The sequence below is a fragment of the Mustela erminea genome, chromosome 2 (assembly GCF_009829155.1).
Source record: "Mustela erminea isolate mMusErm1 chromosome 2, mMusErm1.Pri, whole genome shotgun sequence".
Taxonomy (NCBI): domain Eukaryota; kingdom Metazoa; phylum Chordata; class Mammalia; order Carnivora; family Mustelidae; genus Mustela; species Mustela erminea.
In genome coordinates, this window is record NC_045615.1 from 16,792,861 (window position 1) to 17,081,218 (window position 288,358).

At 40.0% G+C, this 288,358-nt stretch overlaps 1 protein-coding gene across 10 annotated transcripts; it reads left to right on the top strand.

Annotated features, from left to right (window-relative positions):
- The first annotated feature begins 111,286 nt into the window (after positions 1 to 111,286).
- ADRA1A (adrenoceptor alpha 1A) lies at positions 111,287 to 229,979 on the top strand. Of its 10 annotated transcripts, XR_004283142.1 has the most exons (5): positions 111,287 to 111,692; positions 113,000 to 114,550; positions 223,459 to 223,868; positions 228,144 to 228,253; positions 228,363 to 229,979. XR_004283142.1 is itself a non-coding variant. In XM_032332362.1 (4 exons), exons 2-3 carry the CDS (start codon positions 113,668 to 113,670, stop codon positions 223,974 to 223,976), a joined length of 1,401 nt encoding a protein of 466 aa, XP_032188253.1. In that variant the 5' UTR covers positions 111,287 to 111,692; positions 113,000 to 113,667; the 3' UTR covers positions 223,977 to 223,988; positions 228,363 to 229,979. The 10 variants fall into 10 exon arrangements, 9 of the variants coding, with proteins under 9 accessions (XP_032188253.1, XP_032188255.1, XP_032188257.1 ...); XM_032332362.1 differs by lacking the exon at positions 228,144 to 228,253 and having other exon boundaries at positions 223,459 to 223,988; XM_032332364.1 differs by having other exon boundaries at positions 228,144 to 229,979.
- Positions 229,980 to 288,358: the final 58,379 nt, after the last annotated feature.

Sequence of the window (288,358 nt, forward strand, 5' to 3'; positions counted from 1 at the left end):
TGCCAGGTCTCCCAGCTAGTGCTGCCCTTGGAGGGATGGGATTTGTGGAGGACTGTCCAAGTGGTGCCTGAACCTTCTTTAAGGAGCAGGGAGGCTGGCTTCTGAGGCCAAATGGCTGGTTGAGCAGGAACTTGCCCTTTGCAGGGGACAATTCATGAATCAATAAAGAAGTAAAAGGCAAGAACTGAAAAAACAAAAAACAAAAAAACACCCTTTGATTTGCATCTCAAATTAACACGCTACTATATATGCTGACATGAAGGAATAAGCTATTTATCCATGAGCAAAAGAATAATCTCTCTGCCCAGTGATGAAAATAACCCAAGACCCAATTCTACAATAATCATGGGCATCTGGTCCTTGGACTTGGCTGTATCTGGGCTCATGATGGCTCTCTGATGGGTGATTTTTAGGGTTGTCATTGTTTTTGTGATTTATGGTCCTTCCCATCTCGAATATATAGCCCCTGTGCTTCCTCTCACCTTTTGAATAGGTGCTATGCAATTTAAAAATCACCCTGAATAGTGAAATGGACAAATGATGTGAGAATGAAAGACATATTGGTAAATGGACTAGCCTAGTCTAGGAGCCAGAAAAATTCAATGAATTTTCTAGCTTCAAATACAACTAATGCTATTTCACAGTGAGTTATTCTTCTTGGTTCCATTTCAGTACTATGAATCCTGAATTTAAAATTAGCATGAAAAAGCACTTTCTTGTAGGTAGATTCCTACTTCAGGCTGCTTTAAAGCTGCAAAAGCCGTGGTTCAGTGAGTGCCAACCACATAAAAGTACCACCCTTGGGGGCAAAGAATATTCCTTTCTTCGTGACAATCTTTGAACGCTGGGTCCCCCCAAGACTGTCAGGGAAAAGAAATCTTTTCTCTTCTTTCCAGGGAAAAGGAAATTCTAGAGTAAAGAGTAACCATTTAAATAACGATCTGTAAATCTTCTCATTAAAGTTGGAGGGCTGAGTCCTTTCAAGGGGGTGTGCAAACTCTGGCCACTGTTCAGTTTGCTCTTTGCTGGAGTCCTGCAGGAAAATGTGTCCTCTCTAAGGCCAGGGAATTATAGTCCTTGACTGCACAGCCAGAGGATGGAACTGAGCTCTCTTTTATTCATAAGTGCTCTCTACCCCAAAGCCTCTCTAGACTCTATAAAATAAGAACAAAATAAATATTATATAGTATGTAAATATTATATAATATTATATATATTAAATAAATATATATTATATTAAATATAATATATTATATATAAATATATAAACATTATATATTATATATATAAATTATATATAAAATAATAATATATATTTAAATATATATTTTATAAATATATATATAATATATATATGTACACACAGCAATGAATGAAGAAGGAACCAGTCGAGATAATGGATAAGTCACAGGGCTCATTCTTTTAGAAGACCAACATGCAAACTATGAATCATGGAACACCACATCAAAAACTAATGAAGTACTTTGGAAAACAGTAAGGAAATTCCTTAAGAAATTAAAAATAGAGCTACCCTATGGCCCTGCAATTAATTGCATTACTGGGTATTTACCCCAAAGATACAGATGTAGTGAAAAGAGGGTCATCTATACCCCAACGTTCATAGCAGCAATGGCCATGGTCTCCAAACTGTGGAAAGAACCAAGATACCCTTCAATGGATGAATGGATAAAGAAGACATGGTCCATATATACAATGGAGTATTATGCCTCCATCAGAAAGGATGAATACCCAACTTTTGTATCAACATGGACAGGACTGGAGGAGATTATGCTGAGTGAAATAAGTCAAGTAGAGAAAGTCAATTATCATACGGTTTCACTTACTTGTGGAGCATAAGGAATAGCACAGAGGACATTGGGAGATAGAGAGGAAAAGTGAGTTGGGGGAAATCGGAGGGGGAGACAAACCATGAGAAACTGTGGACTCTGAGAAACAAACTAAGGGTTTTGGAGGGGAGGGGTGGGGGGTTAGGTGAGCCTGGTGGTAGGTATTAAGGAGGGCACGTATTGCATGGAGCACTGGGTGTGGTGCATAAACAATGAATCTTGGGACACTGAAAAAAAATAAATTAAATTAAAAAATAAACAACTAATAAAGTACTGTATATATGGTGACTAATACAATTTAAAAAAAGACCAAAAAAACACAAATTCCATAAATATTCACAATCCTGATCAAATGTTGCCTCCTCAGAAAAGCCTTCTTTGACTTCCTTAGAGTTATTCCTAATTCCACCTGTCTTCATCACTATCTTACTCCTTTGCCTTCCTGTTTTCTTCTGAGCACTCAGATTCCACTGTGTATCTACACATTTCCTTTGTTTTGCCCACCCCTCCTCTTCTGAAGTCAGTTCTCCACTCTGGAGAGGCCTTTCTCAGTTTTGCTCCCAAAGATACCCTCAGTACCTATTAATTACAGTGTATGGAATCTAGTAGGTGCTCAATGATTGTTGTTCACTAGAGGGATAATAAAGAAGGAAATGAAAGCATTATATGCTCATAAAAAATATGAGAAAAATGCATGTAATCTTGATATACACATATATATATATACTCTATCTACAACTACATTGAGATATGGAATATATAGAGAGAATTTATATATACACAATCTTGGGAAAATTAGCTAAAATTATATAAAAAAATAAATTTTTGTATATATTAGTTAGCTATACCTTTACGTTAGTAAGTTATACTTTATATCATGCTAGCTACATTTTAGTTACACTTTACAGCAGTCCCAGAAAAATTAAAGATGACAATGTTAGATAACATACAAGAATGAAATATATAACCATATAAACTTGGGTCCTGAGTGGGGAAACATCTTTATAAACATGATCCCAGTGCAAGCATAATGGAAAAGCTAGGTAGTTGTGAATTTCTTCAAACTACAATAACAAAAAAAAAAACCCAGTGTTTAGAAACAAATGAACTAGAGGGGCACCTGCATGGCTCAGTGAGTTAAGTGACTGACTCTTGATTTCACCTCAGATCATGATCTCAGGGTTGTGAAATCAAGTCCCGCATGGGACCCTGCACTCAGCAAGGAGTCTGCTTGAGATTCTCTCTCTCCCTCTCTTTCTGCCCCTTCCCCACTATGTGTGTGCACTCTCTCTCCCTAAAAAAAAAAAAAGAGAGAGAGAGAGAGAGAAAGAAGAAACAAATTAAGTATTTGCAACATACACTCTAAACGAAGGATTCACACCTTAGTATAAAAGAGTCTTTAAAATTCAAGCAAAAGATGAGTGATAGTCTCTAGAATTATTGTGGGGATCATTTTGTAAAGTTTAAAAATATTGAGTCACTATGATATATACCTGAAACTAAGATATTGAATGTCAATTATACTTCAATTTAAAGAAAAAGGTACACCTTTTCAAAATAGGCACAAGGCAAGCAATTTACCCCCACCCTCCAAAAAAGTGTAGATGGCCAATAAACATACTCCCGTTAGCATAGAAATGCAAACTCCATGTAGCCTCATTCTCACCTGTTATAATGACCCAAAGGATAGCTAATGAAGTCTAATAATCTTGGAGAAGATGCCAAATACCAATGATGGCTTGGCAAACTGAGCCTTTCTGGAAGTCTCACAATGAGAAAGAGAGAGAGAGAGACCACCATGTGTGCAAGAATGCATGAGCCGGGGGAGAGGCAGAGAGAGAGAGAGAGAATCCTCAAGAAGACTCCCCATTGAGTCCAGAGCCCAATGGGGACCTTGATCCCAGGACTCTGAGATATGTAAGAGAAATAAAGAGTTGGCTACTCAACCAACTGAGCCACCCAGGTGCCCCCCACAATTTTATATATATATATATGATATAAATCTTTAACATGAGAGTAACAGTTACAACTGGTTCTGTCTCTCAGAATTTATTGTAAGAAAAATGTCAAGAAAATATGCCAAGATTTAGTCACAGAGACGATAATAACAATGCTGTTTATAGTCACCCTAAATTAGAAACAAACTAAATATCTATCAACTTCGAATTCATTAACGAAATCATGGTTTAGCCACATGATTTATACAATCCTTAAAAACAATTATGGACTAGGCATTAGTTGACATTGAAGGACCATTCTTAATATTATTAAGGGTGATATGGACTGTGGTTATATTTTCTTTTAAAGTTCTCATCTGTTAGAGATACCTTCTGAAATAGGTGAAATGATATCATGTCATCACTTGGATTGGTTTTAAAATACCCCACCCTTTCCCATTTAAAAAAGTAGGTAGGTGGGAGAGAGGGAAAAACTGGGAGACTCAGTACTGTGTGACTGGGTGAGTAAATTAACCTCTCTGTGCTTAACCTTCATGTGACATGGGCCAATAATAAAACGTCAATTATTGTGGAAGTTGAATGAAACAATGTAGGTATCGCATTTCCCACAGTGTCTGGCCCAGAGTCAGGTGCTTTTCCAGGATATGGAACATACCAGTTCATAGCAGGTGCTCAGAGGTGCTTGGAGAACTATAGAGGCCCTTGGTTCTGGAAGGTTAGCTTCTTTCTTCCAATTGTTGAATTTTTATGGTGCAGGGCTAGGGATGCCTGGGTAATGCCAGTGTGGAGAACCCCATGCTGCTGGGAGAGAACCAGAAGCCAGCAAAGAAAACTACTTAATGTGGAAGAGTATATTTTCTAGAAGAGAAGAAAAAAATGCTTCTTCCAAAATTTTTCTGGAAATCTCCTCTGGTGCCTGTAATAACTCAAAAGGCAGAATTGGGTGAGGAGATCAGTCCAGAGACTGACTTCAGAACCTGTCCTCTGAGTCACTGGCTCCTTCCCTGGAAGCCCCCTTACTCATTCTTGATTTTCCTTCCTGAGCTTCATGTTCATTCACACAGGAACTTCCTGCCAAATGCAAAAGACTCAATAGTGTGGGGACTAACCAACATGGGCTCTTCAGGTTGGATGTACCCAGAAGGTAGTCTCAGTGCATAGGTCTGTTCTAAGGCAGGAAAAGTTATCCTGCAGGGAAATGTATCCTGCAGTTATTTTCCAGCTGAGGCCAACATCTGGAGTCTCTGATCCCTCTCCCTGTCAGATCCTTAGGGGGGCCGTGGCTTAATCAATGAACAGAGTTATAGAGTGGGATAGGAAGGTCGATAAAGGGTAGAGAAGAAAATGTTCTTGGTCTGCTTCAAATTACACTTAATAAATCACAAAGTGCAGTAGATGAGCTGAGAATAGAAGGGGTCCAAATTAGTCTCTATTTATTTCTAAAATATTCAAACTAATCTTTGAATCACTGAGTAACCAGACAGACAGGGATGGCTTCTAATGCAGGCTTTAAAATAAGACATGATGGAGGGAAAGATTTGATTCTTTTAGTTCTGTGTGGACATACTATATATGCTCAGCATAAAATCACTATTCCTTTCAAGAATGAATATTACCGGGCGCCTGGGTGGCTCAGTGGGTTAAGCCTCTGCCTTCGGCTCAGGTCATGATCTCAGGGTCCTGGGATCGAGTCCCGCATCGGGTTCTCTGCTCCACGGGGAGCCTGCTTCCTCCTCTCTCTCTCTCTGCCTGCCTCTCTGCCTACTTGTGATCTCTCTGTGTCAAATGAATAAATAAAATCTTAAAAAAAAAAAAAGAATGAATATTACCATCTCAACCTAGTTGCCTGTCATAGAAGCAACACTCCACAGCTTTTTGCTTTCTAGTCATTCCCTTCTTTAGGCACAATTCTTTAAATCAGAAGGAAAGTTTCCCTTTTACAAATAATCTGGGAATGTGAGGTTCATGATTGTTATTCTATTTCCAGTTTTCCATCCATATCCCCCATTACTGCAGCCACATCCTTAATGTGTGGAGGATGAGTAGTAACGACCCTGGGAATATCCAGTTGTAAGGAAATTGATGCAAAAAATTGTGACTATCCAGAAATGCTGATGGTACTTTGACAATATAATCAAAGATAGTGTGCTGGTTTGCTTCTGGTGCTATAACAAAGTGCCACAAACTAGGTGGCTTAAACAAACAGAAGTTAATTTTCTCACAGCTCTTAGAGGCTTGAAGTCCAAGATCAAGGTGTCAGTAAGGGTGCTCCCTCCTAAGGCCTCTCTCCTTGGCTTATACATGGCTCTCTTCTTCTTCCAATACCACACCAGCTTGGTCTTCCCACTGTGCGTATTTGTCTCCTAATCTTCTCTCCCTGCAAAGACACCAGTTATGTTAGATTAAGAGCTCATCCATACAGCCTTATTTTACCTCCATTACTTCTTTAAAGGCCTCATCTCCAAATACAATCTGATTATGGGGTATGTGGGGGTAGGAGTTAGCAATAACATAACAAAATTCAACCTAAGAATTTCGGGAGGGCACAATTCAACCCATAATACTCAACCTTCTTGCCCACAAAATTCATGGCTTTTTCATATGCAAAATACATTCACCCCATTACAACAGCCCCCTAAATGACCTTATTCCAGAATAAGCTTAAAGTTCAAAATCTTAACAACATATCATCCAAATCAGATACGGGAGAGACTCAAGGTATGATCCATCCTGAGTCAAAATTCCTTCAGGCTGTGAACCTATGAAATGGGAAGGCAAGTTATGTGCTTCCAAAATACAATGGTAGGACAAGCATAAGATAGATATTCCCATTCTACAAGGGAGAAATAGAAAAGAAGGAAGAAGTCATGGATCCAAGTGAGTCTGAAAGATAGTAAGGAAAATTCCATTAGATCTTAAGCCTCAAACATAATATTTGGCTCAGCACCCTGTCCTCTAGGCCCACCATGGTGGTATCCCTACTTTTCTGGTCCACAAGGGCAGTAACTCTGATTGGACAGGGTATGTGGTTGGGGAGAGGAGCACTAGACGAAGGAGACACTAAATGTGGCTCTATTCAATAACCGGTTCTGTGACCTTGAACATGATATTCAATGTCTCAGCATCATGGTTTCCTCATCTGTAAAGTGAGATGGCTACCATTACCAGCACTCTTTCTTATCTCTGAAATCATTTAGTTTGATAGGGAAGCTTAGCCTTCTTTTTTGACAATTTCTGTCCCCAAAAGAGGATAGATGGTCAATGGTTCCAAAATACAAATGTGCAATAAAATTTAAAGCATATTTATCCTGTCTATAGAGATCACTAACATGATTTTTACAAAATAGTAAAGAAGTGGCCATTTTTCAGGATTCCTAATTAAGCAGTAAATCAATAAAAGTTGAAGCTACATTTGAAGACATGCTTAATACAATAAAATGCAGACTTTTAGGTTTTGATCCAAGAAGATGAAGTTCAGGTGCCTATTTACAGACCTGGCAAGTATGACAGACTAAATCACCACTGTTCAGAAGCACTCTGTGTAACCGAATCCCTTCCTGCAAATCTGGGGAAAATTATATTTCCAATGACACTTGGCACATCCTTCAACTACTAATTGCCTACTCATTCAGTATTTCTCCAATTCTCCAGTTAAAATCCCCAATCTGTTGTCTTGAAGATGCAGGCAGGAAGTGTTGCAGCAGGGAAATTAGAAAAAATGCGAAGGAGTTAGAATGAGAGCTGATTCATGCCATTAGAAAAATGCGAGTCAGTAGGAGGTAAAACTAAATCGTAAGAACCCTGAGGTTAGCAAGTCTCACAAGCTTGGTGCGTCAGAGTGCAATCATCTCATTAGGTAGCAAATCATGCCAATGAATTAATTAACATTGCAGCGCTTACTAATATGAAAAGGGCCTCAAGAAAGCCCTTTCATCATCTGCAACAATCCAAATCTCTTAAAGTTTAGATTCATCTTAATTCCCAGCATTCCTTCAAGTAGAATCCAAACCACAAGCTAATATTGGTCACTCATAATACTGAGCCATGGAACAGGGGTCATATGTATTCTCTTTTTGAGTGATGACTGTGCATGTTGCAGGAGACCTATAAGTGAGTGGGATTATCGAATATTAGAGGCAAGAAGAAATTTAGAAGCTGTCCAACTAAATATCAGATGGATCTCAAGTTCAGGAACGTGAAATACCTTGCCTAGGCCACCTGTTACTGTGTTCAACATTCTCCCAACTGAACTGACTCTATGCCACAGAATACAAAGGATTTTGTTTTGTGGGACTTACTTGGTATTTCTTTTTAATTATGAAGAAGATATATCTGATAGTTCTTTATTTCTAAAGGCCAGAAAGAGAGATCAAGGTTTTTAGCCAAAGTATAGTTGAAGAAAAAATTATATATTAAATTATATATATTTATACATTATATATATAAAATACATATATAATACATATTTATATATGCTCAGGTATATGTCATATATATATATGCATATATATATATTTATATGTCCATATATTTGGACATCTAATATAAAAGGATCAGCCAGTTTTCAGTCCTGGAAAAAAATAGCTTTCCTTTGCTGAAAAAAATTTTCAATATAAAAGGCAAGTAGGGAAGGGAGAAAGAGCTTGAATTTGCTTGTGTCTCCTTTTCAACACTGCACTCTAGAACAGTATCAGAGTTGTTTTAGGGATTAAATGGCTGACATTCAAAGTGCCTACATAAGTGCCTGGCAACCTGGTAGGCAATTAACAATTCTCCACAAAACAAGTATTTATTGTGCTTCTGGGGAAGACTGTGGAGTCAGCACTGTCCTCCCTCCAAGTCCTCTTTGCCAGCAGTGCTGGACAAGTGGTATGTAACGATTAGGAGGAATTGCCTGAGGGCTGGATCCTAGAGAAGGAGGTCACCTCCTCATCACAAGGTTGAAGAACTGGTTTTAGATGTAATGTCTATGGAGTTGATCAACTGCTAAGCAAATCTTCACACTGAGAGAATGGCTAGAAGTAGCAGAATGAAAGTGGATGCCAGCTGAAGCCCTCTTATAGTTGCTAACATGAAGGAATAAGAAGTGGAAGCAAGGATTGATGGTTGTTACCGAGATGGCAACATAAGCCATTCCTGAAGGTGCTCCCAAGAAGAAGAAAAAGTAACAACTGTTCAAAAATGAGATAGATGTCACTGAGAAACCCTAGAACACAGTGGTGAAACCAGAGCACCCCCTGTACCACACAGAGACCAAGACAGACTGCATTAGAAGGGTAAGAGAAGCCTCTCAATGTTGACCAACACAGCACCACTCAGAGAGGTCTTCCTTGAGCCTACAGTTTTTCCAGCTGGAAAAAAAATGGGGGAAATCCAGCTTCTCTTACATTAGAGTCAATTTGCAGAAGCCCCTACTCTGATCTCACACCATGGAGATAGCAGGGGAATCTGGGAGCTCAACTACTGGGAAGGAATCTCACTGTGACAGAGAAAGGGAAAGGGGCTTGCAATAAGCAGCACAGGGACCTTGGGAGACCAAAGTTATACCTGCAGTGTTCAAGTAGTCATACCAAACAGCAGCTTTGCTCATCTATGGAACTGTGTTGGGATGCAGTCTGACCAGGGAATCAGGTGTGATGGAGATCTGCCCATTTGAATACTGACCAGAGAATCCAGGGAAACATAGGGCCTGCTCTGCAGTCTCTCTTGGGTAAGGAACCAAGCCAGGAGTCCTTCCCAATAGTTCTCAGTCACTGGCACACACTCCCATTCCTGTTATCAGTCCTTGACCAGTTGCCTTGCCCCAAAATAGACTATAATAGCAGGCCCCATCTGCCCAAAGACATTACCAGCAAACACATCCAGAAACCCAATCTGAGTTGACTAGTGATAAATTGTCTCTGCAAAGCAAATGTATAAAGCCTGGAAGAGGAATCTTATTACTCAAGTGCACAGATACCAATGTAAGGAATCAAAGATCACAAAAAAATCAGGCAAATATGACACCACTCAAGAAAACTAATAAAGCTCTAGTAACTTGTCTTAAAGAAATGGAGATCTATAATCTGTTAGACAAAGATTTCAGGATAATCCTCTTAAGGAAGTTTAGTGAACTATAGGAAAACAGAGGTAGCTAAACAACATTAGAAAAACAATACATGAACAAAAAGAAGTTTGACAAGGAAATATCAACCATCAAAAACAAACAGAAAACCTTAGAGTTGAATATCCATAACTGAACTAAAGAATTAAATAGAGAGTTTCAAAAGTAGACTTGATCACACAAAAGAATCATTGACCCAGAGCATAGGATATTGGAAATTACCTAGTCAGTGGAGCAAAAAAGAAAAAAAAATTATAAAAAAGGATGAAGAAGCCCATAGGAATTATGGGACATGATGAAAAAAATCAGCATTTTCATTTTAGGAATTCAAAAGGATAAGAGAAAAGGACAGAAAATATATTTAAAGCAAAAGTGGCTGAAAATTTCTCAAATCTGGTGAGAGAAATAGACCTCCAGATACATGGGGTCCAAAAGACTCCAAATAGGTTGAACCTGAGTAGGGCTACCCTAGGACACATTATAATTAAGCTGTCAAAAATTAAACACAAAAAAAGAATTTCAAGAGCAGCAAGAGAAAAGAGAGAAGTTACAGGAAAGAGGACCCCTATAAGGTTGTTGATAGACTTCTCAACAGAAACATTTTAAGCCAGGAGAGAATGGGATGACATACTCAAAATATTGGAAGAAAATAACGGTCAACCAAGGATCTCATACTGGATGAAGCTATGTTTTAGAAACAGAGAGATAAAGACTTTCCCAAACAAACAAAAGCTGAGAGAGTTCATTACCACCAGATCTGCCTTAATTCTAAAGGCGGTTCTTTGAGTGTAAGTAAAACAACACTAATTAGCATCATGAAAATATAAAAAGGCCATGTAAATCTCACTTGTAATGGTAAATATACAGTCATTGTTAGATTCTGCAATATGATAATAGTAGTGCATAATTCACTTACAATCCTATTTTTAAACTTTTTTTTTTTTAAGATTTTATTTATTTATTTGACAGAGAGAGAGATCACAAATAGGCAGAGAGACAGACAGAGAGAGAGATGAGGAGAAGCAGGCTCCCTGCTGAGCAGAGAGCCCAATGCGGGACTTGATCCCAGGCCCCTGGGATCATGACCTGAGCCGAAGGCAGAGGCTTAACCCACTGAGCCACCCAGGCGCCCCAACAATCCTATTTTTAAAGTTAAAAAAGAGAACGTAGCAAAAATAACCATAACTACAATAATCTGTTATTAGTTACACAGTTAAAAAAAAAACATTTAAATGTTTTTTTAAAAGCAAAACCTAAAACATGAGTGGGAGGAGAAACAAAAGTATAAAGTTTATGAATCCTATTGAAGCTAAGTTGTTTTAAGTTTAAAATTTAAGATATTTTATGAAAGCTTCATAGTAACCACAAGGGAAAATTCTATAGTAATTACATGAAAGAACAGGATAAAGAAGTCAAAGCATACTGATACTAAATGACATGCACGAAATCAAAGACAGCAGGTTAAGAAACAAGGCGCAACAGATCTATGAAACAACCAAAAAAAATAACAAAATGTCAATAATATTTTTGCCTGTCAATAATTACTTTAAACATGACAAATAAATTCTCCAATTTAAAGATATTAAATGGCTAATTGGATAAAATAGAAAAGATCCAACAATATGCTGCTTACAAGAGACTAAATTTAGCCTTAAAGACACACATAGAGTGAAAGGATGGAAAGAGACATTTCAAAAAAATGGTAACCAAAAATAGCAAAGGTAGCTATAAATATCAGACAAAATACACTTTAAACTAAAAATGGTAAAAAGAGACAAAGAAGATCATTATATAATGATAAAGGGGGCAGTACACAAAAAGACTGAGTGGTTTAAAATATTTATGTGTCCAACATGGAAGCATCTAAATAATTAAAGTCCGAATTAACCAAGCTAAAAGAGGAAATAAACAGTAATGCAATAATATTTGGGAATTTTAGTACCTCACCTTTAACAACAGATAGATCATCCAGACAGAGAATCAATAAGGAAATAATGTATCTGAATAACACTATGGTCCAAATGGTACTAACAAACATATCCAGAACATTCTATCCAACAATAGCAAAATACACATTCTTCTCAAGCATAGCTGGCACAGTTTCTAGGGTAGACCATATATTAAGCCACAAAACAAGTCTTAACAAATTCAAGAAGATTGAAATTATATCAAGTATTTTCTCTGACCATGGTGATATGAAACTTAAAATCAATAGCAAGAGGAAAACTGGAAAAAACACAACCACATTGAAATTTAACAATATTCTCCTTAACAACCAATGGACAAAGAAGATACAACAGGGGAAATAAAAAAGTTTGCATTAATAAATTTTCTTGAGACAAACAAAAATTGAAATACAACATATCAGAACTTACTGGATATGACAAAGATACCCCTTGAGGAAGGTTCATAGCAATAAACTCCTTCATTAAGGAGCAAGAAAGATCCCAAACAACCTAACTCTGCCTTGAGGAATTAGAAAAAGAACAAATTGAGCCCAAAGTTAGCAGAAAAAAAGGAAGTAATAAGTATTAGAGCAAAAATAAATAAAATAAAGAACAGAAAAATAGAAAAGAGTAACCAAACTAAGAGTTGATTCTTTGAATATAAAAACAAAATTGACAAAATTTCAGTTAGACTAACCAAGACAAAAAGAGAAAGGACACATACCAACCAAAGTATACATGGAAGACATTATAACAGATACCACAAATATTCAAAGGATCATAAGATGTTACTATGAAGAGCTATATGCAAAGAAACTAGACAACATGGAAAAAATGGAAAAAATTCTTAGAAACATACAACTTACCAAGACTGAATGAAGAAGAATAGAAAATCTGATATGGAGATTGAATCAGCAATCAAAAATCTCTCAATGAAGAAAAGCCCAGGACTGGATGGCTTCAATGGCGAATTTTAACAAACATTTATTTATTTATTTATTTATTTTACTATTTTATTTATTTATTTGATAAAGAGAGATCACAAGTAGGCAGAGAGGCAGGCGGTGAGAAAGGGGGGTAAGCAGGCTCCCTGCAGAGCAGAAAGCTCAATGCAGGGCTTGATTTCAGGCCCCTGGGATTATGACCTGAGCCGAAGGCAGAGGCTTAACTCACTGAGCCACCCAGGTGCCCCTTAACAAACATTTAAATAGAATTAACAGCAATCCTCTTAAGCTCTTCCAAAAAACTAAAGAGCAAAGAACATTCCCAAACTCATTTTATAAGACCAACCTCAATTATCAACATCAACTTCAAGACCAACTAGAAAATAAAACTACAGGCCAATATTCCTGATGAATATAAATGCAAAAATTCTCAATAAAATGTGAGCAAACTAAATGCAGCACTACATTAAAAAGATCACTTGCCACAATTAAGTGGGGTTTATCCTAGGATGTAAGGATGATTCAGTATACACAAATCAATCAATGTGGTATATAATATTAATAGAATGAAAGAAAAGAATCTTTTAGTCATATCACTATACAGAAAAAGCATTCAACAAAATTTAACATATATTCATGAGAAAAACTTTAAAACAAATTAGACATATAAGGAACATATCTCAACATAATACAGGCTGTATATGACAAGCTACCAGTTAACATCAGACTTAATAGTGTAAGTTTTTCTCTATAATCAGGAATAAGACAAGGGTGCCCACTCTTCTACTCCTGTTTAACATTGTACTAGGTATCTTAGAGCAATCAGGCTAGAAAAAGAAATAAAAGTTATCAGAATTGGAAAGAAAAAAGTAAAATTTTCTTTATTTGTAGATGCATGATTTTATACATAGAAAATACTAAAGAGTGGATCAAAAAACAGAGCTAATCAATGAATTTAGTTAAACTTGCAGAATATAAAATTAATATACAAATATCATTAATGTTTCTATACACTAACAATGAATTTTCTGAAAAAGAAATAATCCCATTTATAATAGTATCAAAACCAAGAAAATACTTAGGAATAATTTTTTAAAAGATTTATTTATTTACTTATTTTGAGAGAAAGAGAGAGAAAGCAAAGGAATGGGGAGTGGGGCAGAGGCAGAGGAAGAGAGAGAATCTCAAGGAGACTCCATGTGAGTGTAGAGCCTGACAGGGGCTCAATCTCACCACCCTGATAACATGATCTGAGCCAAAATCAAGAGTCAGACACTGAACCAACCGAGCTATCCAGGCACCCCAGGAATAATTTTAACTAAAGAGATGAAAGGTCTCCACTCTGAAAACTGCAACTGATGGAAGAAAGCTAAGACACAAATAAATGGAAAGATATTTCATGTTCACAGATTGGAAGAATTAATATTGCTAAAATGTCAATACTACCAAAAGTCAGCCATAAACATTCAATCCCTATCAAGATTCCAATGGCTTTTTTGAGAAGTGGGGGGAGGGAAGCCCTAAAATCTACATGGAACTACCAATGATCATAAATAGCCAAAGCAAATTTTGAAAAAGAGGAACAAAGCAGGAGGTATCAAACTTCCTGATTTCAAGTTGTACTATAAAGTTATGTTTACCAAAACAGGAAGATACTGGCATAAAAACAGACAAATAGATGAATGGAACAGAATCAAGAATCCAGAAATAAACCCAAGCATCAGCAAGGAGTGCAAATAATCTCATACATGACCAGGGCCTTTAGCATAAAATTGTTAGCACCTTAAAATTGCCTACAAAGAGGAAAATAAATACCAAATTCCAACAAAGCTTGAGCTCTAACTGCTACTCCAAGCAACAAAACCTTCCTCTCCCTGTTCACTCTCCAAGAAAGAAAAGACCCAACACTAAGTATTAAAATATCCACGTCAGCCTGAGACTTGGAAATTCACAGCACCAGCTGCATTAATGTGGTTTGAAAGTGAGTTGAGGTGACAGCTTCAGAGAAGCTTTGTGTCAGGGGGAGAAAGAGATAAAGAAGCCCCTCACCCCCAGTAGATGGGATAATGAAGGGAAAGAAAGAAGGAAGGAGGAATTTAAAGATACTGCAGAAATGAAAAGCATGACAACATTGCCCTTTCCCATCCCAATATTATGTGTTAAAGGAAGTACATTTTACTATTCTGGATATAGGATGCCCAGAAATAGGAAATATCAGACCAACTTTACACAGTAGTGAAAGAAGAAAAGAGAAAATAGAAATTATCCCCCCAAATCAGTGAAAAAACAGAAGCAGAATTAACACAATATTCCAAACTGAGCTAAATGCCTTCAAACAGGTATCTAGAAATATTTTTAAGACAATCATGCAAATATTAATGTACAAAACACAGAAAGAAATGGAACAAGAGCTAGTCAAAATCAGGAAAGAAATTAAAGAAAATGCAAAAATATCAACTCAGAAATAAAGAGTATGTGCTAACTATAGTAATAATACTGTATACTTGTATACTTGAAACCTATATACTTGAAATAGTGTAGACTTAGGTGTTCACACCACAAACAATGTGGTGCATTGTACCATCATTGTATAATTCTACATCTTAAATATATAACTCTTAGTTGACAATTCTATCTGAGTAAATCTGGGCGGGGGGATAAAAAATAAATTCCAAAGCCCTAGTGGACTAAAGTCAAATAAAAATTTAATAATGGATAATCAAGAAAGGCATGAATATAAGACTAAAAATGAGATAAAGGGGTAAAAAAAAGTGAAGAGGAAGTGGTTGAAAATAAGACTGAAAAAAAGATTCAACATGTGTAGGTGGAGACCCTGGGGCGGGGGGGAACAGAACAAGAAAACAGAACTAATATTTAAAACCATAATTCAAGAAAACTTTTCAGACACCAAAGAAATCAAATGTACACACTTGAAAGGACATGCCATATACCTAAGAAAATTGGTTCTGAACAACTGAATTTGAGACATATTCTAGAAAGACAATTAGATCTCAAAGGCAATAAAAAAATCTTCCAGGCATCTAGACAAAAAGCTCAAACAACTTATAAGAAACTTAGGATGGCGTGACAAGAGAAACATATAAAGCACAGAAATGGCAAAACAGCATTTTCAAGAAACTCAAAAAAAATACAGTGAAAAGCCAAGGATTTTATATCCAGCTAAGTGACTGTTGAAGTATCAGTGCTATGGGTAACTGTTTTTGTTTTGTCTTTGTTTTTTTGGAGAGTGAGTGGATAGGGGCAGAGGGAGAGAGAGAATCTTTTTTTTTAAATTTATTTATTTTCATCATAACAGTATCATTATTTTTTCACCACACCCGGTGCTCCATGCAATCTGTGCCCTCTATAATACGCACCACCTGGTACCCTGACCTCCCACCCCCCGCCACTTCAAACCCCTCAGATTGTTTTTCAGAGTCCATAGTCTCTCATGGTTCACCTCCCCTTCCAATTTCCCCCAACTCCCTTCTCCTCTATAACTCCCCATGTCCTCCATGCTTTTTGTTATGCTCCACAAATAAGTGAAACCATATAATAATTGACTATCTCTGCTTGACTTATTTCACTCAGCATAATCTCTTCCAGTCCCGTCCATGTCGCTACAAAAGTTGGGTGTTCGCCCTTTCTGATGGAGGCGTAATACTCCATAGTGTACATGGACCACATCTTCCTTATCCATTCATCTGTTGAAGGGCATCTTGGTTCTTTCCACAGTTTGGCGACCGTGACCATTGCTGCTATAAACATTGGGGTACAGATGGCCCTTCTTTTCAGTACATCTGTATCTTTGGGCTAAATACCCAGGAGTGCAATGGCAGGGTCATAGGGAAGTTCCATTTTTAATTTCTTGAGGAATCTCCACACTGTTCTCCAAAGAGGCTGCAACAACTTGCAATCCCACCAACAGTGTAAGAGGGTTCCCCTTTCTCCACATCCTCTCCAACACATGTTGTTTCCTGTCTTGCTAATTTTGGCCATTCTAACTGGTGTAAGGTGATATCTCAATGCAGACACTTCTCCAATAAAGACATACAAATGGCTATCAGACACATGAAAAAATGTTCATCATCACTAGCCATCAGGGAGATTCAAATTAAAACTACATTGAGAGAGAGAATCTTAAGCAGATTCCACATCCAGTATGGAGCCTAACTTGGAGTTTAATATCACAATCCTGAGATCATGACCTGAGCTGAAATCAAGAGTTGGATCTTAATTGATTGAGCTTCCCAGACTCCCCCTATGGATAACTGATTTAACCCTTAAGTCCTTAGAAAATGCTGTACTCATAAGCTCTTCTGGAAAAATCTACTGCAGGAGCAGGGGGAACTTCATCATTTCTTCATCATTTCTAACAAGAAATGACTGGGGAATCTTGGAGGAAGAAAAAAAAAAGATGGTGAGCATTTAATATATTTATTTGAATATCTAAAACTAAAAGAGGGGGTGAAGACATGGATAGAAGAATAATATACAAATATTATATATTCTGATAAAATGGAAATTTTATGACTAAAATAAAAGTGAGGAAAAGGAATTTAAAAGTAAAATAAGAGCATTAATTGATGTTCAGGGAATCCATGAGGGTTAAAAGGTACCCTTTAACACTCACCTCATGGGCAGAATAAGGACCCCCCTACACACACACAAAGATACCCATGCCTGAATTCTAAGGTCTGTGACAATCTCCAGTTAAATGATAGAAGGAATATCACAGATGAAGTTAAGATGAAGGCAAATATCCTTGATGAATCTGGATGGCCCACTGTAATAGCATGGGCTCTTAAAAATGGGAGGGGAGGTCAGGAGAACCACACAGTGAGAGAAACATGTGGGAAGAAGACACAGGAGAGATTCAGGATGGAGGAAGGGGGCTAGGAGCCAAGGAGTGTGGGTGGTGTCTGGAAGACAGAAATGGCTCTCAGTTGACAGCCAGCAAGGAAGAGGCTTCAGTTCCACCACCACAAGGAACTGAATTCTGCCCACAGTCTGAGTGAGCTGGGAATCGGATTCTTCCCTGGAGCCCTCAGACAGGACTGCTGCCTTGATGACTCCTTAATCACAAAAAATAATATAATACATTTGCTTTGTGATTAAACCACTAAGTTTGTGGTGCTCTATTATGGCAGCAAGGGAAAACCAATACAACTGAAAAACTAGAAAGTAAAGAATTAAGGAAAAACTGTAAAAAATACCAACATAAAGGTAGCCATTTGAATATAAATACAAATCATCATAAATAACAAAAGTAAAATCTAAAACAGAACAGAGAACACATCACATAAACAAACATAGTAAATACAGCACAATACATACAGGGATTATAATTGAAACCTAAAACATGTAAAGTAAAAGCTGTAATCTAAAATAACACAGCTGAACCCAAGCACATCAATCAATAATGTCAATAGATGAAGTTAAAGAAAATATTTTCAAATGGCTCATAAACTAAAACCTAACTCGATCACCTACACAAGAGACATACCTACAGCTGAATAGTTTAAAAAGCCTAAAAATAAAGGGTTGGACAAAGTAGATAGAGACATTAAAAAAGCAAAGGTTGCAATCCTATTTCAAAGGTAATAAAGCTCCAAAGCATTTTTATTTGTTTGTCAATTTGACGTATCATGTTTGAGTTCTGACTTCTTTTGTTTAAGTGTCTTATAGCACATTATTTTTACCTATTTCTCCTTTCTTGTCCTCTAATTTCTTCTTTATATAGTGGTTCTGTGTCATATGGTACATAGATACTCTGAAATGTTATATCTTCATCACGGTAAAACTTTTTATACAGCATTGTAAAGTCTCCTCCTTTGTCCAGTTTTACATTTATTTCTAGGATCCATTTTGAATTACTTTTTGTATTTTTGTATGCCGGGTAAAATATGGATCACAGTTTATTATTTTATACTTGGAAATCCAATGGTTCCAGTGCCTTTTACTGAGAAGACTGTATTTTATACATGGAATTGCCTCTGTGCCTTTGTAAAAAGTAAGTTACCTATAAAGTTGTGGGTCTATTTCTGGACACTTTATTCAGCTTCATTGATCTTTTTGTTTGCCTCTTTAACAATACCAAATGGTCCTGATTATTATAGTTTTAATATGTCTTAAAATAAGATAGCATTAGTCCTCCAGCCACAACTTAAGTTTTAAAAACTGCTTGAGCAATTCAAGACCTACTGTATCTCCATATGAATTTTAGAATTATCTTGTAAATTTCTTCAAAAATTCCTTTTTTTTTTTTGAATTGGGATTGGATTGAATCAGCAGATCCTTCTGGGCAGGATTAAAATTATAACAATTTCAAGTCACAAATACACACAAATAGAGCAACAAAATACTAAACAGTTATACATGTCTCTAATTTCCTTTAGTAATGTTTTGTAATTTTCTATGTACTAAGATTAAACATTTTTGTAATATTTTCTCTAAATATTTCATATTTTTTTCCAGTTTTTATTTAAAAAAATTTTTTTTAATTTTTTATAAACATATAATATATTTTTTCCCCAGGGGTAAAGGTCTATGAATTGCCAGGTTTACACACTTCACAGCACTCACCACAGCACATACCCTCCCAATTTCCATAAAACCACCCCCCTTCTCCTAACCCCCCTCCTCCCAGCAACCCTCAGTTTCTTTTGTGAGATTAAGAGTCACTTATGTTTTGTCTCCCTCCCAATCCCATCTTGTTTCATTTATTCTTCTCCTACCCCCTTAACCCCCCCCTTGTTGCATCTCCACTTCCTCATATCAGGGAGATCATATGACAGTTGTCTTTCTACGATTGACTTATTTCACTAAACATGATACCCTCTAGTTCTATCCACATCGTCACAAATGGCATGATTTCATTTCTTTTGATGGCTGCATAGTATTCCATTGTGTATATATACCACCTCTTCTTGATCCATACCTCTGTTGATGGACATCTAGGTTCTTTCCATAGTGTGGCTCTTGTAGACACTGTTGATATAAACATTCGGGTGCACGTGCCCCTTCGGATCACTACGTTTGTATCTTTAGGGTAAATACCCAGTAGTGCAATTACTGGGTCATAGGGTAGTTCTATTTTCAACATTTTGAGGAACCTCCATGCTGTTTTCCAGAGTGGTTGCACCAGCTTGCATTCCCACCAACAGTGTAGGAGGGTTCCCCTTTCTCCACATCCTCGCCAGCATCTGTCATTTCCTGACTTGTTAATTTTAGCCATTCTGACTGGTGTGAGGTGATATCTCATTGTGGTTTTGATTTGTATTTCCCCTGATGCCGAGTGATATGGAGCACTTTTCATGTGTCTGTTGGCCATCTGGATGCCTTCTTTGCAGAAATGTCTGTTCATGTCCTCTGCCCATTTCTTGATTGGACTATTTGTTCTTTGGGTGTTGAGTTTGCTAAGTTCTTTATAGATTTTGGACACTAGCCCTTTATCTGATATGTCGTTTGCAAATATCTTCTCCCATTCTGTCAGGTGTCTTTTGATTTTGTTAACTGTTTCCTCTGCTGTGCAAAAGCTTTTGATCTTGATGAAATCCCAATAGCTAATTTTGGCCTTGCTTCCCTTGCCTTTGGTGATGTTCCTAAGGAAGATGTTGCTCTGGCTGAGGTCGAAGAGGTTGCTGCCTGTGTTCTCTTCAAGGATTTTGATGGATTCCTTTCTCACATTGAGGTCCTTTATCCATTTTGAGTCTATCTTTGTGTGTGGTGTAAGGAAATGGTCCAATTTCATTTTTCTGCATGTGGTTGTCCAATTTTCCCAACACCATTTATTGAAGAGACTGTCTTTTTTCCATTGGACTTTCTTTCCTGCTTTGTCGAAGATTAGTTGACCATAGAATTGAGGGTCTATTTCTGGGCTCTCTGTTCTGTTTCATTGATCTATGTGCCTATTTTTGTGCCAGTACCATGCTGTCTTGATGATGACAACTTTGTAATAGAGCTTCAAGTCCGGAATTGTGATGCCACCAACTTTGGCTTTTTTATTTGTTCCATTTCTTTGAAGAAAATGGATAGTACTTTGATAGGAATTGCATTAGATGTGTAGATTGCTTTAGGTAGCATAGACATTTTCACAATATTTATTCTTCCAATCCAGGAGCATGGAACATTTTTCCATTTCTTGTGTCTTCCTTAATTTCTTTCATGAGTACTTTATAGTTTTCTGAGTATAGATTCTTTGCTTCTTTGGCTAGGTTTATTCCTAGGTATCTTATAATTTTGGGTGCAATTGTAAATGGGATTGACTCCTTAATTTCTCTTTCTTCTGTCTTGTTGTTGTTGTAGAGAAATGCAACTGAGTTCTGTGAATTGACTTTATATCCTGACACTTTACTGAATTCCTGTACAAGTTCTAGCAGTTTTGGAGTGGAGTCTTTTGGGTTTTCCACATATACTATCATATCATCTGCAAAGAGTGATAGTTTGACTTCTTCTTTGCCGATTTGGATGCCTTTAATTTCCTTTTGTTGTCTGATTGCTGAGGCTAGGACCTCTAGTACTATTTTGAAAAGCAGTGGTGATAATAGACATCCCTGCCGTGTTCCTGACCTTAGCGGGAAAGCTTTCAGTTTTTCTCCATTGAGAATGATATTTACCGTGGGTTTTTCACAGATGGCTTTGATGATATTGAGGTATGTGCCCTCTATCCCTACACTTTGAAGAGTTTTGATCAGGAAGGGATGCTGTACTTTGTCAAATGCTTTTTCAACATCTATTGAGAGTATCATATGGTTCTTGTTCTTTCTTTTATTAATGTGTTGTATCACATTGATTGATTTGTGGATGTTGAACCAACCTTGCAGCCCTGGAATAAATCCCACTTGGTCGTGGTGAATGATCCTTTTAATGTACTGTTGAATCCTATTGGCTAGTATTTTGGTGAGAATTTTCGCATCTGTGTTCATTAAGGATACTGGTCTGTAGTTCTCTTTTTTGATGGGATCCTTGTCTGGTTTTGGGATCAAGGTGATGCTGACCTCATCAAATGAGTTTGGAAGTTTTCCTTCCATTTCTATTTTTTGGAACAGTTTCAGGAGAATAGGAAATAGTTCTTCTTTAAATGTTTGGTAGAATTCTCCCGGGAAGCCGTCTGGCCCTGGGCTTTTGTTTGTTTGGAGATTTTTAATGACTGTTTCAATCTCCTTACTGGTTATGGGTCTGTTCAGGCCTTCTATTTCTTCCTGGTTCAGTTGTGGTAGTTTATATGTCTCTAGGAATGCATCCATTTCTTCCAGATTGTCAAATTTGTTGGCGTAGAGTTGCTCATAGTATGTACTTATAATTGTCTGTATTTCTTTGGTGTTCATTGTGATCTCTCCTCTTTCATTCATGATTTTATTTGTTTGCGTCTGTGATGTCCATCTGGTCCAGTGTGTCATTTAAGGCCTTTATTTCCTTGTTGATCTTTTGCTTGGATGATCTGTTCATTTCAGTGAGGGGAGTGTTAAAGTCCCCTACTATTATTGTATTATTGTTGATGTGTTTCTTTGATTTTGTTATTAATTGGCTTATATAGTTGGCTGCTTCCACGTTTAAAATTGTTAGATCTTCTTTTTGGACAGATCCTTTGAGTATGATATAGTGTCCTTCCTCATCTCTTATTATAGTCTTTGGCTTAAAATCTAATTGATCTGATATAAGGATTGCCACTCCTGCTTTCTTCTGATGTCCATTAGCATGGTAAATTTTTTTCCACCCCCTCACTTTAAATCTGGAGGTGTCTTCGGGTTTAAAATGAGTTTCCTGTAGGCAACATATAGATGGGTTTTGTTTTTTTATCCATTTTGATACACTGTGTTTTTTTGTTTGGGGCATTTAGCCCATTAACATTCAGGGTAACTATTAAACGATATGAATTTAGTGCCATTTTATTGCCTGTAAGGTGACTATTACTGGGGACGCCTGGGTGGCTCAGTTGGTTATGCAGCTGCCTTCGGCTCAGGTCATGATCCCAGCGTCCTGGGATTGAGTCCCACATCAGGCTCCTTGCTCCGCAGGGAATCTGCTTCTCCCTCTGACTTTGCTTGCCACTCTGCCTGTGCTTGCTCTCTCTCTCTCTCTCTGACAAATTAATAAATAAAATCTTTAAAAAGAATAAAAGGTGACTGTTCCTTTCTGATCTACTACTTTTAGGCTCTCTCTTTTCTTAGAGGACCCCTTTCAATATTTCCTTTAGAGCTGGTTTGGTGTTTGCAAATTCTTTCAGTTTTTGTTCGTCCTGGAAGATTTAATCTTTCCTTCTATTTTCAATGATAGACTAGCTGGATATAGTATTCTTGGTTGCATGTTGTTCTCATTTAGTGCTCTAAATATATCATGCCAGCTCTTTCTGGCTGCCAGGTCTCTGTGGATAAGTCTGCTGCCAATCTAATATTTTTACCATTGTATGTTACAGACTTCTTTTCCCAGGCTGCTTTTAGGATTTTCTCTTTGTCATTAAGACTTGTAAAATGTACTATTAGGTGATGGGGTGTGGACTTATTCTTATTGATTTTGAGGGGGGGTTCTCTGCATCTCCTGGATTTTGATGCTTGTTCCCTTTGCCATATTGGGGAAATTGTATCCAATATACCTCTGCTCCCCTCTTTCTTCTTCTTCTGGAATCCCAATTATTCTAATGTTGTTTCGTCTTATGGTGTGACTTATCTCTCAAATTCTCCCCTCGTGGCCCAGTAGCTGTTTGTCCCTCTTTTGCTCAGCTTCTTTGTTCTCTGTCATTTGGTCTTCTATATTGCTAATTCTTTCTTCTGCCTCATTTATCCTAGCAGTGGATAAATCTCCCGTTGGATTTGTAGGTGTTTGCAATCTTTAGATAAGCTATCTAACTGATCTCCTGCTACCTGAAGTAGTCTCAGCCTGCTACTTCTCCGCCATCTTGACTCCTCTAAATACTTCATATTTTTGATGCTACAATAAATGTTATTGCTCTTTGCTTCAATTTCCGATCACTCACAGCTAATATAGAGAAATTAACCTGATACTTACAGCTGTTCTTAAAGTTTGCAACTTGGTTAAAGACATTATTATTAGTATATTTTGTGGTGGATTCTTTATGATTTCCTACATACAGAATTCTGTTATCTGGGATAAAGACAGGTTTCTTGTTTTCAATCCACTAGTGATTGGAAAATGTTGTATGGAAAGGTTGACAGTGAATGTCCTTATCTTCGTTCTGATTATGAAAGGAAGTCTTCTTCTTTCTTTTACCTTTAAATATGAGGCTGTCAGTTTGTGTTGATGTTATTTGTCAAGTTAAGGATGTTGCCATCTATTTACCTGGCAATTTTTGTCAGAATGAATTTTAGACTGTATCAGATACATTTGTTGCATCTATTAATAGATGGGGGGTGTGGGGAGGTGGTGGTGGTAAATCACATTGACTTGTGAGTGTTAAATGAGTCTTTCATTCCTGAGATAAACTCTATTTGGTCATGATGTATTATCCTTTCTATATGATGTTAGATATAATTTGCCATGGATTTAGAATTTTGCATCTGATTTCATGAGAAACAATGGTCTGTAGTTTTCTTTTATTATATCTTTGGTTTTAACATCAAGGTGAAATGCCTCACAGAATGAATTGGGAACTAGTCCCTTATCTTCAGTTTCCTGGATGAATTTTGGTAGATTCGGGGTTATTTCCTCCTGCTTGGGTGATATCACCAATGCAGGTGTTTTTTTTTTTGTTTTGTTTTGTTTTGTTGTTATTGTTTTTGTGTGTGTGGATAGATATCTAAGTACAGAGTCAATTTCTTTAAACTGTATCATTGTTTGCTTTATACACACATATACAAACACACACATAACCCTGTATATAACTGCTTTCTAAAAAGTATAATTTACATACCGTATAATTCATCCTTACAAAGTGTAGAGCTCTATGGTTTTAAGTATATTCATAAAGTTGGGCAACTATCATCACAACCAATTTTAGAACATTTTTACAATGGCATATACCAATTACCACTTAATATCCAATTTGCTCCACCTTCTCAACCTAGGCAACCATTAATGTACTTTATTTATGCCATGGACGAAAATATTGTACTAAGTGAAAAGAAATCCATTCACAAAGACCATGTAATGCATGAATACATTTACATGAAATGTTCTGAATAGGCAAATCAATATAGAGACTATATAGATTTTTTTGTGAATGGATTTCTTTTCACTTAGTACAATATTTTCGTCCATGGCATAATAGGTATTAGTAATTCATTGTTTTTATTGCTGAAAAATACTCCATTTTGTGGGTATATCACATTTATTTGTTTATCAGATGATAAACATTTGGACTGTTTCCATATTCTTTATTGGCTATTGTAAGTAACACTGGTATGAACATCTATGTACAATTTTTTTGTGTAGAAATGTTTTCATTTCTTTTGAGTGTATATCTAGGAGTAAAATTACTGGGTCATAATGGTATCTCTATGTTTAACCATTTGACACTCCTACCAGAACTGTGAAAAGATTCTGATTTCTTCACATGCTTACCAATACTTGTTATTATCTTTTTTTTTTTTTTTTGGTATTTTTTGTTTGTTTGTTTGTTTTTTAAGATTATTTATTTATTTATTTATTATTTTTTTTAATTTTTTTATTTTTTATAAACATATATTTTTATCCCCAGGGGTACAGGTCTGTGAATCACCAGGTTTACACACTTCACAGCACTCACCGAAGCATATACCCTCCCCAATGTCCATAATCCCACCCCCTTCTCCCAAACCCCCTCCCCCCAGCAACCCTCAGTTTGTTTTGTGAGATTAAGAGTCACTTATGGTTTGTCTCCCTCCCAATCCCATCTTGTTTCATTTATTCTTCTCCTACCCACTTAAGCCCCCATGTTGCATCACCACTTCCTCATATGAGGGAGATCATATGATAGTTGTTTTTCTCTGCTTGACTTATTTCACTAAGCATGATATGCTCTAGTTCCATCCATGTTGTCGCAAATGGCAAGATTTCATTTCTTTTGATGGCTGCATAGTATTCCATTGTGTATATATACCACTTCTTCTTGATCCATTCATCTGTTGATGGACATCTAGGTTCTTTCCATAGTTTGGCTATTGTGGACATTGCTGCTATAAACATTCGGGTGCACGTGCCCCTTTGGATCACTACGTTTGTATCTTTAGGGTAAATACACAGTAGTGCAATTGCTGGATCATAGGGCAGTTCTATTTTCAACATTTTGAGGAACCTCCATGCTGTTTTCCAGAGTGGTTGCACCAGCTTGCATTCCCACCAACAGTGTAGGAGGGTTCCCCTTTCTCCGCATCCTCGCCAGCATCTGTCATTTCCTGACTTATTGATTTTAGCCATTCTGACTGGTGTGAGGTGATATCTCATTGGGGTTTTGATTTGTATTTCCCTGATGCCGAGTGATATGGAGCACTTTTTCATGTGTCTGTTGGCCATCTGGATGTCTTCTTTGCAGAAATGTCCGTTCATGTCCTCTGCCCATTTCTTGATTGGACTATTTGTTCTTTGGGTGTTGAGTTTGCTAAGTTCTTTATAGATTTTGGACACTAGCCCTTTATCTGATATGTCGTTTGCAAATATCTTCTCCCATTCTGTCAGTTGTCTTTTGATTTTGTTAACTGTTTCCTCTGCTGTGCAAAAGCTTTTGATCTTGATGAAATCCCAATAGTTCATTTTTGCCCTTGCTTCCCTTGCCTTTGGCGATTTTCCTAGGAAGATGTTGCTGCGGCTGAGGTCGAAGAGGTTGCTGCCTGTGTTTTCCTCAAGGATTTTGATGGATTCCTTTCGCACATTGAGGTCCTTCATCCATTTTGAGTCTATTTTTGTGTGTGGTGTAAGGAAATGGCCCAATTTCATTTTTCTGCATGTGGCTGTCCAATTTTCCCAGCACCATTTATTGAAGAGGCTGTCTTTTTTCCATTGGACATTCTTTCCTGCTTTGTCGAAGATTAGTTGACCATAGAGTTGAGGGTCTATTTCTGGGCTCTCTATTCTGTTCCATTGATCTATGTGTCTGTTTTTGTGCCAGTACCATGCTGTCTTGATGATGACAGCTTTGTAATAGAGCTTCAAGTCCGGAATTGTGATGCCACCAACGTTGGCTTTCTTTTTCAATATCCCTTTGGCTATTCGAGGTCTTTTCTGGTTCCATATAAATTTTAGAATTATTTGTTCCATTTCTTTGAAAAAGATGGATGGTACTTTGATAGGAATTGCATTAAATGTGTAGGTTGCTTTAGGTAGCATAGACATTTTCACAATATTTATTCTTCCAATCCAGGAGCATGGAACATTTTTCCATTTCTCTATGTCTTCCTCAATTTCTTTCATGAGTACTTTATAGTTTACTGAGTATAGATTCTGTGCCTCTTTGGTTAGGTTTATTCCTAGGTATCTTATGGTTTTGGGTGCAATTGTAAATGGGATTGACTCCTTAATTTCTCTTTCTTCTGTCTTGCTGTTGGTGTAGAGAAATGCAACTGATTTCTGTGCATTGACTTTATATCCTGACACTTTACTGAATTCCTGTATAAGTTCTAGCAGTTTTGGAGTGGAGTCTTTTGGGTTTTCCACATATAGTATCATATCATCTGCGAAGAGGGATAATTTGACTTCTTCTTTGCCGATTTGGATGCCTTTAATTTCTTTTTGTTGTCTGATTGCTGAGGCTAGGACCTCTAGTACTATGTTGAATAGCAGTGGTGATAATGGACATCCCTGCCGTGTTCCTGACCTTAGCGGAAAAGCTTTCAGTTTTTCTCCATTGAGAATGATATTTGCGGTGGGTTTTTCATAGATGGCTTTGATGATATTGAGGTATGTGCTCTCTATCCCTGCACTTTGAAGAGTTTTGATCAGGAAGGGATGCTGTACTTTGTCAAATGCCTTTCCAGCATCTATTGAGAGTATCATATGGTTCTTGTTCTTTCTTTTATTGATGTGTTGTATCACATTGACTGATTTGCGGATGTTGAACCAACCTTGCAGCCCTGGAATAAATCCCACTTGGTCGTGGTGAATAATCCTTTTAATGTACTGTTGAATCCTATTGGCTAGTATTTTGTTGAGTATTTTCGCATCTGTGTTCATCAAGGATATTGGTCTATAGCTCTCTTTTTTGATGGGATCCTTGTCTGGTTTTGGGATCAAGGTGATGCTGACCTCATAAAATGAGTTTGGAAGTTTTCCTTCCATTTCTATTTTTTGGAACAGTTTCAGGAGAATAGGAAATAGTTCTTCTTTAAATGTTTGGTAGAATTCTCCTGGGAAACCGTCTGGGCCTGGGCTTTTGTTTGTTTGGAGATTTTTAATGGCTGTTTCAATCTCCTTACTGGTTATGGGTCTGTTCAGGCTTTCTACTTCTTCCTGGTTCAGTTGTGGTAGTTGATACGTTTCTAGGAATGCATCCATTTCTTCCAGATTGTCAAATTTGTTGGCGTAGGGTTGCTCATAGTATGTTCTTATAATTGTCTGTATTTCTTTGGTGTTAGTTGTGATCTCTCCTCTTTCATTCATGATTTTATTTATTTGGGTCCTTTCTCTTTTCTTTTTGATAAGTCTGGCCAGGGGTTTATCAATTTTATTAATTCTTTCAAAGAACCAGCTCCTAGTTTCGTTGATTTGCTCTATTGTCTTTTTGGTTTCTATTTCATTGATTTCTGCTCTGATCTTTATGATTTCTCTTCTCCTGCTGGGCTTAGGGTTTCTTTCTTGTTCTTTCTCCAGCTCCTTTAGGTGTAGGGTTAGGTTGTGTACCTGAGACCTTTCTTGTTTCTTGAGAAAGGCTTGTACCGCTATATATTTTCCTCTCAGGACTGCCTTTGTTGTGTCCCACAGATTTTGAACCGTTGTATTTTCATTGTCATTTGTTTCCATGATTTTTTTCAATTCTTCTTTAATTTCCCGGTTGACCCATTCATTCTTTAGAAGGATGCTGTTTAGTCTCCATGTATTTGGGTTCTTTTCAAACTTCCTTTTGTGGTTGAGTTCTAGCTTTAGAGCATTGTGGTCTGAAAATATGCAGGGAATGATCCCAATCTTTTGATACCGGTTGAGTCCTGATTTAGGACCGAGGATGTGATCTATTCTGGAGAATGTTCCATGTGCACTAGAGAAGAATGTGTATTCTGTTGCTTTGGGATGAAATGTTCTGAATATATCTGTGATGTCCATCTGGTCCAGTGTGTTGTTTAAGGATTTTATTTCCTTGCTGATCTTTTGCTTGGATGATCTGTCCATTTCAGTGAGGGGAGTGTTAAAGTCCCCTACTATTATTGTATTATTGTTGATGTGTTTCTTTGATTTTGTTATTAATTGGTTTATATAGTTGGCTGGTCCCACGTTGGGGGCATAGATATTTAAAATTGTTAAATCTTCTTGTTGGACAGACCCTTGAGTATGATATAGTGTCCTTCCTCATCTCTTATTATAGTCTTTGGCTTAAAATCTAATCGATCTGATACAAGGATTGCCACTCCCGCTTTCTTCTGATGTCCATTAGCATGGTAAATTCTTTTCCACCCCCTCACTTTAAATCTGGAGGTGTCTTCGGGCTTAAAATGAGTTTCTTGGAGGCAACATATAGATGGGTTTTGTTTTTTTCATCCATTCTGATACCCTGTGTCTTTTGACAGGGGCATTTAGCCCATTAACATTCAGGGTAACTATTGAGAGATATGAATTCAGTGCCATTGTATTGCCTGTAAGGTGACTGTTACTGTATATGGTCTCTGTTCCTTTCTGATCTACCACTTGTAGGCTCTCTCTTTGCTTAGAGGACCCCTTTCAAGATTTCCTGTAGAGCTGGTTTGGTGTTTGCAATTCTTTCAGTTTTTGTTTGTCCTGGAAGCTTTTAATCTCTCCTTCTATTTTCAATGATAGCCTGGCTGGATATAGTATTCTTGGCTGCATGTTTTTCTCGTTTGGTGCTCTGAAAATATCATGCCAGCTCTTTCTGGCCTGCCAGGTCTCTGTGGATAAGTCAGCTGCCAATCTAATATTTTTACCATTGTATGTTACAGACTTCTTTTCCCGGGCTGCTTTCAGGATTTTCTCTTTGTCACAGAGACTTGTAAATTTTACTATTAGGTGACGGGGTGTGGGCCTATTCTTATTGATTTTGAGGGGCGTTCTCTGAACCTCCTGAATTTTGATGCTCGTTCCCTTTGCCATATTGGGGAAATTCTCCCCAATAATTCTCTCCAGTATACCTTCTGCTCCCCTCTCTCTTTCTTCTTCTTCTGGAATCCCAATTATTCTAATGTTGTTTCGTCTTATGGTGCCACTTATCTCTCGAATTATCCCCTCCTGGTCCAGTAGCTGTTTGTCCCTCTTTTGCTCAGCTTCTTTATTCTCTGTCATTTGGTCTTCTATATCACTAATTCTTTCTTCTGCTTCATTTATCCTAGCAGTGAGAGCCTCCATTTTTGATTGCACCTCATTAATAGCTTTTTTGATTTCAACTTGGTTAGATTTTAGTTCTTTTATTTCTCCAGAAAGGGCTTTTATATCTCTCGAGAGGATTTCTCTAATATCTTCCATGCCTTTTTCGAGCCCGGCTAGAACCTTGAGAATTGTCATTCTGAACTCTAGATCTGACATATTACCAATGTCTGTATTGATTAGGTCCCTAGCCTTCGGTACTGCCTCTTGTTCTTTTTTTTTGTGTTGAATTTTTCTGTCTTGTCATTTTGTCCAGATAAGAGTATATGAAGGAGAAAGTAAAATACTAAAAGGGTGGCAACAACCCCAGGAAAATATGCTTTAACCAAATTAGAAGAGATCCCAAATCGTGAGGTGGGAGAAAGGGGATAAAAAGAGGTTCAAAAAGGAAGAAAGAAAAAAAAAGAAAAAAGAAAAAGAAAGAAAAGAAAAGAATTAAAAAAAAGAAAACAAATAAGAAAAATTTAAAAAAGAAAAAATATATATATTGGATAAACTAGTTAAAAAACATTAAAAAAGAAAAAGGTAAAAGTTAAAAAAAAATTACCAGAAGGTGAGAAAAAAAAAACAAAAAATGAAAAACAAAAAAATCAAATTAACTGCAAGACTAAAAAAATTCACAGGGAAAAAGCCATGAGTTCCATGCTTTGCTTTCTCCTCCTCTGGAATTCTGCTGCTCTCCTTGGTATTGAAACCGTACTCCTTGGTAGGTGAACTTGGTCTCGGCTGGATTTCTTGTTGATCTTCTGGGGGAGGGGCCTGTTGTAGTGATTCTCAAGTGTCTTTGCCCCAGGCGGAATTGCCCCGCCCTTACCAGGGGCCGGGGTGAGTAATCCGCTCGGGTTTGCTTTCAGGAGCTTTTGTTCCCTGAGCGCTTTCCGTAGAGTTCCGGAGAACGGGAATACAAATGGCGGCCTCCTGGTCTCCGGCCCAGAGGAGCCGAGAGCCCAGGGCCCCACTCCTCAGTGCGCCCTCAGAGAACAGCGCCCAGTTACTCCCGTCTGCCTGACCTCCGGCCGCGGTCCGAGCTCACTGAGCCTGCGACCGGTTCAAGGTAACACCGAGCTGTGAGCTTACTGTCGGCTCTGTCTCTGTAGCCGGCTTTCCCGTTCCAATACCCGCAAGCTCTGCGACATTCAGACACCCCCGATCCTTCTGTGACCCTGCGGGACCTGAGGCCACGCTTACCCCGCGTGGGCTTCGCCCCGGTTTAGCCTCTGGAGTGATGTCCCTCAGCGGAACAGACTTTTAAAAGTCCTGATTTTGTGCGCCGTTGCTCCGCCGCTTGCCGGGAGCCAGCCCCTCCCCCCGGGGTCTATCTTCCCGTCGCTTTGGATTCACTTCTCCGCCGGTCCTACCTTTCAGAAAGTGGTTGTTTTTCTGTTTCCAGAATTGCTATTCTTCTCTTCGATCTGCCAATGGATTTTCAGGTGTTTGCAATCTTAGATAAGCTATCTAGCTGATCTCCGGGTAGCTGAAGTAGTCTCAGCCTGCTACTTCTCTGCCATCTTGACTCCTCCCGCTGTTATTATCTGTTTTTTTTTTTTAAGATTTATTTATTTATTTATTTGACAGAGAGAGAGAGAGAGTATCTGTTTTTTTAATTAGAGTCATACCTGTGGGTGTGGAGTAATATCTCATTGTGGTTTTGATTTGCCTTTTCTTGATGACTAATAATGTTGAGGATCTTTTCATGTGCTTATTGGCTACTTGCAAATCTTCTTTGGAAAAATATAAGTTCAGATCTTTGAACTATTTTTACATTCGTTTTATTTGTTTTTTATTGTTGAGTTTTAGGACAACTTTGTATGTTCTAGATACAAGGCACTTATTAAATGTATGATTTGCAAATGTTTTCTTTCAATCTGTGGATTGGCTTTTCACTTTCTTGATAGTTTCCTTTGGTGCACAAGAGGTTTTAATTTAGATGAAGTCTACTTGATCTATTTTTTCTCTTGTTACTTGTGCTTTTGGAGCCATACCTGAGTCCATTGCTTAATCTGACGTTATGAAGATGTACCTCTATATTTTCTTCTAAGAGTTTTATAGCTGTAACTCTTACATTTAGGTCTTTGACCCATTTTTAAATTAATTTTTGTATATGGTTTGAGGAAGGATTCCAACTTAATTCTTTTGCATTTGGTTATTTATCCAGTTTTCCCAATACTATTAATGAAAGAACTATGATTTCCACCATTGAATGGTCTTGGCATACCTGTCAAAAATCAGTGGATCACAGACACATGGTTTGGGTTTGCTTTGCTCCAGTTTTTTGGAAGGTTTTTCCATCCCTATTTATAAGAGATATTGGTCTGCATTTTTATTTACTTTTAATGTTTTTATAAAACCAAAAACATTGGTTTTATAATATGAGTGGGAAAGTATTTCCTCCTTTCCATTTTTTGGAAGAATTTATGAAGTATTGGATTTGATTGATTATCCTTTAAATGCTTGGTAGAATGCAACAAATGAAGCAATATGGGTCTGAGTTTTTCTTTATGAGTAGTTTTAAAAATTATTATTAATTTAATTTCTTCACTTGTTATTGTTCTAGTTAAATTATCTATTTCTCCTTGAATTTCTGTAGTTTATATCATTTTAGGAATTGTCCATTTTACCAAATATTGTAACTTTTGGCATTCAACTATTCATATTATTCCTTTATAATACTTTTTATTTCTGTAAGGTCCATAGTAGTGTCCCTTGTTTCATTTTTGATGCCCTTAATGTGAATCTTTTCTCTTTTTTTCCCTTGGTCAATCTAGCCAATGATTTTTCAATTTTTTTGGTCTTTCCAAAGAATGAGCTTTTTTTCCCTTTATTTTTTCTATTTTTTTCTATTTTGTGTTTCACTAATTTCCACTCTAATCTTAATTACTTCCTTTATTCCACTTTCTTTAGGTTAAGTTTGCTGTTTTTCCCCCAATGTCTTCAAGTATAAGATCAGATTACTAATTTGAGTTCTTTATTTTTTATTTAATATGGACATTTACTATTATAAATTGGCCTCTAAGTACTGATTTAACTGTATCCTCTAAGTTTTGGTATATTCTCTTCTCATTCACTTGTCTCAAACTTTTTCATTTGCCATTTTTTTCAGAATTCTTTTTTGACCCATTGGTTATTTAAAAGTGTGTTGTTTCCCAAATTTCTTTTCATTATTAATTTCTAATTTATTCCATTTTTATGGTTAGAAAAGATACTTTGTATTACTTCTATCATTTTATAGAAGTAATATCATTTTATAGTTACTTATCGAGGCTTATTTGATATCTTAGCATATCAGAGCATGCTCCTTGTGCACTTGAATGTGTATCCTGCTATTATTGGAAGTGGAGTGTTCTATAAATATCTATTAAGTATGGTTGGCTTATCATGGTGTTCTGGTGTTCTGTTTCCTTGTTGATCCTCTGCCTAATTGTTCTCTCCATTATTGAAAATGAAGTAATAAAGTCTGCAACTATTATTGAAGAACTGTCTATTTCTCTCTTCAGTTCTCTCAGATATTGAGGGCTCTGTTGTTAGGTGCTATCTGTAATAATTTTTTTTCATTTTTTTGTTAGCTATTCCTTTGGTGGTTGTTCTAGGGCTTATCATATACATATTAACTTGAAAAAAGCTACTTAAAGTTTATACTAATGTGATTCCATTGGAATATAGAAATGTTACTCCTATGTAGGTCTATCCCTCACCCCCTTATCTGTGTGATTATTGTCATATATTGCAACTATATATGTTACCAACATGTTACAAACATATGTAACATATGTTACAATACCTTGTTACAATTATTACTTTATATAGTTTTATATCATTTAAATGTATTATGACTTTATATAGTTTTATGTCGCTTAAAAAGAAGAAAGGAAAGCAGTATATATTTATAAAGTTTGTTATTTTAACTATTTTCTTTACATTTTTGAAATTCTACTTTTGCTTTGGTAGATTCAAGTTACTATCTGTTGTCATTTTCTTATTATAATATACTTTGCTCCCACCCACCTCCTTTGGACTATTATTGTATAGTATATTTCTATATGTTATTCTATATTTATTCTATATATGTATTCTATATGTGTAATTATATACATGTGGTTTCACACAATTGCTTATGCTTTTTAAACCAGTTAAAAGAAGAAAACTTTAAAATATACATTTATTTTGTCTTTTATAGATACACATTACCTCCATTTAAATTTTCTTCATTCTGTGTTTCCTCTGTTCTTCAGATTGTATAATGTATATCAATCTGTCTTCAGGTTTGCTGATTCTTTCTTCTACCAGCTAGATCAAATCTACTGTTAAGCTCCTCTGGTGAAATTTATATTTCAGTTATTTAATCTTTAAATTAAAATTTTCATTTGGTTCATTTTTGTATTTTTTCTTTTTTATTAATATTCTCCATTTGGTGAAATGTTGTCATTCACTTTACTTATTTAAATGGCTTCCTTTAGTTTTTTGAACATATATATAATGCTGCTTTGAGGTCTCTTTTTTTTATATCTGAATGTTCTCACAAGCCGTTTTTCTTGCCTTCATTTTGCTTGGAATGGGTCACACTTTCTTGCCTTTTTTTTTATGTCTCATAATTTTTGACTAAAAATTATACATTTTTTATTGTATATTGCAGCAATTCTGGATGCTGAATTCCATCCCAATCTCCCCATTTCTCTGGGACTTATGGTTGTGTATTTGTTAATTACTTGACTAGACTCTTTTAGTTAAGTATATTTTCCCCACAGTGTGAAACTTCTGATGTCCTTGCTCAGGGTGCAGCCTTGGGCAAGTACATAGTCATCCTGGAAGACAGTAATCTTAAAGGGTTGTCTTTGGCTGTTTATTTCCTTATATTTCTTAAGTTTTCTGTCTCTGTTGGTATCACATTCAGCTGTTAGGTTCCACTAATTTCCAGTTGATTATTCTTTTTACAGGGCCATGAGACATAAATGCTCCAGTCTGATCCAATTAAATTTAGGCCCCTTTCCAGGAGTATTTTTCAAGGCCAGTCTTTGAGAATTGTTCTGATTGCAGGAAGTCTCTTCCTGGCTCTCTTTTTTGGGGGTCTGTCTGGTAAACTAGAACTATAGTTTAACTTGTTACTCTCCCCTTGAGCTACTAGTTTCCTTTTAATTGTCTATTATCAAAATCTTTATTACTTCCAAAATAATACTTAAACTTCAAATTCCATACACTCTGTTCCAAATTAAATCAATTCCTTTGGGGAGAGCTTTGGTGCACTCTGTTTTTATAGGTTGCCTAATCCACTGGACAAAATCTCTGAGCCACTGTTCTGGGCTGGGAACAATGATAGTAGCCCACTTCTTTTTGAGTGACATCATAATTTACGAGTGAGGCACTGAATGGGAGCAGTGGTTCTGGTCATGTCCGTTTGCCTATATCAATGTGGAAACTGTACCATGAGAAGCTATGGTGAAGATGATTGGCCTCCCAGTATTCTCAGCCTTCCATACCTGGGGTAAAGCCTCTACCTTATGACTGAAAAATGGGAGCCTTCAAACTCTTGGCTGCACACATCTGGAATCTTGCTTCTGTAACATGGAATGGGAGGAATGAAAAATGTTGCCAACCTGCTTCTTTAAGGGATACATCATAGCCCTTGACTTGGGGAAAATGGAGTTCCATCATATTGACCCCAACTGCATAGAATGAAACTAACATACTGAGGTGCAATGGACGTGAGAAGGGAGATATGTCTCAAGCACCACAGACTCTTGCTGTTCTTACCAAGAGTTAGTAGATTTTCTTGAATAAATATTTCTTCACTTGCCATATGCCCTTAGGACAATCTCCAGAGGCTTAAAATCATTGGATGTCTGTTATAATTTTCTCTGGTTATACTTGTTTTGCTGGTGAGTGGGTCCATGGAGCTCCTCATGACATAATTTCAAAAGTTGTCCTCTGTTTTTTTTTAGAATGAGCTTTGGTGGTTGTGTCTTTCAATTAATAATCCAATTGATCTAAATTGATGAAGTTACTGACAAAAGATTGTTCATAATATTCCTTTATTATTCTTGAATATATGTAGATTTTGCAATGTTATCACCTTATTTGTAATATTGGTAATTTGTACATTCTTTTTTTTCCTAGTCTTTTTAAAGGATTATCAATTTTAGTCTTTTTAAAGGATTATCAATTTTACTACTTTTTTTTAAATACTTTTTGATTTCAGTGATTTTACATAATATTATCTGTACTTTACATTATTGATTTTTTTCCTCTGATCTTTATTATTACCTTTTTTCTTTTCACTTAGGGCTTTACCTTCTGTCCTTTTTCTAGTTTTTTTTTAGTTTGGAGCAGAGATCACTGACTTGAGAACTTTGTTTTTTTCACAATATAGTTGTCTTATTCTATAGATTACACCTCAAATACTACTTCAGTGACATTCTACATATTTTGATATGCTGTGTCTTCATTTTACTCAATTAAAAATACTTTGTAGTTTTTCTTTTGATTTCTTTTCAATTATTGAATTATTTAGAAGTGTTTTCCAAATAATTCAATATTGTTAAAAATATCTTCCTATTATTGATCTCAAATTTACTCACCTGAATTGAAGGAATGTGTTTTTACTACTTTAATCCTTTTATTTTTTAATAGAAACTCACAAATTCATGGAATTTTATTTTAAGATATTTATTTTAATTTCAGTATAGTTAACATACTGTGTTATATTAGTTTCAGGTATGCAATGCGGTGATGCAACAATTTTATACATCATTACTCAGTGCTCATCATGATAAGTGCACTTTTAATTACCTTCCTCTATTTCATCCATCCCCCCACCCTTTTCCCCTTTGATATGCTTTTTTTTAAACGAGTACCCTCATTAAAGTTACTACTTTTTTTATCAAGAACAATTTTTACCTGAAGCATACACAGTTCTAAAAGAAATATATAAGACATACAATCCAATAAAAATAGAATACACATTTTCTTCAAGCACACATAGAATAATTTCCTGGTTAAATTACATAAAAAGAGACATAACAAATATTACACATTTAAGTAGTCTGAAATCATACCAAATATATTTTCTAACCACAATGGTACAAAACTAAAAATCCATACAAAGCTGGAAATTCCAAATGTAAATATTAAATATTTAATATGTAAATATTAACACAGTAGCACAAGCAATGGGCCAAATAAGAAATCAAATGGCAAATCAACCTATGTCTCAAAAATGAAAGAAAAACACAATATTCCAACACCTATGGGATGCCACAAAAGCAGATGTTAGAGTGAAATTTATGCTATAAATTCTTGTGTAAAGAAAAAAATTTCAAATAAACTTAACATTATACCGCAAGGAACTAGGAAAAGAAGACACTTACTTGAAATTTAATAGAAGAAGGAAATAACAAAGGAAAATCAGAAATAAATAAAATAGAGATAAGAATAAAGAATATCATAACATTGAAAGTAATAACCAGTTTTTAAAAAAAATAAATAAATAAACAAAATTGGCAATGCTTTAACTATAGTAACTAAGAAAAAGGAGGGAGAAGACACAAAAACCAAAATGATAAATGGAAGAGAAAACAATACAACAGATAACCACAGAGATATATAGTATGATAACAGATTACTATAAGCAATTATATACTAACAAATCTGATAACTTAGGAAAAACCAGATAATTCTTAAAAACACAAAAATTATCATGATTAAATCATGCATCTTGATTGATTGTCATTGTTTCTGGAAATTTTCTCTCATCCTTTCATGTCTGTCATTTTTGGTCTCTCTTTTGCACTCAGAGCCCCCTTTATTATTTCTTGCAAAGCTGGTCATGAACTCCTATAGTTTTTGTTTGTCTGGGAGACTCTTTATCTCTCCTCCTTACTGTACTAATGAAGGGATTTCCTAAAAAGGAGGTGGCATAATGCAAACTTTTAGAAAGCAATGGGATTCTTTACTTCATGCCATTTCACTTATAAAAGTTTTTTATTAGGAACACTACCTTTGGATAGTACAGAATTATTTCTGTTCCCCTTCATTGCTTTGCATAGGTTTTTGTCAGGCTTTTAATGTGGTATAATTTTTTCCTCTACCTGAAAGGAATCATTTCTGGTAGTGTGGGTCTGCTGCTGATGAATTTTTTTTAATGTCTCTTATATCTGAAAAGTCTTTATTTTGCCTTCATTTCTTAAAGTTCTTTTTTCCCCCAAGGATAAAGAATTCTAGATTGATAGCTTTTTTTTCCTCACTATTTTCAAGATGTTGCTTCATTGTCTTGCTTAAATTATTTCTAAGAAATCTTCCATCATCTTTGTTCCTGTGTACATAATGTACAGTTTTCTCTGCCTGCTTTTAAATACTCTTTATCATTGGTTTTGAGCAATTTGATTGTGACAGGCTTTCATGCAAATTTTCTTCATGGCCTTGTTTATATTCTTGGAGCTAAGGATTTATAACTTTGATCATATTTGGGAAATATTCAGTCCCAATTTCTTTAACTTTTTCTGTTCTTCATCTCTCCTCACCTTCAAGAATTAATTACATATAACAGCTGTTTAATGATGCTACACACCTTATTAATGCTCTTTTCATTTCATTTTTCTTTGTGTGTTTAATTTTGGTAGTTTCCATTGCTTGTCTTCAAATTTAATAATCTTTTCTTCTGTAATATCTAATCTGCTACTAATCACACCCAACTGTTTTTCATTCCACATATTTTAGTTTTCATCTCTAGAGGCTTTATTTAGATTTTGAAACTCATTCCCATGTCTCTGTTTAAACATTTTGAACATACAGAATTCAATTATTATTGTTTCAATGTCCTTTTCTGCTAATTCTGTGCACCTGTCTCAGTTTTGTTTGGCTTCAACTATCTTTCCTTTAACTATGGGTCATATTTCTTTGCTTTTTTTTGGTATATGTGGTAATGCCAGATATTGTGAATTTTGCCTTATTGTATACTGGATATTTTTGTATTCCCATGAAGATTTTTGAGCTTTGCTCTAGGATGCAATTAAGTATTTGGAAAATAATTTGAGCCTTTTGATTATGCTAATAAGAATTTCTAGACAGGACCAGAGCAGCATTTAATTTACTTATAATTATTTCCAACTCCTGAGAAGGTTAAGAACCTTCTCAGTATTCTATCCAACTCTCCATTAACTATAAAGTTTCTTAGTCTAGCTGTTGGAAAGAGGCACTTTTTAAAAATTTTTTTATTTTTTATAAACATATAATATATTTTTATCTTCAGGGGTACAGGTCTGTGAATCACCAGGTTTACACACTTCACAGCACTCACCACAGCACATACCCTCCCCAATGTCCATAACCCCACCCCCTTCTCCCAAACACCCTCCCCCCAGCAACCCTCAGTTTGTTTTGTGAGATTAAGAGTCACTTATGGTTTGTCTCCCTCCCAATTCCATCTTGTTTCATTTATTCTTCTCCTACCCCCTTAACCCCCCATGTTATATCTCCACTTCCTCATATCAGGGAGATCATATGATAGTTGTCTTTCTCCGATTGACTTATTTCGCTAAGCATGATACCCTCTAGTTCCATCCACGTCGTCGCAAATGGCATGATTTCATTTCTTTTGATGGCTGCATAGTATTCCATTGTGGATATATACCACATCATCTTGATCCATTCATCTGTTGATGGACATCTAGGTTTTTTCCATAGTTTGGCTATTGTAGACATTGCTGCTATAAACATTCGGGTGCACATGCCCCTTCGGATCACTATGTTTGTATCTTTAGGGTAAATACCCAGTGGTACAATTGCTGGGTCATAGGGTAGTTCTATTTTCAACATTTTGAGGAACCTCCATGCTGTTTTCCAGAGTGGTTGCACTAGCTTGCATTCCCACCAACAGTGTAGGAGGGTTCCCCGGAAAAGAGGCACTTTTAAAAGCCCACTATGAGCACCAGGTACTATTTCCTTTAATTCTTCTGAATTTTCTTTCTCCAAGGTCAAATATCTCTCTTTTCTTGTGGTGCTGTATACTCTGCTGACCACTCAAGGGGACCTGTGAAGATCTCCAATATTCTCTCTCAGTGCAGTTTTCTCTTCTTCAGTACTCAAGTCCTACAAACTTCAGCTGTCTTTATTCTACTTGGACTTTCAGCTCTGTGTCCTCAATTCAAGAAGCCTACCATGCTCAACCTGGTTTCCCCTTCTTGTTCTGAGGGTTAAATGTTATCTCAAGGCAGTAAGGTTGGGCATTTATAGTGTTCATTTGATTTGTTTTCCATCTCTTTGAGATCACTGTCTCTCATTGTTGATGTCTAGTGTCTTAAAAACTATTATCTCATATATAGTCTCTCTTGGCCTATTGGTTGTTTCAAGCCAGAGAATAAATCTAGTCCCATTTACTTCATTTTGTTTAGAAATGGAAGTCTTAAAACTTACAGGAAATGGGATGAGATTTTAAATATCATCTGGTATCTTTCACAAAAAAACTAAATAAAACAAAACTGTATGTAAAAATAGAGAAAGATGAGACTGAGATAAGAGAGCTGACAGTGTTTTAAAAAAAATGCAGGAAAAAATGCCATGGTAACTTTATAAAAATAAACACTGTTTTTAAGAACAATACTGGATTACAGAAAAATTGCAATTATAGTACAAGGAATTCCCATATACCCCACACTTAGTTTTTTCCTATTATTAACACTCACCATTATATGGTATATTTGTCTTAAGTAATTATAACAGTATTGATATAACATTTTCAACTGAAGCCCAGAGCATATTTGGATATTGTTAGGTTTAACCACTTGTCCAATTTATGTTCCAGGATCCCATTCAGGACACCATAATAGTTTTAGCTGTCATGTTTCCTTAGGGTCAGATTCTAAGATTTTTTTGGTTCTGATGACTTTGGCAGTTTTGAGGACTACTGTATGGTCAGGAATTTTATAAAATGTACCTTAGTTGGAATTTAGCTGATTTTTTTTCCCTCATGATTAGACCAAGGTTATATGTTTTGGAGACCAAGGCCACAGTGATAAAGTGCCGTTTTCAACCCATCACATCAAGAAAACCTACTAACATGATTTATGACTGCTGAACTGACTTCGTTCACTTGCCTGAGGTTGTGCTTATAGACTTCTCCACTGTAAAGTTCATCTTTCACCATTCATACTTTTTTTACCACCATCCTTCCTCTTTGGAAGAAAGTCACAATGTACAGTCCACACTCAATAAGTAGGGATTTGTGTTCCACCTCCTTGAATGCAGAGTTTCTACATAAATTATTTGGAATTTTTTTGCATTAGTAATTTATATGGTCTTCACATTTATTTACTTATTCAATCATTTATTTAAATCAGTATGGTGTCATAGATATTTCCTTTATACTTGGGCTATAATCCATTATTACTTCACTTTTTTTTCATTTATTTATTTTCAGCATAACAGTATCATTATTTTTTCACCACACCCAGTGCTCCATGCAATCCGTGCCCTCTATAATACCCACCACCTGGTGCCCCGACCTCCCACCCCCCGTCACTTCAAACCCTTCAGATTGTTTTTCAGAGTCCATAGTCTCTCATGATCCACCTCCCCTTCCAATTTACCCCAACCCCCTTCTCTCTAACTCCCCATGTCCTCTATGCTTTTTGTTATGCTCCACAAATAAGTGAAACCATATAATAATTGACTCTCTCTGCTTGACTGATTTCACTCAGCATAATCTCTTCCAGTCCTGTCCATGTTGCTATAAAAGTTGGGTATTCGTCCTTTCTGATGGAGGCATAATACTCCATAGTGTATATGGACCACATATTCCTACTTCACTTATTTTTTATTTTATTGCTCAAATGGTCTTCCTTTGGCCATTGGAACCTCTTTAAGTTGGCTCCTATGTCCCTTTGGCATACTCCCATCATTGCAGACTCTAGTATCTCCTTACTTTCTGGCACTACAAGTTGTTCCAGATTCATCTTATATGTTTCTCTTCCCAGCTCAAGAACTAAGTATTTCTTCTAGGAGCCCTGGTTTCCTTTATTGGATAAATATATTAGACACCAAGATCTGGGCACTAGGAATGTTTATTGACACTGGGATGTCATTTCTTCTAGAACCTCTTAGCTGTCAGTGGAAGTAAACAGGTTTGTGTACTGACCCAAATATATAGACATACCTATAAATATTTACACATGTACCTCTCTGTATCTGTATTAAGCTAAACATGAGTTAATATTGATGCCCCTAAATCTTAATCCATTACCACATAGATCATTCTAGCATCTTTTTTTCTAACAATAACGTCCATCAGTGACAAATTTGGCTTCCACCATATACCATCGATTTACTTAATTGTTCCATACCAGTATACGTGTATAGTGGTATCAGAAGTATTAACCCACACCCAGAGGGAAACAACTTTATCAGTTAGAATACAGTACTTATGTGCAGTTACTTTTAGTCTTACAGACTCTGATTATTTCCGGTGTGTAGGAAGTACTTAGGTTATTGACTTTCCTCCCATCACCTTCACTGAGATTTTATATATTTGTGGTATGATTTGATTTAGTCACATTCTTCATTCCATCTTGGATCCCCTGATTTCCTGAATTATGACTTTTTAAATGAATTTAGATATAGAGAATAACAGAATCAACATTGCATCCAATAGAATAAATTATAAAAGCTTGAGAAATTTTCTTAGTATTCAGAGGAAAATGCCAAAACATGAAAATGATCAAAAAAGGAAAGCGTTATCCAAAATAATTAAGCTCAAGTAAATCCACATAACCAAAATTTTTGGAAATAAAGTAATAGTAGAAAGTTTTTCCACAATACACTAAACCATATTTTTAAGGTTATAATAATTATAATAGTGTGGTAAAGATACACCATGAGACAAAAAGCCCAAGGATAAAAATGAGTCCAGAAACCTACCTAAAAATATATTGAAATTTAACATAGATATGAAGAGAGCATTTGAAATAAACCTCATCTGATATTCTTTCAGAGTCTAATGTCCCATGCCAATCTTTAATGCACAATTGTATTGTTCAAATGCAATCATTGCTACATAACGACATAATGAGCACTGTTCTTCAGGGGCTTGGTCATAGGATATGCTAGGCTTGGCTGTAGAAAATCTTAACTCCGCAGTGGAAGTAATCCTCAAAAGTTGTGACCAACCATCCAAAGAGGCTCAACAAACCTGTTTCAGGTTAGATCAACGGTAATAAGGAAGAAAAGCTGGTGAAAATGGCAGTTCAAACAATAGAAATTCACAAGCTTCCAGTGAGAAGAAGAATTGAGGCAAACTTCAGCTAGAAAACCTGGCATGGGGTAAGGATGAGATTGTCCCTTGTGAAAGACATCTAGTCTTGGTCAGCAGTGGCAAGGCTCTAGCACAACTTGCTGAAGTTCAGTTACTGAACTTACTGAAGACTTATGAGAAGTTGGACTGCAGATGAAGAAACCAAGGCAGGCACCCAAGCATATAACTAAATCAACGCAGGCACTGAAAAGTAGGAGTAAGGAGGCAAAACTACTTTTGGTCTTTCAGATAGGTACAGAGTCAGGGGCTGACTGAGCTTTTCAGGGCATTAAATTGCCATTGTTATCAAGGTTGGAGATTGTAGGTAATACACATCACTACCTATGAAATGGGTTGAATAAAGAAAGGTTGATAAATAAAGGAAGGAGATATATGAAGAGAGAAAAAGCTGCCAAAGAGAGTGTATCTTCTAATTTCCTCAAGAAGTGTGTCCTTAACATATTTTTACAAGAATGGTAATAGACTTCATTCTAAGCTGGGTCTGGGTGAGATATTTTGATCAGCTGTAGCCTCCTGAGGAAAGTGAACATGTTTAGAAACTTTCTCTTAAGTCAGTGTTTCTCAAAGTAGGAACTCTGGACTCTAGGTTGATGTGTTCTGCATCATTCCCTCATATCCCTGAAGCTAGTAATGATGTCCATGCCCAAGCTTTTCTTTTTTTGGTGACTATCTCTCCATTCTTTTCTTCCACCCCATTCTGGTGGTCAGAAAGGTGCTGAAAGGAGGTTGCTTGCCAAAGTCAAACTTGAAAGATCCATAATTTAGCCTTTGGCCAGGACTGCTGTTTTCATGGGAGAGCCAAGAATAAACCTAAATCAGACAAATGCTACTTTTTGAGCCAAGAAGTTTTAGAATCAGGACCAGACTATTGTTATAGAAAATATAAATTTTCTTCTGCTGTCATATTTCTGTTGATGGTTCATGTTTCATATTCACAAAGTGTGTGTGTGTGTGTGTGTGTGTGCATGTGTGCATGTGTGTGCAGGTTTGTGCACATGTGAATGTGCAAGAATAGTACTATATGTAAGATTGAGACTAAATACCCAAGCCTGTGTCCTACAGTTGTTGCCTCCTTAATTTTTTGACATGAGTTCCCAGACCAAGCCTTTCGAGTTATGACTCCTTCTACACAGCCATCCTGCTCTAGCTCTTCACTTTCAAAGAAGGACCCCAAGGCTTACTTGCGATGTAATTAACCTTTAATCTTTAAAAGGACTAACATTTACAGAGCATCAACAATGCATTATTTCATTTAACTCTAAAAATCAACAAGATAGATAATGTTAATTTTACAAATGAAGAAACTCGTAAGAAAATTAATTTGTTTATGATCTCACAACTATTAAATGACAGAAACAATATCTGAAAATAAGGGAGTGTGTTCTCAATACCCCTGTTTTTCCTACAACTTCTTACATTAGTGATAAAATGAAGAATTATTTTTTAATTATGGGGGGGGATAAATTGTGCCTTACAAATAATCCAGAAAATGCAGGGGTCAATAAAACACAACCAACCCAATTTCAGGACAAATAACTTTCTCCAACACCACTTTGCTTATACATGGTAAGAAGAAAACAGAAAATTAATTAATTAATTTAGAATGCATTCAGTCAGGGGCACCTTTAACAATGATGGCTCAGTCAGTTAAGCTTCTGGCTCTTGATTTTGTCTCAGGTCATGATCTTAGGGTTGTTGAATCAAGCCCCACTTTAGACTCTACGCTCAATGCAGAGTCTGCTTGAGATCGTCTTCCTCTACCTCTCACCCCACTTGCATGCTCTTTCTGTCTCTTTTTCTTTCTCTCAAGTAAATAGATAAAATAAATCTTAGAAAAATGTATTCATGTAAAATCAAATTCACCCTTATCCATTTTTAGAACTTGGTGAAGCCTGGAAGGAAAGGGGAGCTAATGTTTCATGAATATGGAGTGCTCAGATAGAGGAAAATTAATTAAAATGTTGAGTTGTTACACCTGTATTTTAGGAACCACAATTTCAAAAGCACATCAATAGAGAAATGTGATACTCGAGACATTAACTATCTTAAAAATAAACAAAATCAAAGAATCAGAATTTTAAAGTTTGTATATACCTTTAGAAATGATCATAGCTAATAATTTTCAAACCTGTGGAATCCTTAGGATTCTATGGAAATCAAAAACCTTGGGAGGGCTGAGAGGGAAAAAGTAATGTCAGAGGAAATCAGTAAAAATGAGTGGACTCCCAAAGGAGATTTCAAAAACAGTTTAGCTATAAAAGTCTTTTCTCATTAGTAACAGAATTCTAATCTTATTTGGGATGGCTAGGTACCCCGCTCAAAAGACTACATTTCCCAGTCTCCCTCACAGAGATGGGGATCTAGCCAATGAAATGCCAGCAGATGTATTACATGAGATTTCCAGAAGAGTCCTTGAAAGGTAAGGTCACACTTTGTTCCCCTGTCCTCTGCTGTGGCCTGGAAAGTGCAGGTGATGGTTGGAATTCCAGCCCTCAATTTGAACTCTGGGGAGATCTTAAAGATAGAAGCCATGCGTTGAGGATGAAGGAACTGAGAGTGAGGAGATTCAGCGGGGAAGGATAGTATGAAGCCAATCATACAGTATCAGTCCCAGACTGCTTGTCTCCAGACCTATTTTAAGAGTGAAAAAAAAAAAAAATCCTGTTCTGCTCAAGCCAGTATTCATTTCTGTCATTTACAAACAAATGCAGTTCCCAGTGATAAACCACATTTAATATGTAAAGAATCAGATGTCCTAAAAATTGCCACTGAGGAGTCAGTTCTGAAGTAGTTAAACATTTATTCACTGTTCTTTTTGAAATCCCAATTTGAGTAACTTCCTAGCCATCTGGGTGTTCTTAATGAAGAAGCTGTGTATAAAACACGTGCTCATAATTCCAAGAGAACTTTAGAGCAAGAACAGGAAATTTTTATAAGCATTTTTGTGGAGTTAAGTCAAGCAATATAAACTTATTCTCAGAAACAAGTAAAATAAGTGCACGATGAAAATAAAAAGCACACAAATCGAATAATTTAGAGATGGTAGTAAAAAATACTGTTACATTAAATCAATGTATTTTTATTTTTGGACAAAGCTCTACAAAATCTTTAAAAGAAGGAACAGGTATAAACTGCCCATTAAAATTAGCTATAAAGTTAAAAGGCAGTGGGAAAATATACAATGTTGTTAAAGTTAAAAAAGGGAGTACTCAAACAATACATTACTATCCATATGTCTTTCTACTAAGGATGTTTAAAGAAGTTTTGAATTTGGTCTTGAAGTGGAAATGATGAAAAAGGGTCCATTAAGTATATCTGACTACATGTCATGGTGAAACCTGTTATCTGGACTCCACAACCTATGTCTATAAATTCCCCTTTATTTGTGAAATATATGAGAATTGTATGTAAAATAGATGAGAAATAAAATCAAAGTTCCCCTTCTGTACATCCTCCCCACCCCCCCCCAAAATAACCAAGCCTCAAGACTTTCTGCTTTGTTTTGTTTTTGCTCCAAGAGATTGTTTGAAGGAATATTTATATCTCTACATCGAAATTTCTCAACCTCAGCACTGTTGACATTTGGACCAGATGATTTCTTATTGTGGATGCTATCCTGTGCTTTGCAGAATGTTTAGCAGCATCCTTGGCCTCTACCCACTGATGCCACTAGCAACAATCCCCCCCACGATCATGATAATCAAAAGTGTTTCCAGACATTGTCAATGTCTCACGGGGGTGGAGTGATGGGGAGCCACTCTACTGAGGACAACTGTTTAGGCTGTGTTCTACTTCCATAGAAGGTTACAGAATGCCTGCTGCTAAGCAAGATGGAAGCCAGAAAAGAATGAGAAAAGATTTCAAGCACTCCTCCAGCGAATTTTGTAAAACCTCTTTTAGAGGACAGGAACAGCAGAGATGACAGAGAGGACCTCCAGCTAGACGTTCTTCACATGCAAAAATGTGTTTCTATGCTCAGGCTCTGACAGTTCAGCACTACTGACTGAGGACCAAGTTGTGCTGGGCATGGTTAGAGCAAGGGAAACCTTCTTTCTGCTGGTAACTGGTCTCTTTCCTTTTCCTTTGGCCTTGAGGGCACTTTCTTGCAGGGAAAGAAATAAGGCGTAGACATCCATTAGTGGAAACACTGCAGTCTTTCTCTTGGCCAAGTTGGCTCTGGCTTTAATGAAATTACTTGGAGTTAGAGCAAAAGGACCTCAACCTTCTCAAAGAGTCCATTGACTATGTTGGACAGTTAGTAGCTTCCCTTTCCAGTGCTGCTGCAGAATGAACATTTGCTAAAATTACACAGACTGATTCAAGATGGAAATTATGTATACTTACCTCTTCCTCTAGATTCCCAACTAAGAATGCAGCGCAAGCATAACTATATTGGAATTGTGAACTAGAGAAGTATGGCATCCAAGTGCCAGAAATGTTAACAGATATCTGCAAGAAACAAGAAGTTGGATTGAAGGAAGGGCCAATTCATGTTCAAGTCACCATATGAAGAGGAAAAAGCCCACCTGGAGAGTACATGGAAAGGGTCTTCTAGGTCTCCATGTGCAGTAGGTGGAGAAGTTTTAAAATTTCTCGGTAATGCATCAGTCAATCAAGGATTACAGAGTGGAGATTTTGCTAAGAGGCTAGCTCTCACTTATATTTGACATCGAAGACTCTTAAGAGGAGTGGACACTGTTATTACCCATCAACCAATTCTCTCTCTCTTTCCCTGTCTCCCTGCCCCCATCTTTTCCTTCCTTCTCTCCTTGCTACCTCACATAGTTTCGTTTTTCCTTCCCCCCCCCCTTTTTTTAATATCAGCAGATAGTCATTGAAAGCTTCTTGTTTCCAGGCATTGTTATGAGCATTGGAGACATAACAGCACACAAGATAGCCTATTGTCTCACTTCCAAAAGCTTGTAACCAGTTTTGCTAAATAGAGAACAGAACTATCACCTGAATGAATTTTAATTGTAGAGAAGGGATAGGATAGAAAACAGAATGGCTGCAAGTCTTCTTCATTTGGGTTGCATCAGATCATAGTGAAACCAAGAGGAGTATTAGAGAAGCAGGGCAGAGAGAAAGGTTTCCTCTTCAATGCCCACACCACTCAGACTAGGAAAGATGCTTCAATGTCAGGGAAAAGAGTAAGGGAGAAGCACAAGAGGGAGAGGTCCTTGAGTTCCAGAGCAAGGAGTCCTTCATTCCTGTGAGATCCCAAGAAACAGCCAGATCTAGAGAGGTAGAGTCTGTGGAGTGTATCATAGACAGATGGGGCATTCCTGGCAAGAGATTATAAGAGCATAGAGGATAGCGGGGTCGACTCACCTAAAATTTAGATACTGCCTTGAGGAAAGGAAAAATTGTTCTGAATTAACTGAGCTTAAATTTCTACCAGTCTGGTGACATAAGACATTATGTCTTATGTTCAGTTTAAGAAAAATTCAGAAGTTATACATCCTGCACACTAAATTTGTAAACTCAGACTTATACCACTATATTCATAAGTCTCTCCTATCTAAAGTAAATTAATAAGCCACAAAAAAAAACCCTTCCTTTAATCCTATGTCTCTCTACTCTCATTCATTCACTTCTCCTGTTTACAGAAAAACTTGTTAAACATGTTCCGTACTGTTTCAATTCCGTTCCTCCCTACTCATTCACCCCTTAACCAACTCCAGTGTGGTTTCTATTATCATTATTCTACCAACAAAGCATTTACTAAAGTTCTTAGTGACTTTTAGGCTCCTAAATGCACTGGGTATTTTCCAGCTTATTTCATTTCATTTTATTTGATCTTTAAACAGCACTCGGCACTGTTCGTGGCTCTCCTTTTTAAAACACTTGCTTTCTTTGCTTCCATGACATCACTCTCTGGGCTTTCCTATTGGCTCAATCTTCTGAGTTACATGTGTAGGCTCATCCCCTCCTTGACCATTAAAAAAAATTATATATATATATACACACACACACATATATGCCCATAAATATGTATTTGTATATTATATATACAATCTCAATGACTCTTAATTTATATCTCTTGACCAGTCCTATCCTCTACACATTGGATCCTTATACCCAACCGTTAATTTGGACTTCTCTAGACTATCTCAAACTTAACAAGTCCAAGATCAAATTCTTGATCTTCCATCCTGTCCAAACCTACTCATCTCCTATGGTCTCTTTATCATTGAATGGTGCCTATTTCTCCACCTCATCTGATCAACATTCTTACTCCTTGGCTTTGGGTCTTCTGGCCTCTTTGTCTTAAAATGGACCGGTACTCAACTCCAAAAGGGTATGCTGTTCTCTCTGTCTGGAATTTTGCTGCCTTCCCCTCAATGTGGGCTCATCTATCTATCTTTCTTTTCCTTCCTTCCTCCTTTTTTTCGTTCCTTCCTTCCTCCCTCCCTCCCTTCTTTCCTTCCTTCCTTCCCTCTTCCTTTCTTTTTAAGGGTTTTTATTTATTTGACAGAGAGATACAGAGAGAGCACAAGCAGAGAGAGCAGCAGGCAGTGCGAGAGGGAGAAGCAGATTCCCTGCCAAGCAGGGGCCCCGATGTAGGGCTTAATCCCGGGACCCTGGGATCATGACCTGAGCTGAAGGCAGACACTGAACCAACTGAGCCCCCAGGCCTCCTGGACTCATCTTTCTGAAATCCACTCAAATGTTCCTCTGCAGGAAGTCATTCCTGTCGTCTCATTTGGTGTCAGGCCTTTTTAGGCACATCCGCAACCTACTCTCATAAAACCCTGCCCCTTTTGTTTCTTGTGGTTGCACATTCATCAGTCAGGATCTGCCTCCTTCTCTGGGTTATAAACTTCATGAAGGCAGGGGCAGCATCTGTCTCAAATCTCCATGTGACCCTGGTGCCAATATTTTTGGAATGGATAAATGAATTATCAATAAAAAGAGAGAATTGCTTTCCCAAACTGAGTTGTTTGCCTTTCCTTTTTATTTGTAGTGTTTTCATACGCAGACTTTTTAAATTTTATTTTTATGCAATCTAATGTATCCATCTTTCCTCCTTTAAGGCCATTTTTAGAATGGCCTTTGCCACCCCAAGATGACATAAATATTCACCAAAATTTTCTTCCAGTACTTTTATGGTTTCATTTGCAAGATTTAATTCTTAAATCCATCTGGAATTTATTTCTGAAAGAAATGAAACAGTGCCAGCTATTTTGTTTCAGAGCCAGTTCCTCCTAAATTGAAAACTTCAGCTATATCCAGTAGTGTGATGTCATTAAAGATAATAGGATTTGGAATCAGAAGGCCTGGATTTAAGTTCAGTTCCACCACTTGCTCACTGTGCAAATTTCAGCGAGCCCTTTAATCTCTCTGTGACTTATCAGAAACGTTTATAGCAAGAAGACGCAGTGAAGAGACAGTGCAGGAATCCTCATGAACAAAATGGCCATCGAAGAGGCAAGAGAGAGTGGAAGAGTACCATATTGGTTAAGAGTGTGGGCTTGAGTCAGACTATCTGAGAGTCAACCATTTTATCGTCTACAAAATGGCATACAAGCTATAACTGTCTTTATGGCTTATGGTGGAGCTTAAATAAATTTGTGAATGTAAAGCACGTACACTCGTGTCTGGATTGTGGACAATAAGCAATAAGCAGTGGTTCTTGTAGAAAAGGATGTCAATGATTCAGTAAGAATAATGGAGACGGGGTGCTCTCTTGAGGGGACGAGGAAAGCATGTCGTTAAGGCGTACCCAACAATGAACTAGATAGGAACATAAAGAAAAGGAAGTAGACACATAGGTTTCCTGGCAATATGACCAAAGTGATTCTCTCCCACCTCTGATTTCCTTTGGTTCTGACAGATCTGTTGTCTAGGGCCCTGTCTTAGCATGTGCAGAGTATCCCTCATGTTTTGCAGTTTTAAGGAAGTAAGCTTATTAAATTCAGTAAATTACTGCCTCAAAGTTTGTTTTAAAAAACCATTCCTTTGATATCGACAGGCTTTAATAATATAACTGGATATGAATATCTCTCAAAAAGAAGTAATAAATGTGTCATATAGTATAAAAAAGCAAGTACCGTGGAGAAGAGATACCTCGAATGCCCATTGATAATGAATCTCTTCATTATCATTTTGATCCCCACCAAATGCAGAAGAACTCGGGGGGTGGTATGTTTGAACTACAGAATATCACAGAATAACGAACACTGAGTCTTCATCATCACCTGCCTTTTCTTGTCTGAGTATTTCTCTGGGTTGCAGACCTTGACATGGCCTAGCCTCATATCATGACAGGCAGGGCCAGCCCAAGATCCACGGTGTCCACAGACTGATTGAAATGATTAATGGAAGTGTATATTTCCTTCACTGAGTTCAACCTAAGGGATTTATTACTTGCACTGAATTTAACACTATAACTTATTTGGAATTGTTTATCATTTTATGATTTGTCACATAACTAGATAGCATCAGTCAGTCAACCATGGACAAAATAAATCCATTTTATTGGCTTCGTTTGAGGTTTTTGCTTTGTTTGTTTTTGCTTTCATGCTGGAAAAAATGTGTTTTTTAAATTTTCTGACATGGTTCACTTTTATAACAGAAAACATCTTCAACTGACAAATTTCCACAGAGAATTCAGATGCTTATTTGACATCGATGATCATAAATATAGTTTGGTAATTTTAAGTTTATTAACTACAAGACAAGTTATGAACAGAATTTCCATTAGCAATCCTCTATTATGTCTTGAATTTGGGAAGCAGCACTTGTTGGAAACTTGAAAATAAAATGACTTTTCCCCCACATCTTCCTCTCCCTCTCCTCCATCACTGGTTCAGTTAGTGAAATCAGAGGTGGGAGGGGGAGGCACGCGTGAGCTGGGTATATTCTCTACCACCCTGTTAAAAACAAAACAAAACAAAAACCCAGGTTCCATCTTCTCTAGCTCCTCTCATGTTCAGTCACTAGACCCCATACCCACAGATCTCCTGGGATATGCAGACCTGGTTCCCACCTCACAGACTGCCCTAGCCAGGTGTCTCATCCTTCTGTTCCAGCCTCTAGACAGATAATTCAAGTAAGCACTCTGCTCTTTGGTGGGGACCAATTACATTAAATTCAGAAGCAGGAGTAAAATGGCACATTTGCTCTCAAGTTCAAGCCATATCTTTCAGTCTAGAATTGGCAATAGCAAAACTGATGCTTTGATACCCCTGCCAACCCCCACAAACACTGAACCATTTACCATGCTGCGTTACTTCTGTTCATATCACCAGCCATCCAAAGAAAGTCATCATTACCTGGGACTCATGCTCTCACGACCAGAATACAATCAGAATTTTCTCCATCCCAGGCACCAGGCAGAATCCTTGCTGTTAATGTCAGGGGCAGTCAAATGACAGTTCACTATATGAGCTGCCATTTCGCTGAAAAAAAAAAAACAAACAAAAACTAATGCAATCAATTTCAGTTATTGTATCTTGACGTTAATTATCTGAAACAGCAGAAAATAAAATATTATTCTAATTTCTACTCAAAACTGAGACAGGAATCAGATCCCACGCATGGAACGTTTACCCAAAACAAGAGTAACAAGAACATAATCACGGATTTACTTCCACGGGGTGGGGGGCGGGGACGACAACAACAGAACATTGCTTTTTCTTTAGCAATTGTTCTCTCTTGAGTCTTCTTTCTCAGTTTTCTGAAAAAAAAAAAAAGTTCTTAGATAGTATATTAGTGCTTTTTAATTTTAGATAAGAAAATGAGTCATTCCTTTTTGAAAAACAGCTCTAGGGCATGCGCTATTCCATTTCAGAATTTTGGATGGCTCAGCTGCTATCTTCAGGGGACTCTCGACCCGCTGGTTAAGGAGTAGTGCCTGGCCCTATGTCATGCCCTGTACGTTGCCACGTGCGTGTTACAAGCACACTCAACACTGGCAAGATTTATTATTTACTTGAGGGCACTGTTCATTTCATTGGGAGCAGGAACTATTTACATTTTGTCTGTTCCATTAGTTTCCAAGGGCTACCATAACAAATCACCACAAATGTGGTGACTTAAAACAACCAAAATTTATTCTCTCACAGTTTGTGAGGCCAGACATCCAAAATCAGGGTGCCTGGAGGGCCAGACTCTTTCTGAAGGCTCTAGGGAAGAATCCTTCCCTGCATCATGCTGTTCCAGGGGTTCCAGGCATTCCTTGGTTTATGGCCCCAAAAGTCTAGTCACTGCTCTGTCTTCACATGGTCTTCTCCTCTGAGTGTTCATTGTTTCCTTCCTTCCTTCCTTCCTTCCTTCCTTCCTTCCTTCCTTCCTTCCTTCTTCCTTCCTTTCTTCTTCTTCTTCTCTCTCTCTCTTTCTTTCTTCTTTCTTTCTTTCTTTCTTCTTTCTTCTTTCTCTTTTATAAAGTCATTTGTCATTGGATTTATGGTCCACTGTTAGCCATGTTGATGTCATCTTGAGATCCTTAATTACATCTGTAAATGCCCTTTTTCAAAACAACTTCCCATTTACAGGTTCCAGTGGGACATACCTTGGTAGGCCACCATTCAATACACCAGTGTCAGCTATATAAGGAGAGGATGTGGAAACATGAGTTAGTTGGTCCTCTCTTTCTGATGTATTTAATGATGTTGAGTCCCTGAGAGACCACGCTGATCTTCTGAAGCTTCCCAGTTGGACCCATCCCAAATGTGGCTCTTAACTAGGCGAATCTTGCACTGATCTAAGAAAGAGACACTTGAAGAAGAGGTCCTGCTGGTATTCTATACATTTCACCTCCAAACCCCACTGACAAGTGTTCATTAAATGTCTTATGAAACTAAATTGACCAATATAACATCATCCTCCCCATGCAAAACCACCCTGCTATTTTAAACTCAACAGCTACCTTCCCATGCCCATTGTACTGACTGACCTTGTACTGAATTCATGACTGCCAACAGTAAACTGACATAGAACACTGATCAGCAATCTTACCTCATTTTCTTAGCAAGCATGCTTTCCACTCTCTAACATGAGTATCACATACCATCTCCTCTGCCTGCAGGAATCCTTCTCCCAACACTCTTAATGGATGATCTTGCTTCTAACTTTATCAATAAAATTGGAACAGTCTTTTCATTCTCAAATTTATAATGAGCTGGCACCTTTGTCTATAATGTCTGTCTTCCCTCTTGTTACAAGTGTACACTTTCGGGACACCTGGGTGGTTCAGTCCATTAAGTGTCTGCCTTTGGCTCAGGTCATGATCCCAGGGTCCTGGGATTGAGCCCTGCATTGGGTTCCCTGCATCAGGAAGCCTACTTCTCCCTCTCCCTCTGCCTACTGCTCCCCCTGCTTGTGTACACACTCTCTCTCTTTGATAAATAAATAAATAAATAAATAAATAAATAAAATCTTTTAAAAAAATGTACCACCTCTTATCTTACCAGATGCTACTCCTTTTGGATAGCTTCTATAACACCTTCTGAAGGACCCCACTCCAGCAATTAGATCTTCTTTCAATCAGCTCTCCCTCCTCCGTGGATCCTTCCAACCTCCAGGAATCAATCCTACTAGTATCCAAGTATATTCTAGTTGCTGTAGTACCTTATGAATAAACTATCTCTTGGCCCCCAAACTCCCCACTATTTGTTCTTTTTCTCCCCTCCCTTTTTCAGAAAATCTTATTTATGAGCAATTTCCCTGTCTTTTGCAGGTTTCTGCACATTCATAAAAGGTTTCATTTTCTTTATGGTATCAGTAACTTCCCCTTCTTTGCTACATTTAGTTTATGCAGAGATAAAATCCAACAGCCAATGTGACCTACCTCAGTTTTCCACTTGGGGGACCTGATGAAAGAAACTTCGTGGACTGCTAAATTATGCATATATCCATCTCACCAACAGCATGGAAATATTCCTCTGTAGTATAAAATCTACATATCATGCAGAACGATCACTGGGTTCTAAAACCTGTCAGGTGATGAATGATGATCTTAAAAATTGGCAGGACCTTTGTTTCCTGCAGAAGTGATTGAAGCATAACCTTTTGTACAAATTAGATTGTTAAATTATTTCTTTGGAGTAAAGAGGGTCTAAATATATCTCTAATGGTGCACATTTATGTGGCCCTTTATGGTTTTCAAGGAAATTTCATATCCATTACTTTATTTGATCCTTACAATGGCCCTGTAAGATACTGGTATTTATCTAATTTTCACATACAGGAAAAATAAGGTACCCAGGGTCTGTATGACTCACCCTCCACTAGTGCTCAACTTAAACCGATGGCCATTACCTCAGTGGCTCAACCTTGAGTGTACAGTAGAATCACCTGGGAGCTTTTGAAAATCTCAGTACCCAGGCTGCACTCAACACTAATCAAATCCAAATCTCTTGGGGTGAGATCAAGGCATTATTATCTTTGAAGAAAACTCTCCAGGTAATTTTAACGTGCAACTAAGTTTGAGGACCAGGGCTTTAACCCCTCATTTCTGCAGCACTATTCTCTCTCCAATTCAACTCCTTCTTACTGTCACCTTTAAGAAGGATTTTTTTTTTTTTTTAACTGCAGTTTGAAAGGGAGGTTGACTTTCTTGGGATCAGGTTTCTTGTAACACAGATTACAACATTTTATAAGGGGGAAAAAAATAAAGGAACAGCATCAGTCACTCAAGATATATAATTCTCTCCCGAGTCTCTGACGGAAGTGTCTACATCCAGAGTGACTGGAAGATAAAAGATGTCAAAAAGGAGTGTAGTGTGATTTGTGGGAAGAAACAGAACATTTGAACCTATCTGATAGGTCTGCACACATGATATGGATATTCAAGTTCAAATTTAAGGATATCATCATCTTCATACCATTTTTTTAAAGTATTTATTTATTTATTTAGAGAGCACGCACATGAACGAGGGGGAGGGGCAGAGGGAGAAGCAGACCTGACATGGGGCTCCATCTCAGGACCCCGAGATCATGACCTGAGCCAAAAGCAGATGCTTAACCAACAGAGCCACCCAGGTGCCCCTCTTCTTACCATTCCTAAAGGAATTATAAATGTGGCTCTGCTAATATGGCTCTCTGTTTCCCTTTAATAGCTGGGGATAATCTGGGAATGAGCTTAAGCATCTTAACACTTGTCCTAGAAATGTACCCTCCATATGTAAGGTCTGAGAACTGTTGATTATAAAATTATTTTTACATTTCTCCCCTCTGAATTGGAAAGTGGCAATTATTGTGCTGTGACAATGAAATGGCTCTGTTCCTAATCATGCACTGGGGAGAAACAATGTTGGTCAAATGGTAAGCAGCCACACACTGCAGTTTTCAATTATTCCAAAAGCATTTTCCTTGCAAAGTTAGGCTCTGCATAAAAGGGAAATAAAAGAGACAAATCCCCCAACTACAAGCCTATTTCTAGACTGATCACAATATTATTGAAAGGAGAATATGAAAACATAATTAAAAATGATGATCCCTACAACAGTTCTTAAGACTATCAGGTTACATGGTTACATGATATTCTGAAAACATCGCCTCAGTTTGCCATATGTAAAACTGGGAATACACTTCTGAAATTCATGTAAAGCCTGGAGAACTTGCTTCTTAATATTTTCAGCACACCAAGAGCAGAATGAAATCAATTTTTTGTTATTATTGAATAGTTTTTATTACTATACTTTAAGTGAAATACATTTAATTATGATTGTTTAGGTGACTGGTTATAAGGAAGCCATTGGAGACTCATGTTTTGACCAGTTGTTTGTCTCTCAGTATTACACTAACCAAATGGACAACTTTTTCTGGAATGCCATTTTCACCAGATAAATGCCCAGCTTCTGCAGAATGTGGCTTCCTTTTGTTATTGCGTGAAGTCTAAATTCTTCAGTCGTGTTTCTAAGGTGCCATGTCCCTGCAATTTGTGTCTTCCGGTTTTCCAGCATGGATTCTGTTCCCATCAGGCTGCTTTCTCTGTGTCACACCACCCACTTCCTCAGGCTAATCCCAGACCTGTGTCTTTGTTCATGCTGCTTTCTCAACTAGATAACCTTCTCTCCTCACCACTTGAGGAAAAGCAGCCTTTTTCAAGACACTGCTCAATCTGTGTCACTTCTGTGAACTTGTCCAGCTGCTCTGGACCTCACCAGTTTTCTCAGCCTTCATTATCTACTCAAAGTACAACAGTGGCAGCATATTCTCCTTGCCCTTGTGAGTTAAGAATTTTCTAGTACAGAGGCTAGAAAATTTAGGGATATCATCATCTTCTTACCATTTCTTTCTTTTTTTAAGATGGGTGGCTCAGTGGGTTAAAACGTCTGCCCTTGGATCAGGTATGATCTCAGGGTCCTGGGATCCAGCCCTGCATTGGGCTCTCTGCTCAGCAGGGAGCCTGCTTCCCCCTCTTTCTCTGCCTGCCTCTCTGCCTACTTGTGATCTCTGTCTGTCAAATAAATAATAAAATCTTTAAAAAACAAAAAGAATTTTCTAGTACATGTAGAAGAATGCATCCAGATGTTCCACACTGAGAGGTCAAAGCCTGTAGAGCATACAACTGACACTGTGTTTTCTGTGGAAGGATAGGCTCCAGGGAAACAAGGGACAATATAGCTTGTGTCCAGGAAATGTTAGTTACCCTCTCAAAATGGACGGAGGGTTTTGATTTTTTTTTTTCATTCTTTTTTTGTTTTGTTTTTTTTTTAGAGATTTCCTTATTTTTTTTTTGGAAGGAGAGAGAACACAAGCTGGAGGAGCAGAAGGAGAGAGAGAGAGAGAATCCCAGACAGACTCAGCACTGACCATAGAGCCTGACTCGTGGCTCCATCTCATGACCCTGAGATCATGACCTGGGTTGACACCAAGAGTCAGAGGCCCACCTAACTGCACCAGCCAGGGGCCCCTCAAAATAGAAGGAGTCCTTTAAGCAGATTTTTAAATGTCGGTATTGTCAACTGACCTTTTGGTGCCCTGTCTGGTCATCGGAGAATACGTTAGATTTAACACTCCTTGAGGAATAATCCATCGTTAAAATTCTGTGACCGATTATCTTTTTACTCAACAGATGGACTTTTGTCCATTGATTTAGAACCATGTTAACATTATTAAATTCAATTAAACAAACAGTTTGGTCCACAGTTCCCTTTTTGTCTCACTGTGCACTTCCCCACATATAAATGGCATGTCAATATCTCAACTGAGATGTGAATTATGGCCTATCGTGGACTAGTAGCAAATAGTCAGGCTATTCCTATCTTAATCCATACCCTTTATGTGATTCAGTAATTCACCAGTGAAGAACCACTGCTGCTTGGCCCTGATTTCTCCCCAGATCTGAGGGGACACTGAACAGATTGAACCTTGTCCTCCTGCCCATAATGGCAAGGTGTCAAAGCTACCCTGTTTCTGCAAGGGAGGGAGGATCACAGGCTCCAACTCCACTAGGAAATCCAATCAAGGAGAATCCGTGCCCAAATAGACCTGGTTTTTCAAGGGTACAGTTCATAGATTCTTAAGCACTAAGTTTGTCCCTGTTTCCAGCCCACCCTGCCCTAAATCTCTGTCCTCCAGGAATGGGTTACAATAGATAGATTAGAGGTTCTCGATTCTAGTTCAGTATTAGAATCACTTTGGAAGATTTTGGTTATTTGGTTGTGTGTTTTGTAGCAGCTTTATTGAGATGTCATTTATAGAGTATCCAATTCATTCATTTAAAGATTAGAATCCAGTGACCTTTAGTATATTCACAGAGCCACATAATCATCACCACAATTTTAGAACGTTTTCATCATTTCAAGAAGAAACCCCATACCCTCAAGGCATCACCCCTCTGATCCCTGTGTCCCCATCCTCCTCAGCCCTAAATAGCCACTAATCCACTCACGTCTCTATACATTTGCCTCTTTTGGATATTTTATATAAATGGAAACCTGTATTATGTAGTCCTTTGTGACAGACTTCCTTCCATCAGGATGTTCTCAAGCTTCATCCATGTTACATGTATTAGTACTTCGCTCCTCTTCATAACCAAATAACATTCCATTGTGTGGCTGCACCACATCATGTCTATCCATCCATCGGCTGATGGACCTTTGGGTTGTTTCCACCTTCTAGCTATAACAGGTCATGCTGCTATGAGCATTCGTGTACAAGCTTTTAAGTGAAAATAAGTTTGTTAACTCTCTTGCCTATATATCTCAGAGTAGAATTTCTGGGCCAAATGGTCTATGTTTAACCTTTTGAGGAATTTCCAGCCTGTCTTCAGAGAGACTGAATAATCTTACATCTCTTCTAGCAATATATAAGAGGTCTGATTTCCCCACAACCTCACCAACATCTGTTGTCTGACTTTTTGAATCTAGCTGTCCTATTGGGTGTGAAGTTTCCCATTTTGATTTTGATTTGCCACTTGATGGCTAATGATGTTGAGCATCTTTTCATGTACTTGTTGACTGTTTGCTTATCTTCTTTGGAGAAATGCCTATTCAGGTCCTTTGCCCAGTTTCAGCTGTGTTTGTTTGTTTTTTTGTTTTTAATTATATATATATGATTTGCAAGTATTTTCTTCCATTCCATGAGTTGCAGAGTTTTTAAATAATATTAAAGCCTGGGCTTACTTCTGTACATGCAGACTTATTTGATCTGCTGCCTACACTCACTCATATTTTTCAGTGTGCCAGGTGAAGAACTACTGACTGCATTAAGATCTCTGCCACCTTGGAGTACCAGAACCAATCTCTTCCTCTTCCAGAGCAAAGACTAGCCCCCTGGTTACCACAATTTCCAGGCACAAAGTAATCTTATTTGGAGCTTTTTTGCCCTTGGCTGCCCCAGAATGCTAATCATCAGAGTCACCAAAGTTTTCCCAGATGGATTTATCTAACTTTGAGCCTAACCAGAAGTTAGGAGAATCTCATTCCTTTTCCTCCCTCTCGGCACCTCGCGCAAAATCTTTGGTGACATCCCACTGCCACCCAGACTTCTGCATCTCAAGCAGTTTGGGGAAGGACAGAATTTACCAAATCAGAGAGAAAGGCAAAAGCAGAGGATTTTTTTTTTTGTATAAAGATTTTATTTATTTATTTGAAGGGGTATCACAAGTAGGCAGAGAGGCAGGCGGGGGTGGGAAGCAGGTTCCCCAATGAGCAGAGCCAGATGTGGGGCTCGATTCTAGGACCCTGAGATCATGACCCTAGCTGAAGGCAGAGGCTTAACCCACTGAGCCCCACAAACCCACCCAGGTGCCCCAAAAGCAGAGGATCTTATAACACCCTTCTTCAGATGGTAAAACATCTTTGCTTTGTATTTTGTAAACCTATGGAAGACAAATCTGTTGATATTTACCATACTAACAACGGAATGTGCCCCAGATGAACTGCCATTGTTCCCCATGGATATATGGGTATTTGCAAAAATTTAATTAGTAGTGTCTGTGACTTAAAGCATTGATAGATGATAGATAGATAGATAGATAGACAAAGTTCTATACTCTTTTACACAGGCTATGGTTTCCAGCACCACATCTCTGTTTTTCAAGAGAGTATTAATTGATACTTAGATAGTCAATTCCTCATCTTTTACTTTCTAGTTGGGTCTAGCATCCTTCTTTCCTTACCCTTCATTTTAAACAACAATACCTCCCCTCCCCAGTCATTTTGGCAACCTAAAATGTTCCCATGCTGTTCCAAAGTATGTTTTTAAAACAGTGATTCCCAAATCCTCAAATACTATTTTTTTCACTGAGGACGAATGAATCCCCTAAAGCCCTGAACTAAATTTCTAACCACCTGTGCCACCGAACCAGTCCACAAATAAATCCCACAGGTAACTAGAACTCATCACGTACCCTCTTCCCCTCTGGTTTCCTTGTCTAAGACACGCTTCACTGTGCCTTCAACCACCTTAGGCCCTTAATCTCTCCTCCTGTTCTCCTCCAAATTAATCACCATATTCTGTTAACTCCACCTCCTAAAAAATTTCTTCACTTCATTCTTTCAAATCCCTAGTCAACTAACATTTCTTTACCTGAGGGACTGTTCCAATAGCTCCCGATTGTTTTCCTGCTTCAGTGACTTCATTGTCCAATCCAGAGTGAGTTTTCTAAAAGGAAAGTCTGATTAAGTGTATTTCTTGCTTAAATCTCTTCACTGGCTTTTTTATCAGTGGCTCTGCCCAGCTGGTAGTTAGAGAGCACTTAGGGATTTAACGGAGAGGTTCCAAAAGAGTCATGTCACTCACAACAATGACACCTATTCCTCTTGAGTTTTATCAATCAATTAATAGAATAGGAAAAATTTTTCAGAACTAATTAATAAATAAATTAAATGATTTTAAATACTTTTCCCTTTAAAAGGGAAACGTATCACTTTATTTTTAGAAATATTTTATTTATTTGACAGAGAAAGAGAGCACAAGCAGGGAGAGGAGCAGACAGAGGGAGAGGGAGAAGTAGGCTCCCCACTGAGTAAGGAGCCCAGTGTGGGGCTCAATTCCAGGACCCTGGGATAATAACCTGAGCCAAAGGCAGACTCTAAACTGACTGAGCCACCCAGGCTCCCCAACTTCTCACTTTAAACAGGTGGGCTGTGGCCAATGAATTTCAAAGTGAACAAATTCACGTCTCACCTACTTTGTCACTCGGCTGAATCCCACTAGCCATGATGGTTTGAATTGTTTTTAATTGCAGTCTTAGAGTTTTCCCTTTATATCCATAATGGACCATTTGTTGGAGAAAACACAAAAATATAACATCAATTTTCAAATTATAAGAATAAAAATAATTATTCTGCAATTTTATCTCAAATTGATCTTCAGATCTGTGCCTTGTATAAATTATAATTTGCAACAAGTCAATATATATGAACTCCTTTTTTCTAAAAAGCAAAAAGAAGAAATATAGTAATGAACATATTTAAATTGACCATTTATCAGATAAGAATAATACACTATGTTATTTAAGAAAATAAGTCAGACACAGCAACCTAAAATCTTCTCTGGTCTCATCATGTAGAAACAAAAAATAAAACAGTTGTTTCTTTAATCCATGGTCAAGAAGACAGTTTCTGTTGATTTCTAATGCAGTAATTACATTTTAATACATATGTTGATGTACAGCCCATTCCCAAACCAAACAACTTAGTCCTTTCTAATTTTTTTAACAGATTATACTTTCCTTACACAATTAATATAAAGTAAATAAAATAGGGTTACCCAGGTGGCTCAGACGGTTAAGTGTCTGCCTTTGGCTCAGGTCACTATCTTGGGGTTCTGGGTTTGAGTCCCACATAGGGCTCCCTGTTCAGTGGGGAGTTGCTTCTCCCTCTGTGTTTGTCTCCACCCTGCCCCACCCCCCTATCCACTTACATGCACTCTCTCTCTCAAATTAATAAAATCTTTTAAAACATATGTAAAGTAAATAAAATCATACAAACCACTGGTAATGGGAAAAAGACAGATTTTTGTCTTCGACCTGGAACCCTGTCCCCCATACCTGCTTGGCTAGCTCACATTCTCCACATACCAGCACAAAGCTCTGTCCTCACCATCTTATAACAAATAACAGCCCTCCAACCTTCCACCTGGATAGCACATCTGCTGCCTTACCCTGCTTTATTCTTCTCCATAACACCTATGACCATCTGACATACCATATGTTTGTCTGTTGTCCTTTTATCCATGCATGTCTCCAAGGATACAAGCTTCATCAGAGCGGGGCCATCTCCAGCACTTAAAAACAGCAAACAAAACAGTTTAAAAAAATATGTAGACTGACTGAATAAAATGCTGAATATGAGGTATTCTGGAGGAAGACTGGGGGATTTCATCTGATAGTCTGGTGACAGAAAGTCTTTCTGGACATAGTGATATCCAAGGACAAAGGAATAATGGCTGTTGAGGGGAGGAAGCATACGTGATGATAAGCCAGTGACCCAACTTGACAAGCTGGAACATGTCTGATGTTAGTATAAACCATAAAACCCTGGAGGGTCAAGCTTGTAATTTTCTCATCCAAGTCCCTCGGATGAGATCATTAAGACACAAAATGTTATATAACTTGCTAAATTCACCTAACATCTAGGGAAAACAGGATTTTCTGAGTGCTGGTCCAAATCTCTCCACATGTTCCCATTATCCCAAGCCTACCCATTATGAACCCAATTGTGTTCCCCCCAAAATGCATATGTTGAAGCCCTCACCCCCAATGTGGCTGTATCTGGAGATAGGGCCTATAAGGAGGTAACTAAGATTAAGTGAGGTCCTAAGTTGGGGGAAGGGCTGTTCTGATAGGATTTGTGCCCTTATAAGAAGAGACATTAGAGGTCTTACTGTCATGCTCTCTCCCCATACATACACCAAAGGCCACGTGAGGATGGGCAAATCAAATGTCAGTAGCCAGGAAGAGAGTCTTCACCTAGCATTGAACTCTGTTAATTCCTTGATCTTGAATTTTCCAGCCTCCAGAATGGAGAAATTAATTTTTGTTCTTTAAGACACCCAGTCTAGAATATTCTGTCATGGCAGCTGAGTTGATGAAACCACTGCCCTCCCTCCTCTGCGCCTGACTCTTGGTAACGCAGGAGTCAAACCACTCATCTATATGATCAAGTGATGGTGTCAGTCACTAAGGGGGGTAAGGAATGAAACTGAGAAGTGGGCTACAGAAGATACACTTCCCATGCCCAACCATCTTTAGTCAGCTCACCCTCTCAGACACAGCCTTCACAGGTGACTCACTCAACTAATTCAGTGGCTTGGTTTTGACGTTTATAACAGGTAGCAGAACTATATCCACTGAACATTTCAAGAGAAATTTAAACAGTGTTGTCCTGTTGTCTTGATCTCTGCATACAAGCTGAATATGAAGGTAGGAGCGGGAGCAGTCAGGAAAAAAAACAAGCTGCTGTTTTCATTTTCAGTCTATCGGCTTCCCTGGGTAATTCACCCAGTTCAAAAGCAATGAAGCATGGATTTCACTTGCAATGACAGAGGCCCAGGCATATTAATGCAATTATTTTATTAAATAACTTATTTATTTAGTAACTAACTAAAAGAAAATTTCTCTTATCTGGTGCTGTAATGTCACTTTTTAAATTCTGGACACCAAAAAAGAATACTAGAGGCTCCATTCTTATTTTTGGAAGACTCCTTGGCAGCAGAAATATTGATATTTAAAGCCTGGGTTTGGAGGTAGGGAAGTGGGGGAGATTGCATTAGAATTCAATCCAATTCGCCCAGTGTTTATGAAATATAAATGATATGCAAAACACTGGTTACTCTGTGGAAAATGAAAGAAAACCCAAGCCTGGCTCTTTGCCTTCGAGTTAGAGATATGTATAAGGCAAGATGTTGTATACAAACATACTTTGTTCCTTCTCCATTCCTACTGAAGGGTATAAATATTATGAGTAGATATCAGTGCCTCAGTTAAAGGAAAGATTATATATATGCCAGAAACAATGGAAGAAATCATGTAGATATAGCAAGATGGGACTGGGTGAAAAGAAACAACACATCTACTGCTGTGTTGTGTGTCCAGAAAATGAGAGGAAGGAATAACAAAACTACATTAAAATCCTAGAAAGCAAAGGAAGGAAGGTTGGTACTGATGTGCTGTGGGGGGAGACAGAGGTGTATTACCTCCAACATTTGGTGTGAAGTGTAATATCGAGGAGCTTCATGGAACTCTTCCACTCCTCCAGCATCCGTGGGACATCCTCCAGGGCTGCAGCCGCACAGAAGGCATGGAACAGGGACAAGCTCAAAAGGAACTGGTCCACTGGGGATCCGGCATGGAGAGGCTCCACGCTGAGATGCCTTCCAGCCCTGGCTCAGGCTTCCAGGTGCTCCACAGTGACTGGCACTGAGCAGGGCTGAGAGTGTGGCAGTAAGAAATTGCAGTGAAAAACAAACAAACAAACAAACAAACAAACCCCAAATAGAGAAGAGCTCAGCTGTCCTGTCTCCTTTCCATTAAGTCTGAAAGATTGAGAGTGAAAGAACTAGAACTCTTCATTCTGAAACAAAACCAAGAAATCCTAACTCTATAAGCCAATCTTGGGCAAACCTCAACCTCCCTCTTAAAGGGAGAATAAACAGAAGCCCTTGACACCATCGTCATTTATAACAAGAGGGATGAATGCCATCTTCTGAAATCCACAGTTATTATTAGAGACAGAGGTGTTTTAAAGAAAACATGTTATCTTTGTTCTCCATTTTAAAAGGCACTGTAAATATCACCCTACACCAGTTAGAATGGCCAAAATTAACAAAACAGGAAACATGTGTTGGAGAGGATGTGGAGAAAGGGGAACCCTCTTCCACTGTTGGTGGGAATGCAAGTTGGTGCAGCCTCTTTGGAGAACAGTGTGGAGATTCCTCAAGAAATTAAAAATAGAACTTCCCTATGACCCTGCAATTGTACTCCTGAGTATTTACCCCAAAGATACAGATGTATTGAAGAAAAGGGCCATCTGTACCCCAATGTTTATAGCAGCAATGGCCACGGTCACCAAACTTCGGAAAGAACCAAGATGCCCTCAACAGATGAATGGATAAGGAAGATGTGGTCCATATACACTATGGAGTATTATGCCTCCATCAGAAAGGATGAATACCCAACTTTTGTAGCAACATGGACGGGACTGGAAGAGATTATGCTAAGTGAAATCAGGCAAGCAGAGAGAGTCAATTATCAAATGGTTTCACTTATTTGTGGAGCATAACAAATAACATGGAGGACAAAGGGAAATGGAGAGGAGAAGGGAGTTGGGGGAAATTGGAAGGGGAGGTGAACCATGAGAGACTCTGGACTCTGAAAAACAATCTGAGGGGTTTGAAGTGGCGGGGGGGTGGGAGGTTGGGGAAACCAGGTGGTGGGTATTATAGAGGGCACAGATTGCATGGAGCACTGGGTGTGGTGCAAAAATAATGAATACTGTTTTTCTGAAAATAAATAATTTAAAAAAAAATAAAAGGCACTGTAAAAAGGAAGGAAATTATTTGAGATCAGGAAAGAGAAAGGTGATGAAAATTACAATTTCTGAATTCAGAGATTCAATGTAATACTGAGTAGCTGAGTAGCCACTACAGAAGTCCAAATCAGTGAAGTAGAAGACAAGCTTGAGAAATTCTCTAACAACACAGAAAAAAAATGAGAGAAAACGAGTATCATATAAAATACGAGACCTGAAAAACAAGGTTAAAATAAATATACTTAATAGTAGTCCAAAAGAAAAGAACAGAGTAGAAAGATAATAATTTAAAACAAAACAAAACAAAAACTACAATGAAAATTTTCCCAACCAAAGTAGACCTGAGTCTTCAGGTGAAAAGAGCCTATGTCTATAAGGCCAAGATCAAGGACCTTCTAACAATTTAAAAAAAAAAAAAAATTAAAGTCAAATATTATCTCCAGGGGCACCTGGGTGGCTCAGTGGGTTAAAGTCTCTGCCTTCGGCTAGGTCATGATCCCAGGGTTTTGGGATCAAGCCCCACATCAGGTTCTCTGCCCGGCAGGGAGCCTGCTTCCTCCTCTTTCTCTGCCTGCCTCTTTGCCTACTTGTGATCTCTATCTGTCAAATAAATAAATAAAATCTTAGAAAAAAAAATTTTGAGAAGTAGAATGAAGAATACCAGAGGTAGTGATGACAAAAATAAAATATGAAGGTTTCTCATCTCATAGTGTATGGGAGTCAACTAATACTATTTCAAATTTTCTTTGATTTTAGGGAAAATAGATTTAAATATGATTATTTTCAAAAAGGTAAAGGTAAAAAAAAAAAAAGTAAAAAAAAAAAGTAAAGGTAACCAATGGTAGAGTAAGATATTATACATATATATAAATTCTTAATCATTACAGAAAAAATTAAAAAAATAACTCATATAAATAAACATGATATGATAGGTAAAAGACAAAAAGAATGTCTATAAAATATCATAAAAAATGAAAAATACTCAAAACCATTGATACTGGTAAGTGTAAACTAAGATGGCAATCATAAGCCCAAACATATGAGAAATGATAACAAGTGTAAATAGGTACATTTTTCTACCAAATGACAAAAACATAAAATTATGTCACAAAATAAAGGCCAATTATATACTGCTTATTAGAGAAAAATACAAAAGAGATACAAAAAAGTCAAAAAATTTAAAATGGCAAAGACATGTCAAACAAATACAAACAATGGAAATTTCAATATAGAATGGAAGGAAACCCTAATTGTAAGACTATATAGGAAAAAATTATCTTACAATGACAAAATATTTAATCCATAATTTAAATAAAGCTATCACAAACTTTTCTTCGCCACATAATATTGTACCAAAATACATAAGGCAAAAACTATAAGAACTAACAAATGAACTGGTGATGGGGTAACTTCAAACATACATCCTCAATCGGTGACTGATCAATATGCAAAACAGAGAGAATTTGAGTAACATCCTTAATAAGACTGATTAAACATAAAAATACTTTCTTTTTCAAGCATGCAAAAAAGTCTTTTATAGGATCATAACAAAAACCAAAATAAAAATAGAGGACAAGAAATTGTACAGACTATAATCTGTGACTATAATGCAATAAAATTAAATTTAATAACAACAAAAAAAATTACACAAATGGAAATATTCTCAAACTCCTGGACATTAAAAGGCAATTTTTTAAATAACTCTGAAGTCAATAAAAGAGTTTAGTACCACCATTAGAGAATATTTAGATTGTAATGGTAATGAAAATATTTCATATATCAACATTTATAAATGTTGCTTATACTCCAATGTGTTCTTCCAAAATTTCAAAGAAATTTTGTGATATAAACAGTTTAGAATACAACAAAGGATGGAAAGCTTCCCAATTTGTTATATGCAACTAACATACTCTGATTTTCAATTCTGAACATAATAGCACTGGAAAGAAAACTATAGTAAATGTAAGCAAATAAAATTTAGCAATTATTCCAAAGAGTAACAGACCATACTCAAGGAAGACTTGACTAAAGAAAGCAAGGCTAACTTAATGTTAGGAAATCTGTTGATATAAATCATACCAATAAAGCAAAAAAAAAAAAAAAAAATCCAGGAGTACCTGGGTGGCTCAGTCAGTTAAGCATCTGACTCTTGGTTTTGGCTCAGGTCATGATGTCGGGGTTAAGGAAGAGAGCCCCATCTGAGGCTCCATGCGCAGCCGAGTCTGCTTGAGATCCACTCACTTCCTCTCTATCTGCCCCCTCACCAACTCCCTCTTGTTCTCACTCTCTCTCTCAAATTAAAAAAAATAAAGAAAAAGAAAAAGAAAGAAAATCCATGTGGTGGTCTTGTTAGAGGCCAAAACAAAACAAAACAAAACAAAAAAATCTAATATGCCACATTTATCCTTAATACAAACTTTAAATAAAGAAGCATAGAAATATTTTATATTAACATAACAAAAATATGTAACTCAAGCTAACAGCCAGTATCATACTGACATAAATTTATCGAAAATCGCCTAGATTTAAAAAAAAAAGAAAAGAAAATAACATAAATAGTGCAGTTTATAGTACCATAAAGATACAGATGTAGTGAAAAGAAGGGCCATCTGTACCCCAATGTTTATAGCAGCAATGGCCACGGTCACCAAACTATGGAAAGAACCAAGATGCCCTTCAACGGACTAATGGATAAGGAAGATGTGGTCCATATACACTATGGAGTATTATGCCTCCATCAGAAAGGACGAATACCCAACTTTTGTAGCAACATGGACGGGACTGGAAGGGATTATGCTGAGTGAAATCAGTCAAGCAGAGAGAGTTAATTATCAAATGGTTTCACTTATTTGTGGAGCATAACAAATAGCATGGAGGACATGGGGAGTTAGAGAGGAGAAGGGAGTTGGGGGAAATTGGAAGGGGAGGTGAACCATGAGAGACTATGGATTCTGAAAAACAATTTGAGGGTTTTGAAGTGTCGAGGGGGTGGGAGGTCAGGGTACCAGGTGGTGGGTATTATAGAGGGCGCGATTGCATGGAGCACTGGGTGTGGTGCAAAAATAATGAATACTGTTATGCTGAAAATAAAAAATAAATTTAAAAAATTACATTTATGTATTTTTACACATTATGTATCAATGCACACACTATGTGTTACTATATGTTTGATTTAAAAGTCACATACTATGCAAACATTGTATGGGTACTTCAAGAAATTCTCAAGGCTTAATTTTGCTTAGTTTTCATTTGTGTCTTTTATGTCCAACTTTAGCACCTAATGCCCCACCCCCATCCTGGCTGATTCCTCTTGAATTTGTGCTTCGTCTCTGTAATCCATGTGTTCATCTTTCACTGATTTCCCAGGAACCTTTCCACAGTGGCTCAGCTCTTTGTAGAAGTAGTAACTGTATTCACATCAAAACAATAGAAACCACTAACTGAAACATTTCATCAAAGAACCTCCTGGCCTTCTCTCATTCTATCTCAAAGATGTAGAAGCCAGAAGACTCCCTTTCAACAACGATTATGAATAGAATCAATCCCATTCTTAACAGCTTACTGTTTGCATTCTGAAAAGCAGTTAAATACTCTTGTTAGCAATGAACTTAACACACTGAAATGGATGATGATAATATATGTGAGACTCTGCTCTAATCTGCTGAAGATCCATACTCTCCCTTTTGGTTAGCATCATGTCTGAAATCAAACGACAGAACAGAGTACTGAACTACCAAACCAAGTTGGAGACTCAAATTCACTGGAATCTCCAAGTCAGCAGACCACCTTCAGAACCATTTTTAAGTAAGCCAGTACTCCCTTAGACAGTCAGCAAGTGGTGACTGATAAAAGTAATTGTATATCCATTCCCTGGGTGAAACCAGCTGAGAAATGTGGCAGGTGGGCACCCAGTCCATCTGCAGAACATGAAACATGAGAATTGGCCAGGAGCTACTCCAGGAAGAAAAGAGAATTTGGTGGAGTAGTAGGCAACAAGGGTGTGATTGGTAATAAACAATGGATCCATAAGTCTATGTGCTATATGATTTCAACTCTGTAATGTTTTGGAAAGGGCAAACCTATGGAGATGGTAAAAGGATCAGTGGTTGTAAGGGGTTTGAGTGGAGAGAGGAATAGATGGGAAACAGGAGATTCTTAAGGCAGTGAAACTATTGGTGGACACCTGTCATTATACACTTGTCAAAATCCATAGAATGCACAACACTGAGAGTGAACACTAATGTAAACTGTGGACTATGGACATTAGTTAATAATAACATGCCTACCTCAATGTTCATAGCAATGTCTACAATAGCCAAGCTGTGGAAAGAGCCAAGATACCCTTCTTAACAGACAAATGGATAAAGAAGATGTGGTCCATACGTACAATGGAATATTATGCAGCCATCAAAAAGTATGAATATCCAACTTTTGCATCAACATGGATGGGACTGGAGATTACACTGAGTGAAGTAAGTCAAGCAGAGAGAGTCAATTATCATATGGTTTCAAATACTTGTGGAACATAAGGAATAGCATGCAGGACATTAGAAGAAGAAAAGGGGGAGAAATTGGAGGAGGAGATGAACCATGAGAGACTGTGGACTCCAACAAACAAACTTAGGGTTTTAGAGGGAAGGAGTGTGGAAGGATGGGTTGGCCCAGTGACGAGTATTAAGGAGGACACATATTACATGGAATACCTGGTGTTATATGCAAACAATGAATCATGGAACACTACATCAAAAACAACTGATGTACTGTATGGTAACTAACATAACAGAATAAAAAAAATAAATAAAAGGAAAAAACATATAAATATAAACAATAATAATAATAATGTGCCCATGTTGGTTCTTCAGTCATAACAAATGCACTAATGCAAGATCTTAATAATAGAGGGAACTGGGGAGTGGGTACTGAGGGGGTATATGGGAACACTGTGCTCAATTTTTTTGTAAATCTAAAACTGTTCTAAAAAGTGAAATCTCTCTTCTTAAAAAAAAAAAAATGGATGCGTACAGGGAAGTTTCCATAAGGATAGTGGGAGAAACTGAAATAAGAATGGAGCAGGCTAGTGGGTGAGGTGAGCTCGGACCCAGGTGGTAGGTTTGGGAATGTCGAGCAGCGAATGAAGAATGAAAGAGGTGGGAGTTGAAGAGCCTGATCTTCCCAGAAAGGCAAATTGAGCCTCCCCCAGAGCACAAAGAGGCTCCTTGTACCAGCAGCATCCTTCTCCTTAAGCTTCTTCATTATACAGAAGCTGAAATAGCCAGCCAGCCATGTAATCGGTTTAGATGCTTGTGTAATTCACTTAAATATATTTGAAAAGTTAACTTTATTTAGTTGCAGTATAAATGTAAAACCTGTGTGTCACCCTAGTTTCTTAAAAAACACGAAGGATTTTGCTCATCTGACAGAGCCACATAAAGATCCTCACTGACAAATAGTGACCCCAGTTTTGATTTCACTGGCCAAGGAACTGATACCAGTGTAGTTTTTAAAGCTTTAAAATCTTGGGTGCCTGGGTGGCTCATTAATTCAGAGTCTGCCTTCAGCTCAAGTCACGATCCCAGAATTCTGGGATCAAGGCCCACGTCAGGCTCCATGCTCAGCAGGAAGCCTGCTTCTGCCTCTCCCACTCCCCCTGCTTGTGTTCCCTCTCTCTCTGTCAAATAAATAAATAAAATCTAAAAAAAAAAAAAGTTCTAAAATCTTAGAAGTTGAAAAAAAGGAGGGGGGTTTCTATTCAAACCTGGGAAAAACTGGAATTCAACGAAATACACTGAAAATGGTAAGAATTAGTAAAACATTTTTCATACCTATGCGTGTGTGTTACTGAATGTGTGCCGTCTTGTTTGGATTACATTTTAAAATAGTGTTTATTAGCCCATTGTTCTTTTCAAGGACTTTTACTCTACCTTTGGAAAACTATGGGAAAAGTTACCTAAGAGTTTATAATGGGCTCTGTGCCCGTAACAGCCTTCTCCCAGCCCACGGGTGAAGCCATGAGTGATATCGCATGATGGTTTGGCATATACATTTTGGAACTGGCAAGCTCGGGATTCAAATCCCAGATTCTTTTATTTATAATGTGACTTTGAGCAAGTTTCTCAACTTTTTGATTTGTGGTTCTTGTATTGATTGGAGTTCTCCAGAGGGGAAAAAATAACCCAATATTATATAAAATAAAGAATTGGCTTACACAGTTGTGAAGGCTGAGAAGTCCCATGATCTGCTGTCTGCTGGCTGAAGACCAAAGAAAGCCAGTGGTATAATTCTAGTCTGAGTCTGAAGACCTGAGAACCAGGGATGGTGTAAATCCTAGTTCCAGGGCAAGAGAAGACCAGTGTCCCAGCTCAGGTAGGGAAGCAAGAAATGGACCAATCCTCCTTTTCCTTTTTGCTCTTTCCAGTCCCTCAATGGATTGGGTGATGTGCACCCATGCTGGAGAGGGCAATTTGCTTTACTCAGTCCACTGATTCAAATGCCAATCTTATCCAGATACCCCGATAGACACACCTAGAAGTAATGTCTAACCTGTGCACACCATGCCAACTTAATTCCCTCAAGGTGACACATAATATTAACTATCACAGTTTCTTATCTCTATAAAGTAGATGAGGACTCTGTGGGGATAAATGAGTAATTCATGCATGGTTCCTAGTCCAACGTCTGCTAGGGACTGAATGTTTGTGTCTCCCTAAATCCATATCTTAAAGCCTTTATCTCCAATGTGATGGTATTTGGAGTGAAGCCTTTCCGACATCGGTTGGGTTAGATGAAGTCATGAGAGTGGGGCTGTTATGATGAAATTCATGCTCTTATAAAAAGAGGAAGAGACACAAGACCTCGCTCTCTGCCATGTAAGGAAACCGCAAGACTGCCATCTGCAAATCAGGAAGAGGACCTCACCAGGCTCCAGATCTGCCAACACTTCCATCTTGGAATTCCCAGCCTCCAGAACTGTGAGAAATAAATGCCCAGTGTGTGCTATTTGTTACAGCAGCCTCAACTGACTAAGACACCTAACACACAGTAAGCACTAAGTAAATGCTAGCAGCTCCTCTGGTGTAATCCCCTGCCTCTATAGCCAGCAGCTTTCCAGAGAATGTCTCCAGAATGCATTGTCTCTCTCCCATGCCAGCTTGGTTTGTCCCACCAACTCCATGGTAGCTCTATTGCCACAGGTCTAGACTGACCACTTTTCAATGTTTTTATGGAATGAAGTTTGACTGGGCAGCCCATCTAATTCTTGAATCTTCCAGCTTCTGGCAGCAGCCTGCTCACTCCATGGCAGGAGGCTGTAAGACTAGCGCTGTCCTCCTCTCACTTTGATCCCCAGCTCCTGAAATCTCATCCTTCTGCAGATCCTGCCTTCCAGGAAGTAGTTCAGGCAAAAGATTTTGTACAAACTATTTGTTATCACATGCATCTAATAACAAATAAGACATTCAAGAAATATCGATGTCCATCAATGTGGGGAATGCATAAACAGATCATGGAGCATCAGTATGGTCAAATATTATGCAGCCTGTACAAATATGTTTAAAGAGTTTTAAATAAAATGGGAAAAAAATGTTTTTCTACAGTCAGGGTATGTTAAGAGTAGATTTGGTGGGGGGCAGTGGTTCTAAAGACCTAAGTGTGATTCTACCCCCGCCACTCATTGTGTGAACTGTGTGACGTTCAGCAGGCTGCCTAACCTCTCTGAGTCTCTATCTATCCTCATCTGCTGAATGGGAATGGTAGTGACTATGTCCTAGGATCACTCTGATGATTAAATTAGCTAACATATGTCAAAGCTTTAGCAGTTAGGATATTCTAGTAAAAAAACAACCCCAAACTCCCATTGGCTTAAAATAGCAAAGGCCTATTTCTTTCTCACATTTTGAGTTCAACAAGGGTTGCATGATCTCATCCCTGGTTGGGCAGTCAGGCTGATAGAGCCCCTGCTGTCTGGATCATCTCTGCCACATGGGATGGCAGAGGGTAGGAACTTAGCAAGACATGAATCTGATTGAAGTTTTTGTCTAAAATGGCTCATGTCTAGACCTGACTTAAAGGGACAGAGAACTGCAATTCTACCCCGTGTGAAAGGAGGAAACCAGAAATGTAGGCAAATGGTGCAAAGGGAGAGAAACATTACAAGTACCTATTACAGTGCCAGCACCTAGAAGCTTTCAATAATAAAGGTATGTATAGAACACTATACACTTTTCTGTGTATATATTTGAAATGCACAAAAATGAGAACAAATATTACCATTGTAACAGGAACAGCTTCAGATGATCAGATTATGTATGGTTCTTTTCTGCTTCTGTACTTGTTCAGTAATAATCATTTTTACAAGATGTGTTTATAGTACTTTTTTAATGAGGATAGATGGACAAGACTCATGTTTATTGCCATTTACACTTAGCTATTTCCATCACATTTTTAAAAATACAATTGAATTTAAATATCATTAATCACAACTCTGGGAGGTCAGCTGTTTGGAGGACAAAATTATAACCCAGATACCACTAGTGAAAAAAAAAAAAAAAACAAGGAAAGGCAAATTGTAGTTAGAAAGTCCAAAGAACAAAAAAGAATGTAAGCAGACTATATATAGCGAGCATTAAAGATTCAAATGTTCAATTGATAACTAATGCTAACTATGGGACTTATAAACTGTTCTGCAAGTAAATACCACTAATGCAATTCTTGTATAATGAGCAGCCTTGCTCCAAATTTTTTGATCAAGTGCAAAGTCCCCCCAAAATCTCAGCTGTGTTCAGTAAAATTAAAAACCTTATAGTTTTTGGTTAAAATATTCTTAAGAAATATTTTAAAAATTATAGCTTCTGTAATGGAAAAAGGTAGTTGACTGTTTTTAAGAATTCCCCTAGGACTGAAGAAATTCTAGGCTTGAATCTAATAAAATAGAAAGTCTCATATATATTGCAGATTTAATGTCCTCCATTAAATTTATCCCCATTCAGCAAGGAAAACATTTTCTTTCTGTCTCCTTTTGCAGTTATCAGCCACTGACCTTACACCCCAGTCTGACTCCCTGAAGAATTGTGACCCAGAGTCTGGGGACAAGAGCTGGTTGATTTGAGTCACAGCTGTCTGAGCCAAAGATGTCAGTTTTGTTCTGTTTTGTTTCTTACTGAGAGCAGGGTTATTGGAGAGAGGACTTAGAGTTAAATGGTGCTTATAAACCCAAACCAAGACAGCAAAACATTGCACCACTACTAATAAAGAGGATGCAGGCTAATAGCTTATTTGCCATCAAAATTTTTATTTTCTTTGACAAGCTAATGTCATGAAAAAAGCCGGAGGAGATTGGTTTGTATAAAAAAAAAAAAAAAAGAATTTTAAAGCATAACAACCCAATGAAAGGTGTGGACCTTAATTGGTTCAAGTAAACCAAAGGAAGAAAATATCTTGGGAACAAAAAGGGAAATTTGATTGGAGACTGGTTTGTAGGCAATGTCAAAGAATTGTTATTGATTTTATTAATTTTTATTAAAATTGTTATTTATTTTAGGGGCACCTGTGTGGCTCAGTGGACTAAAGTCTCTGCCTTCGACTCAGGTCATGATCTCAGGGTCCTGGGATTGAACCCTGCATTGGGCCCTCTGCTCAGTGGGGAGCCTACTTCCCCCTCTCTTTCTCTGCCTGATTTTCTGCCTATTTGTGAACTCTGTCTTTCAAATAAATAAATAAATAAAATCTTTTTTTTTAATAAATAAAATCTTTAAAAAATAAAATTGTTATTGATTTTATTAGTTGTGATGATGGTTTAGTTATATTAGTTTATTAGTTATGGCAATATCTCTATTATTTAGAGATGAATAGCAAGGTGTCCATAATTTAAACATTTTTTTAAAGATCTTATTTATTTATTTAACGGAGAGAGAGATCACAAGTAGGCAGAGAAGCAGACAGAAAGAGGTGGGGAAGTAGGCTCCCAGCTGAGCAGAGAGCCCAATGCGGGGCTCGATCTCAGGACCCTGAGATCATGACCTGAGCGGAAGGCAGAGGCTTAACCTGCTGAGCCACCCAGGTGACCCAAGACATCCATTATTTTTTAAAAATTAAGCACAAATAAAGAAAACAAATGCAACAAAATGTTAATAGTTATTGAATGTTGGTGAAGAGTATTTAGAGAAATATTATAACTTTTTTCTACATTTCACTCTGCTTAAAATGTCTTTCATTTTAAAAATTTAAGATTTCCTGGAGGAAGAAACAATATAAGGCATGCGAACACATTGATAATATAAGAAAACTTTAGAGCTGGGAAAAAGTATTAGAGAACATTTATTCCAACACCCTCAATTCAAAGATGTGGAAATTGGTGCCTTGAGTGACTGACAAGTTCCCCAAAGCTACATAATTGGTGGGTGATAGAACCCAGAGAAGAAACCAGGTCTTTTCACTCCCGAGCATCATTCTGCAAGTACATTCTGATTCCTGGAGTCTGTCCTGCCCATACATGGCTCATAACTAAGCCAACATGGCTGCCTTTCCAGAGCCACTGACTCCATTTCTTTCAAGCCATCTGCTTTGGCCTCAGACACAATCACTACAGCTGTCCCTGATACTGCTATAGGATTGTAGATGCTTCAGTAATTAACACCATCCCTGTGCCCAACCCCACCTCAGATGCTGCCCGCCACCAACAATTCAACAATGACAATCTCTTCTTTCCAACACTCAAAGGTTCTGCCCTACCACTCACTGCTTAGGTTTTTCCAGAGTGAAGAGAACATTCATGTCCTTGTCAGTAGAGCAGATTTTCTCTAAAAATTGCTTTACTCTCAGGAGATGCACTAACTAAGCTATATTTGCATTTCTATAATATAATGATTCTTTTTTTTTTTTTTTTAGATATTAATCTTTGAAATATGTTAGCAATGAATAGACGTTACGTGAACTAAATGTGTTGTTTCCTTAGCAGGAAGGCCCTGCAAGCATTTAGTCCAGTTATAAAATTATAAAATGCCTAAAATTATAACTAGAAAGTTGATTACAAAGTTCATATCCATAGAGTTTAAAATTATAAATTTAATTCTAATTTCTCATTCCAGATTTGCAATATTTTCTTCTTTCCTTTCTTAATGCATTTATTTTTATAGTGAGAGTTACATAAGGCAAAATAGTTGAAAAATTACCCAAAATATAGTCCTTAGAAAGAATAATACTAAACTGCTACTTCTATTATGATTTTTCTTTACCATAAAACTTGATCAGCCTCGATCAAGCCTTGATATTGTTTGGCAAGGAATTTTAGCTTCCTTTTCTCAATTAGGGATGATTTTCAGCTGTGAGATTTTTTTCTACTTTCTAGTTTCATTTAGTGCCTGTCTCCAGACCTATGACACCCTACAGAAAGCATATAATATAAAGAGTAAATCACCCTTAGGTTCAAAGTTCATCAGTAATCCTCAGGAGTTCTGCTCTGGATGGCTTTCTGAGATGATGGAACTGAGCCCCATTTTCCTGCTTTTGCTGGCCTCTTGTGACTTCCTTTCTCAAATGTCAGAACTTCCACCAGCTTTCAAACTCCATTCCATCTTCAGAAATTTTTCTGAACTGAAAACCTCCTGAACAGCTCTATTCCAATGCTCTTTAGATTCAAACACAGCAAAAACCCTTCATGGATGAAAACAGATTTTCAAAATCTGTTACAAAATTCTAGAACTGAAACATATACTCAAACTTAAGAATTTAATTAATCTGGAATTTATATACTGTTCTACTATTATTTTAATGGTTACCTTAGAAATTCACTAATTTAAATAGATATATAATTCAGATTACACACAATTGAAGAGTAAATAGCATATAGGTCAGAACACTCTATGAAGTGAAAGGATAGAGTGGCCAAAGGATGAAATCAAAGAAGAGTGCATATGGGAAATTCAGTAACAAGATCTAAGATAGAGTTGATTGAAGTCCCAGAAGGAGAGAAAGAAAACAATGGAGGCACAATTGAAAAGATGATGACTGAGAATTTTTCAAAACCAATGAAACAAATCAATCTATGGATTGAAGAAGTCTAGAAGCTCTGAGTAGGACAAATAAAAAGAAACCCAAATGAAGGGGTATTACAGTAAAATTGAGAAAACCAAAGGTAAAGAGAAAATTTTAAAAGCAGTCAGAGATAAAAGACAAGCTACCCTCAAAGGAAAGATGGAATATAGTCCACCTCTTGGTAGCAATGTCAGAAACCAGAACACTTTCAAAATACTGAAGGAAAATAATTGCCAACCTAGAATTCTATGTTGACTGGAAATTTCTTCAAGGATAAAGTTGCTCAGAAGTCAAACTATCACTCTTCGCAGATGATATGATACTATATGTTGAAAATCCAAAAGACTCCACTCCAACACTGCTAGAACTTGTACAGGAATTCAGTAAAGTGTCAGGATTTAAAATCAATGCACAGAAATCAGTTGCATTTCTCTACACCAACAGCAAGACAGAAGAAAGAGAAATTAAGAAGTCAATCCCATTTACAATTGCACCCAAAATCATAAGATACCTAGGAATAAACCTAACCAGAGAGGAAAAGAATCTATACTCAGAAAACTATAAAGTACTCATGAAAGAAATTGAGGAAGACACAAAGAAATGGAAAAATGTTCCATGCTCCTGGATTGGAAGAATAAACATTGTGAAAAAGTCTATGCTACCTAAAGCAATCTACACATTTAATGCAATTCCTATCAAAGTACCATCCATCTTTTTCAAAGAAATGGAACAAATAATCCTAAAATTTATATGGAACCAGAAAAGACCTCGAATAGCCAAAGGAATATTGAAAAAGAAAGCCAAAGTTGGTGGCATCACAATTCCGGACTTCAAGCTCTATTACAAAGCTGTCATCCACAAGACAGCATGGTATTGGCACAAAAACAGACACATAGATCAATGGAACAGAATAGAGAGCCCAGAAATAGACCCTCAACTCTATGGTCAACTAATCTTCGACAAAGCAGGAAAGAAGGTCCAATGGAAAAAAGACAGCCTCTTCAATAAATGGTGTTGGGAAAATTGGACGGCCACATGCAGAAAAATGAAATTGGACTATTTCCTTACACCACACACGAAAATAGACTCAAAATGGATGAAGGACCTCAATATGAGAAAGGAATCCATCAAAATCCTTGAAGAGAACACAGGCAGCAACCTCTTTGACCTCAGTTACAGCAGCATCTTCCTAGGAACATCGCCAAAGGCAAGGGAAGCAAGGGCAAAAATGAACTATTGGGATTTTATCAAGATCAAAAGCTTTTGCACAGCAAAGGAAACAGTTAACAAAACCAAAAAACAACTGACAGAATGGCAGAAGATATTTGCAAATGACATATCAGATAAAGGACTAGTGTCCAAAATCTATAAAGAACTTAGCAAACTCAACACCCAAAGAACAAATAATCCAATCAAGAAATGGGCAGAGGACATGGACAGACATTTCTGCAAAGAAGACATCCAGATGGCCAACAGACACATGAAAAAGTGCTCCATATCACTCGGCATCAGGGAAACACAAATCAAAACCACAATGAGATATCACCTCACACCAGTCAGAATGGCTAAAATTAACAAGTCAGGAAATGACAGATGCTGGCGAGGATGCAAATAAAGGGGAACCCTCCTACACTGTTGGTGGGAATGCAAGCTGGTGCAACCACTCTGGAAAACAGCATGGAGGTTCCTCAAAATGTTGAAAATAGAACTGCCCTATGACCCAGCAATTGCACTACTGGGTATTTACCCTAAAGATACAAATGTAGTGATCCGAAGGGGCACGTGCACCCGAATGTTTATAGCAGCAATGTTCACAATAGCCAAACTATGGAAAGAACCTAGATGTCCATCAACAGATGAATGGATAAAGAAGATGTGGTATATATACACAATGGAATACTATGCAGCCATCAAAAGAAATGAAATCTTGCCATTTGCGATGACATGGATGGAACTAGAGCATATCATGCTTAGTGAAGTAAGTCAAACGGAGAAAGACAACTATCATATGATCTCCCTGATATGAGGAAGTGCTGATGCAACATGGGGGGTTTAGGAAGTAGAAGAAGAATAAATGAAACAAGATGGTTTTGGGAGGGAGAAAAACCATAAGTTACTCTTAATCTCACAAAACAAACTGAGGGTTGCTGGGGGGAAGGGGGTTGAGAGAAGGGGGGTGTGGTTATGGACATTGGGGAGGGTATGTGCTATGGTGAGTGCTGTGAAGTGTGTAAACCTGGCGATTCACAGACCTGTACCCTGGGGGATAAAAATATATTATATGATTATAAAAAATAAAAAAATTTAAAAAAAGGATAAAGTTGCTCTACAGACATTTTCAGATACACAAAAAATTGAGAGTATTTGCCCCCAGGAAATTACACTAAAAGAAGTCCTAAAGGATATTCTCCAGGCAGATAAAAAGCAATCTCAAATAGAAGGTTGGAGATGCAGAAAGAAAAAAAGAACAACAAAAGCAATAAACATAAGGGTAAGCTTAAATGAGCATTGATGGGACAAAACAACAATAAAGTCTTATTTGGATATCATATATATGTATATTTGAAATAAATGGGAACAATAACATAAAACTCAAGAGAGGATTAAAAGAAAGCAAAATGTTCTTTTTATTGTTTCAGAGGTGGGTAAATGATTAATTAATATTAGACTTTGATAGGTCAAGTATAGATGTCAAATTTCTAGGATAACCACTAGGTAATTTTAAGGTAACCATTAGCAAAACAGGAGAAATTCCAAACTAACAGAGGAAATAAAAGGAATAGTAAAATAAATCCAAAGAAAACTTTTAAAAATGTGGGAGCAGTATCATAAACTAAAGCATACACTAAGATCTTTTGAAGGATTACCAACCCAAAATGCTCTTCTAAGCTCTGGAATTTCAATGTTAGAAAACTTATTATGCCTGATTTTGAGTTGCCATTCCCTGAAAGGACTTGTAGGAGGGAAAGAACCAAAATCATCCAGACTTTTCAGGATTTGAACTGAAGCAATCCTTTGTGTTAGACCCAGGTGGCCTCAACCAGATCCCAGTGACAGGGAAAGATAGCAAAAAATACAATGTGAGGTAACTGGGTGGCTCAGTTGGTTAAGCAACTGCCTTCGGCTCAGGTCATGATCCCAGAGTTCTGGGATCGAGCCCCACATCAGATTCCCTGCTCAGTGAGGAGCCTGCTTCTCCCTCTCCCTCTGCTGCTACCCCTGCTTGTGCTCTCTCACTCTCTCTCTGTCAAATAAATTTTAAAAATCTTAATATATATATATATATATATATATATAGTGTGTGACTGAGAAAAGTGGGAGTCCAAGCTGAAGAGGAGAATTCGAGATAAGGACCTAAGTTTCCATAAAAAAGATTGATTTCTTCTGTGAGGTAGATGTGGGAAGCACCTCTAAACCAAAGCCAAAACCAAAGCTAAACCAAAGATACAGATGTAGTGAAAAGAAGGGCCATCTGTACCCCAATGTTTATAGCAGCAATGGCCATGGTCGCCAAACTGTGGAAAGAACCAAGATGCCCTTCAGCGGATGAATGGATAAAAAGAAGATGTGGTCCATATACACTATGGAGTATTATGCCTCCATCAGAAAAGACGAATACCCAACTTTTGTAGCAACATGGACGGGACTGGAAGAGATTATGCTGAGTGAAATCAGTCAAGCAGAGAGAGTCAATTATCATATGGTTTCACTTATTTGTGGAGCATAACAAATAGCATGGAGGATATGGGGCATTAGAGAGGAGAAGGGAGTTGGGGTAAATTGGAAGGGGAGGTGAACCATGAGAGACTCTGGACTCTGAAAAACAATCTGAGGGGTTTGAAGGGGCGGGGGGTGGAAGGTTGGGGTACCAGGTGGTGGGTATTATAGAGGGCACAGATTGCATGGAGCACTGGGTGTGGTGCAAAAATAATGAATACTGTTATGCTGAAAATAAATAAAAAATAAATTAAAAAAAAACTTGTTATGAACTGAATGTGTGTTCCCCAAAATTCATATGTTGAAGCGTTAATTTCCAATGAGATGGTATTAGAAAGTGGGGCTTTGGGGAGTAATTAGATTTAGACAAGATCAGGAAGGAGGAGTCCCTATGATAGGACTAGTATCCTTATAAAAAGAATAAGTGACCAGCTATCTCACTCCACCATGTGAGGACCCAGCAAGTTAGAGGCTGTCTGCAAGCCAAGAAGAGCATTCTAACCAGACACCAGATCTCCCAGCACCTTGATCTTGGATTTGCCAGCCTCTAGACCTGTGAGATCGAAATGTCCGTGGTATTTTGTTATAATACCCCAGGAAGACAAATACACGTATATTAACTCATTTAAGCTTCACAATGATTTCATGAATATGTGTTATTATTATCTGTATTTCACCATTGAGGAAAATAAGCACAGAGAGGTTAAATAACTTGTCCAAGGTCATATAACTGGCGAATGGCAAAGTAGGCTCTAAACCCCGGAAGTCTGGTCATAGATGCCATGCTTTCATCCACTGAGTGGACATCAGTATGAACAGACTGAAAGGGGGCCAATGTCCTTCCTTGAAGCTGTGTAATGCCTTATGGTTCTAGAAAATTTGGAGCGGGAAAGGAGACAAAGTTATCTGGTTTTCTTCTAATATACCAGGTGGGGACTTAAATAAGAGTTAACCTGGAAAATAGAGATATAACTGCATCTGTACTAGTAAAGAGCTTTGAAGTTATTTGCTCATGTTCACAGGCTGACTTTAGGGATATCTGTGTTCTTCGGACTGACTTCACATTCCTTTGCTACCGGGTAACTGTGGTAAACCTCGGCGAGCAAAGTGGCCAAAAATCCCAGGAAAGGCATTCATGGTTCTGACAAAGATGAGCCTGAAGAAAGTCCTCAGAAGAGAGACCACCTTCCTCAGTGGCTTTGGTGGCCAGCTCTTCCCTTTCCCATACTTCTTCTGAAAGTATGGAATAGACATGCCTTGCCTTACATTCACAGCCTGCCAGAAAAATCGGTTGGAACAAATTGAGCTGAGTCAGCTATAATCTGAAAGCAAAGGAAATTTTTCACCTAGCACCACTGAACTTCTCCCTCTTCCAAGAACATTCTGTTCCAGGTGCCCCACACCTGAGGTCATGGCTGTCTGTCGGCAATGACCACTGCCCAACGACCACCCATAGGACACGCCATTTTTGCGGCATGGTTTGCTGACAAACAGGGATTAGAAACTTTTTGCTCTTCTTCCTACAATATCAAAATTCCAGAATATCTTAGGTTCGTTTTGCCTTTGCCTTTGAAAGAGAGTCCACTTGCTTTTCCAGCTTCTTTAGTTTGATGTCCCTTGCAGAGAAGGAGATTCTCTGTGCATGTTGCATCCAGGACATACCCCCAGGAAACAACTGATATGGCCAAGGAAGAGCCTTCCATTGAATGCTTCACGTAAGCTTACGTTTTCATAGGCCCAAGAGCAGAATGACTCTTCGTTTGAACTTGGCCTGGCATCAGCACTTTCTGCTTCTCTGATTTTGATACCCCGGCTCCCCCTGCCAGTTTCTCACAATTCATCGGGAAGCCTGGGACAACTCAGAGTGCCCTGGGAGCCAAAGAAAACTCCAGAGTGTGACCGAGTGAGCACCCATCGGCAGTATCCAGGGGCTTGAGGCCAGTTCAGATGGAAGCAGATGCTCCCTCTGGAACCTCTGAGTAGAGCGGGAAATAAATTGCAGTGAGTAGATTTGTTTCTGGTGTCAATGACTATTTTACTCCAGTGTAAAATAGAAGCAGTGACATCTGAAAGTGAGTAGGCAAATCTGGCAAGTGAAAAAGCAGAGCCCGTCTGTGATAACAGCAGATAAAGGTTACATTTGCATGTGATTCAGAACACTAAGGACAGAGCCACCCCAAGGAGCTGTCACGTAACAGATGCATCCGTGTGCCGGTGCCCCAGCCACTTTCCCCTGCCAGACACTCCCATCTCTCAAACGTTGCTTTGGTTGCTACACGTGGATTATCACTGGGCTTCTTAGAACTTTCTCAGGCTGACACAGCACACATTTGATTGTGGCCAGTGCCTGAGCTGCCCTTAAGCAATGGTGGGATTCCTGCCTCAACACTTAATTGGAGGCTTAAGTGGTTTTTGGTGTTGGTGCTGCTTGCCATCTTCCTGCAGAAATTTCTTAGGTGGGAGTGAAAAGTCCTGCCTGTTATAGACTATGTTCCTAGTAAATACTGATAGAATTTTCTGGACCTGCACTGGCCAGCCATTGAGAAAGGGCTATCTCTAAAATGCATTTTAGCAGTAAAAGTCTATAGATGTTGCCAAGATCCAGGAATACTCTATGCCAAAAACATATTTATGCTTTTCCATTAAATTTCTCTTTAATACCTATTGTAATGTGTTAGTGCAATTATTTACATGACTACTTCCTTCACCAGTCCTTGAATTCTGGAGGGCAAGTGTAGTGTGCTGCTGATCTCTGCATTCCTAGCTTTTGATACAGTGTCTTTCACATAGTAAATATTCAGTATAAGTACGTGATGGAAAAGCCATCTTTAGCAACTGCATCTTTCGATTATGAGTCCCATATAAATCTTTTAAATGATGGATAAGTAAATATTTTAAACAGAAAGAAACCCACTCAAGTCCTTGATCTCCTGTGCATTCCCTCACACAACTGCTCTGAATGAGAATATGAGAATGGGAAAGCCAGCCTGTTTTTATAGTCATTATTGAAAAGTACTCCATAAGCGACCATACTGATACAAATTATCCTTTTCCACTGGAGTTCGGTTCGCTAGCCCAGAAACCATATAGGTCAGTTCCTAGGGACTTTCTGGAAGTTATGGGCTAGAGGTACCTTGAAATTGCTAAGATGACCCGCCTGCAAATTCATCAGCTTGTGGGAGCATTCTGCCAGCAAAGCAGTTGCCTCCAGGTGTGCCTAGTATCAGCAATGCCATAAAACAGAGATCAGCAAAATTTGTCTCTAAAGGACAAAATTATAGGTATTTTAGGCTTTGCAGATCACATACATACCACTTTTATATTCTTCATTGTGTTTTTTATTCATTTTTTTATTTTTTATAAACTTTAAGAACACAAGCAGCATTCTTAGCTGGAGGACATGGACAAAAATTTAGACAAGGATGACAGATCTGACCCACGGAGTATGGTTTACCAACCCCTGCAAAAGGTCAGTTTGATGTAGAGACATGCGCACTGTTCTTTTTCTTTGATGATACCGCCAAATCAACAGTATGTTCATTTTATTTTGGACCTTTCCCCTTTATTGAAAAGAGTGAAGGATTTAAATTTAGAAACCTAGGTTCCTACCTGTAAGTCACTGTGAGATCAGGTCAGCTGGTTGCACTTCTCCAAGCTCCAAATGCCTCATCTAAACATATGGGTAAAAGGAGTGCCTGGTTGGTTCAGTCAGTTAAAGCATCTGCTTTGGGCTCAGGTCATGATCCCAGGGTCCTAGAATTGAATCCTGTATGAGGGCTCCTTGCTCAGCGGGGAACCTGCTTCTCCCTCTGTCTGCCATACCCGCTGCTAGTGCTCTCATGCTCTCTCTCTCTCTGAAAAATAAATAAATAAAATCTTTTAAAAATAAATAAAAATATGGGTAATGAATGAGTATCTTATAGGTTGTTCAAAGACTCCAATGAGATAACACGTGTGAAAGTTCTTTGTAAATTATAAATACTGTTAGCTATTACCACTCTTAATGTTATTGAACTCATAGGAAAAAGAAATACTCTGATGACATTATGTTTTAGTTTGTATACATACCGTGGTAATAATAGAATGTGGGAAAATCCCAAAGAAATATTTGGCTCGAACCATAAATTATTAGAAAGCTTCCAACTTTTCTTAGAAGCTATTATTTTGCTTATGTAGGAAATTACTTGTATGGGGGAAAAAGAAAACCCTTGTGGTTTCTTAATCCTCTGCATTTGAAAAAGAAAACCACAAAAGAAAAAAAAATATTTCTTAAAAAATATTTGTGGAAATCCATTTTCAAATACCAAAGTTTCTGTCCTTCTGAAATTAAAATGAGTAAAGACTCGATTCTTTAGAAAAAATGGATATTGAGATTTTGCTGGAAGTTAATATAACATACTTTGGTAAAGAGAAAAGGCACATTCAATTAAATGGTGTCGGCTGGTTGGAAGCCCAATGTTACCACATCAAATACATTTAGGAATTGAACTGCAATTAAATGTCACCAAACTTTGGCAACAAACAAGACAAAAAGCAAAATCATATTCTTTCCATAAGACTTTTAAGGTATTTCTCCTTCCACAATTTATCTAAAGGCATCAACAAATTGTGGTAAGTGGTGATAAACAAGTAGTGTGTGGCTTTACAAAATGTGTACAACAAATTATTTCTAATTTCCTCTTTTTAATCCTCAGCATTAGGGGCATCTGGGTGGCTCTGTCAGTTACGCATCTGCTTTTGTCTCAGGTCATGATCTCAGGGTCCTGGGATGGAGCCCCACCCACACTGGGCTCCCGGCTCGGAGGGGAGCCTGCCTCTCCCTCTCCCTTCACCTGCTGCTTGTACTCTTCTCTCTCAATCTCTCTCCCTATCCAATAAATAAAATCTCTAAAAAATAATAATAATAATCCTTAACATTTGACATCAGATCACAATTTTTTTTCTTCATAGCCTGACATTTTTGACATTTAACCTTCCAGTCCTTTATTCTCTGGATCCTCTTCTTTATCCTGCTCTCAAAACATGAGAATTTCCAAATTTTTTTTTAGTATTTTATTTATTTATTTGACAAAGAGAGATCACAAGAAGGCAGAGAGTCAGGCAGAAAGAGGAGAGGAGGAAGCAGGCTCCCCGCTGAGCAGAGAGCCCCATGTAGGGCTCGATCCCAGGACCCTGAGATCAAGACCTGAGCCGAAGGCAGAGGCTTTAACCCACTGAACCACCCAGGCACCACCCAGATATATTTTTTTAAAGATTCTATTTAATTATTTGACAGACACAGATCAGAAGTAGGCAGAGACACACGCAGAGAGGAGGCAGAGAGGAGGAAGCAGGCCCCCTGCTGAGCAGAGAGCCAGATGTGGGGCTCGATCCCAGGACCCTGAGATCACGACCTGAGCCGAAGGCAGAGGATTAACCCACTGAGCCACCCAGGCGCCCCCCCCCCAAATATTTTTTGATTGATCCCCCCTCTCTCTTCAGTTTCATCCTTCAGGCAACAAATCATACTTATAAGCAAGCAGTTGTCTCATGCAACCATTCCCATTATATTTTAAGCTTCATTAGAAGAGGGACTTTATTTTGTTCCCTGCTAAATCCTTATGTAGGAAATATGGAACCTGGCTTCAGTTTCCTAGTGATCCCAGTGCCGCTTTAATTCCCCTACTTGTAACTCCCTGTGCTTTAATCAATGCTCTATATCCAACATTCTCTGTAAAATTCTGGATTCTACTACCTCAAACTCAACATAGCCAAGCCACACTTAACACTCTTATTAAACACTCCACAGATCCCCTGCTCCTGCCTACCTTCCATGAAAGTCACAAACTATTTTCGCAATCATTTAGAAGTATCTCCCCTCATCAACCATCAATTCAATTGCTTGGTGGTGGTTGTTATTATTATTATTATTATTATTATTATTATTATTTTGAGCTTCAAATATGGGTAGGATGGCCAAATAAGATCACATATAAACCAGGACAGTGTTGAAAGTAGGAGGGCTAACTAGCTTGGTCATCAGGACAGTAACCTAAACCTGGGCTAGAAATTATACATAGTGCAAAGTTATGTATAATGTATAGTTCCTGTCTCACAGGATTTAAGCCTTATTACAAAAGAGAAAATAAACACAAATAACTATGAAATTAAGTAAAAAATTTATATTATAAACAAATAATATAGATAAAATTTGGAAATTTGAGAGATTCATTTTGGGTGAATATATTTGAGAAAATATCCTGAAAGTGTAACATTTGAATGAGTTTTAAAAAAATAGTTATGATTTGCACACGAAGACATGGAAGAAAATCAGGCTGAATGAATAGTGAGAACAAAGCTTTGTGAATAGCAAATAATTCAATAGAGCTGGCTTAAAAAGGAACGATAGTGAGAAACAGGTTTGGGAAAATATTTGGGGAATTTCTTGTCAGACTGGCACTGTATTTCAGCTTTTGTCTTACTTTGCTCTCTCCCACTCTTATAAATTATAACATATACAAAGCATTCAACCATTTTAAACGTCTAAAAATATGAAGACATACTCTAGAATAAGATAAATATCTCTATGGATCTAAACAACAGGTATAGTCAAAGGAGTGGGTAAGCTTGAAACAGGTTTCTGGGCTTGGATTATAGAGATAGAAAAAGGCAAATCTTTTGCTACTCTGAAGAATGAGAAATAAAATTCACCAAAGCCAAGTTCACCACTTGATTTTTTTTCAGAAATTAACAAGGGATTCTATAATATATATGTAGGAGTGAAGGAGCCAAATATAGCTAACAAAATATTGAAGAACAAGATGGTAGGACTTTCACTAATGGATATTAAAGTTATCGGAAAGATAGCAGAATTGAATAGTTTAGTATTGGTGCAGTGACAGATAAGTAGATCAGCAGAACAGAATAAGGCCAGAAACCAACCCCATATAGTCAATTCATTTAAGACCAAAATGACACTGCATAGTAGTGGTGGGAAAGATGATCTTTTAAATCAATAATTCTGGGTCCTTGAATAATAAAAAGTAATTTGGATCACATGAAAAATAATTCACATTGATCCCTACCTCACATGGCACACAAAACCCATTCTAACTAGGATTGAAGAACAATAACATAGGGTATTATCTTCATGGCCTTAGGGTATAAAACACATTAAACATGCAGGAAGAGATGAATATATCTGTTACATGAAAATAGAAATTTCTGTACATCAAAGAACACCATTAAAAGAGTGAAAAGACAAGCCATGGTGATTAGGAGAAGAGAGCTGCAATACTTTTTTTTTTTTTTTTGAATGTACAAGGCAGTTTTATTTATTTATTTTTTTATTAAATTGATTTATTTATTTTCAGAAAAACAATATTCATTATTTTTTCACCACACCCAGTTCTCCATGCAATCTGTTCCCTCTATAATACCCACCACCTGGTACCCCAACCTCCCACCCCACCCCCGCCACTTCAAACCCCTCAGATTGTTTTTCAGAGTTCATAGTCTCTCATGATTCACCTCCCTTCCAATTTACCCCAACTCCCTTCTCCTCTCTAACACCCCTTGTCCTCCATGATATTTGTTATGCTCCACAAATAAGTGAAACCATATGATAATTGACTCTCTCTGCTTGACTGATTTCACTCAGCATAATCTCTTTCAGTCCCGTCCATGTTGCTACAAAAGTTGGGTATTCATCCTTTCTGATGGGGGCATAATACTCCACAGTGTATATGGACCACATCTTCCTTATCCATTCATCCGTTGAAGGTGCAATACTTTTAATTGCCAAAGCACAAGTATTCAGAATATATGAAGAACTCCTACAAATCAATAAGAAAATAAACAAAGATCTCCTACAAATCTATTGGAAAAATGGATAAAATACTTCAAAAAGTAGAACATTCCAAACAATTAACAAACATTTTAAAATATGTCCAATCTCATTTTCCACTGGTTAAATGCAAATTAAAATTGCTGTGAGATAAAACACCCATCTACTAGAATGACTAAAATGAAAAAGATATTTGAAAAGGTGGTGGAGCTGTAATTATAAATATATGGACATAGAAAAATAAATTGGTATAATCTTTTTTTGAAAACCATTTGGCATTTATCTGTTAATGGTTAATATACACGCATGCTAGGATTCAGCAATTCCATTCTTAGGTGTACATTCAACAAAATGTATACATACGTAAGCTAGAGCCTTGCACATAGATGTTGATGGTAGCTTTATTCATTAAACTAATTGTAACAACAATCTACAATAAATCTGATAGATAGTTTATGGCATATTCATACATGGATTATTCTAGAGGTGTGATGTCTAACACAGTAACCACTAGCCACACGTGGCTATTTAAATTTAAATCATTTGAGATTAAGTAAAAGAAAAATTTCTGTTACTCAGCCACACTAACCACATTTCAAGTTCTCAGTGGTCGTATGTGGCTAGTGTCTACCGTATCAGATAGTGCAGAATATAAAAAATTTCTATCATTACAGAGGTTTATTGGAAAGTGCTACTCTAGATGTCAGGGTCCTGGGATTGAGCACTGCATTGGGTTCCCTGCTCAGCGAGAGGCCTGCTTCTCCCTCTCCCACTCCCCCTGCTTGTGTTCCCTCTCTCTTTCTGTCAAATAAATAAATAAAAACTTTAAAAAAATAAAATAAAATAAAAATTTAAAAAAGCAATTAACCAAGGAAATGTTGGAAAAGAAAAACAAAACTAGGGGTATCATGTTGCCTGACTTTGAGCTATACTACAAAGCTGTGATCACCAAGACAGCATGGTACTGGCACAAAAACAGACACATATAAAGGCAATTTCTTCAATAAATGGTGCTGGGGAAATTGCACAGCTATATACAGAAGAAGGAAACTCAGCCACTCTCTTACACCATACACAAAGATAAACTCTAAGGGATGAAAGATCTGAATGTGAGATAGAAATCCAGCAAATCCTAGAAAACATAGGCAGTAGCCTCTTCAACATTGGCCACAGCAACTTCTTTCAAGACACGTCTCCAAAGGCAAAGGAAACAAAGGCAAAAATGAACTTTTGGGACTTCATCAGGATCAAAAGCTTCTGCACAGCAAAGATAACAGTCAACAAAACAAAGAGGCAACCCACAGAATGGGAGAAGACGTTTGTAAATGACACTAAAGACAAAGGACTGATATCCAAGGTCTATAAAGAACTTTTCAAACTCAATACCCCCTCAAAAAACAAATAATCACAGCAAAAATTGGGCAGAAGACATGAACAGACACTTCTCCAAAGAAGACATACAAATGGCTAACAGATACATGAAAAAAATATTCATCATCATTATGGGAGATTCAAATCAAAACATTGAGATACCACCTTACACTAGCTAGAATGGCCAAAACTGACAAGGCAAGAAACAACAAATGTTGGAGAGGTTGTGGAGAAAGGACAACCTTCTCCCATTGGTGGTGGGAATGCATGTAGGTACAGCCACTTTTGAAAACAGTGTTGAGGTTCCTCAAAAAGTTGAAAATAGAGTTACCCTATGACCCAGCAATCACACTACTGGGTATTTACCCTAAAGATATAAATGTAGTGATCTGAAGGGGCACATGCACCGAATGTTTATAGCAGCAGTGTCCACAATAGCCAAGCTATGGAAGCAACCTACATGTACATCAACAGACGAATGGATAAAGAAGATATGGTGTGTATATATACAGTGGAATACTATGCAGCCATCAAAACCCCAAAATCTTGGCATTTGCAGTGACATGGATGGAACTAGAGGGTATTATGTTGAGCAAAATATGTCAATCAGAGAAAGACAATTATCATATGATCTCTCTGATATGAGGAATTTGAGAGGCAGGGCAGGGGATCATGGGTGGAAGGGAGGATAAAAATGAAACAAGATGGGACCCCGAGGGAGACAAACCATAAGAGTCTCTTAATCTCAGGAAACAAACTGAGTATTGTTGGGGGGTCGGGGGAGGGATAGGGTGATTCAGTATGGACATTGGGGAGGGTATGTGCTATGGTGAGTGCTGTGAAGTGTGTAACGCTGATGACTCATAGACATGTGCTCCTGAAGTAAATAATACATTCTATGTTAATTTAAAAAAATTGAGTTTTAGGTTTAAAAAAAGAGAGAAAGAAAGAAAAAGTCAATTACCATATGGATTCACTTATTTTTGGAACAGAAGGAATAGCATGGAGTATATTAGGAGAAGGAAGGGAAAAATGAAGCTGGGGGGGAGGAATTGGAGGGGGAGAAAAACCATGAGAGACTATGGACTTCAGGAAACAAACTGAGGGTTTTGGAATGGGGGATATGCTAGCCCAGTGATGGGTATTAAGGAGAGCATGTGTTGCATGGAGAACTGGGTGTTATACACAAACAATGAATCATGAAATGCTACATCGGAAACTAATGATATACTGCATGGTGACCAACATAACATAACAAAAAATAAATAAATAAAATGGGATATATAATCTTTTTAAAAATTTTTTTTTCAGCATAACAGTATTCATTATTTTTTCACCTCACCCAGTGCTCCATGCAATTCGTGCCCTCTATAATACCCACCACCTGGAACCCCAACCTCCCACCCCCCCCCCGCCACTTCAAACCCCTCAGATTGTTTTTCAGAGTCCATAGTCTCTCATGGTTCACCTCTCCTTCCAATTTCCCCCAACTCCCTTCTCCTCTCTATCTCCCCATGTCCTCCATGCTATTTGTTATGCTCCACAAATAAGTGAAACCGTATGATAATTGACTCTCTCTGCTTGACTGATTTCATTCAGCATAATCTCTTCCAGTCCCGTCCATGTTGCTACAAAAGTTGGGTATTCATCCTTTCTGATGGAGGCATAATACTCCATAGTGTTTATGGGCCACATTTTCCTTATCCATTCGTCCATTGAAGGGCATCTTGGTTCTTTCCACAATTTGGCGACTGTGGCCATTGCTGCTATAAACATTGGGGTACAGATGGCCCTTCTTTTCACGACATCTGTATCTTTGGGGTAAATACCCAGGAGTACAATTGCAGGGTCATAGGGAAGTTCTATTTTTAATTTATTGAGGAATCTCCACACTGTTCTCCAAAGAGGCTGCACCAACTTGCATTCCCACCAACAGAGGAAGAGGGTTCCCCTTTCTCCACATCCCCTCCAACACATGTTGTTTCCTGTCTTGTTAATTTTGGCCATTCTAACTGGTGTAAGGTGATATCTCAATGTGGTTTTAATTTGAATCTCCCTGAGGGCTAGTGATGATGAACATTTTTTCATGTGTCTGATAGCCATTTGTATGTCTTCATTGGAGAAGTGTCTGTTCATATCTTCTGCCCATTTTTTTTATATGATTGCCTGCTTTGTGTGTGTTGAGTTTGAGGAGTTCATTATAGATCCTGGATATCAACCTTTTGTCTGTACTGTCATTTGCAAATATCTTCTCCCATTCCGTGGGTTGCCTCTTTGTTTTTTTGAGTTTCTTTTGCTGTGCAGAAGATTTTGATTTTGATGAAGTCCCAAAAGTTTATTTTTGCTTTTATTTCCTTTGCCTTTGGAGACATATCTTGAAAGAAGTTGCTGTGGCTGATATGGAAGAGATTACTGCCTATGTTCTCCTCTAGGATTCTGATGGATTCCTGTCTCACGTTGAGGTCTTTTATCTTTGTGTACGGTATAAGAGAGTGGTCGAGTTTCATTCTCTTACATTGAAAAAGAAAGCAGTTAACCTATGGTCTTAGAAGTCATATCGTCACTATTTTTGAGGAGAAAGAAGATATTAATAATTGGAAGTGGGCATAAAAGTTCCTATAGTATTCTAGTAGGATTGTATTTCTTAATGGGGGAGTTTACTTTGTGAAAATCTAACTAGCTGTACATACACGATTCTACTGTTGGTGTTGTCATTGTTGTTGTTTTACACAGGTTACCCCTTCACAAAAAATTTGTTTAAAAATAAAACTAAATAAGGAGGGGCACCTGGGTAAAGCTCAGTGGGTTAAGCCTCTGCCTTCAGTTCAGGTCATGATCTCAGGGTCCTGGGATTAATCGCACGGGCTCTCTGCTCGGTGGGAAGCCTGCTTCCCCCACCCCCCTCTCTGCCTGCCTCTCTGCCTACCTATGATCTCTGTCTGTCAAATAAATAAATAAAGTCTTTTTAAAAATAAAACTAAATAAGGAAATAAATAGAATCTTCAATAGAAAATTTCAGAAAGAGACCTGAATGAAGGCTTCACAAAAACGACAGTTAAAAGACCAATAAACATATAAAAACTAGCTCAACGTCAATTACTAATCAGAAAATGCAAACTAAAATACAATAAACTATTTCTACATGCACATACACAAAAATAGCTAAAATTAAAAAAACTGACAATGGATACTCTTGTATCTTTGATGGAGTGTAATTGGTACAGCAACTTTGGAAAAGTATGTGTCAATATTTACTGGAGTAGAGCATGTAGAATTTACAATTTGCCTTATGAACCAAGAAGTTTATTTCTGGAAAATATACCCAGTTGAAATTCTGCATATGTACACCAAGAGCCTTTTACACAATGGATAGAGATATTATCTATAATAGCTACTGGACAAAGAAGAGATAAATGAATATTGGCTTATTCAACCCTGAAATACTATAAAGCAATGCCAATAAATGATCTACATAATTTGTATGGAACAGGATGATTGAATCTCACAAATATAATCTTGAGCTCAAGAAGCCAGATATGATGGAATATTTATCATAGGACTTATCTAAATTTCAAAAATAGACGTAATAATTAGATATCAATTAGATAATATCAAAACCTGGGCAGCTGTGATAATCCAACAAACTATACATTTACAACTGGTACATTTTTCTGCATATGTGTTTTATTTAATTTTAAGAGTTTAAACAAAGAATAATAGATGAGGATTGTTAAGAAATAAAAAGTTGCATGAATCTTCACTTGAAAGGACATAATCCCCAACAGAATGAAAACAAATTCACATTTAATGAAACTGCAGAACATAAAAGATAAAAATAAAAGCTACTGAGGAGATAAAAGATTACTTACAAATAAATGTCAATTAGAATGATAGCAACATTATCATCAGCAAAAATAAACACAATAGAAAATAGGAGTAATCTAAATAGGAAAGAGAAAATAAATGTTAACTTGTTTTTTTTTTTTAAATAAAAACATTTTCATTAAGAAGGAATATTCCCAATAGAACAAAGATTACGTCAAGCTCCAACATGAACTATCTCATTATCTGGATAGGGACCCCTTTTATGACTCAAGAGTAAGAAACCATAAAGAAAATAATGTTAACTTTCATCACCAACGTTAATTTTATCACCGACAGAACTATCTTATAAGAGTAAATATGAAATAAACATCTTTTCAGATATACACAGATTTAAAAAGTTTTATATGACATACAAAATGTATATAAAAGAATTATTAAAGATTATGTTTTAACAAGAATTTAAAAATTCATAAAAGAAGAGCTTTTTGTCTCCTTTGCTCATCAACGTATTTAAACTGCCTAAAACTGTGTCTAGCACAAGAGGAAGTTCTTAATAATTTATTGAATGAAGAAGGAAAGTGAAATCAGAGGGAAAGAATAGGTAGATACAAGTAAAATGAGGAAAAATTAGAAAATACTCCAGTTGGTTTAATTATAACTATTAATTGTAAAATTTTTGTTTTTAATCAGTGGATAATTAGCAGTAAGGAGAAAATTGGAAGTGTGTTTCAATGGGTAATTAGAGTCTGTTAAAATGATTAGTTTTAGGAGAGGAAAGAGAAACAGAAGGTTAAGTCATGTTTTTGTTTGAGAAACATATTTAAGTACAAATAACAAAAATTTGTTAGTTACTTCTTGCAGAATAGGAAGTAATTAATATATACCAATTTCCAAACAAAAATTAGGTGAAGAGAAGAATACAAAATAACTTGGTTGATACAGTAGAAAGGAGGGAAGTAAGAGGAGAAGCAGAGAAAAATGATGATTATAAGAAAGCCATATATGATTAAAATAAATCCGTTTTTGAGAACATACAAATAAACCCTAACAATGTGTAATCATAATGCATGAGAACAGATAAAACTGACCTATTAAAATACAGAACCGTCAGATTATACTTAGAAAAAAAAAAAGATGAAGTTTTGTAGTATCTATACAGAACAGTCCTATTACAAAATGACCATAAAAGTTGAAAATAAAGGGCTCGAAAGTCATAAACCAAAATACGCTGCCTAAAACAAAGCTGGTGTTGCAATATTAGTATCAGACTGAATATAACTTCAGGTAAAGAACTTTAATAGAAAAAATGAAGGGACATTACATTATGATGTGGCAGGGACTTTTTCTTGGTCTACTCCTCAACACTATGAATACTGTCTAATAAATAATCATACATTGGAATGAACTTGGCTATAATATTAACAGATGTAGTACAATAACTGTCAGAATTATAAGGAGAAAATGTTATATCCATAGTGGCAGTATAAGACATTAAGTCACTTATATCAGAAACTAGTAGATCAAACATCAGGCCTAATATTAGTAAGGAGAGGTAAAATTTTCATAATAAAATTGTATTTGATGTAATGAGTGTATAGGGACCCCTGTGCCTATAAATAAAAAAAATATGCATTTTGTTTTGTTTTGTTTTTTAAGATTTTATTTATTTATTTGACAGAGCCACAGCAAGAGAGGGAACACAAGCAGGGAGAGTGGGAGAGGGAGAAGCAGACTCCCCGCTGAGCAGGGAGCCCAATGTTTGACTCATCCCAGGGATCATGATCTGAGTCGAAGACAGATGCTTAATCATGGAGCCACCCAGGCACCTCAAGAATATGCATCTTTTTCAAGCAGATATGAAACATTTAAAAAAATGACCATATACTAAATTATAAAGTCTGAAAAATTCCAAAGAGTCAGTATTGTATAGATGATTTTCCTAGACTTCCATGTAATCAAATTCATTTCAATATTAAAACAATACCTTAAAATTTTGATTCTAAAAAAATCACACTCCTAATTAATTAATGGATAAGGAAGAAAAACATTGGAATGTGCGAAATATTTGGATCTGCATGACTATGAAAGCACTACATAACAAATCAAAATTTGTGGGTATGTTTAGTGGAATGTGGAGGTAAATTATTACCATAATTGCCTTTGTTTTGAAAATAAATGAAAAAGATGTTCCATGTGTGTGTTTCTAACATGCCAGAATAATAACATCAGGCTAAAACTGAATAAAGTAGGAAAAAAGGGAAAACTAAAGGAAAAAGATCAAAAATTAATGGAAGAGAAAGCATAGTAAATGTGTCATGATCCCAAAACAATTTAATTTGAAATTAACAATAAAAACATGGATTTCTTTAAAAAGACAAAACCAATATTAATAGAAACTAAAAAGCAGATATTGAAAAACTAATAAGTTGAAACTATGAAACTTAAGGGGAAAATCAGGAAAATAACTCTGAGGTAAGCAGAGTTCTTAGACTTGATGCCGAAAGCATAATCCGTAATAGGAAAAATTGATAAATCGGATTTGACCAATGAGAAGAATTTTGCTCTTAGTAAAGGCACAAAAACAAAAGCTAAAAACTGGGAGAAATTAGAAAAGGATCAAAGACTTAAACATAAGAACTGAAACCATAAAACTCCTAGAAGAAATCGTAGAGAAGAATAGAATCTCCCTGACATTTGTCTTGGCAATGAGTTTTGGGGTATGAAACCAAAAGAAGCAACCACAACAAAATCAGTAAGTGGGATTCCATCAAGTTTAAAAGCTTTTGCACTGCAAAAGAGACAATGAACAGAGTGAAAAAGCAACCTATGGAATAGGAGAAAATACTTGCAAACCAAAGAACTCATGCAACTCGATAACAAGAAAACCAAACTGTCTGATTAAACAATGGGCAGATGAACTAAGTGAACATTTTTCCAAAGAACACAACCAAATAGCCAACAGTTACATTCAAAGGTGCTCAACATTACTACTCATCAAGGAAACGTAAATTAAAACCACAGATACCACTTTACGGCTCTGAGAATAGTTAACATGAAGAAGACAACAGGTGTTGGTAGGAGGATGTGGAGCCAAGGGTCCCTTGTGCCCTGCTCATGGGATTGTAAACGGGTTCAGCCACTATTGAAGAACAGTATGGAAATTCCTCAAAAAATTATTATGAACTACCAAAGAATCTAGCAATCTCATTTCTGTGTGTATATATATATATATACAATGGAAATAAAAACAGGTGATCAAAAATGTATCGGCACTCCCATGTTTATGGCAGCAGTATTCACAATAGCGAAGATATGAAGACAACCTAAGTATCTATCAGTGGATGAGGGTGTAAAGAAGATTTGGTATATATCTGAAATACTATCCAGCCATGAGAAAGAAGGAAATCCTGCCATTTGCAGCAACACAGATGGACCTTGAGGACATTATGTTAAGTAAAATAAGACAGAGAAAGGCAAGTACTGTATGATATTGCTTATATGTGGAATCTAGGAAAAAAGAATTAGAAAATACAGAGTGGAATGGTTGGGGGGATGGGGAAATGGGAGAAATTTTTAAGGTTCCATACTTGAAACTGGTAGATAAATAAGTCCTGGAAGTCTAATACACAGTGCAGTGATTATAGGCCACAAAAGTGTATTATGAATATTAAACATGTTAAGAGGCTAGATCTTAGTTGTTCCCACAACTAGAAGAAATGATAATTATGTAATGTGACAGAGACATTAACTAATGCTACTAGGGCATTCATTTGCATTATAAATGTACCAAGTTTTTAGAAAATGGGAAAAATCATTTACAAACCACACATCCAAAAGAGAAATAGTATCTATATCTATCTACCTATCATCTATCTATTTATCTATCTTCATATCTCAAAACTCAATAGTAAAAAAAAAAAATACAAGAAACAAAACACAATCCAATCTAAATAGAAAATGGGCAAAAGAGAAGAGATATTCAGTAAAATCATTAAAGAAGGTTTGCAGATGGCATATGAGCACACAAAAAGATGTTTAACATCACTAACCATTAAAGAAATGCAAAATAAAACCATGATGAGATATCACTACACAGGGCATCTGAAATAAAAAAAGAAGTGACAATATCAGAAGTACTGGTTGAATATGGCAAAATATAGAGAAAATGGATCATTCATGTGTTAGCTGATGGTAATGTAAAATGGTACTGCCACTCTGGAAAATAGTTTGACAATTTTTTTAAATAAACTTCAGTGTATACTATAGGAGAACACATGCAGCAATCTCTTTGACCTTGGCCGCAGCAACTGCTTGCTAGATACATCTCCAAAGGCAAGGGATACAAAGGCAAAATGAACTATTGGGACTTAATCAAGATCAAAATTTCTGCACAGCAAAGGAAACAGTCCACAAAACCAAAAGACAACTGACAGAATGGGGAAGATATTTGAAAATGAAAAATCAAATAAAGGGCTTGTATCCAAAATCTATAAAGAACTTATCAAACTCAACACCCAAAGAACAAATAATCCAATCAAGAAATGGGCATAAGACACAAACAGACTTATCTCCAAAGACGACATACAAATGGCCAACAGACACACACAAAAAGTATTCAACATCACCTGTCATCAGGGAAATATAAATCAAAAGCACAATGAGATACCACCTCACACCAGTCAGAATGGCTAAAATTAACAAGTCAGGAAATGACAGATGTTGACGAGGATGCAGAGAAAAGGAAACCCTCCTACACTGTTGGTGGGAATGCAAGCTGGTGCAACCACTCTGGAAAACAGCATGGATGTTCCTCAAAAAGTTGAAAACAGAGCTACCTGGGAACCTGGGTGTCTCAGTGGGTTGGGGCCTCTGCCTTTGGCTCAGGTCATGATCCTAGGGTCCTGGGATCGAGCCCCACATCAGGCTGTCTGCTCAGTGGGGAGCCTGCTTCCTTCTCACTCTATCTGCCTGCCTCTCTGCCTACTTGTGATCTCTGTCAAATAAATAAATAAAATCCTAAAAAAGAAAAGAAAATAGAGCTACCTTACAAACCAGCAATTGTACTACTGGGTATTTACCCCAAAGATACAAATATAGTGACCCAAGGGGTCACCTGCACCCCAATGTTTATAGCAGCAATGTCCACAACAGCCAAAGTATGGAAAGAGCCCAGATGTCCATCAACAGATGAATGGATAAAGAAGATGTGGTATGTATATACAATGGAATATTACTCAGCCATCACAAAAATGAAATCTTGCCATTGGCAATGATGTGGATGGAACTAGAGAGTATTATGTTAAGTGAAATAAGTCAGTTAGAGACTGACAATTATATGATTTCGTTTATGTATGGAATTCAAGAAACAAAACAGAGAAGCATAGGGGAAGAGAAGGAAAAATAAAACAAGACAAAATCAGAGAGGGAGTCAAACCATAAGAGACTCTTAATCTTAGGAAGCAAACTGAGTGTTGCTGGAGGGGAAGGGGGCAGGGAAGATAGGATAACTGGGTGATGGGCATTAAGGATGTAATGTGGTAGGTGTTACATAGGACTGATGAATCACTGAACTCTATTTCTCATACTAATAATACATTACATCTTAATTAATTGAATTTAAATAAATGAAAAAGAGAAAAACCTAAATGTCTACTTACCATACAAATCAGCAATTGCACTCTTCAGCATTTATCTCAGAAATGGGAAAACTCACATTCACATAGGAGAAGAATCAATGACACAAGATGGGATTGGGAGGGAGACAAACCATAAGTGACTCTTAATCTCACAAAACAAACTGAGGGTTGATGGGGGGAGGGGGTTTGGGAGAAGGGGGTGGGATTATGGACATTGGGGAGGGTATGTGCTTTGGTGAGTGCTGTGAAGTGTGTAAACCTGGTGATTCACAGACCTGTACCCCTGGGGATAAAAATATATGTTTATAAAAAATTAAAAATTAAAAAAAAAACCTATAACAAATGGTTATAGCATCTTTATTTGTAATGGCCCCACACAAAAAACATCCTATATGTCCTTCAAAAGGTAAATGGTTAAAACTAATTGTAGGACATCCATACCATGGAACACCTTTCAGCAATAAAGAGGAATGAATTCTTGTTACATGCAACCACTTCAATAAATACCTAAGGTATCCCTCCCAATCCCATCTTGGGAGGGAGACAAACCATAAGTGACTCTTAATCTCACAAAACAAACTGAGGGTTGCTGGGGGAGGGGGGTTAGGAGAAGGGGGGTGGGGTTATGGACATTGGGGAGGGTATGTGCTTTGGTGAGTGCTGTGAAGTGTGTAAACCTGGCGATTCACAGACCTGTACCCCTGGGGATAAAAATATATGTTTATAAAAAATAAAAAATTAAAAAAATATATATATTAATTTTTTAAAGAAAATAATAGAAGCAATTCAGCAGATAAGATTAGTATACAAAATTAATACCATTCCTATATGTCAACAAAGGAAATTTTTAAAATTTAAGAGGGAAAAGACACTGATTATAATAGTAAAAAGAAATATAAGTATCTAAAATAACCAAACTCATGCAAGACGCTTATGGAAAATTATTTAAATATTATTGAAGAATATATTATAAGTTAAAGGAAAAATATATCATTGTAGGTGATAGGACTATCATAAAATGTTAATTCTCCACAGATTAATTCTTGTTTCAATTAAATATTGATTGGAATCCAACAAAGTCATTAAAATTTGAATGACATTTCTAGCTTCTGGAAATGGTAGAGCATATTTGTCATAGTAATCTTTCTGCATATAACAATTATAAATCCTAGATTACATGTGTGTGTGGATGTATGTATGTGTGATACAGACACCCAGTTTTTTCTCAATTGTGGCAGTTATATTCTACAAAGTCACCACAAACACTGAATTACTGAGTACTGAACCATTGTTCCTATGGACAATACAGGGTTAGGTTCTCTGGTCACAACATTTCCATCAATTGATTGATACATAATTTTGTTATATGTGTATTTCTGTTTATAGATGGCTTATTTTATTTATATATATAAATATGTATATGTATAATAGATATTATATAATGTGTGTGTGTGTGTATAATACTTGAGCAAAGCTAATCTAATACATGCTTTTGTCCATAAGGCACATCACAGCTTTATCATACTCAGGAACACTAGAGCATGTTGGCACTACATTTTAAACAATGTAATCACCACCAAAAGGCACAAAAATGTGGAAATGTGGCCCTAAGTGGAACCACAAAAGGAGCACTTATTTATAGTATGGAGCTGAAACAAGATGGTAGGGCATCACCCTGTTTGAACTCAACTGGTGACTCAGATTTTTTGCTGTTCTGTACAAGTCTGTGAATGACTGCAAAAACATAATGGTTACTAGTAAATTTAAGGGTAACTAATACATTTAATAAGTAATTGAATTTGTAAATGTGAAATTTGCAAGTAATGAGGATTGACTGTATGTCTACAAATTATATGAAGATACTCTATAGAAAGTGACCCCAATAGCGCAGAAAATGGAGGAAAATCCATGTTTTAAAGTAATTGCTCAGGAAAGATTGTTTATCTTTGCTGTTGTCTTTTTTTTTCTTTTTCTTTTTTTCTTTGCTGTTGTCTTAAGGCACTTCCCAGTCCTTGGTGAGGACAGTGATGGAAGTCTCCAGTTTTCCTTGCTTGATGTGTTAGAATATAGAATTCAAAGCTGGTGGAGTAGTTGAAAATTAACAGGAGAAATCCCCAAAAGGAGGACGGTATGAAGGACATGAGCCACAAAATCTACATATAAAATCCCCTTAAATCTGAATGCTGACCTATTGCTGTATAGGGAAGACTCCATGGAACTCTGTGAAAACTAAGAAGAATCTAAAATAAATGAGATAGAATTTTAGCTGCTGCCTTCTACAAGGAAGACAGAGTTTAGAGTTGTAATCCTGGCAAATTAATTGCCTAATGAAACAAAAATCAATACTCTTCGGAACAACATAGCTAAATCCAATCCCTAAAAGGTATTTACACAATGTCCTGTATAGACGTTTGAAGAAATATGAAAATTTGATCTGTGTTCAGGGGAGGGAAACAGGAAATAAAAACTAATTTCATAATGACTCAAATGTTGAAATTAGCAAAAAAAGATTTATAAAAACTATATTAAAGTGCTTAAAGGAAAATATAATTACAGTGAATAAACATGTGAGGAATCTTTTTTTTTTTTTTAAGTAGGTTCCATACTGGGAGGAGCTCCAACCCGGGGTTCCAACCTGGGCTTGGACTTACCATCCTGAGATCATGACTTGAGCTGAAATCAACAGTTAGTCACTTAATCGACTGAGCCACCCAGTTGCCCTAACCTATGAGGAATCTTAACAAAGAAATTAAGACTATAAAAAATATACAAATGGGAATTCTAAAAATAAAAAAAAGTATAGTAACAAATTTTAAATTGCTGGATGGCCTAACAGTATATTGGAGATGGCAGAAAAGAAGAGTCGGTTAACTTGAATATAGATCAGTAGAAAATTTCCAATCTGAAAAACACGGAGAAAAACATTGAGGAAAATAAACATAACCTTGGGGACTAGTGAGACAACACCAAGTGGTCTGACCTACATGTGATGGAAATCCCAGAAAAGAAGAAAGAGAAAATGAGGCAGAAAAATATCTTTGAAGAAGTTTTCTGAAGGGTAGGGAAAAACCTAAATTTATAGATCCAAAGAAAGAGAATCTCAAGAAGATTCCACACTGAGGAGAGAGCTTTATCTGGGGCTTGATCTCACAACCCTGAGATCATGCATTACCTGAGCCAAAACCAAATCAGACGCCTGTATCATACAGGCCCCCTCATTTTACTTTTTCTGACATAGACTATTGGTCATTACATGATTTCTATCTATGGGAACTGAGAAATTCCAATCTGGTTGGAAGGAAAGGCTGGGGTTTTTCCTTGAAGTTGAGTTTATATAGCAAGTGCATTTTTTAATTTAGATTTTTTTTTTTTCAGGGAGCTATGAGGAGAAGGGTAAGGAACACCAAATTCTCTACACCATTCTAAATTGATATTTAGTTTGCTTCATTAAAAATTTACTTTCTCATATTTGGAAACTCACTTGCCACTGAAAACATGAAATAGATGCTCAGGATCCTTGGCTTGATAGGTATTTCCCCCCGCCCGCCTAAACTTCTCTGTGTTGAGAACTTAGCTCTTCTTTCCAAGAATTTCCCATTTATAGCTGGCATTTCTGATAACATCAAATTGGCCTGAATTCTGATTTTTTTTTTTTCCCTTATGGCTCGTTTTAGCTTTCTTAACTGGGTTCATTTGATTACTATAAGGAAGTAAACAAAAATGATGATAGTGGTTTCAGAAAGTGAAGAAAAGAACAGTAAAACTTGTTTTGTTTTGCTTTTTCTGATGCTGAACAGAGGAATATGACCATGTTGTCAATTTATGTGGCATGACTTATAGAAGGCAAAAACAAAACAAAAAACAAAAACAAATCTTCATTAAAGCAGTTAAATTAAAAAGACTAGATAAAAAGCCTCTAATTACTTATCCATAACTTAATCTTATCCTTCCATAAGAGAGAAGAGACACTTCTTTTCAGATGAGAATTATCATGTATTTTCTGTTCAAGTTCAGCCAAAGGAAATTAAGGGCACTCTCCTCCTCAATGCTTATCACATACAAAATTTTCATTTTAGAATAATTTTTAAAATTAATGCAAACTCCCATATGCTTCATATGGGTTAAATTCAGTCTTATCAGAAGTCCTAAGTATGGAAGGAAAATTCCTTGAGTCGATAGGAATAAGGAAGCTCCTTTAGGTCCTTTCATGATGTCAACCGCTCTGACCATGAAGAAAAATCATTGATCATTAAACTCCCATAAAATATGTACAAAATACTGGGCAGCTTACATTCATAGGTTGCCAACGTATAAATATGTCACTTTCTGTTGATTATGAGAAAACTTACACGGACAGCCTCTCTCTTTATAGAAATTTATAAAGTCTTTTACCTTAAATATATGTGACAGGAAGAAATGACAACAAATATCCCAAGGACTGAAATCTTTAATGTGTATTTTAGGTCCTTCAAAAAACAGAGGCCAGGGGCGCCTGGGTGGCTCAGTGGCTTAAAGACTCTGCCTTTGGCTCAGGTCACGATCTCAGGGTCTTGGGATGGAGTCCCACATCGGGCTCTCTGCTCGGCGGGGAGCCTGCTTCCTCCTCTTTCTGACTGCCTCTCTGCCTACTTGTAATCTCTGTCTGTCAAATAAATAAATAAAATTTTTAAAAACAAAAAAAAACAAAACAAAACAGAGGCCACTATTAATTATACAAAAGATTTGTTGGAGAAAAGTCCTGTGAAGGAAAAAGGAGGAGTTGAAGAAGGAGATCCTTCAGAATACAATCCAAGTCAGAATCCTGTAAAGCAGAGGGGAGGAGAGGAGGATGGGGAAAGAAAAGTGTTACACTGTTGCCCAGTTGTAAGGAAGTTGTGGCTGACTGATGGAAAGTCCCTGAGACAGCCTCCCATTTGACAAATCGCCTGTCTAGTGATAATGGGCCTGTGTTAGAACCCTTGCCATGCCAAATCATTGGTTGGGAGCAGCCGGTAGAGAAGCATGGCATGAGCACAGGGATGGATCCAGAAGGACAAAATCTGAGAATGTCATTCAGTTCTGCCCAGTTATGCAGCAGGAGATCTGAGGGTACATTATTACTGTCACCATGATATATAAAGAGTTTTTACAAACGTGTAAGATAAAAGGGGAAAATACCAATACAATAGTGGGCAATGGACCTTATACTGAATTGTCCACTCAGACCTGTTTCCCCATTCTGTGCTCTTCTCTGCATTTCAGTGGCTGGAAGCATCTCTGTCAGGAGGATTCTGGTTACAATCCACCAAAGAGAGGAATGCCTACCAGGTTTTCAAAGTAAAAGTGAAGCAGAAGCCACTGTTTGTCCCATGACAGTGTTGTCTGGGAAGGAAGGCTTCAGCCAACAGCTCCTGGGAGGTTTTGCCAGGAGCTTCTGGGTATCCGGCACGTTCTTGATGCTTCAGGCAGCTGAGCTCATCATTGTGGTTTCCTGATACTCCTGTCCTTCCAGATTTCCTGAAAGCAAATATCAGTTTTCCCTGGTGTGCTTCTTAATCTTTTCGAACTGTCTTATAAGCCTCTAATTCCTTGTGTTAAATCACTGCCTGCCTGAAATATCTACATCCGTTTCTGACTAACTCCTGACCGATAGAAACATGGACAAGCAGATCACAAAATAAATGGAAATGTCAAATAAATGTATGAACATATGCTCACAATTAAAGAATAAGAACTTTTAATTTTTTTAAGATTTTATTTATCTATTTGACAGGCGGAGATCACAAGTAGGCAGAGAAGCAGGTAGAGAGAGAGGAGGAAGCAGGCTCCCCTCTGAGCAGAGAGCCTGTTGTGGGGCTCAATCCCAGGACCCCGGGACTATGACCTGAGCCAAAGGCAGAGTCTTTAAGCCACTGAACCACCCAGGCACCCCAAGAATAAGAACTTTTAAATGAGATATTTCTTACTTGTCCAATTGGCTAAGGTTTATTTCATTTATATATTTATGTACTTGTCTATTTTATTATAAATACTCAAGATTGGCCAGAAGTAAAAAGAAAAAACAAAAAACAGAAAACACTTTCTGTCACACACTACTGCTATGAGTTTACATTTTGTATTTACATCTGTAAAACTTTCTGGAAGGTGATAGATTATAATCTCTTAAATGTTCATAAATTTTGATCTTCTAATTTCACTTATGAGAGTTAATCTGAAGAAAAATTAGAGTAAAACATTATATAGGAGTATTTATCAGAATACAAGTTTAAATCAGACATCTTTGGGAAACCTAAATATCCAAATAGTTAACTTTATAATGACATATATACTAATGGAATTGCTATGCAGTTACTATAAATCATATTCTTGCAAAAATTTAATAATATGAGTTTGTGTTCATAAAATAACATTAAATGAAAAAGCAGGATATATAATGGTAGATACAACATGATCACAGTTTTGTATATAACGCAAATATATACACATTATATATACATCATAATTATATGTATGTAATCAATTTCGTATATGTATTATATTATGCACACACATGGAAAAATGGGAAAATATAAAATATTGAACAGTAACTATTTCTCCAGGGGCAGAACTACAGATAAGTCTTATTTTAATCATTTACAAAATGTGTTCTTATCAGCATGTATTTTATAATGAAATACAGGTCAGTAAGCATGTTAATGTGCCTACAGAAGTTCACCAGAGGGTAGAGAAATGAGATGAAGCATTTCCACATTTGGTACAAATATTGATTTTGGTGTTTTGCCTCCCTTTTAGAGGATATTTGACAAATTTGATTGATAACTCACATTTCGCTATGCAAGAGCAAAGATTTATCATTTTAAAGAAATAATTTACCCAGACCAGCTACAGACTGACTTGACCTCCTCTTACTACCATAATCTACCATTAGGGATGGGATCCATGACTCATATGAGACTTGGAACAAGTCGTTTTCCCAGGGACAACAGTGAGCAGCAGGATGTTGACAAGGGCAGAATTATGATCCCATCCAAGGCTTCCCCCAGTAGTGTCTGTGCCCTGTGCAGTTTTCTCAGTTCGATAAAGGATTAGAACACAATGCTTGTTTAGAGAATTGTGACTTGATACTGCATCAATATCATTCTGAGCAATGTTTTTCATTTTCCTCCCACTCTAACTTTTTAAGCCTTAAGAGAATTAGTTGAAAAGCCAGGTCTTTGGGGTAGATATTAACATTAAGCCCTCTACTTTGTCACTTGGAATCATAAGCCTGGAAAGCCAGCTCATAATTCCATGGTGCCTTGTCTTCTAAAATAATGATTGACAGATTTTTTTTTCTTCTTCTTAAAGTCTGCTATACTTGCTGAGTTTCTCACGAGTCACTAACAGAGTTCTGCCAACCAAAGGTATGGGGTGTATATTGATTGCAAGTTCTTCTTCTCCAGTTAGACACCCGTGTCTCTGAATGCACACACATGCACAAGTGCGCACACCTACACACACACACACATGCACACGCAATCTGTTTTACAGCTGTTGTTGACTTGCCTTCCTCAGTGCCTACCAATCTGACTCCTGTTTATCCTGCAAGCCCTACATCAAGCCGTATCCTCCCATGAGCCTTCCCAAATCTCCCCTGCAGTGAATTTCTCAGCTTCCACTACACCCGAAGTCTAGAGAGTAGCACCCTTAGGTTAAGGCAAGAGGACCCCTAACTTGAGTTTGGGGCTTTAGAGATCCCAGAATCCATAAGACTACAGGATGAAAGTTAATATCTCTGAATGGAGCCCACACACTTCTTTCTAGATTATGCTCTGGGACCCAGAATCTTCTGCTCCAAATGGCCATAAAACCACTTTCAGGGCCTTAGGCCTTTTCTCCTGGACCCATTTTCTCAAAGGCAGGTCATGGGACAGACCATGGCCAGAGGCCAAGGGACAGCTGTAGTATTTGCACACATTTTCATGGCCCTTCAAGATATGGGACAAGGTGGAGTGGGAAGAAAGGGGGAGTAGCCCTGGAGGCCCCTTGTTGGGCCACTTTGCTTATAGCAGTGGGCTTGAGCATAATTCTCAGGTCATGGCGCAAGTTTCTCCAGCCGAGTGAATCATGCTCATGCTAAATGTGAGATTGGGACCACTCTGGTTTAGAAGTATGTTTTAGTGTAAAGTAGCACACAAAATGAACAGAAAAGGTAAGGGTTAATGAGATTACTAACAAGAGGGTGGATAAACTCCGTGAGATATAATTTCAGTCGATCCTCATAACAACCTTGGGGGGTCTGATTGTGCCCCTTTAAAAATTAGTAAGTCTAGGTTCTGAAAAGCTGGGTTTTGCCCCTGGTCTTATAGGAGTGCAGGGAAGCATCTTTATGACTCTAGAGCTTACTCTATCTTCACCCTACATCTCCATGTGTCTAACTCAACACCTTCTGGGACATGCACCTCAACTAGTTTTTAAAGAGTAACCCATAGGGGCACCTGGGTGGCTCAGTTGGTTAAGCCACTGTCTTTAGCTCAGGTCCTGAGCCCAGCTCCGTGGGGAGTCTGGTTCTCCCTAAGACCTTCACCTCTCTCATTCTCTCTCTCTCTCTCTCTCTCTCAAATAAGTAAATAAATAAAATCTTAAAAAAAAATAACCCATAGATGGATAGTTCCCTGCTTGTGGGTCTATGGTTAGCCAGGAAGAATTGGTTCCAGAGAGTTAGTGTCACAAACACTGATGTCACTGGCTGACAGGCAGATTTGAAAGACTTACCAGGCAATGTGTAAGGACCAAGCTACCCAGAAAAAAAAGAAAGAAAGAAAGAAAGAAAGAAAGAAAGAAAGGCAGTTTCCTTAGCCTTGGCTCCAGCTGGTGGGGGAAAGGAGGGTTTGCATGCTTGTTTATAGGGGGCTGGAGGACTGGGAGTTCCAAAGACTTTGTTACATTCTAACCTTGCAGAGTTGAGCAATTTGGGGTTGCTTTTCTTGCTGATAACACTACTTCCCTTATCTACCGTAGAACAGATCTTAATAGAAAGCTCGCCCTCAATGGTATAAGGTTAATGAATATGAAATCAAACAATAACATTCTCTCTCTGGTGGATGGGATTCCTAAGGAACATACATTATATACATCTTTGAGGATGAGATACAAGGGTTACAGGGAATTATAGTCCAGTGCTCCCTACCTGAGGGGATTGAGTCCCAAAGAGACTTAGTTACTTAATTAGAGTGAAGCCAGATTTCCTGTATCTTTATCCACTATTCTTCTACAACCTTAAATTCAGTTTATGGATGAGCAAGCCATTTTTGTATATATTTTAAAAATAATATTAAAGTCCAATCAAATGATATTAAAGTCTAATCAAATGTGATAGGTATACATACTAGCCCTAGAGATGGGGGAGGTGGGTGTCATTCTGTGTAAGAGAAAAGGAAGTCTAAATATTGGGTTTTTAATGAGGTAGTGCTCCCTGATCTTTCCATGAGCATTCCTCCAAGGCATTAGAGGTATTTTGCTATAAAAGAGCCTCCCAAACATCCCCTTGGAAAAAACAATATCAATTAACTTTTGTTCAAGGGAGAGAATTCCAATGCATACCATGGGTCAAAGTTCTCTGTTACTAGGTTTAGGGGTACCTGTAAATATTCTAAGAACAGTGTATTTTGTCTAAATCAATAAAGATGAAAGCAGATGATGTAGGAGGTGGGAATCAGAGTACAGAAAATTTTAGTATTTTCCCAATATTCCAAAAACACATATGGCTTTATCCAGTTGCAAGGTAAACAGAACATGGAATTTACCAGAAAAAAAGGCAAATAAAATTGGTGATGTCAGCTTGTCATATGCCAACTGTTTAGTGAATCAACAAGAATTAAAAGAGAAGTAACAGAATTAACATTCCTTTAAAAAATACATTTTCTTCTAAGAACTGCAAGAGAATTTGTGGCACTTTACCAACACCAAACCGTGTTTGGAAACTACACCGGCACTACAATGCTTTTTAAATTCATTTGTTTAAAGAAATAAGAGATGGATCATATTTAATAAAGTTTAGATATGCTCACCTTATCTTCTCGGAATCACAATTTTATTACAATCAGATTTATTAAATGTTATCTGATTTTACTCTCATCTTAAAACATCTGCAAATAATATAATTTACCTGCGTATTTGGCATAACAACATGCTTTTCTTGATTTTAACAGAAACTAGTCCAAGTGTTAATTGAATAAAGCTGTTCAAATGTAACTTTTGGGTCATTCCTTTGAACACACCATACATGCAATAACATCTGTGCGGCAAGTGTCAATTTTTCTTTTATTTAAAAAATCCCATCATTTAAAGAAGTTACTAACTATAAATAAAAGTCACACCCACACTCACACCCACAGCCACCCACCCACACAAACCTTTTTAAAGTAAAGCGAAAACTTAATACACTCAGGACAGGCGGGAGTGGAAAAAAATACGGTTGTGCGCATTCTGCCTGTTGCCGCAGAGTAATACGGTAAACAGCCGATTACGGTACTCGCCGGGGCTACTGCCTGTGTGACGTCAGCAAGATCTAGCTGCAAAGTTGCTTGCCATTCTTTGCTGATGTCGGGGAGCTGAATATTTAAAGGGTAAATGTGGAGTTATTGCTTGGCTATTTTTTTCTATTTTCACTCTTTATTTTAAATTCTGCAGGTAAAGCGATAGTGAGCTGGGAGCTTAAAGACCTCTGTGGTGGAGGGGTGAGTCAGCGGGTGCAGAAGAACTAAGAATTGGTTCCTTGGTGAGACGGTCGCCTCTTCCCCCAGAGAGGCAGGGCTGCTCGTGGGACCGAACCCCCGGTCCGCACCCCGTTCCAGGTGAGTGCGCGGCGGAGCAGGACGCGGGCGTCCAGGAGGGCGGGGTGGGTGAGGGCCCAGCTCCCTAGTTTCCCGGTGAGCCCGAACCCGCACTTTACCTAAGCGCCCCCATCCCGCTTTTTTCACCCGCTGTGACACCACCATTCCACCCCACCCTGATTCCCTTATATATTTTAGAAAGTTACCTCCTAGTTAACAAGTGTGCTTTTCAGCCCGTATTTATCGCCCCGAGGTAGAGGCAAGAGGCTTTCTGCAGTTGCTTGCTTTTAGTACCACCTGTGAGCTCCTGAACTTGTGATTTTTTTCTCAATAGCCTTTGCCCCTGGCGTCCCGCCTCAGGGCCTGCCCCCAGCCAGAGTCCTTCGAAGGGAAGATGCCCCCCCCACCCCACCCCTCGCATTCCTGCCTGAGTCCCTGGGGTCGGCTTGCAGTCGTGGAAACCTAAGTTTCTCACACAGACCGTGGCCCCAGCCCAGAAAACCGCGAAGCGCCCACTTTTCCTCCTGATTTTGAAGCCTACCCAGTCCGCAGTGACCGCCACTTGTAAAGCCCCTTCTGCAGAGGGGCGCCTGCCCTCCCCACCACTTCGCCTGCACCCGCGCGGCCGGTCCGGGTGTGGCTCGAGTCCTCCCGCCCGGCCGATCCTGCGGCTTGAAAAGGGCTCCTGGACCGACCCGGGTCGCGTTCAGACCTCGGGCCCGACAGGCTGTGCTCGGGACCTGGCTCTCGAGCCGGCGGGGCTGCTCCACAGACCCGCGCGCACAGCACACCCAAGTGCGAATAACTCGGGCGTGAACGTGCGCGCGGCTCTGGCTGGCCTGCGGTGCCCGGGCCGCTGCGGTTCCCTCTCCCAGGCCGCCCCCTCCAGGTGGCTGCGAAGCAACCTGTTTAAACGGCAACCGCCAGTTTTCACCGACTCGGCTCCACGCTACACACACTCGCGTACACACACACACACACACACACACACACACACACACACACACAATCAGCCGCAGTCCCGCCTCGCGAGCTTCGCGGGGGTTTAATTTCGCTGTGCGACCGCTCATCATTGGCCGCGGCGGCTTTGGGTTGGTTTGCTTCGGATCTCGGAGGCCTCGGGCCGCGCGCCAGGGCAGGTTCCCAGCGGCGGGGGCACAGCGCGCGGTCCTCTAGCGCGCCGCCTGTGCTGCAGCAGGGCACGCCGCTCCCGGACCGCAGAGCCGGCGGGGCTCCCAGCCGCCGCCCACGGTCCGTCGAGCCCGGGTTTGGCCTCGCTTCCCGGGGCGCCTGGTACACACGCCGCCCTTCTCTTTGCGCTCTTTCAGGAGAACGAGAGCAAACAACGACCCGCAGTCGCCTCGCTCTTGGCCAACATCTCAAATCCACTTCCCCCGGCCTGCGCGCGGAGAAGCTGCATCTGTAGCCCGAGTCCACCGCGGTCCAGTCACCCTGTGGGTAACTGCGGGCCGGCAGAAGCGCCCAGATGCTGGCGATCCCCGCCTTTGAGAGTCGACGGCAAACCCGTTCTTGATTGTGGTTTGCGGGGAGACTGGCGCTGGACTATTGAATTCTAAATAACGTGCAAAATGCTGAATCTTCTAACCAGGACGGATCAGACAGCACGCAAAAGCGGGCTCCTGTAATTCGGCGACTGCACTTTGCAACGTGCCTCCTCGAGCTTCGCGCCAAGCCTCGGGTAGGAAGGGAGCTGGGGCCGGAGGCCAGCGCTCCGGGAGGACAGGGTCCGCGGGTAGCCCCGCGCGCCCCCGGCCATGTCACCTTTAACGTCCTGCCCCTTTGCGTGGCCTTCTGAGGGTTTGCGCGGCAGGCCGGGGTTGCTTCTCACCCGCGCGCTCTCTCTCACCCCCAGCTAACCCCAGCGGGCAGGGCTCCCCTGAGCCGAGACCTTTTGACTCTGCTCCCCCGCTTCCGCCTCCGCCCTCGCCCGGGGGTGGCTCTTGAGAGCCGGACCTCGCCGGCCCCGGCTGGGACCATGGTGTTTCTCTCTGGAAATGCCTCCGACAGTTCCAACTGCACCCACCCGTCGGCACCGGTGAACATATCCAAGGCCATTCTGCTTGGAGTGATCTTGGGGGGCCTCATCATTTTCGGTGTGCTGGGCAACATCCTCGTCATCCTCTCCGTGGCCTGCCACCGGCATCTGCACTCGGTCACTCACTACTACATCGTCAACCTGGCGGTGGCCGACCTCCTGCTCACCTCCACCGTGCTGCCCTTCTCAGCTATCTTCGAGATCCTGGGCTACTGGGCCTTTGGCAGGGTTTTCTGCAATATCTGGGCTGCGGTGGACGTCCTGTGCTGCACCGCGTCCATCATGGGACTCTGCATCATCTCCATCGACCGCTACATAGGTGTGAGCTACCCGCTGCGCTACCCCACCATCGTCACCCAGAAGAGGGGTCTGATGGCTCTGCTCTGTGTCTGGGCGCTCTCCCTCGTCATCTCCATCGGGCCGCTCTTCGGCTGGAGGCAGCCTGCCCCGGAGGACGAGACCATCTGCCAGATCACCGAGGAGCCCGGCTACGTGCTCTTCTCCGCGCTGGGCTCTTTCTACGTGCCTCTGACCATCATCCTGGTCATGTATTGTCGGGTGTACGTGGTGGCCAAGAGGGAAAGCAGGGGCCTCAAGTCTGGCCTCAAGACCGACAAGTCGGACTCAGAGCAGGTGACGCTCCGCATCCATCGGAAAAATGTCCCAGTAGGAGGCACCGGGGTGTCCAGCGCCAAGAGCAAGACGCACTTCTCAGTGAGGCTCCTCAAGTTTTCCCGGGAGAAGAAAGCGGCCAAAACACTGGGCATCGTGGTGGGCTGCTTCGTCCTCTGCTGGCTGCCTTTTTTCCTAGTGATGCCCATTGGTAAGTCTTTAAACACCCTGTTAAATTGCTCCCCTCTGTTTCCCCAGACTCACAGTCAAGGGCGGGGGTCGGGGGGCGGGGGAAAGAAAAAGAATCTGCATTTCAAACAGCAAAGCCCGAGGTGGGGGTGGGGGGCAGTTTGGAAAATGCTCCCTGGTAGAAAAGTGAATTTTAGTTCCCTTTCTTCTCGCAGTCTCATTTATATGATTATGTCCTAGAGCACTTTTTCAACTAGTGTAAAGTGGCTTCCAGCAGATTAATTGGTCTCCTTAATAAGAACGTCAACTTTTCTAAATGCCTTTAAGCATTGGTTTAATTTAAATAGATCCCTCTTCTTTGGAGTCTCAGAGTCTCGGGCACACACTTAGGCAGGGGCTGTGGAATGCCACTTTCACCTCTGCTGCTTGGACTGCAAATTCTCTTGGCCTAAAAATAAGCACCATACTTATTCTGAACAAATGTGTAATTTTATTATTAGATTAGATTACTCCTAAGGGTTAGTCATAATGGTCTGCTTATGTTCTATATCTGTGTTAATTTTATTTTCTGGACTCAGTATGGAAGAAAGTGTGGCCAGCCACTGGCAAGGGGAAAAAAAAAGATGATTTTGTGTCCACGCGAATTTAAGCTTTAAAGAATTCAACATAATGTTTCCAAAAAGTGAATACTTACCCCTTTATTTTAGTAGTATTAAAACGAGCAGTAGTCTTGTCCAAGATCATTCTGAAAGTTGCAGATGACACTGTTTGAAAATAATACAGTAATGTTACAAATCCAATTTTTGCAAATGCCATATTAGCTATTGTCAAAACTAATTAGCACATTGTAAGTATCAGCAAGCTGATCCACTTGGACTAGTCATCTATATCTGAGAGGCCTTCATGAGATCCCAAAATGGTTGTTTGCTATTTTTAGTTTGTGAGCTCAAATATAGACCCACGCATTGCTTGTCCACTAACTCTAGAAAAAAAAAAAAAAAGATAAAAATTAGTAAAAGTTCGTTTCTGGCACTCTAGAGGCAAATTTAAGTGGCATGCATTCAAAGTACTTTAACTTGCAACTCTGTGTTGTAATAGCAGCTATTTGTTTCTGAGGCCAACTCAAAACTTCATTTGTCCAGGATCTTTATTTCATTCTCCTTCTCCGATTATTATTCTGAAATCCCAAGTGGAGTGAAGCGATTCTTCAAGTTCTAGAGCTTTGCTAATAGCATAGCCACCAGCTGCATGTGGCTGTTTAATACGAATTAAAATTAGAGATAATTAATATTCAGTCCCTCATTCTCACTAGCCAAAGTTCAAGTGCTCAATAGCCACACATGGCCAGTGGCTCCTGTTGGGGACAGCAGAGATATTGAACATTTTGATGGTTGCAGAAATTTCTCTCTAGAGGGGCTGCTTAAGAGGCCCTCCTGAGTCCGCTCGCTGGCTCTCCATGGTGCCTGCCTATCACGATTGCTGACTCTGTTCCTGGAAGTACATCACAGCTTTGAGTTTATTTAAATAACACCCTGCCTGAGCCACGGTTTCCCTGCCTTTCTGCCTCCCATCTCTTCCCCCTGAAGTTTATTCGTGTATCTGTGTGTTCATACGGCATTTGTTACATTGAGCACTGGTACTCGATGGGTAGTTTGAACAAGGCGACAAATTCCTTGGCAGTAAAATGTTTGCATTCTCTTAAGGGAGGTAGACAAACAAATGAATGCACCTTAAGAAGTCAAGGATTACTAAGCAGTAAAAAAAAAAAAAAAAAAAAAAAAAGGCAGGATAAGAGCATAAAGATTTGTAGGGCAATGGGGTGGGTCATCAGAGGAGTCCTCTCGGAGGAATGATACGGAGGAGCAAACATTGCCAAGTCCAGAAGGGCCTTTTGGGCAGAGGGACGGCAAGTTTGGAGATAGAAAGTAGCCTGACCTATTCAAGGGAGATCAGAGAGGCCAGAGTGGCTGAACGACAGAGAAAGTGTGGGCAGACAAGTTCAAAAACGTTGTGGAGACGAGGTCAGAGCGCCGTGGATCTTTTAGGCCCTAGTGGAATTTGCCTATTATTCCAATTGCGTTGGGATGCCATCCCCTCAGACAGGTTTTAGCGGGGGGGTGGCTGGTTTTATATTTTTAAAGGATCATTCGGGTTGTTGCGTCGAGAGTGGGCTGTTTGGGGGCCAACTGTGGAAGCAGGGAGACTGGGTGGGAGGCTGTTAGAGCGGCCAAGGGTGGAGAAGTCGTGATGCCTAGCACTTGGGGGAGAACAGGTGGGGTGTGAGATGTGATTACATTCAGGACTTATTTCACAGGTGGAGCTGACAAGTTTGGACATAGGGTATAAGAAAAAAGAGAGGAATTAAAGATAACTTCTGGTTCTGGGGCATAAGCACTGGGGTAAACAATAGTGCATCTGGTTGAAAACTAGAGAATGATGGAGTTGTTAGGAGCTGGCAGGAATGGGAAACACAAGTGTTTATTCTGTGTAGCCCTGCTGAGAAGTGTCTGTTCACCATCTAAGTAGAGATGCCAAGTGGCAGGCAGTTGGATGCATGAGCTCCAAGCTGAGAGGGGCAGCTGGGGCACCCTGTAAACTGGGGACACAGCAACATACTTAAAGCCACAGAAGTGGACGGGTCTACAAGGGAGGACATATGGAGAGAAAGAAGAAATAAGAACAGAACCCATGGCATTCTGGGATTTGAGGACCTGGAAGAGGAGGAGAACCAACTAGCAGAAGAAGTTGAGAAAGAGTGGGCAGGGAGGTAGGAGGAAAACCAGGAGACTGCATTGTTCCCAAAGCCAAATGGAAATGTTTCAAGAAGGCAAAAGTATTGAGCTGTGTCACAGGCAGCTGCTCGGCCAAGTCAGAGGAGGGCTGGGAATCAACATTGGACTTGGCCATGTGGAGGAGGTCCTTGGAGATATGAGGACATCCTTTGAGGATAACAGTCTCAGTAGAGTGAGGGAGACAAAAGCCTGACTTCGTGCTTCCCAGAGAGAATGAAAGATGAAGTGAGAGCAGTGAAAAGAGACAACTCTTGGGAAAGTCTTTTCTAGACAGTGGAGCGGGGAAATAGAGGAAGAGAGCCGGAAGGATCTGGAGAGAATTTCAACAGGTGGGGGATAGGATACCATGTGTATATTCTGACGGAACGATGGAGTAGAGTTGCTGATGGTGTAGTTGAGGGAGGAGGTGGGATTCAGTGCCCAAGTGGAGTGTTGAGAAGCGAGGGAGAAGCCGGGGTCTGTAAGCACAGAGACGAGCAGACGCGTAGGAGAAGTGTAATCAGCTCTTCAGAGTGTATTCATGCCCTTGACCTAAACAAAAGCAAGATCATCAGCTACAGGTGAAGAAGGCATAGAACGTGACGTTGGTTTGAGGAGCAAAAGAAGATGTGAAATATTAATCTTTGAGGCGAGGGCGCAAATAGATGACGGAAATTTCGTAGCATTCCCAGAAAGTCCTACGGACGTATTTGAGATTTATAGTCATAAATTGAAAGGAAGACCAGTCAAGAAGGCTGGTGTCCCTCCCCAATGGCTAAGAGGCAGAGGGTCAGGAACCACAGTAAGGGCATGAACTAGAACAGATTAGGAGTCACAGAGATTCAGAGAGTGAACCAGAGAGAACTCTAGTCTAACCATGGCCTCCCTCTTGGATCTGCTCTCCTGGGGAATTAGGGACTTTGAGGTGAGGTGTTACAGTGGCAGGAAGCCATGGTAAGACAGCAGCACCCAGAATCACTGGGCCTCCTTTAAATCCCAATAATGCAGCGTGGCAGGAAGGAAATTGAAAACGTACAGTTGGCAGTCTGACTGGGCTGTTCAGTAGGAAGGAGGTCCCTGAACCTACCAGGATCTGTGGTCCAGAGTTTCTCCATGCCACCGTCTGAGCGAGAGACTATTTCCTCCAGGATGGATTGACTGTATAGTAAGTACCAGGCACTGAGTTAGAGCAAAAAGATGAATAAAGCATATTCACAACCCTCAAGGGAAGCACAGTCTAGTTAAGGAAACAAATTAGGAACAATTACCACAAGCCTATGAAGTGGTATTCGAAGTGCAAAAGAATATCACCGTGAACTGTGTCTGGAGGTCACTGAGGAGACTTCTAGAAGTGCCACTGTTGACTGAGCAGGGACTTGAAGCCTACACTACTTCTGCTGGGTTATCAGTGAGATGTTATTTGTTTTTAGTAACCGTTTTAAGGACATTTTTCATGCAAAACGTGAACCGAAGAATAAATATGCCATGAGATTTTCAGACACAATGGACACAAGTTCTTAAGTATGACAAGTGCTCTCTTGGGAAGCAGAGATTATCAGTCCGAGCTAGGCTGTCAGAGGACAGCGGGGTCCGAAACAAAGGCAGGTAGGGACACATGTGGTGTACGAAGCCAGGGAGCAAAGTGCCCACAGGTGCGGGAAGTGGCCCAGGATAGTGAGTGAGCATTCTTCCGTAGCTGAAGGCCGCTCCTCTACCCTGTGAGAGGGCTCCCCAGCACCTCCACACTTCCCTCCTCCCCAGCTCCAACCACCAAGGCCGGGCTAGTTGTCGGACTGGACTGAGTAGCGTGATTGCCGGTAGAGATTGACTTGCCCACCCTCAAGTCTTGTTTTGCCTCAGTGTTTGGTGAAAATGTTGAGTCAGAACCCCTTGTAAGGAGGGACGTCACCTCTGAGGCGGTTATCAGTGACTGTGTGGAAAAGCCAGGTTTTGGTCATGGAGCTGAATAGGGAGAATAGGAAGGCCAAAGAAGGAAGGGTGAAAAATACATCCTCTGGGGAGCTCCAGCTTTCCTAGAGCGGGTATCGTCTTTGCTTGTTTCATCCCGTGGTCTAGAGCCTGCCAGTTCCAGAGTCATTGGGCTGGGTGGGAAAAGTAGAAAAGAAAGAAAAGATGAGGACATTTACTGAACGTATTGGTGTGTCAGGACCCTGGATCTCTGATTTCAGGACAAAGTGGGCATTATTGCTGGACCTATTCATTGCTGTGACCTCTGAGTCAAAGGAGGCAGTGTTGGGCTGAGTTGTGGCTCCTGTGGACATAGACTATTTGATATTTATGTTAAAATTTAAAAAGATAGTGGACCATGTGGCAGTAAGGAGGAAGAATGTGTTTTAAAATGGGGTGTTTGAGGGGAGGCAGAGCTGGCAAGGGGCTTACTGGGTAGAAGCAGTGAGGCAAAGAAAGATTCATTTGTTCAGCAAAATTTCATGGAGCATCCGCTGGGCCAGGCAGCTAGAGAATCACTGCAGAAAAAGACAAGAACGAAATCCCTACTCTAGTGAAGCTGAAAATCTGCACAATGAAATGCATCACTAAGTTCCAGATGGTGATGCGTGAGACAGGGCAAGGAAGAAGGGCGAGTGTAGATAATGACAGATAAATGACATATAACGACTCTTGTGGATGCCCCAAATAACCAGACATCGGGTTGCTTTGCTATAGACGGGAAGAGGTCAGGCCCTGATTCTCCATGGGGAAGGTTGACCTCTTAGAGATAACGGTGTGAAGATAATCTAAGAGTTGCTACGATTTTGAGATAGGAGGCCAGTTTCTCAGTTACTCTGGCTCTACCACAAACCATCCCAAAACAAAGCAACAAATGTTTTATAGCTCATGATTCTGTGGGACAGGGATGAGTCAAAGCCCAGTACATCTATCTGACCATTGGGGCTGCCTCTCAGAATTGGCGGCCGTCTCTTCCTCCAGTGGTTATACACCCAAGTTTCTCCTTCCCTCCCTTTCTCCCTTCTTTCCTTCCTTCCTTCCCTTGTCTTCCCTTCCCTTCCCTTTTTCTTTCCCCTTTTCCTTCCTTCCTTTCAAGACTTAGTATTTATTTTAGAGGGAGAGAGAGAGAGCGAGAGCATGAACATGAGCGAGAGGAGTAGAGGGAAACAGAAAGGGAGAGAGAATCTCCCAACACACTCCCTGCAGAGCACAGAGCCTGACACAGCGCTCGATCCCACGACCCTGAGATCAGGACCTGAGCCAAAACCAAGAGTGAGACACTTAAGTGACTGAGCCACCAAGGCACCCCTTGACTATCTTTCTTTCTTTCTTTCTTTCTTTCTTTCTTTCTTTCTTTCTTTCTTTCTTTCTTTCTTCTTTCTTTCTTTCTTCATTAACATATAATGTATTATTTTCTTCAAGGGTACAGGTCTGTGAATCATTAGGCTTACACAGTTCACAGCACTCACCATAGCACGTACTCTCCATAATGTCCTTAACCCAACCAACCCATCTCTCCCCTCTAGCAATCCTCATTTTTTTCCCTGAGATTAAGAGTCTCTTATGGCTTGTATCCCTCCCCGGTCCCATCTCGTTTCATTTTTCCCTCCCTTTCGCCCACGACCCCTTGCCCTGCCTTTCAGATTCCTCATATCAGGGAGATCATATGATCATTGTCTTTCTCTGATTGACTTCTTTTGCTCAGCATAATACCCTCTGGTTCCATCCACATCATTGCAAATGGCAAGATTTCGTTTCTTTTGGTGGCTACATAGTATTCCATTGTGTATGTGTATGTGTGTGTGTGTGTGTGTGTGTAAATATATATATACACACACACACCACACCTTCTTTATTCATCTGTCAATGGACATCTAGGTTTTTTCCACAGTTTGGCTATTGTGGACATTGCTGCTATAGACATTCAGGTGCACGTGCCCCTTCGGATCACTACATTTGTATCTTTAGGGTAAATACCCAGTAGTGCGATTGCTGGGTCGTAGGGTAGCTCTATTTTCAACTTTTGAGGATCCGCCATGCTGTTTTCCAGAGTGGCTGCACAGCTTGCACTCCATATAGTGTAGGCATCCTCGCCTACACCTGTCGTTTCCTGACTTGTTGATTTTAGCCATTCTGACTGGTGTGAGGTGGTATCTTATTGTGGTTTTGATTTGTATTTCCCTGATTCCGAGTGATTCCGAGTGATGTGGAGCACTTTTTCATGTGTCTGTTGGCCATTTGGATTAGACCAGCTTTCTTATAGCCTGGTAATTCTTTCCAAGAGAGCCAGGACAGACACTGCCAGGCCTTTGAAGAGCTAGAACTGGCCCAGTGTCACTGCTGTCTCATTCTGCAGTGAAAGCAAGTTATAAGGCCCACACAGGTGCAAGGGGGAAGGACATAGCTTGATGTCCTGATGAGCGACTGGTGAATGCACAGAGGGAGGAAGGGTTATTTTGACCACCTTGCAGCACATCTCTCTCACAAACATATCAAATAACATTTCTCTTTTATCTGCTAGTTTTTTATTGAGAATTTCCGATATGCTGGGCTTTATGCCATGCGCCAGGTAAGAAGAGTCTGGATCCTCACCTTCCCGCAGGCTTCTAATCTCTTTGGATCAGATAATGTCTGATTAAAAAAACCGAACTGTGTACAGTGCAGAGAATGTAGGTGGTACCATGAAAACATATACTGTGGATAAGAATGACCCTGAGCAGGGAGGGCAGAAAAGACTTGCTGCAAAGGAGGGCTTGACCTTTGAGCCAAGATGTGCAGCATGGGGAGATGCTCGGTGGCTGCAAGGGTGATGGGGTGGATTGGGGGGTACAGAATGGGTCAGGACCCCAACAAGTTTAGCCGTCTGGAAAATCCTCATGGACATTCCCCCATCTGCTGTGTGTTAATTCTTTCTGCCCATGGTTTCGTGATGCCTTTTCTAGAAAACCTACCATTTTTGCTGTGTGTTGAGCACGGGGGCCACGTAGATCTTATTCTTCAAGACACAGAATGGAAAGGTTCTCAATAGCCTGGTGAGATCTGTAGCATGGGTTTACTTTCCACTGATGTTTTCTTTCCCCTAATTTCAGAACAAATTGTTAAGAATATTTGAGACTCCTCTCTTCTTCCCAAACTTGATGCTGAAAAATCTCAAACACACAGAAAAATGGCAAGAAAGTACGATGGCCACTTGTCTGTCCTTCACTAGATTCACCACTTAACATTTGCTCACACTTGCATTTTCTCTCTCAGTCAGCCTCTGCTCTATCTTGTGGGCGTATGACCCACAAATGTTCTCCCAAGCTCTGAGGCAGTGGGGGAAAGGGGTTGCATTCAGTGAACAAATCCAAAATCCTTTATCCTTCCTTTGCCACTGGATAGACACAGACTGTCCCCTTCATGTACTGAAAAAACAAACAAACTAACCCACAAAAGATAAGACTGTTGGCTGGTGTGGTCAGAACAAAGGTGTGTGAGATAGCTGGTAACGAATGAAGCTGGAGAGAAAGGAACCAGACCAGATACGCTCTTCGAGCCATTTTATGAGTTTTTGACCAGGAACAAGGGTGACATGACAAAGCCTATATTTCAGACTGTCAAAGGCTTCGTGGAAAGAGGACTCTGGAAAGGCCAGTGGGAGACCTTTACACGGGACAGGTGAGCCATGTCCTACCAGGCGCCATCCTTCCCACCTGTGGTGGCAAATAGTTATTTTCGTGAGCTGCTACATAGTTCTGGAATTCCTCCCTGTCATTGCCTCTGGCACAGATTTATGAGAAAGCCTTTCTCTGATCACAAATAGTATAAGCAGACTTGGCTTTAAATTAATTCTGGCTCTTTCCACGAGACGAAACTGTCAATGAAGATTTACTGTCATATTCAGAAGAATGTGCTGCAGGCTCAGAAAACATCTAGAATGAGTTCCAACAATGCTTTGAACAATAGCCGACTCTTTCAAATTAGGCTACAGACAGGCAAGTCATTACTTTGAAGGAGACAGCATTTAAGGAGGAAGGCTTTGCTGTGTTTTCTTGCCTCATGGTTTCAGGTTCGGATGGGAAGACCCACCTTCCTTGTCCAACAGGTTCCCTGTATTTTAGTGCCCTTTGGTTTGCTAGCTGGAGGCTTGCATCACAGCTTCTCATTTTTAAGTTGTATATTTCTTTGCTATTTGAAAAATTTCCCCCCTGTATTCTTATAGTCATTTGTATTTCGACTTTTGTAATGCAAAATTGCTTGTCTGCTTTTTTGCTGCTTTTTATAAAGCCATTTATTTTTATTTCTTTTCTATTTGTAAGCTCATTTTTATACATTGAAGATATTAATCACTTATTTATAGTATATACTGGGTTGCCAATTTTTTTCTCATGCTATAACCAGATATTGCTGAGAAAATGTAGCTTCTTTATTTTCCACGAAATGATGTGGTCTTTTTCATGAACTCCATGGAAATACACACACACACACACACACACACACACACGCTTTTAGTCAAATCCAATAAGCTCAGCCTGATCCCTTCGTTTAAGCAGCGTCTTTATATCCTTAGTCTCTTTGAAGTAACACAAGCCATACAGATTTGTCCGCAAAGTTGTTGACCAGGTCGAGGGGCTCACATGATCTCCTGGGTATGTGGAGAGGAAATTAGGACACTTGGCTGACACTTAAGTGTGATTTTTTGTGTCCTGCTTTGGGGAGGATGGTGTAGTATAGTGACTAAGCACTAGTTGTCCTCTGATGAGTCTGAGGCTGTTCATTGTGGTCCATTGTCCCACTTGATGACCCAGGGAATCATTTTGTCCCTAGAGCCCCCCATGATCATCTCTTGCTCCTGAGCTAAAGTCCTCCACAATGTTTCACCCCTGATCCCTTGAGAGACATGGAGATCCCCGTGAGTTCCTTCCACACCACACACACTACATGACACCACACCACACACACCACACCCCACACGCCATACACACCACAGCACACCACATTACACACACCACAAATACCACACCGCACCACACACATCACACACACCATACCACGCCATACCACACTGTACCACACAACACCACACACCATACCACATCACACCATACACACTATACCACACCATACACACACCACACCATACCACACCCCACACCACACACATACCACATACACCACACCACACATACCACACCATACTGTACCGTACCACACCATACCGCACATACCATACCCACCATAGATACCACACATAACATACCATGCCACACACAGCACACACACTGCACCACACCACACTAGCGTGTTGACCAGGTTTGCTCTCTGCCCAGCTGTGCCGGCTATAACTTTCACGGTGCAGTAGCTGTCATGTGGCATCTCCCAGATACCCAGAATGGAGAGTGGGAAAAATCACCTTCACTCCCACCTTTATCTTAAATGCCTCGAGGTCCTTATTGAGAGGGGAGCTCAGAACACCCAGCTGCCTCTTTTCACTACCTTCTTCCCCTTTTCCCCCCACAGTCCACCTGTAGAAGGTAGATGGGGAAGACATTCCCTTCCTTTTTCTGGTTAAATAGGACATTCCTCTGAACCATGTCTTCTGCCTTCCCAGGGTGGCATCTCCCTTCTGTGGAATGGCAGATGGATTTCAGACAGAGAGACAAGAGAGGTTTACTAAAAAGGGAATAAAGATGAGGAGTACTTAATAATATAATTCTTGCACGTATTTAGCAACTATGCTTTCCATTGGGTTTTTTTTTTCACATTTTATTGTTTTTATGGTTTTTGCAAATATATGGACATTTAACATTTTTTATGTGGTCACATATTTTAATCTAATTCTTTATGAACTGTGCCTTCCTGAGGATGCTTGGAGAGATGTTCCCCAGTGCCAGTTAGATAACCTCTGTTTTCCCCTGTTCTTTTAGGGCATCATTTGTCATCCAACTGGAATTTATTTTTGTACTTTGGTCAGTGATGTCTAACTGTATTGATTTTGATGGTTAGCCAGATATTCTTTTATTTTTTAAGCCTCATGTTCTTTTTTTGTTTTTGTTCTTTCTTTTTTAAAGATTTTATTTATTTATTTGACAGAGAGATAGAGAGAGAACACTAGTAAGCAGAGCGGCAGGCAGAGGGAGAGAGAGAAGCAGGCTTTCTGCTGAGCAAGGAGCCCGATGCGGGGCTCGATCCCAAGACCCTTGGAACATGACCTGAGCTGAAGGCAGACGCTCAACCAGCTAAGCCACCCAGGTGCCCCTAAGCCAGATGTTCTTAAAAGATTAGTGAATAATCTATCCTTTCCTGTCTTACTTGGAAAACCACCTTTGTTATATTAAAAAGAATCTTGGGACTCCCACTTCTGTTCCATAATTTACATTTCTCTGCTCTAGTATTGGAGCTACACTATTTTTTTTTCATTTAAAAATTTTTACTCTTTTTTTTATTGTAGTATGGCTCACATATAACATGTAATATTTGTATTTATGACATAAATATCATACTTATCATATAGTATATCTATATTTTTATGTATAATATAGAACATAATTTAATATATATTAGATTATAGTAAATATTATGTATATTTCAGATGTACATCACAGTAACTTGACAGTTCTGTACACTATTTTAGTTATTATGGTTTCATAATACATTTTAACATTTTTTGGTTTAAGGCCCTGGATGAAAATTCTTTTTCAAAATTATCTTGTCCATCCTTGCGCATTCCTTTTTCCAGAAAACCCCGGTCCCCCACCAGCCCACACCACACACAAATCCTGTCACATATTAATCATAAATTTTTAGGATGTATAGATTAATTTGAAAAGTGACATTTTTATCATGCTTGAGTCCTCCTGTTAAGACTTATGACATGTCACCCCATTCATTTGCCTGGCTACTTTTTGAACTATTGTTTACACTTTACTTTTCATCACACTTACTAACATGTCCTAGAAAACTATGATAGTAGATTTGGGAAATACTGCTTTGGTGGTTCAACATTAGATTTGGCACTCGTTGTTGGTTTTAGATCAACACACGTCATCATATCAAGGCAGTATCTTTCTGAAGTTTATAGAAACATCTTATCAAAACTAAATTTTAATTTTATCAAATGCTTCTTTTTTGCTACCCATCACTACCCCCTTTTTTCTTTGACACTGTTCTGATAAATTTTATTTCATAATATTAACCTATCTGTGTATTCTTGGATTAAATTCTATCTTGATCCGTGGCATTTTCCTTTTTTATTCTGCTGTATTATACTAAATGTCTTATTTCTGGATTGCATCTGTATTTCTATGTGAAGCAAATGTATTTTATTCTATTGTGGTGTGTTTGTCACATTTTGGTATCAAGTTTATGTTAACATCATAAAGTCAACTGTGACACTTCCCATTTTTTTGTACAATCCATAACAGTTTAAATAGCATAAGAATTATGTGTTCTTTGAAGGTTTGAAAGAACTTGCCCATAAAACATTTGGGCACAGCTCCTTTTATGGATGCAATTCTTGGAGACTGGTTTCTATTTCTTCCATGGATAGTGGTCTATTCTGATTGTCAGATTTGATAATCTTTGTTTTCTTATTTTCCATTTTCCTTCTTATTGAGGCTTAACATTTTCACATAGAATTCTACAGGAAATTCTTTAATTTTTCATTTCTATCTTTCTCATTTCCCACATCATGTGCTTATGTTTTCTTCTTTCTGTCTTCATTAAGATATCTCAGAAGATTGTCTGTTTTACTAGTTTTTTTCAAGAAACCCATGTCCTGGACATATTGAACCTTTTAATCTGTGTTCAAGTGCAATAATTTAATCTTTAGACATTTCTTTCTTTTACTTTTTCTGGTTATATTTGGCCCTTTTTTAATTTCCTTGCACAGATTGTCTGCTTCATGTATTTTCATTCTTTCTTGTCTAAGATTCAAAACAATCAAAGCTGTACGTTTTCCTTCATGCAGGCTTGAGCTCTTTGCCCTCTGTGTTGCCAAGCAGTGCTCTCATTTAGTTGCTCCGATTTCCCCTTTCAATGTTCCCTTTGTCCTATGTAGATGTAAGAGGATTCGTTGCAGTGTTCTTGCTGTTAGTTACTTTGAAAATAATTGGTGTTTTTAAATGCCCCACTTCTAAAATTCAATTTCAGATTTACTACATTGGGGTCAGAAAACGTGAACTAAATAATTTCTAGCTTATGGAATTCAGTGAGGTTTTCTTTGTGCCTTAACATATGATCAATAATCAGCATATTTAATAGATTCCTGTTTAATAGGTACTTGTTAACTAAACTTTAATAGTGACATTTTTAAGATCTTCCTAATTTACTATTCTTTATCTTTATCCATCATCTGTTTTCTTTGTCAAATATTGAGGGAGGTATGGTTAAATCTTCCCACAGCTACTGGGAATAACTCTCCGATTATTCTCATATTTTTAACAGGTTTGCTTTATATATGTTGATGCAGTTGCTTGATACTTTAAAGACTGAGTCGCTAATATCTTCATTAAAGACAAAATTTTATCCTATTTATTTTTCCTTGATGTGGACATTTAAAAAAATTAATACTGTAATCTTTAATTTGGTTTTGTTTGCATTTGCCCGCATAGCGCTGCCTGTCTTTTTCTGTACCGGCTTGTGTATTTTGCATCACATAGATTGTTTTATAGTGTACGCATTTGATCTGGGTATTTGTCTCTCAGTAAGGATTTAACTAATTTCCAGCAATTTCAGCAGATATATTTGGTTTGATGTTTGTCTTCTTGCTTTATGCTTTCTGGCTTTGTATTTGTTTCCTTTTCTTTGTTTTCTGTCTTTTGCAAATTGTACTATTTATTTTGTTTTTTAATTCTGCAGTGTTTTGGAAGGGTTGTCTCCCAGTTTTATTTCTACAACAAGTTATCCTAGAGCTTTTCTTTTTTCTTTTCTTCTTTTTCAAAAGCATTTTTTAAACCTTCAGTTATTTCTTACCGCAACTTCTATCAGTCACCTTTGCCCATGTAGGGGAAGCCAAGTTTAGCATGCTTGGATTTTCTTTTCTTCCTGAAGCACATCTTTGGGTTAATGAAATTTTACATTTAAATTTGGATTATTTCTATTAAATGATTGTATTATCTACCCTGCTTTTGTGTCTTTCTATAATTTAATCTAGTAATACCAATTGCCCTCCTCTTATATACTGTGATTTACTTACTCATGAGCTCAGGATTTTGCTCTGTCTGCCATGTGGAACTCTGGCCTGTTTTGTAAATAAAGTTTTATTGGAACACATCCATGCCCATTGGCTTACCAATTGTTCATACCTGCTTCTAGGCTACAGTGGTGACAAACTTGAGGAGTGGCTACAGAGCCTACATGGTTTACAAGGTTTAAAATATTTACTATTATCCTAAAACAGAGTATAACACCAAATAAAATTTTACCCATGAAGACATATGCAAAACACATTTTATTTTAATTTTTTATTTTTTATAAACATATGTTTTTATCTCCAAGGGTACAGGTTTGTGAATCACCAGGTTTACACACTTCACAGCACTCACCAAAGCACATACCCTCCCCAGTGTCCATAATCCCACCCCCCTTCTCCCAAACCCCCTCCCCCCAGCAACCCTCAGTTTGTTTTGTGAGATTAAGAGTCACTTATGGTTTGTCTCCCTCCCAATCCCATCTTGCAAAACACATTTTCTAAGCCCTTACATGCCAGAGCCTGAACACACGAACAGCAACTTCCCTGAGTAGAGAACTTGAATTATAGACATATATTTCTTAATTTCGAAATACTGTAAGTACTCCTTTGTTTCCTGGTATTTAACACTTTATAAACGACGTGAGGTCAACTTGAGTTGCGGATAGAATTTTTTTCCCAGTCAAATTTTTAAAAATGTCTCCTGGAAATTTCTGGTTTGGGGGTAATATTCATTGCTGTTGCCTGGAACCCACTGCACATTTTTTTGTTCTGAATTTAAAGATGGCGTCTTCAGTGCTCACTTCCTCTGCTTCACTTTTCCCCTTGGAATTCGTTGTGGCTCCTGTGTCATCCTCCTTTTCCTTTTGCTTTCCCCTCTCATGTTGTCACCTTGGCAGCTGTCTTTCTCTGGCTTCCATTCAAGTTTCTCACGTCTGTGTTCCATTTTACTGAATTAGTCTCAGGAACGTCCCGTCTCCTCCACATTCTCTCTGCTCCACTTGACTTGTTTGGCGCATCGTTGTCTTGTCATTCTTGCCTACACTGACTGTATAATCCCAAAAGCTCCTTATGTCCCATTGCAGTACAACGGAGAGATTTTCTTCCATATTACTCTCTGAAAGGTGGGCCTTTGCTCGGACTTCTCGGAGGCACCTCATGCGCTGAACAGCTGAATCTATCATGGGAGCAGTAATCCTTCTCTTTTTGTTAAACTTCATTAAGGATGACCTGAAAATAAAATAAGAAGTGGGCTCTGGTTGGAACTGGATGGGTCCCTGTGCCCAACTCTCAGACCCAGATTGAGAGGAGAAGGAAAGGTATTGTCTTTGTTGTAGTTTGAGTTTACCAGGTTACAGACCTCTCTATCCACAGGGAGCCAAGAAGGAGATAGAAGGAAAAGGTTTCAGTTTTATTTAGTAGTTTGTTCGTCCTGTTTCCTTGGCCCAGAGGGTTCGGCGGTGTCTTCTCCTTGTGGCATGACAAAGAAATCTGGGATCTTTTGGGGATCCACGTCCCTGAAAGCCTCCCTTTACTTGTCTGTGGAGCTTGCTTCAGAGAAGCAAGGGGCTTCCCACCCTGTGGGAACCTCAGCATTGTATTCTTCTCAGAAGCTTGAGTACAGTTGAGATTTGTCTTTGAAAAGCTACCCCTGACTCTGCCTGTGTCTCCAGAGTCATTATTCAAAGCCCCTGGGGGTGTCACTAAGCAACGACTGGGAAACATCTTACCTTTACCCTCTTTTCTTGAGATAAACTGAGGACTTAACAGTCCTTCATTCAGGCTGCCTTGTGACCAATCTGTAGTTCCAGAAATTTCTCAGAGGTTCTGGCTTAGATGTTGCCTTTCCCTCATGTCTTTCAGCAGCGGTGTAAAATGTCATCTATGTTCTATTCTTTTAGCTTTACCAAGAACTTAGAAAGGGGATGAGGAAGTTCAGCTTGACCTTGACTGACGTCACCTCCTTGGCTCAGGTACCTCTCACATTGATATCAGAATGGAAAGCAGAAATGAGAATAGCCCAATGTGTGACCATTTCCTTTGGTGCCATGGAAACTTGTGGTTCCAGGCAAGGCAGGAGGAGGAAGATACCCATGGGGCTGGACAGTGGCAAAGCCCCTTGATAATCCCGTAAGCTGAACCTTCTCTTGTGGCCCTGACCATATGAGGTTTAGATGGACTCAAGTGAAGAGTTAACAATCCTCTTCCTAGAGAAAGAGATGAAGTAGTTTATGTAGCTGACGTGGTAGGTATTTCCTTAGTCACTCCAGGCTGCTGTATGTAACAGGATACCCCAGACTGGGTGTCTTAAACAACAGACAGATATTTTTTACAGTTTTTGAAGCTGAGAAGTTCAAGATCGTGGTGTAGCATGGTCAAGGGCTTAACCTCCTCCTGGTTCACTGATGTCCAGTGTCTCACTGTGTCCTCATGTGACAGACCAAGGTCAAGCTCTGGTCCCTTCGGCCCCTAACAAGGGCACCAATCTCCTCATGGGGACCCCACCTTCATGTCCTCATCTAACCCAAATCACCTCCCAAAGGTCCCACCTCCAGAGACTTTCACACTGGGGTTAGGACTTTAACATATGAATTTGGAGGAGGACACACACATTGAGTTCATAGCAGTGGTGCTGACATGCCATTGATTACATCAGTTTAATTCCTAGAACAAGCCCATACAGTAGAAGTTGTGTGCTCATGTAGGGATGCAGAAGGTCAGGCACAGCAGACATGGACTGATGTCTTGCAGGAGATCCTTGGATGCCTGCCCCAGAAGTGGGGAAAGTGATCTGGCCATGAGTTAAAAGTCTGGGTTTCAGTTCCTCATCGGCAGGAAAGGGGACTCGTGTAGGGCCAGTGGAGTTCAGACTTCTCAGCTTCAGAACTCTTCGTTCACATGAAATCAGATGAAACTCCAGCTTCACAAAGTGGTACTGGCGGGTGGAACGAAGCAGCCAGGGGACCGGGGTCCTGGACCTCCTGCCTCGCCTCCCTGAGAGTGGCCATTGTGTGTGGGGGGCATCTAGACCGCAGGTTGCTGTCTGTGCTAACAGTGTCTGATTCCAGACTCAGTAGAGGGTGTCTGAGGAGGTTCTGGAAGGAGTTAGGTCTGCATTTTCAAAGGAGAAAGAGGGAAAGTTGACAAAGGGCACATCAGCTGTCATTATTCTGGAATGCTGGCAGAGCCGTAGTCTTTGCCCAAAAAGGGTTTGAAAAGGGAACGTTGCACACTAACTTTCTTTCTTTCTTTTTTTTTTATGTGCTGTCCACATTTAGCTTATTGCCAGGCCATGTAGTTGCCAGTGAGAAACCTGCTGCTTACAAATTGATCACGTAGTTGATCCCTTATAACGAGAGAGGTTTCTGAAAGCTTCCTTACAATCGACAACTGTATTGGTTTATTATTTTTTTTTAATGATTTCACCGTCGTTAAGAGATAACTTAAGAACAGGCTCAGAAATGAATTCTTTTAAAGGAGACTCTGGGGGAAAGTAAAATCCCAGAAGAACAAACTGTCCCACAGAAGTCAGTTCTCAGCCCGGGGTAACTTTGCTCCCTAGGGACATGTGGCACCGTGTGGAGGCGTTTTCGGTTGTCACAGTATCCCAGTCGGGCTGGGAAGCGCTGTTGGCATCTAGTGGGCTGCTAAACCTGTCACAGCGCCCAGGACAGCCCCACCACATGGCAATACCCAGCCCAAAATGACAAGTGACAGGCCTGAGGAACTCTGCTTTTTATTCCAGGAATTCCTAGAATCTGTCCACATCTTTAGAAAAGCACAGCACCAATTTCAGTTATCACTCAGAGTCTTTTCAGTGTGTTTCCTACATCCTGGCTAGTCATTCCAAAAAAACCGCTAAGGTTTCCATATAGCTAAGGTTTCTCAGGAGCTAATAATTGTCTAACCACTGTTTCTGAGGTAAAATTCACATAACATAAAATTCACCATTTTAATCATTTTACAGTGTATGATTCAGTAACTTTTAGTACATTGACAATAATGTGCAACTGTCCCACTATCTGCTTCCAAAACATTTTCACCCCAAAACAAAACTCTGTACCTATTAGCAGTCACTCCTCATCTCCCCCATCTCAAGCCTCTGGCAACTGCCCATCTGCTTTCCCCTGTCTGGATTTGCCAAATCTCAGTAGTGCAAATAAATGGAAACACTTACTATATGGCCTTTTTGCCTGGCTTCTTTTACCTCGCATGTTTTCAGGCTTCCTCCATGTTGTAGCACAGACCAGTTTTTCACTCCTTTTCATGACTGAATAATATTTCATCATGTGGATGCCATATTCTATTTATCCCTTCCTCAGTCGAGGGACATTTGAGTCGTTTCTGCCTTTTGGCTCTTGTGAATAGTGCTGCTATGAATATTCATGCCAAAGTTTTTGTTTTCAACCTCTTTTCAGTTCTTCTCAGTATATATGTAAGAGTAGGATCTCTGGGTCATGTGGTACTTCTATGTTTAACTTATTGAAGAATAAAAAAAAACCTGTTTTCCACAGCTTCTGCCCCATTTTGTGTACCTCTCAGCAAAGAATGAGGGCTCCAGTTTCCTCACATGCTGACCAATACTTATTTTCCTTTCTTGCCTTTTAATTATAACCATCCCAGTGGAAGTAAAGTCTTATCTCCTTGTGGTTTTATTTTGCATTTCCTTCAAAATTATTGAGGTTAAACATCTTTTCATGTACCTATTGGCCATTTGCTTATATTCTTAACCCACTGAGCCACCCAGTCGTCCCTAGCCATTTGCATATATTCTTTAAAGCAGTTTCTGTTTTGTTCAAGTCCTTTGCCCATTTCTAAATTAAGTTGTCTTTTTATTGTTGAGTTGTAGGAGTTATTTATATATTCGAGATACTAGACCCTTATCACATTAATATGATTTGTATATATTTTCTTACATTCTCTCTGTGGGTTGCCCTTTCACTTTCTTGAGAGTGTCCTTTGATGCACAGATGTCTTTCATTTTTATGAAGTGCAGTCTATCTGCTTTTTCTTTTGTTGTTTATATTTTTGGTGTCATAGCTGAGAAAACATTTCCTAACTCCAGGTCACAGAGACTTATCACTCTGCTTTCTTCTAAGAGCACCGTAACCTAAGAGTTTCTGCTTTCTTCTAAGAGCACCTAACGTAAGAATTTCAGCTCTTACGTTAGGATTTGGACCCATTTTGAGTTAATTTTTGTATTTGGTGTGAGTTAAGGTTCCAGTCATTCTCATGTATGTGGAAATCCAGCTGCCCAAGAATCACTTGTTGAAGAGATTGTCTTTTTCCCCTTGCACCCTTGTCAACATTCAATTAATAATTGATACTTGACTCCTTTCTGGGTGCTTAATTCTCTTCCATACTCTCTACATGTCTGTTATCCTAATACCAGTACCACACTGTGTCAATTGCTGTAGCTTTGTACTAAGTTTTGAAGTGGCTATCTACTATTTTTTACATTTTCTGAAGTTTAATGAACTCTTTCAAAAAGACTACCTCTTTTTTAAAGAACTACACAGATTAGTAGAGGTACACAATTCCTTTGGAATACCAAAGTTCAAAAACTCTGAAGATGCAAACGTTCTACATAACCAATTTGGGGCCCCAAACCTAACTTGATCAGAACTCATCTGGCAGAGAACACAATCTGCACTCAGTGTGAATCTATAGATTTTATGAGACCTATGAAAATCTAGATTTCAGAACATAGAACATAGTATACAGATTTTTTATAGATTTTTATATTCACACATTAAGTTGTATAAAGATTATGTGTTTGATATGGACAATCTTATCCACAAAGTAGATATCCAAAAAGTGGATTCTTTTTGATACGGACCCACACCCTTCTGGTGGTAGTGTCTGGCACACAATATACAGACCATAGAATCTTTATAAAATCTGAAAAATCCTGAATTCCAAAACTCACGTACTCCAAAGGGTTTGGAAAAGACCTCTCTCCTTCTGAACATCTCATGATGCTCAGAACTCTGATGATATTCTGTCTTTGTTTAGAAAAACAGGAGGAGAAACAAAGAAGCACGTGTTTTATGTGAATAATATTCATGGCACAACCGATCTGTATTAGTCAGTGTTTTAGGCATTTTATCTACTCTGTCTCATTTACAGTTTTTCAAAGCATAGGTCCTGTGGGGAAAAATAACAAAGTGACCCTTGGCCGTGAAAAGTAGGGAGTGGTTTTTCTGAGCCTCTTTCTATTAACAGGAGGAAGTGAAAAGAGAGGCTTTGTCCGGAATTCAAGGTCCTGCTTAGCTCCTGTTGGTGGGAAACCAAAGAGTGGTTTCCTCCTGTGGTTGGGTGGCCTCTGTCTGCTCTGGCCTCTGTATGAGGACTGCTTTTTTCCCTTTTACAGTTTCATTCGGCCTCATCATTCCAGAGAGAAAGCAGACTTGCCCTGATTCCTTCTCACCTCTGTGTGGCTCTGTGCCTCCATCATGGGCTGTTTGTGACTTCCAGATGATTGTTTTCCTTCAGATTAGTTAACACAGTCTGGAATTTTGCCCTTTTAGGAGTTCTTCTGGTTTAAATATTGGCCTTCAAGATCATTCTCTAAAATGAAATGGTTAGGTCATCCATGACATACATGCATTCTGTGTCTGGTACATCAAACCCTACATCCTTAGCGCATTGTTCAAGTGGTATTTTATTTAACTTCGTAGTTCCCTTGTAAAGTTATAATGCGGTGTTTTTATCCTTATTTTACCTTCCCAGGAAATGAGGCTCATAAAGGTTAAATCGTCTATCCAGTGACACCAAACTAGTAAGTAACAGAGATCTGTCATGATTTTACCTCTGTATTCTATAGCGTAACTTCCCCCAATAGAAGCACATTAATTGGGGCACCTGGGTGGCTTAGTCGGTTAAGTGTCTGCCTTCAGCTCAGGTCATGGTCCCAGGGTCCTGGGATCAAGCCCACGTCAGGCTCCTTGTTCCGTGGGGAGTCTATTTCTCCCTCTCCCTCTTTGTTCTATCTCACTCTCTCTCTCTCTCTCTGTGTCTCGCTCTTTCTCAAGTAAATAAATAGAATCTTTAAAAAAAAAATCATGTTGATTATGTGGCACAAGAAACATTAACTGTGGCCACCATCTACAGGAGACAATAGAGAATCTTACACTCTGTACCCTGACCTGTCATGATTAGCTCATATGGTAAGAAGGGAAGAAGTAGGCAAATGAGAGAATTGAAGCTGGAAAAGGTGACGACAAATGGAGGAGAGGAGGAGGAAGGGGAGCACGGAGTAAATTATTAACAAAATGGGTTTAATGTTCACTGAGTTCTTGGGTAGTTTCATGTCCAGTTCTTACCCTGAACTTGATGATGAGTCCAGAAGTGTTTATGAAGTGCAAAGCATCTACCACATGCTTGGTTCTGAGCTAAGTCTGATGAGATTACTGAGGAAGACGACTCACTGCCTTGAGGTCTAATTGGGGAGAAAAGGATAGAACCCCGAAACAATAGTTATCAGGACAAGATAACATTCTTATAAATGCCCTACCAGGTCAGGGGCAAAGTGTGTGAGGCAGGGCTTAGGAATCTCTGGCCTTCCAGAGAAATGGAAAGTAGAGGAAGGAAATCTTCAGCTGGATCATGAAAGGTAGGATTTGAAAAGCCAAGCATCAAGGCAGGAGTAAGCATGCCATGTTCATGCGCTAGGGAACCGGCCCACCTGGAAAGGGTGGTTCACTGTGTGTGTGTGCACGTGTGCATGCTTGCTCACGTGCATACAGAGAGAACCATGGACTACAGCATGACCAGGCTTGATGGCACTGTGTTCTCCTGGGTGGTTTTCAGACAAGGATTTGGGTCTTGGAGCAAGAGAAGGTGAGGAGGTCCTGTGGGCCTGGTAAGACAGGGAAGCGACATGGTAGAGTAGTGTTAGTGATGGCAAGATGTGTTGAGGTGAGAGACCCAGCTGACTGTGTAGGTTGGAATGAGGAGCTGAACGGGGCATGGCCATGAGACACAGGGGTGATCCAAGGGTTGTGCAGAGAGCAGGGATACTTCTAGGTAGAGTCAGTGGGAACCAAAGGCTGCTTTTGAGGAATTGGGATCAACAAAATGTAGCATTTGAGTTTTTTGGTTTTTTAAAATATTTATTTATTTATTTTAGAGAGATTGTGCCCCAGGTTGGCAGGGGGGTAGGGAGCAGAGGTAGAGAGAGAGAGAGAATCCCAAGGAGACTCCTCACTCAGCACGGAGCCTGATGCAGGGCTTGGTCTCAGGACCCTGAGTCGAAACCAAGAGTCAGATGTTTAGCGGACTGAGCCACCCAGCATGCGTGGAACATTTGAGTGTGGACAGAGATGCTGGGAGGAAGAACATGTCCTGGAAGGCCTTCAGTTGTGACCAGATTCTGCTTAAGTGAAAGCTTCTAGAACTGTGATATTCACTATGGTAGATGCAAGCCACATGTGGTGAATTAAACGTGAGTTAAATTCATGGAACTAACACAGAATTATAAATCCAGTTTCTCATTCAGACTAACAACATTTCAGATGCTCATTAGCTACGTATAATGAATGGCCACCCTTCTGGACAGGGTGCGCATGGAACTATTTCCATCATCTCAGAATGTCCGGTTGCACAGGACCGATGCAGAGGTCAGTGGTGAATATCTGTCTTTGGGTGCGTGGGCTGCTCCGGAGACGGGAGCAGGGAACAGGTGACGCTAAGTTGGGGGGTCATCTGGCAAGGAGGAGGGCCTGGGGCTGGATTCTAGGACATGTATGAAGTCGGGAGAAAGAGGCAGAAGGAGAACAAACAAACATTGCCTGGGGTTTCAGAAAAGCAGAAGACGCAGCATAGCATAAAATCCTGGCAACCGAAAGGGAGAAAATGTCAGTGAGGAGGGAGTGGTGCCAGTGTCCGTTGCTGCAGAAAAGTCAAGGAGAAAGAGAACCAGGGGGAAAGGAATTGCGTTTGGTAATCTGAGGTCATCGGTGACCTATGAAACTTGAGGGACAGTGAGGCAGAGATGTCCTCAAATAGGAATGTCACTGGCTTCCTATAAGACTGCAGCTGGCATCTGGGGCCTAGAAATGGTCTTGGTCTCGGTGTCGGTGGAGGGGTAGGGACGTGAACTTGTTAAGGGAGGAGTACGGGGAAGAACATAGAGTGGGGAGCAGAAGGGAGAGGAGTGAAGGAGACCGAGGGGTCATCACCAAGGGCTTCATGGTCAATCGTTGCTTTTTTCTCCAAGAAAAGGAAGATGGGGACAAAAGAAGAGGGAATCGTCCGGGGCTGGTCAAGAGGATTAGAACAGGGTACCCTTGAGAACCAGATGCCCTTAGGATGGCATAAGAAAGGGGTTATAAAGAGAGGGGTTCAGTTTGGGGGGGGCTCGGGGATGGTCATCCAGGGAGCTATGGGCAGGCTTGTGGCCACTTTGCCCTGAGATGGAACAGTGGCTAGAAGCCAGAGAATGCACCAGCCTGGCCTGTTCCCTTTTCCTCTCCCGTCTTCCTCACCACCCTTCTACTGGATTCTTCCTTTTGGTTGACTTGATTTTGTTTTTTTTTCCCTAATGCATCAGACCTTCCTTTTTATGTATAGTGTTGCTACCTAGCTTTCTAGATTTCTCTAAGACTGTTGCAGCTATACACAGCGTGTATTGTTTGCCCATGTCTGCGTCATCTCTTTAGGATTATACGGACAAGGGCAGGCTCTTTTTTCCTTGTGCTGTACAAGGCTCATGATATTACTGTGAACATATGGGTAGCGAATTCAGTACTGCTTCATTATAAAGACCAGTAATTATATTTATATTTGAAGAGCTGCTTTTAAACGTAGATGTATACAGTTGAATGTATAGTTTCTGTGAGTGCCTGCGTGCACGGACCACACCACTGACCCAAGATAATCCGTCCTCCTGGGTTTAATTTTTAGTTCACGGTGTGCTGATACAAAATGCTTTGCGTGCATCATCTTATTTAATCCCTGCAAACCAGAGAGGTGGGCATTCTGATTGTCATTTCCGAGATGAGGCAATCATGGCAGAGGCTGGTTAAGCCAGTCACCCGGGGTCATGTGGCAAGTGTGAGTGGCAGAGTAGAAATGGCAACCTGGCTCTCTCCGGCACCCAATCTCTTGTCCTTAATGTCCTCCATTCTCGGACCAGTACTCTAAAGTGACCGCCTGTTCCTGCTGCAGTGACCGGCTTGGCCACAACTGTGAGCATGCCCACATAAGGGCGTGTTTGCACTCTGGAGCCATAATTCTCCTCTCGTTCCGGAGAGGTAGAAAACGATCATGGGGAAGTAACAAATAACACCTCTTGGTGTCAGCCCGGCCTTCATGGGGGACACGATGCTTTAGCAACTCTTTCAAAGTATCCAAGACAAAACTTGACCTTTAAGCAGTTTCTCCATTTAGAGTTAAATTTGTCTTCAACAAATATGGTTTGAATAAATCAAGACCTCCTGTTTTAGCTATTTAATTGGGAAGGTAAAATTTCCAATCTGATTTAAAATTTTTTCTTTTGCCAAATTCCACAGGGGGGAAAAAAGGAATGCTAAAGTTCAGGATAAAAAGAAACTTTCCAGGAAGCACACTGGTACAAACCATAGCTGTGGTCATCATAAATATCACTTTTACTTTCCAAACTAAAGTCTGGGTTTCCATGGTAACTGTTTTTAACAAACCCAGCTGGTTTGCATCGTGGTGTGTGTGTGTGTGTGTGTGTGTGTGTAGAAGCCAGTGGAGCAGGACCTGGCTATGTTCCAGAGTTCAGGTATCAATATCAGATGGATCTCCTGGGACCATTTAGAAACCAGATAGAAAAAACTCCATGCAACATCTCTCCCACCCAACCGCTACCTTCTAAACCTTTGCACTTCGCTACTGTCCTGATCACATGCCCAGAGCTTCCCAAAGCCTGTCATTCTCACAGAGGCAAACCATAGGCTGCATTCAACTGTGACTTTGATGTCTAACTGTGTGCACTGGAAGGGAATTAGAACTGCAGGCTTTTGATTTACTAATGTTGCATCCATCAGAATGTTCTTGGGTAATAGTGTTTCATAAGGGTCAGAATGCAGGCTTGACAGTCCCGGCCAAATGCAAACCAGAGAAATTGCATCTTGCCTTCCGGTGACTCACCCAGGCTTCCAGATGGAAGTGATTTTCCAAGGTCACGGCAAAGCTCAGTGCAACGGTGTCTCTCGTGTGGCGAACATATGGTGTGACGGTGTAGGTCAGGACTTCTTTTCCTGTTCTCACCCTTGACTTTGGCAGGGTCAGCCTGCCCCTGAGAACTTCTCTCTAATCATGGGAGACTCTCAGGAGCAGTGTGTGCCTCTCCTCTCCCCCATGTCCTTCTCACTATACCCGCCCCCCTGCCCCCACCAAAGCCTTGCTCCTGTGTTCCAGGCGTAGTGAAGGGAACTAAGGAAGAAATGCGGCTCCTTCCACTAACTCATTACCATTTCTTAAAATAAATCCCAACTTTCCTCTTCTGGGAAGCCACCCCAGAGTGGACTGGGATCTCAAAATATCATTTATTTACTTTATGCAAGAAACTTATTGAAGCCTCCTGGGTGGCAGACACAAGTGGACCCTGATTTCAAGGTGGAGACCAATAGATCACTGAGCCCAATACAGGGTCACGATAAATACACAGGCACAATGGGAAGATGTTGGTTTTCCATTCTGGGGGACAGGATGTCAAAAGGCTTCCTGAAAGGAGCAACTTGATAACATGAACTATAGGCTGCTCACACTATTAACACATACATTCCATAATGCTAGCATGGGCTTTATTGAACGTGTGTGTGTGCAAGTCTGTCTTGATTTCTCCCTAGATCATCAAAATCTCGAGTGCAAACATCTGATCTTTATTAGACAAGGCTCCGTGTCTGACTTACATAGAATAGAGCTGAGAACATAGTAAGGGGCATCGTGGCCTTGACTCTGCCTTCAGAAACAAAGAACAGATTGGAGGTGGCTTATGTGAGTGGGTGGCCTTGTGCAGACAGCTGGGTGCTGCATTCAGGTGGAGCAATGGATTGACAGTGATATCCAAAAGTGATGCAATAGTCTACGCCCATACCACTGTGAACGTGCCCGATCTTGTTTGATCTCAAAAGCTAAGCAGGGTCAGACCTGGTTAGTACTTGGATGGGAGACCAAAAGTGGCACAATAAGGAATTGACACACAAGACTTATATCTTCAGCCATCTGTCTTATTTTCCACCATTTCTTTTTTTTTTTTAATTTTTTATGTTATGTTAGACACCATACAGTACAGCATTAGTTTTTGATGCAGTGTTCCATGATTCATTGTTTGTGTGTAACAGCCAGTGCTTCATGCAATACATACATACATTACTGGGATAATCCATTCCCCCCACCCCTAAAACCGTCAGTTTGTTTCTCGGAGTCCATAGTCTCTCATGGTTCATGTTCCCCCAGATTTCTCACCTTCATTTTTCCCTTCCTTCTCCTAATGTCCTCCATGCTATTCCTTACGTTCCACAAGTAAGTGAAACCATATGATAATTGTCTTTCTCTGCTTGACTTATTTCACTCAGCATAATCTCCTCCAGTTCCATTTGTGTTGATGCAAAAACTGGTAGTCATCCTTTCTGATGTCTGAGTAATGTTCCATTTCTTTGACAGTAATGGTACCTACATCGTAGCTATATGATTTTAGGCTTTGGAGTTACCCTGGTTTAGAAGGATGGCTTTTGAGGGCTCACACTTGCTTACTGTGTGAGTCTTCTTTCCAGGCCTCAAATCTTCATCAGCGGAATGGTAGGTTTGGCTTAGATGATCGTCTCTAAGACTTTGAGTTGTATTCTACAGGCCTAACCTGAGTCGGTCTTAATCATCCTTGAATCCTCAGGTCCTAGGTACTGAATAAATATCTGCTGAATTAAATTAAAGAGGATGTAGAATCCTCTTCTACTTCAAAATCCAGTTCTACATGTGAAGTGAAGAAACTGCTGTCAATGTAGAGTCCAAAGAACCTGATCAAATTTGTATGAATGGCAGAACCAAGGGTTTGGGTTTTCTCCCTGCCACAGACCCTCAGAAGGAGGATGGCATCAAGTGACTCACTTGGATCTTCAAGCGGAGCCTGCTTTGCTTCCTCAGAGGTACCTTCAGGCAAAAACTGGCCTGGGCCTCATGTTGTTAAATATTTAAAAAGAAAAGGAAAAAAATTCAGTTATCCAAAGTACTAAAATGTGGTCTTGTAAACTTAAGAAAGTCTCCAAGGGTCTTTTGGTGCCAGAGAAGAAAACATGGCGTGGAACATCTGTATGATTGAATGCCTGTCCTGGTTTGTACTTGGTTGCTTGGCTTAACTTTACACAGTCCTGAGAAACAGGAGTCTTGTGATCGGTATAGACAGCCAACTGGGACAACTCAAGCCAAAAAAAAAGAAAAAAAAATTGAATTGTCCTAATTGTATGTGGTAATGTTTCAAGTGAATTAAAGATGATTTTTTTTAAAGATTTTTATTTATTTATTTGAGAGAGAGAGAGAGAACACAAGTGGGGGGGTTGGGCAGAAGCAGAGGGAGAAGCAGACTCTGCGCTGAGCGGGGAGCCCAGCGTGGGCCTCAATCCTAGGACCCTGGGGTCATGACCCCAGCCAAAGGCAGATACTTAATCAACTGAGCCACCCAGGCACCTCTTAGAGATGATTCTTCTTCCCTGTCTCTGAGTTGCCGAAAATATTAAGTTAGGACAGGGATCAAAGCCAGCAAAGGTAGGAGCACACTGAGCCATGATTTATCTTCTCCACACACATGAGCTTCTGGAGGTGGGCGTCAGTTGCCCTCGCAAATTTGTTTCATAAAGCAAAGATTTTTAATCCTGTCCTATCAAACATCTGCATCGTGGACACTAGTCAGCCCTGAGGCTACCTAGCTGAGCACCCAATAGCTAGTGTAGACTTTAGCGTGACTTCTATTACTCTTTTTCACCGTGGTTTTTCATGTGGATTCTGCACTTCTTCAGGACTTTACTGAGAGTTTTTAGTGACGTAGCTGCAATTGGAGATTTGCTATTGCTTTTGAGAACTCTTGATCACTAGAAATTTTTTTCCTAACATGGTGATGCAGTCTAAGAACAGTGTCATTAGCCTAGGAGCTCTGGACAGTTTGCGGCGGGGGGGTGCTTTCTTGTCAAGGATATGGGGTAAAGAAAGGCAGAAAGGGATGAAAGGGATGTTTGCAGGATTAGCACTTCAAAGGCTTTGGGTAAGCCAGGGTCCTGCAATGAGACTTATGGAGTCCATCAGTTTGCAGTTGGTCAGTCCATACGGGGGTCCACCAAGGGGTAGAAAGAACCCAGGATTGTGAGTCAGAGCACTTCAGGTGAGTTCCAGCCTCATCACTAAGCACAGTCAACACATCCCTGAATGTCCCTATGAGGAACTGCATTACTGGCCTGACAAATGGGCCTTTTTTGAAAGGTGCCCCAGTTACCTCAGGATAATATTGCAGCATCATCTGAGGGAGAAGATTTGAGTGCTATAAAAGCAAAGTATTGGAAGGAGGTAAGATTGTCTTGTTACACAGTCCACGGGGTGTGAAGACTCCTTTGCTGAAGTGATAGCCAGTCTGTTGATGATGAGGTAAGGACTGTGTAGTCAGCAGACAGGAGGTCTGGTGCCTATGGTTTGTCATCAGTCCACGAAAAGTGCTCAGAGACATTTGTAGCAATATGACAAAGTAACTTTAGGTCTACTGAATATCATAATAAAAATTGGGGCTTGTATTTGCTTGACTTTTTTTTCCTTTCTTTTTCTTTTTTGTAATTTCTTTTTCTTACATTTAAAAAAAATACTGGTACATGCTGGATTTGGAAATAAACTAGCCCTTCACTCAGATGACTTGAGACACTGGTATGTGAGGCATCAAAAGTCCAGGAGACAAGTGAAAAATTAAGAGTCTGTATATTTTATTCATCCCGTGAAAGGCCGACAGGAAGCAGAAAACATAAGGGTTGGTTCCAAGTGGATGGGTCACTTCTCTCCCAGATGTTTGGTGTCCTTGAGGGATAATCAGAGGACATGTCCTGACCTTGGAGACTGACTCAGCATCACCAAAAGGAACAAAGGTCCACAGCATCGACCTTTTCTTAAGATGGTACTGAGGACCATGGGGGCTGATGGCTCCCTTCCTGGGCCACTGGGACCTGAGGGAGGGTGGCCACAAAGCTAAATAACATTCACAAGAGTCCATGGTCAACTGAGGGAAGAGAGAATGCTAGTTTCCACGCCCAGACCCATCAGAAGTGGCTGAATGACCAGCAGACAGTCTTTCCATTTTTGGTATCCATATTTTATAAATTAATCTAATGTAATCAGAGTCCAATAGGACAGTCCCCGTTACATGTTGGTTTTTCATTCATGTTTATTCCTCAAGTGAAGTTTAGAATCGCCTAGTCCTAAACAGACTGTTGGTTGGAATTCTGTTAACTTGTCTATCAAAATGAACAGAACTGAAATCTTCGCAATATAAAAACTTCCCACCCAGGAATGGATCACTTTGTTGAAGGCGGTTAGTTTTTGTAGCTTTATCTTTGTTTATTCTGTACATTCCCTGCTAAATGTATACCTAAGTACTTTATATTTTTAGTGTTACTGTGATGGAATCTTGTCTCCCCATCATATTCTAACAATTCTAATTATTTCTAGTATATAAGAAAACTATAGATTTCTGCTATGTTTAATGTTTAATCAGCCCACCTACCTGCTTTCTTATTATAGTACTAGTAAATCTTTGTGCAGCTAATTCTTTTGGGTTATCCAAAGATACAAAAATCCAGATATACAAAAATACATTCACTAATTCTCATCCTCCTTTTCAATATGTATAACTCACCTTTTTCTTGGCTGATTACCTTAGCTGTTATTTCCAGAACAGTGGACATGGTTGGAACTTGAAAGGCTGCCGGACCATTCTTTCCATATCAGTAGAAACACGGAACTTAGAAGCTCTGTATTAGCTTCCTCTTCCTCACCTTTGTTCCTCAAACGCTTGCTGATAGGGGTGACATCTTTGAGATGACTGTGGAAGGTAATCTTGGGAGAAATATGCAGGGTGGAAGCAGCATGTCCACTTTGCCTTAGTAATATGGTGCAAGAAGAGAAAATGGGATTGAGGGAGTGATTATATGTCTAGTTATGAGGGTCCTGACTTTTTCATAGCATCTTAATTGGTCTCAAGGGGTGCCTAACCGAGGCACCACTGGGCTTCCTAGTTAGGGCTGCATCAGAGCAATTGCTTCAAATTTACAGCACACTATGTAGCTATCCCTTCCTGTCCTTCTGAGGTCTTTGTATTTTATGGTTGATTTCAGTTTGGACCCATATTCAAGGTACCCACCCCTGACAAGCAAAAGGAAGACAAAATTTATCCCTTGGTGCTATTTCCAACCCATTCAAAAATAGAAGGCAGTCAGAGTTCTCAGGAGCAGACCTTAGTTCGGCTGGGAGCTTGGCGCCTGGTTTCCATTGTGACGTGGTCAGGGGAAATCATCAGGCAGTATTGCCACCAGAATTGCCTTGGCTTGGAGTCTCGTCTGGTTCCCCTTGGTACGGATGCTGGCTAGGCTTCAGAAGTGGCAGTGTTGGAAATAAATTTAAAATCCAAGAATCAAAGAGGCCACTCCTCTCTTCACTCATTTTCTTTGTGCGGCAGCATGCACACTCTACCTATAATTTCACAAACACACAAATGTGACCACACCCCCTGGTGCCAGAGGACTGACACCTCACAGCTCCCAGCGGCCACCCTCTTCTGACCTCCTTCCAGGGAGCAGCCCAAGTCCAGTGACTGGTCTTCGTCCTGATTCAGGATAACTGTCCAGCGCTACCAGCTCCACTGGGATTGTAGAGGCCCGACTTACTTCTGTTCCCAACAGATGCGATCCTGAGCACATGTCCCATAAACCTCAATCTACTTTTCTGACTATACCACCTGCTTGAATTTTTTGTGTCATCCTTTTTCTTTTTCTTTCTTCCTTTTTTTTTTTTTTTGGTGGGAGGGGCAGTTCCTCCCCATCTCTTTTCCTATACACTAACATCAGCCCCACCAAATACTCCCAAGAAATCACATGCTCATATATGTTTTTGTATTTGCCTGTGGGTTTTTTATTTATTATTATTATGAGAGAGAAAGCACAAGCAAGGGGAGGGGCAGAGGAAGAAGAAGAAGAGCGCTCCTCACTGAGCAGGGAGCCCCATGTGGGGCTGGATCTCAGGACCCGAGATCGTGACCCGAGCTGAAGGCAGCTGCTTAACCATCTGAGCCGCCCAGGCGCCCATGTATTTGCCTCTGTTTTTCCTCTGTTTGTTTAGTTCTGTATGAAAGCCATCTGTGGTCTATCACATTCATTCGCTCCTCTATCAATGGATGCTCACCCAGTTTCCAGACTTTTTGCCTCCAAATAGCGCACAGAGTTTACAGAAGTGCGTATGTACGTGCTTCCATGAGATAGATTTCCTGAGAAGATGGTTGCTGATTTAAAGAGTGTACATGCTTTCAGTTTTAAAATATGTTGCAGATAACCTCTTCAGACTCCATTAGTACCACCCGACATGACCAGCGGTATCAGTTTCCCGCTGCTTATATTCCCACCTTGAGCATCCCCCTGAAGGTCACAGGGCTCATCTTTGATCAGGCCTTTGTTTGGGTCTGTCATTTCTCATTGTAGACTGAAACTGGCCCCTTTCCCTTTGTCTTTTTTTTTTTTTTTAAAGGTTTATTTATTTGAGGCAGAGAGTAGGGAAGGGAAAAGCAGAGAGAGAGAATCTCAAGCAGACTTCCCCTGAGCATGGAGCCCGTCTCGGAGCTCCGTCCCATGACCCATGAGATCACAACCTGAGCCAAAACCAGGAGTTGGTGCTCAACCTAAAGAGCCACCCAGTTGCCCCGCCCATTTCCCTTTGAAAGGAGAAGAGAATTTGGTGAGAGAAAGACAAGGCCAACACTTGGGAAAGTTCCTTGGCCTCCAGGTGGCTGCTTCCTCTAATTAGAAGAGAAAGACAGAGTAGAGACCAGCAGGGCTCTTCTCCTGCCCCAGCCTACAAGCCTGGAGCTTCTGGCTGCATAGGGCAGGGGAGCCCAGGCTCAGGGCAGCCACAGCTGCCGGCTGCCAGCTTAGGGATGTAGAGGGGAGCAGTGCAGGGCAAAGGAGAGGCAGGGAGGGGCATGGGAAAGGGCTGCATGCGGTGTGCTCCCCATCCTTCTGGGCCCAAAGGGGTCCTTAGCCAGCTCTCTTTGAGTGGAAGTAGGTTCTTCTTGTCCCTGAAGAGGAACAGGAAGAGAACCAGCATGTCAGTGATGTGCCCAAGCTACAAAGGGGAAGACTGGTGTGACTCTTCTTAAATTGAGGAAAATCTATTTAGGATATTTGGGCACACAGATAATCCTCCTCCAATATCTGACACATCGGGTATGAACGGACATCTCTGTGACCTCTGCACCCCTCCCAGACTGGCCATGATCAGGGATGAGGGTGTTGCAGTGGGCGGGCAGGGGGTGCCTGTGGCCAGGCGGGGCTGTCTCTGCTTGCCAGGTTGGGCAGTGACCACCAAACATTGCAGTTTCAATCTTCTTCTGCCTTGGTATCGTCTGCATCGTCTCTCTTCTTCTTGGTGTGTGAAATTAAGCCGACCCAATATGCTGTTATTATGACACAGACCATTATCCTATAATAAGCGTTTCATAACTCAGTCTATTTTTGCCAATTGTTTTAAATCGTTCTCATTAGCTATGTTAGGCATGCTAGTATCTTAATCTTCTTAACGTCCATGTGAGAGTTTGACAAGTCAGCAGGGATCTTGCCTTAGCTGCCAAGGGTCCATGATCAGGGACCCATGCTCCAGAGCCCCACTGACTCTCTGAGCAGCCTATTTCTTTTTTATTTATCAAAGGTTTTATTTATTTATTTATTTATTTATTTTCGAGGTTGGGAGGGGCAGAGGGAGAGAGAGAATCTCAAGCAGACTCCTCACAGAGTGCAGAGCCCAAGCCAGGGCTCGATCCCACGACCCTGAGATCATGACCTGAGCCAAAACCAAGAGTCGGATGCTCACGTGACTGAGCCTCCCAGGAGCCCCTGAGCCTATTTCTTTTGAGAAGACCTCAGTCTCCTGAAGTTTTAGGAAGTTCCTGCAAAAGTGAGACCAATATAAAGACCAATGTCTTGGGCTTTCATCAAATTCCTTAACCTTGTGAAAAGAAGTAGATTAAAAGGAGAAAAATGTGTATGTGTGTATGAGAGAGAGAAAGAGGCAGAAAGAGAGAGAATAGCAGAGAGAGGGAGAGAAAGAAAGAGAGAGACCCTAGCTGACCCCATCTGGGAGGCTACTGCAGTAACCCAGGTCAGTTCGAGAGGCCGAAGAATCACAGTTTAATGTTGTGAAAGAGTTAGCACAAAGTAGAGAGGAAGTAGTTGACACTGGTAGAACTTGGACTGTTCCTTTCCTAGGATCATTTCAGGCTAAGAAATAATTGGGATTTTGGCAGCTAAGATGATGTGGGCAGAATAGCTTATTTTTCAGTTAATTCCTTAAGTAAACCATCATCTCTATAAACTCTTGCCATAGCCACACTGATAAGAAGGTTTAATTCTGCTGTCCCACCAGACAAACCATCTCTGGCTTTACCTTCTGTCAAGTCTTCCCCTTTTGGTGTTAAAAAAAAAAATCCTCTGGCTCTGCAGCCTCATCCTTTCATGGTCATTTCCCTGTAGTTCCAGACGGCTATCATCCTCACGCTCAAGAGCAGGAAGTCCTGATGATCAAGTTTGGTTTTCGGGAGATAACAGAAGAATGTCAGGCTTAGCACCCAGTTGATGAGAATGAGATTATAGAGAGCATCATAATCTCACAGCCAAGTTTCTCCATGTCCTCCCCTGTCTTTGAAGGACGAGGGTGCATGACTGCTGCCAAGCTTCAAGGGGGGGTGCAGATGGAGGAAGTCATGAAGCCTCTTCTGTAAGAGTGGTCTTGGTTGTTAACCTAGTCTCCCATCTCCCTGTGGGGGACCAATGAGCCCTGCCCAAGGGCAGCCTGTGGGTGTGTGACAGGGACAGCTCTGTGTGGGATGTGCTAAAGTGTTGGTTCTTAAACTTTGGTGAGCCTAAGAATAATCTAGAAAGCTTTTCAATTTATGGATTCCTGGGCCTTTCCCCCTAAATTCTGCCTCCTGTGGGCCGGGGTGGGTCCTTCTGGCTCGCATGCACATTGTTGAATTGAGTTGAGCAGTGGCTCCTTTGCACACACACCTGCTGTTGTCTCCCAGAGTTTGCGACACCCTAGTCCCCCCTCCCTCCACACCCTTGGCAGTTAGGGATGTGCAGACAGTCTTTCCCTAATGGAACTGATGGCTCCTTGGCTCAAGATTTCCAGATCTGTAGAAACTTACCAGGTGCACATGGAGATGTCTCTCAGAGGGATGATGGGTTATGGAACTACTGATCTTTTTCAAAGTTTTAATTTTCTGTTAGGCTGTTCTTCAGAGTCCTGTGGCTGCCTCTTTGCCCATGTTCATAATGAGCTCCAGGTGCAAGCTCTGTGTGTTCAGAAGTGGAATCAAGGGTTATGTGACTTCTAGCCGTATTTCTTTGATATGTGATTAAGCATTTTATCATATTGCCTATTGTTCGTTTCTTGTTATTTTCTTTCTCCATTTATTGAATCATCCATCTCTTCCTTGCCAGTTTTTCTTACTGGTGGAATTTAGAACACAATTTTAAGTGCCAAGGAAAATTCCATTCGGATTATTTTAGATTTATTAAAAATATAGGATGAACTGAAATATTTGCAGTAGTAGTCTTTGCTTTCAGGAGCCTGTATATATTTTCATTTTCACATTTTTTTGAATGCTCTTCGGGACCCATCTTATCTTCCTGTTGCCCCTTTCCCAGACAGCTCTGCTTTATGGATCCTTCTGGAAGCCATTTGAATTTGCCTTGTTTTGTTGTCATTTTTTTTGTCAGCCCTCTATTTTGCCCTCTCTTCATACGGTCTTAAATCCAGTAGTGTTTATCCAGATTCTGGCTTTGCCTGCAAGTAATGCAGACTTGCCACCAGTGGCTCTGTGGGTCTGTGCGAGTGATGGTTCTATCCCCGGCTCAGGTGACAGCTAGAAGGCTGTCACCCACGTTCCTGGTGTGTTTCCCAGCTGCCAGCAGTCACTTCTGTAGCGTCCCTCTGCTGTACTGGGATGTGATACTTTTGCAAAATTATCATGTGCCAGGCAGAGTAAACTTGACATGTACCACTTTATGCATACAATCCTACAAAGTGGGTACTGTATTATTATTCACATTATAAGGAAAGAAACCAAGGAATCCTGAGACTAAGTGATGCAGCTCATGGAGCTCGTGTGTGGCAAAGGCAGTAGTGGAATCAGTTCCTGGGTTCTTAACCAGGTCATCCTGTATGTGGTCATGACGTGTCCCTAGTGGATGGTCAGCTCACCAAGCAGTAGGCAGGATTGCCATTTTAGGGTTAAGACGGTGGATCACAAAGACTTGAAGGAATTGTAATTCATATCCTAAGACTTCATTTAGTAGAGGAGAGGTGTACAGGGAGTGTAGTTACTCTAAAACCAAGAGGATTTCATCATACTCTGGCAATGCAGGGGAAAAAAAAAAAATATATATATATATATATATATATATATATATATATATATATATGGGGTTGGGGTAGGGAAATCAGCTCTCCTGGGTTCTTAAATCCTCCCTCCTTGCCTCAGCTGATGCAACCTTCTTTTTGGAGACAAAAAGCACATTTAGGTAAAGTTGTTAATGACATATGGAGGACTTCCCTGGTTCGATTCTCACAGGGCTAGGGGCAGAGAAAAGAGCTAGCGTTCTTGAGCTTAACTACCAAACTTCCTGGCCTCCCTTAAAGGCTTTCGTAACCACAGACAAGTGGAGGTATTTGTTTAGACACTAATCTTCTTCCTCAACAAAAAAGGAAGGTGGCCTGGTGACAGGGAGACTCAGGATAATTTTTTCATACTTGTGAGGGAGGTACCACTGTCATTTGATTTTACAGATGAGAAAAGAGACTCTCAGAGAGACCAAGTGTGTGTGATATGTCACTCAGCTGGTGAGGGGCAGAGCGGGATTTAAACCCTCATCTGTCTTATTCTAGAACCTTTCCGTTGAACATCACGGTTTTACATAAACAAGCTTCGACCGTGAGGAGACAAAAATCCGCAGGAATGTTGTCATCCTGGGGCAGTTCTTTGAGCACCCGAGTATTCTATAAATATGAGTTACTGTCATAGTCAATCGTAATGATGTTTTAAAAAAGTGTTAAATGTTAAAGAAATCATAATGATAAAAAGTTACCATTTATTTAGTGCTTATCATGTTCTGAATGTTGTGTAAGCAGGAATCATTTCATTTCATCTGCACAGCAGGATCATGAGGGGGATTCAGATCTTGCAGTCCATTTTGCAGATGAGGAAACTGAGGTTGAGTGAGCTAAGGAAATTGCCCAATCTAGGACAGCGGTGTCTAGGCAAAGCACTGTGCAGCATGCAAGAGAGCTAGCAAAAGGCCCCAGATCCTTCTGTCCTACTGTCTCTCAGGTGAGGCTGAGGGGTGCGAATCAAGTGGATACAGAAAGGCAGTATGAGCTGCGTGGCAACAGTATGGGGCAGCTGGCACTACAGAGGTTTAGACCAGGAAGATGGAAGCACAGATTAGCTGAGCACAGTACTTAGGGATCCACAAGACTTTTCAGGGCTCATGGAAATGTATTAATTTTTTTTAAATCAGAATTTAAAAAATCAACTTTTAGATCAAGGAAAATACAGTCATACATAATATTTTATACTGAGTCATACAATACAGTATGTACTCTTTTGTAGGAAAGAAGGAACCCCTGAAGGCCAAAGTCGTTAGAGCCATGAAAGCCATAATGTAGCCCTGCCATCCCCCCTGGGTCCAGGTCACCCCCAGGTCTTAGGGCATTGCAGAGCCACCTGCGGAAGGAGCCTGGGTCTCCAAATATGGCACATAGACCCGCCTACCAATCAGAAACACTCAGCGGCTAAATGGAAGTAGATTCAAAAGATCATCCCCTCAATTCTTCTAACGGTCCTCATTTCATATCTTTAGGAAACACAGTCTTACAGTTACACAGTCTAAGGAAGCTCACAGAAGGAAATTTAACTTGAGATGAGTTGACAGGCATGAAGTACTCGCTCAGATAGAATGGAACCTGTTTTTATTGTCTCCACGATGAGAATAAGACCAGCTTGTAATTGGGTTGGTTATCTCTTTATAAAGAAGAGGTAAAGACTGTTCTGGATAGAACATGTTTCTGGTATGGCCAGCAGCCAGCTCAGTACCTAGAAATTTGGAGGCATTCAAGAAATGTGTTCTATGCTGATTTGAACCAGTATACCGTGGAAAGTTGTTTCTGTGGCTTACTGGTCTCATGCCCTCACGCAAACACCAGTGTGCTGAACTTGGAAGTAAGTTTTTCGTCTTAAGCAGGTATCAAATTAACAATGAATTCTGGGCATTGCCTTTAACCAAGACACCTATGGAAGGTAAGAGATTGAGGAGAGATTTGGTCACCTCCCTCAAGGATCATTAAATCAGAGTGAGGAGCCTAAATTACATGCACAATATAATTTGTATATAATTAATATACTATAATGAACCAAACTTTGTTGTTTTTTTCTGAAGAAGTGATAGGAGTTTTATAAGGGCTGAAGTAGTTAAGGAAGACTTTTAGGGAAGGTGGCGCATGACTTGGGATTTAGGAAATAAGTAGCATTTAAGTAGGAGGGATTAGGACATTTTGGCAGGAATGGCCAATGGCTTGCAGGTGGTATACGCATGACCTTTTGGGCGAAGACAGACCCTGTGATAGCCAGTGAAAAGAGCTCATGGTCACTTTGTAGGTAAGGAAGTAGGACAGAATTAGGAAATGAAAGGCATCTATCTTCCTACTTGCTTCCACCTTTTGTGAAATAAACCTGTGACTTTGGTGTCAGCTGGAAGAATGGTTGAAAGTAGGAAGGTAGAGAAGCTACAGGTGGAAACAGAAAACAAGCTTGGGGGTGGGCAGTGATGATTCACAGTAGCCCTTAGTGAAGAGATCCCATCGAACCCTCCTAAAGAAGGCGCTCTTCCCACCCCTGCTCAGCACAGTATGGGGAATGATGTCTTGGAAAGTCTAGAAGGTTAAGACCAGACACGTGTCAGTGGTTTCTCCGCAGCATGCAAGCATCACTGTTGCAGTGCTTGAATTTAGAAAAATCAAATGCTGACAGAACGGAGCTGGCCCACTAGTATGCTGGCAATTCAGTCCCAACCCAGTAAACCTGCCCACTCGCTTAAAAACAAGTATGAATGCGGTCAAAGTGCAATGTCCAATATCCTCTCTTTCTGTGGAAGATTAAGAAGCGAGCACACTCATGGATCAGAGAGCCTTGCTGCCTTTCCCCCCAGAAATAAAGATGGGCTCATTTAACATGATTTCTACCTGTTCTTCTGCAATTAGGGTTTAAGTGACTATCTCTGGTTATTAGTCACTCCGAGGAAATGAAATGATGCTATGGTAATTGGCCATGTGGGTTTCTTCCCTTCCCTGGGGATTTTACTTGGCTCAGAGAGCATTTTTTTACATAGGCCCTGTCTGCACTCTTTATTTAGCTAATTAGAGGGCTTAGGAGAATGAGCTGGCACTGGGTAGGAGGGAGGGAAGAGGTAGGGCAACATGTTATAACGGGAAGATCACTTGATTGAAACAGAATATCTGGTTCTAGTACAAACTAATACGTTTTCTCTTCTATTGCATTCTTATATTGGACAGCTGTGCTACATACATTTTCTGACTTAATCCTCATAGTAACCCTGTGGTTATCGCAACCCCCTTTACAACGAAGAGAAAAATAAAGTTCAGAGAGGCTGCCCTGACCAAGTTTCCCCAGATGGAAAGCAGCAGAACAGAGATTGGAATTCCAGTGGGCCTTAACTCACAGGCTCTGCTGTCCCTGTATCTGCTTTCTAAATAGACCTTGTTAAAGGGCACAAAGCCACATCACCTCTCCATCTTCACTTTCTTTAACTGTTCATGATTCTGTGAAGGTGCTAGCTCTTCTAGAAACTCCCAAGTGCCTTTCTATCTGGACAGATGGAAACTCTCTGTCTACATGTCTCACTCCTTTTTTTCTTGTTCTCCCTATCTCTCTTGTTCTGCTTTTCTTCTCTTTTCTATACATCCAAACTAGGGCTGGTGTTAATAGGTGTGAAGGTTAAGCAAGGAGAGTGCAGGGAAGAAGAGAGAAGCAGTTCTAGTCTTCATTTTCCAGCCCTGAGAAATGCTTTCTTCTAAATGAGATCAGAGCAACATGGTATGGGGCAAGCACCCAAGGGCTTGGAGTCTGATGATTTCATTTCCATTTCTGCCACCATCTTATTTTGAGGCTTTGACCAAATCATGGCCTTATCGCGCCTCTGGTTCCTCAGATCTATGACTGTGCAGTAATATATATCAGGGGGGTGATTGTTTCTTTGAAGTCACAGAAACGTACAAATGTCTGGTATAAATAATGGAATTATGATCCTACTGGGTGTCTTGGGCCATCAAGTTCTGAGCATCCATTTCACACAGGATGAAACAGAGGGCAGTTTTCTGGTACCACATAGATCATTGGTGGCGAGCATAAGTAAATAACTCAAGTACCTAATACCCATCCTGGTGCTCTTGAAGCCGGTTCACTTGTCCTCATTTCCACAATGGAATCCACAGCTGCTGGGATTGGTGGGTGGTCCTGGGGTAGCTAGGGAGGGTTGGGGGAGGGGCAGTAAATAATTTGTCAACAAACCTCATCTACTTCCCTTAGATGACTTTTTATCGGAGGGGAATCTTTTTGAGAACAGGGGACCAGTTTTTCATAAGAGAGCACTTTCTTCTTGGTGACTGGGCTCCATATGAGGCAATGCTCTGTGAGGAAGCAGATGGAAGTTGCTACCCATGCTTAGCTCCCAGGACATAGCCATCATGTAGGATGGGGCTCAGCAGGTGACAGAGTATGGAAGGCAGACGCTGTAGTGTGCGGCTGAACGAGTATGTCACAGAAGGGAGCGCATGTTGGAGGAAGGCTAATCATACATTTCACTTCCTGTTGCTGTCCTTCTCCATTTCATTCATTTCTGGATGGTATTTATCCTTCTCTTTAGGTCTATAACAAAAATGGTCAGTTCTCATTTGGAAGGGGAAAAATAACTTTCTGGTACCTACCCAAAACATATTTTAGTTATTATATTGACTAAAAATATTACTTTAGGTTGTATATTAGTGTCTTCAAAGAAGTTTTCCTTATTTTTCTTTACTCTGCATTAATACTGTGAGGCTTATTGCTGTCCTTATTTATAACACTGTAACTCTGCATTGTCTAATATAGTAGCCACAAGCCACATGGGACTATTTAAATTTAAATGACTTAGAATTGAGTAATTAAAAGCTTTACTTCTTCAGTCCTACTGGCCATATTTCAAGTTCTCAATAGCCGTATGCTAAGCACTTGTACACATAATCTTTTTTAGCGCTCAAAGCAAGTTAGGAGATAAGTATGGCTTTACTAGTGAAGAATGTAAGTCTTGGACAAATTTATTCCCCTGCCACGATCTTGTATGGCAAAAGAGTGGTGGATATTGACTGGTCTAACTCCAAAACTTCCTCCATAAACCACCGTAGTATACTGTACTCCTAATGGAGAAATAGTAACAACAATAACAAAAGACTTACAAAATGTGACTAGGTGACTTCTACATCTAGGAAGATGGAGTAGATACACCTTTACCTATTCCTCCCACATAACTACAACTAGAACTCCCCGGCATTATACATGAAATAAACATAAAGAAGATTCTGAAAGACAGAGAGAAGGCAGACCAGGTAGAGTCCTTCAGACCCAAGGAACACCACAAAGATAAATTTCCTGGGTTTTCTTTTTGGCCACATATATCACACTTAGCAGAGTGAATTGAATGAAAAAAAAATGCCATCTACAAGAAATTTACTTCAAATATAGTGATATATGAGAGTTGAAAGTAAAAAAAAAAACAAAAAACAAAAAACAAAAAAAAAAAACCAGATCAGGCAAACAGTACTCAAAAGGCAAGCAAGATCAGACACATGAAAAAATGTTCATCATCATTAGCCCTCAGGGAGATTCAAATTAAAACCACATTGAGATATCACCTCACACCAGTTAGAATGGCCAAAATTAACAAAACAGGAAACAACATGTGTTGGAGAGGATATGGAGAAAGGGGAACCCTCTTCCACTGTTGGTGGGAATGCAAGTTGGTGCAGCCTCTTTGGAGAACAGTGTGGAGATTCCTCAAGAAATTAAAAATAGAACTTCCCTATGACCCTGCAATTGCACTCCTGGGTATTTACCCCAAAGATACAGATGTCGTGAAAAGAAGGGCCATCTGTATCCCAATGTTTATAGCAGCAATGGCCACGGTCACCAAACTATGGAAAGAACCAAGATGCCCTTCAACAGACGAATGGATAAGGAAGATGTGGTCCATATACACTATGGAGTATTATGACTCCATCAGAAAGGATGAATACCCAACTTTTTTGTAGCAACATGGATGGGACTGGAAGAGATTATGCTTAGTGAAATCAGTCAAGCAGAGAGACTCAATTATCATATGGTTTCACTTATTTGTGGAGCATAACAAATATCATGGAGGACAAGGGGTGTTAGAGAGGAGAAGGGAGTTGGGGTAAATTGGAAGGGGAGGTGAATCACGAGAGACTATGGACTCTGAAAAACAATCTGAGAGGTTTGAAGTGGCGGGGGTGTGGGAGGTTGGGATACCAGGTGGTGGGTATTATAGAGGGCATGGATTGCATGGAGCACTGGGTGAGGTGAAAAAATAATGAATACTGTTTTTCTGAAAATAAATAAATTGAAAAAATTAAAAAAAAAAGGAAAGCAAGAATGGCTATCATAACACCAGATAAAGTAGTCTTCAGAGTATGCAAATCACTATAACTGCAAGGTCAGTCCAACAAGAAGACCTAGCAGTCCAAAATGTATATGCACAAAACAACATAGCTGCAAAATGTGAAGTAAAAACTGATCTGACTGAAATGAGAAACAGACAAATCCACAGCTGTACTTGGGGATTTCTTTTCTTTTCTTTTTTTAAGATTTTGCTTATTTGTTTGAGAAAGAGAGAGCACAAACAGGGAGAGCCGCAGAGGGAGAGGGAGAAGCAGGGAGCCCGATGTGGGGCTTGATCCCAGGACACTAGGATCATGACCTGAGCCAAAAGAAGACACTTAACCTACTGAGCCACCCAGGCACCCCAACTTGGAAATTTCAACACAGAACAACCAGACAGAACAACCAGACAGAAAATAAGCAAGCAGGTAGAACTTAACACATTACCAATCAAGAAGGTCAAATTGATATTTATAGAATATGCCCACCCAACAACAGCAGAATTATACACACTTTTCAAGTACTTGCAGAACACATACCATGACAGACCATTCTAGACCAAGGCATATTTTAACAAATGTAAAATCGAAATCATACATAAAATCATACTTGTTTGGAATCAAACAAGAAAAATAACAAGGAAAACTCCAGACCCTTAGAAGCTAGACAACACATTTTTAAATAATCATGGGTCATAGAGGAAATCTCAACAGAACTTTAAAAAATACATTGAAATGAATGAAAATGAAAATAAAACATCAAAATGTAGGGGACACAGTGAATGTAGTGCTAAGGTGGACATACTTACACTATAAATACATTATTAAAAAGGAAAAGTCTCAAATAATATAAATTCCTACTTTAAAAAACTAGAAAAAGTAAAAGAAATAAAAAACTAAATAAACCCAAAGCAAGAAGAGGAATGAAAAAAGTAATAGCCATTTGTGAAACTGAAAACAGAAATCACACTCCCCCAAAAAAATCAGTAACACAAAGAGCTGGTTCTTTGAAAAGGTATAAAATTAACAAACATCTAGCAAAATTGACCCAGATAAAAAGTGAAAAGACATAAGTTACCAATATCAGAAATGAAGCAGGATATCGCTGTAGATCCTGCGGGTGTCAAAGGAGAGAGGGATACTATGAACAACTCTATACGCATCAGTTTGAAAACTTAGATGAAGCAGACTAATTTCATGAAAAGTACAAACTACTACAACTCACCCAGTATAAAATAGATCATTTAAATATCCCTACAACTATAAAGGCAACTGAATCCATTACTTTAAAACTGCCAGAAAAGAAATCTCCAGACCTAGACGGTTCCAGTGAAGAATTCTATCAAAAGAAAAATTGACACAAACCCTACACAATATTTTCTAGCAAATGGAAGAGGATGGAATACTCCCTCACTGATTTTGGAGCCAGTACCAAAATGAAAGACAGCAAATGAAAGAAAGGAAGGAGAAAAAGAACTACAGTCTAATATCTTTATCCTTCCAAAATGTCTTAACAAAATAATAGCAAATAGAGTTCAGGAATATAGAAAGATTTCATATCATTATGAAGTGGAATTTATTCCAAGGATGCCAGGTTAGGTAGTATTAACTAACTAAGGATGCCAGGTAACATTAAACACAATGGTGAAAGAGTAGATGTTTCCCCTCTATAGTCAGGAACAAGACAAGTATACCCACCCTCACCGCTCTCATTCAACACATTGCTGGAAAGTCTAGCCCATACAATGAGGCAAGAAAAGATATACAGATTAGATATGAAGAAATAAAATCATCATGAATTATAGATGATATGGTATCATTATTTTTACATAAAGTATCTCTGTTGAGAATTACAAGGAATCTAAAAAAAAAATTCCAGAAGTAAAATATGAATTTAGCAAAGTCTCAAGATACAAGATAAAAAGCAATTGTTTATTTATATGCTAGTAATGACCACATTGACACCAAAACTAAAACTGCAATACCACCTACAATTGCTCATAAAAATGAAATATGTTTAAATCTAACTGAAAAAAATCAAAGCAGATCTGAAAAAATGGAGAGAAATATTGTATCATGGACTCAAATATTGTGTCATGGATAGTAAGGTTATCAATTCTCCTCAGATTCATATCCACTTATCATGTAGTTGCTCCCAAAATCCTAGCAAGACCTTTTGGTAGTTATATACAGCACAAGACTCTTCTAGAAAGTCAAAGAACTAGAATAGCCAGAAACATTTGGAAAGAAGTTTAAAGGAAGAAGCATCACTTTACTTGCTCTCAAAACTTATTTTTTTAGCAATAATAATCAAGACTGTGTAGATTGACAGTCTACACAGGAGCAGACACACAAAGTGGAGACCCCCAAAATAGACCGACATAAATATACCCAACTGATTTTTGACAAAAATGTCAAAGCAATAGAGCAAGAGAGCCTGCTCCATAAATGATGCAAGAACAATTGAATATCCAAGGATAAAAATTAAACCTTGACCTAAACCTGATAGCTTATACAAAAATTAACTCAAAATGGATCATGGACTTAAATGTAAAACATGAAACTAAAACTTTTAGAAAAAAAAAAAAAAAGAAAAATCTAGCTTCTAGGTTTAGATAAGATGTGACACCAAGAGCACTATTCATCAATGGAAAAATTAATGCATTGGATTTTATAAAAATTAAAAAAAAATTACTCTGTAAAAGACCCTGTTAAGAGAATGAAAAGATAAGTTACAGACTGGGAGAAGTTATTTGCAAGCCATATACCCAATGAAAGACTGGTATCTAGACTATATAAAGAACTCATTAAAAAACACCCAAACAATCCAAGTAGAATATGGGCAAAAGACATGAACAGACGTTTCACTGAAGAGGGTATACAGATGGCAGACAAATACATGAAAAGATGTTCAGCATTATTATCCTTTAGGGAGATGCAAAGTTAAAACCACAATTAGATATCATTACACAATCATTGAGATGGCTAAAGTAAAAAAAAATAGTGACAATATCAGATGCTTGCAATGATGCAGAGAAACCAAACCACTCACATTTTTGGTGGCAGTTGTAAAATGATACACTATGGAAAAGTTTGACAACTTCTTAAAAGTCTAAACATGTAACTACCATACAACCCAGTAATTGCATTCCTGGGCATTTTTCCCAGAGGAGGGATATTTATGCTCACACAAAAAGCTGTACAGGAATACTTATAACAGCTTTATTTGTAACAGCCCCAACCAGAAACAACCCAGATGTTCTTCAGCAAGGGAATGGTCAAACACACTGTTGTAACACTCCTACTCAGCAGTAAAAGGAACTATTGACACCTGTGACATTCTCTGGATGAATTTACAGATAGTTATGCTGAGTGAAAAAGAAAAAAGCCAATCCCAAAATGATTACAGACCTTATCACTTCATTTATTTAACATTCTTGAAATGACAAAATTATAGGAATGACAAAATTATACAAATGGAGAATGGATTTGTGGTGGCCAGAGATTAAGGAGGAGGTGGAGTTGGGAGGGAAGTATGGGTGCCATCTCTGCAGTGATGGAAATGTCCTGTATCTTGACTCTATCAATGTCAGTATCCTGGACATAATTTGCAAGATGATACCACTGGAGGAAACCAAGTAATAAGAGATCCCCTCTATTATTTCTTTTTTTTAATAAACACATATTTTTATCCCCAGGGGTACAGGTCTGTGAATCGCCAGGTTTACACACTTCACAGCACTCACCATAGCACATACCCTCCCCAATGTCCATATCCCCACCCCCCTTCTACCAACCCCCTCCCCCCAGCAACCCTCAGTTTGTTTTGTGAGATTAAGAGTCAATTATGGTTTGTCTCCCTCCCAATCCTATCTTGTTTCATTTATTCTTCTTCTACCCCCTTAACCCCCTCGTAGTGCATCTCCACTTCCTCATATCAGGGAGATCATATGATAGTTGTCTTTCTCTGATTGACTTATTTTGCTAAGCATGATACCCTCTAGTTCCATACATGTCATCACAAATGGCATGATTTCATTTCTTTTGATGGCTGCATAGTATTCCATTGTGTATATATACCACCTCTTCTTGATCCATTCCTCTGTTGATGGACATCTAGGTTCTTTCCATAGTTTGGCTATTGTAGACATTGCTGATATAAACATTCGGGTGCATGTGCCCCTGCGGATCACTATGTTTGTATCTTTAGGGTAAATATCCAGTAGTACGATTGCTGGGTCATAGGGCAGTTCTATTTTCAACATTTTGAGGAACCTCCATGCTGTTTTCCAGAGTGGTTGCACCAACTTGCATTCCCACCAACAGTGTAGGAGGGTTCCCCTTTATCCACATCCTCGCCAGCATCTGTCATTTCCTGACTTGTTAATTTTAGCCATTCTGACTGGTGTGAGGTGGTATCATTGTGGTTTTGATTTGTACTTCCCTGATGCCGAGTGATGTGGAGCCCTTTTTCATGTGTCTGTTGGCCATCTGGATGTCTTCTTTGCAGAAATATCTGTTCATGTCTTCTGCCCATTTCTTGATTGGATTATTTGTTCTCTGAGTGTTGAGTTTGCTAAGTTCTTTATAGATTTTGGACACTAGCCCTTTATCTGATATGTCGTTTGCAAATATCTTCTCCCATTCTGTCAGTTGTCTTTTGTTTTTGTTAACTATTTCTTTTGCTGTGCAAAAGCTTTTGATCTTGATAAAATCCCAATAGTTCATTTTTGCCCTTGCTTCCCTTGCCTTTGGCGATGTTCCTAGGAAGATGTTGTTGCGGCTGAGGTTCGAAGAGGTTGCTGCCTGTGTTCTTCTCAAGGATTTTGATGGATTCCTTTCTCACATTGAGGTCCTTCATCCATTTTGAGTCTATTTTCGTGTGTGGTGTAAGGAAATGGTCCAATTTCATTTTTCTGCATGTGGCTGTCCAATTTTCCCAACACCATTTATTGAAGAGGCTGTCTTTTTTCCATTGGACCTTCTTTCCTGCTTTGTCGAAGATTAGTTGACTGTAGAGTTGAGGGTCTATTTCTGGGCTCTCTATTCTGTTCCATTGATCTATGTATCTGTTTTTGTGCCAATACCATGCTGTCTTGATGATGACAGCTTTGTAATAGAGCTTGAAGTCCGGAATTGTGATGACACCAACTTTGGCTTTCTTTTTCAATATTCCTTTGGCTATTCGAGGTCTTTTCTGGTTCCATATAAATTTTAGGATTATTTGTTCCATTTATTTGAAAAAGATGGATGGTACTTTGATAGGAATTGCATTAAATGTATAGATTGCTTTAGGTAGCATAGACATTTTCACAATATTTATTCTTCCAATCCAGAAGCATAGAACATTTTTCCATTTCTTTGTGTCTTCCTCAATTTCTTTCATGAGTACTTTATAGTTTTCTGAGTATAGATTCTGTGCCTCTTTGGTTAGGTTTATTCCTAGGTATCTTGTAGTTTTGGGTGCAATTGTAAATGGGATTGACTCCTTAATTTCTCTTTCTTCTGTCTTGTTGTTGGTGTAGAGAAATGCAACTGATTTCTGTGCATTGATTTTAAATCCTGACACTTCACTGAATTCCCGTTCAAGTTCTAGCAGTTTTGGAGTGGAGTCTTTTGGGTTTTCCACATATACTATCATATCATCTGCGAAGAGTGATAGTTTGACTTCTTCTTTGCCGATTTGGATGCCTTTAATTTCCTTTTGTTGTCTGATTGCTGAGGCTAGGACTTCTAGTACTATGTTGAATAGCAGTGGTGATAATGGACATCTTGCCATGTTCCTGACCTTAGCGGAAAAGCTTTCAGTTTTTCTCCATTGAGAATGGTATTTTATGTGGGTTTTTCATAGATGGCTTTGATGATATTGAGGTATGTGCCCTCTATCCCTGCACTTTGAAGAGTTTTGATCAGGAAGGGATGGTGTACTTTGTCAAATGCTTTTTCAGCATCTATTGAGAGTATCATATGGTTCTTGTTCTTTCTTTTATTAATGTGTTGTATCACATTGATTGATTTGTGGATGTTGAACCAACCTTGCAGCCCTGGAATAAATCCCACTTGGTCGTGGGATCTATTATGTACTGTTGAATCCTATTGGGTAGTATTTTGGTGAGAATTTTCGCATCTGTGTTCATTAGTTCTGTAGGTCTGTAGTTCTCTTTTATGATGGGATCCTTGTCTGGTGTTGGGATAAAGGTGATACTGACCTCATAAGATGAGTTTGGAAGCTTACCTTCCATTTCTATTTTTTGGAACAGTTTCAGGAGAATAGGAATTAGTTCTTCTTTAAATGTTTGGTAGAATTCTCCCAGGAAGCCATCTGGCCCTGGGTTTTTGTTTGTTTGGAGATTTTTTATGACTGTTTCAATCTCCTTACCACTTATGGGTCTCTTCAGGCTCTCTATTTCTTCCTGGTTCAGTTGTGGTAGTTTATATGTCTCTAGGAATGCATCCATTTCTTCCAGATTGTCAAATTTGTTGGCGTAGAGTTGCTCATAGTATGTTCTTATAATTGCTTGTATTTCTTTGGTGTTAGTTGTGATCTCTCCTCTGTCATTCATGATTTTATTTATTTGGGTCCTTTCTCTTTTCTTTTTGGTAAGTCTGGCCAGGGGGTTATCAATCTTATTAATTCTTTCAAAGAACCAGCTCCTAGTTTCGTTGATTTGTTCTATTGTTTTTTTGGTTTCTATTTCATTGATTTCTGCTCTTATCTTTATGATTTCTCTTCTCCTGCTGGGTTTAGGGTTTCTTTCTTGTTCTTTCTCCAGCTCCTTTAGGTGTAGGGTTAGGTTGTGTACCTGAGACCTTTCTTGTTTCTTGAGAAAGGCTTGTACCGCTATATATTTTCCTCTCAGGACTGCCTTTGTTGTGTCCCACAGATTTTGAACCGTTGTATTTTCATTATCATTTGTTTCCATGAATTTTTTCAATTCTTCTTTAATTTTCTGGCTGACCCCCCTCTATTTTTTCTTAAAACTATATGTGAATCTGAAATTATCTCAAGTCTTAAGTTTTAAAGAATGTGACGATTTTTTTCACCCAATCTTTATAGAAGCTGCATCTTTTCAGAATCTCAGTGTAACAAAGCCAATTATTTTTTGTAGCAGCATTCATGTATAGGGGTGTGCATATTCTCACGAAGGCATGGCTTGGTAGGGTGGTTGGTAGTAAAGCAGGAGATTGCTTGGTATATGCTTTAGGAAAGATAGCAAAAAGTCTAATAGAAAAATTAATGTTTACCCTGTCCAACTGAGTGGAAATGGAGTTGTAGGTCAAAGGAGATTAAGAATGTTTAATCAAGAAATTGCTCCTTGAGAGGAGATTTAAAGAATTTTTTAAAAGAATTAAACAACTTTACCAGAATAAAAGAAACTGATGAATGACTCTGTCTCTTCAGATCTTTTTCACTTAAATAATTATAGTATCTATTTCATAAGGTGATTGTGAAGAATTAAAGGACAGGATGCATGTAGAGACATGTAGAGACCCCAGTGCCTGCCACATAATAAGAGATTCATAAAATGGCTACTTAGTATATGTTCTTAATAGAATGTTCCCTGTGAGTTGTAATTTATATACAGCGAAATTCATTCTTTTTTGCTTCACACTTACATGTATTTAACACACATGTACAGTTGCATAACCATCAGCATGATTAAGGTATTTAAAAGTTCCATCATCCCGAAAACTTTCTTCCAACTCCTTTGTAGTTAGCATCTCTCCCCACCCTTAGCCCTTAGCAACCACTGATCTACTTTCTGTCTCTGTAAGTTCTGCCCCTTCAAGATTGTCATATAAATGGAATTATATGGTATGTTGCCATTTGAATCTGGCTTCTTTTACTTAGCATAACACATTTGAGATGCACTCATTTTATTGCATGAAATTGTAGTATATGATTCACCTGGAAAGGATTTTTACATATGACATGAGATTGGAATTCAGTGTAACTTTTTTTCCCTACTTGGTTAACCAGCTTTACCATGGCCATTTATTGAACCATCTGACTTTCCCTCAATAATCTGCAATGAAACATCTGTCATATATTAAGATTCTATGTATATGGAACTATCATTGGGCTCTCCATTCTTTTCCTTGGTTTGTTTAGACCTAAATGGGCTCCTGAAGTAATACAGCTTATTTTCTTTTTTTTTTCCTTTATTTTATTTATTTGACAGACAGAGATCACAAGTAGACAGAGAGGCAGGCAGAGAGAGAAGGGGGGAAGCAGGCTCCCTGCTGAGCAGAGAACCCCATGCGGGGCTCGATCCCAGGACCCTGAGGCCATGACCTGAGCCGAAGGCAGAGGCTTTAACCCACTGAGCCACCCAGGCGCCCCAGCTTATTTTTTAAAAGCTTTATGATATGTTGATATTTAGGAAATTGAGTTCCCCCACCTTCTTCTGTTGATTTCCCTAATAGGTTAATTTGGAGAAAAACGGTATCTTTGCAATAATGAGTCTTCCCATGAAAGAACATGTTATCTCTGTGATGGTTAATTTTATGTGATTCCCAGAGAGCTGAAAAAACATCATTTCTGGCTGTGTCTGATGTCTCTGGAAGAGAAAAGCATTTGAGTCCATAAACCGAGGGAAGAATACTGACCTCACCAATGAGGATGGGCATCATCCAATCCGCTGTTAGCCCAAATGGAAGAAAATGGCAGAAGAACGGGGAATTCACTCCCTCCTCATGAGCTGCTTTGTATATCTTCTCCTGTATCAGTGTCTCTCTGGTTCTCAGGCCTTAGGACTCCGACTGGGGCTTACACCATTGGCTCCCTGGTTCTAAGGCTTTTGGGTTTGAACAGGAGCTATACCACCTGTTTTCCTGGTCCCCCATCTCAGAGACAGCAGATCGTGGGACTTCGCTTCTGTAATCATTTGAGCCAGTCCTTTATAGTAAACCTCTTTCTCTGTATCTTTTCATATATCCTCTTACTTCTGTTTCTCTGGAAAGCCCTGATTAGTACAATACCTCTCAATTTATTTAGGTTTTTCAATGTCTTTTAAAGTTCTATAATTTTCTCGAGAAAGATTTACTCTTCTAGTGGTTGTCTTAGATGCCTTATACTTCCAGTGCTATTGTGCAGTGCATTTATTTAAATACATGCTTTCACCCGGTGGTTGGTATTGAGGAGGGCATGTAGTGCAATGAGCACTAGGTGTTATCAGCAAACAAAATGAATCACGGAACACTGCTTCAAAAAACTAATGATGTACTATATGGTGACTAACATAATATAATTAAAAAATTAAATAAATAAAGCTTTTACTACTTTGTTGCTAAGGATGGGGATAAAATTTATTTTTGTATATTAGTCTGATACCCAGAAAACCTGTTGAGTTTGTATTAATTCTAATGATTTGTCGGTGGATTCTCTTGGACTTTCTATGTAACATTCACATCATTGGTATATCTGGGTCACTTGTTTCTTCCTTCTCAATTTGTTGCTTTCTCTTCTACTGCACTGGCCAAGATCCAGGGTTGAAAACAAGTATCCAGGAGCCATGACTTTCTTACCTGTGACTTTAAAGAGGATGCTTCTGAAATTTCACCATTGATCCCAGCATAGCCATAGGTTTTTGGTGGGTACCCTACCTAAAAAGTAAGAATGTATCTTTTTCCTGTTTGTTAAGAGGTTTTGTCATTTATGGATATTGAATTTTATTAGTGCTTTTCCAGAATCTTTTGAGACAGGCATATGTTGTTTTTCCCTTTAATCTGCTAATGTGGTGAATTGCATTCATAGATCGTTCCAATATTTTCCAATAGAACAGTTCTCTAATATTAAATCATTGCTGGCTTAATTAGGATGACACTTACTAGTAATATAATGATATGTATTTTTAAATGATATTCTATATTATTAGATGTATAATTATAATAATGATACATATTTTTTAAATGTAGGCCTGGATTCAGTTTTTGGTACTTTGATTAGGAATTTTCCCTCATATTTGCAAGTACGTTTGGTTCATAATTTCCTTTTCTCATAGTCTTCTTGTCTGGCCTTGTACCAAGGAAATGCTAGTCATATAAAATGAGCTGGAGAAATTTGCCCCCCCCCACCACTTTAAGACATTTAAACTACTAGTTCCTTGAATGTTTGGTAAAAGTCATCTGTAAGTAATTTTCTGAACCTGTTATTTGTGTATAGAAAGTGGCAAGTATAGTTGTTTGTTTATTTTCTTTATGATTCCAGAAAATGTTCAAGACAAAAACATGTTAATAGTATCTTTAGATAGTGAGATATAAGGGGATTTTCTTTATTTAATATTTTTTTCCTTCTTTTAAATTAAACATTTAATTTACTTACATAGAGTAAAAATCACCCTTTTTTGTGTGTAGTTCTGCAAGTTTTGACAATTGTCAGGGGGTTTTCATTTATTTGGTTTAAATTAAGCCATTCTAATCAGTGTGTAGTGGTATCTCATTGTTTTAATTTGCATTTCCCTAGAGACTAATGATGTTGAGCATCTTTTCATTTACTTATTTGTCATTAGTATATCTCTTTTGGTGAAGTGTCTGTTCAAGTCTTCCATTCATATTTTTATTGTTTTAAAGCCTTTAAAATACTATGGGTATATGTCACTTACCAGATATGAGGTTTACAAGTATTTTCTCCTAGTGTGTGGCTTGCCCTTTAACTCTGTTAGCAGTGTCTTTTCAAATAACATACTCTTCATTTCGGTGAAACCCAATTTTCAATTTTTTGTTTTATGGATCATGGTTTTGGAGTCATATCTAAGAAATCTTTTCCTGGCCACATAATCTTTGACTGACTCCAAGTTACGAAGACTTTCTATTAAATGTTTTATAGCACTGGGTGTGGTGCAAAAACAATGAATACTGTTTTGCTGAAAATTAATTAATTAATTAATTTTTTAAAAAAGAAAAACATGCAGAGAATAAGGCTATGTGAAGATCAAGGTAGAGACTCTGTGATGAAGCTATAAGATAAGAATTGTCAACGATTACTGGCAATGACAAGAGAATAAATTTCTGTTGCTCTAAAAAAAAAAAAAAAAAGAAAGAGAAACGGAAACACCAAAATGCCACAGAAAGAATTTATTGCTTTAACTATATAGATAAAAATATCTTTGTAGATTGAAAAAAAAATGTTTTATAGATGTACTATAGCTTTAGAGTCTACATTTGAGTTAATTTTTTATGAAGGGTAAGAGGCAAAGATTGAGGTTCATGCTGTTGCAAATAAATATTCCATTTTTTCAATACCATTTGTTGAAATGATTATATTTTCTTTATTGAACTGCCTTTGAAACCTTTGTAAATAAATCTATTGGCCAAATATAAATGGAAGTATTTGCATATCCTCTATTCTGGTGCATTGGCCTACATCTATTTTAGTTCAACATCACCCTTTTTTTTTTTCTTTTTAAGATTTTATTTATTTATTTGAATGGGGAATGGCAGAGGGAGAGGGAGAAGTGGGTTTCCTGCTCCGCCCTGATGCAGGGCTGGATTCCAGGACCCTGGGATCATGCAAAGTCAAATGCTTGACCAACTGAGCCACCCAGGCACCCCAATATGACACTGTCTTAATTACTGTAGCTTTATAGTAGATATGGAAATCAAATAATGTAAGTTTTTAACTTTATTCTTTTTTCTTTCCAAATTATTTTGGGTACCCTAATTTTTTGTCTTCCCACATGAATTTTAAAATCATTTCATTGTGTTTCTACCTTTCCTTCCTCACTTGCTTTTTCTCATTCCTTCCCCCCTGGAAGTAGACCTTCCAAATAAAGCATTATGACTTAATCCTTACACCAGTCTCTATCTTACAGATAATAGAGATAGATACCTTATTAGTTTTCAAATTTCTTCTTTTCTAATGGAAGTATTTACTGTTGTAAATTTCCCTCTAAATACTGCTTTGGCTGCATTCTACAAATTTGGATCTATTTAATTTTTGTTACATTTCAGTTCCCAGCAGAAACTTTTCTCTCCCACAGTAGGATCCAAGCTGAAACTGATAAGGTTCCTACTCATCTACCTTTTCACTGGAGGCCTAGGCCTCTGAGGGTTTCAGGTTTCCTGCAGAGATCTCAGTGTATATTCCACCCAATCTTATACAGGCTCAAAGCTGCATCTTCTGCCCTTGTGTGGTTCATAAAAGTCACATCTCTTGATAATCAAGAACAACAAATGCCTATAAGGAAGGTTTAGGTCAGTGTTGTGTAAATAGTTTTCAACTACTGCTTGCTGCTGGCTCTTAGAGACTTTTTTGCCATCTTGCCATTTAGCTATGTACTTAAAGGAGGAACTTACTAAATTTATCTGTCATGTCTAGGTGTTCTGCTATAGGAGGTTTTTCAATATATCTTGCCTTACCTATTTCCAGAAATCGAAGTCTACCTGTGATCTTTAAGTCTCTTTAAGAATATTATTGGACTATTTGATGCCATAGAATTTAATTCAATGTGTCTTGCTTGATGAGAAGTTGGTAGTGAAAATTTTTGACAATTTGGCCCATATGTCTAGATAATATTGAACAACAAAAGGAATGAAACATATGTCTTCCTTACTTCTTAAAATGAGTTAAATACTTAAGGACTGGTATTAAAAGAGGAAGCAACTTGAGAGAGAAATTCTGTTGTTTTTATTTTTATTTTTTCCTATAATCTGAAAAATGGCATTCATTATTAATTTAGATTTTTCTGAACCACATTCATTAAAAGTTCAGTTCAAAAATGAAAGAAAAAAGATATATTTGAATTTTAGGGGAGTTGTTTTAATTGACAAGGACTAATGCTATGTAAAACTGATATGTGTTGAATACCAAAAATGACAGCAACTCAGAAAAATACAGAAAAAAAAAAGTTAAAATCCCATTATCCAGAAATAACCACACTTATCTTGACAGCACAGTCTAGATATCACTGCAGATGGAAAAACGGATGGATGGATGGATGGATGAACAAAAATTATAAAATTGTGTCAGATATGCTTTTTATTTGAAAATATTAAATTTAATTTATTTAGCAGAAATAAAGAATATACTAAAGCTAAACTGAAAGAACCAATAATTCCAGAAAACCAGTAATTTGCCACATCATCTGCCACTGAAGATATTCTTTTAATATTAAGAAACAAGAGCCTGGGGGCACCTGGGTGGCTCAGTGGATTAAAGCCTCTGCCTTAAGCTCAGGTCATGATCCGAGGGTCCTGGGATTGAGCCCCACATCGGGCTCTCTGCTCGGCAGGGAGCCTGCTCTCCTTCCTCTCTCTGCCTGCCTCTCTGCCTACTTGTGATCTCTCTCTGTCAAATAAATAAATAAAATCTTAAAAAAAAAAAAAAAAGAAAGAAAGAAAAAAAAAAGAAACAAGAGCCTGGGTGGTGGCTCAGCGGGTTAAGGCTCAGCGGGTTAAGCCTCTGCCTTCGGCACAGGTCATGATCCCAGCATCCTGGGATCAAGCCCCGCATCAGGCTCTCTGCTCAGCAGGGAGCCTGTTTGCTCCTTCTCTCTCTGCCTGCCTCTCTGCCTACTTGTGATCTCTGTCAAATAAATAAATAAAATCTTTAAAAAAAAAAAAAAGAAAGAAAGAAACAAGAGCATGAAAATCATTAAGCACCATCTTTCTGTCACGATAAGCTAGACTCAAGGTTTATGTGAAATTGTCTAATATTAAAACTTAGCAGCTGATTGGTTATTTTGGAAATATGGTGCTGACCAAACAATACATCTGTGGGCCCCGGGTTGCAAAATTTGACCAAATAAGAATTAGGACCTAGTCACTTGTAGAAAAATTATTCTCCTTCTTCAAATCTCACAGAAAAAATTCAGCTCTCAAAATGGCCTTCATTTGTCTAGGTTTTAGAGTACAGTCTTAAAAGATCTTTGTGTGTGAAATTGGTTTTTGTTTTTAAGGCCCTATTGCCCAGTGGTTGAAACAACTGTTAGTAACAAAGGAGAATAAAACCATGAGAATAAAAGAACACTAATTCATGAAAGCTGCTTGTTCACCTTGTAACTTTATCAGAATGAAGTGGCTGCTTGGCTTGTATGAGTCCCATATCACTGGAAAGAATTAAACAGAGACTGAATGTCCAGTGTAGAATACTGCTCTAGGATCCAAGCATTGGATTGATGGATGGATGGGTGAATGGATGGGAGGATAGGCAGATGGATGGGTGGGGTGAGTGGGTGGATGGGTGGATGAGTGTGTACATGGGTGGGTGGCTAAATGGATGGGTTGGTGGGTGACTGGGTTGGTGGGTGGGGGTGAGTGAATGGGTGAGAGGATGGGTAGGTGAAGTGAGAGGATGCATGGTGGGTGGACGGTTGGATGGGGGAATGGATGGATGGATAGTTGCAAGGGTAGTTCAGATATTTCAGCCACAGATTCCATTCCTAGGATGAGTCTTCGTTAATTCACTTCTTTTTAAGGAGCTGGATCAATGCGGCCGAAAGTTTCGGAGGGTTAGGGTTGGGAAAAGAAAGACAAAAGGGTGCCAGGTATTTGTTGTGCCTTATTTCCAATTTTTCCTTAAAAATCCTCATCCTAGGGGCACCTGGGTGCCTCAGTCATTAAGCATCTGCCTTCAGCTCAGGTCATGATCCCAGGGTCCTGGGATCAAGCCCCACATTAGGGTCCCTGCTCAGCAGAAAGCCTGCTTCTCCCTCTCCCACTCCTCCTGCTTGCGTTCCCTTTCTCAGTGTGTCTCTCTGTCAAGTAAATAAATAAAATCTTAAAAAAAAAAAAAAAAAGAGTCCTCATCCTAGTCTTGTCACTGAAAACCATTTTGCCTGCTCCTTTGGTGGCTTAGAATAAGTAGCCTACTCCAGATACAATGAGAAGAAACAAATATTTACCAAGTTTGGTTTTTTAAGATTCTATTTTTTTGTCAGAGAGAGAGCTTGCACAAGCAGAAGGAGCAGCAGGCAGAGGGAGAAGCAGGCTTCCTGATGCAGAGAGTCCAATGCAGGGCCTGATCCCAGGACCCTAGGATCATGACTTGAGCTGAAGGCAGACGTTTAACTGACTGAGCCATCCAGGCATCCCAATATTTACCGGTTTTTATTCCTTCAGAGCTGCTAGACAACTTTTACTACTCTGAAACTCTAACTGAAAAATCATCCTCTAGTGTGTTTTTACTATTTAAGAAGGATAATCTTTAATTACCTGTTTCAATACCTGGCTGGAAATTTATAAGAATATGGTTGTAATTAAATTTATAAGAATATGGTTGTAATTAAAACCTAAAAATTGTAGACTGTGCTTCCTTTGTTTCCTATTAATAGGCATGCATCCTCAGGAAAGTAGTGTCATTATTATTTAAACTTAAGTATTAGTTCCTTGATTATACTTTTTTCTGAATAGATATAAGTTGAAAGAATATGGAGAAAGCCCCAGAACAGAAGGGGTGAGTAATAGTTGCCATTGGTAGGAGTAGAGGCAGAAGGGGAGGAAGAGTCAGGAGTGGGAGTTTCAAAGACAGAGAAGATAGAGTTTTGCAGAGGATTCATCTCTAGATTCATCTGGCCAGAGTTCATTTTTTTCAGCTTCCCATGTCATCTTCTTCCAAAAAGAAAATATATAAAATAAATCCAGCTTATCAAATCAGACATTTATAAAGGCTGATGTCTGCCAAAATATAAGAATATCCATAGCTGTTTTATTTGTACAGCTGAACAAGAAACAAACAAATGTCCATTCGTTGTTAAATAGGTTAGTAGGTTGTGTTACTTTAATACAGTAGAATTCTTTATAGCATTAAAAAAAAGAACTACTGATACTGATAACATTATGAAGGAATCCCACAGACATGATGTTGAGTGAGCAAAGTCAGACACAAAAGAGTACATAGTGCATGACTCCATTTATATGAAGTTCAAAAGCAGGTAAAACTAAGCTATCATGTTAGAGGTTAAAATAGTGATTGCCTTCGTGAGGAGCATTGACCAGAAGTGGGAATGAGGAAGCCTTATGAGGTGCTGGCAATGTTCTGGATCCGAATCTGGGAACAATTTCCTGTGTGGGTACATTTGTGTAAAACCATTGAGCTGGACAGAAAAGATCTGGAAATTTTACATGTCTTAAGTTTTACCTAATTTTAAAAAATATGGAAGAAATATGAGAGGTGATCCCCATTTATGTGGTGCCATAGGTTGCTGAAGGGTTTTGAGTGGACTCTGAGTGGACTGGGGTTTAGTGGGAATGGGTGCAGAGAGATTGGGGTAACAGTCAGTTTGTCTTTAGACAGCTAGATGGGGAGCCCCCATAGGCAGGATCCAGCCTTCTACCTTTTTTTCTCCCTCAAGGGTCATGCATGAAATGATGAACAAGCAAATGCACCCAGAGTGAGTCTATGTTTGTTAATGAACGTCGTGTTTGGCATAGAATGTCCCACTTGGGTTCATATCATTTCCTTTAAATCCATGATTTCGTATTAGTTCATTCTAAAAAGTGGTGGAGTGCACAGAAGCACATTTAGAAGAAATCATGAAAGAATAAAATGTCATGCCAGGTAAATCTTTATTTTTTTTTCAGATATTTTCCCAAATAATTGACTAATCCTATTTTTTTTGACTAATCCTATTTTAAATTAATGTAGCTTCTTTTTGTTTTACTTTCTTTTTTTTTTTTAATTAATTTTTTATTTTTTCTAAACATATATTTTTATCCCCAGGGGTACAGGTCTGTGAATCACCAGGTTTACACACTTCACAGCACTCACCAAAGCACATACCCTCCCCAATGTCCATAATCCCACCCCCTTCTCCCAAACCCCCTCCCCCCAGCAACCCATTTTACTTTCATATATATATATGTATTATAAAATTAGTGTACTAATTTTATAATATATATATATATAATTAGTATACTTCCTACTTGACTGGCCCCCAGACAGTGTGAAAGTAAAACAATTCCTATATATATATGTAAAACATTCATATATATATATATATATATATATGATTGCAGAACGGGCCATCCAAAGAAGAAAGATGTGTTGGCCATGCATGATTCTATGGGAGTGAATCATGTTGGGTTTGGAGAAGAGACCTGAAATATGGGTTCTGGTCTCCACCAAACGTTTTGCACCAAATCTCTAATAAATAAGCTGATTTTATTCAAGAAAGATCACTAGACATATTTTAGGCTGGAACATGCCAGGTCTACTTTGGCAGTGTGACATGGGAGTAGGATGCTAATAAGGGCTTGACTTCTTATTTGAGATGTTTTACATCATTCCATAAATACCTAGTTAGCTTTAACTGAGTTTCTTGAAAGATTCCCTACCACTTCCTTCCTTAGCACACTGCTGGAAGATTCTAACAGATGGTTTCATTTAGAGTACACATGTAGAATGTCTCTCTAGTGAAACAGAGCGGCTGTTTTAAGCTTATTGCCTGTCACCAACTCTTAGGATGGAGAGAGGAAAAAAATCCACAATCATGACTACATTCACTAGAAATTGCAGTGGGTATTCATAAATGTATTGGGAAACTAACCCAAAGTAGAATTTGTCTGAATTACTAGAACTTGCATGAATACTCATTGGTAAAAATGGCTTTGGTACTTGGCCACAAGTTGGTCAAGATCTTGGTTTTATTGATTTGACCTCTGAGTTTAAAGCATTAATAGTTAATATGAAAGATATGTGCCAGCCATTGGAATTTAGTTAGGGGAAGAGCAGCCAGGTTTCACAGTAAGATCTTTTAGAACCAGAGTTCCACTGCTGTCATGAAAGTTGCAAGCAGAGACACAGAACGGAGTTTAACAATCTAAGAAAGAAATTCTATTAACTGTCTAGGACCACATTGCTCGAGAGACTGCCAAAATTATACAAGTCATTCACAGAGGTAAGCCATGTCCAGAATTAGCACTCTTTTGTCTTTGTTTGAGTAGATGATGTCATTTTGCGTTTTATGAGGCTAACTCAGTGGCCATGACTGTGTCTCAGCCCACTGAGGGAAGAGATTGTCCCTGCATTCCATGTATATACCACAGTGTTCAGTATATAATGGAGAACAAGCTTAACTCATGTTCATTTATTTAAGTGTGTAATGTATGTTACTGAAGCAGAAAGATTTTGTGTTTACAAATAACGACTGTGTATTATTCCATGGGATCCTCCCTATTCTTTAATAATAAAAGTTGCAAGGCTAGTTTCAGTCTGGCTTTCTATGGCAGGATGACATGGTTTACTGGGAAATAGAAATGAGTAGTTCCTGATCAGAGTCTCTACTGTGTCTTGGCTCAGGGAAGCTGAAACACCAGGATTCTGGTTCAATATCCTTTAGTGAGTAAGTTGATTCCTTTGGGGATTCCATAAAACATTTCTCAGGGATGGTAGGTTTTAGAGACTAATGAGTTTTCAGTATGTGGCCAGCATGAAGAGAGAGGAACATTCCAGGTAGAGAGAATGGCATAATCCAAGTCATGAAATCCAAAAAAGTGTATCTTAATGGTAGGTCAGGTGGGTTTGGTAAAAAGTTCATTTGAGTGATTAGTGAGAGATAAGATTGGAAAGCCCACCAGATTTACAGTGTAGAAACAAAATCAGCAGCTTAGCATACCACATATAGTGTGGGAGATGCTGGGGTTAAGATGGTTTATGGGTAGGCAAGTCCTTACGTGTAGGGAGCTCACTGATACATGGACATCTAAATCTCCGATTACAAACAGTAATGTAAATTTTCTTCACTCGGGAGTGGGATAGACTGATGGCAGGAAATAATCCCATCGGAATTGTGGGGATTTCCCTCCCAAAGTTTTCGAGGTGGTCAGAGTAGGGAAAAAAAAAAATTCTATGTTGTTTTTAAAAATGGACTAGGTATGCATTATTAGCAATGACCTGAACTAGGTAGTAGCAATCAGAACAAACAAACAAGAAGGATGTATGCTCAAAATCTCATACAAGAAGAAAAAATTGAGTTTGTTGCCCCCCTGGATGTTGAAGTCAAGTAAGGGAAGAAATCACAGGCAACAGAAGTTTCACATCTTAGTGAGTAGGGGAGTAAGCATGACATCTTTGGTGTATACATTTTTTTAGGAAAATCTATAAGCAGAAGAGGTTCAGAAAAAGGAAATGAGGCCAGTTTTAGAGTCGCAGTTGAGTTTGTAAGATCACATCTAGGACTAACAGGCAGGTGGACAGAGGGGAAGACACGCACTGGCAAGAAGGCTTTATTGTCAGTGTGGAAATCATCTGTGGGGTCCTAACAACGACTGAGATCACCAGGGGACAAAAGGCAACAAGAAAAAAAAAATTGAAAAACTCTTCAGAATCACTAGGTTATCCATTACCACGGTGTGTATAGCTGTGAAAATAAGGACCAAGTCAAGTATTCAGCAATATGGGACTGGTTGAATAAACTATGCAAAATACACACAATGGAATGTAATCTGTTGTTAAAAGGAAGAAAACGTCTTTGCACATTGATAGGGAAGTGAGTACCAAGACATAGTAAGTGAAAAAAGCCAAGTGTAAGTGTTGAATCACTAAATTCTGCACCTGAAACTAATATTACACTGTGTTCACTAACTGGAATTTAAATTAAAACTTAAAAAAATAAATAAGTCTGCATATTTTTAAAAAGCCAAGTGTAGAAGTATATAATAGTATGCTATCTTTTGTGTAGGAAACATAAGCAAATAGGATGTGTAGAAATACTTCTTTGTATTTGCATTAAATAAAACATTGGAAGAATAAGGAAGAAGCTAATAAAAATGGTTTCCTAATAGAAATAATAAGGATTTAGGGGGGTAGGGCAGGCTGGGGAGATGGAGTCTAAGGGTATGATATTTCAATGCATACCTTCTTAGATTGTTCTGACTTTTGAAACAACTAATGTATTGTTATTCAAAAGAAGAACTTTAAAAGGTAAGGAAGTTCAGAGAGCCCTATGTGTAGTGTAAAAGACTCAGGAACTAGTTCTTCTTCCAGAAAGGAGCAGGAGATGCCAATGTAGACAATTAGCTACTTTGTGAGTCCTTGAAAAGGCAGGAGGGAACAGAATTTACAAGTGAGGAGCAAAAGCAGGTGGTTCTGGCCTCTGTGGTGGATCTCTTTCTTAGTCCTCCCCAATTCTGTTCCCTAGCCAGGTCACCCTCCCCCATCTTTTTTTTTTTTTTTTTTTTTTTTGCTTATATATATATTTTTTTATTTACAGCATAACAGTATTCATTATTTTTACACCACACCCAGTGCTCCATGCAATCCATGCCCTCCCTAATACCCACCACCTGGTCTCCCCCATCTTTTCTTGAATATTCTAAGTACGTTCTCACTTTCGTTGGTGCCACATTCCCACCAAAGAAAGTATTTTTCCCAGTGTTTCCCACCAACACAAATATTCATTCCTTTATTGCATAAATGTCCAATTTAATTGCTAAAAGAAGCCCGGTGGACATTGCTGTGATCATCCTTACTGTATCTAGAAAGAAGGGAGGTGTGGATAGGTCAGTGGCTCGCTCAAGGCCAACAAGCAAATTCTTCTTAGGAAACAATGCTTAACGGGAAGGGGTTAAATAATTCTGTGAAAAACCATGGTTAGGTTCTTTTCTCATATTGATTCCACCTCATTGTAAGACCTTGATGAGCCAGGGGTGACCAAAATATCTCACTCATTCATTGGATACATTCGTTTTTGTAGCATTTTCTGCTATGTAAGTTTTACACTATGAGCAAAGCCAAAGTCAAGCTATGGGGGCCCTCAGTAAAGAAGCAGATAATCTTAGTCAGACATACGAGTCTGTCCCTACGCCCTCCCATTCATCTTCTCTTGGTAGCCACAGATGTCCTTTTCTCTGGTGACTTGAGGTGGTGGGCTCTGTCCTCTTTCTCCATTTACTTCTCTTAAAAGGAGTCTAGAATGTCACTTAACCTTTGTGTGAATATATGAACAGTTCTTTTTCCTTTTACGGAACTTCCTTTGGGCCATTTCTAACCAGAGCCAACTGCACTTGCCCTGTCTCTGTCACCCTTCAAGGCATGTTTTATGTAATGACTGAACTCTCAATTAATCCAGAGCAGCAAGACTTAGGGAGCAACCCAGATGCTCTGGCAACATCAGCATTTCCACTCTAAACCCTGAGCCATTTTCATTTACTGCCCCATGTGAGGCATGACATATTCCCACTAATTAATAGTGACCCTTCTCAGTGATGAGTTACTATCTGGATTCCCATGCACCATCTGGAGAAGAGCCTGGACACCGGAGAGCTTCTATTTTTATCAGGCTCTGGCATTGCACTTGCATTCCGTTAAAACTGAACCAGAAGTCACAGAAAACTTGAATTGTGCTCTTTTTTTTTCTCCCACCTAGGGACACTATATTAACTTGATAAAGAGCTTTTTGCACCCTCTTATCTACTGCATTACAGGGGGAGAGCAAAACAGTAGCCTGCTTTCAATTTAAGAAGTAAACTATTTTGATACAAACACAGGAGGCTGAATGAACTGCAACCCAGTTAAAAATAGAACAGTAATAATTCCCCACAGTGGGTCCTGCTTGGGGTTGGGGGAGAGAGCAGAGGTGGAGTGGAAGTAGGGGCATGACAGACATTTTCTTCCTTCCTTCAGAGGAAGAAAACTGTTAGGTGGACATGCAACTCATCGAACAACAAGGATGTGGCCACCTGTGGTAAGGCCGTGGGTGTAGTATGGTCTCCAGAGCTGGATTGCAAGAGTTCAAACCCACTTCTTCCATTTCCTTCTTCCATGGTATCAGGCAAGTTACTCACCCTCTCATGCCTGGTTCTTCATCTGTAAGAGTACTTTTATAAGATTTCTGGAAAATTAATGAGATAATACGTGGAAAGTACAGAGCAGATACTGAACCAGCAGTAAGTGTAGGTCTTGGTTAACCAGAGCGCCGTTATGCCTACCTTGGAGGTCCTAACTAGTAAATACAAACTCTGGTAATTTGTCATCCAGCCCCAACACTTTAGAGAACAAAAGGAAATACTGTGAATAATCATACCAATACCTAGACTGCCCTGGGCAGACTAGGAAGGTGACATAAAGTAAGGAGATACGTAGGTATATATCACCCCATTTTCAGTGGTCACAATGAGGTGCCACCTAACTGATCATGTAGGACTTGATTTTCGGCTAGTAATGAACATCTGAATTACCAGTGGCACAAAAAAGAATTTTAAGCTATGGCCCATTTATCTGTGGAACCTGTGTGTGTGTGTGTATGTGTGTGTGCGTGCGTGTGTGTGTCTAGAACTGATTCTAATGCATACCATTGATGCTTACTGATGATGAGCTGTGAAATCTCAATTTCATGCTTCTCTTTAACTGTTAATGACCAACAATAAGAATAAATTAAGTTTTTATCAGACCTTATAAATGCTACATGTCACCTCATTTGATCTCTAATACAATCAACTCCCGACGCATCAAATATTCTTCAGATGGGACACTCAGAGGCTACCTGATTTTTCAGTGGTCATTCTGGAATTAGACCACAAACTTTAAGTTTAGCGATTTTTCCAGTTTGTCCGATCATTTGTTCATTATACTGTGATAAATATTAGAGTAATTCAGAGCACAACTTGGGCCCTCACGAAATCATGGGCTTCTGTCCCAAGCAAACATTAGTCTGTTTTTGTCACTATATGTTAGCTTGGAACTCTAGAAGCTTGCATGAATGGAAACACACAGTATATACATTTTCCCCTCTTTTCTTTCATTCACTATGATTTTGAGGTGTGTCTACATTGTGTGTATCAGTAGTTTGTTCCTTTTTATTGCTAAGTAATAAAGCTGCTTTGAACATTTGTATATAAGCTTTTGTGTGCATCTACATTTTCATTTCACACCAGGAAGTATTTAGGACAGAGATGACTGAGACATAGAATAGATGTATGTTTTAGCTTTGTAACTCCCAAAATATTCTTTTGCAAAGTGATTGGACCATTTTACTTTCCCACCAACAGTGTATGAGATTTCCTGTTTTCTTCAGCATAAAGTGCTGTTGTCAGTTTTGTTTTTGTTTTTGTTTTTGTTTTAGGTTTATCCATTATACTCAGTAGGCAGTGGTATCTCATGATGATTTTACTTTGCATTTTCTTGATGACTAACAATGCGTATTATATTTGCAGGCACTTATTGACCATTTGCTCCTCTTTTGGCATAGTGCATCTTTAAATCATGTACACATCTTTTTTGTTGCAATACATATGGTCTTAGTATTGAGTTGTAGGAGTTCTTTTATATTCTGGACACATATATTTGGACACATATCCTTCAATATATACATTGCAAATATTTTTAGTCTGTGCTGGTTTTTTGTATTTTGAATAATGTCTTTTAAAAACAAGTTTTTAACTTTGATAAAGTATCAATTATTTTCATTGTATTTTATACTTTTGGGGTTCTATCTAAATAACCTTTGTCTACCCAAGGTCACAAGCATTTTCTCTTATGTTTTCCTCTAGAAATTTCATAGGCTTAGGCTTTACACTTGGGCCTATGACCCACTTTGAGTTAACTTTTGTGTATGGTATGAGAAAAGGATAATGTTCATTTTTTTTCAATATGGATAATAAGATTATTTAAAAACATTGTTGAAAATAAATGTTCTTTTACCATCAGGTAAAGTATTAGTTTCCTATTGCAGCTGTAAACTGCATAATTTAGTAAATTAGTAAACTAATACTTTAAAGTATTAGTTTCCTATTGCAGCTGTAACAGGCTTTGTGCCTTAAAACAGTACAAATTTGTGGTCTTCAAGTTCTGTAAGTCAGGAGATTGAAATGGGTCTTGCAGAGCTAAGATTGAGGTATTAGCAGAGCTGTGTTCTTTATGAAGATTCTAGAGATGAAACAGTGTTTTCCCTTTCAGAGAGTTGTATAGACTGCTTGCAAGTCTTGCCTCGTTGCCCTCTTCTGTCTACAAAGTCAGCACTCTCATCACTCTGACTTCTCCTTCCATTAGCACATCTCTCTCTCTGACTCTGACCCACCTGCCTCTCCCTTTCACTTATGAAGACTGTAATTTACATTGGGCCAACTTTGATAATCCAGTTGAATCTTCCCACCTCAATATCCTTCACTTAATCATGTCTGCATAGTTTCTTTTGCCATGCAAGTTATAACATACTCCACAGGTTTCTGGGATTAGGACACGGACATCTTTAGGGGTCTATTATTCTGCCTACCACATATTGCCTTGACATTCTTGTCCAAAATCAAACAATGGTATACATTTAGGAGCTTTCTGGGCTATCACATCATTGACCTACATATCTGATTTTTTGCCAATACCAAACTGTCTTAGTTTCTCTAGCTTAATATAGTCTAGAAATCAGGTAAGATGAGTCTTCAAACTAAGGTATTTGCAAATGACTTACCCAAAAAAGAACTAGTATCCAAAATATATAAAGAATTTATACAGTCCAACACCTAAAAACAAATAATCCAATTAAAATGGGCAGAAGACATGAATGGACATTTTTCCAAAGGAGGCATACAGATGGCCAACAGATACATGAAAAAATGCTCAATGTAACTCATCATCAGGGAAATGCAAATCAAAACCACAGTGAGATATCATCTCACACCTGAGAGCATGGCTAAAATAAAAAACTCAAGAAACAACAAGTGTTGGTAAGGATGTGAAGAAAAAGGAACCCTCATGCACTGTTGGTGGGGATGCAAACTGATGCAGCCTCTGTGGAAGACAGTATGGAGATTCCTCAAAAAATTGAAACTAGTACTACTCTATAATCCAGTACTCATGCTACTGGGTATTCACCCAAAGAATACAAAACCACTAATTCAAAAGATATATGTACCTGTGTGTTTATTGCAACATGATTTACAATAACCAAACTATGGAATCAGCCCAAATGTCCATCAATAGATAAATGGATAAAGAAGATGTGGTGTATGTATACAATGGAATATTATTCACCCATAAAGATGGTGAATTCTTGCCATTTGCAACAACATGGGTCGTTCTAGAGTGTACAATGCTAAGTGAAATAAGCCAATCAGAGAAAGACAAACACCATATGATTTCACTCATATGTGGAATTTAAGAAACAAAAATGAACAAAAGGGGAAAAAAGAGGGGAGGAACGAAAAATCAGACTCTCAACTGTAGAGAAAACAGATGGTTACCAGAAAGGGGTGGCTGGGGGAATGGGTGAAATAGGTGAAGGGACTTAAAAGTACACTTGTCTTGATGAGCATGGAGTAATATATGGTACTGTTGAATCACTATATTGTACACCTTAAAGTAATATAACACTATGTTAACTGTACTGGAATTAAAATTTTAAAAATTGCTCTCTCTAGATGCTTTGTATTTCCACATAAATTTTAGAGTCAGCTTCTTGATTTCTACAAACAAAAACCTATTGGAATGAGTTTAGAAGTGTTTCTTCCTCTTCAGTTTTTTGGAAGACTTAGAAAGTTTGATACTAATGCTTCTTTAAATACTTGATAGAAAACATCAGTGAAGCCCTCAGGTCAAGGATTTTTATTTGTTGGGGGATTTTTGATTATCATGAAATCTCCTTACTTACTTTTGGTCTGTTCAGATTTCCTATTTCTTCATGGTTCAGTCTTAGTAGATTGTATGTTTCTAGGAACTTATCAACGTCTTCTCAAGGCCAGCATTACCCTTATACCAAAGCCAGATGAAGGTAGCACAGAAAAAGAAAATTACAGGTCAATATCCCTGGAGAACATAGATGAAAAAATCCTCAACAACATACTAGAGAACTGAATTCAATAACATATTAAAAGGCTCATACACCATGATCAAGTGGGACTTACATCTGGGATAGTAAGGTGTTTCAACATATGCAAATCAATAAATGTGATGCACCACATTAACAGAATGGAGAACAGAAACTGTGTGACCATCTCAATAGATGCAGAAAAGCATCTGACAAAATTCAGCACGCATTCATAATAAAATCATTCAACAAATTAGTCACGGAAAAAATATACCTTAACATGATAAGGTTATATATATGAGAAGGCCAGAGCTAATACCATACTCAACAATGAAAAGCTGATAGCTTTCCCTCTAACATCAGGAAAAAGACAAGGATACCCACTCTCATTGCTTCTGTTCATTATAGTATTAGAAGGCATAGCCATAATAATTATGCAAGAAAAAGAAATAAAGCGTATCTAAATAAAAAAGGAAGAAGTAAAGTTTTCTGCTTGCAGATGACATCATCTTATGTACAGAAAACCCTAAAGACTACACCAGGGGTGCCTGGATGGCTCAATCATTTAAACATCTGCCTTCAGCTCAGGTCATGAGTCCAGGATCCTAGGATTGAGACCTGCATCAAGCTCTCTGCTAGGCTGGAAGCCTGCTTCTCCCTCTCCCTCTGCCTGACCCTCCCCCCGCTTATGCTCTCTCTCTTTGTCAAATAAATACATACATACATAAAATCTTTTAAAAAAAACTGCACCAAAAAACTGTTAGAACTAATTAATTAATTCACTCGAGTTTCAGGATCAACAAACAAAATTTGCATTTCTATACACCAACTGAATTAGATTAAAAAGAAATTAAGAAAATAATCCCATTTACAATAACATCAAAGTCAGTAAAATACTTAGGAATAAAATATAACCAAGAAGGTAAAAAGCCATACACTGAGAACCATAAAATATTTATGAAAGAAATTGCAGTAGACCAAATAAATGGAAACATATCCTGTGTTCATGGATTAGATGAATTAATATTATTAAAATGGCTATAGTATCCAAAATTATCTACAAATTCAACACAACCAATTTCAAAATTGCAATGTCACTTTTTTACAGAAATAGGAAAAAAAAACCCTTATAATTTGTATGGAACCACAAAAGGCTCTGAAAAGCCAAAGCAGTCTTAAGCAAAAAGAGTAAAGATGGAGGCATCACACTACCTGATTCCAAAATACACTATAAAACTATAGTAATCAAAACAATATGGTCTGATATAAAAAAACATACATAGACCAGGAGAACAGAATAGAGCACAGACTTAAATCCATGTATTTATGGTCAACTGATCTTTCACAAAGGTGTCAAGAACCTGCAATAGTGAAATGATAGTCTCTTCAATAAATGATGTTAGTAAAACTGGCTTTCCACATGCAGAAGAATAAAAATTAGCCCCTTATTTCATTCTATATACAAAAGTCAACTCAAAAGGGTTAAAGACTTAATGTAACAGCTGACACCATGAAACCGCTAGAAGAAAATGTAGAGGAAAGTATCTTGACATTGGTTTGGGCAATAATTTTTTGGATATAATGCCAAAAGCACAGGCAACAAAAGCAAAAAATAGACAAATGGGATTGTATCAAACTAAAAACCTTCTGTACAGCAAAGGAAACAATCAGCACAGTGAAGAGACAACGGATGGGATGGAAGATAATATTTGCAAACTATCCATTATGCAGAGTTCATATCCAAAACATGTCAGAAACCCAGCTCAATAGCAAGAAAATAAATAACCTGATTAACAAATGGACAAAGGATCTGAGTAGTTATTTCTCAGAAGACATCCAAATGGCCAAAGATACATGAAAAGATGCTCAACATCACTAATCATGAGGGGAATGCTGATTCAAACTGCAAAGAGGTATCACCCCATGCCTGTTAGAATGGCTGTTACCAAAAAGAAAAAAGGTAACAAGTGTTGGCAAAGATGTGGAGAAAAGGGAAACTTTGTGCAGTGTTGGTGGAAATGTGAACTCATACAGCTTTTATGGAAAACAGTTTGGAAATTCTTCCAAATAGAACTACCATATGATCCAGTAATCTCACTTCCAGGTATTTATGCAAAGGAATTGAAATCAAGATCATGAAGATTACACTGCACTCTGATGTTCATAGCAATGTTTTTTTCAGTAGCCAAGCTAAGGGAATAAGCCAAGTCCATCAACAGATGAATGGATAAAGAAGGTGTGTTGTATATATATATATATGCAATATATTATCTAATATTATTTACAATGTATAGATGAAATATTATTTTCCACGAGAAAGAAGAAAATACTGCCTTTTTTGACTACATGGATGACCCTAACTGGAGGACATCCTGCTCAGTGAAACAAGCCAGATGTGAAAAGACAAATACAGTATGACCTCACTTATATGTGTAATCTACAAAAAGTCCAGCTCGTAGATGCAGAAGGTAATGAGGGAGGCTGGTGAGAGTGGGAAATGGAGAGAGGTTGGCCAAAGAGTACATATGTGCAATTTTATAAGATAAGTCTAGAGATCTAATGTATAGACATCATTATTATCCTTAGTAATACTGTATTAAACACTGGAGACATACCGAGAGTGACTTTAGGTGCCCTCATCACACACAAAAATGCATAGAAGTCCTTGACAATTTTTAAAATGTATTCCTGGGTATTTTATGTTTTAAAGTGGTACTGTAAATGAATTTTTAAACTTTAAATTTTACAAGTGTTTCCTGCCAGAATATAAGAGTACAATTGATTTTTCTATATTAGCCTTGTATCCTGTGACTTTGCTAAATGCATTCCTTAGTTCTGGTAGTTTTTTAGGAGTCCCTGGAATTTTCTATACAGACAATCATCATCTGCAAACAAGGATGGTTTTCCTTTGTCTTTTCCACTTTTATGCCTTTTATTTTTTGGTGTCCTAAGCAGATATCAGGGGCAAACAATTCAGTATTTCACCATTAGCTGTAGGTTTTACATAGATGCCATTTCTTAATTTACTATTCCTAGTTTACTGAGAGTTTTTATCATGATTGAGTGTTTAGTTTTGTAAAATGATTTTTCTCTATATGTTAAAATGATTATATGATTTTCCTTCTTCATTCTATTAATATGGTGAATTTTATCTTTATTTTTGTAAAGATGGAAACAATCTTGTATTATGGGGACAAACTCTAATTGGTCATAATGTATTATCCTTTCCATATATGGTTGGTAACATGTTGAATTCAACTAAGTTGTTAGATTTGTTGACCTAGAGTTACTCATAATATTCTCCTATTATCCATTTAATGTCTCTAGAATATGTGGTGGTAACACCATTCTCATTCATGATATTGGTGATTCCTTTTCTCTCTGTCTCCCTACTTTCCTCTCCCCCCTGCCTCCCCCCTTTTTCCCTCTTTCCCTACCTGCCTCCCCACCTCTTATTCCTTCCCTAGCTCCCTCCCCCTCTCCAATCAGTCTAGCTAGAGATATGACAATTCTGTTGATCTTTTCAAAGAGCTAGCTTTTGACTCTTAATTTTCTCTGTCTTATGTCAGTTTCCTAATCTACTGATTTCTCCTTTTTATTATTTTCTTCATTCTACTTATTTTGAATTTACTATTCTATTTTTTCTAGCTTCTTAATGTGTAAATTTAGACCCTTCTTCTTCTTTTTATTTTATTTTATTTTATTTTATTTTATTTTTCTTCTTCTTTTATGATATCATTTAAAGCTCTTAAGTTTCCCTCTAAGCTTTAGCTGCATCTTTGGGTGTTTTAGCTGTGTCCATTAAAATTTTGGTATGCTTTATTTTCTTTACTCATTGGCTCAAAATATTTTCTAATATCTCCCCAATTTCATCTTTAACCCATGAAATATTCAGAAATGTGAAACTATAATGTAATATGAATTATTTGCATTTCTTACAGTTACTAATTTAGTGTGTGTTTGGATTTTGTATGATTTCAACATTTTTAAGTGAATTTACTTGTTTTATAAAGCAGCTTATGGAATACATAAATGCATGCACCATGTGCACTGAAAGAGAATAGGTATTCTACACCCTCAGATGTAATGTTCTATATAAATGATGATAGATCAAGGGGCTTGATAACATTCAGAGTGTATATGACTTGCTGTTTTGTCTTCTCATTCTTTGCTAAGAGGGGACTATTAAATCTGCTTTTGTTGTAGAATTGTCTCTTTCTCCCTTTATATTTGTCAATTTATGGTTTATGGATGTTGAGGGTCTGTTATTTGGCACACATCTATAATTTGCATAACTTTCTGATGGATATTTTTCTTTATTACTATAAAATGCCCTCCTTTCTCTCTTGTATTTGTCTTGAAATCTACTTGTTCTTTTTATGTTGCTACTCTAGTCTTATCCTTATGGATCCATGGAACCTTTTTCTATCTATTTGCTTTAAAATTTTCTGTATGTATTTTTCAAATATGTCTGTGTGTGCATTTAAAGTGTCTCTCTGTGTATATAAAGTACCTGTGTTTTTGTCATAGGTGTGACTCTTACAGATGGCATACAGTAGCACTTTCTTTTTTATGTACTCTGTCAATCTCTGCCTTTTCATTATTGGATGATTAGACCAGTTAAAATCTGAAGTGATTATTGTTTTTTTTAAAGATTTTATTTATTTATTTATTTGAAAGACAGAGATCACAAGTAGGCAGAGAGGCAGGCAGAGAGAGAGAGAGGGAAGCAGGCTCCCCTCTGAGCAGAGAGCCCGATGTGGGGCTCAATCCCAGGATCCTGAGATCATGACCTGAGCAGAGGATTAATCCACTGAGCCACCCAGGCACCCCCGAAGTGATTATTTATGTAGTTGGATTTAGCTGTACTATTTATTTATTCTTTTTTTTTTTTTTTTTTTTTTTTTAAGTAAGCTCCACACCCAGCTTGGAGCCCAACATGGAGCTTGAACTCATAACCCTAAGATCAAAACCTGAGCTAAGATCAAGAGTCAGACACTTAACTGACTGAGCCACCAGGCGCCCCCAGATCTTCCACTTTATTATTTGCTTTTGTTTGTCCCTTGTGTTTTTTGTTTCTCTCTTCTCCTTTTCCTGTTTTCTGTTGGATTATTTACATATTTATTGTATTCTTTTCAGTGTACCTATTGGATTTTTTTCTTTTTGTCCTTGCATTATCTTTCAAGTGGTTGTTCCAGAGATTATAATACACATATCTCTATACTTACACACATACATACATGCACTGTCTAGTTAGAGTTTATATTATAGAAAAAAATGTAGAAATCTTGCAATCAGATAGGAGTCTTTAAATCCTCACCCCTGAGCTTTGTGCTATAACTGTGAGATGTATTATATCTTCATAAAATTCCATGAGACATTATCATTTTTGTCTTCAACAATAACAAATATTGAATTTTGACAATTCTTACAGAGTAAGCCCATGGGCTTACTCTGTAAGAATTGCCAAAGGAGGCTCCTTAGGGTGAAGGAAATTGATACCAGAGGGAAAAGTGAATCTTCAGAAATAAAGAAGGAACAGCAGACAGAAATGGTAACTATAAAAGACTATTTTTTCACTCTCAAGTTAAGTCAATATTCTCACTTTTTCTTCATCTGGAAATGTCTTCATTTGCCTTTATTTTTGAAAGATACCTTTACTGTACATAAAATTCTGTGTTGCCTGTTCTTACCTTTAGACACTTCTCCAATCAAGACATACAAATGGCTATCAGACACATGAAAAAATGTTCATCATCACTAGCCCTCAGGGAGATTCAAATTAAAACCACATTGAGATATCACCTTACACCAGTTAGAATGGCCAAAATTAACAAGACAGGAAACAACATGTGTTGGAGGGGAAGTGGAGAAAGGGGAACCCTCCTACACTGTTGGTGGGAATGCAAGTTGATGCAGCCTTTTTGGAGAACCTTTAGAAATTTTAAAGATGGTATTTCACTGTCTTCTGATCCATGCTTTCTGATAGGAAATTTGCAAGAATTTGAATCTTTGTTCCGCTTAGTGTAATCTTTTTTCTCTAGCTCTTTTAAGATTTTTTGTCTTTATTTTTGGTTTTCAGCAGTATGATTATGAGGTATTTGGCATGTGTTTCTTCAAGTTTGTTCTGGTTGAGGTCCATTAAGCTTCTTGGATTTGTAAATTTATCGCTTTTGCAAATGTGAGGTATTTTTTGGCCTTTTATTTCTTCAAACATTCTTTCCTCCTCCAATGTTTTTCTCCTCATTGTAGAATCCAAATGACGTGTGTTAGATTCTTTGATACTGATCCTCAGGTCCCTGAGTCTCCCATTCATTTTTTTCAATGTTTTTTCTTTCTGTTGTTCAGATTGAATTTCTTTTGGTTTATCTTTAGTTTCTATTACCTCTGTTATGTTACTGAGCTAATCCAGTGACTTTTAAATTTCAGATGTCATCTTTTTCAATTCTAAATTTTCCATTTGGTTCTTCTTTATAGTTTCTCTTTCTCTGCTGGGAATTCATATTTTTTCATTCATTTCAAATGGTTCCCTTTGTCTTATAAAGAGTAGTTTAAATAAAAGTTTTAAAGCTATTCTTCTAACGCAAACATGGTGGTCATCTCAGGGTTGACATCTTTTGATTGTCTTTTCCTTTGACCATCTTCTTCATTGCATCTTAGATAATTTTAGATTGTATCCTGGACCTTGTGAAAGTTATTCTGTATAGATACTGGGTCATTTTAATGTTCTGGAAACTGTTGGAGTTTTTTGTTTTTGTTTTGTTTTGTTTTGTTTTTTTTAAGGGTGGGGTGGTGTAGAGAGGGGAGAGAGAGAAAGAATCTTAATTAGGCTCCATACCCAATGAGAGCCCAGCTTGGGCCTTGATCTCATAACCCTGAGATCATGACCTGAGCTGAAATCAAGAGGTGGACACGTAAGTGACTGAGCCACCTGGGTGCCCTGATATTTCTGAGTATCAAGTTCTTTGAGACTGCAAATTATGTCTTGTTTTCTGTGGAAAGTGATTCAGTTCAGTTCCCCCAAGACCTTGCTGTATTTTGGGGGTGGATCCCACACGTGCACATTGCATGGTGGCTCAGGTAAGTTCCTGAGCCTGCTCTATGTTCATATACATAATTAGAGAATGTACTTCTCCAGTCATCTCTTTTTGGGATTTCCTACATTCTGTGATCCACAAGGATTCCTTCTGATGGCCATGGCCAGAAAGCGGAAATTTTTATGGCAAATTTAACCACCCGTGCAATGCCACCATTCAGCTCTGCAGCTGGGACCCACCCTCAAGGCAGAAGAGTGAGGAAGAAGAAAACAAAACAGATCAGAAACTTTGCCTACACTCTCCTTCCCCCCAAAATTGCTTCTTTAAATTTTGGCACCCACCCACAATCTAACATCTTTTACTTTTATGTTTTATTTACTTTTCTGAGTTTTCAGCTAAGTTTTTCCTTTTAATATTTATGTAGAAATTTTAGTTTTAACCAGCAAGAGGGATGAAGTATAAGGAGTTTACACTGACATGCCAGGACAGGAACTCTCTGTTTTTACCCCAGCCTTTTATGGTGAAAACTTTTAGACATAGAAAAAAGTTGAAAGACCTATACCATGATTGCCCATATGCCTACTCTTACCACAGATCTACCCATGCCACTATGTAGCTGTTAATCCACCTTATTTTCCATTGCATTTTATTTTTGTGTTGTTTCTCATGCCGGTTTTTTTTTTTATTGATTTTGATTCACATATTGTAAAATTCACATGCCTGTTTAAATGTACAATTCAGTGGCATGAATTACATTTACAATATTGTATCACCATCACCTCTGTCTATTTCCAAAACCTTTCATCACTCCAAACAGAAACTCTGTAACCATTAAGCAATAGTTCCCTATTCCCTACTCCCCTAGATGCTGGTAACTTCTAATCTATTTTCTGTCTCTATGAATTTACTTATTCTAGAAACTTCATATAAATGGACTTATACAATAGATAACTTCCTGGGTCTGGCTTCCTTCAAAGTTTATCCATGGTATAATTTATATCAGTATATTCATTCTCTGGCCAGATAATATTCCATGCAGGGATATACCACATTTCATTTATCCATTCATCAGTTGTTTACACTTTTTGGCTATCATGAATAATGGTGTTCTTGAGCATTCTCACTCAAGTTTTTGTGTGTCCATGTTTTTCATTATCTTATTATACACACACACACACACACACACACGTAGGAGTGAAATTGCAGAGTCACATGGTAACTGTTTAAATTTTTGATATACTACCAAATTCTTTTCCAAAATGGTTGTACCATTTTACAGTCCCACCAGCAATGTATGAGAGTTCCAGTTTCTCCACATCCTCACTGACACTTTCTATTTAGTCATCTTCTCCATTAAAGCTATCCCAGTGGGTGTGAAATGGTATATCGTGGTTTCAGTTTGCATTAATCATTAATCATTAATCATGATTAATCATTAATCATGCTGCATATCTTTTTTTTCAGTTTTTTAAAAGATTTTATTTATTTACTAGAGAGAGTGTCAGAGAAAACATATGTAGGGGGAGGGGCAGAGAGAGAGGGAGAAGCAGACTCCCCACTGAGCAGGGAGACACACGTGGGGCTCTATCCCAGAACCTGGGGATCATGACCTGCGCTGAAGGCAGACACTTAACTGACTGAGCCACCCAGGTGCCCTGAACATCATTTGATGTGCATACTGCTCATTTGTTCTTATTGGGAGAATGTCTGTTTAGATCCTTTGTCCATCCTTAAATTTGATTGTCTATTCTTTCATTGTGGAGTAACGTATTTTTGAAGTATTATTTACATACAATAAAATACTCACAACTTAAGTCCACATTCTGATGAGTTTGGGCCCATGTATATACCCATATAAACTATACCCTACTGAAATAAAAACTAAATCATCACGTCCTGCCCATGCTTAACAAATCTGTGCTCTTCTCAGTAAAACCATGGTATGGATTTTCCCCTGTATAGATTAGGCTTACCTGTTCTCAAAATTCATGTAAATATAACCATGCACGTACTATATTGTGATTGGCTTATATCATTCAGCATATTTCTTGAAATCCATCCTTTGGATGCAAGTACCAATCATTGCTCCTTTTTACATCTTATTATTTTCCATTGTATGAATATGTCATAATTTATTTATCCATTCTCCTGTGGATGGATATTTATGTTGTTTTCAGTTTGGGGTCTATTGTGAATAAAACTGCATTGAGCATTCAGGTACTAAGCATTTTTTTGTGTGTGTGGATATGTATTTTCATTTCTCTTAGGAAATACCTAGGAGTAGAATTGCTGTCATATGATAGATACAAATTTAATATTATAAAAAGCTGTCAGTTTTCCAGAATGTTCTTACATTTTCACCTGCAGTGTGTGAGAACTCCAGTGGCTACTCCACAATGTGGTATTGTCTATTGTCTATCTTCTTCATTATAGCCACTTTAGTGGTTCTGCAGTAATATCTCACTGTGCTTTTAAACTTCCTGTTCCTGGGGGAGCATGGGTGGCTCAGTTGGTTAAGCATCTGCCTTTGGCTCAGGTCATGATCCCGGGGTCCTGAGATCAAGCCCTGCATCAGGCTCAAGCTTGCTTCTCCCTCTGCCTGCCACTCCCCCTGCTTGTGCTCGCTCTCTCTCTCTGTCAAATAAAATCTTTAAAAAATAAGTAAACTGCATGTTCCTGATGAATAATTATGCTGAGAATCTTTTCATGTACTTCCTGGCCATTATATACCTTCCTGTGTCTTTTTATTCAAGGCTTTTGTCTATTTCTTATTACCTTGTTTTTTATTATTGAGTTGTAGGATCTATTTCTATTCTGGATACAAGTGTTTTCTCAGATATTTCTATTGCATATACTGCCCCAGGCTATATTTTTGTTTAATCATTTCTTGATGTTATCTTTTGATGAGCAGGAGTTTTCATTTTGGTGAAGCTCATTTATCCACTTTGAAGCCTTGCTGTCTAAGCCTTTCCCTACTCTAAGATCACCAAGGTGTTTTTGTATGTTTTCCCCTCAAAACTTTATAGTTTAGTTTTATGTTTAGGCTCATAATCATTATCAAATTATTTTTTTGTGGCTCGTGTAAGGTATCAGTCACAGTTCATCTTTTTTTCCCCGTACAGATAGACAACTGTTCCTGCACCATTTGTTGCAAAGACTTTTCCTTTCCCTCATTGAATTGCTTTTGTACCTTTGTTGAAAATCGGTTGACTGTATGTGTGGGGTCTATTTCTGGAGTCTCTGTTCTCTTCCATTCATTTGTATTCTTACACTGATACAGTTGTTTTCATTACTGTATTTGTGTCAAAAGTCACAAGGTTAGGTAACATAACTCCTCCAACTTTGTTCTTCTTTTCCAAATTGTATTAGAAGTTTTCGATCACTAATGTTTCCATATAAACAGATGTATGGAGATGTTCTATTTCTTTGTACATCAGGTTTTGAAAAATTAGTATCAAGTAATTTATCTTTTTCCTCTAGGTTGTTGAATTCACTGGCATGAAGTCCAAAATATTTACTTATTATCCCTGAGGGCTGTGAGTTCAGCAGAAGTCCCAGAGATCATACACATGTGGATACACTGAAGGTGAAACCAGCTACAATGGAGACCTTGTTCCATACTCTGGGCTTAGCTGAGACCCCAGAAAAGTATGCCTTAGAAGCAGGACTACTCTAGCCCTAGAAAAAATAATAAAACCGAAAGGCAACTCTCAACAGAATCACACTGATCTGCTTGACAGGTCTTCTAACAGACCCCTATCCTATGCTTACACAGTGCAATACTTGTGGACCCGTTCAAGGGAACCCATCTTCAGATTGTGGGGACTTGTTTACATGGCTTTCTCCTCTCTAGAACCCTGCCTTTCAGATTCCACCCATCTCCACATCCCGGAGCCACAACCTCTGTTCCCTTCACCCAGAGAGATGTTCTCTGCCTGAGCATCACTTCCCTGTGCCTCAGTTTAGAAAATACCCCTAGGGAGACAGCCAGGGTGGATGTGGAGCACATCTCATGTATTTCCTTCTCTTGAGGATCCAAACCCTAAATGCCTAAAAACAGATGCTTCATATATTGTGTCCAACTCTTTTTTTATTTTTTTTTAAGGTGAGAGAGTGTGTTTACTGTGCTGTGGCTGGAACCCCAGTGATAAAATGTTGGAAGACTACATACTGGAAAAAATAATTAAGTGTGATATTGCTAACTCTCGGGATTTTTTAGCTTATTAAAATCAACGTCCGTTACTAAAATTTGACACCGTGTAAGGCATTGTCAAGAATCAAATATTAGTAAAGTAAAATACTTGCCCAGGGATCTCCCAGGGCAGGGAGGCAAAGCAGAAAGAAACATACAACAAACTGTCATTTATAAGAAGTTAATAAGACCTAAGATGAAAATCACAGTGTTCAGGGGAGTGCAATGAGAATGTTTAATTTTGACAAAGGGATGGTGGTAGGTGAGTGGTGTTTTGGATAGGTTTCTTGAAGAAGTAACCTTTCACTTGGCTTTTGAAGGATGGTAATCTCCACAACTCCCCCCACCCTCTTTTTGTAAACTTTAGAATATTTTATAAGCTGTGTGTCTTTTCTGCAGGCAGATACCATCCAACTGCTATTTTTCATTAGACTTTAAATAGTCAAATGAGTCGGCTTTCTCTACACACACATTAAATGACGTGTCAAGACAACTGAATTATTACCTCTGTCTGGGGAAATAATTTGGGAATGAAAAATGTCCTTGGAGCAAAATTAAATGAGAAGAAGCAGAAGGCAGGTGAGAGGTGACAGTGTTTATGACTGTGTAAGCAGAGGGATAAGTGTATTAGAATCTGCTTAATATATCAGGACTCCTTTTTAGAACATGTCACTTCTATGTGGGTTAATAAGGCTGTGCTTTCCTGAGTGAGAGAGATCCAAAACTTTGCTCACTCAGCTAAAAGAGCAGATAATTTGGAGCATCACTAGAAGCTATCCAGAGCTAACTTATTTGTCAGTGCAGATAAACAGTCACACCAGACAATGAGCCTGACAATCTGAAGACACATTTTATCCCCCACCCCCCTGCTTCATTTCAGCTCTTTGGACATAGTGAGTGCTCAACGACCATTTACTTGAAGTAATCATCATGTCTTGACCACTCTTCCCTTGAAGTTCCCCTCAAATCTCTTCTTTTTTTCATATTCTTAATAAACACTTGAATATAGTGGTGCTGAGACTTTCGGTCTCAGGCCTCCTTTACCTCCTTTTTCTTTTTTTAAATGTTGTGTTAGTCACCGTACAGTACATCATTAGTTTTTTTTTTTAATTAAATTTATTTATTTTCAACATAACAGTATTCATTATTTTTTCACCACACCCAGTGCTCCATGCAATCCGTGCCCTCTATAATACCCACCACCTGGTACCCCGACCTCCCACCCCCCGCCACTTCAAACCCCTCAGATTGTTTTTCAGAGTCCATAGTCTCTCATGATTCAGCTCCCCTTCCAATTTCCCCCAACTCCCTTCTCCTCTCTAACTCCCCATGTCCTCCATGCTATTTGCTATCCTAAACAAATAAGTGAAACTATATGATAATTGACTCTTTCTGCTTGACTTATTTCACTCGGCATAATCTCTTCTAGTCCCGTCCATGTTGCTACAAAGGTAGGGTATTCGTCCTTTCTGATGGAGGCATAATACTCCATAGTGTGTATGGACCACATCTTCCTTGTCCATTCGTCCGTTGAAGGGCGTCTTGGTTCTTTCCATAGTTTGGCGACCGTGGCGATTGCTGCTATAAACATTGGGGTACAGATGGCCCTTCTTTTCACGACATCTGTATCTTTGGGGTCAGTACCCAGGAGTGCAATTGCAGGGTCATAGGGAAGTTCTATTTTTAATTTCTTGAGGAATCTCCACACTGTTCTCCAAAGAGGCTGCACCAACTTGCATTCCCACCAACAGTGGAAGAGGGTTCCCCTTTCTCCACATCCCCTCCAACACATGTTGTTTCCTGTCTTGTTAATTTTGGCCATTCTAACTGGTGTAAGGTGATGTCTCAATGTGGTTTTAATTTGAATCTCCCTGAGGGCTAGTGATGATGAACATTTTTTCATGTGTCTGGTAGCCATTTGTATGTCTTCATTGGAGAAGTCTCTGTTCATATCTTCTGCCCATTTTTTGATATGATTGCCTGTTTTGTGTGTGTTGAGTTTGAGGAGTTCATTATAGATCCTGGATATCAACCTTTTGTCTGTACTGTCATTTGCAAATATCTTCTCCCATTCCGTGGGTTGCCTCTTTGTTTTTTTGACTATTTCCTTTGCTATACAGAAGCATTTGATTTTGATGAAGTCCCAAAAGTTTATTTTACTTTTGTTTCCTTTGCCTTTGGAGACATATCTTGAAAGAAGTTGCTATGGCTGATATCGAAGAGATTACCGCCTATGTTCTCCTCTAGGATTCTGATGGATTCCTGTCTCACGTTCAGGTCTTTTGTCCATTTTGAGTTTATCTTTGTGTACGGTGTAAGAGAGTGGTCGAGTTTCATTCTTCTACATATAGCTGCCCAGTTTTCCCAGCACCATTTATTGAAGAGACTGTCTTTTTTTCACTGTATATTTTTTCCTGTTTTGTCGAAGATTAATTGACCATAGAGTTGAGGGTCCATATCTGGGCTCTCTACTCTGTTCCACTGGCCTATGTGTCTGTTTTTATGCCAGTACCATGCTGTCTTGGTGATCACAGCTTTGTAACAAAGCTTGAAATCAGGTAACGTGATGCCCCCAGTTTTATTTTTGTTTTTCAACATTTCCTTAGCGATTCGGGGTCTCTTCTGATTCCATACAAATTTCTGGATTATTTGCTCCAGCTCTTTGAAGAATACTGGTGGAATTTTGATCGGAATGGCATTAAAAGTATAGATTGCTCTAGGCAGTATAGACATTTTAACAATGTTTATTCTTCCGATCCAAGAGCATGGAATGGTCTTCCATCTTTTTGTGTCTTCTTCAGTTTCCTTCATGAGTGTTCTGTAGTTCCTCAAGTACAATCCTTTACCTCTTTGGTTAGGTTTATTCCCAGGTATCTTATGGTTCTTGGTGCTATAGTAAATGGAATTTATTCTCTAATTTCCCTTTCTGTATTTTCATTGTTAGTGTATAAGAAAGCCACTGATTTCTGCACATTGACTTTGTATCCTGCCACATTGCTGAATTGCTGTATGAGTTCTAGTAGTTTGCGGGTGGAGTCTTTTGGGTTTTCCATATAAAGAATCATGTCATCTGCGAAGAGAGAGAGTTTGACTTCTTCATTGCCAATTTGGATACCTTTTATTTCTCTTTGTTGTCTGATTGCTGTTGCTAGGACTTCTAATACTATGTCGAACAAGAGTGGTGAAAGTGGGCATCCTTGTCTTGTTCCTGATCTCAACGGGAAGGCTGCAAGCTTTTTCCCATTGAGGATAATATTTGCTGTGGGTCTTTCATAGATAGATTTGATGAAGTTCAAGAATGTTCCCTCTATCCCTATACTTTGAAGCGTTTTAATCAGGAACGGATGCTGGATTTTGTCAAATGCTTTTTCTGCATCAATTGAGAGGACCATGTGGTTCTTCTCTCTTCTCATATTAATTTGTTCTATCACACTGATTGATTTGCAAATGTTGAACCATCCTTGTAGCCCAGGGATGAATCCCACCTGGTCATGGTGGATAATCTTTTTAATGTGCTGTTTCCTAGGATCTTGTTGAGACTCTTAGCATCCATATTCATCAGTGATATTGGTCTGAAATTCTCCTTTTTAGTAGGGTCTTTGCCTGGTTTGGGGATCAGGGTAATGCTGGCTTCATAGAAAGAGTCTGTAAGTTTTCCTTCTGCTTCAGTTTTTTGAAACAGCTTCAGGAGAATAGGTGTTATTTCTTCTTTGAAAGTTTGGTAGAGTTCCCCTGTAATTTCAATTCTTCTTTGAAAGTTTGGTAGAATTCCCCATTTGGTAGAATTCGGTAGAATTCCGTAGGTCCTGTGCTCTTGTTTTTTGGGAGGTTTTTGATCACTGCTTCAATCTCATTACTAGATATCGGTCTATTCAGGTTGTCGATTTCTTCCTGGTTCAATTTTCGGAGCTTATAGTTTTCCAGGAATGCATTCATTTCATCAAGGTTACTAAGCTTATAGGCATATAACTGTTGATAATAACTTCTGATGATTGTTTCTACTTCCTTGGTGTTAGTTGTGATCTCTCCCTTTTCATTCATAATTTTATGAATTTGGGCTTTCTCTCTTTTCTTTTGGAAATAAGTCAAGCAGAGAAAGACAACTATCATATGATCTCCCTGATATGAGGAAGTGGTGATGCAACATGGGGGCTTAAGTGGGTAGGAGAAGAATCAATGGATTAGTGTGGCCAGTGGCTTATTGATCTTATTGATTCTTTCAAAAAACCAACTTCTAGTTTCATTGATATGTTCTACTGTATCTTTGGTTTCTACCTCATTGATCTCAGCTCTAATCTTGATGATTTCCCTTCTTATGTGTGGAGTTGGTTTGATTTGTTGTTGATTCTCCAGTTCTTTAAGGTGTAGAGACAGCTGCTATGTTCTGGATTTTTCAATTTTTTTGAGGGAGGCTTGGATGGCTATGTATTTCCCCCTTAGGACCGCCTTTGCTGTATCCCATAGGTTTTGGACCGAAGTGTCTTCATTCTCATTGGTTTCCATGAATTGTTTCAGTTCTTCTTTGATCTCCTGGTTGATCCAAGCATTCTTAAGCAAGGTGGACTTTAGCTTCCAGGTGTTTGAGTTCCTTCTGAACTTTTCCTTGTGATTAAGCTCCAGTTTCAAAGCATACATCATTAGTTTTTGATGCAATGTTCCATGATTCATTGTTTGTGTATAACACCCAGGGCTCCATCCAGTACGTGCCATCCTTAATACCCATCACCAGGCCAACCCATCCCCAATCTCACCCCCTTCTAAAACCCTTAGTTGGTTAAAAATTATTGAAACCCCAAACAGCTTTTGTTTATACAGTTCACATATGTTGATGTTGCCATATTAGAAATTTTTAAAATATTTATTCTTTTAAAATAACAGTAAGAAACCCATGAATGTTATTATCAATAATATTTTTGTGCAAAGGAATTATATTTTCCAAAATAAAAAAAAATAAAAAATAACATTGTGTTGTATTTTTACAAATCTCTTTAATATCTGGCTCTCAAAAACAGCTGGAACCTCATCCCCACTTCTGCATTCAGTCTGTCACAATTAACACGTCATGACCGCTCTAGAACATTCTGCTGTATTCTTGTGGCAGGATGATAGCAAAAAAGCAAACAATGTCTTGTAATTACTAAAAAATCTGTTCCCAACTTTACAGCCCTTTTGGAAGAGAGCTTTGAGAACTGATCATTGCATATGACTCTCTTTATTTCATACTTGATTCAAATCCTATGCCTGTAAATATTTGATCAGTGAGTGAATAAACCTCTCCCATAGATCCTGAACACATCTACCATAGAATCTAGGCTGTATGTATGCCAGGATTCTCTGTAATCACATACTGGAGAGGCTGCTGGGTTATCACTGTGTGAATCTCAATGCCTTTGCTTAATTTCTGATAACTCCTTTCATCTTTGCCCACCCTCTTCATTTTAATCCAAAGGACTTTTTGTCTTGCCATCTTTCCTCCATGAGGGCTTCCCAACCTCATTGACCATCTCTGACATTTTTTATGGCATTGTATGTTAGGAAATACTGGTGGATCCTCTATGAGTCTAGGTTCAGAATGGATCCAGGAGGTAAGGACCAAAGTCTCAACTGTGTTTCTCACAGACCTTTAAACAAAATGGGTCAAGGACCAAACTCACTTAAGAGAATTTTAAGAAACTTAGAAATACAGATAGAAAGCACCCAAAAAATCAGGTAATAAGTGAACAGTTTTTATATTTAAATGCTTTTATTCTTTTTTAATTTTTAAAAATTTTATTATGGATATTATCAAATATACACAAAGTAGAGAGAAGGGTGCAACGAAGCTGGTGTACCTATCACCCAATTTTAACATCTTTAAGAAGATACGTAGGCAGTTTTGTTTTATTGAATTCTGCACTCAGTACAGATCCTTCTGAAGCAAATTCTAGACAGCCCATCACTTAATCTGTAAATATTTCACTATGTACCCCTAAACATTACTCTTTTGAAATGCATTCCCATAATACTGTTATCATCTCTAAGACAGAAGCCAACAATAATTTCTTATTGTCAATATATCCAGTTAGTGCTCACGTTTCTCTAATTTTCTAGAATCTTTTTGTTTAAATTGAGATCCACAAAGGTTCATATATTGTGGTTGGTTTTATGTTTAAGTCTTTTTTACCCTACACGTCCCCCTTGATCTTGCTTTTTTTTTTTTCCTTTCCTTGAAATTCTTATTTTTATTTTATTTGAACAGATAGTTTTCCATAGTCTAGATTTTGCTGACTTCATCCCCGTGGCATCACTTAATCTGTTCCTTTTCTCCTTATAGCTCATGGAAATTGGTCAGGCTTTGGATCTAGAAGCCTCTATCAGATGTTTGTTTATTTGTTTTAAAATTAATTCTTAGGGAATGTATACTTCCATCAGGAAGTACATAATGTTTTATCGACTCTCTTAAGATCTCAGTAATGACGACCATAGCCTAGATCCATCAATTCGCTTTATTTATTTAGGATTGTGAAATGGTGACATCCTAACTCTGTCGTCCTGTCTTCCCTTGTTATAGCTTGAAAACACCTATAAAGAGCAACTCCCACTCATCAACTGTTTGATTCACTGAGGAATAGATGTTACAAGAAAGTCAGGATAAATGCTCAATTGTTTACTTGATTACCAACTTTAAAAATAATAAAGTGGTTATTTAACATCCTTCAAAGGTAATCAGTGAGGATCCCTCAACTCCCAGCATCATTAAAACTTCTCGTTTGAAACACATTATTAATCCTTATTGGGATGGTTAATGTTTTTGAAATCCTTACTGAGTCTCAGACAGTAACAACTTTGGCCAGTGGTAACTTTTTTAGGCTAGTATCTGAGTACTTTTGGCATGATCCTATGATCTATCATGACTACTCTCTGTGTGTACGTTTTTGTGTTACCTGCCCAGACCTGGAATCAGCCATTTCTACAATAGCCCTTCATTCTGTTTTTAGTGGAAAACAGTGTTTAGAGGATACAAATTAGTGGAGTACTAATTAAAACTGTATTGATCGTTTTTCCCAGGTCTTTTTATTAGTCAAAACTAGGAAATATGATTTTTAAAAAAAGATAAAAGCACACCATATGTTTTCCAGGTAACAAATCATTAGTTCACAGTATTCAAATAATAATAAATGGTCTTTTCCATTATTTGTAGCTCCTGTTTCTTTTCTTCTGTCATGGCATTGATGCAGTCTTCTAGAATATTGTTCATTAATTCTAATTTTAGATATCTGCATTTTGTTCATCATAAACATTTTTAATAGTCAAGGGACAGAACAAATACTTCTGCTCTCAGACAATTTTTTTTTTGCTTTAGTTGTGAGCAAACTACTGCCCATGGCCTCAATCCAGCCTGCCTTTTTTTTTTTTTTATAGGCCCGTGAATTAAAGATTTTTACATTTTTAAATGATTTTAAAAAATCAAAACAAGATGGAGTACCTGGATGTCTCAGTCATTAGGTGTCTTCCTTCGGCTCAGGTCATGATCCCAGAGTCCTGGGATGGAGCTCTGCATCAGGCTCCATGCTCGGCGGGAAGCCCACTTCCCCCTATCGCACTCCCCCAGCTGTGTACCCCCTCTTTCTGTCTCTCTCTGTCAAATAAATGTATAAATCTTAAAAAAATAAAAATCAAAATAAATAAAAATCAAAACAAGAATGTATGTGGTGACACATGAAAATTACATGAAATTCAAATTTCAGTATTTTCTTTTTTTTTTTTTTTTTTTTTTTTAGTTGTCCAGATAAGAGTATATGACCTGTACCCCTGGGGATAAAAATATATGTTTATAAAAAATAAAAAATTAAAAAAAAATTCAGTATTTTCTAAGTTGTCCTGTCATTGCAGTTTTGATTTCTACTGAGAAATTACCAATATTTTGGTGTGTCTCTATTTTAGTCATCCTGCTCTTAGTATAGCTTCATCAGTTTTGTCTAAGGGCTTTTAAAATGTACATACATATACAAATACATGTGCATTCAATATTATTTCATATATAAAATTTAACAAATATAGCTGTATTGGGAAGTGCGCCTTTAATCAACATAAAATAAGCCTCTTTATACCAAGAAATATCTTATACCTGGAATTCTTTATTTGGTATTAATATTGCTTTCCCAGATTCTTTTTGCCTGGGCTTCTTTGTATGTAGTTCCAAACCAAACTATATTATCCCTTTAGTCATGGAATGGTATTTTGTTTTTTATTTCATTTGTATTTTGGTTCCTTCGTAAATCACACATACTTATTTTTTTTAACCCTGAAAGTCTTTGTCTTTTTTTTAATAAAAATTTTTATTTTTTATTCAGTTTTTGGTTCTCAGCAAAATAAGAGGAAAATAGAGAGATTTTCCATGTACCCCCTGTCCTCACACATGCACAGTCTCCCCATTAACAACCCCCATAAGTGGTACATTTTTTTGTAGTTGATGAACTGACACTGACACATCAGAATCACCAAAAGCCCATAGTCTATGGTAGGGTTCAGTCTTGGTTTCGTACATCCCGTAGGGTTTGGACAAATTATGACATGCATCCACCATTACAGTGTCATACAGAAAAGCTTCACTGCCCTAAAACCCTCTGTGTTCCACCTGTTTATCCTTCCCTTCCCCCTAACCCATGGCAAGCACAATCTTTCTACTATCTCCACAGTTTTACCTTTCCCAGAATGTCATATGGCTGGAATCCTACAACATGTAGCCTTCTCAGATGGGCTTCTTTCACTTAGCAATATACATTTAAGGTTCCTCCATGTCATTTCATGGCTTGATGGTTCATTTCTTTTTAGCAATGAATAATGTTCTGTGCTGGGTGCACAATTTATCCATTCACCCACTGAAGGACCTCTTGGTTGCAGATTTCTTCTACCATTCTATAGGTTACCTTTTCATTTTGTTGACTGTTTCCTTTGCTGTGCAGAAGCTTTTTATCTTGAGGAGGCCCCAATAGTTCATTTTTGCTTTGGTTTCCCTTGCCTCCAAAGATATGTCTAGCAAGAAGTTGGCTGCGGCTGAGGTCAAAGAGGTTCCTGCCTGTGTTCTCCTCTAGGATTTTGAAGGATTCCTGTCTCACATTGAGGTCTTTCATGCATTTTGAGTCTATTTTTGTGTATGGTATAAGAAAATAGTCTAGTTTCAGTCTTCTGTGTGTGGCTGTCCAATTTTCCCAACACCGTTTGTTGAAGAGATTTTTTTTTCCCCCATTGGATATTCTTTCCTGCTTGTTGAAAATTAGTTGATCACAGTTAAGGCTTCATTTGTGGGTTCTCTGTTTTGTTCCATTGATCTATGTGTCTGCTTTTGTGCCGGTACCATACTGTCTTGATGACAACAGCTTTGTAATTCAGCTTGAAGTCTGGAATTGTGATGCCTCCGGCTTTGGTTTTCAACATTCCTTTCTATTTGGGGTCATTTCTGGTTCATACAAATTTGAGGGTTGTTTGTTCCAGCTCTGAAAAATGTTGATGGTATTTTGATAGGGATTGTACTAAATGTGTAGACTGTTTTGGGCAGCATAGACATTTTAACGGTATTTGTTCTTCCAATCCATGAGCATGGAATGTTTTTCCATTTCTTTGTGTCTTCCTCAGTTTCTTTCATAAATATTCCATAGTTTTCAGAGTACAGATCCTTTGCCTCTCTTGGTTAGGTTTATTCCTTTTTAAACCAAAAACCTAGGTTTATGGCTTTTGGCTCAGTTGTAAATGGGATCAATTCCTTGGTTTCTCTTTCTTCTGCCTCATTGTTAGTGTATATAAATGCGACTGACTTCTGTGCATTCATTTTATATCCTGTGACTTTGCTGAATTCCTGTATCAGTTCTAGCAATCTTTTGGAGGAAACTTTTGGGTTTTCTTTCTATATTTTCTGAATTTTTTTTTTTTTTTGGCCTTAGAACAACAGATATTTATTATTTTACAATTCTGGAGGTCAGAAGTCCAAAGCGCAGGGCACCTCGGTGGCTCAGTTGTTAAGCGTCTGCCTTCAGCTCAGGTCATGATCCCAAGGTCCTGGGATGGAGCCCCACATCAAGTTCCCTGCTCAGCTGGAAGCCTGCTTCTCCCTCTCCCACTCCCCCTGCTTGTATTCCCTCTCTTGTTGTCTCTCTCTCTGTCAAATAAACAACTAAAATCTTCAAAAAAAAAGAAAGAAAGAAAGAAAGAAAGTCCAAAGCAGACACCCCAGTTTTATCGAGATAGAACTGACATATAAAAATATAATATCGTTAATATCGTATAAATTTAAGGTGTACAACACCATCTGCTGCATGCATATATTGCAAAATGATTGCCATGATAAGATTAACTAACATCTATCACCTCACATAGTTACATTTTTTTTTATTATTAGAACTTCTTTTTGTTTGTTTTGGTTGTTTTTTTAACCCTGAAGACAATTTTTAATTTCTTTTTTTTTATTATTATGCTATGTTAGTTACCATACAGTACATCATTAGTTTTTGATAGAGTATTCCATGATTCATTATCTGCATATAACACCTTTTACACTCTTTACAGCATGTGCCCTCCTTAATACCTATCGCCGGGCTCACCCATACCCTCACCCCCCTCCCCTCCAAAACCCTCATTATTGTTTTCCAGAGTCCATAGTCTCACATGGTTTGTTCTTCCCGATCCCCCCACTTCCCCAAATGTTCTCCGTGCTATTCCTTATGTTTCACATATGAGTGAAACCATATTATAATTGTCTTTCTCTGCTTTGACTTATTTCACTCAGCATAATCCCCTCCAGTTCCATCTATGTCGATGCAAATGGTGGGTATTCATTCTTTCTGATGGCTGAGTCATATTCCACTGTGTATATGGACTACATCTTCTGTTGAAGGACATCTCGGCTCCTTCCACAGTTTGGCTATGGTGGCTATTGCTGCTATGAACATTGGGGTGCATGTGGCCCTTCTTTTCACTACATCTGTATCTTTGGGGTAAATACCCAGTAGTGTAAATTGTTGGGTCATAGAGTAGCTCTGTTTTTGACTTTTTGAGGAACCTCCATATAGTTTTCCAGAGTGACTGCACCTAACTTGCATTCCCACCAACAGTGTAAGAGGGCTCCCCTTTTTCCACATCCTCTCCAACACTTGTGGTTTTCTGTCTTGCTAATTTTTGCTATTCTAACTGGTGTAAGGTGGTATCTCAGTATGGTTTTGATTTGAATTTCCGTGATGGCTAAAGATGATGAACATTTTTTCATGTCTTTTAGCCATTTGTATGTCTTCTTTGGAAAAGTGTTTGTTCATGACCTCTGCCCATTTTTTGACTTGATTATTTGTTCTTTGGGTGTTGAGTTTGAGTTATCGATCTTGGATACAAGCCCTTTATCTGTAATGTCATTTGCAAATTATCTTCTACCATACTGTGGGTTGCCACTTAGTTTTTTTGACTGTTTCCTTTGCTATGCAGAAGCTTTTTATCTTGATGAAATTCCAAAAGCTCATTTTTGGTTTTGTTTCCTTGTGTTTGGAGACATGTCTTGCAAGAAGTTGCTGTGGCTGATGTCAAAGAGGTTACTGCCTATGTTCTCTAGGATTTTGATGGATTTCTATCTCACTTTGAGGTCTTTCATCCATTTAGAGTCTATATTTATTTATGGTGTAAGAGAATGGTCAAATTTCATTCTTCTGTATATAGCTATCCAATTTTCCCAGCACCATTTATTGAAAAGACTCTTTTTTCCATTGGATATTTTTTCCTGATTTGTCAAAGATTAGCTGACCATAGAGTTGAGGGTCCATTTCTGGGCTCTCTACCATAGAGAATCACATCATCTGTGAAGAATGAGAGTTTGAATTCTTCTCTGCTGATATGGATGCCTTTTATTTCTTTGTGTGGTCTGATTGCTGAGGCCAGAACTTCCAGCACTATGTTGACCAACAGTGGTGAGAGTGAACATCCCTGTCATGTTCCTGACCTTAGAGGAAAAGCTCTCGGTTTTTTCCTCATTAAGGATAATATTAGCTGTGGGTTTTTCATATATGGCTTTTATGATATTGAAGTATGTTCCTTCTATTCCTACACTGCAGAGAGTTTTAATCAAGAAAGGATGCTGTATTTTGTCAAATGCTTTTTCTGCCTCCAATGAGAGGACCATATGGTTCCTTTCCTTCTTTTTATTAATGTATTGTATCACATCGATTGATTTGCAGATGTTGAACCAACCTTGCAGCCCAGGAATAAATCCCACTTGGTCGTGGTGAACAATCCTTTTAATGTCGTGTTGGATCATATTAGCTAGAATTTTGGTGAGAACTTTTGTATCCATGTTCATCAGGAATATTGGTCTGTAATTCTTCTTTTTGGTGGGGTCTTTGGTTTTGGGATCAAGGTAATGCAGGCCTCATAGAATGAATTTGGAAGTTTTCCTTCCACCTCTGTTTTTTGAAAAAGCTTCAGGAGAGTTGATACTAATTCTTCTTCAAAATTTTGGTAAACTTCCACTGGGAGGCCACCAGGCCTTTTCATAGTGTGCCTTGCATTCAGGGTGATTACATTTCACTGGTGGAAGACAATTTTAAAATGTCTTAGAAAATGTCAAATTGACAATAGTTCATAGGGAATAAATAGGAATGAAGTGAGGTAATATGACAGGGATGCTGATGAGGGAGGTTGGGGAGTTCGGTAAAGAAGTAATCTTTAAATGCAGACAAGGCATCGCAGAGGAAGTAGCCTTGGAACTGAGAAAGAGAAAGATCTTGAAATGCGACCCCAAGGGAAGAGCATACCAAGAAGAGAAACCCAAGCATCAAGACTTTGAGTTTGAGAAATCTTGGAGAATGCGTGGGTTCTAGTTCCTGTGAGGGGATGGGAGCCATGCCGGTCGGCAGAACGCGCGAGCCCTACCACAAAGCTTGAGATAACGCGCGCATGTCCCTCATGCTCCCCCGAGTTACAAAGGCCCGGCCGGCGCTCTGTGACCCGCGCCATTGTTTCAAAGCCTAAGCCCCGCGCCCCAAACTCTCCCCTGACAGAGGTGTGCAAAAGCCCAGCCTGGTGCTTACGGACCAGCACCCCGTTCTCAGTGCCCGAGATGCGCGCCCGACCCATAGCCGCCTCTGAAAGAGGTGCGCGCAAGCCGGGCACTCCCAGCCCAGGCCAGCGGCAAAATCTCAGTGTGCGATCGCTGCTGGAACCTCTCTGGCGGTGGGGAGCTCCCAGACAGCCGCCACTGCCTTGGCTTTGGGTACAAGCAAAGGATCCTGCGCCCCCAGGGTCTGCAACTTGGAACCTGCTCTGCCAGCGGCCAAGGGGGAACTTATTTAGGCTCTGCACCCAGACTGAGGCTTCTCTCTGAGAGGGAGATCAGGGTGCGGTTTGTTTTCCTCTAAAACTACAAAAACCATCAAAGGCGGTCAAGGTGAGAGAAAAATAAAAGTGAACAAGCATAAAAACCGCCAGAGAACAAAAGCCTGAAAAAAACAGTTTCCTCAGAGCCCACCCCCTTGAGTGGGGCGGGTGGACTTAACTCAGGAAACATCATTGACTGACAACCCACGTGGCAGGCCCCTCCCACAGAAAACAAACCAAGAAAGAAAAAAAAAAAAAAAAGGAAAAAAAAAGGACTACAAGAGAACAACCACTACTTCATAGGAAAACTTGTATTGTTCACTTGTTCCCACTATTCTGGTTCATTTTTTTTTTTTTTACACATAGGTAATTTTTTTAGCCTATTTACCATCACAGTGAGTCGTACAGTACATCAAATTCCATAATACCTTTCTAACCTGAACTTTTTGATACATACACCTATGTTTTTCTTTTGCATTTTTATTTTTTGAATTCCTTTTTTTTAAATTTTAGTTTAGTTTAGTCTACTTTATTCCTTTTTAATTTTATCCTCTAATATTCATATAGAGTTAAACTTCAAAGTAATCCCCTTTCCCCAATCAAAACTACCCCTATAGGTAAACCAATTTTTAATCCCCTTTATCTTAGGAAAGTTGAGTCCTTTAACAAAGATATCAAGATACATCCAGGAAGAATCAAAACAACCTTCCTTGCACACAAAGAGAATTTATAAGAACTCTCCCATCTTCTTCCACCAGTGTTTCTGTGTTTTTTGTGTTTGTCCTGATAGCATATAAATTTTACACTTGTGATTCTTTTTGACGAGGTTCTTTCTTTATTTGCATATATATATATTTTTTCTCTTGTCATATACTTGTATCAGTCTTTTTATCTCTTTTTGTTTGTCTACTTCATAAATCATACCTTGGGGCCCATCTGGGCTGAACCTTCTTTTTCATCTTCCCTTTCTTTCCCGTCTCTCTCTCTCTCTTTTTTTTCTTCTTTTCTTTTTTTTCTTTTTCTTTTTCTTTTCTTTTGTCTCTCGTTTGGGTGGGGCAGTTTGAGAAGTAAAAAGAGGTTTGGCATTAGCTATGAAATGTTTTCTTACCAAATGGCAGAGGGCAGGTCTGATAGACCCCTTGTTGTCCTTGGCAGGGATGTATTTCTTGACTCTTATGAGGAAAAGTCATGTTTTGTGTGAGACAGGCTTCCCGGCACACGCCCTCATTGAGCACCTGCATGGAAAGAGCTAGCACGATGTTTAGTGCATAGCGGGCACTCATCATAATTCACAGTCACCGTCAGCTCCGTATTGTCATAATGTTCCCAGTAGTGGTGCAAGAGCAAATAAACATATCTTCTCCAGAGAGAACTAAATGGATCAAAAACAAAAGCAACAACAACAACAACAACAAAAAAAACCTTACAGAACTTTCAACCATATAACCCAGATTCTTTTTTCTAGAAATTTATCTGGAGAAAATTCTCCATAATGTGCTTGCAGATCTATCCCCATGAAAATTTATTCTGTAGTTATCTATAATAGAAAAAGTGTGGAAAGACCCAAATTTGAAATTAACAAGAGTAGATAAATGAATCGTATTATATTCACGTGGTGAAATACTTTAGGATGCCATGAAAAATAGTGCTCTGGAGTAAAAATAAAGTAGAAGAATGTTCATGATATACTGAGTGAAGAAAGCCTGGTCACAAAAGCTTGTGCTATACTACTGGGTATTTACCCTAAAGATACAAATGTAGTGATCTGAAGGGACACATGCACCTGAATGTTTATAGCAGCAATGTCCACAATAGCCAAACTACAGAAAAAGCCTAGATGTCCATCAACAGATGAATGGATAAAGAAGATGTGGTATATATACACAATGGAATACTATGCAGCCATCAAAAGAAATGAAATCTTGCCATTTGCGACAACATGGATGGAACTAGAGCGTATCATGCTTAGCGAAATAAGTCAAGCGGAGAAAGACAACTATCATATGATCTCCCTGATATGAGGAAGTGGAGATGCAACATGGGGGGTTAAGGGGGTAGGAGAAGAATAAATGAAACAAGATGGGATTGGGAGGGAGACAAACCATAAGTGACTCTTAATCTCACAAAACAAACTGAGGGTTGCTGGGGGGAGGGGAGTTGGGAGAAGGGGGGTGGGATTATGGACATTGGAGAGGGTATGTGTTATGGTGAGTGCTGTGAAGTGTGTAAACCTGGTGATTCACAGACCTGTACCCCTGGGGATAAAAATATATGTTTATAAAAAATAAAAAATTTAAAAAATAAAAAATAAAAATAAATAAATTAAAAAAAAAAAAAAAACCTGCAAAACAAAACAAAATCTTGTCTAACTGCTAGGGGCCTTCTCATCTGCAACAGACAAAAACAAGAAACAAAGTGCCTGGTGTGGTAGAAAGGCCAGGTGTGCCTTCAAGAAGCAGAGAGAAACACAGTGTAATAATTACAGGGCCCCAGCTCCAGTCTGGGCACAGCACCACGTGGACAAGCACCTGTCATTTGCCTAATTGAATTCAACCGAGTCCAAGAAAATCTTCAAGTGGACGAAACTACACCATTTCATTTTGTAGCTAAAATTTTAGTTTTAGTAATATTGGGCCACAGGCTATCCAAGAAATGTGAACATAGGTCTGTTGGTAGACATAATTTTTCCCCGGCACACTGAATAACAGAGTTCTGTCAGGGTACGTGAGGACTCTCAGAGCAGCTGCTCGGAGAAAATGACTGGCTGGCCCTTGTTGAAGGAGATGATTGAGGTTATCAGGAGGCCTCACAGGTGGCCAGAGCCTTAGAGCCAGAACAAGAATTCCAGATGCATCTCAATACGAAGAGAGACTCAGATAGTCCGAACATTTGGTTTCTGGCCTTCGAAAGTATCCCTGATGGTTAAAAAGAGATGAGACGAACACTCATGAATGAGCAGGAGACCCTGAAGGATATGGAACTCAAACATATGGAAGAAGGCATAGTTCAAATGGAATGAATGCTTACAACCGGCCACTGTGCCCACAGGGGTGTGGGATCTGAGGCCCAGACCAGGGATGAAACTTGCTCTCATCAACAGACTTGTAAGTGAGCCGTCAGAATTTCCTTCCCAGGGAACACAGAGCAACGAAAAGCCTGTGGCAGGAATCGGTATTTTCACACAGCACAACAGATGGTAATGATTTCCATTTGTTCTCCACGTTTCCCTTACTCTCCATGTTCAGGAGCTGCAGATCTCAGTTCTCCTTTTAGGTCCGGACTTTGTCTAGTGTTTTTAAGTGATCGGTCATACCTTCTGACGTAGGCTTACCTGATTGTTTCTTAGGTATATTTTATTAATGGAGTTTTGTCAGAAGGTTCTTTGACAGAATATAATGTTTGTGGGTTTTTTCACACAGCCAGTCACAACTATCCTGAGCAAACAAAATTTGAATGCTCAAGAATTTGTTTCTGTTTTAATGATTTGAATCACATATTTCTCTGCTTTCTGAAAAATAGTACATGGAATGTGTGATTAGGTTTCATAGCCCCTCGGATGATTGGTTTTGTACTGAACTTTGAGTACTCTAACACGGTGCACTATTTTCACCAGTAAAGCACAGACTGACTGTTAGATAACATAATCAGCATGACCTTTGGCAACAAACAAGTCTGGATTTGACTCTGAGCTCAGACATTTCCCTTAGTTGTGAATTAAACTCCCTAAGCTTCCATTTCTTCATCTGTAAAATGAGGTTGATAATATATTCACATAGGGCTGTACAGGGGAATTAAATGGAATAATGTTTGTGAAATAATTTGCATGATGTCTGGCATGTAATAAGTGCTCAATGAATGTCTATTCATGAATAGATCTATTTATTAAACACCTACAATGCATCAGGTACAATGCCTATCCTGATGAAATTTTATGCATAGGGAGAGTTACTAAGCAAATTATTGCACATGTAAACTTACAAAAACAACCATGACAGGTGCAGTGAGTGAAAAGCCTTGGATGCTTTGGTAGCATTTAACAAGAGAATCTGTCCTAGCCTGTCATCTTGGGTCGGTGGATGGATAGAAGGGGGTCACAGAGAGTTTTCCTTGAAGAAGTCGAATTTAGGTAAAAACCTAATGGATGCAGAAGAATTAGCACCACAATGGGGATGGAGATGGAGACAACATTCCATGCAAAGGGAACAGCAGGTGCAAAGGCTCTGAGGCACAGAAGCAGTGCATGAATCAAGAGAAGATCAGAGTGATCAGAGGAGGGAGTCAAGGAAGGTATGCAAGGCAGGACAGAAGAGGGAGGGAGGACCTGATCATTTGGCCTGATGAGCCATGTTAGTGATTGTGGATTTCATCCAAGAGCATGGGAAGCATTTGACACAGAGATGTCACTGAACTGGAGTTGCATTTCATAGAGATCATCCTAGAGAAAAGGGAGGACTATGCATGCATGCAGGAAACCAACGAGAAGGGCCTTAGAGGTGACAGATGGTGGCAGCTTGAATTAGCCCATGACAGTGGATCTAGAGAGATGTGGAAAGGCTTGGGCAATGTTAGGTGATACCATCTACTGGAAATATAAGAAAGAAAGTATTGGGATTGACTGCCAGGTTTTTGTCATAAACAAGTGAGTGAATGTTAATAATCATTTATAGAGACAGGGAACATGAGAAGACAAGCAGATTAGGGTGTGTCATTTTCACACATTAATATCAAAATTCCTATAGTTAATCTAAGTAGAAATGTATATGTGGCTCATGAGCTCAAAAACCAAGCAAGGACTCAAATTACACACTTGATGTGTAAATGCTAGCTTCAGATATTAATCTTGAAAGTATACCTATTTAAGAGTTGGTTCTCTGAAAGGTCCTAGATAACTGGGTCTCCTCTTGCAGTTGAAAAATTTAATGGATTAATAATGGAAAGATTTTTGAAGGGAAGACCAAAGTTATTCATCTCTTCCTCCTGCTCATCAGCTCTGTAACCCTGAGCAAGTGTCATACCCTTTCTGTGTTTTTACAACCTTATCCATTTAGTCCAGATGTCAGCTTGGTTTTTGGTGCCTGGAGGGTTTATAGGAGGGTGGTTATAAATGATTCCAATGACAATTTGGATCAAAATGTGTCTGTTGGATCCTATGTTTTTAATGAATAAAATTGAGATATTGTTGAGCTATACGTAGACTAGTCCCACTCACAGAAAAAGGTAAGTCATGCTAAGCATATCATTTGTCAGATTCAGTACCTTGTCCATATCTTTATATGTGTATTCCTCTTAAAAATACTTCCATCGCACCATTTCTTTATTGCCATATTAAAAAGGAAGCAAGGCATTCAGAAGAACCAACTTTTCTTTCCCAGTAGTGTTTGCTCACTTAGGAAGATCTAAAACTTCAGGGTTTGAGTGCGCCTCCAAGAATATCATAGTAGATGCTTTATGATGCTTGAGTCCCCAGTAAGATACCTCGGGAACTGGTTATCCATCCAATCATCCAACTGAGTCTCCATATCGCATTTATGCGGAAAGATGGAAGCAAGGTCAGCTCTGTTTTCAAAGATGTCAATAATCAAAACAGTGCCATACTCTATTGCCTTTTAAAACTCAGGAGAAATTTTTTCTAGTCCTCTCTGCATTTGAAATCTGGTTTGCCCAGCTGTATTTAGAAGCCATGTTCAAGAACAACAACAACAAAAAAAAAAAAAAAAAGGAAGCCGTGTTCAAGCTTCCAAAAAGACAATTTTTATTTTGAAAACAAGCTATTAAGATGCCTTCCCATGCATGTTTTGTCAGTTGAACAACACCTGTTTTTGATGGAGTTGAGAGAGGCACTCAGCTGGTCTGGTCCTGTTTGAGCCTAGGACTGGGGTGAGGTGAGCAGAAGTCTACAGACGCCCTCTGTCCCTGGCTTAACCTGGGCAGGGGAGGGAGTATGCCAGAGCTGGGAGTGGAGATCAAAGTACTACTCCTATTCTACTTCAAACAGAACTAAAGAATATTCCTGGAGGGTGGCCATAGTATGAGGGAACAGGTCTCTGGGTGACCCGGTGAGAGGACCTGGTGTGTCATTTCCAAGTAGAGAATTATCCAGAGAACTCAGATTTGGCATCTCTATGGTCAGTGCAGAACCAGAAGTCCATCTGGCCGCTCGCCTGTTTACCTCTTACCACATAAGGGCTGGCCGACTCACCCATGTCCTTGCTGGCAAGACCCTGGAATGAAACCTGCCTTAACCTTTAAGCATACAGCAAAGGGACGTCCTTCTGAGAAAGTCCCTCACTGCCTCCCTGGGTGACCAGTTTTGATTGTTTGTGTCACTGCTCCGGATTTGTGGCATTTGCCCTTGGATTCCCATCCCACAAAGAGGAGAGGCTGCTGAAGATGATCTCATCTTTTTTTTTTTTTTTTTTTAAGATTTTTACTTATTTGACAAAGAGAGCATAAGTAGGGAGAGGGAGAGGAAGAGAGGGAGAAGCAGGCTCTCCGCCGAGGAGGGAACCCGATGTGGGGCTCAATCCCAGGACCCTGGGATCATGACCTGAGCCAAAGGCAGAGGCTTAACCAACTGAGCCACCCACGTGCCTTAGATGATCTCATCTTAATTACAGGCTTCAGCCTTTCCTGTAAGACCCTATAAAATGCTTTTATAAGCACTGGAGTAATAATTTCAGGTAGTACCTGTGACTTAGCTGTACAAAATTATTTACAGAATGGTTTTGTTTTTATGTAAATACGAGAGTCTCATAGGTCAGGAAGATAAAGTGTTGGAATGTGAGGTAAGACAGCACCTCTTTCCCTATTTACGAGTATGTTTCCAGCTCTAAGGACTTGAAGTGGGAATTTTATTCAAAATGCTATTTTCTTCCATCAACAAATGGCATCCACTGATTCAGTACTGCGAATCATGCTCCTCACCGAGGAGCAAGTGAGGGCTGAGAAGTGCTGTGTGTCCTTGGAGAGGCTAGAACCGTACGGATGGACTGTGTCATTCATTCAGAAGTGTTTATCGTGGCTCACCATATGCCATACGCTGTCATAGGTGTGGAGGATACAGCAGTAAAATGGAAACTCCTGCCCCTCAGGGAGTTTATATTCAAGAAAAAGGGAGGTGATGAGTACTACAGAGAAAAATGCTAAGGTTCAGTGCTTAGGGGGAATGGAGAGAAAGTGAGATAGACCGCCAGGCAGGAGGGGATCGTGGGTGAGCTGGATTTTGAACACAGCTTTGAAGATCAACAACCAGAATGGACTCCAGTTAGAATGGGTACAAGGGAGAGGCTCGGTCGCGGAGAGGGGAGCAGGAGAGCGAGGGAGAGAAGCCCATGAGCTGAGGCCATGGGCACCTGGGTGGATTGACAGGGTTACAGCGAACAGCCTATCACGGAAGAAAGAATTGGGGTTGCATATCCACAGTTCCATTTCACGGGCACTTACTGGAAATACTCACAAAACGTGAACTCCAAGAACAGGAACGTACTCATTTTCCTGACCATTCTATGTCCAGTATCTGCAACAGCGCCTACCTCACCGAAGATCCTAAGGACATCATTGTGTTGAATGTATGAGTAATGAGAGAGGAAGTTGTGTAAGGCTGGGGAAGCCAAATGATGACGTGCCTGGACTGACAGGTGATAAGCTTGAATTTTATCTTATGGGCAGCACAAAGATACAACGCACATCCTGACAGATCTCACCATGATGAGGTTCCCCTCCCTGTATTACTGAGCCCCTTGAAAAGTCTCCCTCCCTTCTAGTTATCTCTGAAAATGTTGTCTCATGTCTTCTAGCACTTTCTTCTCTTTCTGTGCTATCCCCATGGAGATGACCAGGTGACCAGAGTCTGAGCCTCTCAGGCTCTAGATGTGCATGTATGCAGCCCCCATATTACCAAGGAGCATGGGAGCCCTGATTCTGCCAGAAGCCTGAGTGTGTCATGCCCCACGAGGAAGAGCAAACACTGTCCCTGCTCAGCATAACTCATGTCAGTGGGCCTAGGGGGTTGGATGCGCCCCTGTGCGGGAGTGGCTCATGACCACAGCCCTTGGGAGTCTCCTCTCCATTCCTCTTCCCCTCCAGTTTAGACACGAATCTTCAGGAAGGACATTGGAATGTCCTTCTCAAAACCTTACCCCAAATCTTGGGTGCCCTTCCTTCCAGTCTGCCCTCTTCCCTTTTGGCCATCCCCCCGCCCCCTCACCCCAGGCTCCTTAACCATCCCACTGACATATGCCTGATGTTCACTTTGGACTGTTTCAGTTTTCCTAGAGGTGAAAGCTTTTATAGGAGCAAGGGGTGGTAACCATGACCTGGTGCAAACCTTTCATTTCACAGATGTGGAGACTGAGGCTCAGGAGGGGCAGTTGACTCACACAGCTTGAAAGGATGATCCATGCCTTCTTTGTCCTCCATCCTGAACTCCCTTGATTTCTGAGGGGGAAAGGGGCACCATCCTGACAAGGCTGCAGGGTGATGAGTCGGGCACTCTTGGCTCAGCACTGAGTGATGCTGGAAGTGAAGAGACCCTCCATGTTCTGCCACAATGCAGGGGTGCAGGGTTGGCTGTGGGGGAGGTGGGGGAAGGCAAGGCTTAAAAAGGTATTTTGAGGGACAACACCAGTGAGGCTTAGTGACTGGTTGGAATTTAAGACAAAGAGGAGGAGGAGTCAAATATGCACACTCCTTTCCAGAACTGAGCCAACCCCTGGGCTTGCCCTACAGTGAGAACGACAGTCTGCCCCTTCCCCGCTCCCACTTCTCCCCCCGCCCAAGCCCCATAGAGCTTTATTGCACACTCTAGAGGATGAGGTGATGAAAGAAAACAGGGTAAACGAGAAAACTTGAGGGGGGGGTGGCAAGTAGATGAAATGAGCAAAGGGATCAAAAGGTACACACTTAGAGTTCTAAAACAAATAAGTCACAGGATACATTGTATAGTATGGGAACTAAAGCTAACACTGTGTTGCATACTTGAAAGGTGCTAAGAGAGTAAATCTGCAAAGTTCTCATCAGAAGAAAAAAATTTTCAAAAGCTTGCAGATCGTGATATGTAGCACAAAGGAAAGAAACCACACTCACTTGAGGACTGCTCTTCTTTAGACCAGGTGGCTGGAGACAGTTCTTGCATGGAGATGATAAGATGTTTCAAATGGGAGACTCATGGAAGGGTGATGACCTTGATGAAAGTGGCAATGTTTGGAAAATGGGCTGGTTTATGAAAGGAGAGCATTTTTAAGGAAACAACCTGTAAAAGAACATGATGGCTTGCTTAATTGCTGGCATTTTCCCAAATCAAGTTGGGATTTTCCCAAATCAAGTAAAGCAGGTGCGGGGTTGGGGGGGAAGGTGGTACGGCAGGGAAGGAGGGGGGAAAGGGGAGGAGGAATCTTGCTGTCTTTTGAAAGCATTTGAAATACTAATTCATTTCAAAAGGAAACATACCACACAGGGTTCGCTTGAGGGAAATGTGCAGGGGTTCTAGCCCAGCTGGGCAGGAGTTCTTTTCCCTCCGGCTTATGGAGAACACTGGGGCTTGCACACTCATGTTCTGGGAAACTCTCTGAAAGGAGGAATTCAGCTGGGGCTTTGATACAAAGGGTGAGAAAAACCCTTTGTAAAGCTTCACTTCGAGCAGCCTGGACTCTTCTGGAATAAAATCCCTAATTTCTGCAGAGCCATGTCGGCTAGCCAGAAGGGTCCCATTAAAGAGTGTGTCCCGCTTGCAGAACTGTGAGATATGAGAGAATGTTCCCTCCATGTGACCTCTTTCTTGCCTGGGTCAGAGGAAGCAGTGGTTTTGACACTGGAAACCATAGGCCTGTAACCCCAGTCCCTCGAAAAAGGGAAAAGGGGCAGCACTCTCATCCGCACTGGGCGGTCCCCATAGTGCCCCAGGTTTGTTCTGTTTGGTGCTGTGTACCTAGCACACAGCCTGCACCTTCCCACCTACTCACGGCACCCTCGAACACCTCCAGGCTCCCTCCCCTTGACCACTAGCCCAGCTCCCTGCCAGAAAGTTCAGAAAAGACTCAACCTGTTAACTCTCTGAAAGGAGCAACCTCATTACTTCCCTAACAGGCACAAGACCAGAATTACACCATTTCAAGCCTCAGTTAAATAAATAGAATTAAAGAGCAGGTCCTTCTAAAGACATGTGGAAATAACAGCCTCTTGCTCCTTCTGTAAGCTTGATGCTGTCAAGATAGATGCACTCAGTGAAGTGTGCCAGCCAGGGGAACAGCTTCTTCTCAGGATCGGAGAGCCAGGCTTAGCCAACTGCTATGCCCCCAAGATCACAGTGGGAAGCCGATGGAAGCTGGAGTCTTCTTCTCAGGAAAATGGATCTCTGTGGGTCCACGGACTTGTATTTCATTTCATGGGAAGTCTTTCCACGAGTGTTCAGTTGAGAGCCTAGTGTTCTAGCTCATGGTGAGTCTGGCCAGAATTCTTCAATATTCCTGCCCGTGATTTCAGGTGGAGAACCCGAAGACTCTTGTCTGGCCAAGAACCCCCCAAGGGTGGCCCCTGGATGAACCTCAGGAGGGCTCGGGGATGTCACTCAGACATGGCCAAACTGGGAGCCCAGAAACTTGGTCCCGCACTTATCTTTCAATTCCAACAGCTCTTTTTGGGGAAAGTTGTGTTCAGTGGGCCAGAGTTTTCTTCTTGGCAATAAGATACCCACTGATCTGGCCTGAATGTTGCTTGGCACTGGAACTCCTTGGCCTGGGGCGCTGGCCGCCTCTTTGTTCAACAGCTTGTGTCTCTCCTCTGTTCACTGGATGCATAACAGTCACATTAAACCTGGTACCACACACAGAGAGAGACCACAGGGTGGATGGGGAGAAACAATGCAGGGTCATTTGCTCCCATTGTCACATAACATTAGCTGCTTCTTTGGAGTCCACATTCTCTTAATTGGAGTCATTTAAACTCCAGTTTTCAGAATGTGATGCCCTGCAGGGGGCGCTGTTCCAGGGTCTTTTTTCCAGGGTCTGAACACTACATTACAACTTTAAATGCTGTCGTTATCGATGGTGCCGCTCTCCTCCCCTTTGATTCTCATGATCTCTGAAAACCCTGTCATCATCCTATGATAGCAGCTGCACAGAACGGCCATGAATGCTTCCTGGGCCACAGCGGGGGGTGGCTAAATGGCACATGAGATCAGGAGTGGAAATAGGTGAAGCCAAGCGGAGCCTGGGTGGAGGCCTGGCTGGACCACAAATGAACTGGCTGATTTTGTGGAAACTGCTCCCTTCCTGGGTCTCACTGTCTTCATCTATAAGGAGGGACAGCAGGGCTGCCTAGGCACTAACTTTCTGCCACTCTCCACCGTTCCAGCATTCTGTGACTCTGGCTAATTCAGGCTTACATTGTCTCTCGAAGTTGTCATTAAGATGTGAAGGTTGCAGGGGGGTGAAATGAAGCAGTAGAGGCTGGAAAGCTAGAGCCAAGAACGTGGACTCCTAGCCTTCTGCTTCCATAGCAAGGCATCCTGATTCTGAGAGAGCTGGACTGAAGAAGAACTTTCTCATGACCAGTGCTGGGTTAGAACTTGAGAACTCCATTAGGATCCTCCCTGCCTTTTAGAGTGAACTGAAACCCTGGGGGAGAAAACTCACTTAGGAGACCAACATGGGCAGAAAAACTGGGTTCTCTTGTGTTGGGGGCATTGAGAGAACATACTGCAGTCACTTGGTGGCTAAAATGTGACTGTAGGTGGCCAAGCTTTTACTTGAGTAGCTCCTGGCGTGCCCCCATCATAAACCTACAGATGAGCCCTGGGTCAGAAATGAAAGGTCACGTGTTTCCAATGGAGAGGACATGGAGTGATTAGACATAATGGGCATCATTTGAAACCATCAGTTTCAATTTCCCCTCAAAATCTAGAGGCCTCGACAGTGGAGGTGAGGGTTCTGAACCCCCAAGGGTAAAGGCGTGGATGGCCTTCAAGGATAGACTCATGTTGTTCCTGCCATGTCTGGCCAAGTTTTAGTTCACCAAGATGTTTTGGAGGGTCCCAAAAAAAAAAAAAAAAGAGCCAGAAATTCTGCAGCAGAACACGTGGTGGAAGGAAACTCAGTGAAGAGATGAGTCCCTAGGGGCTTGGGATTTTCCAAAGTCCAAGAATTTAACCAGACAGATTCACAGGCAAGGGATGACATGACCTGCAGGCTCAGGGGTTCAGAGAATTAAGCTGGGGGCTGTTTGCTCCTTTTGAAGCAGAGTCTGGGTGGGGAGCCGGAGGTGTGGGAGAGCACAGCTGGCCTATGGTGACAAAAGAAATAGGAGCCTCTGTGCTCCTGCGGTTCATTCAGAAGTGTGGCTCTCCCTATGAGCATGATGAGAACAACGATCGGCATTTGATACCAGATAATGCAGCGAGGAAGAACAGACAGTGAAGCACCATCCCAGAGAAAACCAGAGGACTGAACAGAAACTGGGCAGAGAAAGGGAAAGGGAAACACACACACACACACACACGCACACACACACACACACACACACACACACACAGAAAAAGAAGGAAGGCACTAGCAGGCAGAGAAATGAGGGCTACAGCTGTCAGGCAGAAAAGAAAGCCAGGCCACATCGTCGGGAAGCAGAGTCAGGGGTAGGCCACTCACTCAGCAGTAACTGGGAGGGGCCTCTGAGATGCCGACATCGTGCTGGGTTCTAGAGCTCTGCCAGCGAGCAACACGGAAGCCCGGCAGGCTCAGAGGGGGTTTACGGCCCAGTGACCGGCTCAGAGGCGCCATCCTGGAACAGGTGGGTTCCACCCGGGCACTCCATGCCGGGGTTGGTAGAAAGCAGGAGGAAGCATGGTTCAGCAGCCCTCCCATCCTAAAAAGCATCATCGTCGTCAAGTACTGAGAAGAAATTGAGGCCGGGATAGAAATAGTGGGGCAGGTGGAGAAGACAGTGCCTGAGGAGGAAGGTTGGGACAGAGAAGGAGATGGAGGGATGAGGGAATCCTGCTGGGGACCAGACAGCAGCAACGCTTTCCCAAGCCAGATTCCACTCCAGCTCTCCGACCTGGGGGAGGAAAATGAAAGACAAAAAAGACATCGAAGGATATGAATTAGGAGGGAAATGGCCCATGCCGGCTTTCCTCACCTTTTTGGAAAGTTCCTGAAAGACACACCATTGCGACTGCCTCTCTTGTATCTGCCAGCAGCTGCTGAAAGGGACCCCCCTCCCCCCAGGGAGGATGAACATGCCAGAAGGAAAAATGGATCCCACGACCTGCCCCTAGGGATGGTCAGACTGGACATGGGCAGATTATGCTAGGTTTTGACACATGTAGGCGCTGTCACACCCTTAATGGGATAAATTAAAAGGGAGTCATTTTATGCGAAGGCCTGTGGTCCAGAAGTATCTCTCGATTAGTCTGAAAAGTCAACATCTAGAGATTTGCTTGGATTTCCTGAGACAATATCCCTGGAACATTAAAGCTGGAGACCGTCTGACATTTCAATCTTGGTGTAAATTCATTTTAACCATCTCCCTGTCTCCCCTATACCCTAGCTGCAGGCAGGAGACGGTGTTTTGAGCACACAGACTGGGAAACCGGTATTTACCTCTTAAACTGTGGACCCAGCAGGAAGGCCAGTATAGAGAAACCCTAGAGCCCGGCTCTGCGTCAGCCAGACCTGAAATTTGAGGGGAGGGAAGAGATTTCTTGAGATTCATGAATGCAAAACTGGGCTCTGTGAGAACATTGAAATGTCCTTGAAAACATTGTGGGGAATTCCAGGGTTCCCAAATCACTTTCTTAGCACTCGCATTCAGAATTCATACTCATATATTTTTTTTCTTTTTTATCACAATTCTTCAAGTAAGAGAAATACACTCCCTTGCCTACCTGATTTACAGAGAGGTGACGTCCACAGATGAGGTGTGCCTGGCTCATATATCCTTGCTAAGCCCAGGCCAAGGCATGCCTTCGTGAAGCAGGGTCCCTTAATTGTGTCACTGTCGCTATTAGAAAGAAATAGTGGACAATATATAGGCGTCATAATGTAAGATAATTTTTTTTCTAGAACTGACTATATTCACACGAAGCTACCAGTCACATTGGCATTGGCCACTTTCTCCACCTCTCAAGCAAAGTTTGAGAAAGCGTCTTTCCACTTTCACTTTTGCCAGCTGTGTACTTCATCACTCCCCGTACACCACCTTCCTTCCCAAGAGATTTGTTATTCCGGTATAGTTTGGTATTTCTTGAGGAAACATAGATCCTGAAGTCATGCTGGCCAGTTTCACATCCCAGGTCTACCAGTTATTAATTATCTGCCTGAGTGACCTGACCTGAGTAATTCAACCCCATGAAATCACAGTTTCTTCCTTCCTAAAATAGGGATATGGAGAAGAACCCCAAAATTCTCAACGTTATTAATGGTGTAAGTTCAACATAATGTGAACTTACATTATGACGCCTATATATTGTCCACTATTTCTTTCTAATAGCGACAGTGACACAATTAAGGGACCCTGCTTCACAAAGGCATGCCTTGGCCTGGGCATAGCAAGGATATATGAGCCAGGCACACCTCATCTGTGGATGTCACCTCTCTGTAAATCAGGTAGGAAAGGGAGTGTATTTCTCTTATTTGAAGAATTGTGATAAAATTTTAGGTAAGCCCATTTACCATTTACCACAAACCAGGCACTCAATACAAAGTCAATTCCATTAAAATTACAGGAAAACATTTAATGGTTTGGAGTTAAAAGAATTTCACTTTCTCACGTAACAGCAATCATCTATATGTGTGTCCATATTTTAGAGGCAATAAATGCTCCCAGCCACCACTGTATCATTTTGTCTTATTTGCTTCTATAATATTTAAGTTCAGTCTCACTTGTATTTGGAGATCCCCTGCTGGGTTTCAGGGCAGTGTTCTCGAGAGTGGATCTTAAGCACCCCTCAACAGCTTGTCATGACTCTGATGGGTCTGTTGAGCAGAGAGAAAGAGATGTGAACTCAAGACCTTAGGTTGATGCAAAAGAAAAGAGGGGTCCAGAGACTAAAGAACACTGTGAGCTCTGTATGCCTTTATCCATCACCATGACAGTAATTATCTCTCACCGTAACAATCAAGTTTGTGACAGCCTTTTCAGTCATTGTTTTTTCAGTTTGAAACCTCAGTAATGATAATTCCTAAAACTGCTCATGCTGTAAGTTTCCATTGTTTTGTCAGTTTAATCCTTTCTTTGATCATGTAATCTATGTTATATGTACATTATTATAAAGTTAACGTAACTGCGACTTTCCTCTGCTTATCTGTTTTTTGACTGTAAGCACTGAGAATGTTCTAGAATAATTTTTTTAATTTTATTTTAATTACTTTTAGTATACATTCTAGATATTCATTGTAAACATTGTAATCTTCATGCACTGTAAGTAAGATGCATATTTTTTTAATTAACTTATTTATTTGAGAGAGAGAGTTGGTGGAGGGGGTAGGGCAGAGGAAGAGGGAGAGAATCCTCAAGCAGACTCCCCACTGAGCATGGAGCTCAACTTGAAGCTCAGTCCCAGGACCCTGAGATCATGACCTGAACAGAAACCAAGAGTCAGCCACTTAATCAACTGAGCCACCCAGGTGCCCCCCTTCTTTTTTTTTTTTTTAAGTGAGCTTTTCACCCAAACTGGGCCTTGAGTTCATAACCTGAGATCAAGAGTCATATGCTCTATCTGCTGAGGCAGCTGGGCACCCCATGAATCATTTATTCTTGAAATGTCAGTCTCTTGCATAGATAATTGAGGATGCTGATATAAAAATACATGTTTGGGAGGGTGAAATACAATTACGTTCTATGTTGGTGGTACATATTTTTGAATTGAATATTGAAAAGCATTTCTTGGGGCACCTGGGTGGCTCTGTGGGTTAAAGCCTCTGCCTTCAGTTGAGGTTATGATCCCAGGGCCTGGGATCAAGCCCCGAATTGGGCTCTCTGCTCAGCAGGGAGCCTGCTTCCCCCTGTCTCTCTGCCTGCCTGTCTGCCTGCTTGTGATATATCTCTGTCAAATTAATAAATAAAATCTTTAAAAAATAAAAATAAAAAAATTACAATTCCCATGTGCGGGAGGGAAGAGATTCATAATAACTTAGGCTGTGTCTATGTAATCCCACATCAAAGGACAACGAATTTTTAGGTAACCCCATTTTAATGTCGCTTATTTAATGGATTCCAACTGGTTTCTATTTTTTTGTTTTTTTCAAGATTTTATTTTTATTTATTTATTTTAGAGAGAGAGAGAGACAAAGATAGCAACAGAGAGCATGAGTGAGAAGAGTGAGCACAAGCTGGGAGGAGAGGAAGAAACAGGCTCCCCACCGAGCAGGGAACCCTATCTGGGGCTCTATCCCAAGACCCTGGGATCATGACCTGAGCCGAAGACAAATGCTTAACTGACTGAGCCACCCATGCAACCCCTCTAATTTGTTTTTAAATGTAGTCAAAACAACTCACATATGCACACTCAGCCTTCATTTTTTTATTATTTAAAGCTTCATCGCAGCAATCAAGTGATGTCGATGAGAACTGGTACAAACCTATCCAGTGGGTCTGGCTCCCATATTAGATATTGCACGTGTGAACCAGGTGAGAAGGGCCTCGGAGGACAGTCCACACGGGCTATCCGGTAGATGTGAGAAACACAGATGCACTCGGAATCACATGAGACATCTGAGAGATGTAAAAATATGTGTGTCAGTTTGTTTGCTTGTTTTCCTAGCCAGTTGGCCTGTTGGCTCCCAAATAATATGTCCAACTCTGTGTTTTCTTCCAGGGTCTTTCTTCCCTGATTTCAAGCCCTCGGAAACCGTTTTTAAAATAGCATTTTGGCTCGGATACCTAAACAGCTGCATCAACCCCATTATATACCCGTGCTCCAGTCAGGAGTTTAAAAAGGCCTTCCAGAATGTCTTGAGAATCCAATGTCTCCGCCGAAAGCAGTCTTCAAAACACAACCTGGGCTATACACTGCACCCACCCAGCCACGCCCTCGAGGGGCAACACAAGGACCTGGTTCGCATCCCAGTGGGATCTGGAGAGACCTTCTATAAGATCTCCAAGACGGATGGGGTCTGTGAATGGAAATTTTTCTCTTCGATGCCCCGTGAATCTGCCAGGATTACAGTGTCCAAAGACCAGTCAGCCTGCACCACAGCCCGGGTGAGAAGTAAAAGCTTTCTGCAGGTGTGCTGCTGTGCAGGGCCCTCCACCCACAGCGGTGGAGAGACCCACCAAGTTCCAACCATTAAGATCCACACCATCTCCCTCAGTGAAAATGGGGAGGAAGTCTAGAGGACAGGAAAGGTCAGAAAAGAGGAAGGGGTTGCGGGGGGAGGGGATGATCTCAGGCACACACCCCACTTCCTACTTGGAAGTCCAGTTCACTCTTCTTGGATGAGGAAACAGGACCAGGAAACGGGGAACCAGCTGGGAATGGGGTGGGGGAAGAGACCGGACTCTGAGGCAGGGGATAGGGCTCAGGGAAGGAGGAGGATGTCACACGACCATCCAGCTTTAAATGACGATAAGCAGCATTTCCTTGAGGCTAGTGCTCTCGCGGTCATCCTCCGAGGCCGCTTTCCACGTCTGGCCCTCGCAACGAGAAACACCATGGGAAACAGAATGTCATACACAATCCAAAAGACTATAAATATAAGGTTATGATTTCATCATGAATATTTTGAGCACACACTCTAAGTTTGGAGCTATTTCTTGATGGAGTGAGGGGATTTTATTTTCAGGCTAAACTTAATGACAGCCATGGTGGATATTTATGAGGAGAGGGCCTGGAGAGGAAGAGCCTTAAGACGGTGGCCACTATCCAGGCACGTTATTTTTAGAGCACGTTTTAAACTCCACCATTTCTGACCATATCCAGTTTCTTCACTTGGGTGCAACTCGACAGTGAGATCTACCTTTGGCTGCAATTTCACTGGCTCCTGCTCCCGAGTCCCTAAAGAGGAGGGTGAAGGGTGCTCGTGAAGCTTCGGGACTAGCGGAGGCACATTGGTTATGCTTAGGTCTAGACGGTTGGGGCAAAAGATGGCTTTTCCTGATGGGAGATGCTAGAGGTGAAGGTCCGTGTTTTCAACTTTACTTCTACAGAAAAAAAAAAAGAAAAAAAAATTTTTTGTAAGCGGCTCCAAGATCAAATCGAGGAAGGCTTCTTGTGAAACATATTTAAAGATCAAGGGTATGGGGCGGGTGTTAATTTCATGCTAAGAGGCTGCAGACTTCGGGCACAGCCGCTTCGATGTGGCCTACAAAGGCTTTTCTTGGCAAATCGCTTACCTTTTCTAGAACACCGTTATGAAAATCCAGAGCTTATCATGTTTTGGAAGGCGCATCTAGACTTCCGTTTTTCCTCCACGGCTTCGCTACTGCATGAGGAGTGAGGTTCAAGGTCCCGAATGCACAGGTAGCCCATGGCGGAACGAGCCTTAGGATCCGGGTGTATCCTTCCTGAACTCGGAAAGATACACCAGCTTAGCTTGGGAGGATACTGACTGGTCACCAGAAAACCATCTAAAGCCGGAATTTGCGAATAGTTTTCGACAGAAACCATGTATTCTGGTGAAAGATCCAGGAGCCCGTTCACTTCATCTGTTCCCACTTTCTGTGGGAACTTGGGGAACGTGCTACTTTTGCTTTCTGTATACCAAATTCTGGTCAACCTTAAAATATAACTCCGTATATGACTAAAGAGAGGAGGATTATCTGTAAAAAATTAAAATATTTTTCATATTCTGCAATAAGAATTTAAAATAAGATTTATGGTTTGGGCATAATTCCTGGCCAGAATCACTGGTCTAAACCTACTGACTGACCATTTCTCTAGCCTCTTCCCCCTGTTTGAGTAATTTCCTGTAAGAATTTCAAAGTAGATCGCAGCCCCTATTTAGCCTTCACAGCCAAGGTTGGGGCCCATTATCTTGTCTTCTTCCCATGCAGCAAAATGAAAATTTCTTCAAGTGCTTCTTGAACGCTAATATCTTTGCACACTGCTTTGGGGGTGGGAAGGGGGGGTTGTTTGCATGTGAATGAGGCTGTTGTTGGTCCTGCTTGGCCATTGAATATTTTCCTTTTTCAGCCCTTTCTGGAGAATGTCTTCTCGCTGACCAGACAGGTGCTGTGACTTGTGCTTATAACTTTGATTCTGGCATTAGATATTGGCTGGGTTTTTGGACTCTTCTACTCTGTCTGCATGTCCCATAACAGCTCTACGAGATGTGGGTGTCCTATTATGGACGTAAGCATCAGGGAAGGACTCTCTTGTCTTCTGCCTTGAGAGGAGAGATAAGTTTCATTGTGGAGAAGAGTTTCTTTCAGGATCTGAATTTTAATAACCCCTTTTGTCAGGCTTCCCTTTACAGGAAGGGCATCCCCGTGAAAAGAATAGTAATAGTTTTGCTTCCATAGAATATGACTCCCTTGAAACACATTCCCAGACAAATTTAAATTTTAGATTTTAGAAAGTTAAGGATTACCAAAGAGCTAGGATTGATGCCACTTCTAATCAAAACAAACAACTGAAAATCTTTTGGTCATCAGATAAAAGCCATGACAATTTTATTCATGTAAGACTGTCCGTAAATAATTATCTGCTATACTATTCACCAACCCCACTCCCTCCAGGGAGGCAAACTTTAACATTTATTTCCTTTCCCATAATGTGATATTAGGTACAAACACGCCAATTTTTACAAGAAATTGATAATATCACCCAAGACTTCGTCAAAGTGGGATAAACAATACTTGAGCTATTTTTTACTCATCCACAAAAATCTCTGTACCTTTGAGCATGCCAAAAACTCTCTAAAATTGTCACAGTTAAACAAATGATTGTCATATTTATACTCACATGTTTACTGCTTCTATTTGGAGTTTGAAGAATTTACCCAGAGCAACAGTGGTCCAAATGTTTTCTCTAATGTGTTATAAAAAGCAGTTGCTTTGAGACTGTCGAAACATTGCAAAAAAAAAAAAAAAAAAAATCAACTTGACGTTGTGGGGTAGGCAAAACTTGTTTCTTCTGCAGTTCAAATCGCAAGCATTCAGAGAGACCTTGAAGCGCTCTACTTAAACATTGCCCCAAGCTACTGCCAGGATTTCAGGAAAGCGTTTTGCTTGTCGCTTCTCTTTCACTTGACTTCACTCCTGTCTTGTCCAAAACCGTTCTGCCTGTCACCACTTGGTGTACGCCAACACTCTCTAAAACATGAAGGCTTCAGACTCTCACTGCTTACCTGGGTTTGTCCAGCCATGGTGGACAAGTGATATTTGGTTAAATAAATCCATTCGGAAGGCTTTTGGTTGGGTTCTTCTGTGTGCATCGGCAGGGCGTTTTTATATCCCATTAGCTCTAAGCCTCATAGCAATTGCACATTTCTCTCTCAAAGGTAAAAATCTAATAGTTGGAGGACTCGCCCTAGGCCAGTGAGGAATCATGATTCAGTCCTGGATTTGCCTAATACTAAAGTCTACACATCTTTCCCAGTTCCTCTGCTTCCTAAATAGTTGGGGGGTGGGGAGGGGAGGATGTTCCCCAGTTTGAATTGGAGATGCTGAGGACAGGAAACCATACAACATTTTAACATTTTGTTTCTTGGGGATTTGCCATCCAGTCAACCTCCATACATAAACGCTGCCTAACTCCAGCCCAACCAAATCCCCAAAACATGATGATCAGAAGGGTTTGGTGCCTGCACTTCTACGTTTCAGACTGCACCATTTTGTAGAGGACAATGATGTGAAAAGTTATTCAGGCCTTGCAAGAAAGACAAATTCTATCAAACTGGGAGCAGATGGGCATACAAGAGAATGCAGAAGAGGCTGCACTGGACTAGAAATGCAAAATCCAGTTGTGGGTATGAAACACGTTGCATAGGATGTTGGGGTTACTGACTAACCAGTTAATTGGTGCACTTTCAGGAAGTATATCCCTTTTTAAAACAAAGAAGAATACAACATCACTCTCCCCTATACTCCAACACTATTTTTTTTTTTAATTTGAGTTAGAAAGAGAGAGAGAAAGAAAGAATTATCGACATTTCACCAGGAATTACACCGAGCCTAGAGAGCATGTCAGACATGTGAATTTCATGTGCGTTCCCATAGAGGATTGGCACACAAAATTGATCCCAGGGTAGCCAGAGATGTAGGCAATCTGTGGAAATGAAGAACCAGTTGGCAACTGTGACTGTGGATTAGCTAGTATCCTCTCGTTCTTGGATTTCTTTTTTGCAAATGAGAGCTTTATGCCCTGAGTATCTCGGATTGCCTCAGCCCCTCAAAGTCATATAGACCTTCTGGCTCCATGGGTCCCATGGTCAAGGCCTGGGAGAGAGAAGGTTTTAGGAACTCATTGCTCGGGCAGGTAATATTTCATTCTTTAATCACAGCTACTCAATCAGAGCTTGACAAACATTCTCATTTGCTTCTGGGGTTGGTTCTGCACAGGTCCTCTTGCCAAAAGGGATGCTGCCTCTGCGTATGAGTACTTGTTGACTTAATTAAGGAAAGAGCTCTGCTCGTCAGCAAAGGGAGAAGGGAGCCCAAGTCCGTGGAAGGTAAAATCCGCAAGCAAAAATAGGGTGACCAAAAAGAAGGCAATGGTGGCCAGTAGGAAGGCATCAGAGGTGTGCTCACTGTTACTCTGATTTCTTTTTATACTACTAGGACTTTTAACCCTGAAACCACCTGCACACGGCTCCGGTCCAGCCTGGTTGGAACACTGTTGGCACCTGCTCCTTGTCTACACACTATGCTGGGGAGCAGGGCTGAACCCAGGCTGCTGTGGGGTCCACCGTCTTCAAAAAGCAATGACAGCGTGGCCTCTGGGCCTCCAAAGTCCCCACAGGATGAGTGAGTGGAAATGACTTTGGGGGCGGGCTGACAAAATCAGACTAGGATCTCGACAGAGGACACTGGGCCCCTTGCCACTATTCCCATCAGCATGGCCTCCCTCATGCCCCTCACCCTAGACCCAGATGACGGTGGAGCTCATCTGCTCTGTGCAAGAAAATATCATTTCTTCCGTGCTACCCCAACATGGATTCCTGAGTCTTCCACCTAAAAGGAAGGTTATGGCAGTTTATGGAAGTGGGCAGGGGGCGGTGTTGAGGAGGAAGGGGAAAGCTTACCCTGGACGGCGCTCAAAGCAGGATGCATGGTTTCCTAGCACTGGGCCGCCTCTGATAAGCAAGGAACTGCGTGAAGCCGCTCACTTCTTCATTTCCAAACACAAAATGATTGTCTTTCCTTTTCATGGGGCTCAGGAGTCATTACAGCACTGTCCTCTGTATTACAGGCAACAGAGCACCTTAGAAGCTGGAAATGATTAGAACTAAACTATGAAAAATACAGACTTAATTAGAAAAAAATTCTAAGAGCAAATTCTTACTGTATTTGTAGGAAAAAAATAAGGTGCCAACCTATTAAGAAGCCTGAGTACAGAAAGTACCTTCAGATGCAGTAGAAAGGAAGCTAAGACAGGATGTCCCAACATGAGCTTAGCACATCCTCCCATTTACAGAACACTTTGTACTTGCCCAAGTAATTTCGCCTAACTCAAGCCGTCCCTGTGAGGGACAAAGCTAAGGAAGGGTGTGCCATCGATTCTTAACATCCGAAGAAACGAGGGGATGTAGAGACTTAAGGAGGATGCTTCAGATAGCCCCAAATCCAGCCTCTGACTCTGTTTTACGTGACGCCCACGGTACCCCCAAGGTCCACTGTTTCTTAAGACCGTGAATTTCATATGTCACTCGTTCATCTCTGATCCCTATTTTCAGCTCCATTGGCACCTTCTCTCATATTATATCCCTGCCCGCGTTGGGTAATGTAAGATTGTTCGGAGTGCATATTTGCCTGTGCTTTTGTCATTGGCTAAAGGACTAACAGATGTCGTTCTGTTCTTTCTCCCTAGTTAGGCAGCACCAGAGCTAAAGAAGTAAGCAGGGCCGCAGGCGCTTGGCTTGGTCAACAGGGTGGCAGGACAGGCAAAGCCAGAAGTGGTAAACACCTTAAGGACCTTGGGATTGCAAAGGTTGCAAAGGGAGTCTGGGAGGTTCCTCTTCCAGTGAGCCCCTTCATCACAAGCTGCTCGCTTCCTCTCCTTCACCAGGCACTGCATTCGGCACCAAAAAATGCTAAGAGGCACACACAGTCCCCAGCTTAGGAGCTGGGTGGGTTCCAAGTCAAGAACGCATTTTTCCAAGAAGCATTGTTACAGAAAGGGGAGGGGAAGGGTGCTCCCAAAACAAGTAAAAAAAAAATAAAGATCTATTTAATGTACACCTGGGGTTGCCAAACTTTTTCTGTAAATGGCTAGAGAGTAAATATTTGAGGCATTGTGGGCCATATGCTCTCTGTCACACATTCTTTTTTGTTGGTTTTATTTTTTGCATTTTTGTGGACAACCCTCTAAAAATGTAGAATTCATTCTTAGTTCACAGGACATAGCAAAAAACAAAAACAAAAAAACAAACAGCCCATGGGCCCTAATTCACCATCCTTGATCTAGGCCATCTCAAGCTTACAGTATAAGAGTAATAACTGCTAAGCAGTGGATTTTGGTGTTCAACTTAAAAGCATCTTTTTTAAAATATGCCATTGACACATCTCTACTTGACCACATTAATATTTCCAAGCTGTTTGATTTGTTAGATGAAGAGACAAGTTCATACCTGGGGCGGGGTTGGGGGGCTGCTCCATATAACCCACTCACCCAAAAGACATACTCTAGTACCTCATTGTAACTTTCTACCCAGGCATCGGGACAAAAGTGGAGGACTCACCACCCCTTACCACTGCTAGGTTCTGTAGAACAGGCAGGCTGCAGAAGCCCACCGGTGGTGTGGGGGTGGGATCTTTCATCTTTTCACCCCACTAAAAATCTCCCAGCACAATCCAGCTGACTCCATGAGTCACAACAACCGGTGGGTGACATTTGACCACAGCTGATCTGACATCCCTGCCAGAGCACTGGATCCTGTTAAAATGGGTCCCCAGAGGCTTTGGGGGTCACACTTGGCTCCTTGGGAAGGCCTTCTGACCACAGCACCCTGCACCAGGACCTCTGAGGGTCCGCCCTGGGGATCACCAAGAAGCGGGGTACAGAAAAGGTGCTGGAGGGGAGGGACATCTTCCAAAGACATATAATAGCTTCTAGCAGGACTTCTCTCCCCTCTCTTCCTCAACCTTTCCCTTCTTTCCCTGGTTTTCATTTTTAAGTCTGAAATCACCTAACTAGACTCTAAATGGTGTTCCCGTAGGGAAACATTCAGTCCTCCCCTGCAACAATGAAGCCATGTTTCCCGAAGCTAGCAAGTTATTGGAGAGAAACTTCCTTCCCCGTCCCCATCCCCTATCCAGTCCTGATGGGCAGTGAGGGGGAGGCACACGCTGTCGGTTGGAAACAAGGGGTGCAGTTCTGGTGACCTAGGCCAACGTCCACAGTGTTGAGAGATGAGACTCTACAGCAGGGCCAGGGGTGAGGGAATGGGAATGGATGCGGAACTTATGAGGAAGGACCCAGAACTATCGATAATAATATCAGGAATATATCTAGTAATGGAATAATATCAAAAATATCAGTACTAACAGCAATACCTACGTTGGGCACAGAAAGGAAGGCCTGGGATGACCCTGTGTGGCAGCTTCTCTTCCCCGTCCCCTTCCATCTTGACCTTATTCTTCTCTCCTTTCCAGTTTTCTTTTCTTATCCCAGCCTCCCTCTCCATGAATCTACCCTCTATTTTTTTCAAACTGACAAGCAATGAATGAGGGGGTAGTTACCCTTGCCCCAGGGGGCGCCAGTTCCCATGGGATACAGTGCTCTGTGCGTCACCCAGGTGACAAGGAGGGCTTCCCTCAGCATCTCTGTCCCCTCCTCGGGTCAGGCCTGACACTGCAAGTTGGAGTCCCTGAGGCCTCAGGGAGCCACAGGCAGGAGAGACCCCTCCACAAGGACTGGTACCTGGGCCCCCACGGCTGTCTTTCTGGGCTTCTACTACTACTAGTTCCACGTGAAGGGAACAAACACAGTGTGGTGATGGTCAGGTGTGATTTCCGGTTATTTCTATCCCCATCCACAGGTGAGCACCTCTTTGACCAGCACCTCCCTCTCACTTGGACATGTCAGAAGTCTCTCGCCCTGCAATGTCACCTTCTCTTTCTCCCCCACGTCATTGGTCTCTTGCCTCCGTGTGCCTTCACCTTTCACTCTCCCACTAGCCCTTAGGGCCATGGTGAATCCCAAAGCAAACTTGGTTTCCTGTTAGCATTAAGCAAGATAAGCAATTAAGCAACAGTCGCTCCCTCAGAAGGCACACTGAACAAAACTCAACAGATCCCAACAGGGTGAAAAGTGCTCCTTACCGGCTGTTCCCAATGCCTGTCTCCATCCCCACCAGCTCCTCTGCCCTAGGAACTTATTCACGGACTCTCTCTATTCTCTCAATGTAACTTTGTGCCAGGAACCTCTCTCCCCTTTGCAGAGGGTCCTCTCCTACCCAGCGTGCTCCCACTTTTGCTGACACAGCTCCTTCTGGGGTAGTCTGTCCCAGCGGTCACAGCAGAAAACCCCAGTCTAGGGGCTTCAGTATAGACATTTACTCTTTTGCAGTGTTCGAAGCTGGATGTCTGAGATCAAGGGTCTCCAGGCTGGTTTCCTCAGAGACTTCTTTCTCTCCTTGGCCTGTGGCTGGCTGCCTCCCCCCAGTGTCTGCCCATCAGTGTGTCTGTGTCCTCATCTCCTCTTCTCTAAGGACACAGCCTGATTGGATCGGGGCCCATCCCAAAGACCTCATTTAACCTTAACCTCCTCTTTGAAGAATGTTTCTCTAAACACAGTCTCATTCTGAAGTCCTGGGGGTTAGGACTTCAACATATGAAATTGGGGGTGGGGGGCAGGGTGGGGGACAATTTAACCCATACAATTTTCTCCTACTCTCTCCTTTCTGCCTGCAAAATCTTATCCACAATTCTTTCCCCAAATCAAATGTTCCAATTCAGCCCTTTCCGACCATCCTCTCTGAGTTCCTACAGCAATTATCTCTAAATTGTGTTTGACAATTAATTGTGCACTCTGTTTTTCATCTGTCCCTGCTTTTTAAAAAATCTATAGTTTTTTCACCTTAAAACATACTTTACACTTCGCCTCTATAGATTCTGTCTTTCAACCAGATTAAAACTCTGTCACGTCACTTTGTATGCCCAGAGCAGTACTCATCCCCTGGGGGATCCTATCTAAAGAGCCGGGCCCCTCCTGAGCAAGCAGGGAAGGGTCAAAGAGGGACAAGGGACCAGAGCCAAGAACTAGTGCTCAGGCAGAGACTGAGAGACCAGGTCGACAGGGCCTTGGAAATACCAGATGACCCACCAGAAAGGCTTGGGTGATACAGCTTCTGAGCAATGACAATGAGATTCTAACCAGGGGTGCAGAGCACAGCAGTAGGGAATCCCGAGTTAGCTGCCATCTTAAACCAGGGCAGGCACCGAATCCCCAGGAGACCTGTGCACCTGGAAAAACAGATCACCATCTGTGAATGGGCCAGACCCTAGACCCTGCGAGCCAGGTGAGACGCAGTAAGGTGGGGTGAAGAACCAACAAAAGAACCCAGTCCCAGGAAATGGTTCACTGAGGAGCACACTGTAGGCTGTGATCCCCACTGGGCCCCAATCCTGGCGATGGGGGAGTTAACGCTGTTTCAGGGATGTCCGCCCCACATCAGGAGCAGCATGGGAAATGGGTGCCAACGAGCCTTCAGCGTGCCTTCCCTTCACCCTATCTCATAGCTCAGGAAGAATAGACGAAAGAAAGTGACACTGACTTGCTTGGATATGAGGATATAGACAGCCATTCCCTGATAAAAGGCGTTCTAATTCTGACCTTCGGAAGACCGCTATTTCTGCCCCAGCCCTCAGAGACTCTAGTGTCTGGTCTTAGCTCCCCCCTGCTCCTGCCTCTCGGTGGCTACTGCCCATTCTCTGTGATTTTAGAGTGTCTTGGCCTGGTCACCTTGCTTCTCTTGAGAAATTCAGCCCCATTTCTGCTTCATCAACCCCACCTAAGCCTTTTACTGTAGACAAATTGATTGCTGGCAGGGTACTGCCGTGACGGTCATGGAGTGATGTCTTCTGCCTGGTTCCTGCTGAGAAGCAAAGAGCATTTATCCTCATTTGGAAGGACCGGGACTGCTCTAACTGCATAACCTCGGCTGTTGTGCTTTCTGGGCAAGACACAGTGCCACTTTGGTTTCCCATGCCTCCCTGGGGCACTGCTCAAGTTGGAAGTGTTTCTTGCCGCACAATCTCCATCACAATGGAACGAGCTTGTTGGCTAAGAGTTTGTACTTCACCAGCTTCCATCCCGTCCAGAAATCACAGGAGGAAAAATCACATGAAAAGCCAGAGCCTACCAAAGTAGTGAGTGTATTTAAGCAAAAACCATCCAAAACCAGGTTTGACTGAGGACAGCAATGGCTTATTGATGTATTCACTGAAAAACAAACAAACAAACAACAAAAAAAACTTGTCTTTCTTCCACAGTCTGGTCCCCATTCCTTTTGCTAAACCCAGCCTTATCTTCATAATGAAAAGGTTTCAGCTCTGCAGCTTGGCTAATTGAAGTCTCAAGGGTTGGAAAGCCTTTGGCTCATTAATCAAAAGACAAGGGAGCATCAGGATGAATGCTCTCTGTCCAGGGCTCCTCCCTCCCCAGCCCCTGTCTCCTGGCAGTGGTGACAGTCCTCCTAAAGGGCAGGGGAAGAGGGAGCATTGATGAATCGGTAGGCGAATGAGCAGCTTTAATCAAAAATAAGGATGCCCACATGCCATCTGACAAGAAGGCTATTAAAAAAAGTAAGGGGATGAAATCTTTTTAAGAGTAAAACAAGCATTGCAAATGTTGAAATAACAATTAGTTGTTAGTGTTCTACATATTTTCTTAAGGGAGTTAAACATTGACTAGGGACTGATTGGATTAAAAAAATGGGGTCCCAGGTGTGCTTACGTCCCAATCTCCAGAAGCTCACCTCACCCTCTGCCTTCCTACTCCAGAACTTCATGCAAGACCCTAATACCTAAACTTCAGCACACGGTCACCGACATTCTGCAACAGAAATTTTACTTCAGCTTTTAAAGCCTGAATCCAAACACATGCTTTCTTCATCAGATCTGGAGAGAAAAAAATAGCTCCTTTTGTCTCTGGGGTATAACAAGTCACAGGCAGCCCACTTTCCAGTAATACCATACCTATTTAACCCGCTACTGCAGACAATGAAATGAGCACTGCAATGAGGAGCACAGAGATCAAGTTTCAGTAGGAGAAATTACATTTAGAGCATTTACTATGTGCCAAGTCCTTTGCACATTTGGATATGGTAAAATGTAAGATTATTTTTAATGAATTGAGAGAGAGAGAGAGCACGTGACCGGGGGGAGGGACAGAAGAACAGGGATTCCACGCTGAGCATGCCTGATTCGGAGCTTGATCTCACGACCCCAAGATTGTGACCTGAGCCGAAACCCAGAATTGGATGTCAAACCAGCTGACCCAACCAGGTGCCCCTAACATGTAAGACTCTATAGTCACATTATGAAAGAAACGTTTTCCCAGAGAACAAATACAGTGATATGGGTGTGAGAAGAATAGAGTCAAGTCTGTAGGAAGTGAGGAAAGAGACAATGACTGGAAGGAATTGAGTCTTCCGGTACCTCTCCCTGTAGTTAGTTCACCTGTGCTGACCACCCACCTGGCCTAACTTACCACTTACCTTACCACGTCTAACTTACCACGTCTATCCAGAACCAGTCATCAGAGGAGAACTACAGGGCTCTTGTCAGTAGGGTTAGGGGAAGAGCCATGGCTTGGAAGCCAGAAGACCAGGGCTTAATTTCAGGCCCCTTCTCCTTACCTAACTAAGTGATCCTGGACAAGTCATTTGACCTCTCTTGACGGCATTTTCCTCACCTGTGAAACGGGATAAGCAAATGCAGTGGTGCAATAAAAATGCCTAATGAGGGCTGATACAATGTGTGGGAACAGAGGAGGCCCCCAATAAATGCTAGCACTCTTTCCCTGTCTTCATTCCCCCTCCCAAATGCTATATAAATTCAACTTTATTATAAATTACATCATCTTTAAAGTATCTTAAAGTGCCGAGAACTCTACATGCTGGAAAAGATGGAATGTCCTTCACTTTCCTTTCCTTTCCATCCCAGTTGATCTGTTTCCAGAAATTGGTTGTCACCAGTTCAAGACACTAATAACGCTTTCGTGAGAAAATGGCAAAAGCTGTGGTACCATTGCTTCTATCAATTCTAAAAGTGCAGGCACCGAATTCCAAGTTTCCATTATCCACACCCCAACCCCTTGCCACCTACCACAACTATGTTATTTTGGAGGGGGGGGGGGTGGAAATACCGTCACCAGAGCATTTTGCTTTAATTCTTAAAAATCGACTCAATGAACTACTTTGGAGCTATTCACCAAGTTCTCACATTATAGACAGCCCAGAATAAGAATACCCCACCAGGGGCTGGTGGTTGCAATCTCTCTCAAATTAACAACTTACTTGGCAATAGGGTGTATTTTTTAATGATGGTTGTTCTATGAAAGACACTCTATAGCATGCAATCATTTTATAAAAGATGTGTGTGTATTTATGTAAATGATGCTATGAGAAAGAGAAGTAATTTTGGCCACTGGAAGATGGTATAATGTTTGAAGCAAAGTTTGAGTTTTAAACTGTCTAAATAAATAGGCCACCACCTGGCCTGGGTGACTCTCAGTAGTGTTTACCAGACAAAACAGCAAATTCCCAGTCATGACCCACAGGCAGTCTTGTCAGAATTGAAATCCACACCATGGAAATCCCAACTCAGTGTCCACTCTAATTTCAAGTGGCCAGTGAGAGCCTTGGAGTTTCTGCAGACCCCCTTGAATGATCTTCTGGGCTAGTGGCATCACAGGAAAATCCATCCTGCAAGCTCTACTCACCATGACTCAGTCTGTGGAGGAGAAGGCAGTCATGTTGAGAGGCTGTGTTTGACAGGGACCTGCCACCTCTCCCTGCCAAATGGTCTCCTGTGACTTGGAATCTCAAACTCGTTTTAAACGGAGGGGGCAGTCACTTTCAGGGATGAAGTTCTTGGCCTAAATCTACTTTGTGTAAACACCGTCTATGGCTACTTCCGTCTTCTGGGTTTTTGAGAAGCTGAGTTGTGTCAACCTGGTAGTGTTGGCCCAAAATTAAAAAGAAGGGTTTTTTTCATTCTTTTCCTGCTAGGGGAAGGAACACTGAGAACTTCACCTCATAGGGAGCAGAATGGGACTAGAGTGGCCAACAGGGAAAGAAACAGGAGCCTCAGTGTACAAAGAACCAGGTCAACCAAAGTATGAACTTGTGAAAATGCATGCATTGGGTTTGTAGTAAGAATTCTTACTCTACAGAAGGGCACAGTTTTCGTCATGTTGACACATGATGCTTAGTATATTAAAAAGTATTAATGTAATCCATTAAAAGTGAATGTGCTTTATTTTTTTCTCGAGGCGACATACACTCATTACATGAAACCAGCTTCATGTCCGTGATGCTGTCCTCATGGCCCAGTGAAGGGGGTGTCCAGTCCAGGCCCCTTTCCTGCTACCCAGGCACCGAATTCCAAGTTTGCTGAATTCCAAGGTGCCTGTGTTTTGAATCCACCTCAGAAACCTGTAAGTCTTAGCTGCCACATAGATTTACCTCTTTGTCAAATATTCATCTAAGATACAAGTCTAACATATCACTCTTATGAAGCCTGAGAAAATAGTGATTTAAGGAGTGGCTGTGGATGTACAAACAAGACAGAAAACAGGTTTGGAGGACAAAGAGTACAATTTTTTGAGAATCAGCTTAGTATAGCTTCCCCTATTGCATTCTTAAACATTAAACACTAAAGTTCCCTTCGTGTTCCTCGAATTCTAGCACCTCCTTAAAAGTAGATGAAGCCATGCTTCAAAACCAAATCTCCTTTTTCCAAGGGAAGCTGTCATTGTGCACAGTGGTTCTTTTCCTCATCCATTCGTTCTGTAATATTCAGTGAGGGCTCCAGGTTCAGCTCCAAACAGTAGTGGAAACAAAGGTGGACACATGGTCCTCACCTTCAAGGTGCCTGTGGACCATAGGAAGGACAGGAAAGTCAATGATTAGAACACAGTAAATTTCCGTGGCACAAGAATTCACACAGGGCCAAGGGAGTTTAGCCCAAGGCACCCAAGCCACCCCTGGAGCTGGGCTTTTCAGAAAGGGTGACCTCTAGTTTGGATCCTGGAGGACAAAATGGACTGGGAAACAGAGGGAGTTCTTCCAAGCAAGTAAGGAATAAACCAGTACAGGCCCAGAGTGAGACTCAGGCATGTCTGACAGGGGACATGGAAAGCAGCCTCCCATTTCGTGGTGCCCAGCTGGCTCTTCAAACCCCATCCCTAGCGTTGGTGGTATAGTGGTGAGCATAGCTGCCTTCCAAACCCCATCCCTCAAGTCCCATGCAGGAAAACCATGCATGATTTTCTTCCCACTTTGTTTAAGACGAGTATGAACCAAGGAAGAGCCAGGAAATAATGAACGTGGGGCTTTCCTGGTAGAGCTCCCATGTTTGGCCTGGCTGAACATTGAAAGGCCTTGGTTTCTCAGTTGTTTGATTCTCTTTTTCCTCAAGGCTTAACACACAGCATTACAGTGGGATGGCTAAACAGGAAAAAAAAAATCTATTGCTCATTGTGCAAATAAACATTTGTTGACTATGAAGTGGCTAATCTTTACAAATAACTAAATGCTTTGAAAGTCTTTGAGAGCAAGTCTTACATGATGCAATTCAGTGTTTTGAAAAATTGAGAGATTGTTTTTAGCACAAAAATGTCACATAATATTAAAAGAAAGAGGTTTCCCTAGCCCTCAAAAAATGCAGAAAATAAATGGATCGCTACAGCCCCACGAGGCTGGCTTTCACATCACCCATCATTGGAGGGTCGGCATCAGGATACCGCTATATAGTAGCGAAGGGTACCCCAGTAGATTTTTCTGTGATAGATCCACAATGCAGGGGAGGTGGTGGGAGCAACTGAAACAAAATGAAGACTTTGAAGCTGCACTTCTCCAATCAGCTACCAATTGGAAGGACTTGACTTGCTGGGTGGGGCTAAGGAAAATAATTCTGGAAGTTCATTTTGCCTGTGAAATTAAAACTGTATTTTAGCAAATAAAGCCGATGCCATTTGAATATGAACCCTGTGACATTTCCTGGCTTACTGCAGCTTTGCTGCTTGTCTACTCATTAGATCTGTTCAAATACAAATATGGCATTTCCACTTTGCCAGACTGGCTGATTTTAGCTGCTGTGATTTTCCTGTAACCCTTACAATTCTCCCAGTGAATAAGGTCCCCGCAGGGACATTTTCTAACTCTGCAGTGTTTGCAGACCACACCACCTTCTCCAGGTTTTTAGTATTTGGTTGATTGAGTTGCTCTCACGAACTTGCCCTTCATGTAACAAACAAAATCCGTCTGAACCTTGCTGAGAGTTTGGTATGTGTCCTATGCTGTAAGAGAGAGACTTCTCTCCTAAGTCAGATAAAGATGTTCATGCTTGTGAGTCGTTATTCCAGAACTTGCTGCAGCATTTTGTACTGACGCATATATATGACACCCAGGTTGATTGCAGTGGCTTCTGATGCATCTAATTCCTTTTAAATGGATTCAGTATCTTTGGAATGTGCTGTTTAAGTGTTTCTGAATTTGCTACATGCCATTTTTACAGGTCCATTTGTTTTATGATGTGATACGGTGAACGATCACATTGGTTTTTGTTTTTTTGTTTTTGTTTTTTTTTTTTAAGAAAACAGATGTACATATTCCTAAGCAGATGAGTAAATAAAGTGAAAAAATATGCTTTATGGATCATACAGCCCACCGTTCAAAAGAAATTTATTTTATTTGTTCATAAAGTAACTGTTCAGGTTATAAGCATTTATATTGTCCTTCTAAATATGGATGCCATAATATTTAAGTGTTATTGAATGTTGATGTATGTTCCCTAATAAAATATTTTAAACCTCTTTCTTTAGACACACCATGTCCTGGTTCTTCAATCATAGTGGATCATTACCATGTCGGTGAGAAGTGGAGAGGGTAGCTCAGAGAGGGAGAGCTGGGTTTTGACCAGCTAAGGAGCATAGATGTAAAATATGCTGGTTGGCAGCATTCGAGGCACCAGTAAGAGCCAAAATACACCCACATCATCTGGTTTAGAGGGAGGGAAATGTGGTAGTGGCAGTAAGACCCGGGAGAATATGAATGTCTTTAAGGCTGGGGTGTTAAGTGACCTGAAGCCAAGGCAGTAAGATAGGGGACTAGTGGTCAGAGAAGGTCATGGGCTACATGATTCGAGGGGAGTTCTTCCATGGAAATTCTTGTTTGACCACATTCTCAGAACTTGCAAGCCCCAGGACTACCCTCTTAGGCCTCAAAGTAGCATGTCAGCATCTCTGGGGACAAGAACCCTGGGGGCAGATTGTCACAGGCTTCCGATTCCTTCAGCCCCATGGTACCTACATGATCTCAAACCAGTTAGTCAACCTCTCTGTACCTTAGTTTTCTCCTCTCAAAGACAGGAATGACTACTATATATCACTCAGATAATAGAACACTGTAAAATGTTTCGGAAAAATGCCTGACATCCAGTTGGCACCCAGCAGTTCCCGTTGAGGCTGTCCACAAAGATGACCGTTGCCTTCCTGGAGTTGAGGGGGAGCCCTTGGCATCTAAGTCAAACGACAGTACCACAGGTCCTAGGCTGACGTGGGTTTTGCCAAATGCTGTCATGTCCTGCAGATGTTCCGCTGGCCACATTCCAGGCTCAGCTGTCATGACGGAGTCATGCAGGATGGGAGAGCACCCTAAGGCACATGAAGGTTTGCAGTTGCTCAGACTTTCTTTTCACAGAGCTTGGAAGTGGCATAGCTAGTTTGTAGACTAGTGTCCCTGGGTTATCCTGGTGACTTTGTTTTTTTTAACTAATTTATTTTTTGCCCCCCAGATCTAGACGACGGAAGAGAGAGAAAATGGAGACCTGGTCAGCTCTGCCACTGATTACAGTGTATTACCAATAATTTGGCAGGAAGACATTCATCTTTTCAAGTTGCCTGGATATGACCCCTATCCAGCTATGTGTCAGTAAACATTGAGCAACCACATCTCAGAGGGAAATCCATTTTAAAAACACACACCATGGGCAGTTTTGCCAATTCCGTGGTGTAAATTCTCTCACACTGGCAGGTGTCAAGTGGCCAACATGACGTCATGGAACATAATTTGGGGGATAGATTGGACCCAGTTGCCTCTTTAGAGCCTGTACAAATCCCCGCCCCCCACCCCGCACACCATTGGAAACCCCCCTCTGCCCCTTAGCAATGTGCGGCCTAAGCCTATCTGTGTGTATAATGATAATACTTTCCTTATTGCACTACATGTGTAAGGAATTTCTGTGCTTAGCGCATAGTACTGCTTCATCCAGGCACAAAGCAAGGACCATCTCCAAAGAGCAAGTGTTCGTTCTTACTCAGCTCCTAGTGCAGCAGCTCCTCAGGGGCAGTATTGTGATCCTTTTTCGGACATTATATTGAACTGACTCCATACCCCCAAACCCATCCCCACTGATTTGTTAGTCTCTGTTCCAGACTGCAAAGTGTCTCACTGAAATTCTGCTCTTCTTCATTTTAACCATTTAATGATCCTGTGAACTGGTTTTCTCCAAGAGCCTCTTAATGCCAAATCATTCTGCCAGCCAATTATTATTATCTCCCCACTTTATAAATGCAAATTGCTTCCAACAGAGTTTGTGAAAAATAATTGTTCTGTTGTAGGTGGACAGAAAAACCTCTCTCTCTGTGCCCACTCTTCATTCTGTTACTATGTAATGATCCATACCCTTATTTTCAAAAATAATATACGCACATAACAAAAGTAATTAAATCACTGCAGCATCAAGGAATTGGGTTGAGTTTGGGAAACAATGCAGAGAATGACAAGAACCAAAGCAGAAATTATTAATCACCTATAGCTCTGTTCCCACCTAAGTTTTCTGAAACCAACTTTCTTGAATCTAAAATGTCCAGGGCACCTGGGTGACTTAGTCAGTGAAGCTTTTGACTCTTGACCTCTGCTCAGGCCTTGATCTCAGGGTCATGAGTTCAAGTCTCACAGGGGGCTCCACATTGATCATGAAGCCAACTTTTCTTTTTTTAAGATCTTATTTACATTTATTCCAGAGAGAAAGAGAGAGAGAGAGAGAGAGAATGAGATGGAGTAGGGTCAGAGGGAGAAGCGGACTCCCTGCTGAGCAGAGAACCTGATATGGAACTTGATCCCAGGACCCTGGGATCATGTCCCAAGCCAAAGGCAGAGGCTTAATTGACTGAGCCACCCAGGTGCCCTGGAACTTATTTTTTTTAAAATTTTATTTATTTATTTGACACACAGAGATCACAGGCAGGCAGAGAAGCAGGCAGAGGGAGAGAAGGGGGAGGAAGCAGGCTCCCTGCCGAGCAGAGAGCCCGATCCGGGGCTCGATCCCAGGACCCTGAGATCATGACCCGAGCCGAAGGCAGAGGCTTAACCCACTGAGCCACCCAGGCGTCCCCCTGGAACTTATTTTTAAAGGAGGGGGAGGAGGAAGAGAAGGAGGAGGAGGAGGGGGAGGAAGAAGAGGAAGAGTGGGAGGAGGGGGAAGAGAAGGGAGGGGGAGAAAGAGGAGGAGGAGGAAAAGGAGGAGGGAAAGAAGGGGAAGAGGAAGAGAAGGAGGAGGAGAGAGGAGGGGAGGGAGAATGGGGAAAGGGGAGGAGGGGGAAAGGGAGGAAGGTTGAGAAAGGGGGAGGGGGAGGGGGAGGAAAAGAAGAAGGGGAAGAGGAAGAGGAGGAGGAAATGTCCAGATCTGAAGAACAAGCTCCAGTGTCCACTTCCATTCAGCCCCATGAGCTAGGCTCTGGTAGGAAAACTGAAGTTGAGAGTCTAATTACAGCCACACCTGCTTCTCCTTCTTCTACTTCTCCAGGTGAAACGCAGATCACTATGCAAAGGGGATGGGAATTGGAGGAAGAAGAATAAACTCTTGCCCACTAAGGATGTAAGGTCCAAGAACAACCAGCCAGAGTATACATTTCTCCTCTGTTTGGCAATGTGGGGGCCATCAGGGCAAAGGACAACAGTGATAACAAATCCACAGTTTCTTCCTTTCTATGAATAAAAGTACAAGAGAAGCTGTCATTCTTCCCACACTCCCTACAGATATAGCACACCTGGGTAAAAGTTGAAAAGTCATACTCTGGCCCCAGTCCCACTCCCCCAAACTGACCACCATTACCTTTTCTTGTGAATGTGTCCATTCAACCTGTTTCTGTTGAACATGTGTTATACGCCAGGTACCATCTCAGGAAACATTAATAAGCAAAGCCAGGGGGGAAAAAAAGGCTTGCCTCTGAAACTCTCATTTTAGAGCATTTATCTTCAGAAATGTTCTATGTAGAGGCAAACATTTGGAACTTTTAAATATCTTTGTAAAATCAGAATAAGCCAGATATTCCGATCAGTTATGGTAGATGCATTTTTATAATTTGATGATGAAACAATTGGTCGATCCGTGATTATCTCAGATCTCCAAAGTTTTGCCTTAACAAATACCTCACAAAGTTTATTAAGCAAAATCCAGTCTCTTGCCCTTTGGAAAGTTACAGTTTGATATCATGTGTCCTACAAAAAAGTTTGAGAGCTTATTTTAGAGCTTCTAGCATATTTAGGGGCCCATAAACTTATTTCAACAGTGTTGTCACTGCTTAAAATATTTTTGGAGCTCTTCAGAGATTGCCTTTAGGGTCAATTTATGTATGGTACCTCCCCTAAAAAATCCTACGTGTTACCACAAATAGTACTAGACCAGATCACGAAAGGTCTTGCTCCAACACAGAAGGTGAGCCTTTCAGCTGAGGGGACAACTTCAGAGGTCGGCGCTATTTGACTCTGTGGGTGACTGGTGCCAGTGCCTTGGCCAGACTCTTCTGTCATCATGTTGGCCAAACATAAGCTGGGAGAGTTAAACCACTATAAAAAGCCATTCTGCATAAATTCAGTGGAAAAAATTAGGTCAATGGTTTTCAAACTATTAAAAAAAGACAACAGTGCAATCTGTTCTTTGGATGGAAACTCACACAGAAGCCCAATATACAGAACAAAGAAGAGCAGAACAGTTCTGGAATGATGTGGGGAGTAGGGTAAAACCCCAACACACCCTCTCCCTGGTGACTGCTACAGGACCCTAGGACCCCCTGGAGCAGGACTTAAGCATGACTGAACTGCGCATTCTTCTGGGGCAAAGGGTATCTTACCTTCCCATAGCCCTGGCACATGGCATTCAGTCAATAAAGTTTTCCCAAGAGCCAGAGGGACCAGGTAGCCAAAGGCTATGCAGAAGAGGAGTGAGATGCCTCCTTAAAGAGTTCAGGTTCTAGAAAGTCCTGCTAAAGATCAATAAAGGGCCAATAACCAAAGAGAACTACCACACAGAGGTTCATATCTGCCAGAATGAGCTCCTGAAGGTGGGAATCCAGGGCAAGCAGAAAGTGGTGATGTCTGCCAAAAGAAATAGGGGTGCTCGGGCGCCTGGGTGGCTCAGTGGGTTAAGCCACTGCCTTCGGCTCAGGTCATGATTTCAGGGTCCCGGGATCGAGTCCCGCATCGGGCTCTCTGCTCAGCAGGGAGCCTGCTTCCTTCTATCTCTCTCTCTGCCTGCCTCTCAGTGTACTTGTAATTTCTCTCTGTCAAATAAATAAATAAAATCTTAAAAAAAAAAAAAAAAGAAATAGGGGTGCTCTAACTCTCTCTGACTTACTAATGTGATGAGTACCCATTACTCCTATAGGGACAGGTCTACAGGCCTACACAGGTGGAGTGAATGGTGTAATGACAACTAACGACAGAGGACAAGACAAATACTTGATTTCCATTTAGTTCCCTTCTTCCACAGCAGAGATAATAGTCTATGTAAAAACAAGAAAAGAAAAAATAATGAAGATAAAAGCGAGACAAGTGATGCATATGCATTTGAGCAGAAATTTGTGGGAATCACAACCACCAAGGGGTGGTCAGGAGACACCCTGGGTCAGAAGCAGGGGCAGTGGTGGAGGAGACCCATGGAGGAGGAGGAGGAACTGGGCCTCTGAGAGACCCAGGATCCACCATCCACCTTCCCTCAGCAAGTTCTGAATAAATTAAGGAAAAAAATTTGACCAGGGAGTGGCAATTAGTTAACACTTGCCTACTACTTACTAACAGTGGTGTTATTCTAAATGTGCTGTATATTCTAATCAATCAAATGCTCCCAACAAACCTATGAAGCAGGTTCCATTATTTTCCCCCTTTCACATAAGAGAAACTAAGGCCCTGTGAATGTACACAGCAGATAGTGGCCAAGCTAGAACCATTTCTCTGACTCCAGAGGCCAGTCTCTTAATTACTATGCCATGATGGCTTTGGAAATTGGACTGCGGGGGGCTTTTTGCTAGTAAAACTCCAAGTTGGAGGATAGAGGTTCTGTCAGTGGGCACATCTATCAGGCACATGAGTTTTGCATGGGGCTGCCCTGCAGGCAGGCAGGCCCTGGGGGCATGGGGGGGTGCCTCCCAGGAAGGGCACAGCCTGGAGGGGCAGAAGGACTCAACTGCTCCCAGAGGCCAGCTCACCAGATAAAAAGAGACAGAGTCTGAGCTGAGCCTGTCCTGTTTGTTTCTTCCAACTTCTTCAGTCAGATTAAGCTCCTCCATTGGATGAATGAAAATGAAGTAAAAACCCTCCCTCTAACCCCAAGCACACAGGATGCTACACAAGATCAAGGAAGCAGTGCACCCCAAGTCCAGTAAGAAACAAAACACAGGGTGGTAAAAAAAACAAACAAAAAAAACCAAACCCTGTGATAAAGCAAAGTGGATGGGCTGACTGCTTGCAAAGGGAGGGTCTAAAACCTGGGGATATCCTGGGATGAAAGAAACTGCCAAAAATGAAACTTGGGGCTGGGCAAAGAGTCAGCACCTATACCATTCATTACATGGCTCCAAACACGTTCATGGGACAAGCACACCACACGTGTTGCCTGATCTGCTCTGTACAGCCCTCTTTGAAAGCACGTACTGTGCTCCTTTGACAGATGACCAAACTGAGGTCTGGAGAGACTTAGGTAGCCACCCAGGTTCCCAGCTATGGAATGCCAGGGCCATGCGAATGGCTCTGCCTCTAGTAAACCTCACTTTCTGGCAGAGAAAGAAGAGGAACTTGTGGCCGGGCACACATATTCAAATGCTACCCTGAATTATAGAGCTGCTTCTAGAACTCTCCATTTCATAGAGTAAAGCTTTTAATGAAATGTTTAATTGTGGCTTCTCTTTGAAAGTATACTCAGTTCCTACAGTTGTCGATATTTTCTCTTCCCCAATGTAGGATGTGCAGTTTTTGAAACAAGGCAGGATCTTTAGTTGTGGGGCCTCCCTGGACACACAGTTGCTTGAGGACACTGGTTACAGCTAACAAAGCAAGCACTGTCAGTTTAACACCGTCCTGGGCTCAGCTGCAGTAAGGAGCCCCCAGACTAATTTCATGGTCCTAAGAGTGAGCTGATACAACTGATTTCTTGACTTTCTAGAGAGAAACCATGGAGAAACCTAGCACCAATGAAATGTGAACACCAGCATCGAGGCCCTGAAAATGATTCTTTTTGCAGCAACTTCCAGCCTTGCAGCAGAAGCCTCCTTTAGAACTCATATCTTAAAATTCTCCAGATGTTACCCCCATAAAAAGCTCCTCCTAGAATTCATCTCAGAAGCACTCTTTCTCATCATTTGCAAAAATGGCATCCAAGTTCATACCCTTGCTCCCCAGTTAGCTGGTAATCGGAGAGTTGATGGTTTGATTACTGTTGGGTGCCCCCATAAGGGACAGACAAGTCTTGTCACATTATGGTAAATATTTAGTGAGGCAAAAAAGAGACCCTCCTCTCCAGGCCCAGGCCCCTACGGCAACTTAGGAATATTGAGGTGTGAGAAGAATTTGAAGCCACATTTGGAAGAGACATCTTCAAGTTGTGGCAGCAGCTATAAACCTAAAGAAGAAAATGCTGGAACAAAGCAGGACAGACAAGATTCTTATGCCCCAGACACAAGGTCCCTGTGCACTGTTTGGACTGCAGCCACCTGAGAAACAGTCAAGAGAAAATGAGAAAATCACACTGACTGGCAAACAACGCGTTTCCATGGACTTGGGGTCAAAGCTGTCCAGACAGGCAGTAGAGCCATCAAATTTGACCTTCAGAGACCTCACTTTGGATATGGCAAGAAATCCATGATCCCTTCAAACTTCTAGACCACAGTCCAGTACCCTAGGCCCTGAATGCCCTGCCCAGGCAGCCCAGAGATTGCTTCTCAAACTCTCCCTGGCCTCTCCCCACATCTGCCCACTTCAGCGCAGGGAGTGGCCAAGGGGATGGTTTCCAGGGTTGTGGGCAGAGGCTGGACCTGTGGCCTCCAGAGTCAAGCTCGGGGGTGGAGAGAAGAAGGGAGCCAAAGGCCGGGGCCAGCTCTCCAGCACTGGTTCTGCCATCTGAAGCTGCCTTCCAGAACCTTCTGGCCTGGAATATATACGTGCCACAGGAGGAGGAAAAACACAGAGTCATATCTCCTAATTCACAGTAGTTATATTCTATAAAGGCACCACAAACACTGGTTTAGAGAATACTGAACCATTGCTTCTAGGGAAATACTGGGTGATAGTCCCATGGGCCTCTGAATACAACTTTTTGTCAACTCATCAATACATAACCTCATGGCCAACAGCATTCAAACACATGCCTGAAAGATGCTTCTCTAACATGTTTTCTCTGTAAGCCACATCACAGCCTTTTCACATGTAGGAACACCAGACAGCACTCCAGCACTACTCTTGGAGGTAATTTTAAACAGCAAAATCCCCAACAAAAGCACAAAAATGCAAAAAATGACACTATCTAAGCACAAAAGACATGCGTTTAGTCTGAGAGCTGAAACAGGAAGGCCATTTTCTCTGCCGGGAACCCACCGATGATCAGAAAAATGTCACAAGTATTGATCCGGGAGTTATAAATAAATCTTAGCAAGTAGACAAATTTGCAAATACGGAATCTGGAAACAATGAGGAGGACTGTATTTGATTTAAGATGGCAGCATTTGGGCCTTGGTTAGAAATGTCAAGAGCAGGCCTGTCGACAAGAAATAAATTCCTCCATCAATCTGCTCACACAACTTGAAAATGGTGTGTCTGCAAAGAAAATTGACATGACAGATGGTGCAAGTTTCAGACATTCATCACTGAAAGAGTAGACCCCAGAGTAGAGTCCTGGGGCCAAGCAGAGCTACTGGCCAGTGAACGGCAGCCAATGAGTGGACAAGCCCAATCTTGACCTAAGTGAATTGAAGTCCATGTGGAAGACCACGGGTGTGCTTGGACATACCAAAAGAATCACCCCCATCTTTCTTGATAGCTCCATGTTCTCAGTCTCCTGTTTCATTTCTCACCATGGCAGGACCCTGGGACTTTGGGAGCCCTCAGCAGCCTAGCTCAGTCATCCTCTCCCTGAAGAGCCCCGCAAAACCAACCGTGTGTTTCAGAAACAATCATTGCTACCGCTTACAACGTGATCTCCATGCACCAGGCAATACACAAGCCCCTTCGCATATCCTATCATTTATTGCTCACGGCACTATTACAGATGGTAATTACTCACGCACATTTTACACATTAGAGAACCGAGGTCGAGAGAGGTGAAGTAACATGCCCAGGGCTGAGCAGCTAGAGAGTCAGCCCTGTAGAGCAATGCCGATGGATCCTTGAGTTCCAATTACATTCAGGCTCTCAACACACTTGTCCCTGATCACCATCACTCCCATCCGCTGCTGTGCCAAACCTGGGGTACTCTTTGGGTCCCAAACCAACCCCTTCCCCACTTCCCACACAGAAGTCCTCACTCCGTATTTCAACAGCACAGGTGAGAAGGCAGGTATCGATTTTATTGCACCTCCGGCTCCACAAATGTATCTAAGCCACACCAAGAATAAAATAGCATCAACTGCCATGTAACCATTCCCAGGAACTTTGCAAGTCATGCTTTATTATCTTTACAAAAAATCCTGCCAGGGAATTCATAGTATGTTTTAGGACTTGCTAGGACAAGTTCCTCACATCGTTTATCCCTTTTCCAAAAGCTTTTGTTTAGACTTAACCGTTTACTCTACAGGAAAATCTCAGGACCATAGAATTAGTTCACCATGTTCCAAGAAAAAAAAAAGAAATATCACTGGATTTTTATTACAATGGCATTAAATTCATAAATTAATTGAGAGGAATTCTTATCTTTGCTATGAGCCTTTCCTCCTGAGCAGGGATATCCTTAAGCCCAGCTCGGGCCAGGGGTGGAAGGCATGATTGGGCAACGCTGCATACATCTCCTTCAGTAGGAGCATGTCAGTAGGACGTGAGGGGTGGACACATCCTTCCAAGAGCTCAAGCACACCAGACCCACAGAGGAGGAGAGGAGCAGCACAGAGTCCCTGAGACTGGGCCCGGGACAGGGGAGCCCTCGATCCTGCTGGGCTCTATTTAGTTCTTTTGTAGCTAGAGTTTTCTGTTATACATTAGATGAGGGAGCTCCTTAACCCGTGATCACCATCGGACACTGAGGCTATTTCTGATTTTTGCCTATTCTAAAACACTTCTATAAACAACCTTATGGCTAAGTCTTTGCACATGCCCACTATTAGCTCCTGGATACGATAAATAGAAGTGAAACTTCTGGTTGAAAGAACATGTCTATTTTTAAGTCTCTGATACAGATGGCCACATTGCCATCTGAAAAGGGTCAATTTACCTTTCTGCCAGCAGCGTTCCCAAGCACAGATGTCCCCATGCTCTCACACCACTCGTTTCAGTGTTCTCATCCCATTTTCTTCTTTTTCAATGTGGTAGACCAAAACAGCCGCTTGCTATGTAAGTGTGGTCTGAGTACTGGGAAGGTGAAACATTGCTTCATCAACTTACGGGCACGCTGACAATCTGTCTATCTTCATTTCTTTGTACAACCTGTGTCTCCTTTTCCACTATAATGTTTGCCTTTTCTTATTAAGCTGTAAGGACTCTACATACCAAGAAATTCAACTTGTATTACCTATGTTGCAAATGCTTTCTGAGTGTTTTGCTTGAGTTTCGTTTATGCTGTGTTTTTATGCACAGGCTTTATTTTGCTTCACCTTTTGAAAACTTTTAGCCAGTCAAATCTGTCCCCCTTTTCCTATGATTTTTGATTTTTGGTTACATGAGAGGGACTTTGGCCACAACGTGATTCTCAACTGCATTTTCTTCTCATTCTTTTAAGTACTTACAAGGTATATTTAACTCATTTAATTTGGAATTTATTTTGGTTTGTGATATAGGGCCAGGCTCTAAATTTATTTTTTTGTAAATAGTTGTCTAATTATTCCAACAAAGTCCAACGGCTGACCTTCAGGTCTCGTCAGTGCTTCTATAAACTGACGTGGAATAAAGAAGGTTGGCATTCAGTCCCTCAGAACTTTGGTAGATGTATCTTTTCCCTTATGCCCAGAAATCTTTGAATTTGTTCATTCTGGCGTCACAATAAACACTAAATCAAGAAGCCACTTCATTGGGATGCCTTGCCGGCTCAGTTGTAGGGCATGCAACTCTTGATCTCGGGTTTGTGAGTGCGAGTCCTACATTGGGTGTAGAGATTACTTAAAAATAAAATCGTGTAGGAAAAAAAAAAAGAAGCCACTTCATTTATTTTCCACTTCCAAGTATACTTAATTGTGCCATCCACCCAAACTCAACAGATAAGACAATTCAATGTGTTCCAGATATTCAAATTATCTCATTAGTTTTATCACCATATAAAAATTTTACATTTTGATGGCTGCATAGTATTCCAAAGAAATGAAATCTTGCCATTTGCGACAACATGGATGGAACTAGAGCGTATCATGCTTAGCGAAATAAGTCAAGCAGAGAAAGACAACTATCATATAATCTCCCTGATATGAGGAAGTGGTGATGCAACATGGGGGCTTAAGTGGGTAGGAGAAGAATCAATGAAACAAGATGGGATTGGGAGGGAGACAAGCCATAAGTGACTCTTAATCTCACAAAACAAACTGAGGGTTGCTGGGGGGAGGGGGGTTGGGAGAAGGGGGGTGGGGTTATGGACATTGGGGAGGATATGTGCTTTGGTGAGTGCTGTGAAGTGTGTAAACCTGGCGATTCACAGACCTGTACCCCTGGGGATAAAATATATGTTTATAAAAAATTAAAAATTTAAAAAAAAATTTACATTTTGAACTTACTCTTCTATCAATTCAATGCCCTGTACCTGAAGAGAAATCTCATTGGCCCTACATAATGAATCTTCCTATATGCCTCCAATATAAGTTACAAAATAGGACTCAGTGGAACCCCCAATCCCATCTTCTGGCGTGGCCCCCACAGAGGGTGTCTTCAGGGGCCTAGGTCTTGAGTCTGCTCCTCAGCAGGCACAGCCAGGTGATCAGGCCCATTGGTACCACCACAATCGGAGTAGACCAATCCTAGATGCCCATCAGTTTGAAAGACTCTGTATTTCCTTCCAGTCTCAGAATTTGGAAAGCTGAAGTAGCTTCAGAACTAGATAGGACTCCTTGCAGCAGCTTCCAAAACAGGCATGCATCCTTTTATGTGACTGGGTATCCTGCAGGTAGGTGGGGTTCAAGATAACACACTTCTAGCACTGGCCATGGAGCATGGTTGGCACTCCACGTTTCTCAAAGGCGTAAGTAGACAGAAATGGAGGAAGAGGAATATTTTCCTCTTCATGGCTTCTCTTTTCCCCAGCCAGTGGCAAGTCAAAAAGACTATTTCTCTGAACTAAAAGTCGTTTGGGAGATTTTGCCCCATAGAGGGTTAATTTGTACAGTTTTCTTTGGTGGGGGAGGGCATCCACAACTAGAGAAACTAGCCTCTCTCTCGTAAAGTAGTATTTGAAATAACTGTGAATACTTGAAATTTTTAGGTCTGTGGACTGCGGCCCTTCTGGTTCCCAAGCTATTTCTGAAGACCCCTTATTCCTTTCAGTGTCTCCCAATTAAATTCCGTTTTCAAAATTTCAGAGATTCCCTTTATCTTCTTATGGATCCTTGAGTTCCTGGTACCTCAAAGCCAAATTCAGTGCATTCCTACCTAATGACACAGCCTCCACTCTAGATTACAGATGGGGTGCTATGATCTGAATGTTAGAGTTCCCCCCAAATTCCTATGTTGAAAACCTAATGCCCAAGGTGACGGTGTTAGAAGGTGGGGTCTTGGGAAACCTTAGGTCATGAGGGTGGAACCCTCATAAAAGAGATCAGTGTCCTTATGAAAGAGACCCCAGAGGGATCCCTCTCCCCTCCCACCATGTCAGGACAGAGAGAGAAGTCAACGTCCTCTAAAAGGTGGCCCTCTCCAGAACCCAACCATGCTGGCACCCTGAACTTGGACTTCCTAGCCTCCACAACTGTGAGAAATAAATTTCTCCTTTTATAAGCCACCCAATCTGTGGTATTTTGCTATAGCAGTCTGGGCAGACCATGACATAAAGCATCGGCCCTTTATAAGAAGCACTTTGCAAATGGATGGGCACAAGCCCAGTCAGTTCCCTGTTCTTCATTCTACAGAAGAATCTAGTAGATGCTTGACCTCATGGCTTTGAGTACCAGACTGCCTAGATTCCAATCCTAGCTCTGCCTCTTACTAGCAGTGAAAAATCCACTCTGCCTTTGTTTCCCCATTTGTAAAATGAGGGTGGTAATAAGCATCTACTTAGCAGATCTATGGTAGGAATTACATGAGCTCATACACATTTACAGCTTCGACTTTTGCTGCCCTGACACATAAGAGGTACTATCTGAGTGTTAGCTGTCTTTCCAGCTATGTCTCTAAGTAGATAACAAATGTCCGGATTGTCTAAGATACATGCTGCTTCTGTCCCAAATGCCACCAAGTCTGTGCCTCAGGATCTATCGTCTAGACCATGCCTCTCTAGAAATAGAGATGTGATGGGGATGTGATGTCCTAGAATAAACATCATGAGCACGTGGGAAATAAAAGTTTCTTTTTCAACATTTCTGGACTACAGTAGTAGTACCCACCTAAATCCTTCCCTCTGCAGTGCCAGGTTAAGGAACTGCCAGCCAGGTTAAGGGGAAGGATAAAGAGGAACAAAGAGATGAAAGTGATAAATGCCAAGCCATCTCCTACCTTAAAAGCCTCTGCCCTGGAGGTCATTTCGAGCTGAGTCCACTGTGGCCTTTGAATTGAATCTTTTTCTTCAGGGTCAGAGCTCACCTGCTGCAGTGTGGAAATAGCCTGCAGGAGGCGACTGGCCAGGCTGACCCTAGAACTGATGGTTCATCGCCTACTACAGAACTTCGTCCTTGGGGAACTTCTCCTTCCACAAGTGCCTACTCTCTTCCAGTGGGAATTCAACACGGACTACATCATCTGATCCCACACTGGCAGGATCTGAAAGAACAAGGCAAGGCCCCAGACAGATGCCCTGGCCACCCGGCAGAAGAAGGTTAGGAATCTGAGGAGGGGAGTCAGGATCTAGAGACCTGGCATCCTATTTTCACCGCTAGCTATTCCTGCTGGGTTTCCAAGCCATTTAGGCAAGAAGAGCGGGACCAGGCAAGTGACAATTAATCATTACTAACGAGGATTTGGCTCAAATCCCTTTCTGGTCTCCTGCCAAATCAATCTTGTCACTCCCTTCTTGAAACCCTCCAACGACTTCTCATGGCCCTCAGGAAAAAATCCAGAATCCTTAACGAATCCCTGGCTGAACAGGCCTCTCTTTCACTTCTCTGTTTTCCACTCAGTCTGCCTTCCAGCTCCTGGACTTCCCCGCTCCCCACACCTGGGTCTGGAAAGTTCCTCCTTCTCCACTCAGTCTCTTTCTCCTCATCCTTTGAATCTCATCTTCAACACCACTAGACACAAGACTAAGTCAGATCCTCTTTGTAGCGTCTTACAGCATCCCATACTTCTCGATAGTACTTATTAAATTATAATTACAGAACTAATATGTAATTATTTGACCCATATCTCTCTCTTTTACTAGACTGTGAGCTCCATGTGGGTGGGAACCACATCTGACAGAATTCCTGTGGCCTCCATGTGTCCTGTATGGTGTCTGGCCCATAGGAATGACTTAAAAATATCTGTTGACCAGGTGAATAAATGAAGTGGGGTTGCAGTTTTAATGCTAGCCAAAGAATTTCTAATTTCTTTTTCATTCTGGCTTTAAAGTTTTCTACTCTTCTTGCAAATGACAGTCTCAGTTCCCTTGAAGGACATTCCCTTAAGCCCTCTCTTACCAAGATCACATAAACAAGCAGTGAAATACCTTCCTAGCCAAGCCATGTTATTTTATTCCTCTTTGTCATTCTAAACCACATTTTCTGTTCCAATCCCTATAAATCAATCTGTCCTGCTCTTCTTCCCACAGAGCATCAGCCTTGACCTTTGCATTACTGCTATTTTTTTTCCTAGAAAACTCTTTGTTTTTAAAGGAAACCTGAATGCCATCAAATCCTCTCCGCGCCATACCATCTTTTCCTTTGCACAACTAAAGTACTACAGAAAATGTCTTCATTGGTAAGCCCTGGATCGTGGTCCCAGATCAGATAAAACCACATGCTAAGGCCTTGGTATGTAAGCAAACCTCACCCCTAAATTAGATGGTCTCTGACAGCACTTCCAGCATTAATGCTCTGCAATTCCATGATTATGTGATTACTCACAGGGGAGATTGGTTAGGATTTAAATAAGCCCTTGGAATTAACAAACTTAGATTTGAGTTCTGGTGTCACTTACCAGTTCTGTGACCTTGAACGGTTCCTTAATCTCTCAAAGCCTGGGTGGCTTCTTATATGGTAGGAGGGAAGTCACTGAGGGAATGAAATAAACTGATGCCTATGAATGTTCAGAACATTTCATAGTCCTTAAAACCACAGTTGTTGTGGATGTCACCAGTATCATCATTTTCCTGAGCAATCTTCATTTATAGAATTGAACCCCCTCATTCTAACCCATAGAAGTTCCGGCCTAATTCATCCTAATCCGGAAGATGTCTCCAGAATAACCATGGGGGTGGGCTTCACTAAAAAGGAGGAGGGGTAGGATAAGTCATTTGTGGGAGTGTGTCCTTAAGGATTCCTCCATTTATAGATATTGTCTTACTAAATTTATTTACACAGCCATATTATTTGGTGGTATCATTCAAAGGCCTAAGAACCAGAGAACCCAAGGTAGAGATTGTGTATCCAGCCTGGATATGAAGGCCTGAGAACCAGGGGAGAAGAGACAGAAGAAGGTCAATGTCCCAGCTCAAGCAATCAGGCAGAGAGAGTAAATTCAAGCTTCCTCCGCCTTTTGGTGCAGGCCCTCAACAGATTGGACGATACCCACCTGCACTGGTAAGGACAATCTGCTAATCTCAAAACACCCCCACAGATACTCCCTGACACAATGTTTAACCACATATCTGGGCATCCCATGGCCCATTCAAGTGGACACATAAAATTAACCATCACAACAACAAACATTGGGTTACTTTTTTTTAATTTTTAAAATTTCATTATTTTTTTCATTATGTTCAATTAGCCAACATATAGTACATCATTAGTTTTTGATGTAGTGTTCAACAACTCATTAGTTGCCTATAACACCCAGTGCTCATGTTTTTTAAATTTCCTGTTAAGATTTGGAGGTCATAATACCTAAAATTTTTCCAACCACTTAGTATTCACTTCATGTAGGCAGAGTTTATGAGAAATGAACACAGGTACACTGTGTTGATAAAGTAGAGTTCATAGAAATAACTTGGGTTGTCGAAATATACTACTACCAGCTAGCTGTTCCATCTCTAGACTCATTGCCCTTTATAAACTACCTATGCATCTTCATGACACTAGTTTTCTAGGGCTGCTATAACAAATAACCACAAACTTGGAGACTTATAATAACAGGAACTTATTCTATCACAGTTTTGGAGGTCAGGAGTCCAAAATTAAGGTGCGGGCAAGGCTGGTTCCTTCTGGAGACTCTGAGGAAGAAACTATTTCATATTTTTTTTGCTAGGTTCTGGTAATTGCTGGAAGTTTTTGGTATTTCTTGGCTTATAATATCATCAATATTATAATATTGATGTTATATTGTTGTGTATCTCTCCATGATGGTTAATTTTATGTGTCAGTTTGACTAGGCCATAGGGTGCACAGTATTATAATATTGATAATATAATATAATATAATATAATATAATATAGTATAATAATATCACTCTGCATCCATTTTCACATGGCCTTCTCCTCTGTATCAGTGTCTCCTTCTTTCCTCTTATAAGGACTCTTGCCATTGCATTTATATTCCAAACTGATCTAGGATGATCTCACCTCAAGATCTTTAACCTAATAACATCTGCAAAGATCTTTATTCTAAATAAGATATGGTCATACCCTGGAGCTCTGGGTGGATGTATCCTTTGGGTGAGGGAGATACCATTAAACCTACTACACCCACTAAACTAATTTTTCTCAAGTATGATTTGTTAATCTTCATTAGCAATGCATAGCCTATAAAATTAATCACAGACTCTTTAGCCTGGTTTTCAGTGCCCTCCACAATCTTTCCCCAGCCTGCATTTCAGTCCCCTTTCCCCTACATCAAGCAACACTTCAATCAGAAATGTTCTACTCAGTACCAAGCTACAATTTTCTCTCCCACATTCACACTTAGAACATCTTCTCTTGTTTTTCTCATCCTTTGTGATGCATCTTCAACCCCCAGCTCTCCAAAAAGGCTTCCCTGATGATATCTGCATGAAGGATAAGCATTTATTGTTTGTACCTTCCACTTAAGGGACACTTGCACTGCATTTTGACAATTTTTATGCTATTATGTGACCAGTAGTAATTGAGTTGAATTACATTATTATTTAACTTTCTGTATGTTTCTTCTTTGTCTCCCATAGTTTAAGTTCTTTGAGGTAGAACTTTTTCTTAAATTCCTTGAATTCCTCCCCCATAAGAACCTTTGTTACTTAGAGAATATGTTAGTCAGAGTTCCCCCAAAGACACAGAACCAAAAGGATGTGTGTGTGTGTGTGTGTGTGTGTGTGTGTGTGTGTGTATGTGTGTGTGTTTATAGAGAGAATTTATTGAGGCTGAGAAGTCACAAGATCTGCAGCAGGCAAGCTGGAGATGCAGGAATGCTGATGTTTAATTTTGAGTCTAAAGACTGGAAAAGGCCAAAATTCCAGCTCAAGTACGCAGGCAGAAGGCGATCCCTCCTACTCAGCCCTTTTATTCTATTCAGGTCTTCAACTAATTGGCTATGGCCCACCCACATTTGGGGAGGGCAATCTGCTTTACTCAGTCTACTAATTCAAATGTTAATCTCATTCAGAAACACCTTCACAGACACACCCAGGATCATGTTTGACCAAGTATCTGAGCACCCCACAGCCCAGTCAAACTGACACATAAAATTAACCATCATGGAGAGATACACAGGAGTAGCAATTAGCTCCAGCTCTGCTAATGAGCAATGCGCAACTGATCACTAAAATCAGAGACTCAGCAACTTGGAACTGCTAAATCTTCCTGAAGCTTTTCTCCAGCTATGGTTTGAGATTTTTCCAGAATCTTCTTTCTGTAATGGGAGACAGTGTTCTTCCTCTCATGGCTCCTGACACAGGAGCAATAAAATAAAGCAATATTTATTAGCAAACCAAATAACAATGTAAATACCAGCTGGCCTCTTACCTTCTCAACCCATATCCCATATGCAATCACTTCTGACAAATTATGCTTGACAGAAACTGAGAAATCAAGCTCATAGCTTTCAAGGGGAATGTTTTAAGATTCCCTTGAGAATCATTACATTTATACTGATATACTATATCTGAAAGGTCACTTAACTCTAGTAATACATACCTAAAACCCTGTACTTTGCACGAAGTACATAATAAAAATTGTTGAATCAATGAATGTAGAATATCCAATTTTACTTTTATGCTCATGCTGCTAAAATACTTTTCTCTTATGCATGTGATATTGTATTTCACTTCATCACTTGGGGAGATTTATGGAAGAGAATAATACTTTGATGCTCTGATTAGAACTATAATGAAAGTGTTCTAAAAATAAAAAAAAAACTCTTTCAGTCTAATAATCTATCTTCCCCAGCCTATACTTCTAAGCTATATATAATGTCTTCTCAAATGCCACCATTTTTTATACCTGGCTTGAGAAGCTTTTCCTGTGACATTCCCCAGTGCTTCTGATTCCCATTTATTTTAGGGTAGTGTTATCCTGTATCTGTACCTATGAATCTCCAGCAGTAATTTAATTCATTTGAAGCTTAAGCATTTCTTATTCATCCATGACATGCTGAGCATTGGGCTACACTCACAGGATTATTAAGTAAGAAGAGGCCAGCCTAGCTGTATCTGTCAATATCCAGCCAGAAAAATGGCCATCACTCTAAATAATCCAAAGAGAAATATAATGCAGAGAATTAGCTTTAAATGTGCTGTAGTGGCTGAAAGGGCAAAAGAAAGAAGGGTGTGGGGAAAGGCTAGGAGAGCAAAAGAAAAAAGAGAATTATTATCCGAATATCAGAGAGCTGGCCTGGAAACCTCAGACCCACCCTTGGTGCTCAGCTCCTTGAGCCATGGCCATGCTGCCGGAGGGAACATGCTGCTGGCTCAGGCCACAAGCAGCCCAGACACCCACCAATAGGACAGAAAGCACTTCTGCTGCTAAGCCCATGGCTGCCTGACATGCCTCTACCACCTGCCAATGCAGCTGCCACTGTCCCTGCGGGTCTCTCATGGTCCTGTGTGCCCTGCTGGGCATGCCAAGGATCCACGGTTTTGACCACCAACCAACAGAAATACACTGACATTCCTGCAGTCTGCTGTGCTTGCACTTGCCAGGTTTAGCAAATCACATCACAGGCTGCCCAGTTAAATTTGAATTTCAGATGAACAACAAATAATTTTTTTAGTATCAGTATGTGTCAGGAGTAACAAAGTCCTTCATCTCCTACTCAGGAAACTTGATTCTTCTGCCAGATTCCATGAAACATTCTATGAAATGGTGACAGACTACCTTCTCAGCTTGGAAGGAGGGCAGAAATCAAATCCTACACCCAACCTTGAGGAGTCCTTGGCACTAGCGCCCATCAGATGTCCAAACCTGATCTCCATGTTCAAACATGTGATATAAATTTTGGAAGCTAAATAATCAGCACCCTCCAACCCCTGGTTACCCAATTATCTTGCAGGGAGGAATCCAGTGCAAGGCTTACATACAGCCTACATGAACACATGTCCAGGAATGCCATCAACCCTAGAAAGAATCAAATAAAAAAATCAAATAAATGGAAGGGGTGTCTGTGTGACTCAATCTGTTAAGCATCTACCTTTGGCTTAGGTTATGATCCCAGGATCCTGGGATCAAGCCCCACATTGGGCTCCCTGCTCAGTGGGGAGTCTGCTTCTCCCTCTCTTTCTGCCTTTCCCCCACCACTCTCTCAAATAAGTAAATAAATAAAATCTTAAAATAAAATAAATTGAAAACTTGAGTGAATTCATTGCTTGAGTCTTTCACTTTTCACATGGTTCACACATTCTTAGTTTGCAGGCTCTTTAGCTTGGTTTCTGGTGACATCCACCATCTGATTTCAAGCCCCCAATGGAGGGTTATATCATTTGACTCAGATCCAGGTACAGTCAGTACATCTTAACTGAGCTCAGCATATGATAGAAAACATTAAGTAGCAGACAGAATTCTTGACTGCAAGTAATAGAAATCAGCTCTCTGAAACCTGAGATTCGTGGAAAGGCTATCAACCAGCTCAGAGGATTGACCTTCAAGATGACTTTTTTGGGGGCTCAGTAAATATCACTTTTATTTATTATGTGGATTTTGAGATTGGGACTCAAAAGTCAGGAATCCAGTCATAGTTCAGCCACATATAGCTGTGCAGTCACTTAGCTTCTCTGAGACTGAAATTCTTTATCTGTGAAATGTGACTAACTCCTGGTCTCTTCATCTCTCAGGATTGTTAGGATGGTCTTGGGCAGCAGAATATAGTTTACATCACTCAGTGCCTCAGTCTCCCTCTCCAAGGGGTCCAGGTACAGTCAACATAAGGTCCCTACAATGGCAACTCTGAATTATCAAAGCCCCAAAGCCGGTGTTTGCAATGTTGCGAGAAGCTTTTGCACCTTATGGCGAAGAACAAAATTGTCTTCAAGATAGAGCTTCACTCTGTTCTGGAAGAGACCACTTTGTGAAGCTTGCTAAGTTATGGAGATGTTTCTGTAGAAGCAGGAAATAATTCACATGGATATGATCCAGGCTCAGAGGGTTAACTGTTCTATTGAGTAAGTTCACTTGGGTTCTTTTGGAGGATAATCATGGTTCCATCTGTGAAATCTTAAAAAAGCTTTTCTTAAATTTTTATTTTGACTCTCCAATACTTAAAAAAAAAATACTCTTAAGGGATGTGCATGTCATCTTTCTCCAGGTATTTGTTTACCGGTAATGAAGTCCTGAGCCTGGAAAATATAGATTTGGTCTCCTCGGGAGGAAAGATTATAGAAGACCTTCATGGAAACTGATGCAGAGAACACTGAACTGTACCGCAGGTTTTATGCACAAGCAGTTATTTAGAAGGAAGTAAGCCTTCCTTGAGAGAAAGCCTTGAGAGATCTTTATTGTGGTTGCCTTCTCCAGGCCGTGAGGGTGGGATGAGGGTCAAGGTGTCCCCCTGAGGGACTGTATCTCTACTAGTCAGTGGACTTGCAGAGCAGTTAGCCTTGGGGAAGTCAAGGGGGATCTGGGCCTGGACTCTGAGCTGTGGAGATGCTGCCGATATGGGCCCACCATGCTGGGCCTTCCAGGAGCAGGTTCCTGTCAGCACTTCCATTAGCCCTGAGCCCTCAGTCCAGTGGTGCATGAGGGTTTTGCTTGGCAGCAGTCGTGCTGGAGGAAAGCAGAGAGGGCATTCCTCCTTGCGCAGGCCAGAGTGTGGGGTGTCCATGGCGGTCACAGAGACAGGGGTTTCCCAGCAAGAGAAGTGAGGCAGCAGTGGGGAGGCCACACAAGAGTCAGGGCAGCAAGACACGGATTCTGGACACTTCCAGTCAGTGCCCTGGGAACCTGCAGAAATAGTCAGGGGAGGGGATTGACATTTTCAGGGGGTAATGTTTCCAAAAAGTACATCAGTGAATGAGAAGTTTATGGAATCCCGTTTTATAGACTCAAGATAATGAGACTGAAAAGGTCCAAGTGCGAGACACTGTATGTTTAATATTTAAGCAATTAATACGCTTTCTCACCTTTGAACCTTACACAACACTATACATAGTATTGCTCTCCTCATCTTACCCCTGAAGGAACTGAAGCTTAGAGACTACATTACTGGGGCCCTGGGGTGGTTCTGTTGGTTAAGCACCTGACTCTTGGTTTCGGCTCAAGTCATGGTCTTAGGGTCATGAGCTCGAGCCCTGCTTTGGGCTCTGTGCTCAGTGTAGAGTCAGCTTGGGAGTCTCTCTCTCCCTCTGCCCCTCCTCCATTCTGGAATAAATAAGTAAATCTTTTTGAAAAAAAGATGTTAAATTACTTGCACACGGTCACACGCTTGCTAAAGCTGGGACTCGAGCTCAGGCATGTCTAACACCACTATCTGTGCTCCTAAGCGCTGTGCCCAGCTGCATCTGGTCCGAGTCACTCCTGCAAGGCTCCAGGGACACCAAAGTCAGACAGACACAGCAGAACTTAACCAATGACTGGAACTGGCCCTCACAACTGAAGGCAAAACCCTCAGGCACTGAGATCCCACGGAGTCAGGGCTCAGAGAGCCAGGGCTTGAACACACAGCAGGAGACAAAAGCAAGCATGTGGTTTTTCTGCAAAATGACATATACCAGCCATTGTCCTGAGCCATTCTACATGATGCCCTCTCTGTTGGGACACCCTGAGACTTTGCTGGCTTGACAAGCATAGCCCTTGTGATGTCAATTTGACTGAATCAGGAGGTGCTCAGATATGTGGTTAAACATGATTCTGGGTTATGCCTATGAGGAAGGATTAACATTTGAACTGGTAAACTGATTAAAGAATATCACCCTCTCCAGGGCAGGCAGGCCACATACAATCCATGGAGGGTCCAAATAGGACAAAAAGGTAGAGGAAGGGGAGAATTCATTCCCTCTGCCTGACTGCTCAAGCTAGACATCGATCTCTTCTTGAGTTCCAACAGTTCCCCTCGTTCTCAAGCCTTCAGAATCAGACTCCAATACACCAACAGTTCTTCTGGATCTCCAGCTTATAGATAGAAAATTATGGGACTTCTCAATCCAAAGTGATATAAGCCAGTTCTTCAAAATAAATAAATGTGTGTGTGTGTGTGTGTGTGTGTGTGTCCCTCCTATTGGCTCTGTTTTTCTGGAGAACCCTAATACAGGCCTACAAATAACTTGGATCACTCTTGAAGGTAGGCTTCCATGGGCCTTGGTCTTGAGGCTGAGCAGAGATCCTATTGATTGAATGACCCTGTAAATGCTTCTATTTCTAAACAGATTTTGCTCCTTCTGTGGACAAACGAGCCTTTATCCTTTTGAAATTCATACACAAGTATGGGGAAACAGACATGGGAGTATAAGTTACCATACTTCAAAGAATGATTTGACAAATCTATATCAAAACTTAAAAAGTGCTTCAGACCAAACAATCCCGCTTCTATACATTTATTCTACAAAGTCACACCAGTGCACGAAGCTATATTTACAGAGATGCTTTTTGCAGCACGTTTTTATTTAACTGTTTACTGTTAAAATGTGCATTACTATTTGCAATAGCAAAAACCTTCTCATCTATTCATAGGAGACTAGTTAAAAATTATGATACATCCATCCTATAAACAATATGTAACTATTTTTAAAAATGAGTTACCCCTATGTGATGAAAGGATACATAGGTAATGCATATTAAGTGGAAAAAACTAAATTTCAAGAAAAATGTGATAAATGATCCTGTTTATGTAAAAAAGGATATATTATGATGTTTCGCTTTATTTTTTAAATTTATTTATTTGAGAAAATGAGAGTATGAATGGAGGGACAGAGGGAGAGGGAGAAACAGACTCCCCGCTGAGCAGGGAGCCCAACATGGGACTCGGTCACAGGACCCTGAGATCATGACCCAAGCTGATGGCAGCCACTTAACTGAATGAGACACCAGGGCATCCCTGATATTTTATTTTAAAAATATTTAAAAACTTGGGGCACCTGGGTGGCTCAGTTGGTTGAGCCTCTGCCTTCAGCTCAGGTCATGATCTCAGGGTCCTGATATCGAGTCCCCGGTCAGGCTCCCTGCTTAGTGGGGAGTCTGCTTCTCCCTCTCACTCTCTGCATTCTATCTCACTCCCTCTCAAATAAATAAAAAAATCTTTAAAAAAAAAACTAATAAAAAATACTTAAAAACAGTTCTACTACCACCAAGAGCCTTCATTTTGTCTTTTTGTAAACACTTCCATATGTCTCAGTGGTTACCCACCCCATCCCTAACCCCTGACAACCAGTGATCTGTTCTCTGTCTCTATAATTTTGTCATTTCAAGAATGCCATAGATATGGAACCATACAGTATGTAACATTTGAGGATTAGCTTTTATTCACTCAGCACAATTCCCTTGAGGTTCTTCCAAGCTGTTCTGTGTATCAAGAGTTTATTCCTGTAGTGCCTGGGTGGCTTAGTCCTTCAGCATCTGCCTTCGGTGCAGGTCATGACCCAGGGTCCTGGAATGGAGCCCAGCATCAAGATCCCTTCTCATTGGGGAGCCTGCTTCTCCCTCTCCCACTCCCCTCTGCTTGTGTTCCTCTCTCACTGTCTCTCTCTGTCAAATCAATAACTAAAATCTTTTAAAAAAAGAATTTATTCCTTTTTATTGCTGAGTAGTATGGATGGATGTACCACAGTTTGTTTAACCACCTGGAAGAACATCTGGATTCTTTCCAGTTTGGCGCCATTATGAATACAGTTGCTATGAACATTCACGTGGTTATAAGGGGCAGCACAGAGATCTTCATGGTGATGAATTCTTTAATATCTAGACTGGCAGTCATGGGTACAGAGCCTCCACATGTGATACAAAGGCCCGGTACAAAATAGACACACACATGGGTGAGTACAAGTCAGACTGGGAAAATTTTAGTAATATTTGTGTATTATATCAAATATTGTCAATATTCTGGTTATGATATTGTACCATAAGTTCTGCATAATGTTACCAGCAGGGGAAAGTGGGTAAAAGCATACAGGGGATGCTTTCTACATGGGAACCTGCAATTATCTCAAATTAGAAAGTCAATTGCTTTTTTTACTCTTTTAAGAGCTCCACATGAAATGCACAGTTTGATTTCTGTTGTTTCAAATTTACTTCACTAAATGTCATTAAATTGTCTATGTGTCAAATATATTCAACTTGGCTTTATCACAGCTTAATCTTCCTATGCTATTATGTAATTTTAAAGGACAAAATTAATTTAAGAAAAAAAAATAGTGTCACTAAAACATTTCTTTAAGTCACAAAAATTTAAAAGTCAGCAATACAATTTTTAAAATTTTGTCAGAAAGTCATCTTTCCCCCTCAAGTTCCCTCCTCCTATCTAATCCCATCCTTAAAGAATTTATGTTCACTGCATCTCTTTCCTGGCTCCAAAGCATATACATATACAGACACACACACACACACACACACACACACACACACACACAGAGACTTTTTTTTTTTTTAAGATTTTATTTATTTGACAGAGAGAGAGAAATCACAAGTAGGCAGAGAGGCAGGCAGAGAGAGAGGGGAGAAAGTAGGTTCCCTGCGGAGCAGAGAGCCCGACGTGGGGCTCGATCCCAGAACCCTGGGATCATGACCTGAGCCGAAGGCAGAGGCTTTAACCCACTGAGCCACCCAGGCGCCCCCAGACATTTTTTTTTTTTTAATGAAAAAGAAATCCATCTATTCAAAATTATCTATATTCTGCTTTCTCATTTAATAATATATTCCGAATGAGTAATGTATCTGGGATGAATCATGACAGCTAGATATGCTTTGGCCACTTTTAATGGTATACACCATAACTAAGTAAATCTGCCACAATCATTCCTTTTTTTTTTTTTTTTTTTTTTTTTTTTTTAAGGTCAGAGGGAGAAACAGACTCCCTGCCAAGCAGGGAGCCTTATGTGAAACTCGATCCCAGGACTCCAGGACCACGACCTGAGCCAAAGGCAGTAACTCAACCAACTGAGCCACCCAGGTGCCCTTATATGTATAAGAATGATTGTGCCCACAATCATTCTTATACATATGTCTTTACGTAAGTGATATCATTTCTAAAGAACAGATTCCTTGAAATGATCTTTCTGTGTCCAAACATAGATACATCTTTAACTGTCTACTATTAAAAATGTAATATCAGGGGGCACCTGGGTGGCTCTGTAGGTTGAGCGTCTGACTCTTGGTTTGAGCTCAGGTCATGATCCCAGTGCTATGAGATCAAGCCCTGCCACAGGCCCCATGCCTGTAGAGTCTGTTTGAGATTCTCTCTCTCCCTCTCTCTCTGCCCCTCCCCTCAACCCCTACTCACAAGTGCCCATGGGTGCTCGCTCTCTCTCTCAAAATAAATAAATAAATCTCTTAAAATGCATTATCAGGGGGTATTACAGATATTTTCTTTTTACTTTATGCTTCCATATTGCTTAAATTTTTGAAATGATCATATAACTTTTATAATAAATTAAAACATTTAACCTCTTCAAAAGAAAACAAAAACAAAGACGTTCATCACTTTTGGTCATTCCTTGTAGTCTTCTTTCTCTGAAATTTTCTCTGCTCTTCAGTACTCCCCACCTGAGGCATTTGGGTGTCTATGGGAACAGGATTTGTCTAGCTTCTGGGTAGGTTGGATGGCTTGCTAACTGTTTGATTTATTATGTGTGAGCTCTCAGGATGACTAAGAATGGCATTTAGTGGGTTGGAGCCAAGTGTGCCAACGTCTTGCAATAGATGAGACATTTCTGCACAAAATGCCAAAGGCTCCCCTGTCCTGGGAAACTCCAAATCTTGTTTGAGAATATCAGATCCACTTCTTCCCACTCTGGCTTTTGGTCTGAGGGCCTTACTGTTATCATCCATGGACATACAGGGATGCAACCCAACTGCTTCTTGACATACAAGAGTACAGATCTCAGGGGCACCTGGGTGGCTCAGTGGGTTGGAGCCTCTGCCTTCAGCTCAGGTCATGATCCCAGGGTCCTGGGATCGAGCCCCGCATCGGGCTCTTTGCTCAGCGGGAAGCCTGCTTCCTCCTCTCTCTCTGCCTGCCTCTCTGCCTACTTGTGATCTCTGTCTGTCAAATAAATAAATAAAATCTTTAAAAAAAAAAAAAAAGAGTACAGATCTCAGAGAGGAGGAAAAACAATGAAGACCCAGGCTGCTGAACTGAACCTTCATTTGCCCAGACCTACCACTGACAGTGGGTGGTGGCTAGGGGCCAAGCAGGTCCCCGGCACCCCTACATGTGGGATTGGCTCTGGTTAAAACAATCCAGATGATGGCGACCGTTTCAAATATTATTTCATCACCCAGCATGTGTTCATTATAATGACTGAGAAGTAAATGACCTAAAAGTCACCCAGCCTGAACTTCAGGCCAGTGGGAGACCCACACACAGGAAAGACGCCCCCCCCCCAAAAAAATTTTTTTTTTTAATGTACCAACAATAATAAAATAAGAATTCTTTGACTTCAAATGTAGTGTTTCAGGACAAGAAGTCGGGACTTTTATGGAGCAAGTAAACTCCCAACCCTTATGACCTCTTAAGGAAAACCACAATTTGCTTTCAATAAAACAGTGTCTACAACTCATTCTATGTCAAGAGCCCAGTATCCCTGTTGCCAGAAGGATACCATCCACAGTCTCAGGTCTGCAGTCTGGCTATTTTTAGGTGAACCCAAAACTGTAGTATCACTGACTCCCTTGATGTATTTCACAAAACCAAAGGAGGTAGTTACATTAAATTAGGAAGCTTGATTTTCTTATTCCTGGCCTCCTAGCATTACCCAGAGAGGCACCAGAGAGGCATCTACTTCCATTAGGAAATACTCAAGTACAAATTCGCCCCTGAATGCATTTGCATACGGTGTGGGGGACTCTGATGGGCTTCAGGGGCTTCCTCAAAATTATCCTCCACTCAGGCCTGAATTTCAATGCTCTTCCTGGTGCTGCCTGAGGTGGAGATTGATAGCAAGAGGGTGAATGTGCACTGGAGGGGTGCTTCCTAGTCCAAGGGAGGCGGGCAATCCTGCCTTCACAACTAGCTCATAAAGGAGGGAGGTGGAGTCTGTCATTCCTCCAGGGGAACTCCTTCTTGAACGCCTGACACAGAAGAATGCAGTAAAAACCCGTAAGTTTTATCCTCAAAGCTATCTGAGATATCCCCCCCGGCGGTGAATTGGCTCAGGGTACACAATGCCTTAATTAGAACCTCGCTGTTGTAATTGTCATAGTTCAGGGACAATCTCATAAAGAAGTGCCACAAAAAAACGACACAGCTTTATCGTTTCCTTGAAATTCCATTTTTGCCTAGGGACATCTGGCGGCAATCGTAATTTACTCATTTGGACCGAATGAATGGTGTCTTATTTCCTCCCTTATGTGCAAACCCTCAAGTATGACCATCAGAGGAGGCAGGGCTCTCGCATGTCATCCAATGCTGCTCTTTGCCAAGAAAGTCTCGTTCCCTATTTTTAAGCTCCTAGAACAATCCCATTTTAGGACATATTTTTTTTTAATCTGGACTAGCTTTTCAATAATTTGCATCACCTGTTTTCCTTTAAAAATTATTTATCTTTTTTCCATATCGGGAGGACTTTCTGGATTTCATGTTGAAATATTCTTAGAGTCTCTATCCGATGTCCCTGCTCATTTTCAGTTAAGAAGGAAGCAGCCTTCACACTTATTGAAGGAATAAGCTACAAAGACTGTTGGTGGTTCTCGACCTTGGCAGCACATCAGAATCACAAGGAAAGCTTTTTAAAGTCCCAATGCTCCAAAAATCACATACATATAATTCCATTTACATGAGGTTCTTAAAGGGAGGTGGGAGGGCTATAAGGACAAAGAAAAGATCCATGGTAGCCGGGGTCTGAGCTGAGGGGTGGAGGGGAGGGTGGTCTGACCTCAAAGAATGAGCCAGGATCATTTGGGAGGTATTAGAATTGCTCTGTACCCTGATTGTGATGGGTGTGTTACAAGAGTCTGTTATACATGTGTTAAACTCATAGGAACATATATCCCCCCAGAAGTGAATAGTACTTATATATTTCATCTTAAATCCAAGTGTCCAGGCCATATATCCAGATTAATTAATTCTGAATTTCTAGGTGGGATCCAGGCATCTCTATTTTTTAAAACCTCCGGGAGTTTTCATTGTGCAGTCAAGGTTAAGAACCACTGGCCTACGTGAATAATGTTTCCTTGACCCAGAAAAGCTGCTGCTTTGTTGGCAGCTACTTCCCCACCTCCCAAAAGAACTGCCAGCTGGGACCCACCTGCCACAGTTTAAGGTGTAAGGTGGGTTTTTGTGCTTCAATTCTCATACAGACACCTTTCATTATGGTTAGTATGAATTTCTGTCTTTGAGACCCCTGCCCAAGGCCCCAAAATAGTCCTGTTCGACATGAAAGAGACTTGGAGGCTGTGTTTTTGGACTATTCCAAGTTCACTCTAGGCTCCTTCCCTCCCCAGGCCACAGAAAGTAAAAGATAGAAAAATCAGCATATGTGATCAGAGACAGACAACAACTTTATGATGGTTAATTTTATACATCAATTTGACTGGGCCATGGAGTGCCCAAACATTATTCCAGTGGTTTCTGTGAAGGGGTTTTTGGATGAGATTAACATTTATATCAGTAGACTGAGTCTATAGATATTGTAGATTATAGATATAGATATAGATATAGATTATAGATATAGAGTCTATAGATATTGTAGATTGCCTCTATAATGTGGATGGGCCTTGTCTAATCACTTGAAGGCCCGAACAGAACACAAAGGCCAACTCTCATGAGTAAGAAAGAATTCTTTCTGCCTACTTGTCTTCAAACTGGGACAATGGCTTTTCCCTGCTTTCAGGTTGGAACTCAGATATCAACTTTTCCAGATCTAAACTTGGGTCTGTTGGTCTGCTGGACTAGAACTATACCATCAGCTCTCTTGGTTCTCAGGTCTTCAGACTTAGACTGGAATTACACTTCCTGGTCTCCATTCTGCTGACTCACTCTGCAGATCTTGGGATGTATATCTATACATATACTTGTATGTGTATGTGTACATGTATGTATATGCATACGTGTATATATGTGTGTTCGTGTGTATACATGTATGTGCATACATACATGTATACGTGTACACATGCACATGCATTCTATTCTATCAGTTCTACTTCTCTGGAGAACTCTGACTAATACAGATCTCATAAAATTCGCAGCCTCTGGCCAGGTAGTCCTAAGCTACACCAGTTCAAAAGGTAACAAGAAGCCACCGACCTGTTCTAGAAACACAGCAGAAGACTTACATGCCCTGTCCACCATGCACTTCTGTTCCAAGACACTACTTCAGGTCCTGGCGACATACACCTCACTTCCTGCTACTGCCTCACCCATCACTACTCCAAAATTAACAGCAGCAAGGAGAGGGAGTGAGATCTTTCATTGCCTTTTCCTAGAATATGGTGAAAATGTCCTCCTTGGAACAAACTCAGAAAAGTTGTTTTAAGCAGATCTTTGATTATTGCTTCCATTTCCATTGTTTTGTTTCCTCTTTGGAAATATCTGAAATTCTGAGGTTGGCTTTCTTTGCTATCTTCAGTGGCTATTATCCAGCCCACATCATCTTGATTAAAAGTCCTTTTACTTTTCTTCTGCATTCTAGAAGAGATTATAACATTTGTGCTCTACCTTAGTGGGCCTGTTACTTTCTGCCCACCCTGCAGTTTATTGCCTTGCAAGTGGATAATGATGCAGCTGTTGTGTTTTTAATGACTTTGCAAAGGTTCCTTAATTTACCCAACTCCCTTCTTACTTTATCCTCTTATATTTTCATGGAGGCAGGCTCTCCTGTTATAAACATCTATCCCTCCATCATTTATGCCAGGTCTTCCTGTATCCTGTTATGCAAATGTTCCCTGGAATGTTCTTGTACTTCTGCAATAAGTTGTTCCAGACTTTAATCTCCAACTGAATATTCAGGAAGATGTGCCCTCTTCTTTCTTTGGCAGGAGGATTTCATAAGGTCCATGATGAAATTTTTTCTGTTGACTTATTTGGTAAAGAGAAGATATCCATCTGGACTCAATGTTTACTAAAATTCAAGGTGTGTGGACTGTCCTTGGCCCTAAGCCCTCTCCACTTGGGTGCTAACTGAATTTTATTCTCAAATATGCAGCTGGAGAGAAGTTGATACTTCAGCTTCTGGGTCAATTTTCATGTCTAGGAAGATTTATCTGATGTGAGTCTGTTAAGCTAAAATGTAATCAAATTTTATTTCCAGGACCTGATTCTGATGCTCTGAAAGGAAAAAGCACATATAAAATTATAATTCCCAAAATGTACCAGTGTGAGTTCTTTTAGTCTCTGATTTCCACATCGAATGCTTACTTACAGGGGGCAAGGAGGTGGGTGTTAGACTTCCCATGAGGCAATGCACCCTGGCATCTCCTCCCCCCTTCTTTTTGCAATCTGTGAGTGGAAGTAGAACAGCGGGCAAAGATGGAATGAGTGTGCTCCTAAGAGCCGTGGCCCTTCAGGGTAGCCATCCGACAGTTTCCTTAAGCAGTGGGACTGGTTTTTAATAAATATATCTGAAGTCATTCACCCATTCTGCATGACTCTCAGCTGTTTAAAAAAACAAAATACCATTAAAATTTTTGAAAATGTGTCTCCACAGACTCATTTCAGTGACTTTCTGGCTGTGTCCTGAAGCCCTGTGGACATACCCAAGGAACAAAAGGAAGCTGAGTACCCATTTCTTTTTTTTTTTTTAACTTAATTTTTTAAAATTTATTTTCAGTGTAACAGTATTCATTGTTTTTGCACCACACCCAGTGCTCCATGTAATCTGTGCCCTCTCTAATACCCACCACCTGGTTCCCCCAACCTCCCACCCCCTGCCCCTTCAAAACCCTCAGATTGTTTTTCAGAGTCCATAGTGTCTCATGGTTCACCTCCCCTTCCAATTTCCCTTCTCCTTTCTCCTCTCTAACTCCCCTTGTCTGAGTGTTCATTTCAACCGAGAATTTCATGTTTCTGTATTAGGATTCTGCATAATATTCATTTGGAAGAAAAGAATTTGGTAAAAATCAATTTATGAGATGCCTTTCCCAAATCCTTAAGCCCCTCTGTTACTTCCCATCCTTTTACCCTGCTAATGTTCTTCATGACACTTACCCACCAGATCAACACTTTGACCAGTCATTGGCTCTGTACCCACCGGAATGTAATTTTCTTTTATCGAAGGGTTAGTGAATATCTACTCTGTATTTAGCGCTCTCGTATGATGAGAGCACATAGGAAAAGAGAGGTCCCCCTGGTGGAGATTACATTCCGGTGGGTACAGAGCCAATGACTGGTCAAAGTGTTGATCAGGTGGGTAAGTGTCATGAAGAACATTAGCAGGGTAAAAGGATGGGAAGTAACAGAGGGGCTTAAGGATTTGGGAAAGGCATCTCATAAATTGATTTTTACCAAATTCTTTTCTTCCAAATGAATATTATGCAGAATCCTAATACAGAAACATGAAATTCTCGGTTGAAATGAACACTCAGACAAGGGGAGTTAGAGAGGAGAAAGGAGAAGGGAAATTGGAAGGGGAGGTGAACCATGAGACACTATGGACTCTGAAAAACAATCTGAGGGTTTTGAAGGGGCAGGGGGTGGGAGGTTGGGGGAACCAGGTGGTGGGTATTAGAGAGGGCACAGATTACGTGGAGCACTGGGTGTGGTGCAAAAACAATGAATACTGTTACACTGAAAATAAATTTTAAAAAATTAAATTAAAAAAAAAATAAAGAAATGGGTACTCAGCTTCCTTTTGTTCCTTGGGTATGTCCACAGGGCTTCAGGACACAGCCAGAAAGTCACTGAAATGAGTCTGTGGAGACACATTTTCAAAAATTTTAATGGTATTTTGTTTTTTTAAACAGCTGAGAGTCATGCAGAATGGGTGAATGACTTCAGATATATTTATTAAAAACCAGTCCCACTGCTTAAGGAAACTGTCGGATGGTGGAGAAAACAAATGTTGTGTGTACGAATGGGCCTAACTTTGAAGGCTGGATCTGCCCCATGATACCATTTACGTACAATACTTCTTTGAGCCTACATTTTCTCATTTGTAAAATGGGAGTAAGGAGACATTCCACTATAGGAAATACACATGGCCAAGAAGCATGTGGAGATGTTCAACATCATCTTCTTCAGAGAAATGTAATTCAAGGTTACAATGAGATGCCAGTTTACGCCCATGTGGTGAGAAAAAAAAAAAAAGTAAAATCTGGCAATACCAAGTGTTGAAGAGTATGTGAAACTGTTGAATTTCTTACAAATTACTCATAGATATAAAAACTGGTGCAACCATGTTGAAAAACAATTTGGCATGATCTTCTAAAGTTGAATATTTATAGACTCTGCCTCAGCAACTCCACTCCTAGAAACACACATAAGACAGATTGACCCACATACAGGAAAAAATCACACAAGATAGATCCCTATATTTAAGAGTCTGGTTTCTTGTCTCTTTTTTCCTTTGTTTTGTGTCTTAAATTTCACATATGAGTGAAATCATATGGTATTTGTCTTTCTCTGACTGACTTATTTCACTAGCAGTGTACCCCCTAGATCCATCCATATCATTGCAAATGGCAAGATTTCATTCTTTTTATGGCTGAGTAATATTCCATTGTTTATATATATCACATCTTCTTTATCCATTCCTCTATTGATAGGCACTTGGGTTGACTCTTAAATACAGATAACAAACTGGTTATCAGAGGCGAGGTGAGTGGGGAGATGTGTGAAGCAGGGGAAGGGGACTGAGAGCACACACCATGATGAGCACAGAATTAATGCATAGAATTGTTGAATCACATATTGTGTACCTGAAACTAATATAACACTGTATATTACTTATAATGGAATTAAATAATAATTAATTAATAATAAATAAATAAAGACACATAAGAATGTTCATAGCAATATCATTCACAAAAGAAAAATCCTGGAGACAACCCTGGTGCCTATCAGCTGGAGAGGGGACAAACTGGAATGTATTTACACTATGAAATAGAATACATCAGGTAAAGTGAACAAAAGGTAGCCATCCACACAGCGTGGATAAATCTTAACTAAATAATACTGGATATAAAAAGTAGGCTTTGTAAAATAGAAGCTACTGTATATACTTTTTATAAAGTTAAAGTGAGTGTAAGAATACTTACAGATGTAATAAAATGATGTAAAAAGGAATACAAGATAACAACACACACAGGATCCAGGATGATGGTTAGCTTGGCTGGGAGGAATTAGTGAGATGGAAGCAGATGTAGTTATTGTCAAGATCCTAGCTTTTGTCTTGGGTAGTGAATGTAGGGTGTTTTTCACATTACTAGAAAATATCCAACTTTATAAATAAAAGTCTACCATGCACAATACAATAACAAGAATATGTCATTAACCTAGGATTATGACTGACCCAATTCTATACAACAGGGATCCAATGAAAAAGTAATAAAATAAAACAGAATGGGGATGAACAAGACTTATCTAACATTGATCTATATATGTCTTGCTAGAAATTTCCTTAAAAAGCAGTGTACTCTCATTTACCATTACGTTTGCTTGTGAGGCCAAGAAGAAGAAAATAGAATGGGACCAATAACACTTACTTCTCACAGTTATTGTGAAAATTTGCATGACTTAATGAAAAAAATATATGTAAAGCAGCTGACACTTAGAGATCGATTTTAAATATTACCTCCCTTAATACATATTCTTTACTTAACAGTCACAAAATGTAGTACTATCCCTTCACATTTTCTTCTAAAATATGAAATAGCAAAAAGAGGGGAGAGTGCACTTAGAATTAGAAGACCTAGTTCTCCCAGCTGCTAGATGGTGAATTTGGACAAGTCATTTGAACTCAAAGAACATAGTCTACTCACTTGAGGAAAAAAACAGTAAATTAAAGTGCTTGAGGGAAGCCTAGATGGCTCAGTCATGAGATCAAACCCTGCGTCGGCTCTGTGTGTGGAACTTGCTTAAAATTCTCTCTCTCCCTCCACCCCTCCTGTGCTCGTGCTCACTGGTTCTCTAAATAAATAAATAAATAAACAAATAAATAAATAAATTTAAAATGCCCAAGATCCCTGAATGTGATACTCATGTATGTTTATGTCCTCTGATTTTCTCATTTCATGAAATATCACATTTATATACAAATACCCTATCATTCCCAAGAACACATGACATACAGAATAGGATTATTAGCCCACCCTTTTCCTGGCATTCACTCTATGAAAGTTAGAATGGCTTAATAAATAGTAAATAATGTAATAAATAAGAGCAAGCCCAAAATCCCTATTACACAAAAATTCTCTATCTGTAACCATCTTTCGTTGAAGACACTGTAGCTGAAGAGTTTTAAGACACAAACAAATTACATTTAAACTACTGCAGCCCAAATGGCTTCTCAGATCTTAGTGCAGCTCAAGGCCCAGAAAGAGTAAGATATGAGCACTAAAGAAGAATAAATGCATGAAGGCAGACCCAAAGGAGAGCCAGAAAATAGGAAATCCCCAGCATTCGTGGAGGAGAGTGAAACGCCTGGTTTCATTGCAAATGATGCTGCTGAATAAGGAAAGAGGAAGCCCCTGGAACACAGAGAAGGACATGAATCAAAGGGCCCTGCAGGGACACCTGACTGGCTCCGTCGGAAGAGCCCGCCATTCTTGATCTCAGTGCTGTGAGTTCAAACATCACACTGGGTATAGAAATTACTTAAATAAATCAGCTTTAAAAATAAAAGGGGGGCATTGCAGAACAAAGATGCTCAGTTATCATTCCATCGTCTGTGCGGGGGGGATAGGTGCCGTGTGTGAACCTCTGCCCCTCTCTTTCTCTCATCAACAAACATACACAGCTCAAGTAGAATAAAATCTGAAGAAGTTCCTCTTCCCCCAAAACACAGGTAAGTGCATGATATTTCTTTTTATTTTTTAAAAAAGTTTTTTTATTTGAATATAGTTTACAGACAATGTTACATTAGTTTCTGATGTATAATATAGTGATTTTTTAAATTTATTTTCAATGTTCCAGAATTCATTGTTTATGCACCACACCCAGTGCTCCATGCAATACATGCCCTCCATAATACCCACCACCAGGCTCACCCAACCTCCCACTTACTGCCCCTTCAAAGCCCTCAGATTGTTTTTCAGAATCCACAGTCTCCCATGGTTTTTCTCCCCCTCCGATTTCCCCCAACTCCTTTCTCCTCTCCATCTCCCCATGTCCTCTGTGTTATTCCTTATGCTCCACAAGTAAGTGAAACCGTACAATAACTGACTCTCTCTGCTTGACTTATTTCACTCACCATAATCTCTTACAGTCTCATGCATGTTGTTAAAAAAGTTGGGTATTCATCCTTTCTGATGTAGGCTTAATACTCCATTGTATGTATGGATCATATCTTCCTTATCCATTTGTCCATTGAAGGGCATCTTGGCTCTTCCACAGTTTGGCAATTGTAGCCATTGCTGCTATGAACATTGGGGTAGAGATGGCCATTCTTTTCACTCCATCTGTATCTTTGGGGTAAATATCCTGTATTGCAATTGCAGGGTCATAGGGAAGCTCTATTTTTAATTTCTTTCCTTTTAATTTTTTATTTCTTTTCAGCATAACAGTATTCATTGTTTTTGTACCACACCCAGTGCTCCATGCAATCCGTGCTCTCTAATACCAACCACCTGGTTCCCCCAACCTCCAACCCTCGCCCCTTCAAACCCCTCAGATTGCTTTTCAGAGTCCATAGTCTCTCATGGTTCACCTCCCCTTGCAATTTCCCTCAACTCCCTTCTCCTCTCCATCTCCCCTTGTCCTCCATGCTGTTTGTTATGCTCCACAAATAAGTGAAACCATATGATAATTGACTCTCTCTGCTTGATTTATTTCATTCAGCATAATCTCTTCCAGTCCCATCCATGTTGCTACAAAAGTTGGGTATTCATCCTTTCTGATGGAGGCATAATACTCCATAGTGTATATGGACCACATCTTCCTTGTCCATTCGTCTGTTGAAGGGCATCTTGGTTCTTTCCACAGTTGGGCAACCGTGGCCATTGCTGCTATAAACATTGGGGTACAGATGGCCCTTCTTTTCACTACTTCTGTTCTTTGGGGTAAATACTAAGGAGTGCAATTGCAGGGTCATAGGGAAGTTCTATTTTTAATTTCTTGAGGCACCTCCACACTGTTTTCCAAAGTGGCTGCACCAACTTGCATTCCCACCAACAGTGTAAGAAGGTTCCCCTTTCTCCACATCCTCTCCAACACATGTTGTTTCCTGTCTTGCTAATTTTGGCCATTCTAACTGGTGTATGGTAGTATCTCAGTGTGGTTTTAATTTGAATCTCCCTGATGGCTAGTAATGATGAATATTTTTTCATGTGTCTGATAGCCATTTGTATGTCTTCATTGGAGAAGTGTCTGTTCATATCTTCTGCCCATTTTTTTAATATGATTGTCTGTTTTGTGTGTGTTGGGTTTGAGGAGTTCTTTATAGATCCTGGATATCAACCTTTTGTCTGTACTGTCATTTGCGAATATCTTCTCCCATTCCGTGGGTTGCCTCTTTGTTTTCTTGACTGTTTCCTTTGCTGTGCAGAAGCTTTTGATCTTGATGAAGTCCCAAAAGTTCATCTTCACTTTTGTTTCCTTTGCCTTTGGAGACATATCTTGAAAGAAGTTGCTGTGGCTGATATCGAAGGGGTTACTGCCTATGTTCTTCTCTAGGATTCTGATGGATTCCTGTCTCACGTTGAGGTCTTTTATCCATTTTGAGTTTATCTTTGTGTACGGTGTAAGAGAATGATCAAGTTTCATTCTTCTACATATAGCTGTCCAGTTTTCCCAGCACAATTTATTGAAGAGACTGTTTTTTGTCCACTGTATATTTTTTCCTGTTTTGTCGAAGATTATTTGACCATAAAGTTGAGGGTCCATATCTGGGCTCTCTACTCTGTTCCACTGGCCTATGTGTCTGTTTTTATGCCAGTACCATCCTGTCTTGGTGATCACAGCTTTGTAGTAAAGCTTGAAATCAGGTAACGTGATGCCCCCAGTTTTATTTTTGTTCTTCAACATTTCCTTAGCGATTCAGGGTCTCTTCTGATTCCATACAAATTTTTGGATTATTTGCTCCAGCTCTTTGAAAAATATTGGTGGAATTTTGATCAGAATGGCATTAAAAGTATAGATTGCTCTAGGCAGTATAGACATTTTAACAATGTTTATTCTTCCGATCCAAGAGCATGGAATGGTCTTCCATCTTTTGGTGTCTTCTTCAATTTCTTTCATGAGTGTTCTGTAGTTCCTCGAGTACAGATCCTTTACCTCTTTGGTTAGGTTTATCCCCAGGTATCTTATGGTTCTTGGTGCTATAGTAAATGGAATCGATTCTCTAATTTCCCTTTCTGTATTTTCATTGTTAGTGTATAAGAATGCAACTGATTTCTGTACATAAATATTGTATCCTGCCACGTTACTGAATTGCTGTATGAGTTCTAGTAATTTGGGAGTGGAGTCTTTTGGGGTTTTCTATATAAAGTATCATGTCATCTCTGAAGAGAGAGAGTTTGACTTCTTCATTGTCAATTTGGATACATTTTATTTCTCTTTGTTGTCTGACTGCTGTTGCTAGGACTTCTAATACTATGTTGAACAAGAGTGGTGAGAGTGGGCATCCTTGTCATGTTCCTGATCTCAAAGGGAAGGTTGTCAGCTTTTTCTCATTGAGGATGATATTTGCTGTGGGTCTTTCATAGATAGATTTAATGAAGTTCAGGAATGTTCCCTCTATCCCTATACTTTGAAGCATTTTAATCAGGAACAGATGCTGAATTTTGTCAAATGCTTTTTCTGCATCAATTGAGAGAACCATGTGGTTCTTCTCTCTTCTCTTATTAATTCATTCTATCACATTGATTGATTTGCAAATGTTGAACCATCCTTGTAGCCCAGGGATGAATCCCACCTGGTCATGGTGGATAATCATTTTAATGTGCTTTTGGATCCTGTTTGCTAGGATCTTGTTGAGAATCTTAGCATCCATCTTCTTCAGTGATATTGGTCTGAAATTCTCCTTTTTGGTAAGGTTTTTGCCTGGTTTGGGGATCAGGGTAATGCTGGCTTCATAGAAAGAGTCTGGAAGTTTTCCTTCCGCTTCAGTTTTTTGAAACAGCTTCAGGAGAATAGGTGTTATTTCTTCTTTGAAAGTTTGGTAGAATTCCCCAGGGAATCCGTCAGGTCCCGGGCTCTTGTTTTTTGGGAGGTTTTTGATCACTGCTTCAATCTTGTTACTAGATATCGGTCTATTCAGGGTGTCAATTTCTTCCTGGTTCAGTTTTGGGAGTTTATAGTTTTCCAGGTGTGCATCCATTTCATCTAGGTTGCTTAGCTTATTGGCATATAACTGTTGATAATAACTTCTGATGATTGTTTCTACTTCCTTGCTGTTAGTTGTGATCTCTACCTTTTCATTCATAATTTTAATAATTTGGGCTTTGTCTCTTTTCTTTTGGATTAGTGTGACCAATGGTTTATTGATCTTATTGATTCTTTCAAAAACCAGCTTCTAGTTTCATTGATACATTCTACTGTATCTCTGGTTTCTACTTCATTGATCTCTGCTCTAATCTTGATTATTTCCCTTCTTATGTGTGGAGTTGGTTTGATTTGTTGTTGATTCTCCAGTTCTTTAAGGTGTAGAGACAGCTAGTGTATTCTGGATTTTTCATATTTTTTTGAGGGAGGCTTGGATGGCTATGTATTACCCCCTTAGGACCGCCTTTGCTGTATCCCATAGGTTTTGGACCGAAGTGTGTTCATTCTCATTGATTTCCATGAATTGTTTAAGTTCTTCTTTGATCTCCTGGTTGATCCAAGCCTTCTTAAGCAGGGTGGTCTTTAGCTTCCAGGTGTTTGAGTTCCCTCCAAACATTTCCTTGTGATTGAACTCCAGTTTCAAAGCACTGTGATCTGAGAATACGCAAGGAATAATCTCGGTCTTTTGGTATCAGTTGAGTCCTGATTTGTGACCCAGTATGTGGTCTATTCTTGAGAAGGTTCCATGTGCACTTGAGAAGAATGAGTATTCTGTTGTTTTAGGGTGGAATGTTCTGTATATATCTATGAGGTCCATCTGGTCCAATGTGTCATTCAATGCTCTTGTTTCTTTATTGATTTTCTGCTTCGATGATCTATTTCTGAGAGAAGCATGTTAAGATCTCCTACTATTATTGTATTCATATCAATATGACTCTTTATCTTGATTAACAGTTTTTTTATGTAATTGGCTGCTCCTATATTGGGGACATAGATATTTACAATTGTTAGATCATCTTTGTGGATAGTCCCTTTAAGAATTATATAGTGTCCTTCTGTATCTCTGACTACAGTCTTCAATTTAAAATCTAATTTATCTGATTTGAGAATCACTATCCCAGCCTTCTTTTGAGGCCCACTGGCATGAAAGATGCTTCTCCATCCCTTCACTTTCAGTCTGGGTGTATCTTTAGATTCAAAATGGGTCTCTTGTAGACAACGTATGGATGGGTCCTGTCGTTTTATCCAATCTGCACCCCTGTGTCATTTTATGGGTACGTCAAGGCCATTCATATTGAGAGTGATTATTGATAGATACGTTTTACCTTTGATAGATACGTGTTACCTTTGAAGTCTTTCTTTCTGTAGATTGTCTCTATATTTCTGTTCAATGCTATTCTTAGGATTTTTCCTCTTTTATAGAACCCCCCTTAATATTTCCTGCAGTGTCGGCTTGGTGGTTGCATAGTCTTTTAAGCCTTGCCGGTCTTGGAAACTCTTTATCTCTCCATCCATTTTGAATGTCAGTCTTGCTGGATAAAGTATTCTTGGCTGCATTCTCATTTAGTGTCGGAATATATCTTGCCAGCCCTTTCTGGCTTGCCAGGTCTCTGTGGAAAGGTCTGACATTATTCTGATGGGCTTTCCTCTGTAAGTAAGGAGCCTCTTTTTCCTAGCAGCTTTCAAGAGACTGTATCTACAATTATGATTCCTCAATTTGACTATCAGGTGCCTTGATTTTTTTTTAAATCTATAATCTTGGGGGGAGACCGTTCGGCCTCTAGTACATGAATGCTGGTTCCATTCACGAGATTGGGAAAATTTTCATGAAGAACTTGTTCCACTATATTTTCTAGACTTCTTTCTTTCTCCTCCCCTTCAGGGAGTCCAATAATTCTGACGTGGAATGTTTCATGGCATCATTTATTTCCCTGATTCTGTTTTCGTGGCTTCTAAGCTATTTGTTCCAGGCTTCCTCCTGATCCTTTCTATCTGTTTGTCCTCCACATCACTAATTCTATCTTCTGTCTCAGTTACCCTAGCTTTTAGAGAATTTAGATTAGATTGGAACTCATTAAGAGCATTGTGAACCTCATCCCTGGTGACTTTCAGTTCTGCCCTAATCAATTCTGTTTGGTCATCCATGGCTTTCTCCAACCTAGCTATTGCCTGGATAATTGTTAGCCTGAATTCTCTTTCTGACATATTGTCTATGTTGATAGCCATTAGCTCTGTTGCAGAAGGCCCATCCTCTGTATTTTTCTTCTGTTGGGCATTCCTCCTCCTAGTCATTCTGGTGAGAGATGGCTCTGAATGGATGTAGCTGGATGTATCGACAGTGGTGCAGTCAAGGTGCACCCTGGAACACTTCTGAGCAATCAGGGTTCCCTGATTTTATATATATATATATATATATATATATATATATATATATATATATACACACACACATACACAAATAAAGGAAGAACTTCATCAAAAAGAACCCCAAGTATAAGATTTATATACTATCAGGACAAATAAAACACAGAAACACTGTGGAAGAAAAAGATGGGAGAGTGGTTATAAATTCTCAGTGTGGGCAAGGAAGGTTATTTTGATTCTTCCTGGATGTATCTTGATACCTTTGTTAAAAGACTCAACTTTCCTAAGATAAAGGGGGATTAAAAATTGGTTTACCGGGGCGCCTGGGTGGCTCAGTGGGTTAAAGCCTCTGCCTTCGGCTCAGGTCATGATCCCAGGGTCCTGGGATCGAGCCCCGCATCGGGCTCTCTGCTCAGCAGGGAGCCTGCTTCCTCCTCTCTCTCTGCCTGCCTCTCTGCCTACTTGTGATCTCTGTCTGTCAAATAAATAAAATCTTAAAAAAAAAAAAAATTGGTTTACCTATAGGGGTAGCATTGATTGGGGAAAGGGGATTATCTTGAAGTTTAACTCTATATGAATATTAGAAAATAAAAATAAAAAAGGAATAAACTAGACTAAACTAAAATTTTAAAAAAATTAAAAATAGAAATGCAAAAGAAAAACACAGGTGTATGTATCAAAAAGTTCAGGTTAGAAGCTTATTATGGAATTTGATATACTGGACATCTCACTGTGATGGTAAATAGGTTAAAAAATTATCTATATAAAAAAAATGAACCAGAATAGTGGAAACAAGTTAAAAATAAAAGTTGTATCTATGAAGTAGTGGTGGTTGTTCTCTTGTAGTCTTTTTTTTTTTTTCTTTCTTGGTTGGTTTTCTGGGGGAGGGGCCTGCCATATGGGTTTTCAGTCAATGATGTTCCCTGAGTTAAGTCCTCACGCCCTCCTCAAGGGGGTGTGCTCTGAGGAAACCGCTTTTTTCAGGCTTTTGTTCTATGGAGGTTTTTATGTTTGTTCACTTTTTTTCTCTCACCTTGACCACTTTTGATGGTTTTTGGAGGTTTAGAGGAAAGCAAACTGCACCCCGACCTCCCTCTCAGAGAGAAGCCTCAGTCTGCTCCCCTGTGGGCGCTGCTAAGTCCATATAAATTCCCCCTTGGCTGCTGGCAGAGCAGGTTCCAAGTCATGGTCCCTGGGGACACAGGATCTTCTGCTTGTACCCAAAACTACAGCAGCGGCGGCTGTCTGGGCAGCTCCAGACTGCCAGAGAGGTTCCAAGCAGCAATTGCACACTGAGATTTTCCCGCTGGCCCGGGCTGGGAGTGCTTGGTCTTTCTGGGTCTAAGAGTGCCTGGCTTGAGCGCACCTCTCTCAGGGGAGGGTGTGGGTTGCATGCATCTCAGGCTCTGATATCAGGGCATGGTTTGAGAGCACCAGGCTGGGCCTTCGCGCACCTCTCTCAGGGGAGGGTTTGGGGCGCGTGGGCATCTCAGGCTCTGAAACAATGGCACGGGTCTTAAAGCGCCAGGCTGGGCCTTCGAGCACCTCTCTCAGGGGAGTGTGAGGGGCGCGTGCATCTCAGGCTCTGTTAGCACAGCTTGGCATTCTGCTGTCTGGCGAGGCTCCCAGCCCCTCACAGGAGCCGGACCCCACACATTCTCGGGTGCACTGGTGGCTCAGGGACCAAGACCTGGTTTCTCCACCACACTCTCTCTGGCTCAGCACCAGGGGCGGTTGTCCTGGGTCCTGGGACTTAAGCCCCTGTCCCTAGCTGCCCCAATTCCCACAATTTCCCCCCCGCGATCCTTTGCTCTTTTTGAGTGCTTTCAACCAGTCTCCAAGTTAATGCTGGTCCCCAGATGCAGGGCACTCTTGTATTAGGAGTATTACTTTCCAATTGGTCGCCTCTGGTGGCTCCCTCCCCCTTTTGTTTATCTTCTGATATCAGTCCGATGTTCCCACTCCGCTTTACCTGCCCACTGACATCTTCTGCCCCTGTAGAGATCCAGATGTGTACAATTCTGATCTCAGGCTGTTTTCATGGGTGATCAGAGTTCTTTGGTAGGTAATCAGCTCGCTTTAGGGTACAGGTTGAAACGGCACCTCCTCCTACTTCCCTGTCATCTTGTCTCCCTCTACCTATTTTTAATTTCTTAAACAAGAGCCCAGGACCTGATGGATTCCCTGGGGAATTCTACCAAACTTTCAAAGAAGAAATAATACCTATTCTCCTGAAGTTGTTTCAAAAAATTGAAGCAGAAAGAAAACTTCCAGACTCTTTTTATGAAGTCAGTGTTACCCTGATCCCCAAACCAGACAAAGACCCCATCATAAAGGAGAATTTCAAACCAATATCCCTGATGAATATGGGTGCCAAGATTCTCAACAAGATTCTAGCTAATTGGATCCAACAGTACATTAAAAAATTATCCATTGTGACCAGGTGGGATTCACCCCTGGGTTGCAAGGGTGGTGCAACATTCACAAATCAATCAATGTGATAGAACATATCAATAAGAGAAGAGAGAAGAACCACATGGTCCTCTCAATTGATGCAGAAAAAACATTTGACAAAATTCAGCATCCGTTCCTGATTAAAATGCTTCAAAGTATAGGGAAAGAGGAAACATTCCTCAACTTCATAAAACCTATCTATGAAAGACCCACAGCAAATATTATCCTCAATGAGAAAAAGCTGACAACCTTCCCTTTGAGATCAGGAACACGACAAGGATGCCCACTCTCACCACTCTTGTTCAAAATAGTATTAGAAATCCTAGCAACAGCAATCAGACCACAAAGAGAAATAAACATTTTCAAATTGACAATGAAGAAGTCAAACTCTCTCTCTTCAGAGATGACATGCTACTTTATATGGAAAACCCAAAGACTCCACCCCCAAACTACTAGAACTCATACAGCAATTCAGTAATGTGGCAGGATACAATATTGATGTACAGAAATCAGTTGCTTTCTTATACACTAACAATGAAAATACAGAAAAGAATCAATTCCATTTACTATAGCATCAAGAACCAAAAGATACCTGGGAATAAACCTAACCAAAAAGGTAAAGGATCTGTACTTAAGGAACTACAGAACTCATGAGAGAAATTGAAGAAGACACAAAAAGATGGAAGACCATTCCATGCTCTTTGATCGGAAGAATAAACATTGTTAAATTGTCTATACTGCCTATACTGCCAGAGCAATCTATACTTTCAATGCCATTTCAATCAAAATTCCACTAGCATTTTACAAAGAGCTGGAACAGACAATCCTAAAATTTGTATGGAACTAGAAGAGACCCCAAATTGCTAAGAAAGTGTTGAAAAAGAAAAACAAAACTGGGGGCATCACATTGCCTGATTTCAAGCTTTACTACAAAGCTGTGATCACCCAGACAGTATAATACTGGTATTAAAACAGACACATAGACCAGTGGAAGAGAGTAGAGAGTCCAGATATGGACCCTCAACTCTATGGTCAAATAATCTTCTACAAAGCAGGAAAAAATACACAGTGGAAAGACAGTCTCTTCAATAAATTGTGCTGGAAAAATTGGACAGCTATGTGTAGAAAAATGAAACTCGACCATTCTCTCACACCGTACACAAAGATAAACCCAAAATGGATAAAAGATCTGAATGTGAGGCAGGAATCCATTAGAATCCTAGAGGAGAACGTAGGCAGTAACTTTCAACACTGGCCACAGCAACTTCTTTCAAGATACGTCTCCAAAGGAAAGGAAACAAAAGCAAAAATAAACTTTTGGGACTTCACCAAGATCAAAAGCTTCTGCACAGTAAAGAAAACAGTCACAAAACAAAGAGGCAACCCATGGAATGGGAGAAGATACTCGCAAATAACAGTACAGACAAAGGGCTAATATTGAAGATCCATAAAGAACTCCTCAAACTCAACACACACAAAACAGATAATCATATCAAAAAATGGGCAGAACCCATGAACGGACACTTCCCCAATGAAGATACAAATGGTTAACAGACACATGAAAAAATGTTCATCATCACTAGCCATCAGAGAGATTCAAATTAAAACCACACTGAGATACTACCTTACACCAGTTAGAATGGCCAAAATTAACAAGACAGTAAACCACGTGTGTCGGAGAGGATGTGGAGAAAGGGGAACCCTCTTACACTGTTGGTGGGAATGCAAGTTGGTGCAGCCACTTTGGAGAACAGTGTGGAGATTCCTTAAGTGCATGATATTTTATTTCTTCAAGATAGCACCCTAATGAATATGAGAAATATTTCAGTCATTAATTCAGTCTCTTGATCAGTTTTGTGAAATATTTACTAAGTATTGACAATGAAAATATTGCTAGTCAACTAGATGAAGTAAGGCATATAAGGAAGGAAATTCAGTGTCTGACTCAACATAGTTGTGACAACAAACCGAAGGAGAGGAAGAAAAGGAAGGGAGATAGAAGAGGGAGAGGAAGGGGTTCTCACATACTGCTGGAAGCAGGAAATTGATTTACTCCTTTCAGAAAATAGTTTGTTGGGGCACCTGTGTGGCTCAATTAGTTAAGCAACTGTCTTCAGCTCAGGTCATGATACCAGGGTCCTGGGATTGAGCCCTATATCAGGCTCCCTGCTCAGCAGACAGCCTGCTTTTCTTCTCCCTCTGCTGCTCCCCCTGCTTGTGCTCTCTCTTTCTCTCTATGTCAAATAAATAAAAAAAATTTTTTAAAAAAGGAAAATAGTTTGTCATTATCTGATAACATTTAAGGATGTGTACACAACTTCCAACCCCAAAATCCCACTTCAAAGGAATTACTTGTGTACTCCCAGAAGGTGATCATAGCAGAATTGTAGTTAGCAATTGCCTAACACTGGAAACAAAATGACTATAGACTATAGTCTATAATGACTATTGAAGAAGCATAGTTAAATTGCGATCTGGTCATCCAGTGGAATACTATACAGCAATGAAATTTTTAAAACCATAGCTACACACAGCAAGAATGACATAGGTGAATCTTAAAAATGTAATGTTCAACAAAAAAAAGCAAACCAGGCACAATATTCAATCTGCACAATCCCATTTATAAAGTTCAAAATCTGTAAAAGCTAAATTAATTTTAGGGATGTGTACATAGGTAGTAAATCAAAGTTAAAGAAGGGAGGTTGTGACCCATGTAATGGTTAATCTCATATGTCAACCTGATTAGGCTGAGGGACCCAGATACTTACTCAAACACTAGTCTAGATGCTGCTGTGAGGACATGTCTTAGATAAGATTAGCATTCAGTACAGAATATTACCCTTCATAACTTGGTTGAACTTCACCCAGTCAGTTGAAGACCTTAAGGAAGAAAGAAAGAGGTCCCCAGAAGAAAAAGAGATTTTACTTCCTGATTGCTTTCAGACCCAAGCTGCAATATTAGCTCTCCCCTAGGTCTCCAGCCCACTGACATGCCCTGTGAGTTTCAGACTTGCCAGTCCCCACAATTGCATGAACAACCTCCTTCAATATCTCTCTTCCTCTCCCTTTTCTCTTGATGTCTCACTCTCCATATACGTATGCACATGTGTCCTTTTGATTCTGTTTTCCTAGAGAACTCTAATACGATCATCTAGAATGGGCCTTTAGGTTGCTAGGAATAGTCTATTTCTTGTCTTTTATGTAAGGGATTACATGCTAATACAACACATTATAATTGAACAATGACCTCCAAATGTGTTCCTTCCTCCATTTTGCATTGAGGTCTGAAACATTCTGTATGAATTCCAGAACAAAGAATCTACAACAGACACCATTCTTTAAAATAGGTGCCATGACACTGGCATGTCTTAAAGGGAGGTAGTTACATAGGTGTTCATTCTCCAACAATTCATTGAACTACATTTATGTTTTATGTACTCCTGTATATATTTTATACTTTATAATGAAAAAGGATTCATAAAAGCATTACTTTCTAGCAAACATGGAGAAGTTCACAAATAGCCACAAGATATTGTATGTACCATCAAATGCCACGCTTTATAGCTGGACAACTGGGAAGTCATGATAAAACATCTGAATGTCATTATACCACAATTTCTTCCAGCGCCTAATCTTTGCATCCCTCCCATTCTCTAAAAACTTACATCTCCTTATTATGAATCCCCACAATACCTTATCTCACTTCTTTCTGTCTTTTCACATCTTCTTGATTAGACTGAATGTTCTTTAAGGGAAAAATTTCTGTCTTTCATTTTTGCACCCACTTTTGAGCACAGCATTCCTGCAGAACAATAGGGATATCGGCAGAAATGGGACAGAACACATGAACTGAGAAGTGGGACAAAGCTGGTTGAATAAAATAAAGCCAGGTGGGGAGACTGGGCCTTACTCTCTAAAACAGGAGCCAGTTATTATTTTCTTATCTTTTTTACTTTACACGAAAACCCTACTTTCAGGAAGAAGAAACTTTGAGCTCATTCTCCACGTGGCAGGACTCTTCATTATTAATAGATCTAAATTCTATGTTATTGTAGTTCCAATGTTGCTGAAACACTTAGATTTCCTCTTTTTCTTTGCCCTTCAGAGAGGGACAAATACAGTTGTTACTAAAGCATGAACAGAGTACTTTAAAACAGAGAAATGATCATTTTAGAATAATGGTCTTGGTTTCTCTCATGGAAACACACTTGGGAAGACCCAAGTTCTTGTGCTGAATTATTGGACATAAGATACAAAAGGTTAAGATCTCATAATTAGTTAGATTGAGCTCTTTCCACAGAGGTGAGTAATATTTTTCAATTATTTAGATGGTTATTTTGACATCAAGCAATCTTAACGACCAACAAATTAGACTTCTACTTTTTGTACTCTTGAATTCATGCATTTTGTGTCTAGAAAAATTAATAACCCTTATGATAATGCCAACAGAAGCATAGAGGGATTACCAACATTTGGGGAATGTGTTGGCCCATAGTTATCGTCATCTCTGTGCCATTGTTCTCTCTGAAAACTTCTTCACTGCTATTCTTTTTCTTTAGCTATACATGGACTCCTACTGCAGGTTTCTTAGCTCTATAGCTTTTTTTTCTTTTAGTGTATTACATTCCTAAAAGATAAAGCAGCCCTCCATAATTGAATCTATGTGAACCAAAAGAAATGAAATTAAGAAAAAGCAGAAAAACTGGGAGATGGGAAAAATGTCCGAACCAATGGTTGAAATCATGGGAAACTTTCCAGCTTGATTTATGCTCCTTTTAATCGCCAAGTCCCAGTAGCCTCTTCTGCCTGTCCTTTAATAGCAGAGGGGATGATCTATGCTTTGACCCAGAGTGAACCTGAAATGATGGATGGCGTGTGCATTCAATAATTATGCTCTTCTCGTATGTAGAAAACTTCTCCTGCCTGGGCC

Excerpts from the sequence above, each read along its gene's own strand:
- ADRA1A (XM_032332362.1), top strand. The coding sequence starts at position 113,668 with ATGGTGTTTCTCTCTGGAAATGCCTCCGACAGTTCCAACTGCACCCAC. Across the intron at positions 114,551-223,458 it reads TTTCCTAGTGATGCCCATTG|GGTCTTTCTTCCCTGATTTC; the intron begins GTAAGTCTTTAA and ends GTTTTCTTCCAG.